The sequence below is a fragment of the Drosophila albomicans genome, chromosome 2R (assembly GCF_009650485.2).
Source record: "Drosophila albomicans strain 15112-1751.03 chromosome 2R, ASM965048v2, whole genome shotgun sequence".
In the NCBI taxonomy this organism is placed as follows: Eukaryota; Metazoa; Arthropoda; class Insecta; order Diptera; family Drosophilidae; genus Drosophila; species Drosophila albomicans.
Window position 1 is genome coordinate 20,859,249 of NC_047631.2, and position 225,825 is coordinate 21,085,073.

The 225,825-nt window shown below is 41.4% G+C and overlaps 26 protein-coding genes and 1 non-coding gene across 46 annotated transcripts; 15 read left to right on the top strand and 12 right to left on the bottom strand.

The window, feature by feature from the left end:
• Positions 1–23,062: 23,062 nt before the first annotated feature.
• Positions 23,063–37,339, bottom strand: LOC117574831 (DNA-binding protein D-ETS-4). Of its 2 annotated transcripts, none has more exons than XM_034258814.2 (5): positions 28,293–28,344; positions 27,113–27,932; positions 26,887–27,047; positions 25,424–25,592; positions 23,063–25,353 (listed from the first exon to the last, which is right to left on the bottom strand). In XM_034258814.2, exons 2-5 carry the CDS (start codon positions 27,930–27,932, stop codon positions 24,965–24,967), a joined length of 1,539 nt encoding a protein of 512 aa, XP_034114705.1. In that variant the 5' UTR covers positions 28,293–28,344; the 3' UTR covers positions 23,063–24,964. The 2 variants fall into 2 exon arrangements, with proteins under 2 accessions (XP_034114705.1, XP_034114703.1); XM_034258812.2 differs by lacking the exon at positions 28,293–28,344 and adding an exon at positions 36,453–37,339 and having other exon boundaries at positions 23,064–25,353.
• A 393-nt stretch (positions 37,340–37,732) lies between these two features.
• LOC117574833 (UDP-glucosyltransferase 2-like) lies at positions 37,733–41,701 on the bottom strand. The gene is made up of 6 exons (XM_034258817.2): positions 41,520–41,701; positions 41,268–41,451; positions 40,744–41,139; positions 39,609–40,285; positions 39,387–39,509; positions 37,733–38,174 (listed from the first exon to the last, which is right to left on the bottom strand). Exons 1-6 carry the CDS (start codon positions 41,699–41,701, stop codon positions 38,042–38,044), a joined length of 1,695 nt encoding a protein of 564 aa, XP_034114708.2. The 3' UTR covers positions 37,733–38,041.
• Positions 41,702–51,718: 10,017 nt separating this feature from the next.
• Positions 51,719–51,790, top strand: Trnat-cgu (transfer RNA threonine (anticodon CGU)). Its single transcript has one exon. It is a non-coding gene; the product is annotated as a tRNA-Thr (tRNA).
• A 10,365-nt stretch (positions 51,791–62,155) lies between these two features.
• On the bottom strand, positions 62,156–65,946 carry LOC117573410 (RNA exonuclease 1 homolog). Of its 2 annotated transcripts, none has more exons than XM_052008185.1 (6): positions 65,673–65,946; positions 64,272–65,615; positions 63,504–64,023; positions 62,854–63,447; positions 62,534–62,793; positions 62,156–62,464 (listed from the first exon to the last, which is right to left on the bottom strand). In XM_052008185.1, exons 1-6 carry the CDS (start codon positions 65,803–65,805, stop codon positions 62,385–62,387), a joined length of 2,931 nt encoding a protein of 976 aa, XP_051864145.1. In that variant the 5' UTR covers positions 65,806–65,946; the 3' UTR covers positions 62,156–62,384. The 2 variants fall into 2 exon arrangements, with proteins under 2 accessions (XP_051864145.1, XP_034112504.1); XM_034256613.2 differs by having other exon boundaries at positions 62,158–62,464; positions 64,272–65,618.
• Positions 65,947–66,084: 138 nt separating this feature from the next.
• On the top strand, positions 66,085–69,533 carry LOC117573412 (peroxisomal carnitine O-octanoyltransferase). Of its 2 annotated transcripts, XM_034256615.2 has the most exons (7): positions 66,085–66,258; positions 66,479–66,605; positions 66,965–67,353; positions 67,415–68,212; positions 68,275–68,405; positions 68,685–69,101; positions 69,159–69,533. In XM_034256615.2, exons 3-7 carry the CDS (start codon positions 66,976–66,978, stop codon positions 69,289–69,291), a joined length of 1,857 nt encoding a protein of 618 aa, XP_034112506.1. In that variant the 5' UTR covers positions 66,085–66,258; positions 66,479–66,605; positions 66,965–66,975; the 3' UTR covers positions 69,292–69,533. The 2 variants fall into 2 exon arrangements, with proteins under 2 accessions (XP_034112506.1, XP_051864146.1); XM_052008186.1 differs by lacking the exon at positions 66,085–66,258 and having other exon boundaries at positions 66,463–66,605.
• Positions 69,534–69,639: 106 nt separating this feature from the next.
• LOC117573411 (transcription factor SPT20 homolog) lies at positions 69,640–73,077 on the bottom strand. Its single transcript, XM_034256614.2, has one exon. The coding sequence runs from the start codon at positions 72,814–72,816 to the stop codon at positions 70,177–70,179; it is 2,640 nt and encodes an 879-aa protein (XP_034112505.1). The 5' UTR covers positions 72,817–73,077; the 3' UTR covers positions 69,640–70,176.
• A 1,027-nt stretch (positions 73,078–74,104) lies between these two features.
• Positions 74,105–75,629, top strand: LOC117573598 (odorant receptor 59b-like). Its single transcript, XM_034256892.2, has 3 exons — positions 74,105–74,889; positions 74,947–75,304; positions 75,366–75,629. Exons 1-3 carry the CDS (start codon positions 74,105–74,107, stop codon positions 75,432–75,434), a joined length of 1,212 nt encoding a protein of 403 aa, XP_034112783.1. The 3' UTR covers positions 75,435–75,629.
• An 840-nt stretch (positions 75,630–76,469) lies between these two features.
• Positions 76,470–78,659, top strand: LOC117573599 (odorant receptor 59b-like). Its single transcript, XM_034256893.2, has 3 exons — positions 76,470–77,551; positions 77,609–77,966; positions 78,040–78,659. Exons 1-3 carry the CDS (start codon positions 76,767–76,769, stop codon positions 78,106–78,108), a joined length of 1,212 nt encoding a protein of 403 aa, XP_034112784.1. The 5' UTR covers positions 76,470–76,766; the 3' UTR covers positions 78,109–78,659.
• LOC117576964 (programmed cell death 6-interacting protein) lies at positions 78,633–82,004 on the top strand. Its single transcript, XM_034262141.2, has 6 exons — positions 78,633–78,880; positions 79,177–79,295; positions 79,361–79,642; positions 79,722–81,317; positions 81,390–81,578; positions 81,637–82,004. Exons 1-6 carry the CDS (start codon positions 78,669–78,671, stop codon positions 81,753–81,755), a joined length of 2,517 nt encoding a protein of 838 aa, XP_034118032.1. The 5' UTR covers positions 78,633–78,668; the 3' UTR covers positions 81,756–82,004.
• LOC117576966 (HSPB1-associated protein 1) lies at positions 81,882–83,335 on the bottom strand. Its single transcript, XM_034262143.2, has one exon. It carries the CDS (start codon positions 83,208–83,210, stop codon positions 81,999–82,001), a length of 1,212 nt encoding a protein of 403 aa, XP_034118034.1. The 5' UTR covers positions 83,211–83,335; the 3' UTR covers positions 81,882–81,998.
• Positions 83,336–83,553: 218 nt separating this feature from the next.
• On the top strand, positions 83,554–90,804 carry LOC117576968 (uncharacterized). The gene is made up of 5 exons (XM_034262146.2): positions 83,554–83,623; positions 84,285–84,488; positions 89,512–89,627; positions 89,694–90,485; positions 90,540–90,804. Exons 3-5 carry the CDS (start codon positions 89,530–89,532, stop codon positions 90,664–90,666), a joined length of 1,017 nt encoding a protein of 338 aa, XP_034118037.1. The 5' UTR covers positions 83,554–83,623; positions 84,285–84,488; positions 89,512–89,529; the 3' UTR covers positions 90,667–90,804.
• On the bottom strand, positions 84,890–91,314 carry LOC117576967 (myb-like protein AA). The gene is made up of 4 exons (XM_034262145.2): positions 91,000–91,314; positions 87,329–87,640; positions 86,631–87,003; positions 84,890–85,722 (listed from the first exon to the last, which is right to left on the bottom strand). Exons 1-4 carry the CDS (start codon positions 91,074–91,076, stop codon positions 85,336–85,338), a joined length of 1,149 nt encoding a protein of 382 aa, XP_034118036.1. The 5' UTR covers positions 91,077–91,314; the 3' UTR covers positions 84,890–85,335.
• A 2,582-nt stretch (positions 91,315–93,896) lies between these two features.
• LOC117576965 (E3 ubiquitin-protein ligase RING1) lies at positions 93,897–95,472 on the top strand. The gene is made up of 2 exons (XM_034262142.2): positions 93,897–95,279; positions 95,338–95,472. Exons 1-2 carry the CDS (start codon positions 94,002–94,004, stop codon positions 95,380–95,382), a joined length of 1,323 nt encoding a protein of 440 aa, XP_034118033.1. The 5' UTR covers positions 93,897–94,001; the 3' UTR covers positions 95,383–95,472.
• A 274-nt stretch (positions 95,473–95,746) lies between these two features.
• On the bottom strand, positions 95,747–96,408 carry LOC117576969 (uncharacterized). The gene is made up of 2 exons (XM_034262147.2): positions 96,268–96,408; positions 95,747–96,199 (listed from the first exon to the last, which is right to left on the bottom strand). The coding sequence occupies exons 1-2, from the start codon at positions 96,286–96,288 to the stop codon at positions 95,747–95,749; spliced, it is 474 nt and encodes a 157-aa protein (XP_034118038.1). The 5' UTR covers positions 96,289–96,408.
• A 2,047-nt stretch (positions 96,409–98,455) lies between these two features.
• On the bottom strand, positions 98,456–99,841 carry LOC117573374 (hydroxysteroid dehydrogenase-like protein 2). Its single transcript, XM_034256511.2, has one exon. It carries the CDS (start codon positions 99,739–99,741, stop codon positions 98,521–98,523), a length of 1,221 nt encoding a protein of 406 aa, XP_034112402.1. The 5' UTR covers positions 99,742–99,841; the 3' UTR covers positions 98,456–98,520.
• Positions 99,842–100,172: 331 nt separating this feature from the next.
• LOC117573375 (vacuolar protein sorting-associated protein 72 homolog) lies at positions 100,173–101,730 on the top strand. The gene is made up of 4 exons (XM_034256512.2): positions 100,173–100,409; positions 100,471–100,603; positions 100,665–100,971; positions 101,030–101,730. Exons 1-4 carry the CDS (start codon positions 100,279–100,281, stop codon positions 101,515–101,517), a joined length of 1,059 nt encoding a protein of 352 aa, XP_034112403.1. The 5' UTR covers positions 100,173–100,278; the 3' UTR covers positions 101,518–101,730.
• A 27-nt stretch (positions 101,731–101,757) lies between these two features.
• On the bottom strand, positions 101,758–117,897 carry LOC117573372 (protein unc-80 homolog). The gene is made up of 31 exons (XM_034256505.2): positions 117,824–117,897; positions 116,850–117,065; positions 116,178–116,204; positions 115,871–115,891; positions 115,667–115,808; positions 115,415–115,605; positions 115,051–115,350; positions 114,856–114,990; positions 114,480–114,799; positions 114,222–114,421; positions 113,774–113,955; positions 113,447–113,559; positions 113,191–113,208; positions 112,742–112,886; positions 112,130–112,556; positions 111,872–112,069; positions 111,174–111,516; positions 110,787–110,892; positions 110,109–110,726; positions 109,318–110,050; positions 109,118–109,255; positions 108,762–109,060; positions 108,505–108,680; positions 107,870–108,443; positions 106,234–106,788; positions 105,877–106,180; positions 104,870–105,819; positions 103,206–104,672; positions 102,982–103,150; positions 102,261–102,928; positions 101,758–102,206 (listed from the first exon to the last, which is right to left on the bottom strand). Exons 2-31 carry the CDS (start codon positions 117,054–117,056, stop codon positions 101,979–101,981), a joined length of 9,954 nt encoding a protein of 3,317 aa, XP_034112396.1. The 5' UTR covers positions 117,057–117,065; positions 117,824–117,897; the 3' UTR covers positions 101,758–101,978.
• A 1,968-nt stretch (positions 117,898–119,865) lies between these two features.
• Positions 119,866–122,591, top strand: LOC117575796 (myosin light chain alkali). Of its 2 annotated transcripts, XM_034260173.2 has the most exons (6): positions 119,866–119,996; positions 120,159–120,186; positions 121,228–121,533; positions 121,605–121,691; positions 121,995–122,041; positions 122,134–122,591. In XM_034260173.2, exons 1-5 carry the CDS (start codon positions 119,994–119,996, stop codon positions 122,036–122,038), a joined length of 468 nt encoding a protein of 155 aa, XP_034116064.1. In that variant the 5' UTR covers positions 119,866–119,993; the 3' UTR covers positions 122,039–122,041; positions 122,134–122,591. The 2 variants fall into 2 exon arrangements, with proteins under 2 accessions (XP_034116064.1, XP_034116065.1); XM_034260174.2 differs by lacking the exon at positions 121,995–122,041.
• A 722-nt stretch (positions 122,592–123,313) lies between these two features.
• Positions 123,314–142,135, top strand: LOC117575984 (microtubule-associated protein tau). Of its 9 annotated transcripts, none has more exons than XM_034260473.2 (9): positions 123,314–124,013; positions 133,888–133,931; positions 134,905–135,094; positions 135,158–135,360; positions 136,030–136,215; positions 137,136–137,153; positions 137,595–137,753; positions 138,636–138,701; positions 141,787–142,135. In XM_034260473.2, the coding sequence occupies exons 1-9, from the start codon at positions 123,773–123,775 to the stop codon at positions 141,970–141,972; spliced, it is 1,293 nt and encodes a 430-aa protein (XP_034116364.2). In that variant the 5' UTR covers positions 123,314–123,772; the 3' UTR covers positions 141,973–142,135. The 9 variants fall into 9 exon arrangements, 8 of the variants coding, with proteins under 8 accessions (XP_034116364.2, XP_034116365.2, XP_034116369.1 ...); XR_007955440.1 differs by lacking the exons at positions 138,636–138,701; positions 141,787–142,135 and adding exons at positions 139,751–139,947; positions 140,362–141,330 and having other exon boundaries at positions 123,316–124,013; XM_034260474.2 differs by lacking the exon at positions 137,136–137,153 and having other exon boundaries at positions 123,315–124,013; positions 141,787–142,133.
• A 61-nt stretch (positions 142,136–142,196) lies between these two features.
• Positions 142,197–146,286, bottom strand: LOC117575990 (ras-related C3 botulinum toxin substrate 1). Of its 2 annotated transcripts, none has more exons than XM_034260487.2 (5): positions 145,987–146,286; positions 144,251–144,396; positions 143,936–144,168; positions 143,704–143,864; positions 142,197–143,598 (listed from the first exon to the last, which is right to left on the bottom strand). In XM_034260487.2, the coding sequence occupies exons 2-5, from the start codon at positions 144,364–144,366 to the stop codon at positions 143,521–143,523; spliced, it is 588 nt and encodes a 195-aa protein (XP_034116378.1). In that variant the 5' UTR covers positions 144,367–144,396; positions 145,987–146,286; the 3' UTR covers positions 142,197–143,520. The 2 variants fall into 2 exon arrangements, with proteins under 2 accessions (XP_034116378.1, XP_051863854.1); XM_052007894.1 differs by lacking the exon at positions 145,987–146,286 and adding an exon at positions 144,636–144,652.
• Positions 146,287–146,381: 95 nt separating this feature from the next.
• LOC117575989 (probable enoyl-CoA hydratase) lies at positions 146,382–147,624 on the top strand. The gene is made up of 2 exons (XM_034260485.2): positions 146,382–147,326; positions 147,390–147,624. The coding sequence occupies exons 1-2, from the start codon at positions 146,429–146,431 to the stop codon at positions 147,494–147,496; spliced, it is 1,005 nt and encodes a 334-aa protein (XP_034116376.1). The 5' UTR covers positions 146,382–146,428; the 3' UTR covers positions 147,497–147,624.
• Positions 147,625–147,646: 22 nt separating this feature from the next.
• LOC117575986 (tubby-related protein 4) lies at positions 147,647–179,203 on the bottom strand. Of its 3 annotated transcripts, none has more exons than XM_034260481.2 (11): positions 178,491–179,203; positions 172,489–172,725; positions 153,951–154,115; positions 153,429–153,888; positions 152,846–153,372; positions 152,068–152,296; positions 151,739–152,004; positions 149,601–151,670; positions 149,207–149,542; positions 148,952–149,143; positions 147,647–148,886 (listed from the first exon to the last, which is right to left on the bottom strand). In XM_034260481.2, the coding sequence occupies exons 2-11, from the start codon at positions 172,582–172,584 to the stop codon at positions 148,770–148,772; spliced, it is 4,458 nt and encodes a 1,485-aa protein (XP_034116372.1). In that variant the 5' UTR covers positions 172,585–172,725; positions 178,491–179,203; the 3' UTR covers positions 147,647–148,769. The 3 variants fall into 3 exon arrangements, with proteins under 3 accessions (XP_034116372.1, XP_034116374.1, XP_051863852.1); XM_034260483.2 differs by having other exon boundaries at positions 149,601–151,667; positions 178,491–179,201; XM_052007892.1 differs by lacking the exons at positions 172,489–172,725; positions 178,491–179,203 and adding an exon at positions 154,343–154,399.
• On the top strand, positions 158,608–161,780 carry LOC117575988 (uncharacterized). The gene is made up of 4 exons (XM_034260484.2): positions 158,608–158,969; positions 160,272–160,644; positions 160,697–160,818; positions 160,877–161,780. Exons 1-4 carry the CDS (start codon positions 158,739–158,741, stop codon positions 161,375–161,377), a joined length of 1,227 nt encoding a protein of 408 aa, XP_034116375.1. The 5' UTR covers positions 158,608–158,738; the 3' UTR covers positions 161,378–161,780.
• An 895-nt stretch (positions 179,204–180,098) lies between the features above and the next one.
• LOC117573996 (attractin-like protein 1) lies at positions 180,099–188,793 on the top strand. Its single transcript, XM_034257545.2, has 8 exons — positions 180,099–180,842; positions 183,577–183,816; positions 183,904–184,061; positions 184,128–184,275; positions 184,337–187,187; positions 187,247–187,333; positions 187,397–187,478; positions 187,544–188,793. Exons 1-8 carry the CDS (start codon positions 180,385–180,387, stop codon positions 187,699–187,701), a joined length of 4,182 nt encoding a protein of 1,393 aa, XP_034113436.1. The 5' UTR covers positions 180,099–180,384; the 3' UTR covers positions 187,702–188,793.
• Positions 188,794–190,728: 1,935 nt separating this feature from the next.
• On the top strand, positions 190,729–202,140 carry LOC117575966 (uncharacterized). The gene is made up of 5 exons (XM_034260445.2): positions 190,729–190,824; positions 192,891–193,079; positions 195,812–196,875; positions 197,730–198,165; positions 199,006–202,140. Exons 2-5 carry the CDS (start codon positions 192,977–192,979, stop codon positions 201,933–201,935), a joined length of 4,533 nt encoding a protein of 1,510 aa, XP_034116336.1. The 5' UTR covers positions 190,729–190,824; positions 192,891–192,976; the 3' UTR covers positions 201,936–202,140.
• Positions 202,141–203,533: 1,393 nt separating this feature from the next.
• Positions 203,534–206,254, bottom strand: LOC117576236 (G-protein-signaling modulator 2). Its single transcript, XM_034260855.2, has 3 exons — positions 205,387–206,254; positions 204,749–205,330; positions 203,534–204,687 (listed from the first exon to the last, which is right to left on the bottom strand). The coding sequence occupies exons 1-3, from the start codon at positions 206,068–206,070 to the stop codon at positions 203,932–203,934; spliced, it is 2,022 nt and encodes a 673-aa protein (XP_034116746.1). The 5' UTR covers positions 206,071–206,254; the 3' UTR covers positions 203,534–203,931.
• Positions 206,255–206,523: 269 nt separating this feature from the next.
• On the top strand, positions 206,524–225,197 carry LOC117576237 (serine/threonine-protein phosphatase 2A 56 kDa regulatory subunit epsilon isoform). 5 transcript variants are annotated; one of them, XM_052007258.1, is made up of 9 exons: positions 206,524–207,151; positions 220,642–221,086; positions 221,164–221,896; positions 221,970–222,169; positions 222,235–222,429; positions 222,490–222,680; positions 222,746–223,079; positions 223,140–223,369; positions 223,434–225,197. In XM_052007258.1, the coding sequence occupies exons 3-9, from the start codon at positions 221,758–221,760 to the stop codon at positions 223,720–223,722; spliced, it is 1,578 nt and encodes a 525-aa protein (XP_051863218.1). In that variant the 5' UTR covers positions 206,524–207,151; positions 220,642–221,086; positions 221,164–221,757; the 3' UTR covers positions 223,723–225,197. The 5 variants fall into 5 exon arrangements, with proteins under 5 accessions (XP_051863218.1, XP_034116747.1, XP_051863219.1 ...); XM_034260856.2 differs by having other exon boundaries at positions 206,524–207,144; XM_052007259.1 differs by having other exon boundaries at positions 206,524–206,854.
• The last annotated feature ends 628 nt before the right edge of the window (positions 225,198–225,825 follow it).

The window sequence follows — 225,825 nt, forward strand, 5'->3', positions numbered from 1 at the left end:
ATATCAGCTTTTCAATATACGAAATAAAGTTATTAGTATTTTGTTGGTATATTAGTTTGGTATTTTTTAACAATAACACCACACTGTTTTACTCAAATTAAAATTCAGTCTTTCAATATACGTTATAAACTTATTAACGAATGTTAGTATTTTTTCGGCATATTAATTTCGTAGGTGATATTAATAAAAGCAATATTATTTGCTTTAACTAAAAATAACTAGCGAGTATCTCACAATCGAGCACACTCGAGTGTTGCTTTCCAACTTCTTTAAATTCTAATTTATACGCATTTCAAATTAAATCTAAAATGCAATGCAGGTGCTGCAGATATACCATATAATATATATAAATAGTATGTGCCACATTCAGTGGCACAATGACAGTGGCTATGGGACAGTTGCGAAAATCCCACTTCTCGTTCTTTTTTATTTACTCAACCCGCCAGACCTCGCAGATATCCTTGTAACTGTAGTCATTGCTGCTGGCTCACCTTTTTTATGTCGCTCTGTGGCCGTGTAGACATTTAAGAGAGTTACTAAAGGGGGGCAGAATGTGAGGTGAAAGAGCTCGCAGCGAGGATAAACCAAGCGATATGGAAATGAAAATGGAAAAGTTTGCATGCCCAAGACTTGTACACGTTGTGCATGGGTGCCACCAATCTAGGCTGCAGAGAGGGGAGACAGAGGACGCAGGGACCGAGGCAAGGAAACAATCAGAGTGTGCCAACACACAACGCAATGCCAAAACTTTAAATGAAAAATTTGACAGGCAAGTATAACGGTTATTTAAATATATATTCGTATGCGACGTTTACATCGAAATGTTCTAGATGTATGTATAAATAAGGTTCACTCTACAATTTCCCTACAATTCCGACTAGACGAGAAAGGCAGCAGCCATATTTGCTATTTGTATTTGCATAACAGACACACACACCTGTCGAACAAAAAAAATAAACTAAATACATGCTGAGCAGTCTGGCAAATTGAAAAGTTAGACGCCATCATCACAAAACATTTGCCGGATTTAAGTCGAGAACAAAACAAACCCAGCATTCATTTTGTAGGCATAATGTTATTGCCAGGCTAATTTGCAGCGCTTTAAGCCTTCCGTGCATACATAGTAGAGGGGAGGGGGGCGACAACAAGGTGCAAATGGCATAAAATTGCTGCAATAATAGGCGACCCGAAAGCGACAACAAGCCAAAAACTGAACTCGAACCCCAAAATGCTGCGCTCTTGTGCTCAACGTGCTACGTGACGCAGCGCGAAAGCAAATGAAAGCGAATGCGAGCCAGTTTTCGTTTCAGAGAATGGCAGAAACATGCCGACGCCATGTTACACCACAACTACAACAGAGCGTGTGTGTGTCTGTTTCTGTGTGTGTGTGTGTGTGTGTGTGTGTGTGTGTGGTTGTGTGCGTGCATGCACCTCATTTCCGGGCATTGTTTTCGGGCTCTCGTCCCGTTACCTTTTTTGCTCATGTTGTTGTTAGCTGCAGTTTGTGCTCTGCATTTACCTTATGAGCTACTTGTTGTCCCGTTGCGCACACATTTCGTGCGTATGTGTGTGTGTGTGGCACAAAGTCTTTTGCAGCTTCAAATGCATTACGGCAACACGAACGCCACTCGACAGCTTGTGTTTATCACGTACAAATTTGTGTGTGTGTGTGTGTTGCCGGCAGCTGCAGCAACTGCAACTGCAGCTGCAATGAGCAAACAAACACGCCTACACAGAATGAGACCACTACATAAATATTTGCATATGAAATTTATTATGCTAAAAATAAGCCAAGATTTAAAAAAGAGAGAGAAAGGCAGAGCGAGTGAGAAATAAGGCCAACTTTGGAGACCCAGGCGTGTCTGCATAATGAAGTCAGAGCCGCCTCGCAACAAATGTCATGACAACTTGCCCTCATCTCTCTGTTTTGCTCTGCTCTGCCTCTGACAGTCGTGTGTGTGTGTGTGTCGCAGCAGCAACCACATTCACACCTCGCTGTGTGTCGACGTGTCGACGCCGTCACTAAGCCTATTTATGTGACACGGCAAACCGACGGAACGATGATGTTGCCTCCATCTCCATCTCCATCTCCATCTCCATGTGCGTCTCCATCTCGTCATCGTTGCCGTCATTGTCGTCATCGCCGTCTTCCTTGCAATTTGAGCCCCTTTGTGCGGCCGGAAGTGGGTCATACAACATGCACCCAAGTTCCAATTCCACTTCCACTTTTCAGGCCAAGATAAAACCGGCTGGCTGTAATTAAGCTCACGAAATGAAAACCCCCTCGTCTTTCAAATGGGCACAACATTTGTGTGCAACTCGAGCACCGTTTCCACGCGCTCTCATGTACGAGATGATGTGCTCATATTTCAGGCAGCCCCAACCGCGATATCCGCATAAATTAACTTAAACTTTAAGCGGCTTTTTTGGCACCGTATGTCGACAATGGCTTACTTGCCAGTCCGATTTATAAGTTTATCGACGCCAGCAAAACCATCTGTAATTGGCCATAAGTTAGACAGACCCACATATTTTCCACTCGAGCAGCTAATCAACTCTTGGCTCGATATAACAGCAAAACACTCGTGGACGCTTTAAGCCGCGACATAACACAATGGCGGCAAACAATCCAGCAGGATATCGCGCTGCGGGAGAGTTGGCTGACAGCTCAGTCAGTTTGTTCACCTGACCCCCCGCTTGGCGGCGGGCTTAAAGTCAAAGCGCGTAGCAAGTGGCACCCAAAGCGTGCGGGAGATGGAGAATTTGGTTGCCAGGCAACAGTTGCAGCAACATGAACAGAATAATTCCATGCAAAAGATGAAAGCGTATAACAAATCCTTTTATCGTGCTAGATTTAAGTAACTAATAGTTGCATTGGCATTATTTGTAGCAAAATGAGCTGAAAATTAATTGAATTGCATATCCTTTAGTCAAATTTTGTGCGGCAGTTGCAAGTTAATTAAACTGGGTAATTAAATTCAACCATCGCTTTGTCATCATCTATTCCTGCATACTATATCGAAATGCAAATTGTAAAGACATCAAAAGATCGAATTGCATGTAATGAAGGACTGACAACAATAAGATTTGTGAATCAGTTTTGCCAATTATTGTAAATGTTGTAAGCATTTTCAATTGGTATTCTTGTCTTGCTTCAATAAGCCTTGGCATGTGGCAGCCAATTGTTTGCCTTTAAAATTGGAGCATTTGTTACGAATACGTTACGTATACGTAATAACATTTATAAATACGCCTAACAACATGCGCTCGGCTCCCTTGTAAGTCTATACGTATTGATGTGCAGCTAATGCGACCCCAGAGAATGACCAGGCAGCCAAAGCAGAAGCAGAAGCAAAAGCAGCAGCAACAGAAGCATCAGCATCAGCATCCGCAGCAAAAGCAAAAGCAACATCAGCAGCAGCTGGAGGAGAAGCTGAAGCTTGAAGCCAGCGGCGCTAACGAGCAGTGCCTTGGAGAGGACCCGCCGCCGCTTGGCTGCAATTGTTGCCAAAGCTGAATGCCAAAGCAAATAACAGCACAGGGACATGGAGCACCAACAGGGTATGCGCAAAGACTGTGCGAGGTGGGGAGAGCGGAGAGCGGAGAGGGGGAGGCGGGCTGGCCAGCTGAAACTAAATGGAAATGCACAAAAAAAAGCAAATACAAAAAAAATAGAAACGTAAAAATGTTGCAGCAACAACAGCAGCAACAGCAGCCAAATCACAAAATCCGATTTGCATGGATTTGTTGGTTTCTTTTGTTGTCGTTGGGATCCTTGCCGCTGACTGGTGGCAATGCTGTTGCTATTATGCTGCAGAGCATTCATATTGTTGCCGTTGTCGTTGTTGTCGTTGTTGTTGCTATTGTTGCTTGTTGACTTTGTTATTTTTTCTTAATGTCTGCTCAATAAAAAGTGCTGCCATCGTTTTCTATTCCCTCTCTCTCTCTTATGGTTCGTTGTCCTTCTTACTCTTTTTGATTTGTTTGTATGTTTGTTTCTGCTAAATTGTGTTTTCCCTGTTCATTCATTCGTTGGTTGGCCTCTTCCCCTCCGCCCCTCTCTGGCAGCAGCCACCAAGTTGCAACTACAGAATTTCTCAGTGATTTTACATGTAAGCATACTCGTGAGCTGTGGCATGTCCGCAATTGAAGCAGCTTCTCCTCCTTCTCCTGCTCCTGCTTCAGCTGTTATCCTTTCGTCCTGCCATAGTCACTCGCCAGTCATGTTCTCTGTGTTTTTTATATATGTCAGTATGTATGTTTATTCGTTTTATTTTTGGTTCGTCGTTTTTTGTTTTTTCGTCGTTTGCTTTTTATACTGCTGCCCCCAAGCTACTCGTATTGCTTGTCCATTGCAATGAAGCTAGCGTCAACGAAGTTGTCATTTTCGAGTGCTACATGCTGCATGCCACACACACACACGAGTATCCAATATGTAGATGTGTGTGTGTGCTTGCTTCGTCTGCTTGCAGGATGTCAGCGCAGCAGAAATCTCCCACGATGATCTCCACTTGCCAATTGTTCGATTTCATTGCACATTGTTGCGCATTTTTGCGCTAACTCTCCTGTGTTTTGTGTCCTTCGGTCCTCCTCCGGTCCTTCGGTGCTTGTGTGTGTGTGTCCTTACAAGAGGTTTTCGTTGTACAATAACGTAATCTACATAATTCTCTTTTCAGTTTGATTTCTCTCATGTTTCTCATGTCAACATTTCCCACACACAGCGTTTTGGCTGCCTCTTCCCATCACTCCATTGCAACCTCCTTGTGGCCAGGATTTGGCTTAACTTTAACTTGTCCCACCTTGACCCACCCACAATTTGGTTTGACTCGACTCCTGCTGCTGCTGCTCTTGTTGTAGTTGTCCTTGGTGTGCCCTCCGGTTACTTACTTCACTTGTTGCCTGTTATCATTGCCGCCAAGTGGCTGCCTCAGCCTCAGACTCAACCTCTCACAGTCTCTCAACCGCAACCGCAGCCTCCCAAAAAAAAAACACCATGCACTCATGCTGGTGCATGTGTTTGCCCACCGGCTGCAAGTCAAGTCGAGTACCTCAGATGCTTGTGCCCCACCAGGTCTTGGGCCCTTTTGCAATGAGTTAATGCGTGTGTTTTGATTGCTGCAGCTGTTATGCTCCGCTCTGCCTGGGTCGGTTTCTGGGTCGGACTTACAGCCAAGGAGGGACAGCGATGGCAATTGCATTATTATGCAGCGTGCTGGTTTGCTGGCTTGCTGGCATTATGGCCAACACTGAGTGCTGGTTGCCGTATCAATGGTGAACAAACTGCAACCAGGACGCAAACAATACTCGTTGCGCTACGAGAGCACGATAACGCAACCATAATCCATCATAAGTTGAAACGCCCACCCAGCCCTGTCCAGTCAGTCAGCTCATTTGCAGCGTGTGGCAGTGTGGCAGCCAAGCTGGCCACTTCCCCAATCCCAGCTAGGCTTTTGTTTACCGCAGCCTGGGGAGCAGTGTGTGAGTGTAAGCCAATTGTTGAATGAAAATCCATTTCATTTTAACATGTTGGCCACAATTAGTGCACATCCAGCAGGGCTTACTTAGCCACAAGGGCTGCTCCCCATTCTCGCCAGTCAGTCAGGTCAGCCAAGTGAATGTGCCGTCGCCTCCCTTGGACTCCCTGAATGCCTGTCAAGCGCCGCTTTTGCTTTTGCTGTTGCTTTTGCTGCCCCAGCACATGGCATGCATGCAACAACATCGTTGTCGTTGTCGTCGGAGTTGGCGACGCTGTGTCGTGGCCTCTCTGCTTGTTTGCGAGTATCTGGACGCTGTCAGGCAGCTGCCAGCTGAAGTGGCATTAAGATCCTTTCGACCATCTACCATCGAAGAGAAGCATCTCGCCTCGCCTCGCCTTGTCTCGCTGTTGCACAGATTCCAGTCTGTGCTGCATGGCATTAAGTTCTTTTAGATTATTGCCGCTGGATTTGTTCCTACTTTAATTTGCCAGCCTCGAAAAGTTGAAGCCAAAAACTAAATGTCTTAATTTAGCAGCTATGAAAATTGCATAGCTTCCAAACTAACTGTACATCAACAAAGTGCAACAATTTTCTAATTACATTGTGTGTGTGAGTGTATGGCTGTCTGTGTGTGCGTGTTGCATGTTGTCGTTTTGCGGTGCACGCAATCAAAATGGAGAGACGACCCCTAAAAGTATGCAATGCGCAGCGAGAAGCGCAAAACTGGCGCATTAAATTAATAAAAAAACATACAAAATAAATAAGGAAAAAAAGCGTAAAGAGTAAATAAACGCGCGCACAAGGGACAAGCCAAGGGAGCTCCGCTGCCTGGGTGGGGCGACCAAAAACTGCAAATTAAGAAAATGCTGCACACGACAAAATCGAATAAACAGCTCTCGCGCAAAGGGCGAGAGCAGAGCTGAGCTGAGCTGAAGCCGTTAGCAGCCAGGCGAAAGTGCATGCAACTGCAAATTGAAACGATGTCAGAGCTAAAGTCCCAGCCTTCCTCTCGCTTCTCTCTCTCTGTGTCTCCCTTTGGCTGCCACTCTTAATCCTCATTCCCAGGCCAAGCTGTTGCAGTCAGGCAGGCAGGCAGGCCAGGCCATGGCAAAACACGTGAGGTCAGGTCGCTCGTTCATTAATCAAAACAATTAACGAGGCCGCATTTGCGCGACGTTTCCGTTTTTTGTGAAGTGCCAGCACGTAGCCAAAAATAATGAGCAGACTTATTAAGCGCGTCGACCTAATACGAACACAAGTCTATATGTTACGCTTATCGGCAACTAGCAAATGGACACAGAAACACAGAATGCGAGAAGAAGAGAAAAAGTAAGCTATATCAAACCGCAAGCTTAACGAGATGCCAGCAAAAAACCATAACAATAAGCAATTTGTCAAGCACATTGACCACATCCACAAATTCCGGGCGAATCGTCGTCGCCACGCCGTGCCACTTATGCCAGGAAAACATAAATTTTACGCCAAGAAGCTCAACCGAGTGCCATCGCCATCGCCATTGCCATCGCCATGGACAACGCAATCGCAATCGTTGTCGCTTTCGCTGTTGCTGTCGCTGTTGCCATCGCCCATGGCACATCGCAAGCGTAAAACGCACCGGCGTCGACCATTTGGTTAGCCATTGGGGGTCGTCGGGGTCTCCTTTGGCTGTCTCCTGCCCGACTGCGCATGAGAAATGGCCGCCTGTCAGCCATGCAATACTCTCATCTCACTGTTGAGCACAATTTTTGCCTCCCAATATTCACTTCGCATATCGCATTGCAATTTCACTTTTGCAGCCTGCAACTAGGCAACTCATTTTGCACCCACTGTCAAAAGTCAGACCAAAATGAGCTACGCTTTTGAGTCAATTTTAAATCCTTGCAGTCACATAAGATCTGCTTCATGTCGCGTCCGTGTCTCTTCATTCAATTCGCTTGCCATTCGAATTCTGATTGCAGTTGATAATCAAAGAGAACATGCGGTGAGATTGTCTCTTCCCTCTGCTCCCACTTCTCCTTCCATCAGGCTGTTGTTATTTTTCATTGTCCTTTCGTTTGTGCGTTCGCTTCGTTTATGCAACAATTAAAATGAGCGTGATTGTAAATTAAAAAGATTAAAAAATGCGTGACATATGCGTGCGGTCTACATATTTGGTTCGCTTTTTGTCAGAGGCTTGAAATTACAGGTGGGCCAGGTACGACTATGAAATACCTGCACTCAGTTGTTGCTATAAAATGATGTAGTAAAGGAATGATTAACTAGGCGTATACTTAATAAATTCGAATTTAAGTTTGTGTCACATTTCAAGGATTAAATTGTTATTGTAATAATGAAGAAGTAGAGGACCGTTTTATTAGGCGTATACTTAATAAATTCGTATTTAAGTTTGAGTCATATTTTATATGTTTAATTGTAAAAATGAAGTAGTAAGGAAACGTTTTACTAGGCGTATACTTCATCAATTTTTATTTCAATTTGAAATGCTTTAAATAGTAATTGTAAAAATGAAGTAGTGAAGAATCGATTTAGAAGGCGTATGCTTAATAAATTCGTATTTAAGTTTGTGTCACATTTGAAATGGTTTACATTAAAATTGTACAAATAAAGAAGTAGAGGAACGTTTTATAAGGCGTATACTTAATAAATTCTTATTTCAATTTGAAATGCTTTAAATTGTAATATTAAAAATTAAGTAATAAAAGAGCGCTTTACTTGTCGTATACTTAATAAATTCGTTTTCTTATTTGTATGACATTTCAAATGGTTTAAGATATCTTTAATTGTGTCGGATGGGGTTTTTATTAATTCAACAGCTCTCTCAATACACATAATGATGCCACCTCGCACTCGCTTTCTCTACTCATATTTTTTACATCGTTTTTTTTTGCCCTTACTTGATATACCCCTTGGGTATCGGGTGCTAAAGCTGCCAGCGGCATCGCATGATATATGCACAGAGTTTTATTTATGATTTCCGTTGATAAATGCGCACGGCCGCAGCACCAATGCCCCAATCATGGCGAGCATGTGCCGCTGCTCTGCTCTGCCCTGTTATTAAAAAACAGGACCTTATCGAAAAACATGCAAACAATCCACTTGGGGAGGCGTGGATCGCCTTGCAGCTGCCATTGCTGTTGTTGTTGTTGCTGCTGCTGCTGCTGCACTCAAAGCGTAGCCTTGACACCTGCTGGCAAGTGAAAACTTTGCAATTAACTGCACCAACTGTGCAACTTTGTCCTCAACTGCTGCTTAGGCACCTTTGGCTGCCTCTTTTGGGAGAGCGTGAGCGAGAGAGAACGGAGTTCTTTAACTTTAATTATTTTTCAAAAATGCGAAAAACGAAAATTGGATTTCGACGCAGCGACGTCTCCTATTTTATTTACACTGCAACATCCAATCTCAGCCAGCTGCCTTGTAAATCAGTCAGTGCAAAGAGCACTCCCTAAGAGCTGGGAGAAGGAGAAGGAGGTGGAAGAGGAGGAGGTGTAAGCCATGTCCGTGTGCTAAGGTAAGGAAGGGTAAACTCCAGTTGTTGCTCCGGCCAGCATATTTGTTTTGTTGTAAATCACAAGCAGCAACAACGAAAATGTTGCCGTTGCCAGTTGCTTGTTGCCCGTTGCCACTGCAGCAACAGCAGCAGCGGCAGCAAGATGGGGCACCACTACACATGCCACTTTACACCCAACGCAAACACGATTTTCATTTGTATCGCATAGCTGAGAGAGAGAGAGTAGAGAAAGGGAGGGGGTGAGGCATGCCGCGTTATTTATGCACACCCAGCCACGCCCACTCGCCCAGCCTTCTTATGCTGGACAGCCATAGGGAGGGGTATAGAGGGGGTTGCGAATGTAAAAGTATCCGCCGCATAGCTGTTGCATTTTTTTTACCATATTTTTTTTTGTATTCTCCTTTAGCTGTTGTTGCTGTTTAACAAAGCGCATAAATTCGCTTGCAACTGTGTCCTCGGGCGCCGCACACTGACTGACCTGCCACACCAGCACTTACTCTCTCCCTTCCCCTTCCCCTCACCGCACCCTCCCCCCTCGTGCATATGCTCAAAGTGTTCGTTTCGGCTTGCTGCGCTTTCTCTCATCTGCCTTTCGCCTGTTTCGTTTGCGTTTTTTGTGTTTGTTTCTTTCACTGTTTGTTTGCTTGTTTGTTTGTGAGCTGGTCAAAACGATTTTACCCTCGTTGAATGCCCGCTGCCCGCTGCTATAAGCATATGCAAAATGTTATATTTTGCCCCCTTATCTGGCCAGCAGGCGACAAGCAAGCAACCTCCACTCTTTACTCTCTCTCACTCTCTCGAGTACTCTCTGACTCTCTCCCTCTCTCACCCGCTTTCGACCCCGCGGTAAATATAATAAAAAGTAACGCTTGCAACTTAATCTCTGACAGCTCGTTACCCGTTTGCATGAGCACAATATTCATGAGCTGCTAAGCTCAAGTTACACTCGCATGACCCCAAGTCCCGAGCACCCAACAACTCGACCTTTTTTGTGTTGTTGTTGTTGTTGCTGTTGTTGCTGCAAGAGGGGATGCGGAGACAAGTGGGGAGGGACTGCAAAGATTGCTTTACCTGACATTTTTGAACAATTTATGTATGCATTTCCACAATTTTGCAGCTTTTGTGTGACTTTGACAATTCGATTGAATTACCAGCTTAGCCCAACTGAGCCGTGGATATGGCTGCGTTGTGGTTATTATGCTCTCAACCCATAGATACACGCATGGTGTATGCGTGTGTGTGTGTGTTGGAGTGTTTGTTATGTGGAAGAACATTTACATATATATAATTACCAATGCACTGTGGAATAAATACTGGTAGTTCACTTTTATTGCTGATTAAATTAACGCAATTTTAAAATGAATTATCTAACCGACTATAGTTTCTATTAGGGTGAAAACAAATGCAAATAGTGAAAATTAAAAAACAAGTAAGAAAACTACAATCGAGAGTGCTCGACTGTGAGACACCCGCTATTAATTTTGCATAATAGTAAAACAGTGTGGTATAATTCTTAAAATATTCAAATTTAATATATCGCAAAAATACTAAAATATACCGCAGTTTATAGTTGCTATATTTATATAGTACTTCATTCAAAATATACTATAGAGTACACACCAGAATACCATCCACAACAGCTAAGACCCTTTCGCAGTAGGCATTTTTTCTGATCGAATCCAATTTTTCCTAAATATTGTATGTACAGAAAATCGCGGCACTAGTTTGTTAATCTCTTATAGTCTCTGAAATAGACGTGTTCTTACGGACAGACAGAAAGACGGAAAGACAGGCAGACGGACAGACAGACAATGCTTTTTGTTTCGTTTCAGCTGTTGATCAAGAATGTATATACTATATAGGATTTGAGATACCTTCTTCTTCACAAGACAAGCCCTAAAATCAAATGTTGGTATTTAAAAAACCAAATAGCTATTTAAATTAATAACGCAAGTTTAGGACTACACTTAGCATGACATACCCTTATCAATAATAAACCAAGGGCAAATAAAAAACAAGTTAATTGGTTGATTTACATTTCATATAACTAACAAACCTTCCTTAAAGTTTACCGTCTTTGTGAGCTCTTATTAAGCGCTTTTTCAAGCTAACTTCTTAAAGGTTAAATGTCGTTTGTAATTGCAATAATTCAGCTCATGCCTTAAATAAAAATAATGGGCAATTTTCTTAAATTTCTTGTGAGTTTACAGAGTTAAAAATTATTAATTACCACGCGAAAAAAGAGCATTTTCTCCATGGTACAATGATGACCGCGCCAAGGGCTCAAATGTGGCCGATAAGCGAACTTGTGACGCGCACGGACGCTGATAAGCAGCTACCACACACGCACACACCCAATGCACACCCATCACTCATACACACACACAGACACACACACAATTAGCTGTGGCTAATGCCCACAGCACAACACGAGGCAAAGAGCCCACACATTAAGCATTCATTGGTCAGCAGGGACAAGTGTTGGGTTGCTGCTGATGTTGCTGCTGCTGTTGCTGGGTTTGGTTTGGTCTCGTTTCGTTGTTAGCAGCTGCGTGCTGCCAAAAGCAAATGAGCAATTGACTTCCCGCCACGCCCACAATCCACAATGGAACCAACATTTTAGTGGCAGGGGATCGGGTCATCGCGGAAGCTCGTATTGGGGCATTATCTTTGCGTTTTAATGTGTCGGTTTATAAATAATTACAAATGCACATAAATTATGCATTTTAATTTACATTTATTTACACAATATTCAAGTCGATCCGCATCGCAACGCAACGCAACGCAACGCAATGCAGAGCAGCTCATTTTGCCATTGATTTATTGTTTTGCATTTATTGGGTCCTCGGTCCGAGGACATTAAATAATTGTGCATTTATATGATTTAATTTGTGGCCAAGGGCAGCCAGGCGGCAAAACTGTGCCACGAGCGTTGACTAATTGCAAATACTTGTGAGAACAACAATTTAATGCCCCGGGCAGAATACTCTCTCCCTCTCCCTCTCTCCGTCTCTCGGTCTCATATAGTCTCCATCGGTTTCTCACTCTCGCTGGTATTGAGGTTACTAGGCTACCAGTGGATACGAATGGTTTATACGCACCGGAAATCGGTCGGAACACTGTCACATCTACATTCAATTGGAGGACCACGACTGCCACAAGCACGAGGCGTGGTGAAGCGAGGTCGAGGGTGGAGAGTTGTCATTGGGCCATATAAATAGATGATGAATGTGTGACCGCACTGGCATATCCGTTGCTTACGCTCTCTCTCTCTTTCACTCTGTTTGTGTATTTATATAGCTCACACATACACGTGCTTACCGAGTGTGTGCGTGGTGTGTGCTGGTTAAGCATTATAAATTATGTCCAAATTTAATTTGAAACCTTGTTGAAATTGCCACATGTTTGGTTTCTGCTTACCCTGTACTTTGTCAGCCTTACTCAAAGAAGTATTTTCCAATTATTGGTTACGATTTTCACTAACGAAATTGTAATCATCACTTTAGTGAGTGCCAAGAGTGAGCAAACTACAAAGTCATCGATAAATTATGCAATTTGTATCGGTCAATCAGCTTTTACTTAGCACTAGTGTTGGTAAATGATTCATTTAAAACAGTTATCGATTACATAATCAGTATTTTTATGAAGTGCATTTTTACTCATCTCTAGTTGTTGCAAAGTTAATTACTTGCAGAGTATCAGAGAGTCAAGCACAGTTTGTTGCCAACTCGCTTCACCACACTGCCAATAGAGGAGATGTTTTGTTTAGTAGCCAAGGAGCTTGGTCTCCACGTTGACCTGGTTGCAGACACTGGGCATTTAAGCAGCATTTAGCATCGACTCTGATGAGACTGCAAGTTATCCAGGCGCTCAATGGAGCGCTATCAATGTGTTGATGACAACGGGGGGTGGAGCGGGAGAGGAGCAGCCAATCGACGCTGAAATGAAGCGAACTCAAGTGCGGCATTCGCTGACGTCGTCGACGAAAGGCGATCTAAGTAAATGGCCATAAGAAGAAGAAGAAGCAGAAACGAAGGCAGGACGAAAAAGTGTAAGAAGACTGCAAAATTACTTATAAGTAGAAAGTTGTACAAGTTTCTGCTCTTTCATATACTTTTTTTTATATTTTTTTTTTTGCTGTTGCTGCTGCTGCTGCACATGTAAGACATTTTGAGCTATGACAGCAGAGGCAAAAGTCGTTAAAACTTTATGAAAGTCAAACAGAAGAGCGTGCAAGGACGCAAAAATAAAATAAAATAAAAACAAAACACAACAAAAACAAATACAAAGCACAGCAACAACAACAGAGAGAAAAAAAGAGGAAAATAACTAAGGGCAACGAGACGTGGCGACTTGGCCCGGCGGATGCGCTGGTCAACTGCCGTAGCTACCATCACTTCCAACTATCCGCCGCCGTGATTATGCTGGTGTATACATACATAGAGTATTCTCGCTTTTTTTGCACAACAGACAAATACAATATACTCTTATATATATATGTTTGTGGTATGTACAACAATATTTTTATTTTTTTGCAGTATCTTTGGTTTGTTGTGTGCATTATTTGGTTTTTGCTTTGCATTTGCAATTTTTTCCAACAACGCCATAAATGCTGCCAATGCCGCAGCTTACACAACAATGGCCATGGCACCCACACTGCCTACATTGATGTCGTTCCTCCCACCTTCCCTCCCTCGCCCATTAAGAGGGGCGCGAGTCACATGCTCCATCTTGCCGTGGCAAGCGCCTGTCAAGCGCTTTTTCCGCTTGCAAAATGATTTGATGGCGGCACATCCGCTTTAAGTGAGAGCGGGGGAGGGGAAGGAGGTGAGCTGGTTCCGCGCTGTTTGCCTGCTGCATAACATAATCTTTCATATTGTGCGCTCTCTGCCTCTCTCTCTTTCCCAGTTATGTCATTTTTTGCATTATGCGACAGTTTCCCCTAGGATGAGTTAGTCGCCAAGTTCTAGTCGCTAACCCTCAGCTGGAAGCTCAGGTCTCTCTCTCGGCCCAACGTTATCAATTTGCGCACTGAAGTTTGTATTTAACTTTTGACTTTCCACTTTTCTTTTCTTCGTCCATCGTCCATCGTCCATTGGCCATTGCCCATCTTCATCTCTGGCCTGGTCACCTGCCAGGCATTTGCTTGCCGCCTCCCGTCCCCCATTTTAATTTTAACTGTCACAGCCGAGCGTTGAAATCATAAATTTTATTAAGCGCAACCAGGCGGCCATTTTGGAAATTGACCCGACTCCAGGCGCTGCCACATTTCGCATCGCTCAGTTCTCAGTTCTATTAGCGCAGTTTAATAAAAAAGTTTGAGCGTCGCTTAAGTGGGTTGGAGAGAAACGCAGATGAAGAGAGTGAGAGAGAGGGAGCGGGCAGCAAAGTGTACTCGAAGCGACCAGAGACCACTGTGGTTAATATACAAGTGTATATATACTATATATGCGTATGTATAGGTGGGTATAAATATGTTTGGCAAACTTTTTTAATGCTCTCTGCCTCAGCAGCAGCGGCATTTTTATGATGTGCTTCCTTTTTCGGTTTTGGTTTCGGTTTCAGCTTCTGTTTTTGCCTTGACTTGGGTTTGGGTTTGAGTTTGGGTTTAGGTTGGAGCGATGAAGCAGCTTCTAATAAAGTCATCATAATAACTTCATCATTATTGACGCATAAAACAAAATTTATTTCCTTCACTTTTATGCATTAAGCAAGCACAAAGTACAAAGTAAAAGACAAAATAAATGCCTTTATGTGCCGCAAGTTTTCATCATCTTATCAGAGGGGCAACATCTAAGACTGTCCAAATACCTATACAATATACATATACATATATACACATCGTACATCAGCATTATGTGTGGGGTGTATTTTTTTGCTTTCTGCTTTTTTTTTTCTTTTGCTGGTTGTATTTTATGCGTTTACGCATTTAATGAACTATGATGAGGGTCAGAGACAGACAATCGAACGCTTCTCGTTCCCTTGGCGCCATCAAAATCGGCACCCTTTTTGATTTTATTGAACCTTTTTATTAACTTTTCCATCGCCAGACGCAATTTATTGCCATATTTTCCCATCTCGTTTTCATTTCATTTTTTCATTTTGTTGCTGGTTGCTGGTTGCTTGATATGCATGATTTTCCAATAATTTTTAAATAATTTTTAAATATTTCAAGAGCTTTTTCCACAGAAATTGTAATTGACAAAATGGCAAACGTTTCATTTATGCATATTTTCGAAACGAACAAAGAAATGCACTCACACTTATACGTATATATATACATATATATGAGAGGTGTGGAAAATAAATTGCGAAACGAGTTGACGTTGCAGCTGCAACAGCAACGAAGCAACGACAACAACAACAGCAAAACCCCCAACAAGACAAACTTAACTAACTGTAAAATTTCTTATTGTGATTGCGTTTGTCATTGCGTTAGTTTACAACTCTGCACACACAGGTAGTACAGCCACACTCACACACACACACCAGCACACACACACACACACACATATGTATGTCACAGAAGTTTCCCATTGTTCGTTGCGCGAGAACATCTGAAAATCTAAGTTATGAAAATCTGTGCGAAAATGCTTGCAGCTTCGCAGCTAAAGCGCATTGAACTGTGCAAATTGCGAGCAATTTAATTTTTCCCTTTTTTTTCTCTCTTTTTGCTCTGCTTCTCTCTCTTTCTATATTTTCTTTTATTCCAGAAATCAGCTGGCAGCACCGCCCAGCTACCACCTTCCCTTTTCCTTGCTTGCCCCGCGGGTGCGCAAAAACTTTGCGTAATACCAAAAAGTGCTCGCAGCACATTTTGAGTGCAAACTTTATATTAGAGTTGAAGTGCCACAAACACCCACACACACACACTCCCACACGCACACACTATTGGAGTGGCATGTAAGTGGGGGAAAGAGGCAAGTACGTGCGTTCGCCTTGCCACTCGCTCGAGTTCAGTTGCATTGGCCTCAGTCGCGTTATTTATGAGTTGCTTATGCTATTACGAACTGCAGCTGCAACTGCAACTGCAACACACAAAAGCGCAGTGCAGCACAATGCAATGAGCCAATGCGACAATGCGTGGCAAGACGTTCGCTTGGGCAAAGTGCAACTCCTCGACTCCTTGCAACGCAGCACAAGTCGTCGTCCTTTGGGCAAAGTTCATGCAACTCACTCGAATTCTCGTCGTTCGCATATTTTGCGTATTTTCGTGTAATTTGAAAAATATCTCATAAGTAGGTGAATCTCTGAATCGTAGTAGTGTGCCACACACAATTGGTTGGCAGTTAAAGAGAGAGGCGCCGCAATCGTTGCCACAGCCACACAACTTTGCCATACAACTTTCATGTAGCACATTAAGCTCTACTTACTGCGCTTTCTTTTCTTATTTCTCTTCTTACGAAGACTTTGCTTAAGGTCCACCTGCCACATGCAGTTGCATCCACACGCATCTTTTCCGTTTGGATAAATGAATACTCTTGCCACTCGCGCACATTTCACGAAATAAGCGGAACTTTTCCTTCATTTTTATACCCGCTAGTCATAGGGTAGAAAGGTATTATAACTTTGTGTCTGCTGGAAATAGGCAGAATGACCATATAAAGTATATTTTTTCTTGATCAGCGCCGAGACGATATGGCCATGTCCGTCTGTCTGTCTGTCTGTCCGTCCGTCTGTATTATCACCTGGATCTCAGAGACTATAAGAGATATAGATTTCATTATTTTTCGACAGCACTTGTTATGTTTGCACGCAGATCAAGTTTGTTTAAAATTTTTGCAACGCCCAATTCTATCCCCGCAAATCCAAAAAAAAAATAACTAGAGTCTATTTGTGGTATATACAATAATAACTATAGTCCTTATGATTCCTGAAAATTTGGTTGCGATCAGATAAAAATTGTAGCTTTTTCTTTATGAAATACTTTTATATGGGGATAAAAGACTAGTTGCTTTGACCGACAATATGGTATATTTTGTACTATATGGTATACAATATCAATATACCAAATAAAGCTTTCGATATATTATATCGATTATATTATATTATATAATATTATTATTATTATTATTATTATATTATATTATGTATTATATATATTATTCTTAAAATATACCGAAGTAATATACTATACTTATTATTTTTAAAATATACAAAAAAAATAGCGTACTTTGATATACATAATTTAGCAAATAATACTGTACAGTTTTGCTTTTATTCATAATGAGTAGTGGGTATCTCACAGTCCAGCACACTCAACTTTAGCTTTCTTACATATTTTTTTTATTTTTGCTACTGTTGTTGTTCTCATTACAACACTCTCGCTTTACGGGTTTTATTATGGCACGACTTCGCCTGCAGGATGCGACAATTTAATTGCATAATTTCAGATTTATTATTAATTCAACTAGTTTTGCAGTTTGGCTGCCACAGTTGAAATTGTTGTTCGTACACATGTTTGTTAGCTACTGTTGCACACACATTAATGCACACACCCATACGGAAAGTGTTTGAAATCTCACAATGCGGGCAAACTGGGAACAAGTCAATAAAAATAAAAAATAATTTTGCAAATTGCGCGCACTTAATGAGTTTCATATGTGCGCAATTTTCTCTCCTTTTTTTCATATTTTAATTAATGCCAAAGCACATTCACTCACACACACTAGCGAACACATGTTGAAATAAAAAATAATTATAATTCCCCCCGTATTATATGTTGGATTTAAGCAAATGCTTTTTGCCGTATCCGTTCAACTTTGTTATACCTAATAAGTGGCTTTAGGGACTTTTCGGTTGCCATGAGACGAAAGCGAACGAAATGCAGTTTGTGCTTTTCGCTTTGTTTAATTGAAATTGTAAAGTGCATAAAAAGAGAGTAGAATGGAAACTAAGTAGAGAAAGCATAACTGAACTAAGCAAAGTGGCTAAACAATTCATAACTTATTCAAATGCTGTTCGCAATTTAAATTGATTTAGAAGTGAGTAATTAAAACCAATTTATATTTATGCATGTCAATTTGATAAGTGCAGAAAGGGTATGCGGGCTTCGGGATTCGACTGCCTCATTCCCGGGAGGCGTTATGTGGCAAAGGTTGCAAAATCAAAACTAATTTAATCATGTTAATATAATTACAAAAATTAAGCCGTAATCATCACACACACAGACACACGACATACGTAGATAGAAGCTAACACCTGGCAAACGCACAGCAAAACGACCCAAATTATTTTTAATTCCCCGCAGGATAAGCGAGCACACACACACACACACATACACCGATACACACACCGAAGGAGACGCTCAGGACCTTAGCTTTGACTCCTGCCGCTACTGCAATTTATTCCAAGCGCCCCGACAACGCGTCGCGTGCTGCGCATATTAACAAAATGATTATGAAATTCATAATTACAGCTCTGTACTAGATGTGTGTGTGTGTGTCTCGTGTCTCGGTGTGTGTGTGTGAGTGTTGTGTATGTGCTGGGCCCATTGTGTATTGTAAACTGCGTCAACACATTTGCCAGCCAGCCAACCAGCCGACGCCTACAACACAAATGCCTCTGCCTCTGCCTTTTGCCTCTCTCTCTCCAGAACAGTTCCCAGAGGAGTGAGAGGAGGAGATGCTCCGACTTGGGCCACATGCTGTATACGCAATTTTCAATGCTGCTTAAATATTTGACGCTTACGGCACGTGATTAAATTAAATGCGCTGCCAAGCACATTGCGACACAACTAATTAAAAACGCCCAACAATGCGACCAGTCATGTGCCTTCCTTCAACTAAGTTCTACGCTCCCGAATCGATTTGAATTTTTGTTGCGGGGCCATTGACCAATTGAACTGAATACAATTTCGTATGTGTACACGCAATCCCCACGATAGCTGGCCATCTGATAAAGCCGCATAATGCGGTTATTGTCTCTGGCATTAAGTATACGCACAGTACACACACATATATAGTATTCTGTGTATATGTATATATATAGATATCTCATTGGGGCTTTGGATGCTTAATCCAATAAATTGCAACTCAGTTGTTGGCATTACGCGCTGTTAACCTGTGTCGTGGGGCCTTTTCCCCAAATCAAATGCACTTAACTAAATGCTGCGCTTAAAATTAGGCAACGGAATTTCGGCATTCCGCACACAAAAAAAGTGAAGCATAAAAATTGAGCTGAAGGAAATTGTTTAAATGGATGGGGCAGGGGAAGGGGCAGGGGGAATGGGTCGCTGCTCCCTTTGGGCAACCCAAAATGCTCGTGTATATATTTTAAGTTAATTGAAAAGTGGCAAAAAGAAGACAGAAAAAAAGGTTTTTCTGCTCAGTTTTGGGCTTAGGACGACGGTTCTTGTTGCTCGTTTCTTGGATGATATTTATGATTGTGCGTAGGTTTGTTGGTTGCTTTGGCCCCAAAACTTGTTGAATGTTTGTCCGTGTGTGGTTGAGATTTTAGACACTTACTGTGCAATGTGCTTAAACCTCATTTATATTTCATGACTTGGCCAACAGCAAAACGAAAGAAAAAAAACACAGAAAAAATTGTAATTGCATTACCACAAAACAAGAACGAGAAGTCAGACATCCAACTGAACAGTTGAGTTGGACAGCTGAACTGATCAGGTGAGGCAGGCAGCTGGCAGCAGCGAGAAGCAGCAGCTTTTAGCTGAAACTGAAATTGAAACACACTTGAAAAATGAAGTAGCCAACGTGTACACTTTGGCTGACCACCACCCCGGGCATCTCCTTGGTCACCGCCTTCGCCTCTGACGGGGCTGCAGCAACATTTTTATGAATTTTTAAAATTGTTGCTGCTTTGGCGGCGTCGACGCTGATTTCGCAGTCATGGGCCGACGCTGAACGTGTGGGCCCCTGTCGTAGACCCAAATGTCTGGCCACTTGTTACCTATTTTACGTGGCCACAAACGTCTGACCAACGGCTTGTGTGAGGCGAGAGAGAGAGACAGAGAGCGGGGGAGAGAAAGGGAGAGCGCGTCTGTGGCCAAGGTACTTAAGTTAAATGGCATATACTTACTTTGGCTCGGCTCGGCTTGGCTTTTGCCTTGGCTCTTGGTCCTTGGGCCAGTCGACATCAATTTAAATTGAATTTTCACTTACCACGTTTGGTATGCGGCACAGCTGGCCAGCAATTTGTACCTTGTATTAGCCTAATGTAAAATTTACACATCAAACTCGGCTGGCGGATGTTCTTAAGCCAAGTGGAGCAAAGAACACAAAACCACCGAACACAGACGAACTGGCTGCCCAAAATGCTGGAAACTCTTAATTGATTAGGCGTCACATTTAATTAGCAACGAATATCGAAAATTTTGCCATGGAATTTAGGAGAGAGAGATAGACGACTCGTGAGTATTACCAATTATGCTAATTAAAGGCCGTGGCCAAGAACAACAACAATAAAGGTACAAAGTTCATCAATGCGTGCAAAATTGCGAGGCTATTTTTAAGCATTCAAAATTGGCTGGCAACGCGCGAGCTCGGGTCGAACAAAAGTGACAACTGACAAGTGGCAACCAAAAGGCTTAGTAGACAAGGTCCCCAACACAACAACAACAACAACAAAAAAGGGCTGAACAATTGGCAACCCAAGCGTAATTATCAGCATTTACCAGCAAAGCACTGTTTTTGGGTGGTCGGACTTAAACTTGGGCTGCAATTGACAAATTAACATAAGAATTGCGTGGCTTATGTAACGGGGATCCTAACGAACCTGTTGATGAATCAAACACAATATTCAAATTCGACAGACAGTCAGATATAGGGCGTGGGTGTGGGTGTGGGCGTGGCCTTGTCTTGCATTGTCTGCTTAACGCTTGCTGCACTAATTCAATTAAATATTTGTCTTTGTAGTTTCACTCTAATACAAAAAACAAAAAATACAGGAAAACAGAGCGAGTACAACAACAAAAATGACTGAAGATAAAAACCAAACGAGCGTATGACAAAGACAAAGACAGGGGACAAAGACAATGCCAGGATGTCTAAGGATAAACATAGCGTCATAGTGTTCCAACCCCTCCTCCTCCCCCTAAAAAAAAGGCAGTCAAGCAGTCAGTCAGTCAGCCAGCCAGGATGGCAGTCAACCATCCAGCCAGCCAGCAATCCTGGCAGCCAACAGCTAGTCAGTGGGGCTGAAAGCTATAATGCAAATATTGTATAACGTAAGCACTATACATAAGGCTTTCCCTCAAGAAGAAAAGTGAGAGCAGTGACAGACGACGAAAAGGAGACGCAGCGCAAGGATGTGAATGAGGATACGGATGTGGATGCTCGAGATGCTGCTGCTAGAGCTGCTGCTGTTGATGCTGATGCTGAGATGACGAAGAACTGGGCGTGATCGTGGACTGTGCAGCAAGCAATAAATTTATTGCTTTTGGGAATTTTCCACTTGATGGCATTTAATGCGATTTAGTATTTAAATGAAGCAGCAGCCCACGGGCACAACGTTCGCATTCGCTTTTCGCGTTTGGGAATGATGTGGACAACAAGGACGATAAACTCATTGAAGCGCATTAAAATAATCTTAGCCAAGGCAAGGGCAGAGGCAAAGGCAAAGGCATATATATATATAAACATACTCGTACATATTTGCTAACTAAGCTTCAAAATAACAGCTTAACTAAAAGCAGACTCCTCTCTATAATGAGCAATACTTCACCTCACTAAATAAGTCGTTCTGCATTGGTCGACTTTATACTATAAAATGTAGCAGTTGCATATTGAACGGCATTTCACGTATTTTCCACAGTGCGCTGACTGGATCGAGGCAAATAGCCCCTAAGGCTCACCCTCACCCTCGCCCCTCGAATCGCCTGCGTTGTTAACAAAACTTGCTTTGAAAATAGCTGATTGAAAATTCGCTGGCTGCATGGAAATAGTCTCTGCTCTGCTCTACTCTGCTCTACTCTGGATACAGTCACACACAAGTGCAATGCCCCAGCATGACTGACAGGGTAATCTAAAAAGCTTTTGCACCCAACGAGGGTGGCAACTAAAGTTAAGAGATTTCAATAGAGCTGACTTTAATGCGAAGGGGAAAATACATTGAAATAAAATGTAAATATTTTTAATAGGGTCATTGACAAAAAAAGGAAAGCAATCAAAACTTAAGACTTGAATTGCAAAATAGTAGCAAATTGAATTAAAGTTAAATAAAATGAAAACATAAATTAATTTATGAAATGTTACGTATCTTATTAAACAATGAAGAGACATATGTACATGTAATAAATGTGAAGGCTAGAAGATAGACACTATCGGTATCGGCGGCTACCATTAGCAAGTCGATAGCTATCGGTTTCATGAGTCGCGAGATAAGTCATCAATATCCCAAAAGTAGAACAGTAGCAGCAGCAGCGGAAGTTTAATCATACTGTACTATTATATATCAAGTCTCCCTCATATTAAATAATCAAAGGGTATCTGTATAACCAAGGTTACATACAATTAGAAAATTGAATTTCTATGGATGATAATAATCAACTCAACAATTATTAGTCAAAATATTAATTACGCTTGTGAAATATGTTTTAAATTTAAAAAAAAAATGTAAGTGCATTGACACAACACTTAATATGAAATCATCATAAATTTCATGATAAATAATCATGATTAGGATTTTAAAAATTTTAACACTTGTTAAAAATATATTAATTAGAAACAAAATCATGATAAAGTCATGATAAATAAAATTATAACATGAATGAAAACTTGAAATAAAAACTATAGTTGATTTGAAGATTAAAAAAAATATTAACAAAAATAATACTAATGATATTTATCTGAAGTAATATTTTAGAAACAGATTTCAGGAATAACGAGAAAGATACATTTAATCTGTTTTTAATTTTCATTGGCAATTATGAAAGTGTAAAAATACCATTAAAATACTTAACCTATGTATACATTATGAATATCAACACAAGAAACCACCCTCGCAATTGCTGTAAAATACGTTAGAATCAGGTTTAAAGAGCGCTTTTATTTAAAAGTGGCATTAAATGCGATTCAAAGGATTTAATAAAGCGCCTCACAGCTTGTCGAGGAATAAAGCAGATCTTTGTTTTTGGGCGTGTGTGATTTTTATTTATTTTTTTTTATTGTTTTTTGTTTTAGATTTTATTATTGGAATTTTCGAGCATGACAATATGTTAGTTAAATAAATAAATAAATAGTTTGCATGTCATAAATATGCACAATGTACAATAAAATTGAACGTAAATCTTACAAATGTAGTTGTATCGATAGCTGTAACTGTATATCTATATCTACATCTATATATGTATGTGTATTTGTATATGTATCTGTGTGTCTGTGGAAGCGAAAACGTTCAAACAATATCATAATTATACCTATATCAATAACTACAATATCTGTGCGCGAATCTGCATATTTGTTTTGCATTTATTCTATATAAATTGTGTAATGCATACAATATTAATGCATAAAGAAAAACAACAAAAACAACTACTATGCCAAACCGCGCTGGTTAAATAATTCAATGAAAACTGTAAAATTAATGAGCAAATGCAAATGCAAAATGCAAAACGCCGCGACAATGCAAAATGCAAAATACAAAATGCAAAACGCGAAATGTAAAATACAAATAATTAGAAGCATAACAATTGACTTTGGCGCATTATGTAACAATAATGCGATTTTGTTTACCTTTTATAAATCGTTTTAAAAATTAACACAAAAAAATAAATACTAAAAATTAACTTAACCGATTTTCTATTCGCCGCTCTCTCTCTCTCGCACACATACAAAACGCATACTTTGTACCAACACCGCAATAACAAGTAATCATAATAATGCAAATAATAAATAATTAAGTATTAAAGTTTTTGCGCAAAAGTTTTCAACTTCTATACTAACTATACATCGATGCATCGAAAATTTTTTCCCTTTTCATGTTGGAAGAGAAGAGAGAAAATTTTCGAGAACTCTAGAACTATCGGAAAATAAACTTAGAAGTAGAAAATCGAAAGTACTACAACAATAAAATTGTAAGTACTTTTCTCTGTATTTGTGCTGCTGCTTATCAAACTAATCGTATTCGTTACAAATTGTTCGTTGTTTTTTTGTTTTGTTGTTCATAGAACTTACTTTTGATATATCATAGATATATGGTTCCTAAAATTACCACAACACCTTCAATGCTGCCTTAACGACTGCTGCCTCGTTCCCTTTTGGTTTCGTTGATTCCCTTTGCTGCTTGCTTGTTGACATTTTCTTATGCTTGTTATTGTTGTCTGTTGTTGTTACTGCGACACATACAAGTGCGTATATGTGCGTGTGTGTGTGTGACCTTTGGCCAAGTTCGCCACAGGCTACTAATGGCGGTCAACACGCCAACACAAACAACAACAATAACGATAGCACAATGACAATCGAAGACAGAAGGGGAGATCAACACAGGTTCGAGGCGCACAGACAACATTTGAATAAAGGTGCCGCCGGTAAGTCAAACTCATGCAGTTCGTTTGGGGGGCCACAAAATTGCCACGCCCCCGCACACAATTGCAATTTAAATGATTGATTTGAGGGGGGGAGGGTGAAGTAACTTAAAGCCAACGACACGACGAACTTACCTTCGCCAATTGCCAGTTGGCTTTAACCTAATCAACTCGAGTCGAGTCGAGAGTCGAGTGTGAGTGTTTGAAAGAGACTTTGTCTCCTAACCAAACCAAACTCTACTCCTCTCGCTCGTCACTCAAGTCGAACTAATGCACGAACTTACCTTCGTGCTAGAGAATTATCAATATGTATATACAAAAGGAAACTAAAACTCGCTAAATCCGCGGGACTAGTCGAGCATAGTTACACACGTTATTCGGAGATTTCACGGGGCGAACTTGAATGACACTTAAACAGAGATAAAATAAAAAATAAATAGCCTTAGAACTAGTCAACTCAGACAACCCCAAATTCATCTCCCTTCTTTTTTTGTTTGCTTACTGATGATACGGCTGACAGAACTGATAGACGAGACGCTGCGAACGCTCCGTCTTCTTCATAATGCCCTTTTTGTAGTACTGACGAATCGAACGCGACAACTTGTCATAGTTCATCGCAGGCCGATTCTTGCGTCTGCCCCACAACTTGGCCACACGCACCGAATCCTCGATCTTGAAGATGCCCTTGCTGCGATCAATCCAACGTATTGCGGTGCCATTCACCTGAGGTGCTGATAGCAACTCCTTAAGGAACTGCCACAGATGTATGTGCGAGCCGCCGCCATTGCGTGTGCCCGCTGTACGCTTAGGGGGCGTGGCCGTAGATGTGGCGGTGGCGGTGGCAGCAACTGTGGCTGGTGTCACACTAACCTCCATATCATCGTCATCTGCATAGACACAAAACAAAAAATACAGATAAAGATAAGGAATTTCATTTAGATTTTGTTGAGTGCGCACCTTCGCTGTCCTCGTGCTCGAGACTCGTCTGCGCTGGATAGTCAAGTGTGGGCCACATATTTTGTGATGGCTGTGCATTCTCGATGGCAGTTGTAGCATGATTATTGCCCAACTGATCGGCATAGGCCATCTTCCATATCTCCAACTGTGCGTGCAATGTGCTGCCACTCTAAAACGAAACGAAAGAAAGCCACAAAAGATAAATTTCAATTGAGCCCAAGTGCAGCGCACATAAATCTCAATCTGCTTCAAGAGAGACGGCATATCAATTCGAATTCTATCTGCTAACTGCACGCATAAATTATGTGTGTTTGTTGTAGTTGTAGTCGTAGTTGCAGTTGCCATTTACCAACAGCAGCAACAGCAGCAGCCACAGCAGCAAGAAGAGAGCAACAACGCCAGCGACTTACTTTCACCTTGCAATGTCGTTGCTGGTCGTTGGCTCAATTCAAGTGCCGTCTCGCTGTCATCTGAGCTGCTTGCTGTGACTTTGGTTTTAGCTTCGGCTGGAACTGGCAACGGCAGCGACAACGACAACAGCAACCACAACAGCAAACAGCAAACAACGGCTCGTAATCAACCAAGTGCTGTGCAGTTTCACCAAACAACCTTCACACATTCTTTCACCTTTACAGCCATGACCACGGTTACTAATTTTTCTCTCTCTCTCTCTCTCTCTCTCCCTCTCTCTTTCTTGTCGCGCTCTCTTCGTTTGCGTTCGCGTTCACGTTTGTTGCTCAAGTCTTTTGTTATCATTTTGGTTGCACTCACAACACAACAATCAACAACGACAACAACAACAACAGCAGGCACTTTGATGCGACGCCATTTCACCGATTGGCAAATGTAATCATTGATATATTTTTGGCAAAGTGCTGACTGGCACTTTGTTTTGCCAGGGGTGAGAAGAGGAGAGGGGAACGCATTTGGAGTAGTTTTTGATGCCGCAAGCTTTTTGCCTAATTGTTGGCAACAGGTTTGTCGTTTTGGCGTTTGGCTTTCCGATTTGGTTGGGCCTGCTACCGATCGATCGATCCATGTTGTTGCTGTTGCTGTTGCTGTTGTTGTTGCTGTTGCTGCTGCTCTGGTCTGGGCCATGACGTCAACGTCAGTTACGAAACTTGTTTCTTTTAAAGTTTTGGTTTTGGTTTTGTTATTGTTTTTGTTTCTCTCTTTTCTCACCTTAAGTTTAAACACAAGACAAGTCAGTTGGTTTTGGGTTCGTACGCGAAATTCAATTCAATTCAATCGCATCGATTGGTATTCGATTTTTTTCTCTCTCTTTCTCTCCCTCTTTTCTTTCTTGTCTTTTTTTTTCGTTTGGTTTTGCTTTTGGCATTTGCATTGTCTTCTTGTATTATGCTTATTAGCTACCCCATTTTTTCGATTTTGTAATCGTCGACAAGTTGAGTCAGTCACATGGCCAGAATATCGCTAAAATATGTAAATTTTTATGTACTCACCTCGGGCAGACGACGCATGAATTCCTCCTCGCTGAGTAATGCAAGTGCGGCGCCATCCTCACTGAATTGCAACTCGAGATTCAAGGCCGGCGGCAGCTTGAACTGCGCGAGGGTGGATCGTAGCCATGCATGCACCTGGGCGGACGTCCAAGCATTGGGATCTGCAAAAACAAGACGAAAACAAATTAAATCAATCATTTGTAGCATTATAGTTTTATTCACTTACCCTGCGATATTTGCAGCTCCGCACAGATGGCGTCCGCCTCACGCTTGGCATGCTCCAGCGCCAGCGAAATGACCGGCTCAAAGTCACCACGCACCTCGGCTAGGCCACCGATGAACGACTCCAGTGCCAGGGGCTTCAGATTGTGCTTCTTCTGGAACGTTGTGTCCTCGAGGCACTCGCGCAAGAGCTGATGACTGGGCTTCGTCTCCGTTAGTTGCTCCTGCTGTTGTTGCTGCTGCTGCAGCAATGAATTCAAATCTATGTAGTTCTCCACATCCACATCCAAAGGCTCCGCCTTGATGCTGCTGCTGCCGTCGCTGCACGCCGATCTAGGCGAAGGTGTCTCGCAATTCGATTCTGGTGGCGATGGCGGCAAAATGTGCAGCTCCTGCTTGATGCTGCTGGCGTCCAGAGATGGGCAGGGACTGCTCAGGCAATCGTAGCTGCCGTTGTACTTATTGCCGTAGGCAAATGAGGCAAAGTCCGACTGCTGCGGACTCGACTGAGGCGAGGGATAGGCACTGTGCGGATAGGCGGGCGGAGGCGGTATCAGCTGATGGCTGCTGCTGTTGTTGGTTGTTGCCAACTGTTCGTGTAGATCGCCGCCAACACTGGCGCAATCCCAGGCACTCTCGATCTTAATCTGTGGTGCGTTGTACTGATAAACTGTTGTGGGGATTCCCGCGTCCTCCGGCAGCAGCGACAAATCAAAGTTATCCGCATAGGAGTAAGCGGCGAATTGTTGCTCCGGCGTCGTCTGGCTCTGGAATTGTTCTGTGCTCACCGCGGCGCCAAGTTTAAACTGTGAATTGTGCGGCATCTATGCGAAAGAAGAGACAGAGAAGAGGGGTTAGTTCCACTGCTAATTGAGCCACAGCCTCAATATCTTAATATTTCGCATTCGTCGCACTAATTAATTAAAGTATTTCACTTGGTTTTAATTAGCACTCCCGAGATGGAAAAGATCGAAGACCACAGACGCCAGACCGAAGTTCGTTTTTTTTTCACTCTTTTTATTGTATTTATTTTTTTGGTACTGTTGCTGCTGCCTTTCTAATTTCAACTGGTAGTCGGCACCTACCTGCCCCAAATGTTACAACAGCAGCAGCAGCCACAAAAGCCGCTGCATATGGCAGTATTACGATTTTGATTTCGATTTTTGTATTTGTATGTTTTTAACCTTAAGTGTTTCCAAGCGTATCGCTGCGGTATCCAAATGTTAAGCCGCTGTCGACAAAGGCAAGATTCGTACTAAGCTCAAAGCGCCATTGATTTACTCATTTATCAACTTAAAAGTCGAGCTGTGAGCCAAAGTGTGCTTGCTGTACACTCTGAGACTCGGCAGTCTGTGACGCCATGAAAACTGATTGCAAAAAAACCCAGAGCCCAACTTGAAGCCTTAGATCGTAACCAACTATCTATCTAAACCGTGTGTGGAAGTGGAGTGAAGGCGGAGAGGCAATTTAAACTAATAACAAGCTGAAAGCAGCGTGTGCTTTTTGAGCAGAACAATGACTAGATCAATATCGAAACGTATTCTCTGAGAATTCTCTTCGCCACCCTTAACTCGAATAAAACACACAAAACTATAGTATATACGTAGTATAGACACACTCTTGATTAGTTTGTATTTAGAGTTGAAGGCGTCATTACAACATGCAATGCAATAAATATACATTTTCGCTTTCTGTGCAGCTGCCTTTGGCTTTGACTTTAGCTGTGGCTTTGGCTGTTTGAATTTTATGATCATCTACAGTTTTATTTTTTTTTTTTTGTCGACTCTGAGTGAATGCTGTGTAAACTGGTTTTTCATTAAGCTCTCACACAGCAGCAGCCATCGTTGAGACCAGGCCAGGCCAGGCCAGTCCTAGCGGGTGGTAGAGGCAAGCGAAAAATGTAAGAGGGGAGTGACGAAGAGAGGTGGTGGAGAGGGGAGGGGAGGGGAGCTATGTGTAGCTGACAGTGTCTTTGTGCTGCTGCGCTTTGCGCTTATTATTAATTTAACAGCTCATTCTGGATTTTCCGATTTGCAGTTTTAGCTCGAGAGCGCGCAATGCGAGACCCAGTTGAACGTGGACGGAGGGGGGGAGGCGACAACGACGGGGGGCTGCTGTGTCAATACAATATTGACGTCGTCGACGTCGTCGTCGTTTGTTTAGATTTTCAACCAGTCACGATGTTAATACAATTTTTATGTTTTAATTGTACGAACACTGGGCGTATGAGTGATTTTCGTTGTTAGCTTTTCTCAGCTAGCTGTTAATTGGCAGCGCTAAAGCTTAGTTTAAACATTGCCTACTATTATTATTATCGGCATTCTATGTACTTTTTCTTAGACCCCCACAAAAGGGTGCTTCACCCGAAAAGGGGGCCGCTCACTCAATCCTCTCGTTGTAAGGCACAAAACTGGTCAAGTGATTCAACAGCCGCCTGGCTGAGCACAGCTGCTGGTCAGCAGCAAGTGACTCAATAAAAATAACCATTAAATCTGTTAAGAGTGCTAAGCAAAGTGCATATTTATTAGCCCCCCCGATTAGAGGGAGTGTATGTCTCACACTTGCTGCTATTTATAGACCATAAACAATCTCGGTCTCAGTCTACATTTTTATGGGCATGCCCTTAACTGATGCCATCATAAATTGCCCAAAATAAAGAGAAAAAAAAAGAAATCGAAAAGCCTTAATTGGTTATTGGGAAAAAGACTTTTTCTCTCTCACTCTCACTCTATCTCTATCTTCCGCTCTCAATCTCTATTCTCCATCTGTCGAGAAACCAGAAAAAATGGCATTTATTTTCAATATATAAATATTGATTTATTTGGGTTCGCTTGACCATTAAGTACCCCGAAAACACAATGCCCACATTCTGAGAGGCTTGTGGCAATTAGATCACTCGGGTTATTCCGTCTTATATTTCCTGCTATTCACTTTGTGCAAACAAACAAACAAGCAAACAACCAGGCAATCCAGCAACAGCAACAACAACAATCAACAACTAACGTAGTCCGTAAATTTTAATTAAATGTCTCAATACTCATGCTCTCACACTCACATTCTGACGGGAGTTTCCAATAGCCTACAAAAATACGAAATTTTATTACAATATCTGGTCAAACAAAAGGCTTTTTGTGCCGTATTTAGCCAACTCTTGCCTGCTGTCCAGCAAAGTATGAGACCATATTTCATTCGCAACACCGACTCTGACTGACATGACACGCCTGTCAATAAACCTATCAGTTCAGATTTAAATAAAGACACCACTACATGCACACTCATATAATAAGTACTTATTGGAATATCTACATACGCATGCATTATCACCCACAATAAACGTCACAAATTGGTAATTTGAAAAAGAACATGATATGGCTGCTCTTGTTATTCCTGCTGTTGTTCCTGTTGCTCGTTGCTCGGTGCTCGTTGCCATTTATTTCCATCGAAAAACACTCGGACAAAAAGTCCCAACGAACAACAAAATTCTATATGCCAGCGGCTTTGGTGTCAAAGTTGGCACAACAATGAACAGAAAAAAAAACTAACAACAACAAAGTAACAAAAGTGTTTTAACCACAACGGCAATTGAGAATGTGAATTGAACTGACAGAATGCCAGGGCAGGACAGAGCAGGGCGAGGCAGGTATTTTTGTATTTCTGTAGTCGCCGATTTGTATTTTTAGAAAAGCCACAAACTTTTAATAGATCCATTTAACTGACAGGTCTATTTTTAAAGACATTTACAAAAGTACAAAAAAAACCAATACAAAATACTCCTACAATGTGTCAAATAACTTTCAACGATAAAGCTGTGGATCAAACGATTTTCTGACAGATTCAAGCTGAAAACATTTAGTTTGAATTTGTATATCTTCTAGGTATTTAACCAACTCATTTCAATGCAAATTCGATTCAAGTTTGGGTATTCCGTAGTCAACCAATTTTGAAGTTTCCATAATTCTCGGAAATAACTCACCAAAACTTCGTCAAGAATGAAAACTGTGCCTTTGTCTTCATTCTATAACACTTTTTATGAACTGACGAATATAAAAGTGGCACAGCTGAATACACTCAGATATTCATATGTATTAATATGTATGTGTGTGCTGAAATATTTATCTCGAAGTGATTGTTTTACATCTTTGAGCTTTATGCTTCAGTTCGCTGATTAAAATCTTAAAGCAGTCTATAAAATCTAGCAAAACAGAAATGAAATCATAACTGAGTCATGTTAACCAAACACACACACAACCTCACACAGACACACACACTCAGGAAACTCGCAATAATTTTATTAAAAGTCGAACAGAAGAAAAACAACACAAAATGTAAATAAAGAAGAAGCGTAGGCCAAAAATTCAGAGCAAGCTACGCAATATATACACTTTTTTTTGTGTGGTACGAGCAGTAGCAACATTTGATAAAACTTCGTTACTTCAATACGAAGGGAAATAAAAAACAATAAAAAGAGAAGAAAAAACTCTTATAAAATTAGCAACAATAATATTCAACAATCTGGATAAGTAATAAATTGAAATATGCTGGCCAGAAAACCAGAAACAAGTTTAACAATTTGTATGACTTTGGGGCCAATAGCAACAAAATAACAAAATTCATTAGAACAATTCACAGACAGACTCAAGAATGTGGCATAGTAGTTGACTCGACTCGAGTCTCTCTCTGTGTCTGTGTGTGTGTGTGTATTTGTTCGTGTCTTTGTGAGTGTGTGTGTGTGTGGTGTATGCTATGCTTTGCCTAATAATAAAATCAAGTTTACGTTTACGTTGTCAGAACGTTCCTTTTAGCAGCGACAAAAGCTTTAATAAAGCGACGATCAGATAAGAAGCTGTGGCCAAAAGAACTCGCCGAAAGTGTATAGAACTATAGAGCGCACAGCTACCACTTGTGAGCTGTTATTGTTGTTCTTAATGTTGTCCAAGTTAATAATAAATGAAATGGCCAACGCCTAAGGCAAGCGCACGATCTATATAAATAAATTAAGCGTGGCTTTACACGCGGGGCGCGCCCAGGCACCAAGGCATGCCACAAGCCAACTGTGAGGCCAGGTAGACAAAGAAAACCATTTGCCAACCTTGGGCAGGCAACATTGCGCATACGACGTGTGTGTTGTGTGCTGTGTGTTGTGTGCCCCCAACTCTCCCCTGGGGCAGTAAAGTGAAGGGTAGAGCAGCTACCATTGCAATTGCAGCAGCCTTGAAATCATGATGTGGATGTTAATGCTGATGTTGATGTTGAATTATTGCCAAGTGTTATTTAAATTAATTTATATTTATATTTGTTGCTCTTGCACTAAATATAACAAACTATGCAAATTGTGTGCAAAAGCCTCAGGTGTTCACCGACTGACTGACTTGACTTACTAGCTCTCAACTCAACTCAACTGGCTTTGAACTGGCTGATTGCCTGGCCTGCTTGACTGCGGGGACAATTCTGTCTGGTAATCTGTTCTAATCGCATTATGACTATGGAAGCAACAAAACGAAAATGACAACGGCAACGACAACGAAAAAAAGCATCAGCGGGCAAACATAAAGACAAACCTCGAAAGCCGTTCGTCGCGCAAGCGCAAAATTTTTTTAATTAATTACGAGAGGGTTTGAGAGGGCACCGCGTGTACGTTACGGGGGCCACGTTAAGAGTGTTGAGCCGCTGTCAGCAAACAAAAACAAACAGCAGAGACAGCAGCGGACAGCGGACAACAGGCAAGAGACAAACAGACAATAGACAACAACAACGACAGTAAAGAGTCAAGAGCATAAGTGCACAAATCCACGTATGTACACAGATACTCGCACAAGTAGATACTCAGATATTCGTACTCGCAGATACTTAGACACAACTTGTATGCGTGGGTTAAGCTGTCACTGAGACAAGAATTATTTCTGCTTATTTTTACATCGCTCGTTGTCGTTCGCTTTGCTTTTGCTATGCTTTGCTTTGCTTTTAGTACAACGAATAGATCGCAGTTCGTGACGGCGCAATTTTTAATTGTGTTCTCTTTGGATAATGTCGTTTGCATTGCATTTAATTGTCGACATTTCATGCAACACAATAAATTGTTGCAACGAGCCCGAGTGCACAAGGTGAACACACAAATCTTGTTTAGTCAGCCTTCAAGTGATCACTGCATTTCAATTATGCTTCAAGCCTGTAAGCCCATAACATTGCATTAGAGCATGGCTAAAAGGTTTCTGCAGCTGTTAGATAACAACACAACACAACAGACAGAACTATTTATGCAAAATAGAAATGCAAATGCTTTTGGTACCTAGCTCTGGAAACCAAATTGTTCCGGGATATGGCAAAAAGGTTTTACATGGCTCAATAAATAATACACAAAATTCCAACTTATTGAAAAAATTAATATAAATATTCATTAGGTTAGGCTATGGTAGATGCTTTATGAGTCAACATCCTGCAATGAGTATAAAATCATTATGCATTAAATAGTAAGGAATAACACTTGAAACTTCAGTGTTTAATATAATATAGACAAGTAAGAAATCTAAAGTCGAGTGTGATCGACTGTGAGATACACGCTACCCATTTCGGTATTATTCTTAAAATACAATTTGTATATTGATATAGTACTACATTTAAATTATACCATAATAGACGCACAGACGGACATGTCGATATCGTCTCGGCTGTTCACGCTGATCAATAATATATACTTTTTAGGGTCAGAGATTCTTCTTTTAGCCTGTTACAAACATTTGTTGCAAGCCCAAAAGTTATAATACCCTTCTACCCTATGTGTAGTGAGTATAAAAACTTTATTTAAATATTCATTAAATGTAAAATTAATGAGTCAACAATTTTCAATTGGTATCAACAATAATTTTTAATCCAAGAAAACTACAAATTCCATAATGGAAATTCAAAGACTACAAATTAAGCCATTCCGTGCCATTAAAGCCTTGTTTCTCAGCATATTGACATACCAACTAAGGGCAACTAACATATATATAGTTATATATATATATTCTGAGGAGCTGAGCTGCTACATTGTGTGATAATATTTATCCAGCAAGCACATACCAATAATCCATTGCACTTACTCATTTGAGTTATGCCTGAACTATGGCCATTCACTTTGCCCATAGCTATTTAGACACCTCAAACAGGTAAGCATACAATGTCCACTGAGAGCAATGTAACCACACACACACTTGCACACTTGCACACTCGCACACCCACAATAAGCAAAGAGTACTCACAGCAGTTGGTAGTAGACGTTGCCCATCCCATATCAATGTCTAGGCACTGAACTCGAGTATCTTGCAGGCAGGCTTGGCTTGGCTTGGCTTTGCCTTAGCTTGGCCGATGACTTGGTCTGTTTGTGTCTGTCCGTCTGTCTATCTGTCTGCCCATGCCCATGCCCATGACCATTTGGAGTCTTCTGCTGTGGCTCTGCTCATTATGCAACGCACGCATGGACAATTATTCTGTGGAAAAGACATTGCGCCAGCCAACTCATTTCAATTTGCATAAGAGCCCGGCGACATCTTCAATGTGCGTTTAGTGCGCGATTTGCAAATCAACAGACAACAGACAAGAGACAACAACAATCGTAAGTACAAGTACAAGTATAATCGTATATATATATAGACAGGTAATAATAAACTACTGCGCCACACCCAAAACAAAAATGTGTAATAAATATGAATTTGACTAACAGAGTTTGATTGATACTCGACAACAACAGCAATTGGCCAAAGGGCTTTGCTTAGCTTGGTGCTTGGCTGTACCTCTAATCTTTGCTGACTTGAATAGTTCTTGATGTGCGTTGTGAAAACGTAGAAGAGGCTGCAACAACTTGTCAGCAACACTTGAGAAATATTTATGTCATGTCAGTTTTTCTTTTCTTTTTCTGTGTTGCTGCTTTTTGTTTTTTCTTTTCTTATTTTTGCTTTTTGTTTTGCTGCCTGCGAAAGCGGCAAATGCGCTTGCATTTTTAATTGTTGGCCATAGTATTTATTTTATTATGTCCATAAATATAATGAGGCATAAGAGTGTTGACTGTTGGCTGTGGCTGTGGCTGCAACGTTCCAAACGCTGCAACTGCAACTTCAATGTGCAATTGCAATTGCAAAACGTTGTTACTTGGCTGCTGCTAATGCTGTTGCTGTTGCTGCCTTCTGTGTCAGCAATTGGAAACGCGAGAAGCTAAAGAAGAAGACGCGTCTGCGACTTGCTAGAAAGATTGACAACGACAACAGCAACTGCGACAACGACAACGACGTGCAAAATCGCAGCAGACACATTTCCATCAAATCAATCAAAAATGGTAAATACAAGTTTTTTTTTCGCTTTTTGCTATTGCGGCAAAACGTCAAACTCAGTGTACAGCATATATAGAGCTTAAGTAGGTCCAACAAAAGTATCTGATGTCTGTCTGTCTGTCCGTGCGCCTCTCTAAGTTGCTTTGGAATGCACTTTCCGAGTGAAATGCCAGCTTGACATTGTTGCTGCTGCTGCTGCTGTTGCAGTTGCTGCTGTTTGGTATTTGGTGTTGTTATTGTTGCCGTGCCATAGTTGACAATCATTTAGAATCACTTCTTGCAAAATGAAAGCATCTTTTGAAAGTTGCTGCCATCGTTTGATGCCTCCACGTCGTTGATGCTGCTGCTGCTGTTGTTGTTGTAATTAAAACGAAATGCCATAAGACAAATGGAAAATGTAACTGGCAAGTGTAGCAACAACAACAGCAGCAAACACCAGCAGCAGCAACATTAACGTGTATGGCAGACAATGCGACGCAGTGCGACTCTCACCTAGTGACACTCATTTGAGTCTGTCTACCTTTGAGATACACACAGATACAGCATGCAGCATACATATCTTAGAGCTATGTGTGTGTGTGTGTGTGTGTGTTGGAGTGCTCGTACTTTTGCTAATTAAAAGTCAGATGATGGCAGGCTCCTAAAGTTAATAAGCATCGCTATGGCTGCCAAAAACATTATCTGCCATATGCTGGGGCAATTGCGCAAATTATTTCGAGCATACGAGCAGCACACGCCGAGATGAAGATACATACATACATACGTACTTGTGTGTGTGGTGGTGTTTACATTTAGCTATTTTCACTGTTGATAAGAGCATGCGAATAGGTTATCAGCTGTCAGCTATCAACTGCTTGACTTGTAGTTACTATAAACTCAAAAGCACCCACTCGCCGCGACCCACACACATCACACCCAGACATCATCACTGATATATAGTAGACAGTAGACATTAGAGACTTTATATAGTTGTGAATATTATTACAATGTATAGTATAGTAATGCATATATGAATGTATATAACGGCATTCAGCGACTTACCTCAGCGCTTGGCATGTACATCATTTTCTCATACTCCATTTTTGCACAACTTCTTGTTAATCAGCGATTCGCGCTTGTATCTGCTTTAACTATGAGCTCTATTTTGTATCTGTATCTCAAGCTTTGAGATTGTTGTTTTTTTTTTAAGTCTATTTTTCTTGTGTTGTTCACAGCGTTTGGCGTGTGCGTGCAAAATTCAAACGTTAGCTGCGAAAGTCTAATGCTGTCATTGGTTGTCTTTTTCTAACACACACTCTTCTTTTTAGCGCACTCACTTGCTCTCTTTCTGTCTTTCACTTGTCTGTTTTTTGTTATATTCAAATGTTTTTTAACTTAGCAATTTGTTTGTCGTTGCTTCAACACTTTTGTTCATAATAATAATGTGCAGTAAATATTTTAAAATTTTTCGTTTTTGATGTTTTCCCTTTGCATATTTGATTTGGAATTGTGCTTTTTATTATAATATCTGTTTTTTCTTGACTTTTATTTATGTTGCTTTTGATTTTGCTTTTGTTTTGAACACTGGCGTTGCCTTGAGGATGAGGCCAGTTTAATGTATTTCACAGCATTTTATTGTTAAAATTTCCACTTGCAAACTTGTTGCTCTCTTTCACACACATTCTTTCGGCTCCACACACTGTTCCTCTCTCACACGCTCTCTCTCTTTCACACTCGTTACCACACTCTCTTTCTCAGTGTCTTGTTTTTGTTGTTGATTTTGATTTTGGCACAATCGTCCGCTGTGAACCGTTCACAAAGTCTTCACGCTCATTTCTGTGCGCTGCGATCGCATCGATCGTGCTGCTTACCTCATACACCGCGAAGCTTTTGAGCCGCAAACCGGTTTCACAAGCTCTCGCGCAGCTTTGCCTGCAGCTTTAAGAGCTTTTTCAAAGAGAGCTTTACTGCTGTTATTGTTGTTGATGCTTTGCTTACTGTTTGCCTATCATTAAATCGATGAATTTCAAGAGGCGTGAGACTGATTGTGCTGCGCTTTAAAAATCACTGCATCGAAATAGTACGTGGGCTGGCTGGTTACAAGTGCCACGCCCACTGAGCGACATGTGCAACATGAGTTGGCATTCCAATGAAGACAGTCAGAAGTCACTTCATTCGGCTTGTGGTAAAGTTCGCCATGGGCTTCTTAGTACACCGACTCACAAAGCTCAATCTCCTTCTTCCTTGTGTGTGTGTGTGTGCGTGCAGTATTATCGTTTCCGCTTCCGCTACATGGCACACAAAGACAACGAGACTGCAATGGCGGAAACAGCAAAACACAATTTCACAAAGAGTCTTTGACATTTATTTATCATTGCACAATGACAATTCTTCTATTTTTGACAAGTCATAAAAAGAGCACATGACAACTGCAATGATGACAGCTCCAAACTGCAACTGCGTCTACAACTACAACAGCACAAACTTCACTGCCATCTCAACTTTGTCTGCCCCCGCGGCCATGGGACAATGTCTGGGCCGGACAATGACTTCAAACGCCGCCGGCTGCTGTCATCGTAGACGAGTACATCGAAATCAAATTATGCTGCCCTGTCCTTCCCCTCCGTTCGCTGCATTCGTGCCATTAAATTTTAAACTGTCTTTTTAGTTTTCGCTCGCCATATTGCAGCCAAGTATTTGACGAAAACACGCAGCAGCTGCAACGCCAGCAAAATAATGCCCGACAGCAGTCCGAAAACATCCAGCGAATAGTAACTAACGAAACTGCGCAGAATGGCAATCATGGCACAAAAGGTAAAGTAAGTTTATCAATAAATAATAAGCTACTTGTTTCTCAAAAAGAAAGAAAGACTGAATTTTATAGTAAAACAAAAAGTGAATAAAGAACTAAATAAGACTAAATACAATCAAGTAAGTTGCTGCTGCGAACCTAAATTTTGTGGAAAAATAATTCTTAAGCACTGCAGAAAAATTGAATATTAATTAAAGCTAAATTACAACTGCTAATAATGCCTACCAACAAATATTTAGAATTTCTAGTCTAATTTTCATTATATATTTATTGCTTGAATTTACAGGAACACAATCTTTAAGAACTCAGTAAAATTGAAATCAGATTAAGATTGAATTGCATCAGTCTATAGAATATAAGTAACTGCCTCTGTCTTACTATAAATTAATAGATTTGCTAGAAAAATAAAACTATAACTATAAATTACAGTAATAAAGAGAACTTTGAAACAGAATTATATGCATTTTGCAATCCAAATTTCATTCTCTAATACCTAACAAAGAAGGAAGTTACAGTCGAGTGTATACGACTGTAAGATACCCGCAACCCATTGTAAATAAAAGCAAAACAGTGCGGTATTGATTTTAGAAGATACAAAGAATATACCAAACGCTACATTTGGTATATTCATAAATTACTACGTTCAAAACTTTATGATAGTCCAAAATATACCAGATTGTCAGCCAAAGCCACATTGTAGTGTGATATATTCCTTAACAATCTAGAAAATTCAAATCTAATTATGACTCAATTCCATTCCAGCTAATTATGCTCACCAAAAAGTATTTATAACAATACCTAAATTTAATTCGCTCTTAACTTTAACTTATTATAAAAAATATAGCTTCTAGTAAATTTAAAATGACTTAAGATGCAATTCAAACAAAAATAATGAAACCCATCAAAAATGTCATACAGCATTTTAAGCTGACTCTGACTAACTCTTAATTTCACTCTCTTTTAAGTGTCAGCTTTATAGTAACTTCCAAAAATGAATTCGGTTTATACTAAATCACACCATCAAATGATGCCCCACAAAGAACTTAACCACTTGTAATCACTTTATGAAATGTAATCAGCAAATCCCCGTTCTATATCCCAGACACATATTGCGAAGCCCATTAATGTCTATGCAATAATTAGATGCAACAGCCAGACACAAAAGAGTGGCCCAACATACTCACCTCATGTGTCTCGCCGGCGACTGCAAATGCCTGGCACCTTTGTGCCTGATGACGTACTCGGTCCAGTAGACAGCCTGACGCAGCGGCGAAGCCAATTGGTCGTGTAGAAGAGCTCGTCGACGTCTGCAACAAAACGAATGCGAATGATGATGATGATAAACGAAATGCAATTGGATTGAAATGGCAAATTGCAGATATAAAGCAAGATTGCATATTGCATACCTAACGGCACGCAGATAGCTATCATTATGCAGGACATCGTGGATGGCCCGATAAAGGGACTCCTCGGTAAGCTGTGCCAACTCCAGCCGCCTCGCGTAGCCATCGTGCACCGCTTGGGCGGCATTCACATCGTGATCGCAGAACACGGGCAGCATCAACAGCGGCACACCGTGGTAGACGGCCTCGTGTTGGCTCAGCAGTCCGCCGTGTGTAATGAATAGTTGCAGTCGACGATGGCCAAGGATATCCTGCTGTGGCAGCCAGTCGCGTACGCGGACATTCCGAGGCAGCGACTCCGTTGTGCTGTTGCCCGCCGCCCACGTCCAGAGGACGTGATGATGCGGCAGGCGCGCAAAGACCGCGACAAACAGTTGGCACAACGCCGCCGGCAATCGTGACGAGCGCACCGACGAGCCCATCGATAGGTAAATGACGCCAGCTGGCGCTGCGTCCATAAACTGCGACAACTCCATATCCAGCTGGCTTAGATTGGCAGCCGGCGGACGGCAGTGGAGGCATGCCACACTGGCCACATTCGGCAGCTGGGCGCTGGGCGGTGTCACACTGAAGTGACCGTTTTGCAAAATGAAGGCAACCTCGCTGGCCAACACGTAGGGATGTGGCACCGCATCGCCGAGATGATGGCGCAGCATGTGATGCACACGTTGCATGCACAGCTGCGAAACAGAACGGAAGCAGCTTAGACAAGGCCGCACACAAAACACACTCGATACACACAAAGTCGGGTTGCAATGGGATGGGATGGTATGGCAGCCACTAAGCATCATTTAATCAGTCTGATGCATGATAAATCAGGAGCCAATCATGGTCAGGTGAGCCTCCAACAGCCACAAGTATCGACTGACTGGCTGCCACTTGACGTGCCTGCTGCTGTGTTGCAAGTACAACACAGCACACAGCACACGCATCACACTGAAATTGGTCTTAAATCAAGGCAAGGATTAATGCGTTTGTTAGTGCATAGGGATGCCTAGACCACGGAAAGAGGTAAGGAAGGAGGCACGAGTTGAATGCCGTATGCAATAGGCTGTCTATAGGCTGACAATGTGTGCAATCCGGACTGCAAACCAGTTTGGGTAAAGGGTGGAGTGTAGGTGAGGGGAGGAATACTAACCCAGTGCAGCAAGTCGGCAAAAACATGAGTTAAACAATTTGCCACACGCTGCACGATGTGCATGGGCAACGTCCAGGAGGCAAAGACATGAGGCGTGACAGCATACGCAACCGGATTGCCGGCCAACGAGAGACTTCCGGTGTAGAAGGCCACCGTATTGATGTACATGAATGCCGTTACATTTAAACTATGGACAATGCCCAGGGCGCACTCCGGAAATGCGCCATCTACAATCGCCAATTGATAGTGGCTGCCTTCTTCTCCCTCGCCGTCATCCGTTTCGCCTTCTTCCGCTGTTACTGACGCTTTCGCTGTCGCTGTCCTTGTCGTTGTTGTCCTTACGCCTCGCCTTAGCAGACGATGTGTGGCAGGGTCGCTGAGCAAACTGTTGCATGCCTGTCGGCCATTGAGTAATAAATGTCAGCCACAAGCTTATCCTACTTTCTCATATACATATATCAGATGGGAGTGTGTTTCTCTCTGTCTGTCTGTGTTTGTGTACTTTGATGTGGCATAGCAGTTACCTCAATTGGATATCGTATGGCATCGAATATGGAGAGCGGCTGCTGTCCAGCATAGCGTGCACCCACCAAATCCCAATCAGTATAGTTGCGTATGTATTGAACGAGCCGCTTTGGTGTCACTTCAACCAGGCCATCCACATGAAAATCCGCTTGAAAGCCATTCACAAACGTAATCCGATGGCCGCTGCCAGGGATCAGCATCGGCATCAGCATTAGTATCCAGCAATTGAACAGTGAGTGGGGGACACTCACCGTTTGATAAGCGCTCGACCCAATGCCCAGAAGGGTATTTTGTGCGATTTCGTGCCGCCCATGGTAATCATCAGAATGTTCGAGCCGTTCCCAGACGAACTGGGCGAGCAACAACACCAACGCCAGCAGCAGCCGCATATCGTCAAAAGTATCAACAGACAGCAGTTATTTGGCCAGGACATTCGAGAAGGATATGGTGTTTGCTTCTTGTTTACCGTTCAACCACATTCAGCACTCGGTCTCAGACTACAACTGCCAATGGCCAACGGCGAACGGCCAACGACGAACGGCTCAATGCACAAACGAGTGAAATGTGCCCAATGAGCCGAGTCCAGCGTTACTTTCAAATAAATAAAAATGTTAATTTTAAATTTCTGCCTTCTACCTGGCTGTTGAAACAGTGTTGCGTGTTGCCGTGACTGGAAATTACAGTTATTCGTTGTACGTGTTTAATTATTTTTAAATCACACGCAAAACGCTACAACGAAACCTCTTCAGGACTCAGCTGGGGATTATTTTGGTAGCCGAGTCACGTGCCAATTGCCCAAGCTCAAGTTATTTCAACGGACTTCGTACGCATTCGACTCCTGACTCCCAAACCCAGCCCAACCCAACCCACAACAAAAAAGAAAACTGCCCACTTAAAGTGTTATTTCCGTGCGGCGGCCTCTTAATTACACGGCCTGTTTTCCTTACACAGCTTTTGCTTTTGCTTTTGGACTTTGATTTAACAACAAATTATAAATAACAAAACTTGAGTCGCTCACATCTATTCTTGGCCAAGAACAATTAAATAATAGTTATTGGCCATGGTCGAGAAACTCAATTGCCATAATTGGTCTAATTTGAAATTTATTATTACAACGGATTCACAGTTGTTGTTCATTCCTTAAGTCAATTGCTTGGCAACTTTGACTTGACAGCAACGAAGCTTAAATCCTTTTCAAACTACTTTATAGAGAATTACTTTTGTGTGTGCAACATATCTTTAGAATGTTCGTTAAAACTTTAATTAATTGGGAAGTTTAGTGGGCGAATTCTACTTCAAATTTACAGCATATTCTCAAGTCGAGCAGTTGGAACTAAAATCAAGTTGATAAAATAAAAAATGTTCAACATATATTCAAGTTCTTCATTAAAACACTTATTAATTGGAAAGTTTAGTAAGCGACTCCCTCTTAAAATTTACAGCATATCCTCAAGTCGAGCAGTCTTAACAGCAACAAAGCTCAAATCCTTTTCAAACAATTTTATAGAGAATTACTTTTTTATAATCAACAAATCTTCAGAATGTTCGTAAAAACTTTCATTAATTGGAAAGTTTAGTAGACGATTTCTAGTTAAAATTTACAGCATATCCTCAAGTCGAGCAGTCGCAACTAAACTCAAGTTATTTGTTTAGCTTTCACAGTTGATCAAATAGTAAACTTCACTTTCTATACAGTTTTCTACTTTTGTAAATGCCTCAAACATAATTACAGGTTTTTCTTTGACACGCCAACACATAAACACACACACACACTGACACAGACACTCACACATATGTAGTTTGAGGAAACTTCAATGCATAATAAATAAAGCAAATAATAATTTTGTTGAAGTGAAGGAAGCAGCAAGCAGGCAAGAATGTCTTGCATTCATTTATGCTGTTTGTACAGCTCAACAACATAAACTGAAAAGCTGACGAGCCGCTTGACTGAAGAGCAGTCAATAAGTCAAAGGTCGCAGGATATACACACACACAGACACAGACTCAGACACATTTATGTGCATTGTTTATTTAAGCAAAAATGTATATTTTATCAAGTAAAACAAAAAGGACGCCCGCAGACGAAGCTGCAGTTGAGTTTACCTAAAATTATAAATTCAGGAAGTGAGTCCTGTTTTGGTTCTGCACACAGACACACACACATGCACATACGACTGTAGCAAAAGTTGATTAATTTGTCACAATTTGTTCTTTGTTCTTTTTGTTGTAGTTGTTATTATTGTTATTGCTTTTAAGCTGCATTTTGCCAAAAACCCATTGAGAAGTTATTTTGCGGTTTGCTATTGCTTTCGCTTTTGTTTTTATTGTCGTTGGCATTTATTAATTAAAGCAAAAGGTTTTTGGCCAAAAGGTCATCATGAAAATGAATTTTATTTAATTTATTTGTACATCCCAGCAAAAGTTGTCCAAAAAACAGAAAAAATATGTAAATTGCTTGCTAACTGCGGGGCAAATGCAACAAATGGGTTATTGGAAAACTTTATGAAAATCCTCTTGTTAAATGAAATGCGGCCACAGGCCAAAAATGTGAATGCTCTCCAATTACGATTTATTCTGTGTAATGGAAATTGTAAATATGACAAAGGAAAAATTCTACTGTTATCTGCATTGCCACACAATTGAAATCTAGAGTACTTCTCTAATAATCTGTTAAATACTCTTTTGTAAGTAGTTTTGCGTAAAGTGCCCAAAGGACATGCATGTTTCATTAGTTCCTGGCATATTGCAGAGTTTGTGCAACTTCTTCAAAAGTGTCTTGAGCAAATCATGTGGAGGCTTTTGAAGCGCTGCGCTGCGATGACGTCGCTGAGGAGCACTTGACATAAAACGTAATAATATAGAGCTCATTTGTCCCACAGCTCAAGTGGATGCCATTGAAAAAGGCTTACAGCATGTCGAATATACTACATTCTATATATAGTATAAGTACGTACTGTTTGTCTCAATCTCTCAGTCAGGTAGAGAGGTGGGAAGGTGGCGGCAAGACTGTGTTGGAATGGATGGTTATTGCCGGCGATAAACATGCTGAGCATTTCGTACATAATGTTGCCAGGAATCAATTGAATTATGGCACACAAAGAGTGGGCCAAGATCCGCAAGGCAGCAGACAGACACGACAGAGAGAGAGAGCGAGAGACGTTGCCAAGACAATTGAGCAGCAAATTGTGTAGCTCGACAAATGCCGAAACGGAATGGTAAATATGGATGACTGCGCCGTTGCCGGTGACTGTGAATAGCTCTGGGGGCACTGAGAGAGTGGAGAGTGAAGAGTGGAGTGCTCAGTTGGCCCTATGCAAGTGACAAAAGCTTATTGAACAATTTTGAGAGAGAGCATCTTCAGGCAACGTCAACGCTTCCTTCTTCTCCTTTTGCTGTGCTGTGCTGTGCCATGTGTAGAGTCGAGTATTTGCATTCCTGCCCCGGTGTGCGCTTCATTGGCCTTGTCCTCGCTGCATTTGGAATCCTTTTTGTGCAACAACTCAATTGTGCTTGCGCAATATTTGTTTGATGCCCAATATCAAAATGCTTTATGCGATTATAAAAATGTGAAGAAAGAGGGAAGAGAAATCTGCCTGATTGCACATTTCAACGTCCGGTTAAAGTGCTTAGGGACTTAAAGTAGCGTGCCACTGATTAACGACTGCAGTCAGCAGGCGAGCAGGCGAAGCATCCTTCGAGCAGGATGTGCGCGTGTGAATATCCTTTGCTACAGTCAATTAAACTTGAAGCGGGGAGCAAACTGCGCCCGCTGGCAAATAAAATGAAATCTAAATAAATAGCTAAGAGTGGCTGCTTCAAATGAAACTAATACAAAAGAGTGTGTTGCACGCACGCCAGGGAATTGCAGTCCCTTCATCTGATGCTGCTCCTGCTACAGCTTCTACAGCTGCTGTGGCTGTTCTCCATGTCATTGCACGCGTTATCCTTCAAGCCAAGGAGCAACACCAGCAGCAGCAATAGCAGCAGCAGCAGCTGCATGCGCGTAAGAAAATTAAATAGAAAAATTGTACATAGACAAGTTGCTTTGTGTGAGGGTGTCAGGGTTGCCAGGGTGTGCCAAAGTGCTCTCTCTATGTGTATGTGTGTGTGCTTACGCCATTGTTGCCAGCGAAGGTCCTTGCAAAGGCAAAGGGACATTGCTCTGCGCATTGAACTATGGCTAAGTAGTTGCCTCAGCCATTCGCCCCGTTGCTCAACTGGCTGCCGTGGCGCCTCTTGAGGCGCTTGTCCGTTATGGCGAATGACAAATGCTGCTGTTGCCGCTTGTGCTGCTGCTGCTGCTACTGCTGCTGTTGCTGCCGCTTATAATTAGAATATGCAAATGTTGTCAGTGGCAGCCACATGTAAATATTTATGCAGCCGCTGCTCCATGCCATTGCATCCACATTTTCTATATAGCACAGTTCTCGCATAATTTGCATGTAAACGTGCCATTTTTCTTGCGGCTTCACTTGCAACAGTCGTCGTATTTAATGTCCTTACCCTTGTTGTTGTTGTTGCTGTTGCTTTTGCTTTTGCCATTTAATTATTTTGTTTTTCGTCTGCACACTATTTATGCAAATGCTTTCGCATCAATTTTCAAGTCTGAGAGCTGAGCTGAACTGTTGCCAGTTGCCAGTTGTTGCTGCTGCTGCCTCCAAGATTATAATTGAGTTTGCCAAACTCTTTTGACGCTCAATTGATTGCGCATACGCAGCGTTGCCAACGCGCGCTGGCAAAAACCATAAATCTACCTTTAAACGCACACAGCTACATGCGCTTTTTTGTTTGGCCTTAATAACTTTACACTTCACACGCAAATGAGTGGACATGTAAATCAAATTAACCAACGAGCATGTAAATTAACTTTTCATATTAATTGCAATTTAATTAATTAGCAGGAAACATGAATGTAGCAATCTGTTTTCACACCCTGCAACCCCTTCTCTATGCAGCTGGGGTAGCATGACAATGCGTAAACTTAGTTAACATTAGGAGATATTGCAATAAGAATATTTATTAAATATAAAATGCCTTAAGAAGGCTTATAATATATGTAATTATTTCTTGAATATTTTAAATTAAAATAATAATATTTTTATTTTACATATTTAACACAAATCATGCAAATCGAATGCAGATTTTATAGCAAAACAGTAACATAACTTATTACTAATTCGAATTGAATTTAAATAAAATATTATTTAAATTTGACATACATTATAAGCGCAAAACATTTACCAATCTGTCTTAAAAATGTCTCATTCCAAAAGTAAATTTTAAAGGTAAAATGATTTAAACGTACATAAAATCTTTGAAATTATTCAAACAATTGCTGAACTATATCTGTGATACACAAATTAATATTTAATTGAGTGATATTGAATTTAATAAATATAAATGACATGTACATATAATAACATTCACTTAAATCTATTCCATAAATTATAATATGATATCACTTTTGCATCCACTTCTCATTTATAACATTCAACAATTATCAAATTATCGAGCAACATTTTTTATTTAATTAATTTTATGATAAGTGATATTGAATTAAGAAAAATATGATTAATATTCCACAACTATAACATTACACATCTTATATATATTTTTCCTATGATTATTTTTTGTAATGATTATTTTTTGTAATTTAAAATCGAATAACATTCCTTATTACAGTGAGAAGAGCCTTCCGTCTAATCTTTTCTAAAGCTGTGCAACATAAATAAATATTTAATTAAACAGAGTATTTGTTAGTTTAACACACTCGACTAGAACTTGTTTTCTTGTTCAACACACTTGCTTAACGCACAAAGAATATTACACCTAGACTGATTGCTGTCCAAGTATCCTTTGTTGCCTCCCACGTCTCTTGCTTTTGTCCCCCACAAGAGTGTTAAATCTTCGGTCCGTTGCAATTGCCTTTTTTACGCCATGTTTTGTGTTTCGCTGTGGAGCAGCGCCTAGCACGAAAAGTCATTAAGGCGCAGTGCAGCGCAAAGAGTCAACTAGGCAACAAACCGGGGCGCTCATCTCAAGCATGGGATGAAGATGCTGAAATGCTGGCCAACGCCAACGACGACGACGCCAACTTGAGCGGCAAACACCTTTTGGGTGGACGTGAGAGCAGCGGTACGTGAACGTAAATTACAATTAATTACATTTTAATGACGCTTGTTTAATTCAGCGTTTACAATTACATACACAATTATGGCGCCAGCAAAAGAAGCGACAAACACAGCGAAAGCAAGCGATAGAGACAGAGGCAGACGTGGGAGAGAGAAACAGAAAGAGAGAGAGAAAAGTGCAGCACTGATGCTCGTTACGGCACGGCGTATTCTGGCTGGCCAAGGACGAACTGCAGAGGAGAACTGAGACATTTTTATGCACTCGCTAGCAATGGCTTTAACAAATTTCACCTCGCTTTCATGCTGACCTCGCAGCCATATTAATGGCCAGGGAATTTTTTGGCGTAATTAACTGGCTGCACAACAAGCTCCCGCTTCTCCCCGCGCTGCCTTGTATCAAAGTGAAATTCAGAGAGACAAAAGCGAAAGACGAACATTTATGCTGAAATATAAGCACATTAATTCGAAAAGCAGCAGCTGCTACTGCTGTTGCTGTTGTCGCTGCCGCTGGAGGGGGGAAAAAAGTCGTCGGTGAAGCGTTGGAAAATCAGACAACAGGCAAATTGAGGTGCGAATCCATAAACACACAAGTGAGAAGCTATAAAATTAAAATGAGCCAGCGCCAACGGAAAAGTATGCTACGACTATGACTACGACTACGACTGCGAGTAAAAGTGTGTACGCATTCGGTGGCCAATGGAGCGTATGCGCAATGCAGTCTGGCGTTTGTTGCCTGCTGTCCGAGTTCGAGTGTGAATTGTGGCAAGAGCAACAACAACAACAGCAACAATGAACGGCAGTTGCCTGGTAAAGTGCCTGATGGCAATAAATATGCTTCAACTATTTGGCAGCAGGCGGCGAATTTAAAAGGTCTGCAACAACAACAACGACAACCAAGAGTGAAGGGGACAACAACAGCAGGCAGCTCTCTCAGTTCTGGAGGCCAAACAAGCAGCCAGACATTAAATTGCAATTTATGCCAATGAGTTCTTAATGTACAAGCGCCAACAACAATTGCTCAATGCCTTCTAATGGACCCCTAACGGCGGCATCCGCCAAACTTGACTGTAATTTATTTGCAAATTATTATTAAAACTTTTGCTTTTGCTTTTGCTTGGCCAAAAGCACACAGTCAGCACACCCAGAGAAGTGTGGGTGTGCTTCCTGGCTGCCCTTCCCACCCCCGTATACTACATAAATGATTCGCACTTAGTTTGCTGTCAGCCACAACAACAACAACTTCAAGACAAAAACATAGCCGTAAAGTCGCGCCTATAAATCAAGTTGCTTTTTATTTTCTTCGGGGTCAGTTTTCTCGTTACTGAAAATGTGAATAATATTCCTTTTTGGTTTCAAATGGCCTTGGCCCAGTGGTAAAGCAGAGAGCAGACAGTTGGCATTAACTGGATCTCAATTAGTTGGCAATTAGTTGGCACATGTCATCGCACATACGAGTATATATCGACGGCGCAGGAGTAGAGGGGAGGATATTCGATATTCGAGTGGATTCGATAAATATACGTGGAGTGATATATGCGTTTGCCAGCTGCCGTTCTGCTTATTCAATTAAATGCTCTGCGCCAACTCAATTTCAAAATCTCATTTATCAAGCCATTAGAGTCAAATAATCAGGCAGTCATCCACACACACAGACACACACACACACCTCTACACACACACACACTCACACACAATGCAAAGCAGTCTAAGGAGCGAGAGCGAGACTCTGTCTGGCTGTCTGGTTGTCTAGATATCTGGGAAGCACTCACATTAAAAGCAGCCGCCGTTAGCTGATAACGGAATTTGCCTACCATTAGAATCAGCAATGGCTGTTCCCCCTCCCATCTCCTTGCCACGCCTTGGCAGTGGCTGCCTCAGCGGTTGCCTTCAAGTGGAGCGCTCATTGAGAGTGCAGCAGCACGGCACACGAACCTCGATGAGTGCACTCGAGGGGCAGCAGCGGCTGCAGTAGGTGGCATAAGATGATGACAACGAGTTCGAGCAGCGAGCTTGACAAAGCCCAATTGTTAGAGCGCATGGATATAGCAGAAGATGCTTGGGGATGGGTGCGAGGAGTGCGAGAGAATTGGATGCAAACCGTAATGCACGGCAGCAATCGCATTAGAAATAGTTGAGAAATCAAAAAGATTATAGACTCAGCCAAAGAACGGGGCCAGCGACAGAGAGAGACAGAGAGTGAGAGAGAGAGAGAGGCAAGTACTCGTCGCAGTTACACAATGGAAATCAACTTGAATGAAATACAAAAAAAAAATCCAAAGAAAAAGAAAATCCTTAGAATTCACGTTGTATCTTTTTTTATACCAAGAAGAAATGCATATTGCATGAGAGAACTGAGAGGTCTTAAAGGTGCTATTACACGATGCACAAAGGCTGAAATACACGCAGTTTATTATAGGCTATTATAGAAAATTATAATTCTTTTTATGTAATCCGTTATTAAACTGGGAAATAATATAGAAAAATGTAATGACTGATTTTTGGAATGCAAGCTGATAATTATAAACAATAACACTTGCTTATAAGGTTATTGTAAATCCCTTTTTCTTAAAAGAATCGAATATAATAATTTTTACATTATTTTTCCTTATATTAATCTGTTTAATTAGAGCATCTAAGAAAGCTCCAGTCGAAGAAGCTCCGCTGTAATAAAAGCAAAGAAAAACATTAATATACCACAAAGATTCTAAAATATACCAAAGGTTATTCAAAAAATACTATACGGTACAAAATGATTGATTTTCAACCAAGCCAATTCAAAATATACTAAAGGCTTTGTATTTAAAATATACCATAGAGTAAAACTGCTAGATTTTCAGCCAAGGCAATTCGAAATATACTAAAAGCTTTATAGTCAAAATAAACCATAGAATATAAAATATATCAGACTGTCAACAAAAGCAATAAAGACGCTACTGTTGGCATATTAAATTATTTCTTAAATAAATTCTAAGACTTATTTGTTTTTATATTATTTAAATAAATAAATAAAAATTACTAACTTGATAGTTCAGTTCATTATTTTAATTGCTATCACATTAAATCCAATTTGAGTCAATCTGTTGCATCTATAAATTTATCACTGACAGCCAAGCTAGCACAAAGCAGTTGCAAATTATGAATTATATTGAAAATGAGGCAACATTATTAGTATTTGCTATCACTTTATAGTTGAATGAATTAGTTAAACAGTGTTACTATCAATTTAGACGCTGTTTGATGCACGTGAAGTTATCATAATTACGCTTTAATGTCATTATTCAGTTGCATTGAAATTAGATCAGAAACGTTTTACCACAAAATTGCATTCGTTGTCATTGTGTGTGGTGACGCGAAATGCCATTGCCACTCCGACTGCCATTGCTATTGCTATTGGCCCGGACAGCGCTGAGTTCCATTATGATAAATGTGCAAAGAATCAAATGAGGTTGAAAGAAATGCCTTGGTTTAGCAGGCAAACCAGCCGAAAAGAGCGACGAGACGACGACACGACTTCAGGCCGTACAATTGCCTGGCACTCTCTATCTCTCTTTCTCTCTTTCTCACTCTATCACTTTGTGTTCCTCTCTGTTTGGCGTGGTGGAAGCTGGCGCGCTTTATGCCGATGGCACTACGAATTAGCGCCGTAAATCGCATTTAAATCGTAAAATTCTCACAGCCAGCCAGTCACTTTGCCTTTGCATATAGAGTGCCGGCAACAAGCCCCAACGGAGCAAAGCCAGAGACAACTTCAGGGCAAGGGCGGGGCGGTGGAGGGTGGCGAGAGGGTGGACAAAACGCCAGGGCGCCAGTGAGCCCCTTTAGTATGCTCAAAGATTTTGATCCTATCAACTAAATTGCATTTGACAGTTGGCGAAAAAACTTTTGCCTTGCCTTCTCGTTGTCGTTCTCGATGGCGTTTGTCGATGTCGATGTCGATGTCGATGCCATAATTCCTGGTTCGTCGTAGCTCGTTGAGCTCGCAACGCAAGGCGAACATTGTAACTGCAAAATATACATCAGGGCCAACTACGATAATTCTCTCAATTGCATTTCAATTTAAAGCGTGTGTATGCCTCATTTACCACTTGGAAACTCACCGCCGCTTATTTGATTGAGTTGCCTCTGCCGCTACAGTGGTAACACACACATAGAACAATACATAAATATGCTTTTTGCGTTAATTATATTTGTTTGACACCAGTAATAACATAGAAATACCAAACACCCTTTGCTTCAAACGCTGTTATCGCAACGACGATCACAGGCGACTGTTAGACATAACATGTTCTTGTTTAGAACTTTACAGCGTTCTGTTAAGTGCCCCTTTAGCTCAGTGGTAGAGCGTTGGTCTCGTAAACCAAAGGCCGTGAGTTCAACCCTCACAGGGGGCAACTTCCCATGTGTGTTTGATCGAAACTACTTTTTTTAAATTTTTTTAAATTCGAATAATAATTTTATTAACACTATTACAGAATTTTGTCTAAGAATGTCAAAAAAGAGTTTATCGCATAAACGACATCGAACCCCCCATTGCGGCAGCTGTCTGCTGCAATTTCCAATCGATTGCCGGCATGTTCGCACTTCATGCGATAACTTGGAAGTTTTGCAATTTGCGGCATTGCAAAAGAAAGTTGGTCTTAATACTTCTGGCTGCTGCTGCTGCTGCTACTGCCTGGGCCAGTACCTCAAGATGTTTGTACTATTCTTTTTCAGCTGTTTGCCCTAGCTGAGTATTTTTATGATCCCTTTCTGCTCCTTTTTTCGACTTTTGCCTCAGATTTATGCGGCAAAGTCGCAGCGAGTTTAAGTGTGCTTGCGCATGTTTCGATAATTTGCGTGATTTTTGCATTTTGTTGGTTTGGAACTTGTAGGTCGACGTCGTCGTCGTCGTAGGTGCATGCGTAAGTGGCACTGCCGCCGTCAGCTGCATCATTAAAACTTGCCTATTTGCACCACTACAAAAATGTGGGACACCATCTCCAGCATATTCAACATACTCTCTTATACATATATATTATGTATTTGTGAAAATTGTATAATGATTTTATATTTATTTTAGCTGGCAATTAAAAGCGACTTGTGCATTAAATATTTACTTGCAATTAGAGCAACTGCTCAACTCAAGTGCAGCTTAGCAGCTTAGCGCGTTTCTTCTTCTATACTTGAATGAGTATGTGAATGTGTGTATGTGTGTGTGTGTGAGGAGGTTGTGGTAAGTCTATGTCCCGTGACAGACACTAATTATGGATTTTAGAATTTGCGACTTGCGACTTGCAACTTGCGAGTTGCGACTTGCAGCAAACCGCAAGACAAGAGACATGAGACAGCGAGAGTGAAGGGGAAAGACGAAGAGGAAGAAGAAGAAGAAGAAGACGCCGCCACAGGACACACCTCGCGCTGCCATTTTGCGGTTACGCAAAGGGAGCGGAGACCAAGGAAACTGCCTGACATCAAAATTCCACCAGTATCTATGTAAGTTTGTCGCAGTGTTATCTGCAATGCCACACATACACTGAGCGAGCGCTCTGCTACGTGCTGCAAGCATATGTGGCAAGCTCGGTGGGGTGACAGAGGGGGAAAGGGTGAACGAGGCGCATTGAAATCGCCACCATTAATAAGAAAGTTTTGCCCTGCCTGGCTGCTGGTAATAAGCAAATTGAGATGACAAAGTTTATTGTTGATTTTATGTGCGCACACACAGACAGCGAAAGAGGCAAAGAGAAAGCAAGAGACAGAGAGAGAAAGAGTAAGAGAGAGAGAGAGAATCCGGCGGGGATCAAGCGACCTAAATGAGTTATTTAAGTAGCACTCGCGCCCCAGTTTAAATGCGCTCGTAATTTGCCTTTGTGCCTGGCAACTTTTTGTGTGAGTGTGTGTGTGTGTGCCGCAGCCCAACACAACATACGTCTCTACAATTACCCGTACACATATGTGACTGCTACAGTGAAGCAAACACAATCGAAATCTCCACGTAATCCGCCAAATTATTGTAGTTAAGCTAGAATATATATTTGATATATACAACTAGTATTTTATCATACTCTGTCAATAGTTAAGCGGCTTTAGTGCACATAAAAAATTGAGTATTTTTATGGCGACGGTTTAACAATGGCACGGCAGTTCATCATAGTGCAGCAGCACTGTATTTGTCTAAGCTATTAATGCGCCCAGGTTCTGAGCCGGAGTTTTGTGTCCCGTTTGTTGTGTGAGGAATGCAGAGAAGTAGGCAATGGGGGGCATACATTGTGTGTGTGTGTGTGTGTGTGTGTGTGTGTGTGTGTGTGTGTGTGTGTGTGTGTGTGTGTGTGTGTGTGTGTACTTTGTGTGTACTTTACTTGGCTAAGTACGTGATTTGATTAGCGCCCGAAAATCCAGTCCGTGTCTGGGCTTAGCTTAGCTTTGTGCCTTGTGCCGCAACACTTATCAAGTATACGCAACGCTGCACAAGCCGAAAGCACAAATTTTTAAATACTGTGCAAAAATTGTAATACTCTCGCTTTAGTCGTAAGTAAATACGTGATATATATGTATGTATATATGCTGTAAAAATCGCCTGTTGAGGTCAACAAATTATCGCAAGCATTTTTCATTCTCATTTTGGTCCGTTTGGTTGGTTGCTTGGTTGCTTGGTTTGCTCGGTTTGTTCGCTTTGGCCACAGCGTTCTCGCTTCTCGCAATGTCAACAGCAAAATACGTGCACAAACATAGAAATGGCTGCCATTGACAAACTAGGAAGCGGCCAGCACAAACACACACTCACATATCAGTGTGTGTGTGTGTGTTGTGGCACGACGTAAACGAGACATTAATGCTATTATACGCAAGTGTGAGTGTGTGTGTGTGTGTGGGCGGCACTTGTGTAAAAAGCAACTAATGAAAACGGAAATAAAAACCGCTCGAGGAATGCTGATGACTCTCCAAGGATGGTATTTAATATATGTGTGCGGCTCGTGTGCCAAAGGCTCGACACTGCAAGCATCAGCTCTTGCTTCAACTCCTGCTCCGACTCCGGCTCAACCCATTTTGCACGCGCGCCCAAGCACTTAGCATCAATTTGGTGGCTCGTACATAAGCGACAAACAGAGACAGAGGATGCGCCCGTGTCTTGGCAGCCAGAAAGCGAAAGAGAGAGACAGAGCGCTGTAGCAAGACAACTAAGTAAAAGCATAAGTAATGCACATAAATCAAAAATTCAGTGCTGCCAGTGTAGGAGAGACCCCAACGCTGCTGCCTGTCAGAATGGCACGCACAAATACTCACTCAGTTCAGCGAGAAGAAGCTGGCAGGCAGGCTGGCAGGCAACTCAGAGGAGCCCGAAGCAGTGGAAACCTCCGACTCGGTGTTGGGGCCCGTGAAAATGCTTAACAATGTGCAAGTCCAGTGCTTGCAGGTACAATTACCGCCAAGTGCCTGGGCCCAACACAATCGAGAACTTAGCCACCATGAAATATTGAAGTTGCCGCCTCTACCCGGACCGCACTTGACTATAGAGACGGAGCGAAGAGAGAGAGCTGTGGATGACCACGACTGGGCGTCAATAGTGTGGCATCGACATCGACATCGGTATCTGCTCCCGGCTGCTGGCTGCTTGAGAGCGTCAGTTGGCAAATGGCACCTGCGGAATGCGCTGCTGGAATCTTTTGAAAAATATTTTCTATATTTTCTCGCCCCTCTTTTTCTTTTTTCGCAATGGCTGCCAAGACAAACGTATGTATATGTATATAAATTTGCTGTGGCCAGACAGGTGTGTAATTTATTGATTATTCCGCTAGATATGCTCGCACAGCAATACACTCGCACACACACACACAGAGTCAGGTGGGTGTGTGGCAAGCTCCGGCTTGTTTAGACATTTTGTCATCTTCAATTTGTGGCTGTCATGCTGGCTGGCAGACAAGCACTGCCACAGCCAATGGCTGCATTTCCAAAAGTGGATTACAAGCTGAAGGCACTTGTAATCGCTGCGTTAAGCCAGCAGCCAGCAGCCAGCAGTCGGTAGCTAGCAGCCAGTGCTGAAGTTCCCAGTTGCCTGTTGGCCTGCCATTGAACAGCCCTATTCTCGAGGCATTCCCCCTTCGGCTGGCATTTCCTGGCATCTTCATTTCATTTGCTCTCAGCTCCTGGCCGTGTCCTTCCCTCGGTGTGCTGGGTAAGCGCGTTTATTGAGTTTTAATTGGATAAGTTATAGACGCTCATGTTGCATAAATTCCACAGACATCTTTGTTTTGACACCCACACACATTCCGGAGGCCACAAAACGGCAGTGGCAATGTCAGTGGCAGTCGCAGTCGCAGTGGCAGGTGTGGCAAGTGTGCGGAAGTTGCCACTGCCACTGCAGCTGTTGCAGCCTTTGAGCTGTTCTTCATATTCAGCGCATTCGTGCGGCAACTGCCAGAGACGTGCAGCTCATTATACGATCTCTCAATATATATTGAACACTCGAATCGAAGAAAGCAACAATTAATAAAAGCGTTGACAAGCTTAATATCTTCGCTAAAGTGTTTGGAAAACAAAACCCTTAAATTCAAAAGAATCTAAAGTTAAATTTAATAGAATATTCCTTTAAGAGTTGGCCTTAAAAATCAAATGGGAAAAACTATTTCTTCATAGATTGTGATTTTATTATTAAACAACACATAGTTTTTCTTTATACCAATTTTACAGAGTGATATTTTGAGTGTCCATACAATTTGGACTCAAAATTGGCTTCATTTAAATTAATTAATGAAAACATGTCTCATATTTGAAATAGAGGAAGTTTTAAATTTTTACAGTGTTATAAATAATGTGGAAAAATGTAATGACAAGAGTCAAAGAGAAGCAAATTTTTTGTAGTCATAAAAAAAATGATGCCTAATATAATTTTTTTCGAATGAAATCGAAAATTATAAAAGAACTTTAGGTGCTAAAATCGAGACTTTAAACTATATTTCATATTTTCCATTGACTGTCATTAGTACAGAAAAGTTTCGGTTTAAACTGTAAATACATAATTAAATATTTTTTCTACAAAAAAGTCTCTCTTTAAGCTGTAAATAGACAATTAAATATATTTTATTAAATATTAACATAAAAACGTATTATTATAAATTTATAAATACGCTTTAAATACCTGACGAATAAAAAGAAAAGATTTAGGGAATTTCAATATTTTTTAAAAAGTATGAAAATTATGAATTTCTATTTCTGGATCGTGCAACACGTGTCCAGCTACAGTAAGAATGAACGCTTAATTAATAAAGCGGACAGAGGGCATTGTTCGTGTGACCAATTCATTATGCGCATTTCCACGGAGTTATGGCGCATAACTAGGCGTATACTCAATCTTTTGTTGTGGCAAGTATTGCCTAATCACAGTGGACATTGCGACGTGCAGTTGCCCTTTTGCCTGCTGGTGCACTGGACCCAAACAGCGAAGAGAAATCGGGAGTGGCGGGAGTGGAGAGTGTAACGTTGGCATCATCAGTCATGCCAGTTCATTATTATCGCTGACATTGCGCTGGTTGCGCCCGCTCCACTTATAATTCATTTCTATTGTGCCAAGCGATGCCTCAGCTTGCCTCAACTTGCCATGCCACAACTTGCCAAGCTATGCCTGAAAGCCCCTTTTGATCCAGATGACTTATTTGTCTTGAGGAAGCTCGCAGTAAAATTGCTTTTCCTACTACGCGCTCACTTCCTGCTCAGCTCTCTCTCTCTCTTTCCTTCGCTGTTGTTGTTCTCCTTGTTATTGTCTGTCGCTTGTTGCGCGTCTTGTCCTGCTGCCACTGCCACTGCCATTGCCACTAGCAACTGGCTGACGCAACTTTCTCATTGTTTTGCCGCCTTTTGTAGTGCACAAAGTCTGGGGATCGGTGTTAATAGACGCCTGTTGTCTCTTGTCTCTTCTCCTCTGTCTCTTGTCTCTTGTCTAGTGTCTCACTCGGGCAGCGAGCAAAAGCTGCCATAGCAGCCGTTGGCTCTTCATTTGTCGCTTTGCGCTTATTGTCAACTGCGCTGGTCTTCATTTTCTTGTGATTAATGTCGTCATTAACTGCAATTAACTTTTTTAGTTGGCGACCGCGACAAATCTTTCGACGTTTTTGCTCGAACTTTTTGGCCCAAAAGCCACTTGACTGCCATGTTGAGCAATGTCAATTTGTGGATGTCATCGTTGAGTGGATATCCTTCGATAGCCTTCATCAGTCATGTGGAGTCACTCTGTGTGTATGTGTGTGTAAGTGTGTGTCGTCTTCTTATTGTCTGTCTGTCTGTCTGTCTGTGTGTCTGCGTTGCCGGCGACAACCTTATATTGGTTCTGTTTTTGCTCTAATTATTTGTTCAGCATTCAAGTACTAATGGCCTGGGCTGTGACCTCTTGTCCTCTTGGCTGACAACACTGTTAGCTGGCAAAGTTTTTACTTCACTTAACTACAAAATAAAAGTGTGACATGTGTGTGGGCGTCATTTTCTCTATGTGTGTGTGTGACACAAGGGATGCGCACGTACACACCCTGTATTGGGAGCTCGACTACAGCATCAACTTCAGTTAGCCATCATCAAGTGTAGAGCGTGTATCTGCAAGTGCAATATGTATCTATTACCAACTTGAATCCTTGCCGCTTGCCTGCGCCTGCAATTTGCACGTATATGCCACAAATTTGATAATTTTCCAAAAAAACTTGAGCTGCCCCCAAAACGGAAATCGCTCTTAGAGCTAATTCCAAATGCCACGGCAAAAGTTTCACATACTTTGTTTTGCGCCAGCGAAAAAAAAAAAACAAAATTGTGGGTATAAACAACTAGAGACAGCAGTTGACTTTAGTTGGATTTAAATTCATAATTATTATAATCGGTAGTGGCATATTTTTACTCTATGAACCCAATTTGTAGCATTGATAAATGCACAATTAAACCAAATAACATGTGTGGATTATAAATTCGCTGAAAAACTGTGATTTACATATATGAATATATCCAATTTATGAAGCATTGAAAAAGTATTAGTGAGTAATTTTTGACACTCATTCCACTGCAATTGACTTATAAACAAAATTACCTTATCCTTAATTTACTTGATTTTAAAATTTAGAATTAATCTACTTTATTTACAGTAGAAACAATTTAAAAAATAAGTAATCTGGGCTTATACTATATTTTAAGCTATATTTGATTTCAAAAATTTTTTTCTGAGGTTTCGATAAATAATATATAAATTCGTAAATTTTTTGTATTTTGTACAAATTTGATCGTTTTTGATCGTTTTGATCGTTTTTGAAATATTTTTCTGTTCTGTCAAAATATCAAAAACGATCAAATTTGTACAAAACATATACAGAAAGACATGGAACAGAAAAAAAATTCTAAAATCATTTTTGGCTCTAATAAATCATGAGCTAATCAAGGGCTATAAGATTTACTTTATTCAAAATAAAATAATCTTTTAGTATATGTTTATTTCACTTTGAATTACTCATATGCAGATAACGCTATCACATTTATACTATAGTTTATAATGTTTAAAGTTATTTAGCACTCATTCTTTGAACACTTTTCAGTTTAGTTGCCACATATTATATTCAATTTGATTAGAATTATTGTGTGTTGTTCGTATACTGAATATTTATTATGTAATTTATTTTATGTATTTGTTAAATGCATCCAATATTCTCTTTAGCCTCAATTAATACTTAATCCAAATTTAAAATTCTTGAAAGAAAACTACCGTATACTTAATATTTCATATAATTTGAACTCTCATAAAATTCTCGTACATATTGTTTAGTATTTATTTAATATAATTAATTACTTTCGACGACTTCTTTCAACTGCTGCTTTAAGCTGTCTTCACTTTGATTGAAACTTTTGAAATTCGTCTGTCTACGTCGTATGCGCAATATTTATTTAAAATCTATTTTATGTGATGCTTGAGAGTACTCAGCATTCGGCACGCACATCTCTATTGTTGAAATTTTTAGCTCTCGTATTTTTTTAAGTGGCTCACACAGACACACACACATTCGCATAGGAAAAGACTAAGACACTTGGCTTGGCTTGTAGCTGGCACCTTTTTTTTTTGGGCTATTTGGCTTGCATTTCTGCGTTTTAACTTTCTTACAATAAAGTAATGTTATCTTGCTCCCCCAGCTACTTTGCGGCTTAGGCAACAGGCGACCTGGAGTTGTGAATGCTACAGCGTGAAATGGGCGTGGCAGCGGAGGCGTGGGCTGAGGACTGTGAATTTGGAGTTGGGCAGCAGGCGACAGCAGGATCTACGGGAAATTACTCTGTGCTTTATCGTGCATATAAATCTATTTGCTCAGGTGTTTTTCGCTGCTAATATGTTTGTGATGACTTTATTTTGCGCTTACCGCCGGCTTTTCTCGCCTGCTTTACTTGCCTTTACATTTTTTTTGCGCCCTCTGTTGTTTTTGCTTTGCTTTTCGGGCACTGCCTTTTGCCGCCTTATTTATACATCCACAATATATGTATGTATGTGTTTTTACGGGGGAGGGTGAAGAAGAGGGGGTGCGTTTTCTGTAGGCGGCGGCAGCTTAACAGTTTCTCGCTAGAAAAGTTGTAAAAAGGTTTTGCAGTATGGCAGCTGGTCTGGTAAGAAAAAGCATACGCATTATTTTCAACCAAAAAGTTGTGCGCTGCTTTAATAAATATATTTTTGGAGCGCAGCGCCAATGCGTCGTATGCGCAATTTGCTTAAATAAATACGTGACGTGCCCCGTGGCAACGCCTCACACATACTCTTAAGCACACACACACTCGCACACACTGAGACGCTGACAGAAAGTGCAAATTAAAAGCCAAAACCGTTAGGCTAAATGCTTTAAGCACTTAACTTGCATGCACACAACGACGAGCTGTTGTTCTCGTTGTTGTTGGTGTTGTTGTTGTCGCTGGTTAGCTGAAATATTCACGAGTGCACATAAAACGCGACCCAAGGCGCAGGAGCCGCCGCCGACGACGACGACACCGACGCAGGACACGACTCATAGGACCCGAAATGATTGTAGGCAAGGCTTTTAAGCCTTTTTTTTTAATGCCCTTAACAACAACTAGACAAGGTATACAACACAACTACTATGACTACAATGTGTGTACTACATATCAGCAAAGCACACACACTCTCGCACACACTCACACACACACACACACACACGTGAACAAAGGCACAACAATGTCGTCGCGACCACAGAACATTTACTCAAGGGATTAACTGTAAAGATCTTAATGCCTCTATTTCGACGGTCTTAAGTATACTTCCGCCTGGCCAGGACACAGCCCCAATGTGTGACAGGGACAAGTCAAGCAGCACTGACTTACCCCACCCTCTCCCTCTCCTTCTTCCTCTCTCTCTCTCCGCCTCCTCCTGATCCAACCCCCACGTTTTTCTAGCTTCTTATTTGTGTTTGTATTTGGGCTTGTGTTTGTTTTGCCACTAGCCCTTGGCTCCTTGCTCCTTGCCCGATTGCTTCCAGTTTAGGCAATGGTGGCTCCTCTTCACAGTGCCTCGAGCAGCACTTGCGTGTGCTTTGTTTGTTTGCACTGCCTGCGTGTCTGTGTGTGTGTTTATGTGTGTGGTGAGGTCCTTGGGATTGGGCCACATATGCACATTGTCATTGCCAAGTACCACTAATATTATTTACATTTCGTTAGGTTTTGCTGCCGCTTCTCCACTCTCCACTCTCCACTCGATACAGATGCTTGTTTGTAGATTTTGTAGATGCTTCGGTATCTGTGCCATCTACTTATTCATCAGTTAGCCACACGGTTGGTTGACTACCCTTCGATTCTGTGTGCTTCATGCCCGGCGGAAACAATTACTGAAAATTACTACGGCAAAGCAATAAAAGCACAAAACTTTGTCGGCGTTCCTTTCGCCGCTGCTTCTTTTATTTTTTTGACTAATAGAATTTCACGCTAACAAAAAAGTTCAATACACAAAACTTTTGCGACTTTCATAATGAAACTGAAATTATGAAACGGTAAAATTGAAAAACCACACCATGCAAATACTTGTATAACAATTACAACAACAACGACAACAACAACAGCAGCAACAACAGCAACAGGAGCTGCTGAAAGCGGAAAAGTAACAACAACTGGTAACCAGATGTTGCCCGGGGCAACAGCCGTTCTGTTTGTTGCTCATGTACATAATTGAAAAATATGATGTTATATTGCGGCAATCTGATTAAAATTACATTAATATAATAACAATAACAACGACAACAACCACAGAGAAGATAGCAGCGAAAAGCGCTTGCTGTAAAATTACGGTTTTTGTCCAACTTTCGACAAACTGGCAATTCGTGAACAGTTTATGACGTCTGCCAAACAGAACAAGTAAAGCCACAAAACTTTGCAAACACCTATCGATTCACCGAACAAGTTGGCGGAAAAAAAATCGCTGTTTTTGTGGCCACAATTGCAACGAACAGCAGTCAAGCAGTCAATTGCAGACAACACTTTTAGTTTTGCACAAAATAATGCAAGTTTTCCATAATTAAAGGACTTTTTTCAATCCATTTATTAAATAACGCTTGTTGTTTCAATAACTGAATTTTGTCTGTTATTTTCTTTTCTTGTCGTTCCTTTCATATGCGATGATGTTGTCAAATGAATTTAACAATTTCAAGTAGTTAGATGGTTCCTCAGCGATCCTCAAATTGTGAAGTTGTCACTGGTCAGTCAAGGAATTCCAAATCTATAGATGAACTGCAACTTCACACGATAAATAAACATGGAGACTTTTAACTTAACTTAAAGTTTATTACATAAATAAGTTACGTTATGTTATGGTCTTAAGGCTCACTTATGGGATACGTTTTACTTTGATTCCAATGGGTTGGACTGGGACTTGGGGCAATAACATCACTTACACATTACATTTTATACGTATTGCGTTTAACTGATGATGATAATTATAATGTAGATATAACTACCGCCCCGATCGCAGCACATTCTGTAATTGTATGCTATGGAGTCAGTTCAGCTTATTTTGTTGCGCAAATAATATTTAATGAGTTGTATGCAGACTTCTGCATCTTCAGCACTGTCGTGACCGGCCTCTGTCAAAGAGATTACAGAATAATCAGTTACAAATTAATATATAATATATGTATACTTTCATCTCTTACCGTTCTCTTGTATAATGCGTTTCAGATTCTCAATGCAGAGAGTTTTGAGAGCTCGTTTCTTCGGTGGCCCCATTTTGTGTGGAAACAAGACAGATGTGTCCACAACCACATCGTGTATGAGCTTCAACGCCTTTAGATCGCTCTCCAGGCTGTGGCCCACCAGCACCGTCTTGGCATGAAACATGGACATAAGCACGGCTTGCACGTCACGTAAGGAGCGCGTCTCCTTCGACAGCATAGCTTCCGTTATGCCCGAATAGCTGCAACAACAACCAATAAATTAATTAAATGAAATCTTAATTTAAACACACAAAACATACACGGTATTGTAGTCCACAATTTGATTGTCCGGTTTCACAAGAGCATCGTAGACACTGCGCCCGTTGATGTCCACAACGGTCACACGTGTCAACTCGATGCCGTGCGTAGTATAACACATTTCACAGTCAAGTGCATAGATATCCTTTTTGGTGGGCGCATAGTCATCGCTTCGCTCGATCGTCTTCACATAGCAGTTCAGTTTGTCGGGATCATAATAGTCGCTGACATGATAATTGGCGTAACTGCACCCAGGAGTGCCCGACGGCTGCTGACAGCAACGGTGATGATTGTCCGTGAATCCGCGACGATAGCCCGTGCTCTTTGGATGATAGATGCACATGTCTGTGCCCTGTGATTCATAGATATTCAGATTGAAGACCTTGCCACAGCGTGAGCAATAGCGCTCAGTCTCATTGGGTCGCCGATTGGGACGATTGGCTTGTATGACAGCTGTGCCTGGTCGTTTGCCTGGCCTTGGATAACCATTGGCCACCAGTTGCTCGTCAGTCATTCGCAAGTCGTAGACCATTTTGTAAGCCTTTTCACCGGGCAGTGCATCAAACGGTTCACCAGCTGCCGTTGAGCTTAGTTTTCTATAACATTAACGTAAAATTAAGTTATTATTTCACATATAATGTAATCGACTTACTCTTTTTTCTCCACGCTCCATGATGTAGTCAAAGCACGCTTGCCGCCCAGCATCATTTCATGTGAAACGGTTTTGTTGTTGGCACTCGACTGATTACCAGCCTCAATTGCCTCTTTGCGCAGCTTGTTGACCGCTAGCATGGAGCTGTTCTTGTAGATGGGAACCGTGCTGCACTTCTTAAAGACAGCCAGCTCCTCTACCTGTGCTCGCTCCCAAGCATCGGCCAGCTGCGGATAAATGATGACGCACTCCTTGACCATCAGCTCGTAATACTGCATCCGAACGTTGTACGATATCTTCGAGCTGCGCGGCTCCAGCACAGGCGGCTTCTCAACAGCAGCAGACTCTGTTGAGGGTGCCACTTTATCCAGTGCTGCTGTGGGTTTGTGGGCTACCCGACTGCCGCCTTTGAAGGATTGTGCTGTGGTAAAAGCGGGTTTCTTTTCAGCCTGCAACTCTTCGATCTTCTTCTTTGCGCGTGCTATGGCCAACATATTGGCCACGGGCGCAATAGTGCGAGCTGCAAGGCAAAATACATATTAATATATAAGCTATGTAAATTGACTAAAGAAAAACTCAGAGCAATGTCTCAACTATATTATGCACAAAGTGCCGCCTCCTAGCTCTTACCGATTGCGCTATGTGTTCACAAATCAGTTTGTTAGACAGATAGGACAAAGAAATATGTATAATATAATTCAAAACTATAAGCACACAACGCAACTGAACCTAGAAGACTGCAATTTCCTCTACTGTAACTATGCTTACCTGTGCGCACTGGCGGCGTTAAAGCGCTGCGTGAGATGAGCGGCGTCAGTGTCTTGGCTCTTGCCTCGCGCAGCTCCTCCTGCGCCACACGCACTCGCTCCTGAGCCAACCGCAACTGCTCCGCATCAGCGTCTGCACGGATCTTCTCCTGGCGCCGCAGTTCGGCGCGTCTATCGAAGATCGCTTGCATAGCGTTGCGTATGTGATTGGGCTTGTGCACAGCCTTAGCTACTTGCGGTCTGCATTTGTCCGCGCTCTCGTGAGCTACACGGCGCTTCTGTAGCGCTGCAGTAGCTGCCTCGGTGTAGGCATCAATGTCGGGCGAGGATGCCTTGCGTTTGCGTGTATTCTCGACGCTCTCGTTCGTTGCCGTCGTCGTCTCCGTTGTGGATTTGTGCATTTGTGCAAATTCCTGTTCCAGTTCATCGAAGATCATTTCGCATTGACGCGTAATTTCAGCCTCCGATGTTGACACATCCACTTCAAAGTCCAAATCGAGCTCATCAGCAGCATCTACTGAACTTTGGCTAGACATAACAGTAGCTGATGCCTCACTTTTGGTTTTGTCTGTTTTGCTGCTGCTGCTGGAGGAAGAGCTCTTTGATCTGCTGCCGTTGGAGGAGCTGTGTGAGATGGACTTTGAGCTGGAGCTGCTATGCGACTGGCGACTTTTTGAAGATGACGACCCTGACGTGGATGAGCTGCTCTTGTGTTTCCTATCCTCTTTCCGATCTTCCTTTCGCTCCTTGTCGCTGCTGCTTGACTTGCGATGTGACGATGATGTTGATGAGGATGAAGTTGATGATTTGTGCTTGGAGCTACTGCTGCTGCTGGAACTGCGATGTTCCGAGCGTTCTTTGCTTCTGTGTGCCGATGATGATGAAGAGCTCTTGCGCTCTTTGTCTTCCTCCTTATCTTTATCTTTATCCTTATCCCTATCCTTATCACGATCCCGCGACTTGCTCGATTTGTGTTCATACTTGCGGGAACTAGAAGACGATCGCTCCTTTGGCAGTTGCTGGGATGTTTCCTCCTTTGGCTCAACAACTTCGTCCACTTCCATGGGCATTTCCACCTCCATAATCTCGTCAGCTTCTTCGTTGATCTCTTGCCTCTCGCCATTGGCCAAGGAAGAGGGTATATATTTGGGCGCATTGGTGATATCAACGCCAACTTTTTTGGGCGAAGCATTCAGTGCTGGCTTTTCTGGATGATATTCCAGATTGGGTTTCTTCTTCGGCGCACTCAGAAGCGTCATTTCCGGCAATGGCAGTGAAAGCAGCTTCGGCACCGGCGCTGGTTTATACTCGGGCACCGTATCAGCGGCTGCGGCTGCATCAGCATCTTCTGCAAGCACAGCTTTATCAGTTAATGAACAAAATATATAGGCTTTCGACTTACCCTTGCGTAAATGCTTAAAGTGACAAAAGGGACGTTTGCAAGTTGTGAAGGACGCTGCCGTTGTTTCATCTTTCTTTGTGGCGTCGTAGTAGGGGCAGATGATGCCTTTGAACAGGCCCGTTGAAGGCAACATTTTGCCACTGATTTGATGTGCCCCTCGCTAATTAATAGTCACTACTTTCATCAAAACAACAAAAAATTGTAATGTTCTAATTATTTTTGTGCCGTGTATTTGCTCATTGCATGAAATTAATGCCAGATGTTTGTAGTATGTAGTGTGCAGAGCTGCCAGATTTGTGCAAGTGAGTGTGAGTGTGGCAACGCTGTCTAAACAGCTGATAGCATAAACAAATTGAAACAAGCCACCCAGTAGAAAATGCGATGTGCGGCAAAACAAAAGTGAAATTTAATCGTCACACAAACACAAGCGCACAGCAAGTTTGTTTGGTAAACAAATACAAAGATAACATGCAGTGAATCAACCAGTTCTAGAAGCAATCGTTTCTGTTTCTTAAATAAATGCGTAAAATGCATAGAAGTTCATTTAATTTATTTATGACGTCATAAGTGCAAAGTCCAAACGCAGGTTTGTGCTCGTGCTCGATTTTCAAATGCAAATATCACAGCAGACATTCATTTTTACCAAGTGTGCGTTGATCTTTGGTGTTCCCCAATTTGCATACACTTCCCTACATATGTATGTGTGTGTTTGCGTGCATACATATGAACATTAGTAGACTGTATCGCATGCGTTCGCTCAGATAATTTTTATCTAGCTTTTAATTATTAGTAATCTATTTTTTCAGCCAGCCAAGCAAGCGAACTTTGCTGGGATCCGTGGCATACGCCAAGCCCTCAGTTGCTTTCCGGCATTTGGACGCTGCGGTTGACGGCATTTTGAGCGGAGTCACAACTTAAATTTTGGGTACAAAGGTCAGTGTAGCCTATCGCTAACTATCGCTTATTGGATTAATTCTTGGGGCAAAACGGCATTTCCACAGCCATTAACTTATGTATGTGGCATGTAAATAATAAAATATGAATATCACACAGTGGTAATTGAATCGTTATCGCCAATACATAAATCCGAGCATCGACCTGCTGTCGACAGCACTTGACTTTGGTACTTTGGACTTGATTCGCACTGTTTTGAAATTAAAATGCTGCTCTCCAGACAAGCCCACATACAAACAGTGGTTATCAGCTTATCAGTGTGGCATATGTTCCATATATTGCTCTTTTTCGATACCCCCAAGAAGAATCGCATTACTAATGACCCAATTCACTTTTAGACTTTAGAAGCATGGATCGCGAAAGCCTTTTTGTTGCAACTAAGGATGATGGCGACACCTACGCCTTTGATGAGACGTTGCCAGCGCTGCCGCTGCCCGAGCTGAGCGACACCATGCAGCGTTATTATGCCAGTCTAGTGCCCTTTGGAACCGCCGAGGAATTGGCTCAATCCCGCAGCATTATCGAGCAGTTCCAGAACGGCGTTGGAGCTGAATTGCATGCCAAACTCAAGGAGCGTGCTTCGAAAATGAAAAACTGGCTGGGCACTTGGTGGGAGGATTATGGTTACCATTTGCTGCGCCTGCCACTTTTGCCCTATCAGATCATGGCTATGCCTTGCCAGATGAATTTAGTGGACATTCCCGAGACGAGCGATTATATGCTGAAGGTAAAATACAGTTCATCATTGAAATTCGATTAAATTAACTTTATTTTTTGTCTTTCTGCAGACCCTTGCCCGTCAAATCCATCATACGCTCGAGTTCTGGGATCTGACGCGCAAAGGCACAATGAAGCCTCTTTCGTCCAATGGCGGCAAGATTAAATACTCCTCGGCCTTGTACAAACATTTCTTTTCGACCACGCGAGTCCCTGGCCTCGAACAGGATCACATCGAGAAGCATTTCCTGTCCAAGAACGAGGGCAATGGACCCAACCACATTCTCATTGGCGCCAAGGGGCGACAGTTTAGCTTTAGTTGTGTGCACGAAGATGACAGCATTCTGACAGCACCCGAGATTCTGGTGAACTTGCAGCGCTTACGCAGCATTCTTGACTATGAACCAGAGGGCGATGGCGTCGCAGCTCTAACACACGATGATCGCACCAACTGGGCTAAGAATCGTAATCATCTGCGCGAGATTTCCGAGGAGAACAAGCGCACATTGCTCTCGGTGGAAAACTCAGTCATGGTTCTCTGCTGGGACGAACACTGTCCGAATGATGCAGAGCAAGCCTCACAGCTGTCCATCTATGGTGACTATCATTCCCGCTGGGCGGATCGCAGCAGTTGCCTGGTGGCCTTCAAGAACGGTCACTTTGTGTACACCGGAGAGCATAGTTGCTACGATGGCACAATCAGCGCTAGCTTTGCCACTTTTATGCAACTCAGTTTCTTCGAAGTACCAGAACCCGATTGGAGCGAGGCGCACAACACGAAGATTATACCCATTGAGGAGCTCAAGTTTCAGCTGGACGACACACTCAAGTCTGAGATTCAACGTGTGCTTAAAGAGGTCGAAGAACGAGTAAGCAGCATTGATGAACCAATTGTTGAAGAGCTTCTATTAAATGGTTTTCATATACTTAGGGTATCGATGTCACGGCAACATTTACAGTGTTTGATGACTACGGCAAGGAGTTTATGAAGAGCATGAAACTGCATCCAGATTCGTTTGTGCAGGTCATCCTGCAATGGACATACTACAAGATGCATAAGGAGTAAGCAAGACTAGACTAAGCCTCAGAATTTACTTATTTACTATAGAAAGTGACCCTCAGTTGGAATGTGGTTCGTGTCTTCGTTAAGCACTAGTTGAAATACTTGCTATTATTTGTGCTTTAACTTTAAGAGGCACTGAATGCTAAGTCCTAAGACTAATGTAAATTTACAGTAGCAAATATTTGGAATTCGAATTTTAAGATATCTCTTCAAGTGGCTTTGAAGTTGTAAATGTACATTTGAGTTGATCAACAGATTAATTATGTCTTTCCTTACAGAATTGCTCCCACCTATGAGACGGCACTGATGCGTCACTTTTACAATGGACGCACTGAAACGTTGCGTTCCTGCACCAGCGCTGTTCACGATTTTCTTAAGGCCTCGTCAAACACATCCACAACTGATGCACAACTGATTAAAGCCTTCCGCGCTGCTGTCAACGAGCACAGACACATGATGGACGAGGCGCGCAAGGGAAATGGCATCGATAGACATCTCTTTGGTCTGTGGTGTGTTGCCTACGAAAACAAATTAGACATTCCGGCGCTCTACGATGATCCTTTGTATGCCAAGAGTGGCGGCGGTGGCAACTTTGTGTTGTCCACCAGTACGCTGGGTTTCACACCCAATGTGGGCTTTGTGGCCCCAATGACCTTTGATGGCTATGGCGTCTTCTATGCGATTACATCGGATGCGTAAGTGTAACTGAAACAGCGCAAAAAGAATGCAACATTAATGATTTCTCTTTACAGCATTTACATCAACTCGACGGCGTATCGTGACAGCATCAAGACGAGTGCTCGAAAGTATAACATCATCTTCAAAGAGTCGTTCCGACGCATGCGAAAACTGCTGGAACAGCTGAAGACTGATTCAAATTTGTAAATTACAAGCAAACATTTTGCAGAAACCAACAACAACTCTAGTCATGAAACAGTATGCATTCCAAAGAAAATCAGAAAAAACTTGGGAATCGCCACATTTTAATCAACTGATTACTGATTCAGTTTCTGACTGGACAACGCTGCATTTCCTTTTTACGTATTTCATTATAATTATAAGTTACAAAGTGCTTCTTTGTGTGTATGTAGCCGATTAAAAGATCAAAGATCATTAAATTCCATAAACAATTTCTTTGGGTTTTCGATGACAACTTTTATTTGAAATTCAATGTCCAATGATTGATTAATTACATTTCACGATAATTCAACTTCAAAATGCAACTATATGTTATGTATGTATATATTTATATATATATTTATGAGTAAGCATATTATGTAAGGACCAGCGGCTCTTTCAACTGGCTAAAATTCATGATATATGCTAAAAGTGAGCTGCATGGCTTACGATTCACAAATTATTCAATTATGCACTACAAAATACGTATCCAGTGAAGCATTTATGATCAACTCTGGGATATAGATAGGTAGCCATTACTAGTTAGTTCGATTAAGTGCTGCTCTATTCACTAATTACAAATCTCGTACTCCTCCTACTACGCACAAATTCGCGGAATTGGCTCTTGCGCCTCTACACAAAAAAAAAACAAGGGGGAGTCACAGTCACAGACCTTTAGTGCCCCTGGCGAGAGAGAGAAATAAACCAAGAACGATCGTTATTCATTAACTGAGGGCGAAGGATTAAGCTCAATCCGTTAAACTAGTGTGTATGATAGTAAGATAGGCCAACGTGCGACGGCATCAAAGTATAACCACTGCGATATTGCTGATTATGATCTTGCTGCCGTTGATTGTTGGCATAAAACTGCACTCATTCCTGCCCAGGCACCGCCATCGCCTGATGAGCTGCTGCTGCCTGCTGTTGCTGTTGTTCGCTGCTTGTTGTATTGCTATTTGGATCCTCGATAGCAGTCTTGTTGCCAGCTGCTTGATTGCTTGTCTCTGCAGCTGTCGCAACTGCTGATGATGATGATGTTGCTGTGGGCGGTGGCTGGAACGCCGGTCGTTGCACAAACATATTATCGATGATGTGATCAATGTTATCTGAACTGCCGGCCTCATCGCTCTTTGGATTCGCATTGGTGCCGCTGCCCGTGGCAGCGCGACTCTTGTGCTTCTCCGATGGCGGCAGTATGGGAATCGCATTGGTGGGTCGACGCTGAGGCAGCACAGCGGGTCGTGTCGTTGTCTGAGCTGGCGACACAAAGTACGTGGTGCCGCCGACAGTATTATAGTTTTGGTGATAGTTCAATGCAGCTGGCGCCTGAGCTGCTTGTGCCACACTTGACTGAGTTGCTTGTGGCGCTGGCTGCGACTGTTGTTGCTGCTGTGGTGGCGGCTGCTGCTGCTGTTGTTGCTGCTGTGGGGCATAGGCCACAGCTGCGGGTGTGGCTGGCAAATAGGCGGCATTGGCCGGATTGACATAGGGCGCCTGTGGCACAGCGACGGGCACTGGAACCGCTTCGCCGCCACCCGTCACATAGTATGAGGGTGCAGCTTGGGCCTGTGGATATGCTGCGGCTTTTGGCTGTGTTGTGGCAACTGCTGTGGGCGGCGCTGGACCCAATTGCAGTGTCTGCAGCTGCACCTGCAACTCCTGCTGCTGATAGGCCATCTGGAGACGCAACAAATGCGGATCTTGCAGCATTATTTGTGACTGTTGCTGCTGTTGTTGTTGCTGCTGCATCTGCAATTGCTGTTGCATTTGCTGCTGCTCAGCGAGATGCTGCTGTTGCTGTTGTTGCTGCTGCTGTGTCGCCTCGTGCTGCGTGCGCCGCAGACTCGAGTAGCGCTTGGGTCCATTGCGATGCTCGCCAGGCAACTCTTGTTGCTGTTGCTGCTGCAGATGCAACTGTTGCTGTTGCTGCTGTTGTTGTTGCTGCTGCTGTTGTTGGTTCTGAGAGGCGAGCGCATGCATTTGCACACTGCCCACATGACTTGGATCGTTGCGTTGTTGCACCTGCTGCAGACGCTGCGACAAATTCGATGTGACCAGAGGCGTCTGTTGTTGTGGTTGCTGCTGTTGCTGCTTGGGCTGATGCGACAAGTGTTTCTGCTGCTGTGGTGCTTGCTGCTGCTGCTGCTGTTGCTGTTGATGTTGCAGCTGCTGTTGCTGTGGCTGTCGCTGTTGATGTGGTTGCTGTTGCTGCTGCTGCTGAGATGGCACCTCGTTCTTGGGTAATCCATTTGTTCGATTCGCATTTGGCTTCGCATGATGATAATCTCGCTCCGCACGCTGCTCGGCATAATCGCGCTGTTCGCCACGCGAGTGACTTGAACGATGACCAGACTTCTGCTTGAACTCCATGGGATTCTGGCGATTCGAGCCGCCAGCTGCACGCTCCCTGTAATTGCGATTCTTGCGCTCATCCTGACTCAACTTACCGGCTGGCAATCCAGCGTTGGCTGGGCCCGAGCCTGATCCTGGTGCAGTACCCAGCTGCTTCTCCACACTGCCATTGGCGAGGCTGCGACGCTCGCCACGATTCTCCTTCTCGTCGCGCGACGTCGAGGAACGTCTGGCACGCATTTTGCTGCCGCTGCTCGTGCCGCTTCTTTGCTGCTCATTCAAAGCAGGGAAGTCTTGGGGACGCGGTGGCTTACGCTCCTTATTGCTGGCCTTCAAATACGCTTGTTCATCCTCCCAGTTTCTGGAGTATTTGCTGGGTCCTCGGCCATAACGTCGACGACGACGCGCACGCGGCGCCGCATCCTCGTTGCGTATATCGTACCCATAGGTCTGCAACAGCTCAGCTCGGGATTTAGGCGCCTGTTCGCTGGCCTCGAAACGATCGTGCGACCACCGATCGCCACCCGATGCCGGTTGCCACTTCTTCATAGTCTTTGACGCCTGCGAAATAGTTGCCGGCTGACCAGCAGCTGGTGCGCCGCCTGAAATACCAATTACCTCATTGCCGTCGGCATCAGCGCTGCTCGGTTCAGCGAGGCCTCCTGGACTACTGTCGTTGGCCGTGGGATCGACGGCAGCACCATCGCCCTCTGTTTCAGCTGTGCGATCGTCGTGCTCGTAGAAGGTGCCACGTTTCGGTATGTATTGGGGATTGCTACGATCTTCGTCGACTTTCTTTTGCGCCTCGCTGTCACCGGCTGCCGTCGCCGCATTGCGCTCCAATCCGCTGCCTAGTTCATCGTCGTCAGCATCGGCATCGGTTTCGTCGTCGTCATCATCGTCGTCGGTTTCACTTTCTTCATCGCTTGTGCTTTCATCGTCATCGTCGTCGTAGTCTTCGCCCCCCTCAAGATCACTGGCGGTATCGTATTCCGAGTCATGAGGATGGGAATTGCTCGATACGGGCTCCTGGACACTGGGCGATGTGCCGAGCTCAGCTGTGCTGCTGCTGGCACCGCCCGTTTCGCTAACGTTTGACGATGACAACACGGGTATATCGGTCGGAGCAGCCGCTGCTGTCATTTTCTCAATATCGGCCATCGCAAGTTGATATTTCGATTTTTTTTTTTTTTTTTGCTTTCTTGCTTTTCTCTGACTTTTCTGTTATTCTGAATGCCGTGCAAAACTCCTCAGAACACACGCACTCACACGTATTTTTGTACGTGAATCGCCGTACTCTTTTTGCTCTGTTGTGTGCTTTTTAGAAATTATCGCAATAATGTTGAATTAATGTACATTAAATGTCTTAATTTCACCCAGTTTGCTTTCTTCCACAACAACGCAATCAGAAAATAGAAAGTGTCTAGAGTTTAGAGGTGGAGAAATATCGATAGCATACTCGATATATCGATTATTTTTATACTTTTTCCGGTCATCGATTTTTTATTTTAGAATATTTTATTTTTTGTTCCAAAATATTTAAATTTTAAATAACGGTTTCATTATTGTTTTAAATCTTTGATCTTTTATTCTTAATAATCAAAATTCCGTCATGTTGAACTGTAGGGGGATGAGTTTCTAAACAAAAAACCGTCACCTGGTTACACTTAAAATATAGTATATTGGTATATTTTCAAAACACGTGTAAAAAGGCGCTTCATTTAAATCTTTTTCATTTAATATTTTAATAAACATGGTTAATTTCCATTTCAAAATTGACAGAATTTTAAAATATACGTTTTGAAAAAGATATTTCTAAATGGTTTTTTTTTTAAGAACTAAACTTTCTCCCACCCATTTTTACTATAGTATTTAAACATAAGCAATTGCTTGTCGTTAATTGAACCCTCAATTTAATTATTCAAAAAAACTTCCACGACGAATGGTTCAATTTGCATTTAAAAGATGTAACGCCTCTTTTCTATAATTTATAAAAGTGTGCAAATATTAGGTAAGGGCTTGCATTCTAAATGTGTTCTAATTGTTAGACGGGCAAAATTTATTTTTTGATACACATAACTATACTCTTTTATATTTTTTATGATTGCTATTATTTAATAAAAAAAATTGTATATTATTAGGTTTGTCAATAATCAACAAATAAAGTTTTTAATTTAAAACATAAGTCTGAATTTATTATTTGTTGGACTGTCTAAATATTGTACGTTGAAGTTAATTAAATACAAAAATTCATAAAAGGTAACGTCATTAAATTCAAAATTTGAAATCCTTAGAAGAGTATTAAATCGTCAATACACTGATGATAGTTGTTTTAAACGGTTACAGGACTAAGACAGCTGCATAATAATTAAAAAAAATTGTAAATTTCAGTATTTGAGTTGGTTATAAAAGACTAGGTAGTTGATAGCGGGCCTCTCAGTTTATTAACATGGCGAAGGAAGCATTCTTCAAGTACATCAAGCCAGCACCGCTGACTCAAAAAGTCACAAGTCGAGATGGCTGCGTCTACATGTATCGTGTGATGAAGTTCATTGGCTGGATTCCACCAAAGTCAGGTCCAATATTCGTGCGGGGTCTCTACTACTTCTACAGCTTTTTTACCTTTACATTTGGTGTTATTTATCTACCTCTTGGATTCGCACTGAGCTACTTAAAGGAGTTCGACAAATTTACACCCGATGAGTTTCTTACCTCGTTGCAAGTCGCCTTAAATGCATATGGAGGAGCAGTAAAAAGCAGCATTACTTACATTAATCTGTGGCGTCTTCGGAAAGTCGAAAATATTTTAGATGAATTGGATGAACGCGTAGACTCGGATGCAGCTCGAAAGAAGTTACACAAATCTGTGGCAATGAGCAACTTTGTGTTTCTATTCTTTACAATTGTCTATAATGGGTATACTGGATCTACTTTTCTGTCTTATTTGGCCAGTGGTAGACCACCTTGGTCGGTGTACAATCCATTCATAGATTGGCGCGACAGCCTGTTGAATCTATTCATACAGGCAAACTTCGAATACCTCATCATGTCCTGGGCCGTAATACAGGATCAACTGTCTGATACATATTTGCTTGTGTTTATTATTTTGATTCGTGGTCACTTTAATCTGTTAATGGATCGCGTTCAAAATCTGCGCACCGACCCCAATAAGTCAGACGATGAAAACTACGAGGATCTGGTAAACTGCATCAATGATCACAAAAAGATTTTAGAGTGAGAATTAAATATTTTTATTAATTTATGTCTCATATTTATGATTCTTATTTTCAGATGCTGCAAACTACTTCGTCCAATGATATCAGGGACTATTTTTGTGCAGTTTGGATTAATTGGATCTGTTTTGGGATTGACATTAATTAATATATTCTTCTTTTCAAATTTGTGGCGAGGTTTAGCCTCATGTGTTTTCGTTCTTGCTGTACTGTGTCAGACATTTCCCTTCTGCTATAATTGTAACTTATTAATTGACGAATGCCAGGAACTTGGAGTTCGTATATTCCAGTCAAATTGGACCGATGCTCCGGCCCGATATAAAAGCACTCTGATTCAATTTATGCATCATGTCCAGAAGCCAATCATGTTCATTGCTGGCGGAATTATTCCTATTACCATGAACAGCAATATCACAGTGAGTTTTTTTTTAAATTAGGCAAAAATTAATTTAAATATTATTTATAATTTTCCAAAAGGTGGCCAAGTTTGCATTCAGCATTATTACCGTAGTGCGGGAGATGAATCTTGCTGAACAGTTTAAGTAAACTGATGTATAATCACCCTCTTAGGACTAAATATTTAAAAGAATTAATATAATTTCATATTATGCTTACTAGTTGAATAAATGCGAACGCTATTTCATTTCTAAAACAGCACAATCGAACTCTTTTAATTATGCTATTTTGAAATAAAATATTGGGTACGTTTATATTTCATAGCTTCTAAGTATTAGGGCTCAAGTTGAACCGCAAACAAAACTTTCGCTTTAAAACTTCATCTGTAATTTAGTTTATTCGATTTTTGTGGCACATGGCTAAAATCTGAAACTAATTTAATATCTGATATTCCCTGAGCTCAAATAGGAATATTGCTATATTGCTGATGCTGTTGACCATGATTAGAATTTGTCTAGGATACTTGAGTCAACAAGCATAAAATCACTCTATTATAGTATATGTATTTAACCCTTTCGGGACTACTGGGACAATACGTCCCAAAATTTTTCATTGCATACTTGGACAATACGTCCCAAAATTTTTCATTGCATCGTATTTTCTATAATTTTAATGCTAGAGCACTTGTGAAATATCCCAAACACAGTTTTAAGTGTCTATTTCATAATGTAAACAAAAAAGTAACGGTGAATATCTTCGGATTGGGATTATATGTCCCAGGATAAAAGGACGAATTCAGGATTTCCAAGTATGCAGTACATAATTATTTTTAGTCATCTTTCAGAATCTGAAAAAGGATTTTCTCTAACTATCTTGGTTTTCGAAATAAAACCCCGTCCCGAAAGGGTTAAAGCATTAAGACCAATTTTCATCTTTATTTTACACATGTTGTCGATAATTATACCTTCAATTTACACAAAACGATTCCCAGCCCAAATTGCTCAATTTGCAGTTGAAAACAAGCAACACCTCCTTTTAATAATTAAAGTGTGCGATTGTTAGGCAAGGACTTGCATTCTGAATGTGATTTATTTTCCAATGTTTGGCAGCTGGTATTATTTTGTTTAGTACTATTACATGTTTCATTTTTTACTTTTTAATATAATTTACAGTTTTATTTTTAAAGTTAGTTTTTAAATAGCGAAATCATTTAATTTCAATTTGTCGACAATCAGTTCGTATTGATTGTGCATTTATTAAATAATAGACAATCATAAAATACAAAGTATTGTGACAATTGCAGAAAGGGTATTCAAGTTTCGCTAAGCTACTTTCAACTTCACTTTCCTATCTAATTATAGGATTTGAAAAACTGTTATGGAAATCGGACAGCTGCCGAATTGTCAAAATTCTTGCAATTTCACTAATTGAGTTGACTATAAAAGACCAGATACTTCATAGCTCAGGTAACAGTTTGTCAAGATGGCGAAGGAAGCATTCTTCAAGTATATCAAGCCAGCACCGGAGACTCAGAAGGTTACATCTCGAGATGGATGCATTTATATGTATCGTCTGATGAAGTTCATTGGCTGGATTCCACCTAAGACAGGTCCAATTTTCTTGAGAGGTCTCTACTATTTCTACAGCGTTTTAACCTACACACTTGGAGTTGTTTATCTGCCTTTGGGATTCGCTCTCAGCTACATAAAGGAGTTCGACAATTTTACACCCGATGAGTTCCTCACTTCGTTGCAGGTGGCCATCAATACTTTTGGAGGAACAGTAAAGTGTAGCATTACCTATATTAATTTATGGCGCCTTCGTAAAGTCGAAATTATATTAAATGAGCTGGACAAACGTATCGAGACGGATGTGGCTCGTAAGAAAATGCATGAGTCAATATCCCTAAGCAACTATATATTCCTGATCTTTACAATACTTTACAACGGTTATGCTGGATCCACATTTCTATCTTATTTGGCCAGTGGCAGACCACCTTGGTCGTTGTACAATCCCTTGATAGATTGGCATGAAAGTCTACTAAATCTAGTAGTACAAGCAACCTTCGAATACATCGTGATGACCTTTGCTGTAATACAACATCAGCTATCTGACACTTATCTGGTAGTGTTTATTATTTTGATTCGAGGCCATTTTAATCTTTTAATGGATCGTGTTCAAAATCTACGCACCGACCCTAGTAAGACAGACGAAGAAAACTACGAGGATCTGGTTAACTGCGTTAAGGATCACAAAAAGATTTTAGAGTGAGAATTAAATATTTTCATTAATTCATGTGTCATATTTATGATTCTTATCTTCAGATGCTGCAAAATACTTCGTCCAATGATTTCAGGCACTATTTTTGTACAGTTTGGTTTAATTGGGTCTGTCTTGGGATTGACATTAATTAACATATTCTTTTTCTCCAATTTGTGGCGTGGGATGGCCTGTTGTTTGTTTGTTGTTGCTGTGTTAAGTGAGACATTTCCCTTCTGCTATAATTGTAACTTACTAATTGACGAATGCCAGGAGCTTGGAGTTCGTATATTCCAGTCAAATTGGACCGATGCTCCGGCCCGATATAAAAGCACTCTGATTCAATTTATGCATCATGTCCAGCAGCCAATCATGTTCATTGCTGGCGGAATTATTCCTATTACCATGAACAGTAATATCACAGTGAGTTCGTCTTTCAAACTTAAACTTAAACTACATATATGGTATTAAAATGTTCTTTATAATTTCCCAAAAGGTGGCGAAATTCGCATTTAGCATTATTACCATAGTGAAGGAGATGAATCTCGCAGAACAATTTAAATAAAATAATAATATTGTACCTATTATATAAGTAAATTAATATATTTTCGCATAAGACTTAGAAGCTCAATAAATACTCACGCTTTTTTTTTTTAGTAGACAGCACAATTATATTTTTTAATTATCTTATTTTAATTTCAAAATGGTTGATGGGCAAGAATGTCATTGTGAATGACAACTTTGGAGCATTTGAACTACCAATTATGTATCAGCGTATAACAAATTGCAACAATTTTTTTATCACAGAAAATGACAGGACATTTTTTTCTACCGAACAAAAACTTTAACCGAGTTATTTAAACAAAAAAATGCACCAATAAATTGGTAGTGACTTTGTGGGACCTCCATTTCATTCCACTAAATATACTTTTTAACACCATAATCTAGAAGTAAAATCATATTTTGAAATTATGGTCACACTGCGAGCCGCAGCTGTTGATGGACAACGGGCAGAGCAAAAGCTATTGTGAATTCCATCAGCAAATTAAATTTACCAAGTGCTTTTAGTGTAAAAAATCTTTTAGTGTATATATTTTTGTACAACAACAAAAGAAATTAGAAAAAATGTCAAAATTATTGGCTATTCCGTTGAAAAAGCCATCCGAAGTGGATGTAGTGAAGCCTCTGAACAATTTGATACAAAGCACCTACAATGGTGCTTCAGCGGAGGAGAAGTCGCAGTATGCTGAGGCAGTAAATGACTTTTCAAAGCAACGCAATACGGCGATTTGGAAGTTCTTCGAGAAGTATGAGGCTTCGCTGGAAGTCGTTTATGCGTAAGTCTTTTGTGCGAAAAGAAAAGAAAGTTGGGAAATAACAAAGGGGGTTTTATGCTTAAAGACTCCTGTGGGTTCGATGACTCATGCCTAATGTTAGAAACATTAAATACAATAGTATTAGTAGTAGTTTAATCAAAGCGCCGCATACACGCATTTATAGACGTGTGTTTTGGTATGTGTGACTCATTGCGGGTGAGTGAGAAAGAGAAAGAGAGCGAGACGTAAACAAGAGGATGGATGACGCAGTCTTTAATTGTATATCACTTAAATTACTGTTTTTGTTATTTTTGCAGCTACTACGATCAGATATGTGCACTGGAAACAAAAATTGCTGCCAGTGAGCTGCAAATACCGTTCAAGTGGAAAGATGCCTTCGACAAGGGCTCAATTTTCGGTGGCAAAATAAGCTTGAGTAAGTTTGTTTTGTCTGTAATATAATAAAAAAAAACTGGTTCTAACCACACGTCTTTCTTTCAGCTCATACCTCAATTCTGTTCGAGAAGGTATGTGTGCTATTCAACATTGCTGCCTTGCAAAGCAGTGTTGCTGCCAGCCAGCACCTGGACACAGACGAGGGCCTCAAGCTCGCCATTAAGCTGCTGCAGCAGAGTGCAGGCATCTTTCAGTACCTGAAAGGTGCCACGCCCGCCGCAGTGCCATCGGAACCTACTCCGGACTTAAGCCAGGACACGCTGATTGTGCTGCAGGCATTGATGGTGGCCCAAGCTCAGGAAGTATTCATCCTCAAGGCCATTAAAGGTAAGTCTCTAGAAATATATAAAGAACATAATTTTGATAGTTGTAACTATATTTAATAATCTAAAACTTAACGCCACAGATAATATGAAGGATCAGATCATTGCCAAGCTGTGCTGCCAGGGCGAAGAGTTCTATGCGGATGTGCTGCGTGCTATGCAAAAGGAGTCGGTGCGCAATGTTTGGGAGAAGGAATGGATACCCACAGTAGCTGGCAAACAGGCTGGTCTGCATGCACTCACCCAGCTCTATCAGAGCTTGGCTTGCCGTGCGGCCAAGAAGATTGGCGAGGAGATTGCCCGCCTGCGCAATGCCATCGAACTGTTCAAGGCGGCACAAACACGTGGCGGCAACGAGAGCTACTTGGATGAGTATTTCAGTCGTGCAAAGCGCAATCTGGCCGAGTCCACCAAGGACAATGAGTTCATCTACAATGAAATGATACCGGAGCTCAGCACTTTGGCCTCGCCTGGCAAAGCGCAGTTAGCAAAGCCGCTCCCGATTGGAGTCCCCATGGCTAGCAACTTTAAGGACATCTTCACCAATCTGGTGCCTGTTGAGCTGCATCGTGCGCTGACCGCATCGGATATGCGTAAGAACGAGATTGTCAATGGCGAAATCATGAAGTTGCGCGAATCTACGCAAACTTTGAATGCTGTGTTGGCTAGCCTTAATTTGCCGGCTGCTGTTGAGGCCACAGATAGCAACAGTGGCTTGCCACCATCGTTGCGCGAGAAGGCGACCGAGGTACGTGAGAAGGGCGGCATTGAGAATATACAGACCATGTTGAAGGATTTGCCCGAGTTGCTCAATCGCAATCGTGAGATTCTCGATGAGACTGAACGGTTGTTGGATGAGGAACGCGATTCGGACAATCAGTTGCGTGCTCAGTTTAAGGAGCGCTGGACTCGCATTAGTTCTGATAAGCTGACGGAAATGTTCCGCACCAATTCAAAGAAATATCGCGAGGTGATCAACAATGCCATCGAGGCCGATAAGGTGGTGCGTCAGAAGTTCGAGGCAAATCAAAAGGGCATCGAGCTGCTCTCCCTGCCGCCCGAACAAATACAGCAGTCATTGCCCTCGGCCAGTGGCAGTGTCGATCAAAGCTGCTCTAGTGTGCAGCGTTTGAAGCAACTAATGGAAGCTGTGGATACCATTAAGGCAGAACGCGATGCTGTCGAATCCGAACTCAAATCGGCCACGTTCAACATGAAGGATGAGTTCTTGCATGCCCTGCAAAAGGATGGAGCCATCGATGAGCCCGCCTTGTCTCTAGCACGCATTGGCCAGACCTTGAGTCCATTGCAGGCTCAAGTGAAGGAGAGCGTGGAGCGTCAGCAAACTTTGGTGGCGGACATTCAAAATGCGCACGGCACCTTCGTCTCCGAGACGGGCAATTGTGGCAGCTCACGCGATAAGCTGTATCAGGAGTTGGCCACGGCATACGATAGCTACATCGAGTTGTCGGGCAATCTGCAGGAGGGCACCAAATTCTACAATGACCTCACACAGCTGCTCGTTGTTTTCCAGAACAAAATCAGTGATTTTGTGTTTGCACGCAAAACTGAGAAGGAAGAATTGCTCAAGGATCTGACCACAGAATCCAGCCGCCAGGCTCCACCAGCCACACCGGCATTGCCATCACACTACGCCTCAACCTCGGGCAGTGGCAGCGGTTTGTAGTCTTTGTAAATTAATTCAAGCTGTATTTTACTAATTGAATTGTGTTCTTTTAATCATTCTGTAGACATTCCAAGCACACCTGCTAGTGCTCCAGGTGCACCGCCAGCTATGGCACCACAACAAGTGCCGTATCCAGCCCAAGTGCATATGCCGGTGCCATATGGCGCATCCGCAAATGTGCCGTATCCCACCTACGTGCCACCTCCCATGCCGCAGAGCTTTAATCCCTATGCCACATTGCCATACCCAGGCAGTAAGTGAACTAATCTTGCAACTTTTAAGAAATGTTATTAAATAATAATCGTTTTCAGATTATCAATATGCTGGTGGCTTCCCTCAGGGACCTCCGCCAGGCAGCTATGGCACCTATCCCGGCAGTTATGCCAATCAACATGGAGGTTACCCCAACCAGAAGCCACCCGGCTGGTAGATGTCTAACTCCCTCCCACACCATATGCACTGTGTTTAGCCCAGCAGCTGTACTGCAAATATGTTAATCGTGAATCTAGATTCTATATGGAAACCAAATTGGCAATGGCATTTGATGCGCTCTCCATTTTGGTTTTTATTTATTGTTTGAAATTGTATGAAACAAACCAGGTTGAATTATTCTCGGATTTTATTCTCTAATCTCATATGCGTATCACAAAATAAACGTTCCGTTCATTTAGCGCTATAAGTTTTCGCTATTTCCCAATCTTCGAAACAATTCCCGTTTAACGCCCGCAATGCAGCGTGGTGCACACATACTATTGATAAGTAGTTCCAGTGTTGAGCTAATGACGTTGTTCTCCAAATTGCTGGATGTGGCGAGAGTTGCGTCTTTGGGTGCTTCGTGTCGCATAGAATTATTCTGTAACAGCATATTATATGCCTCCTTGGACATCACATCCAGTGCTCGCACTCGTATACCAATGCTACTGATGACCTGGGTGACTTCGTTTTGATTCATGTACTCGGCATCCCACAGTTTGCGTTTGCTTTCGGTGGTCTGATTGTGAACGGCGCTCTCGAAGAGGCTGAAGAGCGAACTGGCTTTTTCGACAATCTCCTCGAGTTGGTTGGGATTCAACAAATACTTCTTTAGCTGTTCACTTTCGCCTTTGACGAAGCTCTCAATGATGTGCTTCACTATTAACTCGTCCAGTGTGAAATCCAAGTCAGTCTTAAGCGGCACCCAATAGTTAATGCTTAGTGACATCTCGTCTGCCTCCACATAGTGCCACCAATGGCGTGGCACGATCAACACATCGCCAGCGTTCAGCACACAATGATAGGCCTGTGCTTGGAACTTTTCGTAGTGGCTCAACTTGTTGGGAGCGGGAGCATAGAAATTTTCCAAGCAGTAGACGCTGGACTCTTCGTAAGGAATACGTGTGCTTTGGAGCGCTGTTTCTGGAGGGAATAGCAACCAGGATTTACTACCGTACACTTGGACTACTATATTGATGCCATAGGTGTCATAATGGCAGGGTGTATTGGCATGCTTGGAGCCCAGCCACAAGCTGAAATCGTTCTGATGTTCGGCAAATCCGAAACGCTTAAAATCGATGCCCTGCCAGCAGCTCGGAGGCAGCTCATCGGTACGTTTGTATTGATAAGCCGCCCAATCGAATTTGGGCTTCTTATTGTCTTCGGTCTTGGAATACTCGTTAAGGAATTGCTGCATGGACATGTCAAAGCGTTTTCGTTTGCGTTCCCATTGGGGTGTTTCACAGTCTGCGATGACCATGCTCTCAAATCTGGGTAGATCCGAGGCATCCTTGTCGAAGCGGGTGCACCAATCTTTTAGCGATCCGTCGAAACATTCCCAGTTCACGGGAAAGTCCTTGAGGACCAGAGGCACATTTGTGTTCAAGATAATGTCACGTAGTTTGGCGTTCATAATTAAAAATAATGTATCAAATTTCTGATAAGCTAAGCTCTCTACGTTGACAGAGGTTTTTAATATCTGAAATTTATCAAATAACAAATATTTTTAAAGCTAATGTTTTGGCTTTTTATTACGCCGGTGCTAAAATCAGCTGTTTATATTCTCAACTGATATGAATCGATAATTAAAATATCGTACTATGTTATCGAGCCCTGAGCGGCAAGTATGATAATCTATCGAATTTGAAAACTTGTTATCAGTAGAATATTGTCCTACTTTTTTTTTAAATAAATGATTACCAAACTCATTAATTACCTGTGCTAAATTTTTAATCTCTGATTTTAATTGCAGTCCACAATTTGTACGGATATGTTTCGAGTCGGCATGCAAATATCAATCAGTCAAATAAGTAACTCCAAAGTTATGTAAGTACAATTAAGTGAAATGTTATTTTAATTAGTGCGCATTTCGGAATTACATAATTGCAATCAAGATTGCGTGAAGAACAAGTTCTGCAGATCAAGTTGGAGTCATCGAGACTTTGCACGCAAACTAACACCGCCCGTTACTGATTGCTCTGTTGATGTTGCTGTTGCTGTAGCTAGTATTCTATAGATGCTGCTGCTGTTGTCGCATATCGTAGCCATGATTCTAGGACTTGGTCCAAGCAACACTTTAAGATAATTATTTTGATATGACAGGCGGAAATGGAATGGCGTTAACAAGTTGCATCTTCTGGCAGCAGCAGCAGCAGAAGCAGTGAGCTCAGTTGATATCAAGACGGTTTAGTTGTTGTTTGATTATACTTAGCTTATGTGCCGTGGCACATTTATTGAAATGAATGTTATCTGACTGCAATGTGGCAGTTAGCCGGCGGGTTAATTCGCTGCAGAAGAAGGAACAGCAAAGTCATTTGGCACGATGTTCATAAAAAATAATCAATAGATCATCGGCGGCTTTATAAAGTCCCCGCCCAGGCGTCATTCATTAGGCTTAACAGTTGACGGCATTTGTCATAAATGTGATTTGTGTTTAATTCGGTTTTTTCTTTGTTTTCTTACTTTTTTTTGCTCATAAAACATCAAGTCATTAAATCTACTTAAGATGGGCACTCACACACTCCAGACGAGACGAAGGCACGGGTTAAAAGTTCAATGTACGTGAGTCAGCAGCGAAGGAAAAACTTAAGCCAACCCAACAAACAATTATGCGGCACAGTTGCCAAAAAAAAAGGGAAAAAAGAAAATCACGAAATGAATCTACAACATTATTTATGCAGCAGTTTTGGAGGTAAGCTTTTTGTCATTATTATCATTATTGTTATTGTTGTATACACGACGACTCTCTGTCGCCGACTTATAACATGTGCGCGTGGATCTACAGCTGGAGCTTTTTATCTGCCAAATGAGATATTGCGCATGCGCGCAGTCGCTCGCCTCGTTTCCGTTTCCAGACGACTGCCCCTTAATGCGCAAATCTAGCTCAGGGCTTAAGAGCTCTCCCCCAACACTCCCGAGAACTCCAGCACTTCACTCCCGAGCGTGCTCTTATAATTAGCAAAAATTCCCAAAACCAGATTGCTGGCGTTACGCTCTTCGAGCAGCAGCTGCCAAAAATTTTATGACTTTGCCTTATTGTGTGGCGCCAAACCAAAAAAATATCTCGAAGATACTGTATCTGCAAGCTGTCAAACGTTGTTCGCTTGTGTTTTAAATCAGTCATCATATTTATTGATAATTACAAATTCGTACATGTGCTTAAATATACGCGAAGATGTATACATAATTTCCTGTTGATTGATAGTCGTCGCAGTGGCGTTTGTGGCGCCCAACGTGGGTCGCCCCATTGCCAATTGCTTTGATATTGTGCATTTCGTATTTGTATAAAAATATATACTTCTAACATATATAGTATTTCGCTCCACTCATTTGATTTGATGCAGAATTTTTGGACGGAAGTACATTAAATGGAAGCAGTCCCCATTCAGACTGGAAGTTTTAGCTACGCTTCTACTCGCAGTTTAGTTAATGAGTTGATATAGTTAGTATTCGAGTGGTACAAACAATTCATCAAAAGAAAGTCCCACACCACAGTCTTATAGATGCACATTGCATACGAAATGAAGTGAAGTTGAAACTTATGATATGATATTCTGATAGAACTGCGGCTTTGTCTGATGCTCCTTGATGACATAGAAGCCCTTCGGTTTGCCATTGCCGGCAAAGTATTTGTGGAAACTTTGCTTGTTCACCGCCTGGGAGGGCGCATAGTATGTGGGCGACTTTTGTTTCAGCGATTTCCTATATTTAGACTTGCCACTGCCGGCACTGAAAGACTTTTCGACCGTCTCATTCTCCCAGGGTTTGCGCCACGTGGGTATGTTCTCAATGTCCAGCAGACGATTGCGATCATCGGCCGAGACATGGGCAAAGTGCGGCTTCTTGTGCAGCGCCTGCTTCAAGACGGGTAGATTCCAGTGGTAGATACGGCCAGGACGTCCATTCGAGCTGAAGGGAAACAATACCTGCAACGTGACACGCATAATGATTAGAACATTACATTAACAGTAACAGCAACAGTATAACAGTAGCAGTAACAGTGCTGCTAACAGTAACATTAACAGCATCGCTCAACATTCTGATTAGCATCAGCATTAGTCAAAGTCGAAGACGAAGACTTCTATGGGCGCCACATAAATTAGTCAACAAGTATCGCTAACAAATTGGATTTTTAATTAAAGCATCCCAAGTTGGTTAATGGATGTGGCTTGCATATTCATTTACAGCTCGAGCCGTGAGAGCGTAATAATTTTTTATGCCTAGCACATCCTCCAGCATTGACATTGACACAGCAACAACAACAATGCCATCTACTGTGCGTATATAAATAGCTAAAGCCTGTCACTGCCACCGCAACTGCAACTGCAACTGTTGCAGCCGCAAATGTTGCTGCCAACTGCCAAGAGTGGTGTCTGGACGCTCTGTGCCAAAGTTGGTAAGTCGGTCGCCAGTTGGTCGGAGCTGTTTGTTGAGTTGAGTTGAGTTGAGTTCCAGCTATTCAGCTATATGGGTGAGCCATTGCAGCAGCAGCAGCAGCAGCAACTCTGGGCCCAAATGTGTAATCCATTTTCTGCTCTTTGCTGCCGCTGTTTGTCTATGCGTGTGTGTGTGCGTGTGTGTGATATGGGTGTGTGCAGTGTGAGTGTGCGTGTGTTTGTTTTTTGCAATTTGTTTTGTGCACATGCGCGCGCGATGTTTATCTGCAGTTGGCCAGCAACGAGACCGAGACAGAGGCCGAGACCGAGACTGAGACCGAGACCAGGCAAGACATATTATGGCCAGTTCTTAGCATTGTTGTTGTTGTTATTGTTGTTGTTGCTATTGCTGTTGCTGTTGGTGTGCCTTTGGTGTAACCTAATGGAATCCCGTTTACCTTTTTCCCGTTAGCTTTCAACGCCGACGCCTCTGTTGCCTCCGTTGCCTTAGTTGCCTTAGTTGCCTCCATCGGCAGTGCGTTGTTGTCATGGATGCTGTTGCTCATTTGATGTGGATGCTGCTGCTGTTGTGATTGCTTTGATTGCTGCTGTTCTTGTTGTTGTTGCTGCTGTTGCTGTTGCTTTTGTGGTTTGTGTGCGACATCGAGCGCATTCTTCACACCGTTGGGACTTGTGTAGTAGTGCAGATTGGGCGGCAGCTTGATGATGAACATGTGTGAATCATCCCGCGATGCGTGACGTCGTGACTCAACCGCCAGGCGTTTCCGGTTATGGCTGTTGGGCGCCTTCACCTTCATGAAGCCCATTTTGCTGCAAGTGCAACACAAAGCAAAGAAGAGTCAGGGGGCATAAGAGTCTTGTTAGCTAGTGGCAAGGCAGAGAGTAGAGAGAGAAGGAGAAGGTGAGGGGGCGTGTTGCGCTGTCTGGCGAGTTCGAAACGTTTACCATGAATATTTCATAATATAATTTATGGCCGCAACAGACAGGCCAGCCAACAACATGGCCAACACAACTGCCACAGACATGTGTGCAACAGTTGTTGCAGTTGTTGTTGTTGTTATACTTGTTCTTTAGCACTAGACACGTTGCATTAATTAAGCCCAAAATGAGTGGTGCTCCCCGATTCGATACTCACTTCAACATCTTCTTGTTCAGCCCATGTGCACCTCTTGTCAGTGGCTGTTGTTGTTGTTGCTGCTGCTGCTGCTTTGTTGCGCCTGCCAAAGGAGTTGCAAGCACATCGGCCCGCAGCTGCTGTTTCTGATGCTGTTGCTGGTATTTGTCCTGTCTTTTGATTTTGTACATGTGCGTGGCATCCTTGAGAGTCGCTGACGTTGCCATTGCCAGTGACTTGGCTGAGAAGCTGCCACTGTTGCTGCCACTTCCACCACTTCCACCAATGTCGCTGCCTTGAGCAAGTGCAGCGAGACAAACGAAGCAGCATAAACTGCAAAATAAAATTAAGTTTATGGCCTGTCTTTTATTTTATATACCGAGGCGAGTGTATCTTTCGATTTTATGTGCGAAATTCCGCAAAGGGATTAAGTCCCACCACACTGAGGAACGTCAGCAGGGTTCAGGGTCAATCAAGCGGGCGATTCGATTGTAGAACTTTGGGTTCTGCAGTTCTTCAGTTCTTCAGTTCTCGCATTCTGTTTTCCCTTTGTCCAATTGTTGTATTCAAGTTTCAAGCAGCTAAACAGCGGTGGTCAAGCTTTGAAATTGTAAACCCAATGAGTGGACTGGCCCTTAACAAAAAGTTCTAGAGAGTCGCGCAAAACACGTTAATAAGGAAGAAAGCGCAAAGCAAAAGCGACTAAAAATGCAAATGAGCACGTACCGCAAGCAAAAAGGGGAAAAGCGGAAGAGAGCGACGATGACGACGATAGAGAAAAGTCACATGCTGTCATGCATTGAACGGTTCAGTGGAAAGCCCATGACGATGACGATGATGATGATGATGATGATGACACACATGATGATAATGATGGCGATGAGCATGAGAGAATTGCAGTTGAAAGCGCTGCTTTTATACCACCCAAAAAAGAAAAAAAAATAAATGGGAAAAGAATATATTATAACATAAAACTGTTCCACATAATCACTGGGCTGTGCCAATCGATGTGCAATGCGGCAACTATTGGCCCCTTTATCCAAAGCGAAGTTCTAGCCACAAATTATGCTGGACATATACTCTCCTCGTGGATGTGTGGAGTGCACTTATATTGACGAAGTTTTATGCATCAAATGTAACCGAAGGCGACCACAACGAAGCGACGTGCTTGGCATTTGGCAGTGGATCCCAAGACAAGTCTCCCCCAGCTCCAAGCTCTCTCTCTCTCTCTCTCTCTCTCTCTCTCTCTCTCTCACTCACACACACACATAATTCATGCAACGTTTTATGCGAAAATCGCTGAAGAAAACTCGAGGAAAAATGCATGCGCCGACCACGTAATACTCTCTCTACCTCCCTTTCCTTCAATTAGAATGTGCTCAGAAGCGCCAACTAAGAACTATTGTAACTGAATCCCCAACTAGAGACCCTCCAGCGAGCAGCTCCGTTTACGATCCGAGGGGAATTCGTGAAAGCTGTCCGATGATGAACTCAACTCGATACTTGGGTTTGGCTGGAAGTGAGCATAAATTGTGAGAAGAAAAGTTAAAGAGTGGAATCGATGAAGACAACCTCGGGGCGGGATTAGAAGGCTGCCAATGTCTGATGGATGCCCAAGCAGGAGGCATGAGGGAGGAGCGGGGCAAGTCATTGACTTTCGCAACATATGCCACATGCCACTTGCAAATCAAAATGCACTTCAATCAACACGTATTTAGCCACAGATTGTATTTAGAGTCGCTAACTCGTAACAACAATAAAAACAAGTAAAGAGGAATTGCTAAATTGCAGAGTAATCGAATGCAGTTAGCCCGTTTTTTGTACCTTGTTCGTCCTTTTGCAGTAGACAGAGTTCGCATATGTGGCATTTTTGAATTATTAATGAAAGCAACACAAAGGAGCCCGCGGCAAAAACATCGACACAAAATACAACACGACGACAACAACAACGACAACAACGAGGCAAAAAGTTTGCGTGCATTGCCAGAAGACAAAATCAAAGGGCTGCGTGTCGAAATTGAACAGATTTGTGGCCAGCAGCAGACAGAGAGACGCAGTCAGAAAGTCAGATAGAAAGAGAGACAGACAGACAGTCAGACAGCACACCCAAACACACAAAGCATAGAGATTTATAAATAATTTTCATACACAAAGCATAAGCAATTTTTTTGTTGTACATTTTTTTGTTCCAACATTTGATTTAGCATCCAAATTCGAGAGCCATGTTGCGCGTTGACCTGAAGGCCTTGTTGCAAATCTCAAAGTCGACGCCGGGAGCGTTGCAAATACACAAGCGCATCCAATTGAAGGGCAATGTGAGGTGAGCATTTGGCAAAGGCGTTGACGTTGAATGCAACACTTACTTCACATTCACATTCCCCTGCAGTTATATCATTTGCTGCGAGTTGCACGATGGCCTGTTGACCATCAAACAGGCGCGTCGCCTGAAGCTGGGGCGAACTAGAAGACGCACCAAGAGGCAGCAAAAAGTGTTATCAAAAGCTAAGCAGCCAACAACTGTGATGTCCTTGCAAGGATGTCTACCAAGCAAACCAAATGTTAGTAGTCATGATGTGAGATTGGACACAAAGGACTTGAGGGTTATGATCAACCAATATCAACAGACCTCTATGCAAACATGTTTCACAATTGGCACCCAGACGAGGCAAATTCACTTGGTGTCGCAAGCCACGCAAATCGTGCGAAGCATGGAGACAAAAACTACTCAGACACAGGAAGAGCCAATGTTGTCTGCTATGGCCAGCACTATGACGGATGCTGGGTTGCAGTATCGCAACAGTGGCACACAGACCACCCAGGAGCAGGATGAAGATGAACTATTGTCGCCCCACTTAAGGCTGCTGCATCAGCTGCTCACAATGAGCAACACTCAGGGACAGCTGCTGCTGCGAGGCGTGGAGGGCATAAATCAACTGATGGAATGCAAAAACCTCGAGATGGAAAAGCAAAGCCTGGAAGCCACAACGACGGCTGAGGTCAAGCAACTGTGTGCCAAAAGCTATGCGATATTGACACAGAACAACAATAAATTCCAACAGCAGCTAAAGCCTCAAATTCGCAGTGCAAGATTTCGTTGTGGCAAGTTTGGAAGCTGGCCAATGCGAAGACATCGACATCGACTTCGCAGGGAGCAGACAAAACAGTCGGAGACCACAGCGTAGGTGTTCAAACACTCGTCAATAGAGTTCTACTGATAATCTCCTCTGTTCAGCACACAAATGCACAGCTGCAAAGCGACGCAAACGGAGCAACTGAACACGAAGGTCGCCGCCAACCTGGTGACTGCAACACAAAGGCACAGAGACAAGGGATTCCTTTGGCTACGACGCAGCAGCTAGACACATTCGAAAAAGAAAAAAAAAGAACTAGGAGGAACCTTTAGTTGAAGGATATTCGACTAAAAGACACCCTTTTTATTTCTTTACTATTTCAAATTGTAGCATTACATTATTATATTTATTTTTATTACTCTAAACTTTTAGAACGAAACACTATTGAATTACTGTCTTTATTTTCATTATTTGTGGACGAAAGGTAATTGCTTAGGTTAATATGTAAAATAGCAAGCTACACTTCAAATTTAAACTTCCCCGCTTTAATAATTTCTGAATCTGCTGCATTTATAACAGCGGACAGACAGAGGGCAGGATATCAGAATGTCGCCAACTTACCAGAGCCAGCTCCAGTTTGGTGATTTAACTGTTGCCATTGCAGTTGCTGTTGCGGTTACTGTTCTCGATGCACACATTTTTGTCTTTCTTTTTTGCTGAGCATAAAAACTGTTTTATGGTTTTGGCACTTGGATTATTCTGCATGAAATGTTTAGATTAGGCTTGCGGCTGCATCGCTTAGATGGCGCCAAAGTCAGACCGAGTAATGAATACGTATGTGAATACTTCGACTTTTGTGAATATATACTTTGTGGAATACTTGGCAATCCGCAGACACGTCCGCACGCGATAAAATCTCGCCAAAGACTGAATGGAGTTTGGCTCGGGTTTGTGCCAAGTGACCAACGTTGTGAGTTTGCTTTTGCTTTGGTTTCTTTCTTTTGTTTTTGTTCTTTTCTCGTTCGGACTCGACTCGGTTGCAGCTTCGGTTTTTTGTTTACCTCGCTGCTGTTTGCTGTCTGTTGTTGTTGGTCTTGTTGTCGGTATGCAAAAAGCCAACAAACGAAACAACAATAAGAAAGTCACGCTTAACGACTGCCGCCGACTCCGACTGTCGATTGTGGTCTTGGCCATGGTCTAGGCTGGACACTAGTATAGAATGAAAGAGAACCAAAAATAGGCAGCATGCAACAAGCTAGGTGCCGCTGCTTGGGTGGATGATGTTGCAAAGCTATGAACCAAAATCACGTTTGGGGTGTGAACTGGAGACACATCGATGCAGCAAAAAAATAAAAAGTCCTGAGCCGCAATTCTCTTGACCGCTGATTGATTGTTTGTGTATCGCAGGCGAACACGCCCCGCTTCTGGCGTGCAACAAAAAGGGTTGCACTTTAATTGAGATTTATTTATGGCCTAGGCAAAACCGAAAAAAAAAAAACAAAGAGCGCTTCATAATAATGAGCTAACCACGGAGCTGGCAATATTTGGACAGCGGCAGGCAATTGAAAACTCCAACTTGAATTGTGTTGTTGCTTTTGCTGTTGCCGTTGCCGTTGCTATTGTTGTTGCCGTTGTTCTTGTTGGCACTTCAGCAGCACAAAGCAGCGTGCAACGGTTTGGAGTCGGAGTCCGGAGTCTGAGAGTTTGGGTTGAAAATTGGGCGGGCAGCCGCCAGCTCGTTGTTGTCAAATTGTTGGCCATCTACTCTGGCTGCATGTGGATGACATGTTCGAGTGTGGTAGTATGTGTGGCATGTTGAGTGTTGCATGTGTGTGTGTTGTTTGGGTGGGAGCTCGTTCGCTGTCTGTAAGCAGCCTGGAATGCTGAAATGCACTATAGTTTTGGCGGCGCAATTGAGTTTGGACCAACTAAAGGTTAAGTGGCATGTTCGAGGCTCCACAATTTGGGGCAGCAATCAGCTTAGTTCGGCTTGGCTTTAACCACCGGACCAGACATCGGCCAACGTTATGCTCAATTATACATCGCAAATTATTGTGGTGGGCACAAAACTTTCACTCAGCTTGCAGAACAATTGTGCAGACAGCGAAACAACAAAACACAAAACAAAAACAAAGTCAACAAAATGGCGCAGACGACATGAAAAGGACGAAGAGAAAAATGGCTTGCGCTTCCTTCCGGTTCAGTTGACAGACCTCCCAAAAAAAAAAAATACCATGAAAAAACCAACACAAAGCAGAAGGAAATGAATTGAACGAAAACGAAAAAGAAAAAGGAATGGAAGAAGAGAACAATATTTTACGAAGAGGAATGACATGTGTCGTAATTAACAACTAACCATAAACGAAGACATAAAACAAACTATGCGCCACTCTACTGTGGACTGTGTGTTGCGAGGATGATGTTGCAACCTGGACATGTAGTTGCAACTTTTAACAAGCGACTGCAAATGATTAATGTCAATAAAGCGCAAAGTAAGCTGTACATTGACTTGACCATGCAGCTTCTCGGGCATTTTTGGGTCATGAACCTGCCCAACACAATTGAGGACACAGCGGCTGATCCTCAAGCGTCGTCGACGACGTGTGGGCGCCATGATTGCCCAGTTCAATTCGTGTCAGACTTGGCAATAAATTGCAAATGACAGGGATGCTGATTGGTTGCGCAGTTAGACCGTGACTCGGCAGTTTTGTTTAGCAGACGAGGCACGCTTCCACTTAACGATAATTAGCTGCCTTTCTAATGAGGCATTTAAAGTTACATGCTTACCTACAACTTACTTTTGTAATGAGTTACATACTTACATCTGGCTTTGTCTTTGTCGCTTTTGGCACTGGCCCCAAAGCCATGTCACGCATGTGTCCAGCCATTTCACCTGTGCTTGCTGTGGCGCCGCCTCCGAAGCTGCCTCAGGTTACTGCCACGTCACATTTAGCGCATTCAACGCATGCGCAGCCAGTGTGACAAGTCAGTGAAATGGGAAACGTTGACATTGCTGTTGGCTGGGAAATTACATATCTGTCTGCTGTGGGTTCCAGTGGCTTCCATTGTCAACAATGCCATTGATTTAGCACATTCTTGGCCCCCCACACGCACACACACACTTCATTCGCGTAAAATGGAACGCAACGCAAATGCAATTTAGCTAACGGTAACGCCAGCATTTAATCCATATTTGGTGGCATACTCAAATATTTCGTTTGATTGACGTCTGTCAATCAAGCAGTTAATTGAAGAGTTCGCGTCTGGTTGAGCAAAGAAAGCATTTCCACTTTTTAGATAAAGAGAAAATTCTTTAAATGTGCAACAGCACTGTGCGTAATCCAGTTGGCGTAAAAAATGGCAAAAATGCAAAAATTAAACATATATAACGGCAATTTTTTGGCATGACAAACAAAATATACCAAAAACGTAAAAAACATTACAAAAATGGTCACACGGAATTACGCTGATAGCGTTGCCAGAGAAGAGAGTAATTATCGTGTTATCGATAACACTTGCTCTCGACAGTAAACAAACTGGGCTATCGAATATATACAGAGAAAGAGTGAAAATTGTTGGCTGCAGAAAAACATTAAAAAAGTGAAGACAAAAAAACAGAGGAAATGGCCTCGCTAGAACCAACACAAAATAAAACATGGGATCTGTCCCTGTACGAGCTGCAACGCAAGCCGCAAGAAATCATTACAGACAGCACAGAGATTGCGGTTTCGCCGCGCAGTCTGCACAGCGAGCTAATGTGTCCCATTTGCCTGGACATGCTAAAGAAAACGATGACAACCAAAGAGTGCTTGCATCGCTTCTGCTCCGACTGCATTGTCACCGCGTTGCGTTCGGGCAACAAGGAATGTCCCACGTGCCGCAAGAAACTCGTCTCGAAGCGCTCGTTGCGCGCTGATCCCAACTTTGATCTGCTCATCTCGAAAATATATCCAAGTCGCGAGGAATACGAAGCTATACAGGAAAAACAAATGGCCAAATTCAATCAGGCGCAATCACAGCAGGCGTTGGTTAACTCCATTAACGAAGGCATCAAACTGCAATCTCAGAATCGTCCGCAACGCTTTCGCACCAACAAAGGAGGAGGCGGTGGAGGAGGTAATAATAGTGGAGCCGGAGGAGGAGGCAGTGCTACACGTTCCGGATCGAGTGCAGTGCATGCCCATGATACGGCTTCCAATGACAGCAACAGTAACACAAATGGCACCGATCGTGAGACACGTGACGTGAGCAGCAACAACACTGCAGCCGGAACAGCATCTGGGGCAGCAGGAACCGCAACGGGAGCCACTGCCCCAGCCACCAACTCCTCGACCACAGCAACAACAACAGCAACAGCTGCGGGCACTTCAGGCGCCAGCACTTCATCCAGTCGAATGCAGGTAGATGATGCCTCAAATCCACCCTCAATACGCAGCACACCATCGCCAGTGCCCTCGAACTCAAGCAGCTCCAAGCCAAAGCGTGCCATGTCGGTGATGACATCGGAGCGCTCCGAGGAATCGGAATCGGACTCCCAAATGGACTGTCGTACCGAAGGTGACTCCAACATTGACACCGAAGGCGAGGGCAACGGTGAGCTGGGCATTAATGATGAAATTGAGCTTGTGTTTAAGCCACATCCCACAGAGATGTCGGCGGATAATCAATTGATACGTGCGCTGAAAGACAATTGCATACGCTACATCAAAACAACTGCAAATGCAACTGTAGATCATTTGAGCAAATATCTGGCCATGCGTCTCACTCTCGACTTGGGCGCAGATTTGCCCGAAGCTTGTCGGTTGCTCAATTTTTGCATCTATGTGGCACCACAGCCACAGCAGCTGGTCATCTTGAATGGCAATCAGACACTACATCAGGTCAACGATAAGTTCTGGAAGGTAAGAAGAATGATGATATGTGCTTCAAACATACTTTAATCTCCCCTTTCAAACGCAGGTCAACAAGCCCATGGAAATGTATTATTCGTGGAAGAAAACCTAAAGCATCATTCGACATTTATTTCTGCAATTGAAATACTATATAGTAATAGATTTTATCGTTAATGTGCTTAACAAGAATATTATATATACATACATCATACAAATATAACAAATTGTAATTGTAAATTGTAAGAATACATTTGCCGCTTCGATGCGGAAAGCGTATTTAAGGAACACTTACAACTATTTTAAGCGACTAAAAAGACGGGTTCGTTTGCAAACCAATGACTAAGCATTGTGACTCGCGTGAGGAGAAAATACAGAAAAGGCGCTGGGATCTGTTGAGGTTTCGTGCGGTTTCTTCTACACTTTGGTACTATCATGTGAACACTAAAAAGGCACCGTTCTCTGAACTGAAAGTGAAATCATTTAGGCACTCGGCGCATCTTAGCGAGAATTGCGTTGCGAAAGTCCTTGAAATCGCTGCTTGCTTCAATCTCATTGCGGCACTTGCCCTGAATGCGATAAAGTCCTAGATTAATCTCGGAACGTTGCCCATTAAGTGTGCGCCGCGTCAGATCCTGTTCCAGATCGTAAGGCAAACCCAAGTCAATCAATTCATCAATTTCATCTTGGGCAAAAGTTCTCTGCGTTTCCTGCAAATATTCGGCGCACTTTTCATAAATATCTAGGAACTGTTCGACCTCCTTCTTGTCGCCCGCTCGTTGTTGTTCCAAATAGCGATGCAGTAATCTGGTGGCATCCGTGTCCAGCAGTGTTTGATGCACATCGTTGGTGAGTGTGTAAATGCGCTGCACTTCCTCAACTGTCATATCAGAACATCCACAAAAACATTTGATCAACTTTACAGTTTTGTTCTGCGTGAGAAATGTTGATTATATTTATTTATTGTATTAATAATATACACCCAATCTTTGGAACAAACCTTGTAGGATGTCGACGCCATGATGTCGATGTTTGATGGTTCTTATTCTATTGATGTTTCCTACTGATATTAAGTTTCCTGCTGATATTAAAGCTAAGCACAAAGCAAACAAATTTGTCGATGAGCAAACGTCTGTTGTGAACTAGTTCAATTGAACACAGCACTTGAATAGTGTTGCCAACAATATTATGTGAAAAGTAAAAAAATAAATTTAGCAAAGAATCAAGTTTTGCACGATATTCTTCAATGACCCATATTTAATTTGTAAATTTATTATCATTCCCAATTGTAAAAACTATCTCCAATTTTAGTTTTTTTCATACTCTCCCGATGTATGGAAAGAACCGGCCAACACTACAACTAGTTCAACGAAAATACTTGTTCTTTTAAGGGTATGCTACCATATGGGTTGCTTATTGTGATAAAAAATGTAAACAAACCAATGAATGAATGAAACGAACATTTTGGTAGATTAATAAAAAGTGCTTTAATTTTGATAAGATGCTAAGCAGATGCTAACATATGTATTTTTATATTATTTTGCTTTCGAAAGCACAAAATCGGTAAATTCTATAAATTCATCTTGTAATATGATATTATTACAGCACTTTTCTTGAATCTGTTCAATGATGAAATTACTTTTTATCCGATCACCATTCAGCGACTGAGACAGTTCCTTTCTCTCGTTTGGCCATATTCCCAATTGCAGCAACTCTTCAGCTACCTCCTGCGTTAGCGACAATTCCGTTTCCAGCAGCAATATAGAGCATTTCTCATAAATTTGCACAGTATTCATAAGCTCACTATCATCTCCCAATTGTTGGCGTTCTGCGAATTTTCGTATCTCATCAATCGCATTCGCATCTTTAAGCAAGGCATTTGGATTTTTCGATAGAGTGTAGATTCGCTTGGCTTCCTTTTTATCAAGTTTACTCATTTTTACTATGAATAGATAAATATGTAAGTAATTTATTTCTATTATTTTTAACTTTGCTGTTGACTGAATTAATTAATATTTTAAAAAGTAAAAGTAAGCTAATTCTGTAATTGTCGATTGCAAACTAAATCCAACAATCTTTCCGATTACTTCACAAGCTCATCACTTTTTAACATTGACTCCATGATACAATTTTACAAGGTAGTCGCGTCGGCAAAAGCTGACAATGAGTGCGAGTGAAAGAGGGTCAGCACAGTAGTGTGAGCGAGAGACAATGAATTTGTGCATTAGCCCTTAGACGATGCAATTAATATTTATATATATATTTAGAAGCTAATATTAATGTCTCCTTGACATTTTTTTTAAAATGTAAACTGTTTATGAACAATCTTAAAAATATATATGATAATTCTCTAAATGTTCTAATTCTATCCGTGTCTACGGCATACATTACAAAATGCCAATTTGCCCAAGCGTTATTTGCAGAAAAAATTAGTCCGCATACAACCTCTTCCGTCGAAAAACGATCACGCACTGACGAAATCTTTTGGCGACGGGCTTATCTTGTATAATTGTATCATGATGATGGACTCTACCTCGATGACGTCATTCGGCAAGAGGAAAGCTTCATACTTTCGCGCCAATTTTCTTAACCTATTAAGTGATATTGCAGGGTTGCATTTCAAAAAATGTATAATCAATTTGTATACGAATTTGGATCAGTTATTCAATAAGCAATTAAGGCCAGATTTTATTTTAAGCTTTTATAGATACAAAAGAAATTAAAAAATAAAATAATATATATATGAGGTTTAAGTTTTTATTTTTTTAACTCATAACTGCAAGAAGCTTAAAACATTTTATCACAACACTATGTACATAAATACCCTTCTACTTCATACTGCTGGGTATAAACATATCTATGTTAAAATTTTGTTGTTAACATAATGTTAATGGACTCTTATCACTTTAACTCTTATCTCTCTCAGTTGGGTGTTTACGTTATTGGGTCTTACAAACCTGAACTCTTTTAAAAAGATAAGCAACATGGACCCCCAATAATATAAAAAAAATTATTTATGTATAGCACCCATACATTCTTCTTTACGGTTAAAATATGCAGTTTCACCATGATTTGCACATTTATAATTTGCATTTTTATGATCAAAAAATAATTATTATAGTTGTAATTAAGAACTCAGCCAATAATCATAATAATAGTAAATAAAATAAAACAGTTTTGCCTATGTGTGTATGTCTTTGTATTTAAATATGTAGGATGATCGATATATGCATGTAAATTCAATAACAACTATTTACAACTTTGATTTCAGTGCTTTCATCAGTTTCTCCAATTTCAGAGCCTTTTGGAAGTCGCCGCTAATCTTGAGCTTGCCGGACATGTAAGCTGGCGCGGCCTTCAGTTTTCCCGAAAACATGTCGAAGAAGTTGTTTGAGTTCATGGTCAGCGTGGCATCCGCAGCAACTGGAGGAGCACCTGTGCCGCAGGCACCGGTACCATTCTTCAAATCCAAAAACCAGATACCTTCTTCGGCACCATTGATATTGAACTGATAGACGGCCTGCGTCTTGGAAACGATTTCAGCTGAAAGCAAAGATTCGATTTTCTTGAAGAGCTGCGGGATTTTGGCATCTCCAGCAGCTGCCGGCGCACCACCAACAACAGCTTCTCCGGCAGGCGCCTCCAAAAAGAAGTCCAACATCAGCTTATCGGCATTTTCACGCACACACGCGTAATCCGTGAGATCCTTGATGCCCACCGATTCGAGCACCTCGTCGTCCACAAAGAATTGACCAGTGGACTGTTTGGGTTCCCGCGAGAGAATGGCATAGGCTGCATCCGCCATAATCTCTGGTTTGCGCGACCAACTGGCGCTGTCTGGTCCCGTTAGCATCTCAATGGCCGCCGTATAGATGGCGGTACGAGGCCAAAGGGCATTGACAGCAATGCCACGACTGCGGAACTCTTCCGACATGCCAAGCACACACATGGACATACCATACTTGGCCATAGAGTAGGCCACATGAGGACTAAACCATTTGGACTTCATGTCTAAAGGCGGTGAAATGTTCAGGATGTGGGCGTGGTTGCTCTTCTCCAAATAGGGCAGACATTCCTTAGACACTAGGAAAGTGCCGCGTGTGTTGATGTGATGCATCAGATCGTATCGCTTCATGTCCGTATCTGGTGTGGACGTCAACGAGATGGCGCTGGCATTGTTAATAAGGATATCGATGCCGCCAAATTTGGCAACAGCCTCCTTAACGGCTGTACGCACCTGCTGTTCATCACGCACATCTACGATACAGGGATGGGCTCGACCACCAGCCTTCTCGATCTCCTCGGCCGCTGTGTATATGGTACCCGGCAGCTTGGGATGCGGTTCAGCTGTCTTGGCAGCCACCACAATGTTTGCGCCATCGCGAGCAGCTTTTAAGGCGATTGCTTTGCCAATACCACGAGAGGCGCCGGTTATGAAGAGAGTGCGTCCTGCTAATTTGCCGGAATTAATCATGTTGAACTGTTCGCTTTATGTACTGAAAGTGGACTAAGAAACCGTTTGAACCACAGTCGATCAATGTTGAAAATGCGAAAGTCCAAAGTGCAATCAGATCAACAAGACGAAAGATTCAAAGAGGCGAAAGTTAAACACTGCGGCTTAAGTCGCCTCATGAATGCGCTGTAGCTAAAAGTAATGATACATTTTTTGGGAAAGCATTTACTATTTCACAGCTACTGCAGCCACAAATTTATGCATTGCCATTTTAATATCTTTCTGCAAATAATGTAATGTATTTTGTATTATGGTTTGCTAATTTCAGACCCCATATTGCCGTTTTGTCATTACCACTTTTTATTCGTTGTGAATGGCAGAATGGAATGCGCTACGTTGCATTAGTTTTTGGTATTTCTTATCGTTATAGTTGTGGTCACACTGAGAAGAAGCAGAAAAAGCATTTTTTTGTTTACAGTTGCAAAGTGTGTGTTCTATTTTACAGCAAGTGCTAATGATTAGTTTAGTTTAAAGATAAAATTCAAACAATAATAAGAAATGGCTGCATCACGCTCACGTCGGCACAATGCGGGCAATAAAATAGCTAAACTGTTAGACGAAGAGGAAGACGATTTCTACAAAACTTCATATGGCGGTTTTCAAGATGAAGAAGACGACAATGAATATGTGTAAGTAATCGTATTTTTTGTTTAAACTGCAGAATAATGAATTGAACACATTGCAACGCAGCCAAAAAGACGAAGAGGAGGATGTTGTGGACTCCGACTTCAGCATTGACGAGCAGGACGAGCCCGTCTCCGATCAAGAAGAGGCGCCCGACAAAAAACGCAAACGGGGTGGTGTCAACACAAAAGCATACAAAGTAAAAACATTTATTCTATTAAAACTCACAGAAAGTATTAATTATCCTGTTCATTGTGTAGGAACCTGCCAAGCCAATGCCTGTCAAAAAGGACGCAAAACCCTCAACCACGCTGCACAAGAAACGTGCTGGCGGAGGCGTCGTAAAGCGTCGCGTGCGTCCACGCTTCACTGTGCAGGACTCGGGACGCAAGTCCATACGCACATCGACTGCCATTAAGACACAGGCGACTAAGATACGGTTAAAGGAATTGGATGATGCGCGCAAACGGAAAAAGAAAAAGGTACGAGTGGAGGATTATATGCCCTCGCAGGAGGAGCTGCTGGAAGAGGCCAAAATCACCGAGGAGGAAAACATCAAGTCATTAGGTAAGTGCAGCTTAATCACTCCTTTATTCCCATTTTAAACAAATTTCATAACGTGCAGAGAAATTTCAAAAAATGGAACTGGAGAAAAAGAAGACACGTCCCACGAAAAGGGTTTTCACTGGGCCAACAATACGCTATCATTCGATGACCATGCCAGTGATGCGTAAGCCAACTCGCACCACAACCCTTCCACATGATCCCAACGATCCAGCCGCGAAATGTGAGCGTACATTCGTGACCATCGAGAATGATTTCAATGACAAGGCTTTCCATGCAATCTTCCGACCCAAACGAGTCCTCAAAAATTCTAGTGGCATCTGTCCCATTACCAGATTGCCGGCGCGCTACTTTGATCCTGTCACCCAACAGCCATACTACAGCATACAGGCATTTAAGATACTTAGAGAAGCGTACTATATGCAACTGGAACAGCAGAGCAGCGGCAACGAGCCGCCAGAGTTGGCCAAGTGGATGGAGTGGCGTAAACTGGTTAAAGAGAATCGCCAGAAGGCGGCTAGCTCTAAATTGAACATATTGAAGGATTAGATGTTGGAGTGCACTCTCGACTAATAATAATTAGAGCCGTTCACAATACTAAATTGTGTGCAAGAAGATTAAACAGATTGTCTTATTATTACCAAACATTTCTGATGTATTTATCTTTACTGATTAGAAACACTTAAATTATTATTTGCTTCCACAAAGGCTTACACTTCAGAGCGTGCACTAAATATAAAGAAAATTAGTAACGTAAGAAATAAGTTTACATTAAAAGAACTGTGCATAATTATTGACTATCATGTTTATTGAATAATTTCCTAATCGCTAAAAACGCGGCACATAATGGAAAACAGCTAATGTACGCGAATATAAAACTTAACATCAACTACAGTATAATAAGTATAGCATATAATTGTTAATTGTACTAACTATATTATAATTGTGCTAATTTACTGAAAATTGAGGCTGTCCTAAAGCTCGTAAGCCCGGTCGCCGTTCTGTGATTGTTAAATGAGTGTATCTTCATCCTGACCCTCGAACACCATCAACAACGAGTGCTGCGATGGCGATCGACCCAGCGTAAGTCCACCCAGCGAACCATCTGGCGAGAGCAGTCCAGTCTGCAGACTGTTGTTATCCCTGTAGCCGGAAGTCGACGAGGTTTGTGACACCGAGTCCCAGGATATTTCGCCAATGGCCTTGGCCTGCTGCTCCTCCTGCGACAATGAAGTTACCTGAGAATTGGATTGGATTAGCGGAAGGCCTTAATTGCCATGTCAGAGGCTTACAATGCTGGGCGTCTCAATGGGAGTCAGGCGACTTCGCTTAAGCCGGAATGTTTTGCGACTGGCCGCCTTGGAGCGCTGCAGTCGCGAACGCGTGTGATCGCCCGAACTGTCCTCGGCAGGACTCTCAGGCGAGAGTGGCGTTGTGGAAGTCTCGCCTGAAGAATGTCGAAATTCAACAGATGATACAAAGCGCAGTTTTGGTGGCTGCGCTTTGAATGGCGCCTGCTGCAACGACTGCGAATGCGACAGCTGCGAAGCTATGCCCGGCGGCAGCGCTGAGGCTGTGATGACATGTCCCGACCCACTGGGACCACTGCCCAACGATTGGCCAACCAGGGTGGGTGCAGAACCCACCGCAACCTCACCGCTGTGACTTTCGCTAGTCGTGGTGTGCGGATCACGGCCTGTCGAGCTGCTGGACAAGGATTCGCGCGGTGGATGCAGTGTCTGCTGCGAGAGCGTATCGCTGGGCGTACAGATGCCCCCAGAGCCGCTACGTGAATCGATAGGCACGGCCGAAACATGCGAATGCGTTGCCTGTCCCGTTGTAGTGCCCGTGAAAATGGAGATGAGCGAGGGACGCTGCTGTGACTTATGCGCCTCGGCAGCGCTCGTTGCTGCCGGAGTGTCACTCTTCTTCTGCTCGGAACTCTCGCGATCCGTGGAGACTATGAAGACAGATTGTGAGCAAATAACATGTATAAGTTATCTTCATAATTACCGTAACGTTTATCCTCTAGTTCATCGCGCAAATCGCGAAGTTCACGCGCAAGCTCCAGCAGTAGCGCGCCCTTCGACTTGAGTCCACCTTGAGGTGGTGTGCCACGCAAACGCTCCCTGATGATGAACTGCATGTGCCGCTCGTGGTCGCCAATGGGAGGTTGCGAGATCTGTGTGTGAAAACAGATTTAATGAAACCATTCGATACATTTTCAATACGCTTACCTTGTGCAATATAAAGGGCAATAGGACGATGTAAAGAGGAGTGCGATGGGTAACAACGAATTCCATGAAGCTCCACAGATCGGGTGCAGCCTCATTGCGTCTGCCCAGATCACGCATGACACGCACAATGCGCGGCCACTCGCTGGACAAACGATTCTCGAAGCAGATGCAGACGATGCGCAGCGCCAGAAAGGCTGCTTGATAGAGGGAACCTGAAATGCGAGCCGGACGCTTGGCGTCTCGACTGCCCGTGAAGGTAAGGGAGCCGGCTCGGAGATCACCCGTCACTCGATTAATTTGGGACACTGCTTGGCCGGTGCGGCCAGCGGGCGGACTCATGGCATTGAGGACGGCTGTTAGCAGGAATGTGACGTCGCTCATTTTGAGTTCACCAACGTCGGAGACACCGCGTCCCGAGCACACTTTCAAGCACAGTGGCATGATCAGATGCATTAGAAATCCTTCGGCCTTTTCCTGCGTGGCAAACTCGGCACTGCCGCCACAGATCTGCACCAGCGAGAAACAATCAACCGGACTTACCACCTGCAGTGCCACCAGACGCACCACGGCTGAGCAGAAAAAGGCCGGCGGATTCTGAGACATGAGCGCTGCACCTGCACTGGACACGCCCTCGGGTATCCCGGTGCCCGGTTCGTTGACAATCAGATTCTGCACCGTGCTAATCAATGTCTTCATCTGCTGCCAGTGCAGCACATACGGATGCCGTATGATTGTTTCATGTATGCCCTTTAGCAGCCCCGCTGCTGCCTCCCAATCTGTGTTGCGCCGTATCGATGGCTTCTTAGAGATCTTCAGGAACACCTTATCGATGCGTCGCAGAACGGTGACCAAAGCATTGCGCAGCGTATCATTTGACCACTCGGCACGTGGCAGCACCGATTGCATATAACGTTGCAGGCCACGACATGCCATTGACTCGGGATCATAGGGCGACACCTTCAGCAGCGAGTGCGCAATATCCGCCAAGCGTATGTGACACTTGGCATCTAGCACCTCGGTTGGTTTGCTATCGTTGCTGGGCATCTTCTTGGCCAGCTCAGCCAGCCGTGTTGTGGATTTGGTTAGAAAATCCGCTACCACTGAGAGCAATACATCTCGTGGTCGACGGTACTCGGTACGTATCATTTCCGAATCCTCAGCAGAGTCCATCATATTCTTCGTCCGCGGATCTGTAGCGTATTTTGTGTGCGATTCCTCCTCAAAGTCCATGCCAGGTGAGCAGGGCGGCCCGCGACTGCAGTTACGCTGCGAGGAGCCTTTGTGCTCCGGACTGTTGCGATACGGTCCGTTGTAGCTCTTGGCCAGTCCCTCGCAATTGTGTACCATGGTGCGTATAGCTACCGCCAGCTGGAGAATGATATCGCGTTCGGATTTGCCCTGCAGCGGAATGTAGCTGGGCGATTGGATTTGCTGCAGATAGCAAGGGAGTATGGCCTCCAATATGATCTAATATTTAAGAAAAAATCACAATTTAATATTCATCAATATTCAAAAATCATTCATAAGGAAAAATATTAATAAAAAAGATAAATTTAATTAAATTAGAACCAACTTAAGAGTCATCTAAATATAATATATATAAATATTATGTTTAAAACTTAAATTCCTTTCAATATGAAAGGATACAATCGTTGAATACTTGCCAGCATTTGGTAGCCACGGGTGCTCTCGGCGGAGTAGGAGACAACCATCACACAGAGCGTGATGCAGTCGAGCACGGTGACATCGTCGTCCTCGTCGTGGTAACAGAAATCGATGGCTTTCAGAGGCTTCGGTTCCTTAACGAGCTCAGCAATATTTAGCGGATCTGGAGAGGGATCCTCCAGACTAAGCAGCAAATTGAACAAGCAGCTCGATTGCACTTTATGCGCCTCACCATAGGTGCCATCCTCATCCGTATCGAGAATGGCTGAAACGGAGCCAAACATCTGTAGAATGAAGGGTTTTCTATTGAGCAGATAGAACTGCTTGACAGCATATTCGATGGTTGTGGTAATTAGCTTGTTGGTTTGATGTAGTGAATACACTTGAAGCAAAGTCGGCATGATCATAAAGTAACCATTCGTGGAGAAGATATTCTTGAAATTGAAGGCAGCATTGATGAATGTGGCCATCACGTAGCGCATGATGCAGGAGTCCTCGGCATGCAGAATGGATGCGCCGGAGAGCACATTCAGGAAGAGCTGAATGTCTGCGGAGTAGGCAAAGTTTCCCGCCATCGCCTCAAACATGCGCGCAATAAGACGCACCCACATGAACTTGTGCAACACATCCAGGCCGAGCAGCACCTTGCCATACTCGCCACCGTGATGCAGATCCAGATCCACCTCGAGGGCTTTGCGCGGGAATGAGGGTAGCTTCATGAGCTCCTCATGTAGGAAGACAACGCGCTGAACAACCATGTCCACATTCTTGAGAATGGCCCAGGTAAGGTGCACCTTGCCAATTTCGACGAATTTCTTAGTCAGTTCTTGCTTTTGCAGTGCTAGAAATGATTCCTCTGGGCGCATGAGCATCAAACGAACCTCTGGATATTGAGAACGCTTGAAGAAGTACAGATCTCTAATATACCAATTCGGATTGAGTATTTTATCTGGCATAAAGTAAAGAGTTAGCACAGCTGAGATAGGCATTTGTATAGAACACTCACTGCTTTTGTAGTCCACCAAGCAATAGTGTGTAATGCTCTTCTCATCAATGGGATAATAGTCCAGTGCCTCCTTCAGCAGCTGACAGAACAAGGTGTCCTCCTGGACTGGAAATTGCGATGGAATGTTATAGTCGTCATCGGCCGGACCGTGCACCACAATCTTTTTGGCGGCGGGCACATTGGCTGTGAGCAGAATAGATGCATCACATTGCTCTTTGCGCAGAATCTGCTTCAAATCTTTGAACATGATTCCATGTACAGAGTGCACCACCATCCAAAGCACCGACAGTGCGGATCCCACAAGCTAGAAGAGTTTCTGATTAGAAATTGATACAGTAAATTGCATCTTTGACTCACCTCCTGCTTTAGTTCATTGGAAGAGCGCACGTAGAACATAATGTAGCCAATGATTGAGTTGTATAGCGCAAATGCAGCCTGCTGTGGCAGACGTGGCACAAAGCGTATCAGATGCCTCAACAGCTTGAACATCTGATCCTGACGATCGCGTGTCAAACGCTCAAAGACATAGCGCAGAAACAATGCTGATTCTTCGACCAGACAAACCCAGATCACCTGGTAGGCCACTTCGTAGACAGCGTTGCCATCGGACCCGATTGCTGCATCATCCAAGCAACCAACAATCTGCATCACGGAGGAGCACAACACCGAGGGGAATAGCGAGTGAGCGTGATGCAGATGCGACGATGCACGCGTGCCATCCAAATCCTCTTCGATTTCGTGATCCTCGTGCTCCATACCTGGTTCATGAGAGGCCTGCTGACTTATTGGTATCATGGTGATGAGGAAACTATGTCGTTCCGCTCGTTGCTTATCCCGCTGCTGCCTTAAAGCATTCCTGATCGCTTCCGTTTGCTGCATCTTGCGGCTTTTTGTAGCCGTTACAAGTGAGCGCTAAACAATAAAGAAATTGCACAAGATTAAAGATTAAAATTAACATTTTTATTTAAATTATGTGATTGATCGTTTTTATCAATAAACAATAAAGAGAAAATATAATTTGAGATCCTTAATTAGCGTAGCCTCAAAGTATGCTAGACAAATGTTGTGACTTAGCACAGCCCTAAAGTATGCTATAAAAATTATTTGCTACTCATTAATTTACATATATGTAAATATATAGAAAAATGATCCTAGCTAGGCCATATCCTTAATTTTTTAGGAATAGACTCATTCGATTCTAGGAATCGAAAGCTATCGACTGACATCGAAAGATCATGATGCCATTTAAGAATCCAACACTTTTAAAATTTCGTCTCAGGGCTAATGAAATGTGGCAACAAAAGCAATATCCATAATATCTCCGAAAGCAGAAGGACAATTTGAATGTCCTTTCACCAGTCAATAAGCCTAATAAAAATACACTATCTGTCATTATTCTGATCATGCTCCTGCCACGATCAGGTGAGATATAGCTATTTTTTTATGTACAAAAAAATCCTTTCATTTCAGCCGTTTAAAGGACTTTCTAGGATTTTATAACGGATTCTGCATTTTGGTATTAATATCTATCGATTTTCAAAAGGACATTCAAATCGTCCTTCAAACAATGAAATTACGGCGAAAAAACTGTTTTTAGAACAATTTTTGCATGCCCCCCCCTTCGAAAATTTTTCGATAAAATTTTTTGTTAAATTTTGCAAATTCTGGCATGACAAGTTATAGTGTTGGCTGATGTGAATACAAAATGAATATCTTTTCGAATTCCTTCTATATCCTGCCAAAGTGTTACTACAACAACAATGTCTTCAAGGGTTATTTTGGCCATATTCTTGTGCCTTCGGTTCGTAAATATCAATTTTATCGATTAACATAAAAAAAAGAAAAAAGAAAATTTCTAAGTATAATTCAATTTGTTGTTTTATTAGATGGAAAGATAAAATTGATTGTTGTTAAGAATTTAATTATTAAACAAAATAATATGAACTTAAAAATACTTTGTTTCAATACAGATAGATAGATGATGTTGACTTACATGTCTGTCCTGATTCAGTGTCATATCCATGTCTTTTGTTTGCTGCACTGGCATCCATGGCGGATCAACCACGGGCAAACTCTCAATACCAATTTTAGGCGAAGGCAGCGTGAATTCAATGCCTCCTGGTGGCACCTTGAATGTGGCGTCGTGTGCATTGTCCTCCATACGTGGCCAGACATGGAAACGGCATTTCCACAACACCAGATAACGCTGGATGGCTCCAATGCGAATATCTGGATTTTTGTTCTTCAGCGCACGTTGCATGATGTCAAATGCAAAGTTTTGTGCCTTCACCGAACCCATAAGGAAAACGGCGGCACTCGAGGTGGCCGTATCATGATTAGTTTCCAGCAAAAGCTCCCACGCAGCGGGCATGGCTTCGATGACCAGTTCCTCGGTGAGTACCACAGCTCCTTTTAGCATGGTGGCCAGGGGAAAGTGGAACAGATTTCGTATGTGGATGCGTATGAACTTAAGAATAGGCGGCTCTTCCTGAATTTTCTTCTCCTTTTCCTGGCGGAAGGCTCTGGCCAGTTTCTCGGCCATCTCAATGTCAGGATCATCGCTAATACTGTTTGAATTTGAAATTAATTAATACACAGACCAACATACTGAGCTAGTTGGTAAGTTACCGATCCTTGCGTGATAAGCTGTCCTTGCGCTTAGAGGGTGAAGTCTGCGTAGAACTCTGCTCCGATACTTTGCGAGTAGATCGAGGTCGCGCCGAGGATTTGCTGGCACTGATGACAGTAGGCTCCACAGTGGGATGATCCATGTCAAAGTTGAAGCCAAACTCTTCGCCATAAACCTGCAAAATTCCAGATAAAAATAGTAAAATAGCTGCTACACATAAACAATAAATGCTGCATATCGTAATGCCAGGACTTACCTTGCGGGTGGCCTTGATGAGGCGTGTGCAGGAGCGCATGTGGCGCTTGTAGCAGAAGGGATGACAGTAGCCCTTGTGGGTGCAGTAATAGTTGTAGCTGGTAATCAAATCGATGACTGCTTTGAGCCATGGCATATTCTTGGCCGTCTCATCGTTCTCATTGGAGTCTGTTGGTGACTCTGGCTGTTGGTCGTCGCTGAGGATGCCAGGTGATTCTTCGCCACCGCTGACCATGCCTTGTTCCGAAGTGTCGCTGCGATCAGACAGCGAGGAGACCTTGCGCCTCGACTGCATGTTGACTGCAAAGCAAAGTGCTAAAATTGATAACATTCTTGCTATTGGAATGCAATACTTACAATCCGTTTCAATGTCCTTGCTATCCTTGGTATTCCGACGCAACTTCAGCGAGCGTCGCTTGAAGGAACCGCCCGTTGTGGTCGCTGTGCCGCGTCGCAACAGAAAGGGACGCACTGCCGAGGCAGTTGGACGACGAGCTGCGCAGTAAGTAGACTTGAGAATGTATTTGAATAAACGTATTTGAACAGGCAATCTTTACCCTCCTCGCCCTCCTTGGTAAGCGTAGTGTTGCTGCTGTTCTCTGACTCATTGTCCGGCTCGTGCAGCACAAACGATATCTTGCGCTCCGTCTGCCCGGCGCCATCGTTGCCCGCCGCAATTGATTGCAGACTCTGCGCCGAGGTCTGCGAATGTCCCATAGAACTGAGTGCCATGGACCACCGACGGTTTGCCTCGCGATATACTTTCTCCCAGGGTGCGGGACGATCTCTGTGCAGCATCTTGGAGGTTTTGGGTAAGGTGATGTAGGTATCACGCAGAAAAGCTGTGATCTCGAAGAGCAGCACACAGGCAATCAGCTTGAGCGCATGCGGACAATCGTTGCCATGAGGATTGACAGAGGATTCATCGAGGAAATCCTCCTCCTCGTCTTGCTGTAACAGTTCGCGTTGCTTCTCTGGATCGGTGAGACTGGCATTCAGTGCCTCATACTGCAGGCGTTCCGTGAATAAAATCTCCTCAAGACGTGCGCCAACCATCTCAGCCCATTGATGGAACATTTTGCCCGCTGCACGGAGCAGAATATGTGTGCGACGAGCGCTGGTTTGGCTGACTTGTTGCTTCATCTGGGAGGGATTGATGTTGGCGCCCGAGGCGCGGTAACCGCCCACGTTCTGCTTCATCCAGATAGGCCACTGCCCTTTGTTGCACAGATGTACAAAGTGTGCACACTCCAGTAGAAATGTGGCTCGCGTGACTAAAGGAGCTTGAGGCTGTCAACAAGCGTGATAATTATTGGAATGCTGTGTTGAGAATGTAGCTGTCACTTACCAAATCCAAGACGGCAGCAATGAGCTGGGGATCGGGAAAAGATCCCGGTGCGCAGGTCTCCAGCAGAAAGGATAAACGCAGCATGCCAACTCTCACAGGCTCGGTGGGCACCAGTTTGCGTTCCTTGAGTATGACGACCTCGGACTCGCGTGGACCGTCGCACATGTCGGATGAGCTGCGTCGACTGTAGTCCGCTGTCTCTTCGATGCCGCCCACCTTCTTCTTGCCCTTCACAATGCCGCCGAAACGGTTCAGCCGTCGCTCAACGCGTCGCTTGGCGCGCTGTATGGAACGCCCAATGCCGTCGCTGGAACGACCACGCTGGATCTTCAGCGAGGCGTGCCGCATGAATGTGGACGATATCTCGGGATTCAACGAGCCTATCTCCAGGTCAATGGACGATGCCTCCTTGGGCGTACCGCGAAACCAGCGCACCAAGCCGCTGAGCCGTCCCAGCGAATTGCGTTCCGAGCTGGACGTGGAATCGGAGAGCAGCGCTCGCTCACTATGCCGCGGCGTCAACGTCGGCCTCACTCCCGTCGTGCGTCGCCTAAAATTGCTCAGCGGCGACTGGCTGGTCTTGTAGTGCTCCTCGCACGGTTCCGTCTCCAACAGACTCTGTAAGCAATACAGGCAAACGCATCAGCAACAGATTAAAGCACTATGAAGTAGACTCACCACGGCGCAGGCTGAGGATGTGCTGCGTTTCTTGAGCAGCAGACGTCGCTGCGAACGATTATCATCGTTCTGCACACTCTGTACGGTGTCTCCCTGGGGTATATGCCTGCAAAGTCAAAGATGTTAAGCAGGAAGGAGATTGATGCAACACTCTACTGCCCAAAAAGAACGAATTTAAAATTGCGCCTCTTTTGGGGTTCTTAAAAGTTGTTTTCATACTTGCTAACTTTTCATTCTTTTTAAAATTATATATTTTACAACAATTTCTCGTTATATTAATTTGTTGAGTCTTAACATCTTTAAGATATTTTAAGGCGAAGAGCTATTCGATTAAATTATCACTTTCATGGGCATTATAGGGTTAATGCGCCCTACCTCATCGCTTACCTGATAACTCTTGTGGTCTGCGCTGTCGGTCCCTTCTTATGTGGCCGCGGCGTCACCGCCAAGATGCCGCTGAGTGCCACCAGGCGAAACGGTCCACCATGGGCGCCCTTCACATAGGTGACAAGCTGCCGGATGTCGCCGTAGAGTGCCACATTCTCGGGTGACTTCAGATCCTTGCTGGCCTCGACAAAGCGACTGACGAGCTGCTTGAAGACGGCACCAACGACCTGACCCTCGGCTCCGCCGCTCATGCCGCCGCTAAAATTGGTGGAATAGCCGCCCTGACCTGGTACACCGCCAAGATCGGTGTTAACATTTTTATATCCACTCTGACGTTTATGAGCTATTTTGCATCATCATTATATACATACATATACGAGTATATACAACGTACGAGTATATGATATTTTGTTTGTGGTGAACAGGTTAGGGCACAAGAGGGTACAACTCAAAAGCATTAGCAAAACTCGTCGCATGCATTAGAAAAACATATTACACACACACACACAATCGCAATCGCACAATCGAATCGCAAATAAATACGCAAAGAAGGCGAAATGGCAAGGATGTGAAATTTTGAAATTGGGAAACTCAAAATGGTTGGCAATCGGGAATTTGGTGCACTTAAAGAACTCGAATCAAGGGTGAAAGCGAAGCAAAAGAAAGCAAAGTTCAACTTAATGCACGATTCGACTTACTCAAAGGCGACAACAGCGAGCTGGGATCCACACAAAAGGCGAGGAATGCATGGAAATAATCGATGAGTTCCGGCAGCGGCGATGTCTTGACCATCTCCTGTAGAAAACGTTTGGTGCGTTGACCAGCCTGGCGCAGCATTCGCGAGAGAATCTTCTGGCATTGGTTGCGCAGAAAGTCGGCGGGAGGACCACGAACGCCTGCAAGAAGAGTTTATAGTGTCAATAGATAGATTAAAGATTTCTCTTCTCTTCACGCACCATCGTTGCAGCCATGTGGACATCCCAGCACCTGGAGCGCTCGTCGTGTGATGCCCATGGATATTTCGTGCGCATGCTCGCCCAGCTTCAGCACGCCCATCTCAATTAAAAGTTCACAAATGTTGAGACCCGCCTCTAGCACACGCAGCGAAACAACCTGCGAGGGATCACGCTTGAATACGCTGCTCACGGCCAGCAACACAATCTCATAGTCGATGCCGCCATCGCGGGTTATGTAGAATGAGGAACCAGGTGCTTCGGACTCATCGACACCGGTGTAATCGATGTGGGAATCGGTGTGTGAGCGTAACATGGGACCGCGATAGCGTGTGGTGCTGCTGCCACCACCAGTGCTGCCATTGGCACCACCAGCGCCCGCAATGCTACCGCCGTTGCTTAAGGCATCCAGCTGGGAGTCAATGGAACCCTGTCGATGGATTTCAAGGATGAAGGAAAATATATATTAATTGATGAAGTGTACTTCCTTTTAAATGTCACAAAAGTTGTTCACGAATCGTGATTCACGGTTTTCTACACTATCTACTAAATGAGCACTGAATATATAGAATTAAAACACCCCTCAGTTTCCTTAGTCGCCAATTTTTAACTCACCTGACGTTTCATGTAGTCCGGCGAAGGAGTCGGCGTATGCTCCGTGACCGTAATGATCGGATTGCGTGGATAGAAAGCTGTGGAGCGTGGACATGTGGCCTGCGGTGGTCGCGACACCTTTGGCGGCTCAACGTACCTGTAAAATCTGTCAAATTGTAGGCGACATGCGAGAAACAGAATTGAAGGTGCATTGCATTAGTCAAACGGATGTGCGATTAACTGAAAGATGTAAATGGCAAGAAGCTCGGGGGAACGGCTTGAAGGGATTATAAATAGTTTCGGATGGCAACTGACAAGCAAAATTGTGAACAGGCAAAACGGAGTGATGGAAAATTGATCGGAGTTACAGGCTGGGAGTGGAGAGAGTATAAAGCATAGACACAGTTGGAAGTTGGAAGATAACTTGGAAACAAAAGCGTTCAAGTTGCAAGTTGTTGACCAAAACTCACCCGCTATCAAGCAGACAGCTGGTTGTTCAGTTCAGTAGAAGACACATTAATTAAGTAGTAATATTTATAGATATATACAAATATACAGACATATTTGTTAGATTTGAAAATAAGGTATAGTCTATATAAGTGATTGAGTGTCATTGTGAAATAGTTTAAGATTGAGTTGAAGTGCTGTGTGTCTTTGTATCAGATGCCTAATTTTAGAATAGTCTTTTTTGGGAAGTGTAGAAATGCTCTAAGGACTAACAGTTACCTCAGACTGGGCATGGATTTTCCCTTTATAAGATTGCTAGCTGGCTCACGGGTGATCATGGATGCTGATCGTGATAGTTTCTTTTCCCCGGTGTCAAGACTGCGATGGTATTCCTAGATGGAAATTGTAAAAGTAGTTGTTAGTTGAAATTTGTTGCAATTTGACTAGCGATAAACTTGGAGGAACACAGAAACACATAAGCATTTTTGTATATTGCAGTTTTGGGTTAGTTATTGGGGTAGTGTAACAAACACATCAATCAATAATCACAATCAAAGAACGCGTGCAATGAACTGGCTGCAATGTTAGTGATAGCTTTCGGCTTACTGCATGTTGCAGTGGAATCTTGCCATTGGCTGAGTTTGTATCGAGCCCTACTTTTTCCAGATTCTTCTCCGATTTCGAAAACATTTTCGTCTCCACAAATGCCCGAAGATCCGCCATTTTAACTCGCTTCTTCTTCTCACTTCCACGTCGTTCCGCATTGTTGGGCAGCACTTGTGCCTCCTCTGTAAAAAAGGAAGGGTTTCGTTATTTATTTAATATAATATGTTACGTTTATTTTATTCAGCGTCAATTATAAATTATTGAAAAATGTTAAATTAAACGCGCAAAGTTGAAATTCAATTTAAGTAGTATAAAATTATAAATACAAATACATACAACATTAAATAACTAACTAAATAATTAACTGGAAATGAGAAAGCTCACGAATACTATAAGAATAATATAATATTTTAAATAAAAAAATATAATATATATAATATACACTCACCAACGACGTTTGTTGTCACTGTGGCTGCTGGCTCCGGTATTTCAATGTAGTCCTTGACTACAGAGCTGCCAGGACTATCGCGACTGTTGCTGCCTGGGCCTTGGTACAGTGATATCTCGATTTGTGGTATGGGCAAAGAGTTGCTTCGCTTGCGCGGTTGATTCAAAGTAATAGCGGCATCTTCGCCTATTTCACTGAGTCTGTAGAGAAAGAAAACTTCAAGTAATACCATCAGATAATAACTAAGTATTGACTCACCTATTGTAGAGGTATTGCAGACTCCAAAAGATGCCTTCCTCCTGCCAATGTGAGATAAAGAGACAGCGCAACACTGCCACATCCAAGAAGGTGGCAGCTGACACATCCGCCTTGACGCTCTCGGACTTGTCGGAGTCTGTCTCTTTCTCAATTGAGGCGCTGCGCTTCTCCTTCATGGAGGCGCCACGCGTTAACTCCTGTTGATCAAATTCAAACTTGGTCGAAGGCACTTTCTCCTTCTCCCGAGAGTTCATGGACTGATGGCTTCCTCGACGACTCTGCGATTGCTGCAGCTGCTGTTGCAACAAACTGGCGTCGGCCTGCAAAGAAACAGAGGATGTTGAAACTTCGCGATGATATAAATAGTCGGACTTACTGTGAAAAAGGAGTTATCCATGAGCTGAGGTGCTGAGGGCAGTCTGAAGATGACAACGCGTTCATCCTCAACGCTGGAGGCCTCCTCCGGTATAGTTTCGGGAAAGAATTCCTTGGGCGATGATACCCAAGAGCCCTGCAAATAACGCTGCTTATTAACTAGATAATTAAGATACCAGTTAAGGAATTTTGTTACCTCTTCATCCTGTTGCAAATAGTCGGTCATGCCGCTCTGTGGCGAGTCCGCCTTGGGCGACATAGCATCGGGTCCCAATGAATGCTTCCGACCCTGGAAAACATCCGTGGATCCTTTGGGTGTGGGAGCACACAAGAGATTGCGTGCCTTGGGCTTAACAGGCGCAGTGAAGCAAGGTGCGCCCGGAGCACGATTGTCCCACATGCCTTGCCACAATTTGATGCCATTTTCGAGGCGAAAGTTTTGAAAGTCTGACTCTTTGAGATGATGTATAATTGGCGCAAACAAATAAACAAATAACTAGAGAGAAAAGGGGACAGACATGATCAGGGAATGTAAAAGATATATAGAGAAAGTAACTAACGGTTATTGTGGGTACTGAGAACAGATACTGCTCCATGGGCTTGGGCTTCGGCTCGGCAGCTTCAGCCAGTCCCAGTTCATCGCCATCCTCGTCATCGGCGCATTCCTCGGCAGCATAGAGCAATATCCACTGCATGGTGTACAACAATTTGGTCTCCACAGGACCAATAGCCTGCATGTCCTTGACGCGGCCTGCAAGAAATTGCATTATTTAGGTGATTATTTGTGAAGTAAATTAATTGATGTAACTTACAATATAATAAAGCAGCGCAAGCATGCATGACATGCGGCAGGGCGCCTTGGAGCAGACGCCAGCGTGGAATGGCGCCTAGAGCTTTGGTCAACGGTGGCGAGAGACCAAATTGTATATTTTGCACAAGCACCTTCTCAAAGGACTGCAAAGGATGTGAGAGGTAAGTAACAAATTCTATGAAAAGTCTAACACTATTAAACATACCTTGCAGGCTTCTTTCGATTCCTTATTTAGTTGTATTTCAAGAGATAATAAAGAAAAACATTAGTTATATTAAGTATGAAAATAAAGCGAGAATTGAATGGAAATCTAAGTAGCAAGTTTACAGCAAACATAAGTTTGTATGGAACAATTAAATACAAAGTTAGTAAGTACAGTAGTACAACAGTAAAACGAAAATATATATGGAGTCTATATAGTACAGCTATAGCTACAAAGTATATATATGATATAATTGTTAGTAAAGTTAAGTATTATTTAAAAAGAACTGTACATAACATTTATGACTTACATGGTGTCCTGGTGCATGTTGACAAAACTACATTCAGATTCAGTTTCAGATTTTCAGACAAATTGCAAAAGATTTTACAATGTTAATTTGTACAGTTTGTTGTTGTTGTTTTGTTTGTTGTTATTTGTTATTGTTGTAATTGTTGTTCAAAAGCATTTAGTATAGAAGTAGAAGTAGGAGTAATAGTAGTAGTTGAAGTTGTTGAATTAGTAGGGAAAGGCGTGTGTTAGTTTTGTGATTGAAAATCGAATGCAAAATGAATAAAAAGAATAAACATCAAACATCAAAAGTTTGTCATCAAATACCAAAAAATATATGTTATATGTATGTTAAACGTGAATAACATATAATGCGAGTCAAACAAAGAGCACACTCAGTATAATTTGTATGGACAATGGGTTCAAGGATTATTAGGTTATGGGTTAGGGGAGTATTCCTTTTTGATTTTTTTTTTGTATTGAGCCAATGGTACAGGTTTACACAGTCCATCATCCTTACAACAAAACACGAATAGCGAATTTACAGCACATTTTAAATTATTGTTTTCGCTTTTAGACGCTTTTTTTTTTAAATGGCCAAATTGTTGTTGTGTTTTTATTTGGTTTCATTCATTGCGATTTACTGCGTTTTAATGGACATAGTTTTTTTTTTTTGGCAGAACGCGACACTTACCATGCAACTGGCTTCATGCAGCTTGCCCAGTCTTGGCCTGATGAATGGCGCTATTTGGCGCCATAGGAATGTCTGGACGGAGACGGGCAAGCCCAGATCCTGCAGGCCATCGTCCTGGTCAATGTCAAAGTCATCGTTGTTATTGTTCGGCGTCTGACTGTTGTTATTCGCCTGCAAATTATTGTTGTTCGTGGCATTGGTCACCATGGTGGCCAGCTGGAAGGAAATGAGCAAGGACACAGAAAAACACAATGCTTTTACTCAATGACATGCAACATGTTGCCCATTCATGAATGTGCCACGGCACGATATTAGCATACCAGAGACGCAGCAACAAGTATTTGCGTGCGCAGGCTTGAAATACTATAGCCCAGTAATCCCTGTCCCCCAAAAAGTCTCTACTATCACATTGTGCTGCTCTAGGTCAGTGCCACAACAAAACGGCGCTTCAGCATCCCATTCATCTCGTTCAGCTTTGTTCGTCTCCCCCGTGTTGTGAGCACAATTGTCAGCTGCTGCTTGAAGGCTGCGCAGAACGCAGACTCCGCAGCTTCGCTGTCTTCAGTCGGCTTGAGTTATAGATACAGAATTGGGTTTTGTGGTATACATGCAAATTTGGGCCAAAAAATTTTCACAGACCTGCTTATATAACGCGTTGTGAAAATTTTCAGCGAAAAACTTGACTTTTTCGCCATTCAATATCAATTGTTTGCACATTTAACACGCAATCAAAATCAAATGCTGAATTGAACGAGCTTGGCCAAGCAATTTGTGTGTCTGGCCAAAGACCGCACCCAATTTGTGTAGTTGACAAAAAAAGGGTTTGGCTGCTGTTTATGGCACAGTTGGCCATCAAATTGCGTAGTTTTTTGCGTAGTCTACAGCTAGTCTTGCGTTTTAATTAGTTTGGGCAATTATCACAATTATTTGCACTTAATTTTCTGCAATTTTTCATTTTCTTTGTTTAATCCTACCTTGATTTATGTGTATTGTTGCCAGTTGCCAGTTTCGATAACGTTGACGGCTGGAGCGTTCGGATGCAACTGGGACAAGCGTCGTTAACTGTCGACCGATTCACATCGTCGTTATCCTTCTCAGTCGCTTTCTCGTTCGTTGCCAGCCACAGCGCACGCACACACATCCTCGTTAAGTATACGCACAGCCACCCCCAAAGGGCTGATACAGGGTGTTCAGTCAATAGATGCAACTTATTGTTGGTAACGCAAAACCTTCACTTTCACTTGGGCACCCTGTGCGTTTAGCACACTTATCCATTGATAACAAGTGGAGGGTTGAAAATTGCGTATACGTCGCGGGGTCCCCACTACATGTCTATACTGTCAACAAATGCCTTTAATGGCACAATGTCTGCTCATCATTAGAGCCCATTGTCTGTCAAGCAGAGGCGAAGGAAACAAAGGAACTGCCAGCGAAGCAGTTTGCTAAAGTTTATGCTGTAATGCTTAGCAATAAGTGAAGGAGGGGGGAGTGCCAATTAATTTAACAGGTTTTATCAATGGGATGCGCACTTCAAACTGCGCAGACTTCGGCCACCCACAACAGCTGGACAAACAACAGGTTGTTGCATGCATTTCCTGGCAGTGAGGCTGCGCAACAAACAGAGAGAAAGAGAGAGTTTTAAGATGAGCTCGGGTTAAACAGCTGTGTCGGGTAATTGAAACGGAAACTCAAATCACAGAAAGTGGGTCAAAGAAGGGCACGTCGCATGCTGTCGATGTCAAGGACAAGGACTGCGGCTGATATTGGTAATTGCCGGTGAAATAATCAGCAATTTATGCCTTTTTTAGCTGCAATTCGTATACGTAATATGTTCGATTCCCAATTCTATATACAGATAGACTTCTAAATATGTATGTGTGTATTGGTATATGTGTGTGTGTGTGTGTTGGATATGCGTTGTACATTATTGCTCTGAATACATTTGGTGTATCTGTGTCATAGTTTTTAAAAATAGCACGCATTAAAATTGTTGTAGACACAAATACAATTGGATGCCCGAGCGCTACTAAGTAATACGCCTTCTATGTAGATGAGAGAGCCACGAATGTTCCGCTCGTGTGTGTGAGAGGGAGAGGGCCATACAGGAATAGTATTGTTTAAAATGAAAATACAAAAAAAAAAAAAACAAAAAATAAAAAACCATATTACGCATGTTGAACGACTTTCAGGTGTTTATACACCCGACGCCGCGACGGCAACCCAAACAGCCAAAACATTTTGAATGATAACATGCTCTCAATTATATGTACATTCATATATGTACGATATATATATAATACTCGAATTCGAAATTTTCAAAAATCCGATAAAAATGCGTTGCGTTTGGCTTGCCAAATAGATGATCAGGGTCGCTATTTGTATATATGTAGATATTTTATCACATTAACAGATATATGCTTATGTTTATAGAACTCTATATGTTTCCATCCAAGAAGAAGACGAAGAGCAAACATGTATATTAGAGGGCAGGCAGATAACAACAATATGTTGCTGGTATTTTGTCCTCACAATGTTCACCCCAAAATATTATCTGCCAAATCATGTGTAACATCAAATGATATTCAACACTATGCGGCTGAGAAATGCCACAAGTGATTATTATTTTGCATTCACGTATAGGAAAAATAGAAAGAAAAACACACTACAAAAAAAAAACAACGAAAAAGAAAAGAAATAACTTAAAAATAGATCAGAGACCAGAGAGTGCGAGAGTCCAAGAACTAACCGAACCGACAAAAACTATGTGTATTCCCAAAGAGCATCCACTCGCATAGTTCGTGCGAGAGCGAGTGAGAACATTAGTACGCGAGGGCAGATGAAAATGCTGCCCAGATGAAAGTAAATTCTTCTTGCCAGCATATGCTGCACACATACACATAAGTATGTATTCACACACACACAGCCACACACAAATGTTTAACGAACAGCCTTGCGTCGGAAAAGCGGCTGAGCATGAGTGTCTGTGTATTCCTATGTCTATATCATTTGCCTATGTGTGCGTCGGTTAGAATCGCCGCTGGCTATCACCTCAGAATTACCTTGCCGTGCGGCCACTGACGAATAGCGTTCAGTCGAGACCGAGCTCATCCGCGATACAGTTGCTTTTCGCATTCAATAGACAAAATGGTGAGTGCCGCCGCCATGGGGATAAAATTCAACAAATATACCTCTTGTGATCCTACTATATATAGTAGAACTTGATGAAAAATATTGAAATATTGAAAATATGTGTGCACGAATATCTATTCTAAAATATAACTTTCTTTCTACTACCATCCCAAACAACAGGCTGATGTTCCAAAGCGTGAAGTTGAAAGTAAGTTGAAGCACGAACGCCACAAGGATTATATCTCTAACCTCAATCAAAAAAAAGACATGCATACATCTATCTATCTGTATAGATAATAGATAATCAAATGACAACTCGAATAACAATCATATCAAATCATAAAAAAGAGAAATCAAAATGAAACCCCTTACAAAATGACATCGAAATACGTTTCGCTGCAAAAGTATCTCAAAAGTGATTACATAATGTGCGCGTGTGTGAAATACAGATATAAATATACGTAGATATATTTTGGTATATATATACATATATATAACTGAATGATGCTATAGAGAAAAGCGTGGGTACAGCGCGAGTATATACATCAAAAAGTTAAATATATTTCGTAATCATTTCGAATGTATATGCAAAATATGTATTCGAAATGCGGAAAGTTTTTCACATAAATCTTAATGGCATAATCCTCATAATACAATTAAAGATTTGAGAAAATCTAACGCAACAATCGCGCAATGGAAAATTTGTGTGTATATACATATAGCACACATATATACAGCCACAAACACACACACATGTACATATACATACGTACATATGTAATGGTCGATGAGCAACGATCTCGCTGAATGTTCGGGCACGATCTAATTTTGGCCAAGTTATTTCTTTGGATTTATTTTCGTTAGAACGCAAACAACTAGGCGCACACATGAGTGTGTGTGTGCGTATGTGTGTGTGTAGACGACGATGTTCGTTCGGGTGTCGGATTACGTATACGTCGTATATGTATGAGAATACGCTTCGTGTTGGCAACGCTCCCACGCACGTACACAAGCACACACACTGGCGTAACTAATGCGCTGCCATGTCAAGATTTTCGTGATGACCAAAAATGTGCGTACCCTTAATTTCAGGGTTATACGATTGACCTCATTCGCATCGCATCACACAATAAATATATAACTAAATCAAATAAATAAATACGCAACCTATAAATCAATAATGGAAATGCATAAACTAATTGAGGAAATTTATCGATGTTTTACTAATTACTGCAATGATTTTGTGCAGATGTCGAATTCGTTTTCGAAGTTATGGGCTCTCCCGGCGAGGGCATTGATGCCGTCGATCTAGGCGATGCTCTGCGCGCTCTGAACTTGAACCCCACCCTGGCTCTCATCGAGAAGATGGGCGGCACCAAGAAGCGCAACGAGAAGAAGATCAAGTTGGACGAATTCCTGCCCATTTACTCTCAGGTCAAGAAGGAGAAGGAGCAGGGCTGCTATGAGGATTTCATTGAGTGCTTGAAACTGTACGACAAAGAGGAGAACGGCACCATGCTGCTCGCTGAATTGCAGCACGCTCTGCTGGCCCTTGGTGAGTTATAATACACATCGAATTAATCATCAATTCCATTAACAATATATTTTCCTTCAATTTGTTTACAGGTGAGAACCTGGATGATGAGCAGGTGGAGACTCTGTTCGCCGATTGCATGGATCCCGAGGATGATGAGGGCATGATCCCATACTCTCGTAAGTAGCATGGATAAATGATCCATCAATGAATCCAATTGTGTGTCATAGTCAAGTGCCATATTGTTAAATGTGAAACATATTTGTTATTTGTATTCTTTACATGCACCTTTTGTCTACGCACTCCACCAATTACCCAACCAACCAAATCAATCAATGCAATTTGCACTAAACTGCACTCAACGACACTTTGTGTTCGATTTGTCAATGTGTTTATACACACTCCAAACACACACACACACCCAACACACACTCCACACTACGCACTTGACGTCTCTGTTATATATGTGACCGATCCCATAGAGTTCATCCAGCGCTTGATGAGCGATCCCGTCGTCTTCGACTAAACAGTAAGTTGTCGTCTTGTCAATCCATTCGATCTGTGTGCATTCGATACCATTTAACATCGTCTGATAATAATCTTCTCTACTTCTTTTTATAGCATTCCTCGCAAGAATGTGTGACAGACCAGATGCGCTATAAATAGTTATCAACAACAACAAGAATAACAACAAAACAACAACAACACCAGCAAATTTATAGCAACAGCCATTCTCCATAGATGTTATATTCATCGCTAACTCTCTCTATCTCTCTCTCGTATATTATTTTAATTAAATTTTACTTCTGCTACTACAACTGCAAAATTGAACTTCAAGATAATATTATTTTTTTAAAAATAAAAAAATTTAAATTATAAAAAATAATGAAAAAAAAAAACTGAAAAAGATAAGTTTGCTGTTCATTTTCTCAAATTAAGTTTATCAAATATTTTTTTGTGTTTTCGTTACAATTGCCAAAAAACAAAACAAAACGATAATTAATATTATTTTCATTTTGAAAGACGCAAATAAACTAAGTAGCAAAAGCATTGCAAGTGTTGCAATTCAAACAACAAAATCTTCATAGGTATCAAGAAGGATGTGAATTCTGAACTGGGATGGAACTTTTTTGTGGACCTCTGTTGGATATCTTCTCTGTATCGTGAATGTTTTACTTCTTCAATAAAATTCCGAAAATTTTCTATAATTTTGAATGTTTATCTTTCTCTATACTATGGAACTAATTCTTATCTACAGTCAGTATTTTTTTTCTATCAAATTCTTAATTTTCAAATCTTGACCTTTTCTATTTGTGCATATTTTTGGGACTTTGATACATTCTTAAACATAATTAATTGGCTTTAAATAATAGATTCGTTTATTAATGCATTTCATTATTATTATGATGATGATTATGAACTGGGAATTTTAAATGGAATATAAATTGCTTATAATGAGCATAGTGCCTATGATAAACGAAAAACTTTTATGAATACGTAGAAAACTGGAAATTTAATTTTGCCGTTAAACTAAAACTTTCCCATTTTTTTAGTTTTAAAATATATAGTTTTTTAAATCTATTACTTTGTAGTTTTTAAAAACTTTGAGTTTCAATTATTCGTCGCAATTTAACGCTATGCTGAAACCAACCACGAATTGCCAATAGATGGCGCTGTTGTCTTAAAGCTGCTGTAAGAAAAAGCTCACCACACAATTTCCCCTTCACGTGTACTAAAAAGCTTCAGCGCAGCTTGTGCGTCTCCCGAGTACGTTAATTAGGAATTTCAACGAATTGAAAATCAGTTGAAAACGAGATAACAAACGTTAAAGATACAAAACGCTCCGCTTACGCTTCAAAGTTGCATTATCAAGCAAAAAAATTAAAGAAAATATAATAAAAAAAAAATATTATATATAACAAAGTGCAAGTGAGTGCAGCATTATAATTGTTAAAGATACATATACAAATTTATTATTGGCCGATATTCAAAACACATCTCACTCTCGCATCGCGGTGCTCGGCAAGTGCATTACAAAATCAACTAAGGCATTCCAAACGTAACAAATTATCAAGAAAAAGAATTGTGAAAGCGGTGCAAAGAAAATAAAAACGAGTACATACAAAAAGTCGCAGTAGCGAGAAAAAGTTGAAACGCACATAAAAAGTCCTGGTTTGAGTGCAGTGCTCACACACACACACACACACACACATACATAAGCACATAAGCATACATCCGTGTATACACATACACTTTCAATATGGCGGATGTCATGGAGAAAAGCTCTGTGCTGGAAGCTGCTGTGCCAACAACAATGGCCGACCCGCGCCCCACGCAGCCCACGCTGCAACAGGAAGCGCAGCTCCAACAGCCGCAGTTACCATTGTTGCAACAACAGCAACAACAACAACAACAACCGCCGCAGCAACTACAACAACAACAACAACCACAACAGAAAGTGGAGCCGGCTCAAGCGACTCGAGCTGGACATGAGCAGAAAGGTAAGGGCAGGGCCAATGACTTTAAAGCGCATTGCACATACGCCGTGTGTACACCAACAGCAAATCAATTAGCCAGAGTTGCCTGCAATCGTACGAATATGTATCCGTATGGCTCAATTATACAAAGTGTGGCATTGGCACACCCCGTCAGGACATCAGCTCAGGACATTGATGGTTATGTTTGCTGAACATGCAGCCAACTGCCACTGTCACGTCATTCTTGGCGGCTTATTGCCTCCACCTTGTTGTTAGCCATTATGCAAATAGATTTGTGTTTTTGTTTTGTTCGCTGTTTTTGTTTCTTTTTTGCTCTCTCTCTCAGTCTCTGCCTTGACACAGTGTTTGCACAACTGTCGACATCGCAGTCGCAGTCACAATACGTTGATTATGGTTATCAGGCTTGTCTGAAGTGGCGGCCAGACTTTGCTATTAACTTTGTAAGCCTGCCAGCTAAAGGATGTGCAACCATTGTCTCGCCGGCACAACGACCTGCAATTGTGGCACGCACCCCACACCAAGCAGCACTTTTAATTGTGCAGCATGCCTATGCATTTTATCTAGTTGATGACTTGCTGCGATTGCGATAAAAGTTATCATCAACATGAGCTCATGCTCTCATCAAACTGCTGCTGCTGCTGCTGTTGCTACTGCTGTGGTCGCTCTGCATATGACCTCGTTTAAATTAATCTAAATAAAAGCAAGTTTTTGGCGATGCTATCTCAATTTTGTCATTCAGCTCATCAACTGTGCTCCGCTCTTCACATATCTCCAAAGAAAACTAGTAATTAAATCAATATTTATAACCGATCAAAGATAATTTACTCAAGTGATTACGAAAATGACTCAATCGAAATGAAACTATTAACTAAAAATAATATGTGAAGTATGCCGATCGATTAAAGTGTCTTTTGTTGGCATTGCAATTAGAGTATTTTGTCTTCGCTTTGACCCACAAAACAATACAAATGTTTAACAGTTTGTTTGGTTTTGTGGCACACACATACATTTAGTTGCAGCTACACCCGCTGCCGCTGATTAAATCAAATGCTCAAATGCTCAAACGTTTAACTCAAGTGCAAACCGGCTCAGTTAAGTAATCATAAACAAAAACAAAGCTAGCAATGGGCATTGTTTTTAGCGCACAAACTTAGAGCAGAAAAAAATAATAAAAAAAAATAAATAAATATAGTTGTTGATTGCTATCACTGCCCCCCATCTCAACTGTCTGTTATTCTCTCACCCTCTCGCTCTCTCTCTCTCTGTTCCACATGAAGTCATCATGAGCTGCGATGACAACGTCACCTGCTTCTCAACACGATCCATTGCAAAGAGAATCGTAACACTTGTGGGACACATATTTATAGCATATATATTATAGATCTATTTACTGTGGATTGACATTATCTGTGTCGCTGATAACAGGTGCTTGATATCTGCAATGTTTTTGCTAATCGCAGATAAGTGCAAAGTGCCTTTCTCTGGCCATAACTCTGCTAACTGAGTGACTTTACTTTATAAATAGCCAACTTTGGCTGCATTCTGTCACCTTCGCTCACGCTTTCGTTGCGCTCTCGCATTTGCCTTTTAATTAACAAACAAAATGCAACCAGCTGAGTGACAATTTCTCATTTGCATTTTGCATTTTTCTTTTCGTTTTTCTATCTATGTATTTTCTCGCATCTTTCTTCGGTTTGCTTTAATGGGGGCGTGCTACTTTCAACGGAAAGAAGCAACACCAAAAGAAAATAAAATATTCAGACAAAACACAAAAAACTAAAGAAAAGAGCATCTGCCAACTAATTGTTACGGTTTCCGTCAATTACCAAACACTTAGTGCCATATTTGTGTGTTTAGGGGCTGCCACGCCTTTGACTCACAGCAAGCAAATGAAGCGCGAAAATCTATCAAAGATTTCACTACAATTTCCTAATTATGCGTGTGGCCCTTATTTGGTGGCAAGTGATTAATACCACTGCCCATTAATTCAAGCATTCACTCATAGCCAACAAATATTTGAAAACGAGTTAAGTTGAAGAAATGCACATATGTTGTGTATTTAACAAAAGCTATGTTAAGGAAACTATTCATACAGAGAGAAAGAATCTAAAAACGTTTCGATCTTAATAATAAGAATAATAATAATAAGAAAAATCTTAAAAAAAAAGTATTTTAGGTTGAAAATACCTAAAATCAATATTTTTATGCTAAATCCGACGATTATAATCTTATTGAAAATTATATTCTTGCTTCAAAAAAGATTTATTCTAGATTAAAAAGAAGATTGCAAATCTTTATTTAAAAACTCTTCGAACTTAAAAAAGTATATTGAAATTCAATTTAGAGATTTTTTCAAATCGAAAAAATCTTAGCTTAAGAAAATCTGAAAGTTCAACTTTGAGATTTTTCCATTTTTGAAACAAGATTATAATTTTGAATTTAAAGATCTACTCGTAGAATCTAGGATTTCTGTAGAATTTTGATATTGATTCAAGAATAAACTTTATTGGTTAAATTTTAACATCATATAATCTTGGTTCCAGATATAATTTTTGACTTTATTGCGTTTTTTCTTTCTGTGTACATGATTTAAATTTTAAATCAATGTATATCTGCATCTTTAAAATGGCATCATTTTTGGATTTTCTTGCGGTTATTTAAACTGTTACAAATACTATTTTGTTTACTATTTTGTTGCATTGAAAACAATTTTATTGAGGCCTTAATTCTTGATCTTAATCTTCAACTGCTCATTGAAAGAAAAGTTAGTGTTCCGCACTTCTGCATACAAAAAATTTAAAATATATGTTACAACAAACAATAGTTAGCATATTTAAAATTGGTTTGTAAATTAAATTAAAATTCTTTTATGAATCGTTTAACAAATTTAACATATTATAATATCACATTTGTTATGCATATTTCTTCACAATCATATTTTAATTATGGCAACGCAAACTTTGGCCACGCCATAAAAGAGAAACAATTGGGGTAACTGTGCCACAAGATTCGCAACTGTACACAAAGCGTCTCTGCGGTTGTGTGGGCAGTTTAACCCTTGATAAGAGCATAATGTGCATACATATAAAAGTAGGGGGTGGGAGGGCAGACTGGAGGGTTGGTCCAATTATATAGTACTTGCAATTCAATTACAGTTGCAGGCGATGCGATGCAATTCAAGTCAAGGTGGAAGCATTAATATGGACAATGCGTACGTTGAACATTTATTAGGCTGTGATTTGTGTTGTTGTGTTGTGTGTCAGGTGAATGCTAATGCAGCGGCTGACAATTGAAATGCCGCATAGTTGTGCTTTATTAATTAATTAAATTTTCGGTGGATGTGGCATTTAAAAGTTTGATCAATAAAATGCAGAGAGATTAATAAGGACGTCAAAGTTGCTTAACTGAAAATGTCAGAAACATATGTACATCCATATATAAGCGAGGGGGTGAAAGAAAGCCTGAAAGACTGGGTGTTGGCTTAATTGTTTTCCCCCAACAAAGTGTCGCTTGGCACGCAAATTTTGCGAGGCGGACAGACAGCAACCCGATGGTATTGAGTTACTCGAAGCTAGAGCATTGCCTGGCCTGGAACAACCCATTGACAGCTCATTAAACTTGGTCAAAATGCTACGTCGATTGCTTCGATTTCATTTCGATGTTTATAGCCAGTTTGCACTTTCGCCCAACGCCCGAGGAGTTTTTCCCACCTCTTCGACTCCGACTCCGACTTCGACTTCATCTTCATCATCGTTGTCTTTGGCTGGTTACCCAATGGCTCCGCTTTTGGTAGCCGTCGCATAATTTGTAATTCTTGTTGTGGCCAGTCCATATTTGTGGTGTGGTGCGTCGCCTGTTTTGGCCAAGCGCTGCGTGCGTGCCACAGTTGCCACATTTTGTGGCAATCAATAACCGACGAAGTGCGTCAAGTTAACAAATATTTAAGTTATCTATCTACGCGACGCGACGCTACCAAAAAGTCGCACACAATCTACGACTAGAGAGATTAATTCAAATTTTGATTAATCGTTGATAGCGATAGCGTTGTGGATTTAATACAGTTTCAGTTTCCTGTGCTGTGATTCATCTTTTTTCCATTTTGCGCTGCAGCCTCAAGAGGGGGAAGACATGCGCAGTGCAGCATTCGGCTTGCAGCAGCGTTTTCATCTCTCATCCTTTGAGATTCCTCAAGTGTCACTTGTGAACTGCATCAGTTCAAAATGTGGCATCAACTTATTTCATGTTCCACATAAAATAATCAATGAGTCTGCCAAACGCAGTGAAACAGTGAAAGGAAAATGCCCACACACACACACTCACACATATATACATAGAGCACACACTATATACTATATAGGTACATTTATATAAATGTGACCAAAGGGAAGCCAACAAAAAGAGGCATGCCGATAGATACTGAATACGTTGGCAGCGTTTGCCCCTTCACACCCCCAAAAACACACAAACAAAACAAAATGTTGATGAGCGAGAGAGAGGCAGAGAGAAGTGGCGGCTTCAACAGTAGCCAGCAGCAGCCGCAGAGCAGCGACGTCGACAGCGCAGCGACTGCGACTGCGACAGAGCAACCCCCGGTAAATGCGGGTGTCCGCTGCTGCCGCTGCTGCTTAACCATCATCCGTTAAGTTTCGGTTTTAGTACACTTCCCCAGCAAAAGCTGCAGCTTTTTAGCACAACAGCTGCTAAGCTTTTGACAGTAGCCAAGTTTCACACCTTTCAGGCATTTGCACACGAACAAAAGTGTCGCTAGCGTTTTAGTACTCCACATAGCCGCTGTGTGGCGCTCTACTGAATTTTAGTAAACTGAGAAAACTAACTAATAAACATTTCTCTTATTTCATTGCAGGTATTTGAAAAAAAAAACTAAAACATTTCTCAATGGTTTTTAAATGGCTTCATTAAATTGGTATGTAATTCATTAATTAAAGATTGCATGGGCTAAAGGCAACAAAAATCAAACCGCATTTTCTGCCTTGGTCAGCAGCTGGTAAGCTGTTACCTTAGTTAACAAACTAACTAATCCCAGTTACAACAAATGAACAAAAAATACGTCGCGTCTATGCAAGGTGAACACTTGTCTCTGTGTACAGACATAATAACCTTGACAATCGAATGAGCGACTAAACGATAATAGGGCCAACAAGGCAGACATTAAGTTAACGCAACATGCAATAGACGCCTCAAAATAACCATGTCTACCCCACCCCACCACATCCCGGCCACCCTCAAATAACTTTGACTTACTTCTGGGTCTACGCTGCGTATGGAGAATGTGGGTCTTGCGTGCTGCTTGACTCTAAATATACAACAATTAGTTGCAAATCATGGAACCTATGACAACAACACCCGAATAATAGACAAAGTGTAGTAAAAATTGTATATTCCCAATGTGATGCGTGGCAATCGGTGCCTGTAGCGCCTCGAGCTGATTTATACGACTGCGAGGGTGGATTGAATGGTTACCAAAATTATTTACAAAACAGTAATACAAAATACAAATAAATACACATTCATACTTTAATTCAAAGTCTTAGTTTAGAATCCTTGAAAAAAGTGTAGCATACTTTTAGGGGCAACTCACTTTTAATGTTTCTAATGTGAGTTTTACATGAAATTGGAGCGATTTACTAATTGAGAACGTGTTCTAGAGTGACCCTCGTGTATGCACATAATTTGTGTATGGCTGTTAATATAGGAACATGGCAGATATTGCACAGAAGCGCGTCTAATGCGCCCCCTGTGCCCATTAAATTAATCAAGCCAAATGAAATCTGCATAAAAAAATCAAATTGCGACTGTGTGCCAGGGTCCAAGTCTTTGCTTTGCTTTGCTTTACGTTGCCTTATTGTTGGCGTGTTGAATTTGCATTTCTGTACGGCGCCCAACTAATAAATTTGTATGTCAATAGAATATGGCGGTAAGACGTTGGCCCCAAGTCAAGTCAAGACAAGTGAAGTCGAGTCGCGTTGTGTTGAGCTGAGCTGAGCTGAGTGAAGTCGACGTCGACGTCGAATGAAATCGCTGAATCGCCAGGTGAGCGAGCGAGCCTCGAACTGCGCAAGGACATTTGCGACTGTTGCGACCGTTTGTGAGAAGTTTACGAGCCGTCGCCCCACCGTCCACCAATCCACCAATTGTGTGGCATTCGGCTAACAGGGCGGCGCATTCATGCTATCAAAAACAAATTCCTAAGTATTGTAATTCGAAATTTTTCAAAGCAAATAAAAGTAGTCGAGTTTTAACACTCGCGCCAAACAGAACGCAGCGGGCGCGCAACCATCACAAAAGCAAACACGAGCTGACAGTCTGAACTGAACTGAAGTGGATTAAATGTAACATAAATAAATTGTGAAAATATATATATAAAAACATCAACAACGAAAAAAAGAGAGAAATTCTTTTTTTTATGCCACAAAAGAAGTGTCAAGTGAAAGGCTGAAAAGGATTATATTCAAATTAAATCCTTGTGGTGAGCACTAAATGCTGAGTGCTGAGTGCAGAGTGCAAAGTGCAAAGTGCATTATCCTCTGCATGGCCAAGTTATTGCCCTTTGGCTAGGAAAATCGATAAAATTGCACGGTTCTCCACAACTTTCGAGTCGTATGTGTGTGTGTGACGGTCTCTCTCTGTGTGTGTGTTTGCTTTATGGGGAACTGCAACAATTGATAATAAGTCCGTGTGGCATGTAAATGATGTCAGTGATAAGATCACAACTGCATTGCCAGCAAAACTTTGACAACTGAATTCAATTCCGACTTTCAGCTCGTTTTTAGCCAAAAGTTTTGCACTTTGTTTGCATTTGCATTTTGCCTGGCAAATGGGAAAATTCTAATTGAAATGGAATGGCGTCGTGTCGCCTTGCCTCACTTCGAGCTTAGATGGGCTGGCAAAAAGCGCAGTCATCGCGCCACATCGAGTATACGACATGTTGATAATCAATTTGGCCAAGTTTATTTGGCCACAGAGCAAACGACAGTTTGCCACATTCAAGCTTGGCAGTTGACATGAAAACGCGCGGTACCGTTTTCTGCTGGAATTTCTGCTGTGCAATGCAGAACGAAACAAATCATTTTGAGCTGTAATTTGCGGTTGCCTGCGCTGCCCCATCGCAGTTCCTCAGTTTTTAGTCTTTAGTCCTTAGTCGAGTCGGTTGTCTGCAGCCACTGTTGGCGCCTCGCACACAGTGTTTTGCCGCTCAGTTGTGAGTTTACACGTGTTAAGCCACACCAAGAGAGAGAGACCGTTCCTTATATACATATATTTAGTTTTAAAACAAACCAATTTCTTCTGCAATTTTATCGATCGCCTGTCAAATTCGGACATACTAAAAAACTAAATGCAAAAGTTTTTCTTGGCGTTTGCTGCCAAAGTTAATTGCCAGGTAGTGCCGAGAACCAAACCCAAAAGCAAAGCTAACTCACAAAATAGCAAGTGAAGCACATTGATAATATGAGTGATACCGATGCGGTGAGTTTTTCTACAATATAATACGTATACGTATAGTTGTTTTTATACTTGCAATAAAAGCACCAAGATTTATGGTTAGAATCAACTGTTTACGAGACAATTTGTCATGGATTAGCATAACTGAAGTCTGCCTCGAAATCTTGTTATTATTAATATTTGTGTACATTATTGTGCTGACCTTGAGTGCAGTATATATTGATGGTGCTAGCATGCCAGACAGTTGGCAAGCAAGCAAAGCAGAGCAAAAAATGAAGCAAATCGAAAACCCTTTGCAAAACAAAAACAAAAATCAAACAGCAATTTGGCCAATAGCGCATTTGTAGAGAGTCTCTCGGCTAGGCTTAGGCATTTGTATTGCAATTCACAGTCGTATTGGTCTTAGAACTGTCGAAACTTTTGTTGAATCAATAAGCGACAGTAACAATTTGGGTCACATTCCAAATAGCAACCGAATTTCATGACAAAATTCCCTAAATGGTAACCCAAAACCAAATATCCTCAATACCCAAAGCGAAAGCACAGAGCAGAAAAAAAACGAAAAAGAAAATAAAACAAACAAATGTAGCAAAACAATAAACTGTAAACAAATGCAGAATGGAAGGCCCATCAAATTTGAGAGGTTCACTCGATATGCCGATATACCGCTAAAATGTATTGAGACATGTGTATGCACAATACACATACACCCGCACACACACCACACACTCGCACACACACACACACACTGTACACTCTGTAGTCGCACCTTGAGTTGGCTTTTATGCATGCACGTATGCAAATGATATGAATATGGTGCTGGCCACCAGGCGCCTCCTGCTCGCACCCACACACTCACACAGACACACATGTATTTGGAAGCCTACCACGTATTGGATTACCCGACACTTGCACATTGCTGCACAGACACCGCAGGCGTTAGGTTCACAGTTCACCAGAGCAAAACCGCAGCACCAGACAAAAAAGCGCAAGCAAGAACCAGCATGTTTGGCAGCACATCAACTTCGAAGGAACGGAATGGAGAGAAGCCCGTTTCCGCTTCCGGGTATGTGGACTACACGGAGCCTTACGATAGCAGCGATCAACCCAAGCAGCAGTCGAGCTCAGAGTTTGTACCACGCTCCACGGTGGAGCAAGTGAATCCGCCAGCTACACAACAACGAGCTCAAGCGAATGCTAACTACGCTCAGCCTAATCCCAGTTACAACACAGACCCAGAGCGACGTGCTCCACAGCCTGTAACTTATACAGAACCTGAGCGCATTGCTGTCCAGCGTACACAGCCTAATCCCAGCTACGTTCAGCCCAATCCCGTTCATGTCGATGCGGAACGCAGTGTGCCACAGCGAGCACAACAACCCAGTGCCGACTTCACTCGTCTGCGCAGCAATGTGCTGCCCGTGGAGCAGACGCAACACAATCCGAAAGAACGCACGCTTAGCACCAACTACAACACAAATTCCACAGCCAATTCAAGTGCCGACTATGTGCTTAAAGAACGCTCCAATGCGAATTTTGTTTTGCCCTCGCAGATGCGACCAGCGCTTGGTCCGCCCCAGCCGCGACCTCCCTTCGCCGGCGCCCGTCCCATGGTCGGTGTGGGTCCCCGACCGCCCATGCCCCCGAATATGGTGGGCAGACCGATGCCGCCGCCGCTGCGGCCCACAGACAGCAAGAGCAATCTGCTGATGGGTCCGCCACCGCCCATGAGACCGGGCATGCCGCCGCCGCAGCTCAGTCAGCAGAGCATGCAGCAAGCGCGTTTGCCCAATGCCGGTGGAGGAGGACCCTTAAGTCCACCGGGACAAGGACCACCCAGGCCACAAGGCCAAGGTTTCCCATGGTCAGCTGGACCGCCGCCGCCTGGCGCAAGGCCACCACAGAACATGCAACGACCGCCGCCGCCAACATTTGCACGTCCCATGCCCGGGCAGCCGTTGCAGGCGCCCTTCCGACCCCAGCTCTACAATCCACAAGGGCCACAGGGGCAACCCCAACAGCAGCAGCAACAGCAGCCGCTGCATCAACAGCTGCCACAACAGCTGCGACCACCGTCGTCGGCGGGCATGCACAACGATAATGATGATGATGATGTCATCATGGGTCAGGCGGTGACGCCGCTGAAGACGTTCAACATGCGCAGCGATCCGATGGGTTCGCCGCTGCTGGAGGAAACGGAGCCACCATTTGACACCAGCACACCGTCGCCCACAGATGCATTGCCCAAGAGTAAGAGTAAGAGTAAGAAGAGAAGACATTGTGAAGGCGTGTCAACAATTTGAAATTTAATGAAGCCATTTAGAAGAACAAAACCTAAAAATTAATAATCGAAATCGAAAATTTGGTAATTGATGTAGACAAATTCACATTTGTTTTTCGTTTCATGTATTCACAGAAGGTGACAATGACAGCGGCGTGGATGAGTCCACTCAAGAGAAGGTGAGTTTCCGTTTCAAACAAACGTAAAACTTTAGATAAACTGGTTGCCAGTTGATCACTTTTGGGTCGCAGCTCTTAATTGAGAGGAAATTAACTGACTGCAAATTAATTTAATTCGTTGACCAGCGTCTTTTTCGCTGCGTCTGCGTCTGCGTCTGTGACTTTCGTAGCTTTGTTGTCTGTGTGTCTGTTCACAAATCATAAATATCTGTAAATGGCAGCCGCCTTCATGCTCCATTAGACAGCATAGCACAGCGATTGTGGCATAGTTGAGAGCTCAGCGCCAAAGTTCAGACTAAGTTGTGGCTTTGCAGACGTCAGTTGGCAGTGTTTTTGCAGTGGGAATAACCCAAAACAGCAAACAGCGCGAAATACAAATAAGTTTAACCTCATAACCGTGTGAGTGCAGTGAGTATTGAAGTGACTAGTGACTAGTGACTAGGTCCACACACACACACGCACACAGGTGCGCTGAGACCGAAAAACAAATTGCCAAAAGTAATGCGATTTATGTGCCAAAACACGAAACAAACTCGAAACGAGAGGGGCAAACAGCGGGGAATATTTTCGGGCAACTATAAATACTTGGCTTGGCGGCGACAATCGATAAAACAATGCATAAACTATGAATCCTTCGTGTCGACAACTACAATGACAACGAAGACAGCAACGACGACAACGGCAACGACAACGACAACGGCAGAAAGGACGCACCAGGCACTAGGCAATAGGCACAGAGATAGCATTGCTAGTCAGAGTCATAAATGGCATAACGTTGACAGCCAGCAGCGGATGAGTGTTATTGGCAGTCGTAAAGTCGTAAATTAAGCATACGCAATGCATTTGGTCATAATGGCAGATACGAGCTTTCTTCTTGTAATTTATTTTCGCCCATTAAATCAGTGGCCATTTTAAATGTTCTACTCTCTCTCTCTGTCTCTATCTCTCGTGATATTATTTATGTCATGTGTAGGATCGCAACGGACCGAATTCACCGAGTTCACCGGTTAAGACGCCCACATCGAGCTCCTCGAAGCCAGACAAGTCGGGCATCTCCAGGCCACCGAGTGCCACACCATCGAATAAATCAGCATCCAAGTCGCGCAGCACCTCCAAGAATCGTCTGCTGCTCAAGACACCCGAACCCGAGCCGGCCAAGAAAGGTGAGTACGAAAATTTGGCATCTCTTGCGTATACTTAATATTAAAATCATTATCTTGTGACAGTTCCAATGAACAAGGTACAGGTTGGCCATGCGCCGTCGCCCAATCTGAAGGCGGTACGTTCGAAAATCGGTTCGCTGGATAATGCCACCTACAAACCAGGCGGCGGTAATGTCAAAATCGAGTCGAAGAAGATCGACATTAAGGCTGCACCACGCATCGAGGCCAAGAACGACAAATATATGCCCAAAGGTGGCGAGAAGAAGGTAAGTTTTAAGTTGGCTAAATATAAATTGGGTGTGGAATCCCATCCATATGCAATACATTAATATATAAATATTGTGCTGAGTCGTCTTATCTACCATATATCTTTATAGACAATTCTCGTGTTGTTTTTTCTGTTCTTCTTGTTTAATTGAGAGACTTACTTGTACAAACAAAAGCAAAAGCAAAAACAAAAATCGAAAATATGAAAACGTAAAGTATTCGCTAGAAAATTCAATTTCACGGTCGATTTGCGATGCGATATATTTACTATATATGCACATACACCAATGTGTGTGTGTGTGTGTGTGCTCACGTACTTATTTAGTTGCATATTCTCATGGCAAAACTATCATCTCTGTATCTCTGTAGGAAATGCAATTACAATTATAAATACAATTCCAAAAACAATACTCAAAACTCGCACTGCCAGTTGTTAGATAGCCTTCTAGAGTAAACAAAATAATGTATCTTGTATCTAGAATTTCTTCGAACGTCGTGACATTGAAGCAAGCAACTGTTGCAGTTTTGCAACTTAGAAATCGAAACACGAATAACAATTAGCTTTGAGTTTTAATCGTTCTACCTAACTTTGTATCTATTTTGCAACAACTACAACTACACAACTACAACCACAACACCACTTGAATATGCAAAAAACCCATTTGTAGATAGTTACAACAAAGTTGCAGTGGAATGCCAAGTCGAAAATTGGCTCATTGGACAATGCGGCACATAAGCCTGGCGGCGGCGACAAGAAGATCGAGACACTGAAAATGAACTTCAATGACAAGGCCAAGTCAAAGGTTGGCTCCAAGGACAATGTGAAGCATCAGCCCGGCGGTGGCGACATCAAGGTATGCTCACTTTCCCCCTCCTCAAAACGAAACTCCTCTTAGTCCAATGAATTTCCACAATCGATCTTAAGACAACTTGTATTTATCAGTTCAAAAAAATGCAGTTGAGTACTCTACATAAATATTTTGAAGACGAGCGCAGTTGGTTTTTTTCTTCTCCTTTGTTTTTGAACATCATTTTGTTGTATAGCCATATAGCTATAACAAAAACTACTACTTTGATCTTAACTGGCATGGGCATGGAAATCTAAATGTACTATCTATGTAGGTCCAGCGACTCAGACCTCTCTCAACTGCATGTGCTGCATCAAAATGCAATATTTTAGTTTACTCTTTACTTTTATACCGGCATGTTATCAACTTCTCGATATTCACTTCATCATCAGACCTCCCAAAAAAACTAAAACTAACACAAAAGCATTTCCAAACAAAAAATTACTTGGCAAACTTTACAGAAGTACGCATACAAATTGCCATGCAATCAAAGCATTATCTTTGGCGAAGGCTCCAAGATTGTGAGCCAACGCCTGATGAACAACAAACGTCTGGATGAGAATTTGTATAATGAAGAGGATTAGTTGGGTTCGTTCGGTACGTAAAACACATCGAATTTGTTTATCAAATCTCGCCCTGCACTGCGAATCGGTGATAATACGAATCATTATTCTCTAACCCTGTGGGACACATTTCTCTCATCCAAGTTCTCAATTAGTTGCTCTAGCATGTTTAATTAGGTGTTTTTCTTATGTCACTAAATTCGGCTCGCCGAACTGAAGTAGCTTTCAAAAATGACGCTACTTTGCATATAAGTTATTTTTATTTTTATTGAAACATTTGTAAAACGAATTAAAATTTTTTTGGAATATGTATTTTGTTTTAACCATGAAATAATTGCCTTTAACAAAAATGATTTACAAAAGGATAACGACGCAAAGGATGTAAGTAGTTTTGATTAATTACCACTCTATCTCTCTCTCTGTATACGTCCATATAATTGTACATACATACATACAATATCATTGTAAAAACGCTGTCTTTGATTCAAATTTTTGAAATTTTGATACACATAACTTTTTGAATACCAATCTCAACAAAGCACCGTAGTTGAAATGTATTTGTACTTAGAAGTAGTAATTGTTTTTGTAAGTGTTTTTTCAGTTCAATTTGTTTTTGTGTTTTTTTGTGCGCTGTATAAAAATTCTAAATTCCAGTTATATCCAACGATTGGCCAATCATTCGAATACAGAATTGATGTGTGTCCATAATCAACCACAATCCTTATACAACAACAAAAAAGAAACCCAAATCGAAAATGAGAGTATTTGAAATGCAAATTTGTTAATCAATTTCTGTGCGTTGCCGGTGCTGCTACTTTTCAGATACAATCGCAAAAAATAGAAATTAAGGCACAAAGCAAAGTTGGCTCTTTGGATAATGTAAAGCACAAGCCCGGTGGCGGTGAAAAGAAGATTTTCGATGATAAGGATTATTTGAAAAATGTTGAACACTCTGTTGCACTGACAACACCACCAACACAGGTAAACGACGTCTACCTAAGTGAAGTAGTTCTTTGCTAGATCGTAGAGAACATTTTGTAAATACAACATTCATTCTGATTTCCATTCATTATGATTTACGAATACAATGAAAGACACTCACACTCAAACCCACACTCATACAAACATAATACATGAATCCCATTTTGTGTTGACCTCAAGAAATTCATTTTTTAATTGTAATTGTAATTGTTAATGTACTTGATTGTGGCATTTTTAGTTTGTGGTATCATTTGATTATTCATTCTTAACGAGTATCTTATGTAATCAAGCAATAACCGAGAGCACTGCACTCAATAAAAAAATAAACGCACCAACAACAAATGGCTAACGAATCCACCCAATGAACAAAGAAATTTTTAACACAAATAACCAAACAACAGCTCGAACTAACTGTGATTCACTTTTCCCAAAATGAAACCAACTAAAAGGCAAAGGAAAAAACCATCTAACTAAATAGAAATCAATACAATTGTTGACATCTATTATACTTAACATATTTTTGTCTTCTGGCACTTCCAAGATAAGATTTGAATCTCTTACAGCGGGTGTTTCAAATATTCTGTTCATTTCGTATTTATAATTTTGTTTCGTATTGTGTTCTTGTATTATTTATGGTTACATTTAAAAATGAATTTCTTTCAAACTCAAACTGAGATGATGCCATTGGCCACGTAAAAACAAAAAAAAAGAATCGAATATCGAATCCAAAATTCCTATACTCGTTAAAATAAAACAAAAGTGCTTCATAGTATTCATACATACGAAGGAGTGTTGTTAACCATTTTACACACATTCTCTTCTCTTCTCTTTCTCTCTTTCTCTCCCCACAATATCTATCTCGCTCCCATCTGGAAAATGTAGTTCGCTGCGCAAGGTCGCTTGGTGGCCACCATACACCTAGAATTCGGTCTTTGTAACTCTGACTGTGTGTGTAACGATATATTTGAGTCGCTTTTTAAGTGAAATCCCAGAAACCAAACCTAAGCAAAAAAAACAAAGAAATCATTTAATTAATTCAATAATAATTGTACCTAAAAGCTTCAAATCGGGTCAAAAATGAAAACAAACAAAAAGTTAATTAGCTCAAATCTCCAATTTCCAATCTCCGATCTCTCTCTGAAATCTCAAGATAATGCGAATGGAAATTGTAGTTGTACATGAAAAAATCTCGAATGAGTTTGCAAGAGTTTCTATTTTAAATTATATATATGTATATAAAGATGACAAATGTTTAATTATAATACACACATTTGACAACAGATTTTTATTAATTTCGGCACGCTGAAATTATTTTATACCCTATCCAAAAGAAAAAAATGCTCTACAAATTTGGAAAGCGTATGAATCCGCCGACTCTTGATAAACACTTACTATATAATCGATCTCAAGATGGCTGCTAAGCATTTGTTAATTCCCCTAGTCTATAATTAAACCAAGATACCAAGAAACAGAAAATCAAGAGACAAAGTGAATGCCAATTGAGTATTATTTATGGCAATAGTCAAAACTTTTATACTATGTAGAATAGTACAAATTTTTAACAGTATTGGTATGTACAAATGAATTATTACGGTTACTGACCTAACAATAGAAATGCTCAATATATACAGACATATATACATATATATATATTTATCTATTATCGATTGATGATTAAAAAGTTAAAGATTGTGAAAAGTCTGCCCAGCATTTAAAACCATTTATAACAAAATGCAAAATGCTTTGCTCTCTCTCTATCTCTCTCTCTCTCTCACACATCCCATGCGAATCTAGAAAACCGAATTTTGGGTTGGTCAGAACTCATTGACATAAGATTATATAACAAATGCAATACATGTACCATAAATACATTTCGAAATTATCATTAATTAATATTATACAATAATGTTTAATTCTGAATTAATTGTGTGTGATTTTTGTGTATTTTTCGTATTTGTTGTGCTAAATGATTTCCTTTTCTTTTCCATTCATTATAGGAATATATATACACATTTTATTAGTCATAGTCATACTACGAAAAGATTTACATATATTTAACTAAAGTGCATTAAATTCGAAATCCGTTTACTCGTACTTACTATATATACGACATACTACAACAAATATTACGTCCATTATTGCCTACTCTACGTTTTTATATTATGAAAAGATGCACTACTTTCGATAAAGTCCTGTAAGTTTGCGTGCGAGTTCAAAACTTTGTGCGTTGCGTATCTTTTTAACAGTGCTGTGATAGACTAACCGAACCGAACCGAACCGATCTGAACCAAACCAAACCAAAACCAAAAACTGCATCGGACCGTACCAAAAACCTAACTGATTTGATCAACCAATCGCCCATACTAAGTCCCGGTTTCATATATAATACAAATTGCTTGATGTGCTCGTCGATTCCACGATTTACTTTTCCATTTAGTTGAATACCCTTTATTTGTTTTTGTCATAACGAGGCTTTCTGGTTTATATACTTACAAAAAAAACAAAACAACCGAATCAAAAAAAGAAAAATATGAAAGTTAAACAATCTGTTCACAACTTTTTTGTTTCGCTATTATTAAACACATTTATATTTTTATCTTGAACGCAGAGTCCACAACCATCCATGACGGCTTCAACAAGCGGCGCTGATGAAAATTTGAATCAACAAAGTTAAATCAAAAACAAAAAACAAAAAAATGTCCAAAATGCATGTTGAGAAAAATGAAAACTCACACAGATACACACACTCACACTCATACAGATACAATTGATCAAAGCTTATTTGAAATGTAATTTGTAAGCAAAAAAGTTACACAAAATTAAAAGTATGCAATAACTCCCACAAACCACAATAAGAGTATTTAATCAATTTGATAATTGAATTGTGCAAGCACACACACAAAAACACAATCACACACACACACACAGTTATACAATCTGATAATGAAAAACAAAAACAAAAAAATTAAAAAGTATATGACTAGTTGATCAATGCACTATTTATCAAAATAAAAAGGATAACAAGGCAAATGCATAAACTATATATAATCTATACATACAATATGCAAAAAAAAATTCATATACTATATATATATATATTGAAAAGGAAAAAAGTATCTAAAGAGTTAAGACAATTATACAAAAAGACATATAGATAATTGCATAAAATATCTGTGGCTTTACGTGTAGTTAAATGTGTTGATCGATTCATATTTTCACTCCTAACGCGTAATGTTGAAATATTAAATTTGAATTTAAATATCAGAATCACAATCAGAATCAAGATACAATTGAAGCTCTTCAGCAATTTAGATACTTTTGCAAAACATAAATAAAAAGAAAAAAACGAAATCAAAATCAATATAAACCGAACCGAAGCGAAGATAGCAAGAACAATTTACCACTGATTAAGCATACTATTATATTTTATAATTTGTAATATGTAATTTGTAATTTGTACGAGTATCCTCTTAATACATAGGAAAAATGCATCATTCTCACAACTTATTTACACCCCTGTTACAAAATGTAAGAATGCAAATTGAAATGCAAATTAAAAACGTAATAAAAAACAAAATTTTTTCATTTATCAAAAATCTGTTTTCTGCATTTCTTGCACCACAGTCGCATAGTTTCTCAATTTCGACAGATTATTTGGATGCGAGCATCAGTAAATCAGTAAATCGATCAATTTGGCGCAATGCAAATAGAATATATATACTACATACTAACTTAAACAATGCCACGCCCACGCCTAACGCAGCAAGCGTCAAATCAAATACCACACACAATGCGCACAAAGTCAACCTTCCACCACATTGGATGCATTGGTAATGAGATCTGAGCAAATTTGATAAATTAGAAGCAAATTGTAAGTTTCTATCTTAAGTCAGTTTTATACTTATTTCAATTTAAATTTCAATTTGATTAATTTGATTCTTAAAAAAACAGATAACACTTTAACTATTCTGCTAACAATTCAATCTGTTTGTGTGTTATAATAATAATAATTCTTTACTTAACCCTTACACAGTATTGGAAGGCTCCGCGCATACAACGTGCCACAACATTGACCTCATCGATGTCATTGCCAGCGGAATGCTTGGTGTTGTCTGTATCCATGCCGTCGCTAAACTCCGAGCCCAAGCGCCCCAAGAGTGCGGGCGCCAAAAAGAAGCCCGGACAGGCTGTGCATCCGAAGCCCTTCCGTTTGTATTGAGAGGCGGATGCGACGTCCTCTCCTACTAGTCGCAACACTGAGCACATTGAAACACCAACAAAACGATGCACAGCGAGATCTCCTATCTCCATTTTATGGAATTGTTAAACCGAGTTGAAATCGAGGCACGCACTTGAACTCCAAAACTTATCATCAAAAACTGTTAATTGTTTTCAACAACCAAAAAATATATATATATGAAAAAAAAATAATGAAACGTGGCATTTAAATAAATAAAAAATTTAATAACTAGCAATGTTGAGCACACAAATCGAACAGTTTTTGGATTTTATTAATTACAGTATGTTGTATATATATTTCTCATAAGTAGATAATCAGTTTCGGTCGCTCGATCAATCGAATTTCGATCGAGACGCCCTTCGTTTGCATTTGCATTTACATGAGATTTCGTTAGTTCATTCTTTCTTCATTATATAATAATTAATATAAAAATGGTTTTTTTTTATGGGGGTTTAATCTTAACGTTGTTCTCTGAAGTGTTTACAAAATTGTGTGCTTTGTTATATTTTTCTTTTTCATTTTCTTTGTTTTGTTTTGTTTCATTCTTTTTTTTTTTGATTCGAGTCAAGTCACATTTAAATGCAGTTTGCCATTCCATTTCCATTCCTATTCACACTTTCCGCTATATACTTAAGCCGTAAAAGTTGTTTATACATTGCATTATTAAAGTTAGGACAATAAATAAGTTATTATAAAATAATAAACAACAGTTATTACAATTTGAAAAGACAATTTCAAATGATTATGCTTCGATGTTTCGAGCTAAGCAAATATAGTAGTTTGAAAAAAATAGGGTTATGCTAAAGTATCGTATAAACTGTTTTTTGTTTTTTTAGTTTCGTTTCTCTATGAGCTCATCGTCATGTGATAATTGGTTATTGTTGAAATTAGGAAACGCCTTGGCTACATAATTATAATACATTTAATCAAAGTTAGGATTTGTATAAATATTGATTTTCTTTTAGCACTGATATGCGAAACCAATTTTGTTTTTTGTTTTCAAGCTGCTTGTATTTCTTATAAATTTCTTAATCTGCTGCCCCTGCCGCTGTGCTGCTGCTGTTGTTGATTAAAATTAGTACAATACATTTGATTCAATTGACTAGATTTCAATATGTGTAGCTGCTGTATTCTTGTTATTTAGTTTTACTTATTTTCTTTTGTATCTTTTTTTTTTAGTTCTAATGGGAGGGAGTCGTAGTGTTTTGTTTGTGCCATATGTGTGGTTTTAAATAAAATAGTATGCAAAAAATACTTTCAACTTATACAATTATTAAAAATTATGTTCATGCTCAATGAATCAAATATTCGAATTGATTTGTTCACGCTTAGGTAGAGATGAGGGCGCTCCCTTGGTTTATGAATGTTGTTTTGTTTGTTGTATGAATGTTGTTTTCTTTTGTATCTGTATTATGGAGTGAGGGTATCTCTCGTTTTCTCTCTGTCTCTTCGCTGTTTGTCGCTGTTTTCTACATCGATTCTGAGTATCCATTGTCGCCGGTTCCAAGCAAATAACACGCTGCTTATTTACATAACTAAACACTTTCGCTGGCGTCGCTTTAACGGCTCTGGCCTCAGTACAGCGCGCACCGCTTCCTCAAATACCTAAAAAGCAAATGCAAATAGAGAAAAGAAAAAAATAGTATCGTCAGATCCGATCGTCTGCGGTTGTGTATATACATATGTGCACAATGTAGGTGCGTCACTTACTTGCTTGAGGCCGCGCTGCGTCAAGGCGGAGCATTCCATGTATTTCACAGCGCGTATTTTATTCGCCAACTTTTGACCTTGCTCGCGCTTAAGCGGCGTCAAACCCTGTTCGGCCAAGCCGCTCAATGTCTCGCGATCGTCACGCAAATCGATTTTGGTGCCTGCGAATAAGAGAGATCGATTTAATGGCGCATTCAAAATGAATGTAGTTGATAGTTGGCGATCAACTTACCAACAAGTATGATGGGAGCGTCGGGGCAGTGATGTTTGATCTCTGGATACCATTTGGAGGTGACATTTTCGAATGACGAGGGACTCGCCACACTGTAGCATATCAGGAAAACATCTGTCTGTGGGTAGGAGAGCGGTCTCAAGCGGTCATAGTCCTCTTGACCGGCTGTATCCCACAATCCCAGCGACACTTGTATTGTGTCCACTTGCATAGGTGCCGAGTAATTATCGAAGCTGTGTGAAAAGAAAATCCAACATAGAAATGCATTAGTCAAGATCTGTTGTGACGTATAACAAATGGAGTTCTCATACTTACACTGTAGGCACATATTCACCGGGAAAACTATCTGTTGTGTAGGAGATTAGCATGCAAGTCTTTCCGACAGTACCGTCGCCAACGACGACACATTTTATGGGCCTTCCGGTTGACATCGTGGAGTCGTGACTGTGTTGTTGCTCTAGCTGAATGAGCGAAATGTGGCAAACCAAGAATAAGAAATTGTGGAAATGTGAATGAGAATGTGTTTGTCGGAATGTCTGTCGAGTGAATGCGTGCGCATTTAATTCAATTAATTAAGCTCTACTTAAGGCAATAAACTGTACATCTTATCTGACGGCACAATGAAATTTATCTCAACTTATCTGCACACACACAAACACACACACACACACACACACACAACATTCGCACTGACACTTACACTTTAATTGCTTTTAGGGCTGTGACTAAGTTGAGAGAAACAAGCGAATAAATACACAAAACATACAACAACACATATGGAGATATATACGCTATAATACGATCAAAGGCTTGGCTGGTCTGTGCGGCCGGCAAAAGCGAAAGGTGTGTCCCAGCCGTAAAAAAATAAAAATAATAAAACGAAAGTTTTATATGCGCTTTGAGACGTTTTTGCAAATAAAATTTACAAAAATAGATCATGATGTGGTCGAGACTGAGACTGCGGCACACAACATAGTAAATAATAACATGAGCATGGCCACATTTGTTAAGCCGAAGATTAAATACTCTTTGTCACAAATGGATTATTTATGTGACGCTTTTATTATTTATGTTTCTCAACTTAATGCAGCAGACATAAATATTTGCTGCAATAAGATAATTCTTATATTTATGTAAGATATTTTATCTTAATACCGAACAGTAGAAAGTACTTGTGCGTATCTGGAAAAATCACTGACACTAGATCTCCATAGGCGGAAGCTTAAATACTCTTGTCAGAAGTGGGATGGATATTTACGTGACGCTTTTAATATTTACGTTTCAACTTGTAACACAGCAGACATAAATATTTATATATTGTAGAAAGATACTGCTTATGTTGGTGTTACACATTCCATTTTCATACCTAGCAGTATAGAGTTCTGTTGAAATCACTAGGGCATCTTGGTATATCGCTAACCCACTGCCTATAAAGTAGGTAGTGCGTAACTAGTACAATAGACAAGCGTATGCTGATACCCTAACAACACTTGCATACACACACGCACACGATAGCAAAATGGCAATAGGGGGCGCCATGGAGCACAAACAGCAACAAAGACATACAGAATGCGTAGAGAGGGAGAAGAAAGTGGAATTGAAATTGTGACAGCAGCAGACGAATGCGCCCAAATAAATGTTGCGTATTGTGTTTAAAAATAGAGACACAATTAAGTTCTAATAATGCAGGCGGTGGCCGCTTTTTCGACCCCTCCAGCAAAAAAACAGACAAGGCCGGCGTTGCGTTTACGTTTAACTGTAATTCATATGCCAATTCAATTACAGTTCAAGTGAGAGCAGCCATCGACTTGTATATATCATTGCATTTGTGGCCACATGCAACGTTTAAGCAGCTCGGGGGGCTGCGCAGGGCAGGGCAGCGGGCGCTCTCTTCTTTTTATTGTTATGGTCGAGTGGCGCAGCACTGGACATCGTGCATTGCGCTCTGTTGTTGTTTTTCTCTGCAAACTGCAGTCTGCAGCTGCCGCCCATAGTTTATTTATTTACACACAAATTAAACATTTTAAACCTGCATATTACTTTGTTTATACCGTTTGCTTAATTATCCTTTGTCCGCAGCGGGATTTGGAAATCGGCAAATTGTGAAGTTAAGTTGCCTTTCTTTGTACTTTGCTTTTATCACTTTTCTCTTTCTTTTTTTATTTGTGTGCTACACCAAATGCAATGCGTTGGCACACACGCCACACACCGTAAAATACGTTGTAAATTGCACTATTTATATATTATTGATATTTTGATAAAATAAATAAATGTCTTATTGGCAGCGTTGCGGTTATACTTTCGTATTCTCCTCTCGCGTATTATCTGTTTTTCTTTTTCGTACTTTTGGTTTACACAAACACGCACACACACATACACGCACGCCTCTTTTTGACAGCGTCGGTCAATTGACAGGCAGAGCAGCGAGCAGTGTTGCAAGCCGCGTTAGCGAAAACACCTCTTTGAACGCTGGCCAACACTAACAGCTGTGAAATGCAGAAATTGTTTGTTGTGAATCGTTATATCTGCAATAAAATTCGAACTAATGATTTAATTAAAAACAATTTACAAAAAAGAACGCTATGCCTAAGTGCTGTAAGACATGCGGAAGGTGAAGAAAAGAGTGCAACACCAGCTCCAACAATACTAATCGAAAAAGATGCAAACATAACATTGATTGGCATCAACAGAGAGCAACAACGTAACTCGATTGATGGCGCAACAGCAGAGAAGCTCTCTGAGGCTATCAATCAGTTCGAAGCCGACGACAGTTCCCCGGTGGGAGTTTTATATGGCATAGGTGGATCCTTTTCTGCCGGCTACGATGTGCAAGAGTTGGAAGCAGAAGCGCAACGTGGCAGTTTGAATTTCTTACTGCGCCACGAAGGATCTGTAGGCCCTACAAGACGTCACACCAGGAAACCGCTGGTGTGCGGCATCAGCGGTTACTGTGTTGCTGGTGGCCTGGAGTTAGCACTGCTCTGCGATCTACGTGTTATGGAGGACACGGCTGTGTTAGGCTTCTTCAATCGTCGCCTAGGCGTTCCATTGAGCGATGGTGGCACCGTCCGCTTAGCTGCGGCCGTTGGCTACTCCAATGCCGTGGACATCATCCAGACTGGACGGCGGGTCTATGCAAAGGAAGCTCAACGCATTGGGCTGGTTAATCGCGTTGTGGCCACGGGCACAGCATTGGGTCAGGCAGTTAATTTGGCCTTCTCTATTGCTAAGTTTCCCATGGCATCGTTAATGCACGATCGTAATGCGCTGCTGGATAATGCGAATGCCTATAATCGACCCGGTTTCTATGCGGCCGTTCATAACGAGATCATGAATGTGTCCGCTGCAATGGTCACGGATATGCAGGAGGGCGTCAAGCGCTTTAAGAGTTGTAAGATTAATAAAACCTTTACTTTTCTACCCAATTTAGTAACTATTTCTTGATAACTTGCAGCTGAGACGAAAGGCGCCACAACTGACACCTATCAAATTAAGCAAAAGGCAATCCCCGACTGGGAGAAAGCTGAAATCGCAATAGAGGAAAGCAAAAAGACTTCGTAACTCATGTTAAATTCCAATGAGTTGTGTGCAATAACTTGTAATATAGTACTGTATACATGTAAATAGGAATGTATTATTTTGTTTTCCGTATTTGATAATACATATACACACATAAATATTTATAAAAGCCAAGCATAGTTATTTTTTTCACATACAATATGTTTGTTTATTTAATTGTTTTTTGCACGCTTAAATCGTTTACGATTCGAGTTTTTTGAGTTTCGAGTTTATTTCAATATTCACAACAATTACAATAACGAATTTTCTTTGAAATTAAGCCTAACTACAAAAAGTGAGTAAGAGGAAAAGCACAAATTTTTCTTATATCTTTAGTGTATGCGTGTGTGTGTTTGTCTTGGGGGTGTGTGTTTGTGTATTTAACATTCACAATTAGATTATAATATATAAAAAATATGCTAGTATTATGTACTCGTACAAACATTCAATTTCTTTTAATGTTAGCCCAAGCAGTTTGTTTTTGTTTTTTTGTTTAAAGCGATTTGCCGATAATAAGTACATATGAATGTAGTATATAAATTATGTTTCTTTTGCTTTGCTTATTAGCTAAAATGTATAACGAAAGGAATCATCATTATCATTATATCATCATCGTATTGCACTAAAGTCGAGAAAAACAAATCGAAGCTCTATGCAAAAAAGGCTGCTGTTGTACAAACTAGTTTAAAAATCGACTGATTAATCAGATAATTACACCATATACATACATATATAGTATGTATACTCGTATATATTCGTACAGACATGTCACTAAGTACAATGTGTATAATACGTACATCGTTTTAATGCTCTTAACATTTACAATCGTTATTTACTTAATCCAAAAAGTTTGTCATACAAATATTGCACAAAAAATGGATCGGACTGTGAGTTTTGCACACCAATATCAAATTGCTAAACCTTCAATCAAGTGGTGGTGGTATGTGTTCATATCATTATACATAATTTAAATATATATATAGTGTATATATATATATTTGTTTGCGGTACCCATTCAGAAACCTAAAGATCATACATAATACACAATACAATACAATAAGTACATATTTACAAATTAAAAACAGCAAGGCGCCTTAGTTTTTGTTTTTGTTGTATAAAAAATATGTATGCACTTTAAAGCAAATTGCTGCGGCGTTAACTTTCGGCGTGTTAAGTTGCAAGTTGCATGTTGCAAGTGGCATGTTGCAAGGTATGTAGTAAATACTATTTAATACGTGTTAGCAGACAGAAACAGCAATATCATTCATATCCAATTTTATTTAAGACGCTGAGTAACATTGGCCAGCGCCACGGCAAACGCCTGAAGCGCCGAGAAGGGATACTGGAAATCCAAGGTGTATGCATTTCCATCAATGCGTCCAAACTGCATCACCTGCAAAATTGTTCATAGAATATTATATACACTCGAATTTAATACAATTGTTTGGTCAATCGTACCTGCTTGCCGCGAAATTCTATCTGAAAGTTCTTGGCGGATTCCTGAGTGACGCGTCCGCCAAAGTCCAGCTGATACACTTGGCTCATCTCGTTCCACATTGGCGCCTTGTTGTGCATCACAAACTCTCGACGCACTGGCGCCGGATTGGCGCAACTGGCGCTGCCATTCGGCTCGATCTTGCCACGTTTGAGCTGTGTACATGAAAGATATTAAAAGGTTGCTTTCAGAGATTTCGAGATTATCAATCTTGCTACCTTCTGACGCAGCTGCGCCTTTTGGAACGTTTCCAGATCTCGATACTGCTTGCCATTGCCATTGCTGCCCATTTCCTCGCCCGAGCCATTCGTCTGATTGCCCTCATCATCGGAGCTCTCAATGATGCTGGGCTTCTTGCGTTGCCTGCGATTCAGCAGCGGCGAGTTGAGTATATGCCTAATGGGTGAGTTGCTCTGCTGTCGCTTGTTCTTCTTGCTGGCCGCAGGCGAGGCGGGCGAACTGCGTGGCATGCGCTGTGGCGTCGATGGCGGCGTCAATCGTCCTTCATCCAAATCACGCAAACGACTGATGATGTTCTCCAGCGTAGTCAAAGCCTGCAAAATACATAAAGCTTAAAACGATTTCGAAATTTGACTTAAGTATTTAGCTTACCTGAGTGTGCAAGGACACTGATGCCTTGGCTTCCACGGGCGTGGCTTCCACTGTGCCACACGCCACGTTGCCCGTCTCCGTCGATGGCTGACGTTCCAGTGTGCTGGCATTGCTTGCTCCAGGCAGTTGGCTTTGGCTTTGCGCTGGATCTTTGCGTCGCCAACGCACCTCGGAAAGCTGCTTCACAAAGCTAAAGCTATTCTCCTGCTTGCGCGGCAGCAACGGAGTCGACGTCTCGGTGCTGCTGCCAGCAGCCAGCTCCTTACTGCGTCCATAGCCAAAGCGATGTTTGCGCGTGAAGAGCGGACTGTCCGTAAAGCTAGTGATCACATCGAAGCGTTTCTTGGGCGTCGGTTTACTCTGCACCGCGGCAGCAGGAGCGGCTGCCTCCTTGGCAGGCTCAGACGCCACAGCGGCAGCAGCAGCAACGACAACAGCAGCGGCGGCAGTGGTGATCTCGTCCAGCGCCCCATTGGCAGCGGGCTGACAGCGTTTACAGGCGCTGGCCGGATTCATGTTGTTGCGGCACTTGAAACAAAGCGTATTGGCTGCGCTGCTGCAGGCGCTGCTGTCAGAGATCTCCTGCAGTTTCCGCACCACCTGCTCGTGCTCCTTGCTGGACAGTTTCGTTTGCAGTGACAGTAGATCACACGAGTCCAGACTCTTCGATTTCCCCGTCTGCTGCAGCTTGTGCCGCCGCGCATCTGCCTGCTGTTGTCGCTTACGATTGCGATTGCGTCGCTTGTCCACCAAAATGAGACGCTTGTTGGGCGCATCCTTGCGCAGCGCCGACAGCGCTTCATCCGACGGTGTTATGGCCACCGAGTCGAGGTAGCCAACGCTACAGCTGCGCGTTATGGAATCAGGCACCGCTGGCGCTATGGATACAACGGTTGGAGTGCGTTTCATGCTGCTGCTCGTGGTGGCTGTTGAGGTGGCGGTGCTGTTGCTGTTGCTATTACTCGTGGTGGGTGTTGGCGACTGCGTCTCCTCGTCGATGTACAACATGTCGCGTCGCTTTGTCGTTGTGGACGACGTCGAAGGCGCCGCGCATTTCACCGCACGCGCATCCATGCGCTCCAGATTCAAATTGAGATTCAGCGGCACCGGATTCACATGACTGTTGGCCGAACGCACCGGCTCCGACATCAGCGCATTCTTCACCTGCACCACATTGTTGGCGTAGTCCGCATTGCTCGAGTACGACATCAGCGTCGTCTGTCCTGCCGCTGGCACCGCGGGACGCTCAAAAATGATATCCGAGGGCGCAACCGCATTCTTGGGCGACTGAAGCGTGGGCACAGAGCCATCGCAGTATAGCGGCGAGATGGCATGACGCGACTGGCAGCTGGAATTCGAGCTGGACCGGCTGTAGCTGTTCTTAAAGCTGCTAATCGTCTTGGGTCGTGTGATGTTCTTGCTACAGCTGGGACCCGAACTCGATGAGCAGCTGGCGGGCGCCTGATGAAGCAGCACTGTGGTGGAAGTACTGCCATTGGCGTTGGCATTGGCATTGGCCGCCGCCTCCTGAGATTCGTTGGACGAGTCATCGTCATAGCTCTCGGCACGCGCCAACGGACTAAGACCTACCGACGACGCTCCATTGCCGCCATTCACCGTCAGGGAATGCGAGTTTCTGTGACGCGCCAGAATGCGATTGGGACGCGGCGACATTGGTGCAATGGGCGGCGCTGAGGCACCTTCGTTTAGACGACGTTGTGGCATTATCGGGGGCTTCAAGGCAGCCGCCATTGCTTCCACGGACGCGGCGTTTGTGACGCTAACATGGGGCAGAGCAGCGTCGGCGGCATTGTGACTGTGATTGTTGTAGTTGTGATGCTCCTCTTCGTCCTCGGAAAAGAGATTGGGATTGAAGCTGGGATCGGGACCAGGTGGAAAATCGTCGCGCAGCTCCGTGATGACCAGCGTCATTTGACGCGGCTGCAAATGCAGTAGGGACGTCTTATAAGTTACTTGGCCTAAATTGGCTGGGACGGTTTTGGCAAGTCCATGGATTTTGAATTTCGTCCCCCAAATATTGGAGGTCACCTCCACCAGCTTGACTTCCTGCTTAGAAAAACAGAACGAAATTGATTGCAGTTCGTATTTGGGGTGTCAAATGCAAGCGACTCTCTTACCTCGGGCAGCGTATCCACATAGGCCAGCTCATCGAGACTATCCGGATCATTCCCTCCACTTCCGCTGGCCGCACGTTCCCCGTTCTGATTGCGTCGCTTGGCACGCACGCGACGCTTTCGCGGAGTCCGAGGCGAACCGAAGCGAGAGCGCTCATCGAAATCACTGTCCGAGGAGTCTGTGCGCCCGCTGTTGCCCGTTGTCGTGGATTGACTGGAGCCCGATGAACTCTTTGCCTCGGCAGCGTATTGGAAATACAGCGAATTGTCTGGAAAGAAATTTTACAATTAGCCAAGACTGCCAAAGGTTGGGTACAAAGACTTTAGCTTACCGTTAACCTGGGGATCAAAGATGACAAACTCGGGACGTATCTTCGAAGTGCGTTTGCCCTTAAGCAGCGGCACCAAACCACCCAAATACTCCAAATAGAGTGTGTAGCAGGTGCCCGAACTAAGATTAGAGTCGTCGTCATGCCGTATCATGGTGCAGTGCAACCGAGTCGAGCAGAGCGGCGGACGCGAGACAAACTCGCGCAGCGACTTCAGATCAGGTACACAGCACTAAAGAAGATGAGATTGGAGCGGGGAAAATAATCATTAAAATTTGTAATTTACAAAATACAATTTACAGATAAACTTTAAGTAAGAATAAAGAATTATTTAATTATAAAAATAAGCAAAAAATATATACTATATGTAGAAGTTAGTATTATCCTTGCATTTTGTCGTTATAAAAATACTAACACTACTGGTATTTTTTAATATTGTATTAATTATAGAATTCATATTCATAACATTTATATCATAAAAATATATTGTATATTTTCTAATTAAATAAGCTAAAATTGAAAACAAAAATTTTGTGCAAATAATAATAGAAATGTATAGCAGAATATTCAAGATTGTAATACAAAACAAAAAATGATGTATAGTTGTTAATTGTTAGTTGTTGTTTGTAAAAATCTATAAAAAGTTTTTAATATTCATTTCAGACTAAGGTTATTGCCCATAAATTTAGACAATTAATAGAAGTATTTCTTATTGTCATCTTGCATTTAAATGTCATTCATATTCATATGTACATATATTAAAACGATGTAACAGACTTACTCGAATGGTTTGAGCAAACAGATTGCCAATGAGCGACTTAATCCTAGAAGGCAATGGCAACAGCGGCAGTAGCAACTCGGAGCCCACGCTCGCCTGGATCTGCAGACGACACAGCAGCTGCAGAGATGCCACACGTCGGGACACCCAGGCAATGTGCACCTGGGTGCCTGTGGCAATGAACAGACGCTTGTCGTTGTGGCCCCACGTGATGGCCGAGACTGTGGCTGTGGTGCAGGGAATGTGCGCTTGATACAGACATGTCCCCGTCTCCGTGTAGAACTTGACCAGATTATTATAGCAGCTGGGCGTGGCCAGATCCTCCAGCTTGCCATCCATGCCCAGTCCAGTTGAAGAGCGCAGAGTGCCGGCAACGGCGAGCAGTTCACGTGAGTTGCTCCACTCCATGACCATGCCGAGGGCGCCATTAAGGCAGGTATTGATATGTGCGGGTGAGACGTCGTCAAACGACTTAAGCAAATAGATATATCCATTCTGGAAGCTAACCGCCAGCACAAACGAGCGCTTGGCTGTAAACAAAAAGGGATTAGACAAACATTTGAATACATTTATATAGATAGCTTACCAGCATTTGTTACACCGGGCTCCGCTTCTTCGCCCTCCTCCATCTTGAACTTCTCGCAGGACCAGGCCATAGATGTGATGGGCACATCGTTCGATAGCTGCACCTGCGACACCATCGCACCGTGCACATCCATCACAATCACCTGACCCTGCGTGGTGCCAAAGTAAACCTGCTGATCATCCGGCGTCCAAATGCCACACGTGATCGTCGACTCCAGATTCAACATGGACGACCAATAGCGTTGACCCGCCACCGAGCCGACGAGCACAAAGCCATCCTGATAGCAAATGAGCGCCATGCGTCCATCGTGCGACCAGGAGAAGTGAGTGACCGGCGTATTGCGATCATTGATCAGTTCAATGGACCAACGACCTTCGTATTTGATCCACACAAAGATGATACCCGAGCTGTCACAAGAGGCCAGCTTCTGATACGGTTCATTCCACTTGACCAATATGACCTGTAAAGGTATAAGATTAGCAAGTTGATGGCACTTCTCTCTTTCTAAGGAAGCACACTTACGTCGGAGCGATGGCCACGCAGATTGTAGTTGGTGCGCAGCGGATAGTCCATGTTCTTGCGGCAGTGCGATGTGGTGAATGTGACGCCCACAATACCGCGTATATTGCCTGTGGCCAGCCATCCCTCCTGATAGTAGTTCGTGCGATTCAGCTTCCAGCCCTCATCCTAACAAATAGAAAAGAAATATGGTTAGAAGTGTAAAAAAAGAAAAAACGAAAACGAAATCAGATTGAGCATCTGGTTGCAGCTGCAAGCTTGGCAATTCGCCTAAGCAGCCGCCAACGCCGCCGCTGCCAATTGACAGTCAAATGCAGCTTGATAAAAATGGGATTTAGCGCCGCCGACAGCCAGCAGCAGCAGTGTGTCCCAGTTCCCCATTTTACTATTATTACCAGTTTACGAGTTCTCAATAAGATAGCACTACGGCGCACTTGAGCTGTTTATCTGCAGTTTGCACAGAGCACAGAGAGACTGCAAACACACTCAACTGGCTTTTCAATTGCACAAGTTGATTGTGTGTAAAGCAGCAGCAAAAAAAAGTGTAGCCTACTTTTCAGCGCTTCGTTTTCATTTCATTATGAGCCCTGCGCTCGCTTTATAAGCTTAAGCGCGCTCGCTTTCCCCAATGCCGCAAAAAAAAAACAAACTTGTTTGGCCGTCATTTTGGCTAATCCCCGCTAAGCCAAAATGGTCAATTTTTATATTTAACGCACAAATCCAATTAAAAAAGATCGGCTACAATTTCGTTTTTGTAATTTCCGGTCCGGTCAAAGGGACAGCCCGAGAGATAGTGACTTTTATATTGATTTCAGTTAGTTGACGCCCCGTTTTATGCCCTTGGCTATGCACACACGCGTTAATTGCTTTACTAGCCCCGATTGATGTACGCTGCTGCTGTCAAATGCAATTACGTAATGGACATTGGCCAGGATCGCAGCGCATCTCGCACTGCAAACTGGAATTTGCAAACAATTTGCGAATGGAAATGCCATCAGCAAAAGCATTTCAGCCGCAATTTCGCTTGGGGCATTTTCAAAGTGCCGCTGAATGATGGCGCCAATTATAAAACGCATTTCATTTCGCTGGCCATGTTATTAACCTTTCGTTCACGTGGCCACTTGAACTGACTCAACGAGAAAACGCCAATGGCCATCAGCGAACTTAATACATGCCAACGAGATATGACATACAGAGCTAGCATTTAAGTATGCCTTTCATTCGGTTATAAACACTTGAAAATGATACAATTAAACATGACAAGTGTGGGGAGTGTAGCGACGAAATGATATCCATTAAATTGAGGGAAATAATATTGAGAGAAGTACTTAAAATGGTTCAATTTGGCACTCTCCTTACTTCATCATTAAATCTAGTATTGCTACTATTATATTTAGTATAACTAATAAAATAAATTCTTGACATTAACAAGATATTCAACTATAAAACACATTTTATGCTAACCATTTTATTGCCGAGTATAGAAAACACATCAAATTTAAGTAACAATTTTGATTGTATATAATGATGATCTCATTCCATTTATTGAGTGCGTATAAATCAATCAATTTGCGAGTATAAGGTCTTTGTTGTTGTGTGTTTATCTTTATAACACTTTTTCTATTTCAATACTTATCATTTTTGTATACAGCAAAGCAACTACACTTGAGTATATATAAGATAATTTAATTTGTGGATCACTGCGTTTATATATTTCGTACAAAACAAAAAAAAATAGATAGAAAGTCTGCATTTTAAAAATGCAATTCACATCTCAGACTACCCCTTGCAGCCACTTTACTCGAGGGTATCACAACCACACTTGAAATATATATGCAACTACAAATTGGATTTTTATTTGATAATCAAATTTGTATAGAGCATTTTAGTGCATTTCAATGTTTAATAAATGCTAAAATGCACTCGAATTGCAATTGGACAAAAGAACATGCTTTTTTGTGTATAAAGTTGTTTTTAAATTGAACACGAAATTGCATTAAACAATTAAAAACATTCTCTTTGGCAATGAAATCAAATTAAACTCAGTTAAATTATTTGTTGTTGCTGCTGCTGTTCGTCTTCAAATTGAAATCGATTGTAAAGTTGGTCCAATCACTTGATGATGGACCCTTAACGTGGCCTAAGCTGTCGCCTTGCTTTGCTCATTGACTGCTTAATGCAATTTTCTTAAATGCCGTAATTGAATTTCACGTCGAACGTCTTGCAGAGCTGATGTCAAAGCCAAGAAGAGACGCTGACAAGCTGTCCGTTCTTCAACAACTGCTAAGTTGCCACTCGCCTGCTGCTGCTATTGCTGCTTCTACTTGAGCTCTTGTTGCAACTTGTTAGCAGTTTGCTGCGCTGACACGCCGTGTTTATCTGCCTTCATCGACTTGTGCTAAGAGCGGAAATTTGCCTTGATTGCTGCCAACAACTTCCGGCAAACAAAATTCTGGCCGAAGCAATTAGGCCGAGACTTTTTGGCCAACTGCAAGGCAAACAGCAGCTACTGCTACATCGGCTTCAATAACAATGCTTTTGTGAATTCCCCATTTCAGATTGCTGCAATTAGATTGTTGCACACACAATTTAAATATTCAATGCAGCAGCTTAGCAGAACATACACATACACACACGCACAGTTCAATGTTTGGCTGTGGCATGCGACATGCGGCATGTGGCACCCGGTATGCGGCATGTTGCATCCATAAATTGTGGTCGCCATTTGGTGCATTGTCGCGCGATTCACGTGCCACGTTATCAACGCTGCTCCACTTTAAATGCCACACAACATCAACTTTTAATTAAATTCAACTTTTTGCAACACAAATACCTGAATATTTCACCTCAACGTTTAATGTTTTTCTCTTCTCTGCTCCCCCACTCTCTCTCCCTCTCTTAAATGAATATCTTTGGCAGTAACTCAGCATGGCCCATTCGCAGCATGAATGCGCATGTTTATTTTAATAGGTCTCAACGGAATGATTCTGGCCGGAACAAAGGCAGCATTTAAACGCACAATAAATGAATAAATTAATTAAGCTTTGCTTTATCATAACCGCTGTGCAACAATCTGTAGTTCACATTGTTTCCTCGCTTGTGGCTTTAACTCTACAATACTCACTGTAGTTTTCTTCTTTTCTGATTAATTGTACATTAAATTCAAGCAACAATCAAATTGTAAAAATGTAGTTAAATAAAACAACTGATTCCAAATAGTATGTGGAAAAATTATTATTACCCTCTAGAAAAGTTTTTCATTTAATTTGAAATTTGAAATACCTCAAGTAAAAAGAAACAAAATAATTTTATAAGTTACCTTTAATAAACATATAGCATAAATATTTATTTGTTTTATTACATATTAAGGACGTCAGTCTCATTTCAAAGCCAACACAAGGGCAACAATTTTTCCATTGCTGTGTCAATTCGTATTTGGCAATGATATATGTATGTAAATTAATTGACAACTACATACATATGTCGTTGCTCAAGGTGAACATGCATTTATACACTGATTAAAAAAAGTCCTAACATTAAGATGTTGATCTTAGTACTAAGAATTCTAATTTGAAAAGAGCGTCGAGAACAAAAAAAAAACTTGAGGTAAGAAAACGCAATTTGATTTCAAGAGGATTTTATAAAGAATTAAACTTTTATTAAAAGGAGAAAAACCCCTTTTTTAAGAATAAAAGAATTGAGCTGTTTATTATTATTATTTAGTTGGCATTTATTATATTCAATTGTACTTATTTGTTTAATATTTCCTAGGAAATACTTATATCTGAGTCGCATAACATTTGAACCTTTCGGATCTCGGGCAGAACAATTCCGCGAAACACTGACGATTAGATTAAAATTGAAAATGCCGAAATCTAGTATTTTGGGTCCGCATATTTTGGGTAATTAAGTGCCTTAAGTTCCTTAACCTTTTTTTAAAATAATTTCCATATTAAAATCTTACTGTTTTTTAAGAACTTGAAAATTTTCAATGCTTTAGTAATTTAGTTTTAAATTGGTTTAATTTTAAGTCAATTTTTAAGATGCATGGTCTCGCCTTTTTTTCAGTGTACACATTTAAATTTGACTGATGATATAAGCTAACTATAAATTCGTAGAATTTCGGGAAATATGCACGCAAATCAAAAAAAAAGTCATAACTTAGGTGTTGTCGTGACCTAAACCAAATGCCTTCTTCATTCGCTTTGTGTTTTACACATTTCTATTTTTTGCCACATTTTTTGCTATTTTTGCACATTTTGGAGATAAATTTATACGCATCTAAAATAGGTTGTAAGTCTATTTTAAAGGTCGTTGGCAGTCGCCACAATCGCATGGAATGTTGTGGGCGTGAACTGAGGAAGTGAAGAGGAAATTGCCCAACTGCGTATTTTTGGGGTCAAGTACAACACGCATCAACATCGACAACACAAATGAGTTGACAACAATAATAAGCAAAATCAAAAAACAGCTGAAAATGTGTGTAGACAACAAATCAGAACTGAGAGAAGGAAGAGATCTTCAACAGATCTTTCTCTATCTCTCTGAGTATCTCCCCACTCTCGATCTCTCACTGCGCAAGTCATGAAAGTGAAATTTTCTCCGCTGATCAATGGGGAGCAGCAGCGAACACAGCGAACTCGCAGTAAGATTTACTGAATTCAGTTGCCAACGTTCGTTTGCCGGGGCACAAACACAAATTCTCGATTTGTCGGATCGCGTTTGTCACTGACAATGTGACAAGTTCCTGGCGCAAACATAAAAAAATTCCTAAGCCAAAACTCGTACAGAATGAATTCCGCATTTGCATTGCTTGTGCTAATCACTGGCCAACTTTTGTTGGCTTCCAGTGGAGTTCAAGCTGATCGCTTCTTTGCAGTTGGCGAACGCGTCGATGGCGATCAATTGCTGCTCAAGGATGTGCAGCAATCGCGTCCTGCCGGCAACGGAGACATAGCTGCAGTTGTCTTCAATTACAACATTGAGGAGCCAATAACATACATTGAAATCACATCAGAGGAAGTGAGTTGACGTTTATTGGGCTTTTGCTGTCGTTGTCGACCCCTCGAAGTTGTCGCTTGTGTGTTGTTTTTTATCTTTTTGTTTTTTGCATATTCCCCCGAAAAAAACTGAAAAACTGAAAACAGAAATAGAAATGAAATTTGCTTTTTTTCGTCACCGCGCGTACGAAAAGTGCCCCGCAGAAAAAAATAGAAGAAGAAAGCAACAACAACAACAACATAGAGTAAACTATATACATATGTAGATATGTATTTATTTATATATTCAGTACATCTCTGTGCCACACAACCTCCCTCTCTCTCTCTTTTTCTCTTTCTGCCCTAGGCATGCCATATTACTGTGTATAGCCATTAGATGCGCAGATTATTGCTTATAGGATTATGAATCGAATTAGCAAGCATGTATGCGAATGCTGCACGCAAATTAAAAGCAGATCCTAGTTAAATATGCATTCCAATATAGCTGTGAAATTCATTCATAAGCCAAGTCAACAGTGTTGCGATAATGCCGAAACACTCAGCTGCATAATTAGGTAAGCACTTGTGAAGCTACAAAAATATTTCGACATGGCAAGTTGCAAGCATTTAAAAAGGTATTTCATTTGCATTGCTAAAATTTCGAAATATTGATGAGAAAAGTCGGAGATGAAATACTCTTAATATAAAGTAACTTATATAAAATAAGGGTTGGTAATCAATATTCTATTAAACGGAATGTATCTTTTGAGATAACTGTAATAAACATATCAAAGCAAAGAAAGAAAAAGTTTTTACGCCTACTCAACTATTTATTTCAAAAATTGTTCACTTTAATCAAATTATAGAACATGAGATTAAGCAACCATTAAAAATATGAAAACAATCATAAATCTATAAATTAAACGTATAGTTTTTTCATTTTATAATTTGCTTGAACAAATTATTATGTCTGGGCAGAGTATAAATACGCAAAATATTCGAAAATATATTTGTGAGAAAAAATCAGTTCGAATATACTGTAAATTCGCCCATTTGGCACGACTGCTGACAGCATTTCGAGAGTGAAGGGGCGAGGGACATGAAATGTAAATGTTTTTCAATAAGGCTACTGTTGGCTACTTGTTAATGACGCGAGTTTTCCCAAGAATTGTAGCAAAAACACACACACATTGTTGTATTTGAATTGCGATGCAAAGTATCAAAATTAGCTCGCTAGTTTTGTTGTTGTTTTCGATGGGGTCGACGAGGCGTAGCCTAAGACGCGGCATGCTTGATTGAATACCGCATTTCGAATAATCGAGTTTATCACATCATCATTTTGCAGAACATTTCCGCCGAGGTGCAATTCAGCTATTCTGATGTGCTCGTCGTGGGCCGAATTCGACTTGTTAAAATCAATGCTTCGTACAATATTGAGAAACTCGACGACGACGAAGATGAGGTTCAAGATGTGTATGCGGCTGAAAAAACTGAATTCGATGTGGTCATTCGCATCTATGGTTTCAATAATACCAAACTTAATGTTGATCCAGCGCTGGTGCTGAATCGCGGCACACAACACAAGGGCCTAATGCAACCTCTTGAAAATGATAAGGATGAGGAAGAGGAAGCTGATTTGGTTGGCGACTACGCGGATGTGGAAGACAGCAAGGATCTGCTAAGTGACAAGATCATTGAGATTGGCAAACGTCAAGAAGGTAACTTAAACTGACAATCATTTCGTCTGAAGCTAATCAAATTGTTTTATAGGCGACGATTTAATCTATCAACTGATGCAGACATCGTCCCAGGATGGAGTTGGCAATCACTCTGTGACCTTCTACTACGTTGACAGGGATTACATTACCTACGTCAAGTTTATACTCTTCAATGTGAGTAGCAAGTTTTTGATTGATAATACACTGTTAATTGCAAGACTCATTATTATAGCACTTTGACAATAAGGTCAACAAAACGCCGTACACAGCGCCCGTGGTCGAGTATAGTCATTATACGCCCACCACGATGAAGGCAACCATCACGGACTACAATGTGAAGAGCCTCTTTGCCCAAATGTTTATGTACGGTTTTCGTGGCCCTGGAAAAGCGCCTCAGCATTACAAGCCCTACCTGGAAGAGACGATGATGCAACTTAGAAGTCCCAGCCCCGACAGTCCGTTGACTCCTTTTCAGCACACACAGGTGCTACTTATCATGGGTGGCACAACAAAAGCACCATTGAATGATGATAACGATGATGGCGACGATGACGATGACGATGACGATGATGATAACAATCCTAAAATTGTTCAGATCCGACCAGAGGATATGAAGCTCGATCATACGCCAGGCGCAAGGAGCGTTGCAAGTCCGTCTGGAGTCGATAGACATTTTGCGATGAAGCATAACATTTATGCTCTGCTTGTCCTGATGCTGTTTGCTGTTGCATAATTTGCTGCACACACACACACACACCCACATTAGTTAAACCATTCGAAGAAAAAAAAAAGCTTTATTTGAAGTAGTAGAAGAGAAAGAGAGTATATTGCCACCCACACACATTCTTTACACATTGTAATATTTAACCAAATAAACCTATTAAACCTTTAGGCAAGTTATCACACACACACGCACATATCTCTCTATAACGTACTTGATGACAAAACAAATTGAAAAAGTTGCGAGGGAAAAGTAGGTCATGGCACTGCCTGCTTCTTCTTCTTCTTCTACACCTACTTCTGCACCCTCGTGACTCTACCCTGACTCTCTCTTGGCAAATTATCTGCGGCAACGAACGAACGAACGAACGGCAACGGTGGTTGATTTGGCAGCGCAAACAAAAAGAAAAAGGAAAGTGAAAAGGCTGCTGACGTATGTACACACACACACACACATTCACACCGACACACATACACGGACTTTTACACATAAAAAGTTCTCCGTCTCCTGCAAAAGCTAAGCAGCCATTGACCAGCTCGACTGCGACTGTTTATTTGCCCGGACAGCTTGAATTGCCTCCCGCACAAAAGTGTATGGAAAAGTTCTGCAACTTATACACACTCATATACAAGTAAACACACACACACTCATACACACTCATCGAGAATTAACTTACAGACAGCGTAATGCTCTGCCTCTTAAGCACAACGTGTCCGGCGCAACCAAATGGCCAACGAGATGTTAGATGCCAGACACATGAAACTTTCAACCGCATTTCACATTTGAAGCTGTCCCCAAAACATATTCAGGTCCTCACAACTGCTTTGTTTCATGTCATCTGCAGGCGGCAAGCAGCTGCAGTGCAACTATATTTATACCCGCTAACCATAACGTAGAGGGGTATTATAACTTTGTCTGCAGGCACAAAATGAACGTAACAGGCAGAAGGAGTCAACTTCGACCACAAACGTAATTTTGAAGCAAGAGTCATGCATATATACAATAATTGTACATAAAATAATATCTCTAGTATTTATGATGCCTGAGGTTTTACAAAAATTGTCGAAGTTACTTAAAAAAATACTTTTGTATGAAAAGAAAATGCTTTGACTGAAAATCTGGTAAATTTTTTAATCTAGGATATATTGAATGGATTACTATATTGGTATACCAAATATAGCCTTTGGTATATATGAATTTGGTATATTTTTAGAATATGTTTTTATTCAAAAACAATATAGTTTTCTTCTCAATCAAATGTAGTTTTCTTACTTGTTTTTAGTGGAAATGAGTGAAGATACTCTCTAATTTCATATATTTTATAGACTAAATATGATTTATACATATAATAATAGAATGCTATAGATACGGTTAACTATTTTCCGATCATTGTCAACGATTAATGGATTTCCCCCTTTAATGATTTTAAGAGAAGATTGATTAATTTATTTCATTTTGTTCGATAAATATGATTTATACACAACAAAGACAATTATCAATCAATTATGATTCAGTTGTAATTATATCTTAGCTTGTTGGTGTTTATAAAGAGAAGATACATTAATTCATTACATTTCATTATTTAAATGAACCATAAAAGGATATTTTACAAGTTAATTGGTATAATTAGCATTAAAGCATCCGACTGTCTTTTAATGTAATCTCTAATGGCTTAGAAAGGATAATTGTTATGACTGCTCAATTTATTGGCAATACAATCAAGACTCGCACACAGATCTTTCATGAAATAACAAACAGTATTATGAGCCTGAATGAATCATATCATATCACAATAAAGACCATATGCCCAAGTAAAATACAAATAAAAATGGAAATAACAACAAAAGATTTTAAACATATATATAAAATAGTTCAGCTCTTGCAATCATATCAATATCTACGCACTGAAGTAAAGTAAAATCTATACAATTTAGTTGCAGTTGCAAAAAAAAATAGTTGGCAAATAAAAGCAAAAATACTTGTAAACAAAACTTTGATCATTTCAAAGTTAAGAGTAATAAATGTAAACTATTTCAAAACGTTTTGCATAAAGCATATATGTATAGTATGTATGTACATATGCTTTAAAGAACACTCTTTGTGTGCAACAATTTTATAGTTGAAATGTCAGACAGTAAGCCCTCAACAAAACGAGATTCAGACACCAGTCACAAACATGGCTATTACAAACAGTTGCCAGGATACAGATCCCCACTCGACACACACGTGAGCATAAGCAGATGAGATGGCAACGCCAGAGAAAACAATTCCACACATGGCAGAACAGCAACAGCAGCAAAAAGTGCAGACGACCAAAGACAAGGCAGGTGAAACACGAAAAGACATGCGAAAAGTATAAGGAGAGGGCCGGGGGGTGGGGATTTATACTATAGTGTATATACCTGCGCCACGGGAGTAACTTATGGCCATATTTATGTTTAATTCACAACAGAAATTTGTAAAAATTTAACAAATTTGGCAGCACTTGCCGCAGATCCCCCAAAGACCAAAGCCAAAATGAAATAAAACAAAAACAAAAGCAAAAGCAAAAACAACATCAAGACACAAAACAGGAGACTAAAGACGCCTCCGGCGGCAGCTTGGGCTAAATTGAAAATTTCTTTTTATGCGTGCCGCTTACAGTTTTTATGTGCAGACATATAATACAGGATATATTATATAAGTGTGTGTGTGTGAGGCTATAGCTGTAGGGCGTGGCATTGGCATTGTAAACAACAACGGATAAGCAGCGCACACAAGTGTCATCCAGATACACGCCCTAAGCTCACAGCTCTGCCTGGCAACGGCAACGGCTGTCAGTCATGGGCGCCCATCCCATAACCCAAAGATGAGAGAGGTGGGTGGGTGGAAGAGAGCCAAATACAACGACGAACCCCTTTGGCCAAAGGGGTGACGTGTGCTTTTGTCAATAACTTAATAACTTAAAATATGGTTTAATGCTCACGTAACAACATTTTGCCACTTGTGCCAAGCACGCGTGTCTTGTGTGTGAGTGCGAAACGAAAGGCTTGGCGAGCACCAAACCAGCTAACAGCTAACAGCTAACAACCGACAGTCGACAGTCGAACAAATGACAGCAGACAGACGACAAGCCGACAGTCGACAGTCGACAGAGGACAGCTGAGAGAGAACCATGAGCCAAGGGCTAAGAGACCTCACAACTCTTGAGGGCTTGAAGGTTTACGGTTTGAGTGTTTGGGGAGAAGGTTCACTTTTTATGCCTAAGGCAACCAATATTGCAAGACTGATTGTGAAGCATAGATATAATGATTCTATTCTACCTTTATACAAGCGTGTAATGCACAATTATCAAAATCAATAGACGCAAAAATTCTTGAAAATTATTTCTAAGAACTGTTCAGTCCAGAATAAAAACAATAAAGTATAATACTACTATATTTGGAAACGTATTATTTATTTAACAGCCCGAATATCCTAGTGGCTGTGGCTCATCTTATTGCAATTAGAAATTCTATTCCTTATTTAAGTAAAATAATAATAATGTTCTTTAACAATCTTCTTCAATACACGAATAATTAACGCTAATGAGTTCTAGAATAATTTGTTCTTCAACAACAACAAGAAAGTACATATTTCCTTATTTAGTAACTCAACACTCTTTAACTATTGTAAATTATTTTGACATATATAAAATTAAAACTGTTGTTATTTAGCTGTGCAGCTTAGTATATTTTATATAGATAACATATACAAAAGGTACATATATCCTCGCTTAGTAATTTAATATTCTTTGACTATTGCAAATTCTAAATTCTTTAATATAATACTCCTAAATATTTTCTGGATGAACATAAGATTAATTCAATAGACAACAAAAATAATTCTGCTTCTTTACTTGGAAACTTAATATTCTTTAATGTTGTATACCAAATTATTTAACATATTGCCCAAAAGTTTATTAAACATCGCTCTTGTTTACTACTATTAATTGGAAAAGCTAAATAAATAACACATCTATAGAGCTTCTTTTTAATTCAAATATTGTGTGGATTTCAATAAGAGCCATACATTAGTAAAACTTTTCTTGCTTTAATCTAGCATATTTCAAAAACATTTAAACATTTCATGTCTTGGCATTAGAATTCCTATAAATTATCTATGTTTAATATCGAAATGTATTTTGTATTATTCCTTTGTCAAAAGTAAACCCAAATCTAAGTTGACAGGCAACTTTTACAGTTGTGCTACGCCTCATGTGTGTGAGTGTGTGAGTGTGCGAATGTATTAGTATAAGTGTGTGGCATGCCTGCTGGCGTTGCGCACGTGTTTAGCTTTTGATCCTTTTTTTTTTTGCTACCTTACCTAAAAGCCGTAATTATCGATTTTCTTTTGCTGGTTTCGCTTCAGTATTTTTCTCTTGAGGTTTTTTTTTTTGGGTTGAGTTCTCGACGAGCTCGTCGACGTTTAGTTTATTTGCACATTTGCATTTAAAATAATTAAAAAAGTATTTGACACACTTGGCGGCTTGTGTACATGTATTTGCCATTTACCATTTACCGCAATTCGGCAGGTCAGCCGCTTCAGTGCATCCATTCTGTGTGGATTTGCTGGGGGCTGCATAATTCATATAATGCCAGAGAAAGGGGGCCAACTCATTAGCGTACGAAGGGAGGCGCCTGTCTATCTGTCCTCTGCCCAACCTTTTGCTGCTGCCTCCTCGCTGACAATGCTTGACGCGACTGGCAGAGGGTCGCAGAGGGTTCAGGGGGTCATCATCATCGTTCTGCGTGTGTGTGTGTGTGAGTAGGCGGGTCGCACATGTCTGAGTCTTGAATTGCATATGTCTGCTTCACAGGCTTTTGCTTTTGCTTTTGCATTTGCATTTTATTAAATTTCAAAAGCTCTTCGCACAATCGCGCCCCATCCACTTGTCAGTTCACCTGAGCGCCATTGTTAGCAATAGGGATAAGCGGGTGGAGGGGGTGGATGTGGAGGTGGAGGTGAGGGATAGCACAGACTATGCTTGTGCGCATTGCATATTTATGCACTTAATAACGCATTTTAGCATGCTCAAGTGCAACTCATCTTTTGTTACAATGCAAAGCGACAGACGAGAGAGCGAGCGCAAAAGCAAGTGTGGGTTAGAATACAAAAAAAAAGAGAAAGATAGAGATAGAGAGAGTGAGAGCCGTCTATATAGACGACAGCTAGCGATAGCTGCAAATGGTTTTCACATGTCCCTGCACCGTTGACAAATGGAGCATGAGATACATGCCATGTCAGCTGCCATGCATATGCATCCGTTGCAACATTTCATTCTCATTCGGATTCTCGTTCTCTCTCTCTCTTTCTCCCCTCCAATTCCCAATCCAATCCACATGCCCGTTATGCTTTGCCTGTCAAAGCGAACAACTTTTTGACGTGCACGTGGCGTATGCGCAATGCCAGGAAAGGAACTCGTAAAATGCATAGTATTAAAGCAATTACCAGCTGCAAGAATTCTGTAAAGTTAAGCTGCTTACAACAACAGCAACAGTTGTTGTTAAACAACAACAAACACAAAAACAATGCAATCAAAATTGTAGTTTATAGATTACCATCGTACACAAAAAGCACAAATGACATTCTCAAGAGGCGAAATTGAATTGAGAATTGGCAAAAAACTATTGAAGCATAGTTTGATGCCAGTCGACCACACACACACACACACACATACACAGTTCGTAGTTTCTGCAATAGTTAAGCCCTGGTCACTTACATAATTGATTGATTTGGCGTGCAACAATTGAGTGTGGGCGTGTGTGTGAGCCTTGTGGCAAAGTGGTAAGTGGTTAGTGGCAAGATTGCCAAGTGGCAGGCACAATAACCGCACACACACACACACAACGCCATCGACAACGACAACAACAATGACAACTAGCTGGGCGACCGCTTTGGGGTCCGTGCTGCCGCTGCTGCTGTAGCCAAAGCTAACAAACAAAATGCTGGGTAAACCAATCAATGACACAACTGAAAGCCACAATGTCAACCAAGTGGAAGGAGCAACTGGCGAACAGTGGTGAACAGGCAAAGATTGAACTGTTCGGCTCTCCTGGTTGTTCACATTAAATTACTGCTTTTTGAGCTGGGCACAAATGACACTCAATGCAGGCTGAATGCATTGCCAATTGACAGAGAGAAAGTCGTTGTGGAAAAGCGCGTGCCGTTTCTTAATTGAAACTGTCAGCGACAGGCGACCATAAATCAAAGCGACCTAATCTCGAAACTAACTCGACTTCAGTTTAGGCCAAACAATTAAAAAGTTTTCAATTAACTCAGCAGCAGCAGCGAATGGAATTGGCACTTGTAATCGGCACCTGTTCAACAAGCCGAACCAAAGCCTGGGCTTCATGTTTAAATCGGCTTAACACAGCGTTGGAGTTGCAAGCAGAGGGTTGTTGTTGCTGTTGCTGCTGCTCACGTAACACATTTATAACGCGTGAGCTGTCTTCTCTCTCTCTCTCTCTCTCTGCGTGTGTGTGAGATGAGTTTTGAAACATCGTGTGAGCAACTTTTATTCAGCACTGCTTGTTAGACGCATAAACTTTTTGCCAGCAAACTTCGACTATGCTCAACTGCCAGATACTCACACAATTGCGGCCAAATACTCAGCCATGCTCTAGCTTATACTCTCTGTGACTGTTTGTCTCTGCAGGGTAGCTGCACAGCTCATTACGAATATAATAAACGTAGAAACGTAACCAAAGGTAACAGCCAGCGCCTGGAACAACAACAGTCGCTGCTGCTACTGCTGCTGTTGCTGCTCTGGCATTTTTATGGTCCTTGCAAAATTAAATAAAAACACGCGCAATGAAACAAACATAAATAACACAGCAGCCCCCAGTTTGTTGCCAGCTAGTTCCCTCGCGATTGCCATAGCTCAAGCTCAAACAAAAGTGCCATGAAATGTGTATATGTGTGTGTGCGTCTGTTTCTGTTGGCCATAAGCAAAACGAAACGTAACGAAATGAAATGAAATGCCGCCGGCACAAGCACAGTCTAGTGCACATAATTAGCGGCGGGCTAACTGTGGAGGGGGCGGATGTTGGTTATAGTAAATAGGAATTGGCCACAACCAACCAAAAAAAAAGAAAAAATCATGACTCTGGTCAGTGACCAGTCAGTGCGCTCAACTGTCACTGCACTCGGATTCAATGGGAGACTAAGAACTCAATTATTTTTTACGGTATATAATTAAAACACACTGCAAAAGACGAGAGTCAGAGTTGAACAGTCAACGTCAGCAGAAGAAGAGGGACTTATTAATGATGCTTAGCTCTCTCGCTGGCTAATGAAGCCTCAGCTAAGCCTCGCCCACTAATGCTATGGCCAGTTGTAAGAGGAAAACGATAGCAAGCAACAACAAGAACGTTTGTCGACTTCATCAACAGTTGCCAAGTTAATTACGCTAAGCGATGCCAGGCATTTCCAGCCTCATCTTCATTCACAGTTAAGATGATGGAATTTATGCGCGTGCAACAGCAAAAGCAAAAGTAACAGCAGCTTAGTGGACGCTTTTGCAATTTATTAATGCTTAATGCGAAATCTGTTGGAAGTAGCAAAAAGTGTAGCATACTTTCGAGCGCTTCATAAATATGCTAAACACATTTCAGACACATTGCAAAGCCACACACACACACACACACTCCTAAACCCACACACAACTCGCCTAATGCGTCAAATTATGAATTTAAGCTGTCTAAAGTGGTGTCAAAGTGTGCTTGACTTGCCAATACCCTGCAACTTGATACCGACCCAAAAATATGTCGCATACTTTTGAGTGGTTTCCTGAATATGTATGACAAATTAGCAATTTAACTGGCAACGTACACGACCGTCACATACCCTGTATGGAATTTATAAATAAAAATGTCAAATTATGAATTTAAGCTGTCTAAACTTTTGTGCTTGACTGGCCAATACCCTTGATATCGCTTAATTGATATATATCCAAAAAAAATTAGCACACTTTTGAGTGGCAAAGACAAATTATCAATTTGACTGACAGCATACAAGTCTGTTACATACCCAGTACGCTATTTATGAATAATAATGCGGATAGATTAGTGACAAAAAGATTTTATGATGAGGCACGTTCCGCATTACGTTTTCACTTGAAAATCGCACAAATAAATGCACAGATTTCAAATGAAATTTGTAATTTTCTTAGTTTGCCTTGCGAATTTGCATAATGACCATAGAGGAAATGACAAGCACATTAGGCCATGTTATCCCAGATTTCTTCTTTCTTTTTTTGAGAGAGGGGAGGCAAGCCACCCCTCACACTCTCACATATAAATGGGTAGACTCTTATGAAGCGCCATCGAATTTCGTTTTACGATTTCATTTCGGGCATGTCAGAAACGCAAACGTCTCCGTTTGTTATGTCAATTTATGTATGTGGAATCGGCGCGACAGTTGAGCTGCCTATATGTGCCTGCAACCCCTAAGCTCAATCGGGGCAAGGAGAAAAGGAAGTGGAATGTGGCAAATGGCTCATATGTGTGCACTGTGCACTTGACTTGACTTGACGACGCTGACACTGGCAGCTTCAAACAGTCAAGCGCTGCTGCCTCTATTGTGCCAAGCAATTTGATTGCCCATGGCCCAAAGACACACACAATACACATTCCGACAAAATGACAGGCAAGGACTTTAAGGAGCACCACCGCCGTTTTATGATCGTCTCTCTGTCTCGCTGACACATTGCCTTTGATGACACCACACACACACACACACACACACACATAGTCAGCCGGCAAGCAATCAGTCAGCAGTTCAAGCCGCCGTCCATTCAAAGTGCCTGTTAAAACATTATGACACCAAGGATCAAGTCCAAGAGCAAACGCAATTCGTCTTATAACTTCTACATCGACTTTGACTTTGATGTCGGCGTTGAGGGAATATTTAAAGAGTAAAACGCGTGCAAAGCTTTTCGCTGAGATGATTTATATGAAAGCAAAGTTACAACTCCCAACGGCTTCGCAGAGCATTTATCGAAATGAAAGCGTCAACTGCTTATCAGGTCGAAAAAAGGCGTGTTAGATTAACGGCGGGGTATACTCAACTAGAATATGGCCATTAATATGTTATCTAATATGGAAATCGTGCTAAGTAAGCAACCTCAGCTGTCTCTAATTCAATTTAAGCTACAATTTATGCGTGCACACTTTCATTTAAATAAGCAAAACCCCGTTTTTCTTTTACTTAGACAGCGGCAGCAGATTATCGGTCGTAAATTGCTGCAAAGGCGTAACGAGAATACGAAACCTCCTTGCACTTGGCCATGGCCAATGGAAATGGAAATGGAATTGGAAGTGCCATTCCGAATGGGACTGAGAATGTGAATGGGAATAAGTCGGAGACAGAGGCAGAGACAGAGAATGAGAACAAGAATCGACACGCGCAAACCCTGACACGTGCCTTTAACCGCATACAAAATACAAACACACACACGCACTGTTGGGTGTTGAAAATGAAATTGAAAACTGTTAAATAAATCGCAAGCAAGTGCTGTTTCTACGAGGCATTCGACCAGACGAATGGGCAAACTGAATGACAAACCGACAAACGATGATCGAGAGAATGGAAAACGGGGGCAAACATGGGGCATGAAAGTGTTATTGGAGTATGGGATACAGTTACAACGAAGCAAGCACTGAGCCACTTGAGGCGCCCACTCGACTTTAATTTGGTGCCACAAGACACAGCCGAGTCGAGTGTAGAGCGTCAGACGGCATTGAACGTGATTGGATTTTTATATTCAATATAAAAAGGATTAGAGTAGCATTTGTGTGTGGGCCCAGCCATTGAAGAAAGTTCATAATAATTGGAAAAGTTAAGGCTCCAGACGGACCAGAGCGACAGGCTCCATCCCGATTACCTTGACGCACAAGACACAAAACACATAAAATCAATTTTAAGCTTCCCCCGCGACAACAACAAACATGCGACAACGCCTTATAAATAGACGCAGAGCAAACAGTGGACAGGCTCTGGCTGTGAATCATTATCATCACTTCCGGTGTGCTATGCCACTTGAGAAATGCCTTAAATCAAGTCATGCGTACACAAAACCGTGTGATAGAAAAACTGGATCAATACCAAATGAAACCCGTCAATAGCTGAACAAGTTAATTGCGTCTAGGCTAGAAGGTACCCTTTAAAAAGTAACTGCTTTATTTTATTTTAACACTTTGCTTATTTCGGTCATCAGTTTAATGTCCCATCTTACTCTGGCATTTTATTTCAACATGTGTCAATAAGTACAATGGGTATTAAGTTAGCTCATACCCTGTAATTAGCTAATTTATATAAAAACTTAGTAAAGTTTAGCACTCTTCTTATTTCCGCCATAAATTTAATGTTCATCATAACTCCGTCATTTTATATTAGTTAGCAAGTAGCCAAAAAAATATACGAAAAGTGCTAGACAAGCAAATACCCTGCAATTAACAAACTGTTAAAACTAATTTAGAGAGAATTTTTTAAAACTTTGTCTCATTTCCGTAATCAATTTCAATTTTACTCTATTTTATTTTAATTTACTAAAGCCAAAAAGTATGCAATACTTTTTACTCAATTTTACTTCATATAAAAATGTTTGTTTTGCTCCAATATTGATATCAGCAGTTTACAAATTTTGCATTTTACTCGCTCTACTAACAAATTTGTCATCCCATTTAAGCTACAGCTTTAAATAAAACCCCTTGCTGTAGACCTGTAAATCAGAGCTTAATGTTTAATGCTCGGCATTAAGTCTCATCCGTTTCCATTAGGCTCTGTTTTATACATTGTCACGTTCATATGCCGCACTTCCTACACCAGCAGAGACACTCCTACTCACTTTGCAGTGTGCCAGCCTACAGAGTTTCACTGATCTAATGGCTGAGGCCAGTCGCACTTAATAGTGGCGGCAGCAATTTAAAGTGGTCTACGGTTTAATGGACATTGTCAGTATTTATTGTATTAATATCGAAAGGCAAAAAGGATGGCCTAGGCTTATCCTGTGTGGTAAGCGAGAGGGGGGTTGGAGCGAAGTCAGTTTGGACACTAATAGCTTTTCCGACTTGAGTGAGCGACCATTAAAGTAAATGACTTACCTCGGGTATATCATCTGGCACCTTTCCCATCCAGGACAACGATAGTATTGTGCAGTCGCATTTTGTGTTGATGTTGCGTTCAAAGTGTAAATGCATTTTACGAGTTAGCGCGCCGCTTCCGCTTCCGTTTTTCTACCACATGAACAATGAAGCCAACTATTAGTTTCTGTTGTTCTTGTTCGTGTTGTTGTTGCTGTTGCTCCTTCTCTATAGTTGATTTACGTCTCGCACATTTTGCTAGATAAGAGAAGAGAGTGAAAGAGAGAGGGAGAGTGGGGGATGTTTCATTATCGTTTAGTATAACATGCCAATAACTAATTTACAATAAAAGCTAATGCCATGGGAGCTGCCTGCCTTATCAGCCACAACGCAGCACACTTTTGCCCTCTGTGTGGAGTGTGTTGTGTGTTTGCTGTACATGTGTTGTGGGGGCAGCAGCATATGCTTGCCCTGCCATCATCAATGTATTGCTTATAGGGGTTGACAAATTGCAGCACGCAGCAAACATAATTTGAAGCATACTTTCCAGGGCACGACCGGGACGCTAATTGGATATTAGTGGTAAGTGGACAAACTTGCCTCAAGAGCACGAATATGCACATGTCGTCGCACATGTCCTATCTAACATTCCCACACACACACATATACAGAGATAACCCATTCGCACGCACCAACACACACACTCCCAGCGAGAGACAAGATGAAACTTGTGCAATATGAAATTATAAAAATTTCATTCTATAAATTGTTAAAAGTTACCCGCTGGTTTTAATAATTCAACAAAGTTTGTCAACCGAGTCTGTCTGGCTTCTGCTCTCTTCGCCGTTCTCCTTTGATGCTTTCTCTGTGTATCAGAATGTTTCAAAATGTGCTTGAATAATTGATGTGATGTTGCTGTTGCTCTTGCTACAGTTTTCGTCTGGCATTTACTATAGCTTTGTCCACATGTGTGTGTGTGTGGGTGTTTGTTGCGTGTGCTTTTTGTGTGTGTGTGTCTAGGCAGCAAGTCAACAACATCAACATTTGGTCCAGAGCCACGCAATGCCGCAGGCTGTGCATACACTTCAATTATGTCGTGTACTTTGTCTGATTGAATTTGTCATATGATATACAGTTTTTGATTGAGTATACGCCTAGGGGTGCGCATCAACTCCCCAACAACTCGTCTGTCAGCAGTCAGTCAGAGCAAAACTAATGACCTTTGGAAAGCATTGACAGCATTGGGACAAATAAAACAAAACCACTTTGGCTTGTCTTCGTTAAAAGGCAGCCTGTTTAAATATTGATAACTCAGTTTCGTTCTCTTTTACTTTGCCATTGTCTGCCATTGTCGATTGTTTTTGTAGCATTGAATTAAATTTCAATTACCAAGCCAAGGTTGCCATGCCCATGCCTTCAATCGTCGTCCTTCTTCTACTTCTCCTGCTCCTTGTCTAACTGTCGACCAATCAAAGCAAAGCCACGAGAATGCTACGAATGATTGCACATATGCCACGAGCTATATTTCGTACGTGTTACTTTGCCCACTTTTATAGCGCACACACACAAACACAGAGAGAAAACACTTTTAACAGTTCTAAGCTCACACACAGACACACACACACAGCATTGTTTGACTGCTTTAAAATTATACAAACTGCTCGAAAGAGGGAGAACCGCTTCTCACATTGCTTTTATAATGTGCAAAAGCTGGCAAAATTCATGAACGCCGCCGTCGCAAAACTGTCGAAGTGTCAAGCAGTCCGAAAAGTGTTAGACACTTGCCACTTGTCACGTGCAATTGCTGCAGGTGGTGCGGGCACGGGAAACATTTCCCTTTGCTGTGCACTTACATGGAATGTGCATTTAACCAACAACAAAAACAACAAAGTGCAACAACAAAACGTAGTCAACCTTGTCCTTGTCTGCCAAATAAGTTTGCAAAGAAGAAATTCACAAAAATAGCCAAACGAAGTTAAATATTGCGCGACACTCGAAAGTAGGCAACAAAAATTGTATTTTATGCGGCGCGCTGCGAAGTAGGCAATAGTTTTTGTCATGGCCTTCGCCATCAGAATTTAATTATGTGGAAATCAGCGCACACACAAACACAGACAAACAAACACACACACAGACACACACATTGTTCATAGCATTATAGCAGGCGTTAGCATAAGCTGTAGATTAGTTGTTTCACACAAGTTCAACATTAGTTTTGCTTTGCTTTGTTCACACTCCACCCACTCTTCGTCGCTATCGTTGTCGTCTTCGCGCACGCTGTGCGCTCTTGCAATTAAACTGCCAAAATAGGATTAAACATACGCTCCATTGTACGCATCACGCATTTAAGGCGCTTAAGTTGACTTGCTTCGAGTGTGTGTGTGTGTGGGGACCAGTTAAAAGGAAAACGACTTCATAGGCGCCTGTTTTATGCCTACAAAGAATTTTTATGCACTACGCCAAGTCAACAGCAATGTTTGTGCTCGTGTTACTTCTTTAGAAAGTAAGCTTAAACCTCTAAACAACAAGCGAATTCCTTAGAAGTTCTGTAAATTGTTGTGAACTATTTTTAAACCCTTCTATAAATAGTAATATGAAATGCAATTGTGTTTAGAAATTAGCCATGAATAACGAAAATTAAAAATAAATTTCACTTCACTTACTTCCACCCGCTGCGTATTGATTTCTAATTGAAATAAATGAATACATTTTGCGCTTGGTTTAATGTGAAACTGTTGAGCAAAGCATTTTGTCAGTCGCCGTTTTATGTGTCTGCGCATTAATTGGCCCAAAGCTCCGTTTCAATTTATGGCATATGATTATAATCGCATGGCGAATTTTTCATTTTGACTAACGACGTCGCCGTCTCCGTCGCCATTGTTCCAAAACATATTTCGCTGATGTTGTGTTGATGATGACAACATGTCAGAGCAAGCGAGCAAGCAAACCAAGTAAAGCAAAGCAAAGCAAAGGCAGGCCAGGCATGTCGAGCCTTGTGTCCTTGAGCTGCTTTAAACTAGTTCAGCTCTGCGTAATGAAAATGCAGCCATGCATAACACATAACATGGGCCAAAAGCAACAGAGCAAGTGGGCAAAAGAACGAAAAGCAAAAATCTGACACAGGACTTGCAAGTTTTCGTGTGCGTTGTTTTGCATGTTGCCCAAGCAACATCTAAGACAAGGATCTCTAAGGCACCTAACTTGCTGCCCCCTCCTTCTTTCGTTGCCCCCGCGTGCGCATAATTATCTTAACTTTTGTCGATGTGTTGTTTGTTGTGCACACGAACAACGACGACGACGACTCAAAGGAGTTCAAAGCGTGGCGACGGCAGCTCGAAAAATGAAAATTACGAGCCGAGTGCGCGCTTTGACTTTAATTAACAGCACGCCAACATACACAAAACAAAAAGCACAAATATTTGTACTCGAGTTACTTGCATGCACTTAATTGACGCATTTGCAACTGGACTTGGCCAATATTGAATCCACTCTCAGTTCAGCTGGCAGCAACAAATCCCAAAGAGAGCTCTCGCCGCAAATACAAGAGAAAGCAATAAAGTTTTGCATAAATGACGAAATAAATGACAGCCAAGAAAAGCAACTCTCTGCGACAGACAAGGGGGGGGGGACAAAAGGGAGGAGAGGGTGGCCTTTTGTGTTGTCTCGAGATGGGTTTGGGGGTTTGGTTACTTGCCAGCGCGGAAAGGGGGCCGGCAGAGGGGAGCGCTGGGATGTTTGTCGGGTAGGTTAAATGTGTTGTGCACTGAGCTTTGCGAACCGGGAGCGCACTGGGAAATATAAAAGCTGGCGGGTTGCACTGTATTTGTTGTTGTTGTTGTTGCTTTTCTTGTTATTTTTGTTGTTGTTGTTTCGGGCTCTTGTTTATTGACTTTATGCGGGGGTGTGGTGTCGTATAATTTGTTTCTACTTTAACCAACCCCTCTCACCCAACGGAAAGCCGCCGCATGTTGGAAAATTGTGCGCCTCAGTGGCGCTTCACACACACACATAAACTCACATTCACACTCATACACACACAACCGCAAGTGCGTAGCATTGTTGTTGCGTGTTTTGCTATTTTATACCCTGTAACTGGACAACAAGTGAATTATAATTTAATGTGCTTGCAAGTACATACTGTCATTATACAGTGTATTAAATGCAGTCGAAGCTCACATATAATAATACTCTTATATTCGAATCGTACAGAAATTATTTTTAAAGGTTTTAAAATAATTGCAATTGTTAACTTTTACTTTTACTTTTACTATTTATATTAAATTAAAAAAGCACAAAATAAAGAACACAAATAATATGTAAATGTAAAGATTAATCAAGTTAATATATTTTAATAAACAAATTAAAAAACAAAACCAAAATAAATACTTCTGTTTAATTTTTAGTGAGTTTTCTTTTTTTTGTATTTTTTAATATAAAAATTTTTTACAAATTATCCAGAATATAATTGAATTTAGAAATACCATAAAAATAAAGTGGTTCTATCTAGCGAGCGTCAACTGTAGATACCCAATTACTCGCAATATAGTTTTATTAGGATATCTTGCAGTCGTGCAATTGCAATTTGCACTTTCTTTTCTTTTGTGGGCTCGTTTCTTGACAAATACAGCGGAAAATAAATAATTTTGATATTCATTATTTACTGCCAGTTGTTGCCTGAGTTATGCAAAATAAAACCGAAAATGGCCGCCAACAACAGCATGAAACAATAACAACAACATTGCGATGTCGCTTATTGCCATTGGCAAAAATATTGGCAAAACATTGGCTGCTAACCACAAGAGGTGTGGGCGAACGAATGGAGGGACAAGCAACGCGGAACGTCCCACACGTTGCACTTGAACTTGCCACAGAACTTGCCGCCAAAGAGTAGAACGCGTCGCGTCCTCCGCGACACAACTCAAATTATATAATGCAAAAAAAGCAACGAAAAGAGAAAGAACAAAAGCAACACAAGCAACATAGAAAATAAATAAAACAAATGTAACGACCTTGAGAGAGCAAAGCAACAACAACAACAACAACGACGACACATCAAATTTAAAAATAATTTCTCAAAGAGCAACGATGACCGAGAATGAGGAAAGAAGCGTATCAAGAGCAAGAAATGGCGGCCATGCGTTGGCGTTGGCGTTAGCGCCGCAGCGTCGACCGCGGCAGCGGCAGCGCCGTCGACGTCGGCATTGAAATTATGCAAAGTGAGAAATTTGCCGGACGCACAACAACGTTTCTGTGTGTGTACGTATGTAAATGCATAGATAAGTATGTATTAGTTAGTACATGACTAACATTGCGAATTTGCCGTTAACTCGCATACATAACATTTATTAGATAGACCCGACTGCATGCAAAACAGACGCTTTGTTGTTGTGGTTTTTGCTTTTGTAAAAGAATTTTGGCACGTTTTGCACGCATTAACGTATGCATGTATTTGTAGGTATAGCTGTAGTGTGTGTGTGTGTGCGTCCGTGTGTTTGCAGCTTTTTATAGACGTGTGCTTAGCTTACACTCCCCCTCCCTTCGGTTTCTTTTACACTCCAGGCTTCGATTACGAAAATCGAAAAAAAAAAACAAAGAAATTCCAATGCCAATCGATTTTCATTGTTATGTTAGGCAGATTAATCGAACACAAAACAAAAAAAAAATGAGAAGAAACGAACTCCAACTTGGTTAAGCTTGAAATTCCAACGAACCACAAAAGCCAAGTAAATACGAGTAAAGTCGATAAATGTAGATGAAACAATAAAACGAGCGAGAGAAGTTCATGTCTTCGAATAGCAATCAGTAGTAGGCAGAGTGTCGACGTCGTCGTCCACAACAACACCGACAACAACAAACAAACACAAAACTCCCGCATCGCATGTATAGACATTTGATGTGGTGTCTGTGTGTGTGCGGGCAAAAATCCACCACCCAATATCCCAAGGGGCTGGGCTAACGTTGCTGTTAATGCTGCTGCTGCTGCTGCTTCGAGCTGCATTTGTAACAAAAATTCCGCAACTCACCTGCGCTGCGACAGCGACGGCGACGACGTCTCTGGCTGCTGTTGTTGTTGCTATTGCTGTTGTCGCTATTCCTCCTTTAGCTATTTGCTGCCCTTGCTCTATTGTCAAACTAATTATCGTTATTTGCAGCAAATTTTCTGTTGCATTTAGTTGATTGTGGGTATTTTGGTATTTTTTTGGGCAATTGTTAAAAGCTAATGTTTCTTCTACTCGTATGTGTGGTGTATGGTTGTTACATATGTATTTCTTCTTTTTCCCACTGATTCACAGACACGCACATACACTCTCTCACTCGCACACACTACTGGCACACACACATGCACGCACATGCAGCGGCACAACGCGAATTAACATGAGCAGCACACACAAAGCACAAAAGACCGTGCACAGCGAGTTCCGAACGTCGACTGCTGAAGCTTTGCTCCTGTAAATTTATAGCAAGCAAGCCAGCCCTGCCTGACGCGACATCGAGTATACGTCGTTGGATTGTAGTAAAAATGTTAAGAGCGCGCCTGCGCAATGCAATTCACATTTCTTATCACTGAAAACCGAAAACAACTACATAGCAACTGTCAAACTGACGGAATTTACGCGCTCGTTGGCTCGCCTTTAACTGTGAGTCTGTTGTTATAACTTTTTGTAACGTTTGTATTGATTTTTTGTTTGACTTACTCGCAACGATCTATTGAAATGGCGGGAACCGGCTATCGAAATGAGTTTTTTATATGCATTGCAGGCGCACAACGTTAACCCTCTTGTAAAAATTCTACTTTAATTCAGCAAGTACACTAATTAAACTAAATTGTTATAAACTAGTTTGTCTGCGAATGCAGAAAATTCGCCTGCGTTTATAACGCACGCAAGGGCTGCACTAGCACAATCAGTTCCCTATTGGCATTCTGTTGCAGCCAACTTTAATGCCAATTAACATTTCGGTGCGCTGTTAAGATGCTAAAAAATACTGTTATTAGGTATTTTTCCCCAAACAACAATTTTATATAAATTACAATATATTTAAATTAACAAAATAATTAATGTTTGGGAGTTCAATTATTTAATTTTAATTTAAGCATAACAGCCACTGTAATCATAACAGAGCACAGGTGGCGCCACACAGCCAGGGCTAAAAAATTACGCTGCTAATAATTCTGAGAGCTTGCCTTTCAAGTGCTTTGATGTTGGATTTCAGTTACAGATCCTTTAAATATTTGAAGCCCTCGGAACATTTAATAAATAATCAAACTTAAGTTAAATTAACAATTAAAAAAAAATTCAGAACAATTAACGGTATTTCATTCAATGTATGTATGTTATAACATCAGTTATTTTTTAAGTGTTGGAAAATGTAGAAATATTTTAAAATTTAGTGGTATTAAATGTTTTGGTATGTATTCTGTTTACTTTCATTAACCGTTAATAATTATTGTTCAAACTATTAATTTTAAAATATACTTTTCATTAAAAAAAAACAATTATGCTATTCAAAGCGTTGCTACTATTAAGATAAGCGTAACCGGACAGGTTATTATGAATTTTGGTATTTGGTATATTTTTCGACTTTATTTGGTAAATATTACTATACCCACTTGCGGTCACGCAGCTCATATATTGTTTTTGCTCAGTAGTTATACGACTGTTTTCTTTTTTCATATTTGCCATCAGGTTGTGCAATTAATATTTGTGTGTTCCTTTTTTGTGTTAGTTAGTGCTGCTGCTGCTGCTGTTAGTGTTTTCGGTGATGTGCATTAAAGCAGCAATTTGAATTTTGTGCGTTACGCAGCTCACAACAATGCGAGCGCTGCGAAAATCGAAGAAGTTGCGTTCGCTGTCGTCGTGTGTGTGAAAATTCAATACAAAATATTAGTTGGGTGACAAAAGCAGAGCAGAGTGAAAAATGTGCTTGGTGGAGCATGCGGGGAATAAGCATAAGCTCTCGTCAACAATCACACAACAGCAACAGCAAAAAAATAAACAACCGTCGTCGCGATATTTGCCATCAATCACGAGTAAAGATTGCCACAGCAGCTACAACAACAAAGATGCCAACAACAATAATAACAACAACATTGTTGATATAAACACGCAACTGCAACAACAACAGCAACATCAGTATCAGAGCCTGCACTGCGACAGCAGCACAACGCCCACATTTAACGCCAAATATAGGCGAAAATGTTTCCTATTGCTGTCGCTGTTGCTCTTCCATGGCTGCTTCAGCGGCCTGCATAGCGCCAGTGCCTACAACTGCACCACCAATCCTTGCCAGAACGAAGGACAGTGCCTCGATGGCCAGTGCATCTGTGCCGATGGCTGGCAGGGACCCGCATGCCAATTCTGCGGTGGCAAAGTGCGGTAAGTTAACGGCACAATTACAATCCACATTCACATTCTAGCGCTGTTCTCTCCAAATAGGCCAATTTAGTAATCGTTTGTCACCCGCCGCCTATGATTCATAGAATGTATTATTCAATCATTCCACTAGCTTTGCACTCTTTTCTATATGTGTTTGTGTGTTTATTTGTTTGTGTTTGTGGCCTATTTGTGTCAAGCAACGGTTTAGTTTTGAGCTTCGCCAGATGCCCATTCTCGTTAGACGGGTTCTCCAATTCTACACTCCACTCTCCACTCCACTCCACTTCTACAATTTCTATTCTTTTGCCTTTTTCCTCACCTTTCTTAACGCTGGCCAATTGGCTTTCTACGCGCTTACACCCAGTTTTCCGTGTCTCTTTCTCTTTCCTTCTCCTCCCCCTCCGTTCTACAGCCTCCTTTCCAATCGGATTGCTTGATTTAATTACCCGACTTGACTTTGAACCTCGCTGACACTTTGCGGCTGTTTTACGCCAACTAGATTCGTGCCGCTTGGTTGTCATTCTAATCAGAAATGTGTGCAATTCTGCTCATAAAGTTCATAAGACTCGTATTTGTATTGTTTATGTTTTCTAACGGGTATTTACACAATGTGCGCTCGATAAGGGCATTTCTATCTCACTAACGTGATTATACCCGCTACACAGACTGTAATAGGGTATTATAACTGTCTACGAAAGCTTTGTCCGTCTGCTGGCTTGAACATCTATATTTGAGTTAGAATAAAAGCTGAAGCTGCCAAATTTGTTGAAAAATCTCTTCAATGTTGCAGGTTTATTTTAGAATTCTATCGCGCCCACTCAAATCAAATTCGTAGGCCAATTTTAGAGCAGTCCAGCACACTTTGTTTTTGTCTCGCTGCCAATTTAGCAGCAGCTTTACTCATTCTCTGACCGCTTGCCATTGCTCCGATACCACAAATACATATATCAACATTTATATATATAGCATATACTAACTATATGCGCACACACACTTATTTCTTTATTTAGTTTTGCGATTTACAAATGATAACGTTTCGCTTCAATCGTGGCCTGTCGCTTATCAGCAGCAAAAGCGTTTTCTTATCAGCCTGGTTTCGGCCATCAACTGTGTATTTTTTTTTTTACGCTGCCCCTCCGACCCCCATTCGCATCACCGAGCCATTAATGTGTTGTCAACATAACAATTAGCACAATCTCTAGCCCTTTAATCCTGATGTCATAAATCGCAATGTTTTAGAGCTTGATTTCGCACAGCAAATTGTGCTGTGAGAATTGCTCCAGTTTTCTCTTGTTTAAAGTAAACACTAACTAAACACAACTTAAGTTTAAAAGGTGTCATAACTTTTCATAAGCACAGCCAATGACAACTGCGACGATAACGCAACGATCTAAATGAGATACAAAGCGTTCCAGATGCGTCACATGCTTCCTCATAGATGAGGCTTTAGTCTATCAAAACGCGATAATAACGTCAGCAAAAAGTTGTTTTTGCATTTAGGGTTCGATATAAAAATTTACTTTCAGACGTGTTATGTGTTTGTTACCATTTATGATGAATAACATATTGATATTTTATTTCAACACTTTCTTAAATAGGTTGCAGTCTTATAAAGCTTGCATCTGTATTCCGTTCCCATCTCGAATTTCTTCACTCTTTTTAGATGTTTTTCTTATCATGTACGATAAAATTTTCATTTAAATTCAAAACTGCAGTCTGAGAAGCCTTTTTATTTAATTCTATAACCATCTTTAGATGTGTTAGATGCGTTTCTGAGAATCTATATGATTGTATTCCTATTTAATTTCAATACTTTCTTAACTAAACTGCAGTCTTATAAAGCGTATTTGTGTCATTTGTATTACTCTTTTATGTCTTAAATAAAATCGAGCACAATAAGTCTATTCTTAACTAGAATTTGTATATTATTTTTATTGTAAAATTGTCTAAATAGGCTTTCAGGTCAACAGCTGTATTTATCAAAATTTCAGCGCGTAGAGATAATGATTGTATATAAAAATCGCTCAAATGTTATCTTTACGATATTGATATACGATATGCTTGTTATCGTAAGCACTTGAATATACGTGCGATCTTTCAGACAGTCAGACAGTAAATATTTGCATCACCTGCGAGTGTTTACTGTATGTGTGTGTTTTTGTTTTCTGGTTTCTTGAGGGTTTCAATGAGTGTGTTTATGTATCAGTTAAGACGAGTGTTTTTCTGGCCCAGAGAGATAGAGAAGAGGAAGAAAGCAGTTATTTTTAAACGGAAAGCGGTCTTGGACTTGCCACTTTAATAACAATAACAATAACAATAAGAATACCAATGGCACATAGCAAGAAAGAGATAGAGAGCGTTGCAAGTGGAATTACGTTGCAAGTGCATTTGCGGTGCTTCTGCTGCTCATTCCTTATTCCGTCTGCATGCCACCCAAATCATTTCATTCCCCCTCTTAACTCACTATTTGTTCATAGTTGTGTAAGTGTGTGTGTGTGTGCATCGCATCGCCATCATCAATTGAATAAAGCTTGCTGGCAAATTCAATTATCTTGGCAGCACAAGCGGCATCGGCATCTGGCCACAATTTACATATGTAATTGCGAGCCTGACTCTGAATTGAAGCCAAGTGGCAAAAAAAAATAAAAAATGAAATAAAAGAAAAATTGATTTATTTATACGAATTTGCTTTCTCGTTCTTTTTTCTTTCTGTTTCGGTATTGCACAACAATAGGATGTACCATCCCATGGGGACGATACACGATGGCTGGGGCAACTATTCGGTGAGCGTAAAGTGCAGTTGGCTAATTGACGCCCATCACCCACATTGGGGAGGTCGTCGTCACGGCGTCAACCCCTCGCGTGCCGCCAAAATACGCATTCATCTGCGCGAATTTGCCACCGAATGCGGCTGGGATCATTTGTATATATACGATGGCGACAGCGTTGATTCGCCGCTCCTGGCGGTGTTCAGGTAAGTTCACTTCCCCCAAACTCAAATGGAATACCAAAGTAGTTTAACCTCCTCTCTTTGTTTTTTTTTTGGTTTCTTTTGGTCCAGTGGCCTCATGTATAGGGGCAACTTTTCAATACGCCGTGTGCCGCAGGTTATAGCGACATCAGGCACAGCGCTGTTGCATTTCTTCAGCGATGATGCCTACAATATGTCTGGCTTTAATCTCACCTACAAGATGAATGGCTGTCCGACAGATGCAGACGGTAAGTCGATACATGCCATAATCGAACTGAAAACGTAGTTAATCTCTGTTTGGTTTGCTTTGACAGATGTGGAATGCTCGGGGCATGGCACGTGCAACGATGGCGATTGCTTGTGTGATCCTATGTACAGAGGCGAGGCTTGCAATGTGGCCGCCTGTCCCAACAACTGCACCGAGGAGCGTGGCCATGGCATTTGTAAGATGGACAAAGAGCGGTAAGCAGTGTCTCTCTACTTTCTCACACACATTACTAACCGAGGTCTCTCCCTATTGTAGCTGTGAATGCAATGATGAGTATGGCGGAGATGATTGCAGTCAACTGCGTGCACACGGCGTTTGGAGTACGGTGCATCCCAAGCATTTGGAGGCGCCAGCGGGCAGCGCATCGCATGGCGCCACCGTGTGGCGCGACACGTTGCACATCATTGGCGGCGAATCGTATGGGCGTGGCAATCTAATGAGCACCTACGACTTCAATGCCAATGTGTGGGAATCAGCGCTAACCAAGGATGGCACCCTGACGCCCGAGAAACGTTACGGCGCATCGACTGTGATGTATGGCGATAAAATCTTCATGTACGGCGGCGTTGTCAAGGGCCAGGGCATCACCAATGAACTCTGGTCGTATGATGTCACGGCCAAGACGTGGGAGAATATCACCGTCAAAACGGAGCCATGCAATGCCACCTACACGATGTGCGGGCCACTGCACGTGGCTGGGCATACGGCAACGTTGGTGCCCGGCTATGGGGATAAGAACAACTATCAGTATATGGTGGTGATATTCGGGCATTCATCACAGTATGGCTACCTCAATACCGTGCAGGAGTTCAACTTTAACACACGCGAATGGAAGATTGTCGAGACGTACGGTTATGTGGTGAAAGGTGGCTATGGCCACAGTGCAGCCTACGATATGCTAACCGAAAAACTGTACATCTACGGCGGCATTGTGTCGGAGAGTGATGCCAGCCAGGTGCTGAGCTCCCGACTCTTTTCATACGATCCCTCAACACGCATCTGGAAGCTGTTGTCGTCGGCGCCAAGTGCGCGACTGCTGCACACCGCGAATTTTGTGAATCCCGGCCTGATGATGGTCTTCGGCGGCAACACGCACAACGACACGTCGCAGAGCTACGGCGCCAAGTGCTACAGTCAGGACTTGCTCATCTACGATGTGTACTGTGACTCGTGGCACATGCATCAGATGCCCGCCCATCTGCAGGCGGATCTGGCACGTTTTGGCCACAGTTCGGTGGTGTTTGAGGATTCGCTGTACATCTACGGTGGCTTCAATGGCCAAATGCTAAACGATATGCTACGCTTCGATGCGGGACACTGCAGCTATTACACCAAGCAGGAGAAATGCAGCAGCGCTCGGCCGGGCGTCAAGTGTATTTGGGATGTGCAAATGATGCGTTGCATTAACATCATGCGCGTGCAACGCTCGGCGATCTACGGACGCGAGCAATACGATTATGTGGCTTGTCCCTCGAAGAGTCGCATCACCATGACCTCCGAGCATTTGCATCATGTTGCGCGCTGTCAGGAGCTGAATAACTGTCAGTCTTGTGTGTCGACTGCTTTTAGCTGCACGTATTGCGGCAATGGAGTGTGCAGCAAGGAACGTTGCCGTGAAACCACTTCGGTGGCATCTATATTCTTTGCGGATTCTTCGTCTTCGACCACACAACAACAACCAGCAGTGCAGCATCAGCTGCCGGTGGCAACGGTGGCTCCGCCACTGAATGCCAAGCGTTTGGATAGCTGTCCTGAGCTGGAGGATCACTTGGTGCAGGCCACCTGCGAGCAGCTGCACAATTGTCGCGCCTGCATGGCGAATGCGGCCTGCAAGTGGGATCCGGAGTCGAATCGTTGTCGCAGCTACATCTCCGGCTCTGGCTTGCCACTGAATCGCACTCAGCACGATGCGACGTTGTGTCGGCCGACGTGTGCATCGCAGACGAATTGCCACAATTGCACCGAGGACGAGTGCATCTGGTGTCAGAACGAGCAGCGTTGTGTCGATCGCAATGCGTACACGGCCAGTTTCCCGTATGGCCAGTGTCGTGAGTGGACCACATTCACCTCCAAGTGCCGCTCGGCGCCGATAACGGCGCTGAGTGCGGGCACAACGACAGCGTTGTCCAGTGCACAGTGCGGTTACTACAACAGCTGTCAGCAGTGTTTGGATGATCCGGCGTGCGGCTGGTGCGACAACGGCTCCAACACGGGCTTGGGCAAGTGCGTGGTTGGTGGCGCGTTGTCGCCGTACGATAAAACGGAGTGCGCTCTCAAGCACTGGTTCTTTACGTCGTGCCCACGCTGCAATTGCAACGGTCATTCCTATTGCAATGATCAGCAACACTGCGAGCAGCCGTGCAACAATTTAACGATCGGTGCACACTGCGAGAAATGCCGCGCTGGGTACTGGGGCAATGCCATCAATGGCGGCGAATGTCAGCACTGTCAGTGCAATAACCAGGGCGACTATTGTCATCCGGATACGGGCAAATGCTACTGCAACACCAAGGGCATTGTGGGCGATCATTGTGAGAAGTGTGATTCACAGAATCATTACATTGGCGATCCGTTGCGTGGCTCGTGCTATTACGAGCTAACCATTGACTATCAGTTCACGTTCAATCTGTCCAAGAAAGAGGATCGCCATTTTACGCAAATCAATTTTCGCAATTCACCGGTGAAGCCAGAGATCGATGCGGACTTTACGATCACTTGTAGTGTGCCAGCCAAAATGGATATATCGGTGAAGCGTGTGGGTTTGCCGGAGCGTCTGCTTTTGGTTGGCATCAATTGTTCGACGTTCCGTCATCGTTTTCCCAAAACTGATTTTCATTTTGGCAACATTCCGGTTGACAATGTCTCGCTGACCACCTTCTATGTGTTTGTGCACGACTTTCAGCCGCCCATTTGGATACAGATCGCGTTCTCGCAGTATCCCAAGCTCAATCTACAGCAGTTTTTCATCACATTCTCGTCATGCTTCCTCCTCCTGCTGCTCATGGCTGCGGTGTTGTGGAAGATTAAGCAAAAGTACGATATGTTCCGACGCCGACAGCGTTTGTTTGTCGAAATGGAGCAAATGGCCAGCCGGCCATTCTCACAGGTAAATGGAACATGATTTAAAATATATATTTCCTTTGCTAAACTTCTCTGTATTTTCAGGTGCTGGTTGACATTGAAACACGAGACAGTATTGATTTGAGTTTGCCGCTGGAAGGCATCAGTCACATGTCCAAGAAACGCAAGAAGGTAAATATAAGAGATTACATTTCAAATGGGTGTAGTTTAATAAATCATATCCTTTGTTTGTAGGAATGTCCCAGTCCAATTGCTTTAGAGCCCTGCAATGGCAATCGAGCCGCAGTGCTCTCGCTTCTAGTCCGGCTGCCCACGGGTTCGTTGATCTCATTTGTATTTAAATTGATGATTTATTAATGTTTAACGTATAATATTTGTTAGGTGGTCTATCGCAAGCACCTGCTGGCCAATCCGCTGGACTGGCCGTAGCCAGCGCTTTAGTCACGCTTGGAAATCCGCGTCGCCCTTCGGTCGAGGTGCATCCCAAGGAGCCAAAATCGAAACGCAAGCAGAGCCAACATCCAGACAGTTGTACATAAAATACACACACACACGCGATAATAGCTATGATAATGTGTACAATTAGTTAATAGAACCTTAGCATATTTGCTCTGACTTTCTTTATCTATTGAACACAAACACATAAGAAAAATACACACACTACGCAACACAACACAACACCAATACACACAGATGGCCAGCAGTTAGCAAGTTGATAATCCGCAGTTATTATTACTTTAATGCAATTAGTCTAATACCCCTAAACAAATACGAAAGAAAACGATGCAAATAATAATAATATTATAATAATAATAATAATAATTACAATTAAAATATTAATAATAACAATAATAATAATTACGATTAAAATAATAATAATAATTTTAGCAAAAGGACATATTTATATACAAGTTATATACAATTTGATATAGTTGATAGGTCATTTAGCGTTGCAAAATAGTTGTAAATGTTTTATTTATTATTTATACCGCAAAATGTAAACTACATAACACATATATATATTTTTTAACAACAGCAGCTGTAGGTCAACCCCTCGCTCCCATTTTTATATACATACACCTTATAAACCTTTACATTGATATGCATGCAAAACATACAAAACAATTTGTATCTGTGTATCGTGAGCGCGTTGTTGAAATTTATTTATGCAAATGTTCTATTCTTTTATTTTTTGGTTTGTTTTTGCAACAAAAGACATTTTATTCATTTTAGTAGCAAGCAAAAAGAAAAAAACGTGATGTTTATATTACAATAATTGAAAGAAAGAACGAGAAGAGGATAATATATGTATGTACGTGGAAATCTTGCAGATTGTACTGTGTTCATTGAAAGAAATTGATAGACAAAGCATGAAAAAGTATTTTGTTTCTGTGCAAACATTTACAACAAATTAAGACAAATGAACAAATGGCAGCCAATAAATGTATCTGTAAATAAATACTAAAAAATATACATACGTAAATTATATATAATTATATATATATATATATACATATATATGGTAATCATAGGAAAACGCGCCCAAAACAAATCAGATATGTAATTTAGTTTATGAAAAACAAAAAAAAAACACAAAAGAAATGCAAACTACAAAATTTATTTCAATTGAATTGAACGAACATCGCGAACTAAGAGTAAGGTTTCCACTTGGATAACAAAAACAAATTTGAAGCAAACTAAGCAGCAATAACAGCAACAATAATAACAAAAGAAAACAACAAATGAAATGCACTTTGTAACTAAACAAACAAAACAAAAAGACACTGAATCAAAAGGCACTTGTCAACTTTTAAATATATATAACTAGAGCGAGAGAACTTAATTCAAGCAAAAATACAACAACAACAACAAAGACACTTCAGATGTTGATCTATAATAATTCAGGTTAAAACACTAATTGTAAAGTTCTTCAAAGCCAACACACAAGACACTAACACAATGTTTTGAAATCGAATTTCAATTGTAATTAAAATACGTTTTTATTTCCTGCCCCCAAACAAAAATACTTGTCAGCCGATTACACCCTGCCTCCCTCTTCCTATAATATATATTTCACCGCAAAAAGAAACGTAAATCAAATAAATTAACGAACTCAAAAATAAAGACTTCTTTCGTTGTCCCACAGTTTTACAATTCTTAAACAAAACAAAAAACAAACTACACAAATTAGATAAAAAGTCATTAATAAATATATATAAAAATACTGATATATATATATATATTTTAGTTTATTATAAACCACAATAAAAACGAGAAGAGAAAAAACCACACAAACGGAATTATGCAATGCAAAGGGCTTTTATGTGAGGTATTCAAATTGATTTCTACGTGTTGATAACTCGTTAGCACCAGCTTGATATTGAACCGACTCGCGTGGCGGCGTTGAACGAGCAACGCATGGATGGCATCGCATCTTTAGCAGAACTTTCACTTTCACCTTCGGAAGACGTCATACAAGTTGGAAGCCGGCAACTGATCAAACGAAGGCGTGGCGCTCATATGACTCGCTCTACAGACTGATGAAATAAAAAGCAAGAGACCCAAAGAAGGATTCATTTCATATAAATTAAATACTTTTATTGTTGAGCAAGCATTGTTGATTCTCCTCCTTATGTAATCATGCATACAATGTTGCACTTTTATTAGCCTCTCTTTGGACCGTCTTCTTCTTTTGTACTACGCTGCGAGACGGAACTAAAAGCGGTTGCACTTAATTTAATGATGGCCTCGCTAAGGGGAAACGTCGTTGTATTTTATTAATAAATTTAAAGAAGAAAGTCATGTGAGAAACCCCCAAGACGAAGCGGAAGCTGCAGCAACTTCGACAGACAACACAAAAAAATTGTTTTCGTCAAAAAAATGCCAACATAAATCAATGCCCTTGGCTCTGACGAACTGACTCAGCCGAGGTGCGATATGATGCGATGCGATGTACGGATACGATAATATATATAGTACAGGCAAAACGACGGTTTTACCCGCCAGCCAAAAGCTAATGCTACCGAAGGCTGTCACGCACTAGGTTAAGTGCCCCATAATAGCAGCTGGCATTAAACTGAACATTATGAATCAGCTGAGAACCGACACCAAAGTGTAGCTTACAATTTGGAGCATGAATGAAGCGAACAAGTTTCCCAAAAATATTCAAAAACAGCTCCGTATTAAATAGTTTTGTGTGTGGTGCGAACATGTTCGATCGAACCTCCGAGTTCGAACACCACAACTACTACTACTACTAGCAACTGTGGTGCAGCCACTCGAGCTCAAATGAGCAGCGTTCGCCGTTGAAGTCGCACGCGAATTTTGAAATTGCTAGCCGCAAAATTGAAAGACGTTACGAGAGAGTTTTTTCGAGTTCGTTATTTGCTGTTTCGCCGTAGAAATTCAAAGTGAAAATCAAATTTAGCGTCGTGAGTGCTTGTGTGTGTGTGTAAGTGAAATTGTGAAAATTGCAAATTAAAACCCAGCGCATACCAACGAAAAATAAGAAAACAAAACCCAAACCTCTGTGCACTTGGATTAAAGCACACCAAAAAAAAAACGAGAAAAAAACCAACTGCTATTGGATTTTCACTTTTTATGGGATTAGCTGCAGCCATAAACATATAACTCATCTGATCTAACTTCAGGTGATCGAACAGGTTTGTTGAGCAATCTCCACACTCTATAAATTGAGCTTGAAATTGAAATCGAAACTGCGAGTTTTTGTTTTTATTTTTTATTTTAAATGCGTCCAAGTTGTAAACATGTCAAAAGCTGTGCAGCAAAATCTCAAATATCGCAGCAGTTCAATCAAACTCAAGGTAACCTTTTGGCATTTTAAGTGTTTAAGTTTTGCTCATTAAGCGTGGGTTGTTCAGCTGGTAAATGAGTTTTAAAAATGCTAATTAAAATTTTCGAAAAAAGCAAAACATACATTTCTCAGTCTAAACAAGTCATGCAGTAATGAGCTTATTACCCAATAAAAGCCCAGAAAAAAAAGAAATAATAGCAAAATGCTATCAACAAGTTGTTCAACGGTTTCGCAAAAGGTCTGAAGCCCACAACCGTTATCTAGACCAAGTCCGAGTTGAAAGAAACATTTCGCAAGCGACTGCACACGCAATAGCTTTGTAGTAACTGTAGCAGAAAAAACTGTGCAAAACAACACCAAAAAAAACAGCCCAAAAAAAAAGGAAAAAGAATTACTTAAAAAGCGCCGAAAATCCAGTTTGGTGCCACAGAAATTGGAGCAGCTTAAAAAAGTTTACAGCGAGTACTTTATATTTTTTTTGTGGCTGAAAGGAAAAATCTCATTCAAAAGTTCTTTATCGTCGCATTTTTTTTGTTATAGTCCCACGCATGCTAATGCGCATAAGTATCCATAACATGGCTAACATGTGACCTCATTTCACCAATCGTTAAACTTTACACTCTACTAACTGTCAAACGGTTAAAGCCAGGCCAAGCATAGCATGGGAGTTAATGTGACAGGGTCAAACCCTAAACTACAAATACAGTTAAAGCACGAAGTTGCAGGCGCATTAGCCGCACTTCACTTGTCTTCATTTCAATGACAAAACAACACAGAGGCAACCAAAGCCAAGCCAAGCCAAGCCAGGTTTCTTTTACTGGTTGGTGAAATCTATGGAAATTCGCCAAGTTCAAGTTAATTTTTTTTGCACATTTTTGCTTTTTTTTTATTCAAACGGTACTGCGAACCTGCCGTGAAATGTTATTAGTGAAAATGTGTTGGTCCTCCTCCTCCGGCCACTGGCCTTGTTTAGAAGAAACACCTCTACCAAAAACTAAAAAAAAGATAAAAAATGCCGCTGGCACTTTTGTTGTTTTTTTTTAATTTTTAGTTCCGTGTTGCTTGTTCAACAACCAAGAGAAAAAAACGAGACGAGTCTGGCACATTTTTCGGACCACAACAAATTTTCACCCAAAAATAAAAAAGCAAACAAAAGACTGAGGCAACAAACTTCTGCAGTGATGGGGTGTTATTAGCCATGATCAGCTGGCTGTTGACCAATCAGCTGGCCATCATAATAATTAGAGAAAATCCACTTTGATTGAGCTGCGGCAACTTTAATGACACAAAGCTGAGCTGCGCTGCGCTGCGTTGTGGCGTCGTTTTCAATGGACCGGAAAACGTACGAAAAAGTGAATTTCAACAGTGATGGCAAAAAAATAGTGTTGCACGCTGCGGCAATTGAAGTTGCGAGTAAGCAGCAGTTGTTGCCGTTGCTGTTGCTGTTGCTGCTGCTTGCCAAAGTGAAAGCGCAGATTAATCACTCGTCTTTGCGAGCAAACGAGAGCTGCTAAATGATATGTTTACAGTGGTTGACAAAAGTCATCAACGCTGTTCGTCTGTTCGTACACGCGGTTCATGACCCAGTCGTAACCTCAAGTAGCGCCTATTGCGCAACAGAAATACAGATTTATGTTGTATGTTTGTGGTTGCTTGAATTCTTTAGCTATTCCAAACAAAAACAAACAAAAGAAAAGGCAACAACAAATGTTTAAAAATGTAGACTAGTGAAAGTATTTGGTATGCATATTTGAATTTGAATTTGAATTTCTCATGCCCGGTTTCGGTCTCATAAGCTCAACGTGTATGTGTTTGTGTGTGACGTCAAACGTGACAAGGCAACGCACACACACACAAACATACACACACACACACACACTCAAATACTGACTCATTGTGAACTCTCTTTTGCAGCTGCTGCTTGTTGCAGCCACAAAACAGGAAATCTTTACATCGCTTATTTTTTTTTTTGGCAACATTTTGAATGCTTTTGCCTCAATATGGCCCAACACTGTGATCAACGTTGGCTCAAGCTCTTCACATGCAGCCTGCTGTTGCTGTCGCTGTTCGCGTTGCAAGCCACCGATGCCAAACGCACAACGGGTAAGTAATCAACCAACAAAAAAAAAAAAAAAAAACAAAAGGGGAAATTAACAAGAACAAGGCAAGACAGGACATCAAAATGTTCACCATGTCAATGACTTCGTTTTCTTTTTTTCGGGCAGTCAATGAACTTTTAGCTTGACTGTATGTGGAGCAAGTTAGAGACTCATTAAAAGGCAATTGCAATTGCGCAAAATGCACGAGCAGAGCAGAAGGCAATTAGCGTGTGGCGCAGATTTCGTGTAGAACTTCGAGGCGCTAAAAATAGCACGGCATCATTAAAAAGCGCTTAGCCGACCACCAAAACACGAACTTGAGGAGAGTGTGCGGCCAAAAAAGCCGTTACCCAGAGACATGCAAAGAAACTTATTGCTAGCTAAAGCTAGAGCTCTTGGTAGCCGCTGGTCCAACAGTGTGTCAGTCGGTCATGTGGGCTACCAACAACAACTACAACTACTTCATCAAAGTTGCCTCGGGGGTGGGGATGGGGGCGAGCCGTCTTTTGTTTTCGTTTTCGTTACGCTTCGGCTTGAGAGCAAAACGAAAGACTTAAGCGACAAACTTGATTGCGGACTACGTCTAGAATCCGAGACAGCCGCGAGACACGCTTGCCCCCGCTTCTCCAATCAATGGTCGAAGCTGTTCATTATTTTCATTTAATTGCTTTTTGTTTTCATTCACGAAACGAAAACCGAAAGCTGCTCGCAACTCGCACGATCAACAACAATACGCATACATCAGGCTAATCAAATTACAGACGCAGACTGAACAAAAAAAAATAATAATGATGAAAACTTTCATTTAATGCCACACACAGAAATACGGCGAAAAATTTCGGCAATTAAGCTGACAATATCGCTGTCAGCCGGATGTACAAACACACGTGTAGTCTTTAGTTTACTTTACTTTTTGAAGTATGTCACTCGCACCATAAGCTGCTGATGTCTAGAAAGGTTCAGTTGTTGGAGTGGCAAAGGCTTGAGCTTGGGAAAATACCAAAAGTGGGCAAGCTTGACAGTTAATCGAGAACGGAAATTAAAACGATTTATGTTTATTTTCGAACATTAAGAAGAGATTTTTGAGATAATCTAAACTATGAATAAAAATAGGTCAAAGTTTTGCAATTCCATTTATGTTATTGATGGGTTTACCTTTTAGCTTTAAACGAAATTTTTCGATAAAAAATTTTACAATTCTAGTTCAATTTGTTAAAAATAAATATAAAAAAGAATATGTAAAAAGAATATGTAAACGATTTCTTCATTATCAATCAAATGTATTTAAAAAAATCTTTATTGATTTTAATACAGTTTAAATGGCAATAGTTATGCAATTTCAAATATATATTTTTAGAAAGCAACTTAAATTAAATAATTATATAAAAATAAGTAAAACATTGTTTACAAAATTAAACTTTGGTCTACTCGTATAATATCCAACTCTTTTATTGGAATGAAAAATAACTAGTGGCATTATCGACCTTCAGGGGAAGTGAATAACATAAATATGTAATTTTTAACACGCGTCAATTGTTTGCTTTAATTAACCTTATAGTACAATTTTATTTTATTTATTATTGCTTATTATTTATAAATATATAATTTAGGTTCAAATTTGTATTGTTATTTTATATATATTTTTGGCGAAAATTGCCAGAAAAACCAAAATCTGATTATATTATATTAATAGTTGATGACTAATTTGAAGTATAAATAATTTATATATCTTGAAGGTCACATTAGCTGTAAATAAATCATGTGCTATAAATAGCTACGAAAATAGCCAGAAATAACACTTAATTTGATAAATAGTTGATGACTAATACAAATTATAAATAGCTTACATATCAAATTATAAGATTCGGTGCAACATTTTATGACTATGTAACAAATTGTTAAGATTGAAAAATAAACACAATTAAATGTGTTGACCAACAAATTGAGGAAGAAGTCGCTGCAATACGTGTTGTTTCCCGCTGAGAGCAAAACCTATAGAGTTAATAATGTTAGGCAGCATTACGAAACGAATTGAATGCCTGAATAGTTTGAAGTGCATTCGATAGACAGGGCTTAAAAGCCAATTGGCAATTGCAGAGCAATTGCAGTGCATGGCAAATGCATTCATTACGTGTGTCCGCTGTTCAAATCAAGACAACAATGGCCAAAGCTCAGTGAGCGCGTCGGTGTTTTTTTTTCTTGTTTACGAAATGTGCCGAAATAACCAACGTTGCGTATAGGAGGATGTTCGAGGGGGAAGGGAGGGAGGATGATGCCTCAATTACATAAGCTGCAATAGACAATGACTGTGCCTTATGACCAGCGACCAAAGACAAGGGGCAGAATCCAAGACAAATGCCGTCAGAGAGCATCCAATGGCGTTGTGTTAATGGTTCAGTCCATTTGAGTAAATTCCGCATACGCCGCATTGGCCGAAAGCAACGCGCGCGCATTTCGCATACAAAGACGAAGTTGAATGTTGGCCCTGAGAAAACAACAATACAACAACAACATTTGCTCGCAGCAGTTTTGTTGCCCGTTTTGTATGAATTTTTTAATTTCAATTTGTTGTTCCATTCATGCGACAATCGAACGCGTCACGTTCGCAAAAGTGAAACTGACGCTGGGTTTTTTTTTGGTTTTGGTTTTCTTCGTTGTGTAGTTGAATAACTTGAAAGTATGTCATACAACTCAATCTCTTTTTCTCTCCCTCTCTTTGTCTTTTTCTCTCCACAGCCAATTTGACTGCCTGCCAACATTTAAGACGCGCCGAATCCCGTCGTGCGAAGGCGTTGCAAGACTCTTCGGTGCGTATTCCACGTTGCCGCAAAACAGGCGAATTTGAGCGCATACAATGCACGAATGAGAAAGCTGGCGAGGATTGCTGGTGCATCGATGAGTACGGCGTAGAGTTGCCTGGCTCTAGGAATGCCTCACGTAGTGGCGTGCTGTGTGAAGAGCCCAAACATTGTGCCGCCTCCGCTTGTCGCATGTTCTGTCCATCGGGTTTTGCGCGTGATGCACAAACTGGTTGCTCCGTGTGTCGCTGCAGGGATCCCTGCGATGGCCTCGACTGCCCGAATGGACAAACCTGTCAACTCCAAGAAGTACAATGCAAATCGGAGCCTTGTCCACCGTTGCCCACCTGCAAGAAGGCGCGTTCACTGGCCAATTTCTGTCCAGCTGGTTTACCTTTGGCTATCGATGACAGCGTCAGACCTTTCTTGTGTGGCCAGGATGCGGGTAAGCCGCAGTGTCCGCCGCTGTATCAGTGCATGGTCGAGGCGGGCAACGATTATGGCGTCTGCTGTCCCAGCACCTTGACCTTCCAGAAGCCCGGCATCTGCCCGGCGCCGGAGCAGGCGCAATACACTCAACGCACGGGTTACATGTGCGGTGCTCCTTGCAGTCATGATCTGGAGTGTCGCAACATGGAGAAGTGTTGCTTCACCAAGGGCTGTCAGTTCAATTGCCAGCAACCCAGCAATGTCACCGGTTGCCATCAGGCCAAAGCCTTGGCCGACATCTTGGCCATCAATGAGCGCGAGGGACGCGGCTATGTTCCCGATTGCAATGGTCCTGGTGGACAATACACGCCCAGACAGTGCTCGAGGAATGGTTTGGTCTGCTGGTGTGTGGATCCACGCACGGGACACAAGATCAAGGAGTCCATGGGAGCGGCGAACAATGTTAACTGCGATGGATGGGAAAACATGATCAGTCGCTCGTATGCGCGCAGCTTCCAAATGGAACAGTGCGACACCAACATCTGTGCTGCAGTCTGTGAATATGGATTCAAGGTAAGTTGAGGAATAGTAAATAGATAGTTATTTACATCGAGAGGAAAGTTACGTCCAAAGAACACGTATAAAATGTTTGTTTATTTTTGGGTCTTTAAAACAATATTCTTCAGATTAGTTAGATTTCAATCTACAAGATCGATTTTTTGGCTTTAAATAATGTTTTAAACCTTTTCGAAAAGTCATTTTGCTTTTTAGCACAATCTTAAAATACAGATCTTCAATTCTTTCCTGTGGATTTATACCTTCAAAGAAGAATTTTCGATTTCATAGCAAGATTTTTTAACTGAAATTTAAAGTTAAACCTATTCTGCCTAAAAGTGTTACACTTTAAAATAAGAATTGTCAATATCATAAAAATTACTTAAGCTTTGAATACGGATATAAACCTTTTCGATAAGGCATTCTTAATATAAGAATTTCCATATTACATCAATCATAAAATAATCTTCTTAAATGTAGTAAAACATCTAAAATTGAATTATAATAATATGCAAAATTCATATTAAAACATTTTCAATATTGAAACATGATATAAATCATTGTTCCTAGAAAATTCCACCTCAAAAAAAAATTTCAAGTTAGCTCAAAAATGTAAAAAGAAAAGTAATTACTCTTTCTCAAACAATTATTTTAAAAAGACAACATTCAAAGTCGATATAAATAGAATTTTCAATATTAAAACAAGATACAAATCAATACGAATATATTACTTCGAATAAAAACTTAATCTTTCTCAGAAATATATTTCATAATTAGGTCTAAATTTTGTATCTTAGTAGAGCTCTTAATCTAATTCTCTACTTCTATAATTGTTACCTAAGACCTATAATTAATTTTGAATTCGACTCTAGAACGATCACAACGGATGCCCGACCTGCGAGTGCTCGGAACCCTGCGAAGGCTTCAAGTGCTCCATTGGCTCGCACTGCGAGGTTGCCACCGATCCACTCTGTGAATCCGGCTCCTCGTTGTGCTCCTCTTGGCCCGTCTGCAAACCCGATTTGGCCTACTCGAATCCCTGTGATGTTGGCACTCCGCTCTCGGACACTGTGAGTGGCGAAGTCATGTATTGCTTTGATGAGCGACAGGCGCGTAGCTTCCAACCCACTGCCTTCTTTGAGCCCGAAGTGGAATCGAAGCAGGGTCGCTCCATGAGCAATCGTATCATGTGTCCCGAGCAATACAAGTGCACCAAACTGCATCGTGAAACGGAGAGCGTTTGCTGTCCAGTGCCAGAACAGTCAACAGCCGCCAGCGAGGATCAGCCGACGACGCATCAGCAGACAAGTAAGTAGAGGCAGCCAACTGTTTGATAATCAACGATATATGGTACGATCTGTGATCTTAGCATGCAAGTAAAGCTAGCAAAAACAGATTGTATCTACAAACCTTTAAGGTAGACATGGGTATCCTTAGTATCAAGAATAAAACGAATTGCTATATTCATCTATTACAGCCCGTTTGTAGCAGCATTGCGATCTTGAAAATTGAAATAAATACGCTTTATTTTTTTTAGTTACATTCTCATATGCGGTATTATACCCAGTTTCGTGTTTATTAATATATATACTAATGTCAACTGAAATCTTAAGAGATAAAATAAAATATCTTCCATCTTGAAGTCTGATTATGATATATTATGAGTTATTTATAAGGTTGACGTTTATTTTGTAAATCTGTTTATTAAATTTAGTATTACAAAATATAACAATATAGCTATGACTGTCTCTATATCTTATATCATTATGATTTTTAAAGTTACAACGCGTAACCTAAGTCACAATAGTTCTTCCTCCGCATTCAATTTGACCTGGGATCTTGTCATGTTCTTCTTCGGCATATGAATTATATTAAAATTAAATAACAAAGCCTAATTTTGTAACTAGTTTCGAATGGTAGCACCTAAAGTAATTAACACATTTTGAACCGATCCTGAGAATTTCATAGCGAATGAACAAATAACTGTTTAGTTATTTAAAGGACAACTTTGCAGCTGTTCAGTAGTATATTTTCTCATGGTTTCTTAACGATAATTAGAACTGATTTTATATCTAATTTACTATCGTATAACTCAGAATCAAGCAACCTTTATTCCCACTTCTTATTTATCAATTCCCATCATTGCAGTGTGTGAATATCTTCGCGATTTCTCGGAGCGCATGGAAGGCACCGAAGCGGGCATGCAGTTGGCGATGCCAGCACCCCGCTGCACCCCCGAAGGCGACTACGCGAGTCGTCAGTGCGAGCTGCGCAAGATTAGCGTGACCCGAGCCGAGCAGCGCAAGATCCTCGAGGAGAATACGATACGTCGCATGCGAATGTTGCTGCAAAATGCGCCCAAGCGCACTCGCCGCAATGCGGAACGCCTGAAACTCTATCGTGTGGATGATGCCACACTGAAGGTGCAACTTGCCACAGCGCCAGCGCCAGTTGCAGCCATGGCACGCAGTGCCAAAGTCATAGATATAGGCAACGATCGTCAGCAGTTGTTTGAGACGGACTTTAAGAAGGTCGCCCCGGCGCCTAAGAAACACACAGCTGACTCTGAACTCGTGGAGCAGGAGGTGGAACAATGTTGGTGCGTGGACAGCTTTGGCACCGAGATACCGCAATCAAGGGGTTACAATGTGAGTGACGACAGTTGCCAGCAGCTGCGCGAGGATTTATCCTGCCTCGATCTCACCTGTCGCATGGGCTGCGAATACGGATTCGCTTTGGATGCCCAGACTCGTTGTCCCGCCTGCCAGTGTCGCGATCCCTGCGATGGCGTCAGCTGTGGCGAAGGCAAGGAATGCCGCATTGTGGACGTGAGCTGTGAGGGTGAATACTGTCCTCCAGTGCCTGCTTGTCTTCCCCGCAAGCCAGGACAATGTCCCTACCTGGTGCCACCTGGACTCAGCGTGGATAATCTGGATGCAAATGTTTGTGGCTACGAGTGTCGCACGGATGCGCATTGCGAGGGAACACGACGCTGCTGTTCCAACGGCTGTGGCACGCAGTGTGTGGAACCGCAGCTGAAGACGGCTTGCCAGCATCTGCAGTCCATACAGCTGCATCAGAGCTCGGAGTTGGGCATTCCGGCACGTCTGATGAGCGTGGCTCAATGCGAGCAGGAAACCGGAAAGTGGAAGCAAGTGCAGTGTGCACCCGACGGGCATTGTTGGTGCGTCGATAGCCAGGGACAACAGCTGGCGGGCACCAAAGTGAAGTCACCCGCTGAACCCGTTTGCCAGCTCAACTCTAGCTACGCTTGTCCCCCTTCGAAGTGCTCCCAGCAATGCGAGAGTGGCTATCAAATGGATGCGAATGGTTGTCAGACTTGCGCGTGTCGCAATTACTGCGAGGAACTCAACTGCGCCAGCGATGAGGAGTGTCAGCTGATACACGTGGAGTGCGTGGACAGTCCTTGCCCCAAGATGCCCATCTGTGTGCCGCGACGTGCTTCGGTCTGTGCCGAGGGCAATCCGCTGCAGCAAGGCGATCTCGATGTCAGCTGTGGACCACATAATGAGCATGATGCATGCCCCACGACGCACAGCTGTCAACTGAATCCGGTCACAAATCGCGGAGTTTGCTGCTCGAAGACACGCGACGTCTGCTTCGAATCGATGGACAATGTGTGCCTGGCCAGCTCGGAGTCTGCACAGAATCTAACACGCTATCGCTTCAGTCCAAAGGCCAACAAGTGTGTCAGCGTGCAGCTGGATGCAAATTCTGCCGCCGCGTGTCAATCGAAGAATCTTTTCCACAACGAACTCGCCTGCAATTCCGTGTGTCCTTTGCTCACTCCCTGCGAACGCTTGAAGCTCAAGAACAGCTTGGCTGCCCAGCGTACTGGACACTCCTCCGTTTGGTTTCAGCCACGTTGCGATCCCATCACCGGCCACTGGAGTCCGGTGCAGTGTCTGGGCAAGCAGCCCGAACTGAACAGCACACCCAAATCTCACACGGAGATTGTGAGTCGCGCTTTTGCCGGGAATGAAGAGACGCCAAGTCCTTATGGCGTTTGCTGGTGTGCGGATCGCAAGGGTGCACCTCTCAAGGGCACACTCACCCGGGATGTGGAGCCAGTTTGCAACAGTCGCCAGGCGCGTCAGCGCAAGCAATACGATCTGGGGGATCCGCTGATGGAGCAGCTCATCTCGCAGCTGACGCAGTTGAATGAGTTGTCCAACGACGACCTGGACTTGGATGAGGTTGAGGCACGTCTGCAGCCCACGGAACGTGTCATGGAGTTGGCCAACTCGCTGCTGGACTCTCAGCTCTCAGTGGAAGCTTCGCCGCTGCAACCCATGCAGCTGAATACGACTCGTTGTCGTGCCCTCGCCGAGACTGCGACTTTTCCCGTGAGCTGCGATGAGTCGGGTTCCTTCTTGCCTCAGCAGTGCAATGGCCACAGCTGTTGGTGCGTCGATGCCGCAGGCAATCAGCTGCAGTCCACGCACATCTTTGGACAGGGCGATAAACACTGCGAGCAAGTTCCCATCGAATCCGTGGCCATTGAGCTGCACATGAGCAACAGCAGCTCGAGCAGCGTGAGAAATGTCTACGATTCGATTAGGAGGGAACTACAACAACTCCTTGGCGATGTGGTGGAGAATCTGCGTGTGCAGGAGAACTTTGATGGCTCGGTGATTGTCCGCTTCGAGCTGCACAATGCGGCCAAGGTGGACATGGCCTTTGCCATTGAGTCAGCCATCACCAATGGTGGCTTCCAACTCGTCGCCGGACACTTTCAGCCGGATTTAACGCGTTCCCATTTCGTGCATCGTCCCGCAACGTTGCCGCTGGCTCAGGCAGCCACTGCGCCGGATGAATCCGTGCAGCTGGCCATGTTTGTGATGGCCAGTTGTTCGGCCTTCCTCGTCAGCATCTTTGTGGTGTACGTGATGCTGAAGCGTGGCTGGCACAAAACGTTGCACAAGAACATCTACGATTATCCCAAGGCGACGCCGGTTGCTGTCGTTGGTGGACAGGAGAAACCCGTCGACTACTCGCTGCCCATATTTGTGCTCGAGGATTCGCAGCCGGAGAGCATGAAGCGTGTCAAGGCGTAGGAATTAGTCTTCTCCTTCTGCAGTTGTTAAGCGTTAAATTATATAAATGAATTTTGTAAATAATTTTGTTGGTTTCAGACACCGTTGCGAAGCGGCGATGGTGCAAGCCAAAGCACTTATCTGACAAGTATATAGATCTATATATAAAATTGTGTACTTTCTAGGCTTATAAGACGACTAATTTATGAATAAAGCTTTATAAACGAAATCAAAGTTGAAACTCTTTTGTCGACGCCTATGAATTAGATTCTTCTATTTTAATTCAGAATTTGAAATTTATTTAAACTATTTCTAAATTGTAAGTAGTTTATTCTTTGTCCCAGATCGAAATCCAAACCCGATATAAATCCCAGAACAAAGCTACCATCGAAATTTCATTAAGTATGCTTAAAATCGAAGCAAGATTCTAACATAAATCTAATAAGGAAACTTTCCTGAAAATTTAATTGACGTCGACAAAGAAATTTAAGATATTCAATATACCAAATTTTATATCATTATGCGACGCATCTTTAGCTAATTATAACTGGAATTTTTAAATTTTAATTAAATACAAAGATATACTTTTATTTTTGGGATTGAAGAAAGCTCAAAGAAATTTCAAAAGATCACTATTTCCCAAAAAGAAAAATTAGAAACATATAAAAATTCCATACATCATAATACAACCTCGAAAATTTACAATTTTAAAATAAATCCTGCACCATATTTATCCTAAAACTTTCATTATTCAATAAATAAATGCAAGTCCAGTATTCACGTCATAAAAGCAATTGAAATTTGTCAGCAAACAGTTTTGTTGGATTTTTAATATTTAATAATACAGTTCATACATTCATATCAATATGATCAGCATCTGATTTGGATCTGAACGTTGTTATCATTATCAATTATTATATAGTACATTCATTAATAACATTAATAAATTTTGGCTTATCGTTTCCATGCAACATGCGAACTCAGTTGTCTTTCTCCAATACAAATCAATCAGGTGTATAATAATATAGTATATAGTATATGTGTAGAGATATCTGTATTGTATCCATATCCGTTGCCGTGTATAGTTTGTATATGGTAGACTATATGCTAAAGCGGACGTCGAATCTCCATACAGACAACAACAACAAAAAAAATACGTTGTAAAAATCGACTTTTTGTCCGCCAGAGACACAAAAAATATGTAGAAAAAACTTAAACTAAATCGAGAATGAAATGATTACAATAATAATAATAATATGTAAGTTCTTTAGTGTATTTCGGATTTATAAATATATATATATGTATAGGTATATGTATCAGTATGTATATGTATATAGAAAAATGCAATACTTGTAGTTACAATTGGAAAAATGTTTTGCGAAATGCAAATTGCTTATATGTACGTTTTAAATTTTTGGATGGATTGGAATATTGGGAAATACATTATCGAGAGAGAGAGAGAGCGAGTGATCAAGAGAGATAAGTTGTGAACTAGCAAAGTATAATCGAATGTGAATTGTATAATCTATTGAGCTATTTTCATTGACTTAAACTAGTTACATAATTGTAGTAAATGTGCTCGGCATGCAATAAAACATTTAATATCTCTTCTTTTTTACTTTTGTTTTGCAAAAATTCTCTCGGTGTTAAAAAGCGCAAATATCAACTTTTCTGTCTACGGTGAGTATATCTATGTATTTGTATTTGTATATGTATATGTTTTGTGTGTGTGCGTGATGCATCAAAATGGAAGAGCTGATGCATCACCGAATAAACAAAAAAAGAGTAAGAAAATTAAAAAAGTATGAATCATTTTTGGTTACTTGTGTTTTTGTTAGTCGGTAGTCAAAACTAAAAGTTGAGCTTACAACAAATGCTTAGCCAGCCAAATTAGCCATCGATTGCCAGTTGGCCAAAAAACTGGGCCAATAGGCCGGGCATGCAATAATGGCCAAAATGTACGTATCGTATAACAAACTGATTTCCAAAAAATATGAAGAGCAGCCAAAATGGACGTTTACTTGGCAGCTGCTCCACCTCCACCGCCGCCTGTGGCATTGTTGTTGTTGCTGTTGCTATTGTTGTTATTATTATTGTTGTTGTTGCGCGCATTTCGCTGCGCATTGCTAAAGCCGCCAAACGGTATCGACGCCCGCTGATCCTCCATGCGTCCGCTCTGTACTTTCATGATCAGCGAAAAGAAATCTTCATCCGGCACCGTTGCGCCTCGTCCCGACTCGCGACTTCTTGCGCCAGCCGCTGCCGCTCCTCCGCCCGGTGCCTGCAACGGTGGCGCCTCCGCATCCATGGTGACATGTGCCCTGGGCAACTCGGAGCGTTGCTCCTCCAGTCGCGAGCCCTGGCAACGCATCAGCATGTCGAGGAAAGCATCGTCCGGCTGTTGTGTGGTTGTGGCACTGCGCGCCAGCGGTGCATGGCTAATGGCTGGCGGCATAGCCGACGATGGTGACTTCAGACCCGGCAGATTTGTGGGATCCACAAACAGAGAGTTCTGCTGCACCAGCGGTTTGCGTGTGGCGCCTGTGGCAACAGCTGCGCCGCCAGCTGTGTTGATTTTGATTGAGCAACGTTGATCATCCATGCGCTTGGACTGGGAACGCGAGAGCATGTCGAAGAAATCATCCTCTTTGGCTTTTGTGTGGGCAGCGTTGGCTGCCTTGGTTTTCTGCTCCTCCTGCGCCTGCAGACGCTTGCCATCGGGTGTGATCTTAATCAGATCTAGCTGCTCCATGCTCTGCCGACGCACGCGTACCTTTTGAAATGCAAAACAAATAAATAATAGTGGAATTTGTGGAAGGTATTTGCGTGCTTACCATGCGTCCCTGCGAGTTCTCTGAACCATCCGACTGATGTCCACTGGCCGAGTGATCCGAAGCAGTCGAGCGTTCCTCCTCTGGCGTTGGCGTATGCTCCGCCTCTGGCATGCCCAGCAGTTTGCGCAAATCTGAGATATTTACACGTGCTGTGCTCTCGCCCACGGGATCATGCAGTTCCTTGGCCAGCTGCAAATGGGATTCGGCAAATTGCAGCGCCTTCTCATTGTTGCCCGTGGCGGCATGAGCATTACCCAGTGACCAGCAGGCGCGTGCTTCCCCAATGCGATCGCCTAGCTCTTGGGCAATCGCCAAATGCCGATGATGGAACTCAATGGCCAATGCAAACTCATGCAGCAGCGTATAAGTGTTGCCCAAACTGTAGCACGACTGCGCTTCGACTTCACGTTCGCCCAACTCCAGGGCCAAGGCTAAGGTGCGCTTGTAATGCTCGGCAGCATCCTCGAATTGTCCGAGAAAGATGTGCGAATTGCCCAGATTGCTGTTGGCGCGACGCTCGGCAGCGCGATCGCCAAACTCGCGTGCAATGCGCAAGCGTTCCTGATGATGCTCAATGGCAGCCTGCAAAGCGACACTATTACAACAACTGTCAAGGAGAGGCACGGGGTTTAACTCACCTGAAAGTCGCCCAGCAAGTAGTAAGTGTTGCCCAAATTACCACAGGCGCGTCCTTGTGCACCGCGATCACCCAGATCGCGCATCAGCTGTAGATTCTCTTGATAAAACTCTACCGCCTTGACCAGCGCCTCCTTGACATCGTCACCCGCATTGTTGCGATTGCCCAAATGTTTTCCCTTGGCATGATAAACATTGCCCAGATTGTACAACGCTCTGCCCTCCGACAGACGATCGCCAAGCTGGCGTGCAAGTGTGAGATGGCGTTCACAACAAATGGCCGCCTCATCGAAGCGTCCCATCACCTTGAGTGTGTTGCCCAGATTGCCAGAGGATTTCGCTTCGCCTAGCTTATCGTTCATGGTCTTGGCCAGTGTTAGATCATGTTTATGATACTGCATGGCCTTGGCGTAGTCACCGAGATAGAAGTATGCATTGCCTAGCTGCGAATAGATGGCAGACAAGGTGCGTAGATCATCGGTGCCCGCTTGAATCGCGGCCTGGAAGAAGGCAACGCCCGCCCGACAATCGCCCGCTTTACACAGACGTTCTCCTTCGAGTGCCAGTTCGAGGCACATACTGGAGCCGCCGCCATCGGAGGTGGGATGCGAGTTGGAGCCGTCTTGACCCCCGCCTCCAATGCCCATGGTGGAGACATTTTCCGCGGATGCGGAGAGTGAAGACATGGCTTTCGTTATGTTGCTGATGTTTCTAAAAGAAAACTGAACGCTACCACCACACACACACACTTCGAGAGAGAGTTTCTAGCAGTCTAAATTACTTTAATTAAACACTTTTTTTTGTACCGTTTTACTAATCAATTGGGTTTGTTAATTTCATTCTGATTCACTAGGCCAGTCGATTAATCGCTTATCGAATTATCGCTACAGGCGTTGCCATCAATATAATTTCGACAATATTGCCACATCAGTAAATTCAAAAGCATTGCTACACAACAATTTATAATTAAATGAATAATTAGTCTCGAAAATGTATTAAAAAAATTAAATATTGTATTTATTAAAAGTTTAAATATCCATATAACACACAGTCTGACGTATCGTACAGCTAACGCTTGCTCGTTTCTCAACACTGTTGGCTGCGACTGAACGTGCCTCGACCACTTTAAAGATGGCGTCACTTTCTACTGTGTCTGTGTGAACGAATCAACTAGCCGCTTAACAAAATTGAAGTTTTTTGGCAAAAAATCTAATCACCGGCTGCACTAAATAGCTGAAAAGTGTAAATGAAAGTGCCAGGAATGATTTTCAATTGAAATTGTGACAGGTGTGTGCGCCATTGCCTTTGCAATTGACGAACAAAAAACAAAAAAGCCTCAAAGGTGTAACGCAAACGCACTGTGAAAAAATGCGAATGTCGTCGTCGTCGTTGTCGCTGTCGTCGCCGCTTTGAGTGTGTACGTGCGCCGCGTTTTGCATGGCAGCTGCGCTCATACCAGAAATATAAAAGGTGTGAATTTCGTGTGTTGCAAGATACATATATTGTTAATTTTGAGGCAATTAAAAGTCATTATACATATGCAACACCGTTATCAGGAATGTGCTTTATTATATAAATATAAATAAGTAAGCAAGCAAGCAAGCAAAAAAAGGCACAAAAAATAATGCCCTGTGTTAAAATTCTGCGAGTGGGAGCCTAAAGCTAAGCGACAGAGAGCGAAAGAGAGTACGCGCAGTAGCACACACATACACACACGCACGCAAATAAAACTTCGTGAGAGCGGAAAACAATCATTTGTGGTGAGTGGTGAGTGTTGTCGCTGTTGTTGTTGTTGTTGCCAGGATGATGATATTTAAACGTTTTAATTGCCATCCATGAACCGGCTAAACTATCTGTCAATTTCAACCTATTCTATTTTATCCCTAATATAAGTGTTGTTATAATGGGAATAAGCGTTTTGAGTGTTTTGTTTTTAATATTATTTTGAGAAAGTTGTCACTGGTCTCGTTTTTATGAACGAAGAAAATTGTTCTATACATATGCATATGTATTTTCATTTAAAACTCACCACACCCCACACACTGACAGCACCTTGGGGCTCGCTCAGTTCTCTGTGTATGTGTGCGTCAGTGTTAGTGATTCACAAAAGCAACAACCCCAACAAATTATCTCTACTACACATTTTCGCTACTTTTACTATACACCAAACGAAGCAGCAAGCAACGCACAACAACACTGCTGCAGCTGCTATCATCGCACGGTTCTTCTGCTTCTTCCGATTCTTTCTCTTCTCTCTCCCCAATACTCTGCTCCCCACTCCTCTCCACCTGTCGCCAAACACGGCACACTACTGCGGTATGCTCGCGCAGTGTTGCCGTATTGCACGAAAAAAACCAAGCAGCCGCTTTTTAAATTTTTTTTTGTGTCTGTTTTTTCGTCATTCGTTGAAGTGCTCTTTTCATTTCTTATGTCTTTGCTTTGGTCCCCGTTTCGTGCACTGTCAATAATATTGCGATGTGGGGCTGGTGCTGTCGAGCTTTGGAGGGACACACGCACACTCACAAATACACACATGCAGCAGAAGCAGCAGAGAGCGCCAACCGAAAAAATCGGCTTTCTTTGTGCCGCAGCAGCTGTAGCAGTGTTGCCAACTTTCAGGAAAAAAAGGCTGTAGAAATATAAAACTAAAACAAAATAAAAATAACTTTAATATGTATGTGTATTTTACATTAGGATTTTATACTATTGCAATAGGGGAATTTTATTCCAACGAAATTTGATTGAAATCCCCTATAAAATGCTTCATTCGAATGGGGGAGAAAAAAACTTATAATATGTAAATACAGTGATAAACTAAATAACTAGAGAAGAATTTTGATCATAAAGTTAACACTTTATACGAAAAATAATACAAAAGGTGTTCATACTATAGGAATGCAAACAAAAATTCATTCTCAACTTCAAGTAGGTGCAAAAAGGAACTCAAATTTGACGGAAAAAATGCTAAATTGGCAACACTGAGTAGAGCAGCAGTTACTGTAGGTTTGTGTTGTCGCGTCGTCGTTTCAGTTGCCGTACGTCGCTGTCGTCTTCGGTTGTGTGCAAGAAATACACGAGAGAGAGAAATACATGAATACAGTTGAAAAGCAGCCTCAAAATCCGCTTTATCGGGTTTACAAAAAAATATATCGCAAAAAAAAGCATATCTACAACTAGAAATGCAAATCTCTCGAAAGTGCGCAATAATTGTGAAGTGTAAATAAATATTGTACATAAAAGTGTATGTAGTAATTTAACCAATTTAATTACAAATTCAACACACACATAATTATAGTGTGCGTGTGTGCATAAATGTGTGTGTATGTGTGTTCGTTTAGGTATCGCGGCCGGCAGTTTGCTGCTTTAGCTATGTAGCTAGAATAGCTAGTAGCTGATGATGGCTACAATTGAAATTCGTTTGTGCTTTTATATTTTTTGTATTTTTCAAAGTATATTATTTTTAGAATATCGATTTTGTTGGCTGCCCGCAGCCAGAGTTGAGCAGTGAGCAGAGAAGCAGACCAGAGCAGCAGCAGCAGCCACACACTTTGTATCCGCTAGTGTATGTGTGAGTCTGCGTGTCTGTGTATATAGAAATCTATATGTGTGTGCATACATATATAATATATGCGAATGTGTGTGTCGTCGTCACAGGCAGTAAAGAATGTGTTAAGATTATGAGCATAACTCATATAGACAAAACGTTACCTAACTGCCGTGCAAAATACAAAATAATAATAAAAATACGCGAGAGAAAAAACAACAAAGTGAAAAAATTTGAATTAAAGTGTCTTCCCCAAGTTGCGTCTATGCTTTATGCCTTCGTTCGTTAAATTCAGCGATCAAAACAGCTGCTCCTGCATGGAGTTGACTTCTCCCTCTCGCCCTTTCCGTCTCTTTCACACTCTCTCAATTTATATCTCCCCGTCCTGCTCGCTCTTGCGGTTGCTGTCATAGCTACTAGCACACGTCGTCATTCTTATTGGCGTTTTCTTTTATTTGATTCTTATATTTCACCTACATTATTGCCATATACACAGACACATACACACACTTATGCTTATATGTATGTCGAGACACACATATGCATATGAGCAAACACACACAGACACACATACGAGCTCACTCATTTCTGTGCTGTGTTTTGCTTTTCGCCTCTTGCTTTTAGCATCGCATTCGTTTTAACAAGATCTGTGCGCCGACTGCCCTACGTTCCCCCCTCACCATCACTGTCATCGCCGTCGCCGTCGCCGTCGCCGTCGCTGCCCACGTCGCAGCCGCTGTCGTCGCTTGTATTTTACATGTGTTCTTATTGTCCCCTTGGCCACTGCCACAACCCCATCCATCCGTCATCAGAGCGCATAAGCGAATGCAAATTCAGATACACAGATACAGATGCAAAAAGAAAAAAAAAATGTAGCAAATAAACTGCAACTTTATTGCTATTGCTCAAGTGTAAAACTGCAAATTGTTTTAAGTCACAAAATGACAAAATCGTTTTGACAGTGTGTTGTTGCTCGTTTGTTAGTTCTTTGTGTGTGTGTGTGTGTGCTTTGCAAATAATTGATTTCAATAAAATGCCGCTGAGAAAACTGAGTTCTGAGGTATGCCAATCATTTATTTACATACAGACTACAAAGCAGAGTATACATATGTATATAGCGTATATATTGCATGGCGAACGGAAGTTGCCGCCTTGCCACCTGCCCACAGAGGGCGCTCCATTTTGGGTATTTGTTCTATTTCCGTTTGAATTCCAAATTTGACAAACATCTACTCACACACACACACACGCATTCTACGTTTTGTCTGCCAACTGTCGCAACAACTGGCAAACAAAGAACGGGTTCTAATTGATTGAGAGTGACGAACCTGCTCGCCCAATTAACAAGTTTCGATTGAGCAGTTACTCGAAGCGAGAGCAGTTAGCGCTGCCAGATCAGGTCGAAATTAACACAATTGTGTGAAATGCTTCAAAATACAAACACACACACATATGCACGCATGTATTTGCATATTACTTTTTACATACATCTACATCTACATTAAAATCTGTATCTGAATGCAAACTTTGAGCCTCTTCGTCTTTCTCTCACACGTTCACTCGCTTGTTCGCGTTGCCTGACAGGTGACAAGGCCACATTTGGTTATCAATTGTATGTGGCTAACAAGCCATAATTTATCGATGTCCACATAACGTTTTATTATAATAATTCATAATACACTACTATTTGCCCTGCACGTCAGACTAAAAATAATAATATAAAACTATCAAAACGACAGCAAATTATTTGTCGTCACATTGAACGTGACTTTTGCTAACAGGCGCTGACATTAACAATTGCAATTGTTTTCATTATATTGGCTTGTCTTTTGCGCAATCAAGTATTTCTATTTTTCTATTTTTTTTTCACACAAAACAAATTGTTGCAAATTAGATAATGATGTATCGTCAAAAGCAACTAGGACAAATTGAACTTGCATTTTAAGCTCGGGATTTACTTTTGTGATTTTCAAAAGATTTCCAAAATCAACACAACTTTTATTTTTGTTTTTTTTGTAGGTCGTAAACGTGTTTAGCAAATAAATGCACAAATTTATCAACTCACAAGCGATAAATTATTTACTCTTTCAAAACTATTAATAGCTTACGATATTTCACATCTATTGCAAAAAGCACAGCAAATCACACTTAGCCTCCTCTTTGAAAAATTTGTTGTGTGCTCGTTATTTGTTATTTGCTATTAGTGTTGTTGTTCTCGGTTCTAACGGAATTCAGCTAACCGTAGAATTTCTTTACTTGGCTTGCTTGTTGCTTGGGATGCCAAAGTGTAGGCCTAAAAATGTCATAAAGAGCGCTCCACATTATTCGCCAACAGCTTCTGGCGAAATATGAAGCACTAATTATCATCAAATTACTGCAGACGACGACCTGCTTTTTATAATCTGTTCACCTGAGCGTTGCACTCTTGTTGTTTTCCTTGTTGTTGTTTAAGTTGCGAACACAACTTTAAACTTTTACCGGGTTTTTGCTGCAGTTAAAGAGCGTGCTAAAAGTCAATTTGCCAGTCAACTGACGCGTCTCTCTCTGTGGGCGCCCATCGCACACTTTATGTGCATATCTTGTTCTGTTTCTCTTGTGTTCTTTATATGTGTGTGTGTATCTGATTTGCTCCACTGCCTGCCATAACTTCATAATGACCCCGCAGGCCGTGTTTTTTGACACAGAATAAACATTATTACATTATTATTACATAAATAATAACATTTGCACTCATTGCTGATGATGGTTGTTTAACTCGCTTCTGAATACTCTACTCGAAAAAATCCTGTTCAATTCAGTTGTTACTTGATCCTACACAAAAGTCAAACTGTGCAAAAAGTGGTTCACTGTGTCGCAATAGAAATCTCTATATATCCGGTTTGAGCCAAGGTAACTGGAAATAGCCAAATGTGTAATTGCAATCATTATATTTAACTAGTCGCTGTTGTTGTTGCTGCTGTTGACACGTGCAGAGCATGCAAATTTTCGTTAGAACAATCGACTTTTTACTCTTGTATTTTGAGCTGTTTTTCGCTATTTTTGTAGCTCGTTATGCAGCCATTGTTAATGTTTTGTTGTGGTTGTTGTTTTTGTGGCCGCCGTTGCGCCCCATATAAAAAAGTGAACTCCCTAATTCTGTAGACGACCCAATTGGCGGCGCAGCAGCCTCGATTGTTGTTGCTGTTGTTGTTGTTGTTATGTTCACACTCATTCTATTTGCCAGTTTTATTATAAAAATGTTCTCTTTTCTTTTTTTTCTGTTTTTCGCTGGTTGCAGCTCGTTTAAAAATACTTGGGAGTATAACGCACATTCCATATATCTTTCAACTTCATTCGCAGCAGAAGCAATCGAAGCGAAGAGGTTTCTGTTTTTTCTTTTCTTTTTTTCTTTTAGTATTTGTTTCGGTCGTTAACGCTGCTCTTCGACAATGTAAACAATGTTGGAAAATATATCTACTCGATGTTTGTACAAATTGCATTGAGTTTTTCCAATGAATTTATATGCATAGTTTATACGAGGTGGAAAATGCAATATCAATGCATTCATTGGGGATTTCTTTTGTTATTTCGTTATTTAAATTGGAATGTTGTTTGGGCATTTGATTTGATTTTGCTTTTGTTCAATATTAAATCAGTTAGCGTAATTTTTGAGTTTGCAAATCATCGAATCAATGAGCCAAATTCTAGATTTTGCAGGGTATATAATAGTCGCAGTCTTCTTGCAACACTTTTCAGTTGTTTTGCATTTCGCGTTCCATCTACACGCTTTGGAGCATGTAAAAAGTCAGCTGCCAGGCGGACACCCAAAATGCCATGAAAAGCCATTAAGAAAACAACACACACTCACACACACACACAGTTACACTCATATGAAGCTAGAGAGAAATGCTCACTTTTTGGTGGCGAAAAACTTTTGGTTTTCTTTAACGTTACGTTTTCATTGTATGCGGCAATTAATGACGTTTTTCCTCTGTGCTCTGTGGCTGCTCATGATATAATTTTAGATGAACATTGGCATGAAATAGCAAAGCAAACAAAAGTATATGATTTGCCTCTTTTTGGACGAAGAAACCATTTACCAATTAGCGTTTTAACCATTTGAAAAAGAAAAACAAAAAATAAAAATGAAAACTTTGAATTGCAGTTAAATGTTTGCGATTTAGTTTTCAATCTTTTTTCGTATTGCTTAAATAAAATTGCGCTTATATTTAGCATTCATAATTTGAGTTTCCTTAGATGCCATCTGCATGAAATCATGTGGCCTTGAATTTAAATGATTAAAACGGCACAGAAAGCGAGAGAGAGAGAGAAAGAGAAAAGAAACGAAACGAATAAAAATGCCAAGTACACTTGATAAGTACTACGTGGTTGATGGGGCAAGTCGGGACAGATTCTTACGACAGATTCCTTATTACCGAGATGACCTTAAAGCGACAGATGCTTCTCCCCTCCTCCCCTCCTCCCAAGCACAATCAATAATAAATTGGCAACATGATTTAGTATCTCAACTACTCGAAACTAAGTTATAGTCCATAAACTGTTAAGTGACGTCATAGTTTCGTTCGCTATCATAAAATTGGAAATATAGCTGTAAAGTGCACTTAAAGTTTAATTGAATTAAGCTTGGAATCCCTAAAAGTGCAGCAGCGTGTCCAGAAGATTTCATTTGGGGAGGCGCTTGTTAAGCCTCCGCCTAAGATCTGGCATTGAGGATCCTAATCTTATCTCTTGCTCAGATAAATTTTATATGCCACATTCTTTGCTTTGTTTTTGTGGTTGTGGTGGCAAAGACACGCCTACTCGACAGCACTTGTCTGCTTATCGCTTTTGTTATAATTATAATTAAAAGCAAGCCAACTGATACCCTGTAGATGCGACAAAAACAATTCTTTATCTCAGGAATTCAACTGGCTAAAGGCGAGCATATTTGGCACTTAATTATAGAAAAGTATTTGTACATATTTTTCCCTTTTTTTTTTTGCACAATTGCACTCGGAATTTTGTTGCTATGCTCCAAGGCATTGAAAATATGGGGCAATTTTATCATTGTTTGGTTTTTGAACATTAATCAGCTTTAATTAGTTTACATTAATTTAATAATGGCTTTAGGGCAATTGCTAGTCGAAAATGCGCTCGAATTGAGTTGATCTTAAAACTAATTTCATTTGGGGGAATTTTAACACAGTTGTTGTTGCTGCTGCTAGCTTGCTTTTTTTTTTCTTTTTTTTTTTTAATTAGTCAAACACTTATTTGTCTGTTGGCCCCGAGAGCACAACGAGGTGGTCATGTCTTTGTTTTAATTATTTAATTAAATTGAAGAAATTTGCTGCTGTTGCTGTTGCTGTCATTGGTCGTTGCTTTTGTTGGGCTTTGTCTGTGTCGTATGCTTGGTTTCTGTTGGTTTTCCCTCTGTGTTTTGTTTGCTTACAGTTAAACGATTTCGTCATATGGGTTGTGTGTTGGTCTAACAATTTGTTTAACACGTCGTGGCTGTCTTATTTAATATTACATACTTGCCACACGACACACGACGCAACGCAACGTTAAGACACTTGGCTGGCTGATGCAATTACAAGGTGCCCCAGACACACATGTTATTGTTATATATACTAAAATTTTATGGTTTGTTTTGCTTTCACTTCTGACTTCTGAGCAGTAGTGAGTGGGATCATCATCATTATTTGGTGGGTTTGGCATTGAAGTTTTGCTTTTACCACAAAAGTGTTTTGAATAATTCTTCGAACAACAATAACAACAACTTTCGATGATTATTCAGTCGAAAGCCATTCACATGTTCATTATAATTATAATTGCTCTTTATGTGCCACGTCCACCCGCCGCCCCTTTGGCAACATCATCTAAATACCGAAAATAGAAACCCATTCTGCATGTGGCACTTCTATTTTTATGACACACACAAAGCCAAAGCCCCTTTTGTTGTTAGCGGGGTCTTCTCCTCCATTGTTTTGTGCGGCAACAAATTGCGTGCGTTTCTAACATTTGGTTGGTCATGGGGATACACATAACTGAGTTTTGCTGTCGAAGGTGTTCTTGTGGCGCCTCTTTTAATTGATGATTAGTCAGCCTAGTCGCCTAGTGCATCAATTTTGTGAAATGTCCCAGAGAACTATCAATAAATTGGATCTATTTTGTTGCTATTGAATGTCCCATTGCATAGCAAAAGGGAAAAAGTCTGTGCAGCCCATGATAAAAAAGCAAGAAAGCGACAGTCGAGTGTACTCGACTGTGAGATACCCGCTACCCAATTTGAATAAAATCAATATGTTTTGCGGTATTATTCTCAAAATATACGGAATATATTGCAAAAATATTAAAAATATACCAAATGGTATATTTAGTATATCGATATAGTACCACATTCTAAATATACCATAGACGGCACAATATACCAGATTGTCATCCAAAGCAACTAAGACCCCTAGTAAGTAGGCGTTTTTGCCCATACAAAAGTATTTCTTTAGTAACTCCAGCAATTTTTTTCTGATCGCAACAATTTTCAGGAATCATAACCACTATAGTTATTATTGTATATACCCAAAATTTTCAACTCTAACTTTAAAATTACGCTTGTTATTTGATTTTTTTTTATTTTCGGGGCGGAAGTGGGCGTGGAAAAAAATTGAAACAAACTTGATCTGCGTGCAAACATAAGAAATGCTGTCGAAAAAAATTAGGACTCTATCTTTTATAGTCTCTGAGATCTAGGTGTTCATACGGACAGACACACAGACGGACAGGGCTACATCGTCTCGGCTGTTGACGCTGATCAAGAATATATATACTTTATAGGGTCGAAGATGCCTCCTTCTACCTGTTACATATATTTCCTGCCGGCACAAAGTTATAATACCGTTCTACCCTATGGGTATCGGGTACAAAAAGGAAAGTCTGGAAAAAGTCTGTTCAGCGCTTGATAAAAGCTAACCAAATCCAATCGCAAGTGCAACGGAAAACTCTTTGTCATGCAACTTTTCCGTTTTGCCAGAATCGAATGCAATGAAAAGGTTTTGGACGTTTGCAACTTTTCTAAATTGATTTTGCAGTCTGCAATAAGGGAAGTTAACTATTTGTGGAATTGTTCGTAATACTTGCATACTGATTAAATTGTTTTAGTAACTGACCCAATTCCCATAAAATAGGGATACACAAAGAGACAGAGAGAGAGAGAATGCTTTGGTAATGTTGTTATAGCTTGATGCGAATACGAATATGAACACACTCTATGAATATGCATACTTAATGCGAGTGTTGTGTGGTGTGTTTGCTTACCGAGTGAGTGACTGAAAAGCAAAGCAAAACAAATAAAAAATGCAGCTAGCGCAGCTCCCACAAAAAAAAAATGTCGAGTGGCTGTGTGTGTGTGTGGAGACAGCCTCGAATGTTGAAAAAGAAAGGAAGAAAAATGTAACCAAAACAGCAACAAACCAGCGCAGAGCTAGATAAACCCGCCAGGCTGTATTCTCTCCCTCCCTCTCTGGCTCCCCATCAACTGACCAGGCAAATGTGTAGCTCGCTTTCTCTGTCTCAGTCACCCACAATGTGTGTTATTGTTGTTGTCATCAGCTGCCTTGAGGCAGCCACACACATAAACACACACAGTGAAAACTTTCGATTCTTTTGCTGTGCTGCATTCTTTGGGTCTGCGCTGTGTATGAAATCTTATAAAACTTATTGTTCCATTTCCTTTCACTTTATGCAAATTTAACAGCGCATTATTCTGGCAGATACATAAGCATGCGTGTTGAACAAACACAGATACATAGATACAGATACATTTGCATTCTGCATTTCACACTTCTTTCTCCTTCTGCTCTCTGTGAACTTTTGAACTTGGATGACAGCTGCTGATGTGATTGATTTAATGTGACGCCCCGCAACGATTTCGATGTTGCGCTGTCTTCTTAATGATCAACCCGAGAAAAGGTCAAGGTCTCAACAAATTCATTTTGAATGCACTAAATGATATTTCCTTTGGCATCCAAGATGCAAGATGTGTGTGTGCAACTAGGACAATCATCAGAGAGGCAGCTCACGTTGCAACTGATGGGGACAGTTAGTTGCCAACGTACAAGTATTTTAGTTGCTTGCAACACACCCACTATTTAGCTCTCTCTCTTTCTCTGTCTCTCTCTCTAGCTATCTCGCCTGGCACAACAATTTGAATGCATTTACACTTGACGCATTTTCTGGTTTTACACGCGCATTTTCTTCTTTGTGCAATTTTCTGACGGATGCAGCCACGCTACTTGTGTTGTTGCGATACTCACACGAAGCAACGCCCCTGAACTCGCGCGTCAGGATTTTACTGAGTATGTGTGTGTGTGTGTTGAGTGTGTTTTCCCACATGCCACACGCGCTTAGGAAACGTGCACGAAATATTACTGCGTAGTTTACAGCAGCTCTGACGAACCTTCCTTTCATTCACCCTTCCTTTTCTCAAAAAGGAATGAAAGCCAATGCCAATTTCTTGAGACACTTTTCAAGTACGCAGCAAGACGGAAAAACAGTGCGCAATTTAGTTGCCCCTTGTGCTTGTGCTGTGTGTGGCAGCAACAAACAAACGCCATACTTATGCTGCAAATTAGAAACTATCAATTACATGGCTCAACCATTAATCTTTTTTATTTAATGCACCCTTCGAGAACTTCTGATGAAATTGGCTTTTGGGTGTTTGTGATTTCTGCAGCGATAAATCGATTTCAATTCACTTGTTTTCTTCTTGGCAATGAAACATCGATAACAAAAGCAAAGTTCATATGCAAAAGTCAGGCGAAGAACTCTTTAAAGCAAAACTAGCGAAAAGGCCACACACACACACACATTTGATAAGCAATTGAAATAACAAAACGTTGATTTTCAATTGACATTTTTACTGCTGTCATGCAAACAACAACAACAATAATAAAAATAATAACAAAGCGAAAGAAAACAAAAAAAATAACAAGACGAGGGAATGCGGCGCAACAGAAAGCGCAATCAAATCGGAATCGGAATCGAGCAATGAAATAATTCATTAAATATTTGCACTGCGCCCCGTCAAGGGAAATGGCAGAAGGCAGAAAGCAGAGACCAACAAAAAAAAAAGAAAACAGTGAAAAACGAAAATGAAAACGAAAATGACAGCGAAGCAGAAGCAGAAGCTCAACAACTAAATGGACACTTGAAAATAGGTGTGGACGGGAATTCGGTCAGTTCAGGGGTGCGGTGGATGAGGAGGGGGTGGTGGTCTAAGGTGAAGAGGGGGCGGTTGTGTTGTGGTTCATAGAGTGACAGTTGGCAAAAGTTTTTTAGGCAGTTGCAATATTTATATATCGATTATGTCTGGAAAATCAATAGACACGCGCCAAACGCAACGAGTGAGTGAAAGAGCGATACAGAGAGAGAGCGAGAGAGATGGAAAGATAGATAGGAAAATTTTTTGGGGAGTTAGGTGGGTGCGTCGTCGTCGTTGTTGTCGTTGTCGTAGAGGTTTAGTCATTAGCGACGCCATTGCAGATGACGACGAACGGTGACGACGACGATTTTCCAAGCGTTGAAAGAAAATCTTGAAAATGCCTGACACACACTCGCCAGCAGTAACAACAACAACACACTAACCTGTCTCATTATTTTGTTGGTTTATTTTGTCTTGCTCTTCTATTCCCTTTTTGCTGTTGCTCGCTCTTGTTGTTGTTGTTGTTGTTTGCCTAATAAAGTCATAAGGTCAGGCGTTCAAATAGAGAAAATAACTACACATGGAACATGGAATATAGGCGTAGTGTTGACCGCATTCTCTCCCAATGGGCAAGGCATTTTCAGTCGAGCCAAGTTGCTCCCTATAGCAAGCATGTGTCCTCGATTACACCATGTACAAATATCTATCTATATATGTTATGTATATAATGTTGTACTTATATTATGGAAAATTTAATTAAATTTTCTAAACGATACAGGGTATCTGGGTGTCATATAACTTTATGCGCGATTCAAGCATTTATTTAACTGTTATCGTGTTGTGTGTGTGTGTATGTGTGTGTGTTGGACTTGCCCTTAAATAAAATTAATGTACATAATATATACATTCGTTTTGTACTCGCCAGTTGTTGGGTTGACGTTTCAGTTGGCTGGGAAAATAACTTAATAATTGTACCTTCAGTATTATATAGTGGTCGTAATTGTATTTCCAGCTGTTGTTGGTTCCGTTCGCTGCTGCTCTGGTTGTTGTTGTTTTCCTCTTCACTACATTTCACTTCAATTCAATGCGCTGCTGTTGCTGCTGTTAATATTACATTTAATTAAAGCTTTGCCCTTTTTAAAGTGTGCTTATTATTGTGTGAAGCATTTTCCCTTTATTTAAAATATGTTGTTTTTATCGCATACCAAATGTGGGCGAATTTCGAGGAAAACTTTTCACTGACGACATCTCTATGTGAGGAGAGGCGAGGAGAGCGTAGGGTCTGCAGTTCCGGCCAGCCTCAACATTGAAACTTGTCGTTTGTCAATGAGAATCAACTGCTGCTGCTGCCCACGCGACTCGACTCGACATTTCCATTTGCAATCCCAACAGCTGTCAGCAGCTCGCTGTCACTCATACGCCCTGTGGCCAGTGCTAAAAGGGGACATAACAAAAGCACACTCGGTTACCTATTTCTTGTGTGTTTAACACGTTCTCTCCACTGCACTGCATGCCAAATTGCAATAAACTGTACTTCAACTTTATCATATTTGTTTACTAGTTATGCTAAATAGACGCCACTTAAAGGTTCGTTCGTTTTTTTGTTTTGCATACAGACAGTCAGTCGATATCACATATAAAGTGTTTCATTTTATGCATGTAGCAAAGATTAGATTATAATTCGATTAATTTACGCAATTTACTCGACTCGCTAATCAAAACGTATATAAACATTGTGATTGAGATACGATATGATTGCAATTTAGTCTAGCAAAGTGTATTGAACCCATTTGCACTAAATAAACAAGTATAAGAGACAAGTTTGTGTCCTTGTCTCAGTCTCAGTGTTGTGTGTGTCCTAGTTGAGTGAAATCGACGCAATGACATTTTCGATTTGCAATTTCTTAAATGAAACATATTTCAAACGACTCGGAAAGAGTGGCCTCAGCATCTATACGAGATCGTCGAAAGCATTTTGCGGTCATCGAGATGAGGATGCCCAAATCGAATGATTTGACTAGAGAGGAGAGAGAGGGGAGGGAATCCATTCACCCATCCATCAGATGAGCAGCGTCATTTACATTTTGGCAGACAGACAGAGTTCCAGTTTATGGGGTCATTTAGCAAAAAAAAAAAAAAACCAATGAGAAACAGAAACCACACACACACATTTGGCTCTGTGCGCGATTGCAATTGGTAACACAAGCTGTTGGGTGGCAACCTGAAATCACAGCCAATGTCGCAGCTGTTATCTGTTATGGCAAACGATATGGAGATATAGCAAAGCAAAGCCAGAGCGGAAAAGAGCGGCCAGCATGACGATTAGATAAGCGCTCTAAAAGCAGCAACAGACAATCAAAATAATAATACGACAAAGCAAAAAAAAAAAAAAAAGATGGAAATGTCAGCCGAGTATGTAAAATACTCGTGACAGACATTGATTTTGAGTTACATACTTCATAAGGATTTTTGATATATTCTGTGATTGTTTTCACATTAAGCTTATTAACTTATTTTCCGTGTTCTTTTCAATTGCAGTGCATGTGATACCAAAAAAATCAAGCGATAACGCCAAAAGAATAACCACGTTGAGACACACAAACACTCGCATTCGCACACACACCATCACACCACACACACATAGGCACAGATGTACCCCATATAAAAAATAAAGGCAAAGAAATAGAAAGAGAGCGAGAGCGAGTAAAACGAAATGTGCATGAGAGAGAATGAGAATATTTGAATAAAATATTCGAAAGCAGTTTAGACAGATAATTCTCTCTTATACACACATTTGAATGTGCCATTCAGAGCAACAAGGAACGTAGAAGCTAAGCGAGAGTATTACTACAGCAACAACAACAACAACAAGAACTACAATTACAGTAACTGAAAAAGAAGCAAACAACAATAAGAAGGCGCATACAGCAAATACAACAATCCCTCCATTAAGCAACTACAAGAAAACGAAGCAAACACTGAGGTGAGCTACAGATGATATGCACTTAATATGCGTCACATTTCACACTTAATGATTCATCTTTATTGTCATTTTTGCAGTGTAACGAATTTAAACCATTAACACAAAAGCAACAAGTGCATCAAGTTGCATCAAGCTAAAGATTGAACTAAGCAAGAGAAGAGAGAGCTTGGGCATCAAGTGAGCAGCAAACCTTCCTACTCTAACCAGAAATCGATCATTAAATAAATGTCAAGATAAGTCGATACCGCATCAACACCACCGCCATCAACATACCACAACAACAGCAGCAGCCGCATCAAAAGCAGCAGCGAGTTGTAGATCAGGATATCGCAATACCGACAAGGACATCGCGTGGAAAGGGTCAAGCGAACGATTGCAAAACGCCAAACTCCACTGCAAAAGTCGCCAACATAACACATAAAATATTTGGCTGGCTACGCAAATCGCGCAACAAAAAACCAGTCGCGATCCTCAGCAGCGATTTCGACGAAGACGGCGACGAGGGCGTGGGTGTGGGCGTGTGCGTGGTGGGCGCATCTGGTGCAGCCGGTGGGGCGTTGGACGATCAAATTTCTTCATTGGCAAGCGTTGGAATTAAAGCCGGCAAGCTGAATACCACACAGACAGCCACGGAGACCGCCATCGATTCAAACGAACCCAAATCTGAAAAGATGTCATCGGGCACGTTTGTGGATCGAATCGACCCGTTCGCCAAACGTTCACTCAAGAAGAAAAGTAAAAAAAGTCAAGGTTCCTCGCGCTACAGAAACTCTCAGGATGTTGAGCTGCAGCAATTGCCGCCACTAAAAGGTAATTTTACATTCATTCAAATTCCAATTCGTAACATTCTACTAATAAAATGCATTTCGTTTTCGTTTGTTAGCCGATTGCTCGAGCCTGGAACAGGAGGAGCTCTTTATACGGAAATTACGTCAGTGCTGCGTATCATTTGACTTTATGGATCCGGTAACGGACTTAAAGGGCAAGGAAATCAAACGGGCTGCTCTCAATGATCTATCCACCTATATAACACATGGGCGTGGCGTGCTCACGGAGCCGGTCTATCCCGAAATAATACGCATGGTAGGCATAAATAACATTTTTAACAATACTTCTTAGTATATTGATGAATTTTTGTTTTCTTTTAGATATCTTGCAATTTATTTCGCACATTGCCGCCCAGTGAAAATCCCGATTTTGATCCGGAAGAGGATGATCCAACACTGGAGGCATCATGGCCGCATTTGCAACTCGTCTATGAGGTGTTCTTGCGCTTTCTGGAATCCCAAGATTTTCAGGCGACCATTGGCAAACGTGTGATCGATCAAAAGTTTGTGCTGCAGGTGAGTTTGAGACATAGTTTCATTTTGAGTACAAAAATTAATGTGCATTTGTTTATTTAGCTATTGGAACTCTTTGATTCTGAGGATCCACGCGAGCGAGACTTTCTAAAGACGGTCTTGCATCGTATCTATGGGAAGTTCTTAGGATTACGCGCTTTTATACGAAAACAGATCAACAACATATTCTTGAAATTCATCTATGAAACGGAACATTTCAATGGCGTTGGCGAGCTGCTGGAAATTCTTGGCAGGTAAGTTTGATCTCCTGAGAATCATGCGTTGGAAACTTTGCTTAAATCTTATGTTTTTATTGCAGCATTATCAACGGTTTTGCCTTGCCATTGAAGGCGGAACATAAACAATTTCTGGTTAAGGTTCTGTTGCCGCTGCACAAAGTTAAATGTCTGTCGCTCTACCATGCACAGCTGGCGTATTGCATTGTACAATTCCTAGAGAAGGATCCATTCCTCACCGAGCCTGTGGTGCGTGGTCTACTCAAGTTCTGGCCCAAGACCTGCTCCCAGAAGGAAGTCATGTTTTTGGGCGAAATTGAGGAGATCTTGGATGTGATCGATCCGCCGCAATTTGTCAAAATACAGGAGCCACTGTTTCGGCAGATTGCCAAATGCGTCTCGAGTCCACATTTTCAGGTATGCAAAGACTACTTGATATCGTCTACAACAATATTTAACACCTTTTTCTATTTTTAGGTTGCTGAACGTGCTCTATATCTCTGGAACAATGAATATGCCATGTCGCTGATTGAGGAGAACAATGCGGTCATAATGCCCATCATGTTCCCGGCGCTATATCGCATTAGCAAGGAGCATTGGAATCAAACCATCGTCGCCCTGGTCTACAATGTATTGAAAACGTTTATGGAAATGAATTCAAAGCTCTTCGATGAGCTAACCTCCAGCTACAAGGCGGAAAGGCAAAAGTATGTTAATTTTTAAACTGTGCATCACTAAACTAAACTAAATGTTATGCTTGTGCTCTTCTAGGGAAAAGAAGCGTGAACGCGATCGCGAAGAGTTGTGGAAGAAGCTACACGAACTCGAATCAAATCGTTCCAGCGGGCGTGCCGCAGGCGGCAGCGCTGCAACAGCCAACAGTGGATCAGCTGCGGCGGCGTCAACGTCACTCCAGCCGCCGAACATAGCCGCCGCAATGAACTCTCATCAGCAACAGTCGAATAGCAGCAGCAGCGGCAGCCTCTCCAGTGGCGGTGGCCCAGGTGGTGACAATAATCCTGCGACAGCAAAAATCAAACTAGAGAAGGCAGACAACTAAACACAGATGCAACGCAATGCGCGCTTGATACTAACAATAAAAATGCAAAATTAATAACACAGCAAACAAGATGAATAATGAGAACAACACGAACAACAACAACATACACACACATACAGTAAAAATGTCTGCTGGCTCACGCACATCCACAACCATAAGCACTCCCCAACACACACACACACATACAGAATCACACACATAAATACAAGTCAAAGAAATTAATGAGAAAGTACATTTTTGAGCTAGCGATAAATAGTTAATACAATACAAGAAGAAGAAAACAAAAACACACACTAAACTAAATGAAAACAATGCAGCGTATGCTTAACTTAATAAAACACACAACAAATATGGTAATTAAAAAAAATGTATACTCGTTTAACAAGACACCAAACCAACAAGCTGGAGCTGGAGCTGCTGTACGTTGTGAATTTGAATTGAATTGAATTGAGAGAGCGTGGCTAACCTAGATATGCTTTTGATGAGTGCAGCGTGCGTAGCTGCGTTTTGAATGCAGCGGCATCAAAATTCTATATAATATATAAATCGTACACAATACACACACACACACCAATACAAAACACACACACACATATTATAAATACATATAAATATATATATATATTACAAGAGAAAGAAAAAAATATTATTAATTAGGTTTAAGGAAACAACAAATTGAATAAAGCGTAAAAGTGTTAGTATGTGAAATTGAAAGCGAGCCGAAAAATGTAGCTGATTGATTGATTGATTGATTGTTGAACACGCATTAAAATATTATTATTAAAACGTAATGAAGAGAAAAAAACAAAACTAGACGTGTTGCTAGAGACCCCCTAGCCTAGAACAGCGCTGACCCAAAACACACACACAACACTGAGAGATAAAATTTAATAACTAAAATAGCAACACACACACACTCACACATACATATACAGTTACGGTTACACACTCTACTGTAGTTAACGTTTTCTGCTCCCATGGCCAAGCATTATAAATAATGGAAAACGATACAAAAAACAAACAAAAACAAAATGAAATGAAGTTTCGAAAATTTCAGAACTTTAGCAGTCTGGTATGACAGCAGTACCAACTTTCCACTGAATTTTCCAATGTATATATACTTATGTACGTATGCATACATGTGTATGTATGTATATGTGTGTATGTATATTTATATAGATATATATATGTAGGTATATACATGTAGACTTATCGAGCGACTATGCTTAACTTTGTTACCTATATTTAAGTGTTGCACGTTGCCGTTGTCGTCGACAAACAAACAAAAATACTTTCAAAACTGGCCCAAAAAACCTATAAGCATATAAAACCTAAACAAAACATATATTAAGTGCTAAGAGAATGTTAACTTAGTCCACAAACAACTAATTTAGCGGGGTTCATCAGTAAAACTAAACTAAAAAAAAAAACAAAAAGAAAAAAAACGTAAAATATAAAAATAAATACAGCTAATCGGGCTAGAGAAACGGCTTAAAACTGAAACATTACATATGCATACTATATATATATGTGTTTACCACATAACAAACAACAACAAAATGCTGATCTATAAACAAAAATGCAAGAATATATGATATATGTATATGTATGTGTATGTAAGTATATGTATGTGTGCAAAATAGAGTCTCTTTCTAAGTTACAAACTAATTAAAAAGTAATGAGTTGCGCCTGCGCAGTAAACGATAAATATAATACTAAACAAAACAAAAAAAAAAGAAAATAATTCTGAAAATGAAATGAAAAATATGCACTGTAAAAAAGTTGTAAGCTAAATACCGAAGTAAACATTAAAGTAATGTCGTTAGTCTCTAGTGAACCTAATGCAACCTAATGATTTAAGGGTAAAGCACCGTTTCACAACTCACACACACACTCTCACACATACAGAGTCTGTCATCCACTTAATCATTTTTTCGATAATTAATTTCATAACTCACACTCAACTCAGCTCGGATAATATAATGAATAATGCCTAGGGAGCGCCACGACATAACTTTCAAATTTAAATTGTTGTTTTTTTTTTCAACATTTGAGTTTTGTTTTGTACCTTTTACAAAACAATTAAGATTGTTTATATTGATT

Bases quoted from the DNA above. Each gene is read 5' to 3' on its own strand.
- LOC117574831 (XM_034258812.2), bottom strand. From the start codon at position 36,491: ATGGAGTATGAGAAAATGATGTACATGCCAAGCGCTGAG. The intron at 27,048-27,112 runs GTAAGTGAATAA...TTGTTTTTGCAG, and splicing joins GGAGCTGCAAATATCGCAGG to ATCCCAATGCTTGGACGTCC. The intron at 25,354-25,423 runs GTGCGCACTCAA...GTGTCTATGCAG, and splicing joins CGAGCACGAGGACAGCGAAG to ATGACGATGATATGGAGGTT.
- LOC117574833 (XM_034258817.2), bottom strand. From the start codon at position 41,701: ATGTCCTGGCCAAATAACTGCTGTCTGTTGATACTTTTGACGATATGC. The intron at 40,286-40,743 runs GTTAGTATTCCT...TCTGTTTCGCAG, and splicing joins TTGCCGACTTGCTGCACTGG to CTGTGCATGCAACGTGTGCA. The intron at 38,175-39,386 runs GTGAGTATGTTG...CATTCTGCGCAG, and splicing joins TCGCCGGCGAGACACATGAG to TTTCGTTAGTTACTATTCGC.
- LOC117573410 (XM_034256613.2), bottom strand. From the start codon at position 65,805: ATGTTGCCTTCAACGGGCCTGTTCAAAGGCATCATCTGCCCCTACTAC. The intron at 64,024-64,271 runs GTAAGCATAGTT...TTTGCCTTGCAG, and splicing joins AACGCCGCCAGTGCGCACAG to CTCGCACTATTGCGCCCGTG. The intron at 63,448-63,503 runs GTAAGTCGATTA...TTAATGTTATAG, and splicing joins TGGAGCGTGGAGAAAAAAGA to AAAACTAAGCTCAACGGCAG.
- LOC117573412 (XM_034256615.2), top strand. From the start codon at position 66,976: ATGGATCGCGAAAGCCTTTTTGTTGCAACTAAGGATGATGGCGACACC. The intron at 67,354-67,414 runs GTAAAATACAGT...GTCTTTCTGCAG, and splicing joins CGAGCGATTATATGCTGAAG to ACCCTTGCCCGTCAAATCCA. The intron at 69,102-69,158 runs GTAAGTGTAACT...TTCTCTTTACAG, and splicing joins TATGCGATTACATCGGATGC to CATTTACATCAACTCGACGG.
- LOC117573411 (XM_034256614.2), bottom strand. From the start codon at position 72,816: ATGGCCGATATTGAGAAAATGACAGCAGCGGCTGCTCCGACCGATATA.
- LOC117573598 (XM_034256892.2), top strand. From the start codon at position 74,105: ATGGCGAAGGAAGCATTCTTCAAGTACATCAAGCCAGCACCGCTGACT. The intron at 74,890-74,946 runs GTGAGAATTAAA...TCTTATTTTCAG, and splicing joins GATCACAAAAAGATTTTAGA to ATGCTGCAAACTACTTCGTC. The intron at 75,305-75,365 runs GTGAGTTTTTTT...ATTTTCCAAAAG, and splicing joins CCATGAACAGCAATATCACA to GTGGCCAAGTTTGCATTCAG.
- LOC117573599 (XM_034256893.2), top strand. From the start codon at position 76,767: ATGGCGAAGGAAGCATTCTTCAAGTATATCAAGCCAGCACCGGAGACT. The intron at 77,552-77,608 runs GTGAGAATTAAA...TCTTATCTTCAG, and splicing joins GATCACAAAAAGATTTTAGA to ATGCTGCAAAATACTTCGTC. The intron at 77,967-78,039 runs GTGAGTTCGTCT...ATTTCCCAAAAG, and splicing joins CCATGAACAGTAATATCACA to GTGGCGAAATTCGCATTTAG.
- LOC117576964 (XM_034262141.2), top strand. From the start codon at position 78,669: ATGTCAAAATTATTGGCTATTCCGTTGAAAAAGCCATCCGAAGTGGAT. The intron at 78,881-79,176 runs GTAAGTCTTTTG...TTATTTTTGCAG, and splicing joins TCGCTGGAAGTCGTTTATGC to CTACTACGATCAGATATGTG. The intron at 81,579-81,636 runs GTAAGTGAACTA...AATCGTTTTCAG, and splicing joins CACATTGCCATACCCAGGCA to ATTATCAATATGCTGGTGGC.
- LOC117576966 (XM_034262143.2), bottom strand. From the start codon at position 83,210: ATGAACGCCAAACTACGTGACATTATCTTGAACACAAATGTGCCTCTG.
- LOC117576968 (XM_034262146.2), top strand. From the start codon at position 89,530: ATGTTGCGCGTTGACCTGAAGGCCTTGTTGCAAATCTCAAAGTCGACG. The intron at 89,628-89,693 runs GTGAGCATTTGG...ATTCCCCTGCAG, and splicing joins CAATTGAAGGGCAATGTGAG to TTATATCATTTGCTGCGAGT. The intron at 90,486-90,539 runs GTAGGTGTTCAA...TCCTCTGTTCAG, and splicing joins AAACAGTCGGAGACCACAGC to CACACAAATGCACAGCTGCA.
- LOC117576967 (XM_034262145.2), bottom strand. From the start codon at position 91,076: ATGTGTGCATCGAGAACAGTAACCGCAACAGCAACTGCAATGGCAACA. The intron at 87,641-90,999 runs GTAAGTTGGCGA...TTTATTTTGCAG, and splicing joins CCAAACTGGAGCTGGCTCTG to TTTATGCTGCTTCGTTTGTC. The intron at 87,004-87,328 runs GTGAGTATCGAA...TTGCACTTGCAG, and splicing joins CTGAACAAGAAGATGTTGAA to CAAAATGGGCTTCATGAAGG.
- LOC117576965 (XM_034262142.2), top strand. From the start codon at position 94,002: ATGGCCTCGCTAGAACCAACACAAAATAAAACATGGGATCTGTCCCTG. The intron at 95,280-95,337 runs GTAAGAAGAATG...TTTCAAACGCAG, and splicing joins TCAACGATAAGTTCTGGAAG to GTCAACAAGCCCATGGAAAT.
- LOC117576969 (XM_034262147.2), bottom strand. From the start codon at position 96,288: ATGGCGTCGACATCCTACAAG. The intron at 96,200-96,267 runs GTTTGTTCCAAA...TTTCTCACGCAG, and splicing joins TGGCGTCGACATCCTACAAG to AACAAAACTGTAAAGTTGAT.
- LOC117573374 (XM_034256511.2), bottom strand. From the start codon at position 99,741: ATGATTAATTCCGGCAAATTAGCAGGACGCACTCTCTTCATAACCGGC.
- LOC117573375 (XM_034256512.2), top strand. From the start codon at position 100,279: ATGGCTGCATCACGCTCACGTCGGCACAATGCGGGCAATAAAATAGCT. The intron at 100,604-100,664 runs GTAAAAACATTT...TTCATTGTGTAG, and splicing joins TCAACACAAAAGCATACAAA to GAACCTGCCAAGCCAATGCC. The intron at 100,972-101,029 runs GTAAGTGCAGCT...CATAACGTGCAG, and splicing joins GGAAAACATCAAGTCATTAG to AGAAATTTCAAAAAATGGAA.
- LOC117573372 (XM_034256505.2), bottom strand. From the start codon at position 117,056: ATGGTGACCAATGCCACGAACAACAATAATTTGCAGGCGAATAACAAC. The intron at 114,800-114,855 runs GTAAGTCCGACT...GTTTCTTTGCAG, and splicing joins TGGATAACTCCTTTTTCACA to GCCGACGCCAGTTTGTTGCA. The intron at 103,151-103,205 runs GTAAGCGTATTG...TTTCACACACAG, and splicing joins TGCCCTTTATATTGCACAAG to ATCTCGCAACCTCCCATTGG.
- LOC117575796 (XM_034260173.2), top strand. The intron at 121,534-121,604 runs GTGAGTTATAAT...ATTTGTTTACAG, and splicing joins GCACGCTCTGCTGGCCCTTG to GTGAGAACCTGGATGATGAG. The intron at 121,692-121,994 runs GTAAGTAGCATG...CCGATCCCATAG, and splicing joins GGGCATGATCCCATACTCTC to AGTTCATCCAGCGCTTGATG.
- LOC117575984 (XM_034260480.2), top strand. From the start codon at position 132,476: ATGTTTGGCAGCACATCAACTTCGAAGGAACGGAATGGAGAGAAGCCC. The intron at 133,932-134,904 runs GTGAGTTTCCGT...TGTCATGTGTAG, and splicing joins ATGAGTCCACTCAAGAGAAG to GATCGCAACGGACCGAATTC. The intron at 137,754-140,361 runs GTAAACGACGTC...TCTTGAACGCAG, and splicing joins TGACAACACCACCAACACAG to AGTCCACAACCATCCATGAC.
- LOC117575990 (XM_034260487.2), bottom strand. From the start codon at position 144,366: ATGTCAACCGGAAGGCCCATAAAATGTGTCGTCGTTGGCGACGGTACT. The intron at 144,169-144,250 runs GTAAGTATGAGA...CTTTTCACACAG, and splicing joins GGTGAATATGTGCCTACAGT to CTTCGATAATTACTCGGCAC. The intron at 143,599-143,703 runs GTAAGTGACGCA...TTTGCTTTTTAG, and splicing joins CGCAGCGCGGCCTCAAGCAA to GTATTTGAGGAAGCGGTGCG.
- LOC117575989 (XM_034260485.2), top strand. From the start codon at position 146,429: ATGCAGAAATTGTTTGTTGTGAATCGTTATATCTGCAATAAAATTCGA. The intron at 147,327-147,389 runs GTAAGATTAATA...GATAACTTGCAG, and splicing joins CGTCAAGCGCTTTAAGAGTT to CTGAGACGAAAGGCGCCACA.
- LOC117575988 (XM_034260484.2), top strand. From the start codon at position 158,739: ATGAATTCCGCATTTGCATTGCTTGTGCTAATCACTGGCCAACTTTTG. The intron at 158,970-160,271 runs GTGAGTTGACGT...ATCATTTTGCAG, and splicing joins TTGAAATCACATCAGAGGAA to AACATTTCCGCCGAGGTGCA. The intron at 160,819-160,876 runs GTGAGTAGCAAG...TCATTATTATAG, and splicing joins TCAAGTTTATACTCTTCAAT to CACTTTGACAATAAGGTCAA.
- LOC117575986 (XM_034260481.2), bottom strand. From the start codon at position 172,584: ATGCATTTACACTTTGAACGCAACATCAACACAAAATGCGACTGCACA. The intron at 149,543-149,600 runs GTAAGCTAAATA...TGTATTTTGCAG, and splicing joins CAGTGTCCTTGCACACTCAG to GCTTTGACTACGCTGGAGAA. The intron at 148,887-148,951 runs GTACGATTGACC...ACAATTTTGCAG, and splicing joins TAGAATTTCGCGGCAAGCAG to GTGATGCAGTTTGGACGCAT.
- LOC117573996 (XM_034257545.2), top strand. From the start codon at position 180,385: ATGTGCTTGGTGGAGCATGCGGGGAATAAGCATAAGCTCTCGTCAACA. The intron at 184,276-184,336 runs GTAAGCAGTGTC...TCCCTATTGTAG, and splicing joins TGTAAGATGGACAAAGAGCG to CTGTGAATGCAATGATGAGT. The intron at 187,334-187,396 runs GTAAATATAAGA...CTTTGTTTGTAG, and splicing joins TGTCCAAGAAACGCAAGAAG to GAATGTCCCAGTCCAATTGC.
- LOC117575966 (XM_034260445.2), top strand. From the start codon at position 192,977: ATGGCCCAACACTGTGATCAACGTTGGCTCAAGCTCTTCACATGCAGC. The intron at 193,080-195,811 runs GTAAGTAATCAA...TTCTCTCCACAG, and splicing joins CGATGCCAAACGCACAACGG to CCAATTTGACTGCCTGCCAA. The intron at 196,876-197,729 runs GTAAGTTGAGGA...ATTCGACTCTAG, and splicing joins TCTGTGAATATGGATTCAAG to AACGATCACAACGGATGCCC.
- LOC117576236 (XM_034260855.2), bottom strand. From the start codon at position 206,070: ATGTCTTCACTCTCCGCATCCGCGGAAAATGTCTCCACCATGGGCATT. The intron at 205,331-205,386 runs GTGAGTTAAACC...GTCGCTTTGCAG, and splicing joins ACTTGCTGGGCGACTTTCAG to GCTGCCATTGAGCATCATCA. The intron at 204,688-204,748 runs GTAAGCACGCAA...GCATTTCAAAAG, and splicing joins AGAACTCGCAGGGACGCATG to GTACGCGTGCGTCGGCAGAG.
- LOC117576237 (XM_052007258.1), top strand. From the start codon at position 221,758: ATGTCATCGGGCACGTTTGTGGATCGAATCGACCCGTTCGCCAAACGT. The intron at 221,897-221,969 runs GTAATTTTACAT...TTCGTTTGTTAG, and splicing joins GCAATTGCCGCCACTAAAAG to CCGATTGCTCGAGCCTGGAA. The intron at 222,170-222,234 runs GTAGGCATAAAT...GTTTTCTTTTAG, and splicing joins ATCCCGAAATAATACGCATG to ATATCTTGCAATTTATTTCG.